General features: G+C 29.7%; 1 protein-coding gene across 2 annotated transcripts; it reads right to left on the bottom strand.

Moving 5' to 3' along the window:
* Positions 1-90,820: 90,820 nt before the first annotated feature.
* LOC135962032 (uncharacterized) lies at positions 90,821-272,681 on the bottom strand. Of its 2 annotated transcripts, XM_065513758.1 has the most exons (8): positions 272,422-272,681; positions 242,654-242,734; positions 192,799-192,846; positions 137,897-138,056; positions 118,674-118,816; positions 109,975-110,131; positions 95,719-95,833; positions 90,821-91,822 (listed from the first exon to the last, which is right to left on the bottom strand). In XM_065513758.1, the coding sequence occupies exons 2-8, from the start codon at positions 242,712-242,714 to the stop codon at positions 91,667-91,669; spliced, it is 840 nt and encodes a 279-aa protein (XP_065369830.1). In that variant the 5' UTR covers positions 242,715-242,734; positions 272,422-272,681; the 3' UTR covers positions 90,821-91,666. The 2 variants fall into 2 exon arrangements, with proteins under 2 accessions (XP_065369830.1, XP_065369832.1); XM_065513760.1 differs by lacking the exon at positions 192,799-192,846.
* Between the last annotated feature and the right edge of the window lie 15,677 nt (positions 272,682-288,358).

Genomic DNA, 288,358 nt, shown 5'->3' with positions numbered 1-288,358 from the left:
ATTGTGCCCCCTGTATAAGATCTATACTGGTATTGCTTGCTGTTCCCCATAATTGGATTCCGTATGTCCATATTGGTTTTAAGACTGTCTTATACAGGATGACTTTGCAGTTAAGGCTTAATTTCGATTGGTGGTGGATTAGCCACTGTAAATTAGAAGCTTTTAGTTTCATGTGGAGCCGCTTGGCTTCTATGTGCCGACGCCAAGTAAGACGTCTATCTAAATGAATGGTATGTAACGTGGTCAGACTGTGGGATGTTCACACTGTTTAGTGTCACTGGTGGACAATTTCGTCTCCTAGGTGAAAACGTTATGTGCTTGCTTTTGATTTCATTCACTTGTATTCTCCAATTTTTTAACCACGTCTCCACGTGCCTGAGATAATTACCAAGGTTTCTAGATGCTACATTTAAGTCCACATGAGAACTAAGAATTGCAGTGTCATCTGAAAAGGTGGAAATGGTTAATTCTTCGGACTCGGGCAAGTCTGAGGTGTATAATAAGTACAGGGTTGGTCCTAGAACACTTACCTGAGGTAAACCAGCATTGATCACATAGTCGCTTGTAACATAATCACCGCGTTTTATCCTAAACAAGCGATCCGATAGGTAAGACTCTAGTATTTTGTGAGTACTAGAAGGCAGTAGGCATTTAATCTTGTGTATTAGACATTTATGCCATACCTTGTCAAAAGCCTGGACAACATCTAGAAATATTGCTGAAATCTTAAAACTATCTCTCCAGTTAGGCGGTTAACTTGCTCAATTGTTCCGTGATGTTTACGGAATCTGAATTGATGATCTGGGATAACGTTTTGAATATTTAAGAATGTTAAAATTTCCCCTTGGATTATTCTCTCAAATAGTTTAGACAAGCAAGGCAATAAGCTAATAGGTCTGTAGGATGATTATTAAATTCTACCACAAATAAAATTGTGTGTCAAAAATTAATAAAAAAAAATATTTTTTTTCATTTGTGCAAAATTCCCGTGTGTATAAATAAGATTAAAAAATGCTTTGATATAAGTTCTTTATTCTATTTCTGTAAAACTGGTGAGTTAAATAGCTGATGTTTACAAACGACACTTTCATAGACACAAAATAATGCTGATGAGGGGATGGTGGCTAACCCCGTAAATGAATTCCATTATCCCGTGTGTCTAAATATAACTTTTTCAGTATTCTTTAGAATTGTGAAAATTTAATAAAATAAATTGTATTTCTAAGGAAAGCAATTTAATGAGCTTGAGCCTAAATAATTAATAATAATATTAATTTAGAACATATTTATAAAATATATTTGAATTTTTAAAAGTTACCAACTTGTTATTCTTTGCATAAGTATACATATGTATGTTTGTTATATTCTACGTACCGAATTTTATGAAGATAATTGGTCATGGCTTCCATATATACATAAATATCTTATAAAAATCGCGTCTCTTTTCTTTTGTGATACACTGTATGCATACATATTTCATTTTGCTTATTGACCAAAGTTTGTACTTTAAAACCATTACGTTGGGTAAATATACTTCAATTATTCAAATCTTGTAAATGTGAAGGCAATTTATGCAATTTTTGTTGGAAATGGAGAACAAATTTAAAGCATGTAATAATGAAACACTGATTTTTAAATAGTATAGAAAGTAGATATAAAATCTATAAAAATATTATTGTATCACATTAGAAAAGAGCCACGTTTATATTCAATCAATATTGAATTTTATTTATTTTTTTCAAACAAATATTTTATATTTCTACTTGAAATACATGTTTACTTTTTGATGATTTGATTTAATTTTTTATTTTTTGATATATGACTGACATCTTATGAATAGAATAATTAAGAATGTAATTTATAATGAGTCTACCTTATATCATTGTATCGTGGTAGAAATGTATACATATGTATGTATGCTATAATGTAGCCAAATGCCTCGATTTTCGAGGAATTGTCCCGCTTTTAGCCATTGGATTTCGCTGCTCTCGCGACCTTCGAAATTTGACTAGTTATTCATATAAACCTGATGGTCAATTTACAGGTCGTAAATCAATCTATATATATAAAAGAGTAACGTTACTGACTGACTGACTGACTGACTGACTGACTGACTGACTGACTGACTGACTGAATGACTGACTGATTCATCATCGCACAGCCCAAACGGCTAAAGCTAGAATCACGAAATTTTAACTGTGGGTTCCTCCCTCCCCAAAACGATCCGATAAGAAGGGATTTTTGGAAATTCGAACGTTTAGGGGGTAAAAACGGGTAAATTCGGTAACCTTATATCTTTTAAACTAATAAAGATACAAAAAAACTTAAAATTGCATGTTACTCCATTCAAAAAATAAGCTGACAGGTGTTTCGTATTTTTTCGAAATTCGAAACTTTTAGGGGAAAAAACGGGTAAAAACTGTATTTTGGTACTTTTTTGGCACCCTATGTATCTTTTAAACCAATAAACATAGAATCAAATTTTAAATCGTATTCTTTACTTATCAAAAAATAAAAAATATAAGTTTGGTACTTTTTGGAAATTCGAACCCTTAAGGGATAAAAATTGTGTTTATTTTTGGTACTTTTTCATAAAATATGTTTTTCTATAATTTGACATAGACATACGAATATTTTATTATGAGCTCCCACCACGTTACAGAAATTTATTTGAATAAAATTATACCACCTCAATGGGGATAAAAAAGGTACCAAAAAGGGGATAAAATCGGGAAAATACATTATATTTGAAATTATTAAGCCAATTTTGATAATTTTTTTAACGTTGGTTCCTGGATTCATACAAAAATTAACTAACAGGGTGTTATTTGGAACTCGAGTACCAAGGTGTATATTGGGCCAAATCCGGGTAAACAGTTTGGTACTTTTTTTAAAACATTTATTCTTGGGCACATTAACACAGATTTTAATATTTTGATACATGCCTGTAGCATAAACAATTTTGGCAAAATGGAATATTTTTGAATTTCAAACTTGACGGGTGTTCAAGGAAGAAAAGGGAAATTGGTACTTTTCTCCTAATGGTACTTTTTTAACATTTTAAAATATTTCAGTTATCGACATTAAAGTTATCTGATATGTATCTGAGTGAAGTTAGTGTTAGGAATAGGGGATAATATTTAGGTACCAAAATGTGTGAACTGAACTATAGGTACCTTTTTGTTCTTGTAATGGTACTTTTTTGAAATTTCTATAACAATGGACTTAGAAACATGAAATTAAACATATATGGTCCTAAGTGAGTGAGAATTCTAGGGGGAGACTTTTTGGTACTTTTTCCTAATTGGAATGGTACTTTTTGTAATTTCTTCACCAATGAACCTAGAAAAATGAAATAAAGCTTATAAACCGAGTGAGTGGGAAACCACAAGTGTGGGTTTTTTGGTATTTTTTCTATATTCTAATGGTACTTTTTTGAATTTTCTATAACTAATGGTATTTTTTTGAATTTTCTATAACTATGGACTTAGAAGCATGAAATTAAGCATATATGGTCCTAGGTGAGTGAGAATTCTAGTGGGAGACTTTTTTGTACTTTTTCTTTATTCTAATGGTACTTTTTTGAATTTTCTATAACAATGAACTTAGAAACATGAAATTAAGCATATATGGTCCTAAGTGAGTGAGAATTGTAGGGGGAGACTTTTTGGCACTTTTTCTTTATTCGATTGGTACTTTTTGTAATTTCTTCACCAATGAACCTAGAAACATGAAATAAAGCTTATATGGAACCGAGTGAGTGGGAAACTACAAGTGGGTGCTTTTTGGTATTTTTTCTATATTCTAATGGTACTTTTTGGAATTTTCTATAACAATGGACTTAGAAACACGAAATTAAACATATATGGTCCTAAGTGAGTGAGAAGTCTAGGGGGAGACTTTTTGGTACTTTTTCTTTATTCAAATGATACTTTTTGTAATTCCTTCACCAATGAACATAGAAACATGAAATAAAGGTTATATGGACCCGAGTGGGTCGGCAACTACAAGTGGGTGCTTTTTGGTACTTTTTCTATATTCTAATGGTACTTTTTGAATTTTCTATAATATAATGGACCTAGAAATATGAAATTAAGCGTATATGGTCCTAAGTGATTGAAAATTCAAGCGGATACCTCATGGTACTTTTTGTTTATTCTAATGGTACTTTTTTTAATTTTCTATGCAATGGACTTAAAAACATGAAATTAAGCATACATGGTCCTAAGTGAGTTAGAATTCTAGGGGGAGACTTTTTGGTTCTTTTTCTTTATTCGAATGGTACTTTTTGTAATTTCTTCACCAATGAACCTAAATCCATCAAATTAAGCTTATATGGACCCGAGTGAGTGGGAAACCACAAGCGGGGGATTTTTGGTACTTTTTATATATTCTAATGGTACTTTTTTGAATTTCCTATAATAATGGACCTAGACTTTCCAAAAAATCGAAGAATTTCAAAACCGCGGTTTCGGTTTTAAAAAATTAACAAACCGATCGGTTTCGGATTTGTGATAATTTATTAAATATTAAGTACTAGCTGACCCGGTGCGCTTCGCCACCCCAATTAGAAGAAAGAAATAGTACTATCAAGTCTCACTTTGTGAATCTAATTGTAAATGTCTGATTTCATATTTCTGGGTCCATTATTATAGAAAATGCTAAATGTGTTCCTAATTTTATATTTTTATGTTTATTATATAAAATATTCAAAAAGTACCATTGCAATAAGGAAATAGTACCATTGATTATCACTTTTAAATTCGCATTCACTAAACCATAACCCGTCAAGCTTGAATTTTAGATTTGTATATCATTTCCTATATTATCAACTAATTTTGTTTCTATAATACTTAAGATTTAATAAATTATCACAAAACCGAAACCGATCGGTTTTTAATTTTTTAAAACCGAAACCGCGGTTTTGAAATTCTTCGATTTTTTGGAAACTCTAGGTCCATTATTATAGGAAATTCAAAAAAGTACCATTCGAATAAAGAAAAAGTACCAAAAAGTCTCCCCTAGAATTCTAACTCACTTAGGACCATGTATGCTTAATTTCATGTTTTTAAGTCCATTGCTGTAGAAAATTAAAAAAAAGTACCATCAGAATAAACAAAAGGTACCATGAGGTATCCGCTTGAATTTTCAATCACTTAGGACCATATACGCATAATTTCATATTTAGGTCCGTTATATTATAGAAAATTCAAAAAGTACCATTAGAATATAGAAAAAGTACCAAAAAGCACCCACTTGTAGTTTCCCACTCACTCCGTTCCATATAAGCTTTATTTCATGTTTCTAGGTTCATTGGTGAAGAAATTACAAAAAGTACCAATCGAATAAAGAAAAAGTACCACAAAGTCTCCCCATAGAATTCTCACTTACTTAGGACCATATATGCTTAATTTCATGTTTCTAAGTTCATTGTTATAGAAAATTCAAAAAAGTACTATTAGAATAAACAAAAAGTACCAAAAAGTCTCCCCCTAGAATTCTCACTCACTTAGGACCATATATGCTTAACTTCATAATTCTATGTCCATTATTACAGAAAATTCAAAAAGTACCATTCGAATATAGAAAAAGTACCAAAAAGCAGTCACTTGTAGATTCCCACTCACTCCGGTCTTAATTTCATGTTTTTAGGTTCATTGGTGAAGAAATTACAAAAAGTACCATTTGAATAAAGAAAAAGTACCAAAAAGTCTCCCCCTAGAATTCTCACTCACTTAGGACCATATATGCTTAATTTCATGTCTCTAAGTCCATTGTTATAGAAAATTCAAAAAAGTACCATTAGAATATAGAAAAAGGACCAAAAAGCCCACACTTGTGGTTTCCCACTCACTCGGTTCCATATAAGCTTTATTTCATGTTTCTAGGTTCATTGGAGAAGAAATTACAAAAAGTACCAATCGAATAAAGAAAGAGTACCAAAAAGTCTCCCCCTAGAATTATCACTTACTTAGGACCATATATGCTTAATTTCATGTTTCTAAGTCCATAGTTATAGAAAATTCAAAAAGTACCATTAGAATAAAGAAAAAGTACCAAAAAGTCTCCCCCTAGAATTCTCACTCACTTATGACCATATATGCTTAATTTCATGTTTCTAAGTCCATAGTTATAGAAAATTCAAAAAAGTACCATTAGAATATAGAAAAAGTACCAAAAAACCCACACTTGTGGTTTTCCACTCACTCGGTTCCATATAAGCTTTATTTCATGTTTCTAGGTTCATTGGTGAAGAAATTACAAAAAGTACCATTCCAATAAAGAAAAAGTACCAAAAAGTCTCCCGCTAGAATTCTCACTCACTTAGGACCATATATGTTTAATTTCATGTTTCTAAGTCCATTATTATAGAAATTTCAAATTTTTATTATTATAGGAAATTCAAAAAAGTACCATTCGAATAAAGAAAAAGTACCAAAAAGTCTCCCCTAGAATTCTAACTCACTTAGGACCATGTATGCTTAATTTCATGTTTTTAAGTCCATTGCTGTAGAAAATTAAAAAAAAGTACCATCAGAATAAACAAAAGGTACCATGAGGTATCCGCTTGAATTTTCAATCACTTAGGACCATATACGCATAATTTCATATTTAGGTCCGTTATATTATAGAAAATTCAAAAAGTACCATTAGAATATAGAAAAAGTACCAAAAAGCACCCACTTGTAGTTTCCCACTCACTCCGTTCCATATAAGCTTTATTTCATGTTTCTAGGTTCATTGGTGAAGAAATTACAAAAAGTACCAATCGAATAAAGAAAAAGTACCACAAAGTCTCCCCATAGAATTCTCACTTACTTAGGACCATATATGCTTAATTTCATGTTTCTAAGTTCATTGTTATAGAAAATTCAAAAAAGTACTATTAGAATAAACAAAAAGTACCAAAAAGTCTCCCCCTAGAATTCTCACTCACTTAGGACCATATATGCTTAACTTCATAATTCTATGTCCATTATTACAGAAAATTCAAAAAGTACCATTCGAATATAGAAAAAGTACCAAAAAGCAGTCACTTGTAGATTCCCACTCACTCCGGTCTTAATTTCATGTTTTTAGGTTCATTGGTGAAGAAATTACAAAAAGTACCATTTGAATAAAGAAAAAGTACCAAAAAGTCTCCCCCTAGAATTCTCACTCACTTAGGACCATATATGCTTAATTTCATGTCTCTAAGTCCATTGTTATAGAAAATTCAAAAAAGTACCATTAGAATATAGAAAAAGGACCAAAAAGCCCACACTTGTGGTTTCCCACTCACTCGGTTCCATATAAGCTTTATTTCATGTTTCTAGGTTCATTGGAGAAGAAATTACAAAAAGTACCAATCGAATAAAGAAAGAGTACCAAAAAGTCTCCCCCTAGAATTATCACTTACTTAGGACCATATATGCTTAATTTCATGTTTCTAAGTCCATAGTTATAGAAAATTCAAAAAGTACCATTAGAATAAAGAAAAAGTACCAAAAAGTCTCCCCCTAGAATTCTCACTCACTTATGACCATATATGCTTAATTTCATGTTTCTAAGTCCATAGTTATAGAAAATTCAAAAAAGTACCATTAGAATATAGAAAAAGTACCAAAAAACCCACACTTGTGGTTTTCCACTCACTCGGTTCCATATAAGCTTTATTTCATGTTTCTAGGTTCATTGGTGAAGAAATTACAAAAAGTACCATTCCAATAAAGAAAAAGTACCAAAAAGTCTCCCGCTAGAATTCTCACTCACTTAGGACCATATATGTTTAATTTCATGTTTCTAAGTCCATTATTATAGAAATTTCAAAAAAGTACCATTAGATGAACAAAAAAGTACCTATAGTACAGTTCACACATTTTGGTACCTAAATATTATCCCCTATTCCTAACACTAACTTCACTCAAATACATATCAGCTAACTTTAATGTCGATAACTGAAATAATTTAAAATTTTAAAAAAGTACCATTAGGAGAAAAGTACCAATTTCCCTTTTCTTACTTGAACACCCCTCAAGTTTGAAATTTAAAAATATTCCATTTTGCCAAAATTGTTTATGCTATAGGCATGTATCAAAATATTAAAATCTGTGTTAATGTGCCCAAGAATAAATATGTTTTAAAAAAAGTACCAAACTGTTTACCCGGATTTGGCCCAATATACACCTTGGTACTCGAGTTCCAAATAACACGCAGTTAGTTAATTTTTGTATGAATCCAGGAACCAACGTTAAAAAAAATTATCAAAATTGGCTTAATAATTTCAAATATAATGTATTTTCCCGATTTTATCCCCTTTTTGGTACCTTTTTTATCCCCATTGAGGTGGTACAATTTCATTCAAATAAATTTCTGTAACGTGGTGGGAGCTCATAATAAAATATTCGTATGTCTATGTCAAATTATAGAAAAACATATTTTATGAAAAAGTACCAAAAATTAACACAATTTTTATCCCTTAAAGGTTCGAATTTCCGAAAAGTACCAAACTTATATTTTTTATTTTTTGTTAATTAAAGAATACGATTTAAAATTTGTTTCTATGTTTATTGGTTTAAAAGATACATAGGGTGCAAAAAAAGTACCAAAATACAGTTTTTACCCGTTTTCTCCCCTAAAAGTTTCGAATTTCCAAAAAGTACGAAACACCTGTCAGCTTATTTTTTAAATGGAGTAACATGCTATTTTAAGTTTTTTTGTATCTTTATTAGTTTTGAAGATATAAGGTTACCGAATTTACCCGTTTTTACCCTTTTTTACCCCCTAAACGTTCGAATTTCCAAAAATCCCTTCTTATCGGATCGTTTTGGGGAGGGAGGAACCCACAGATAAAATTTCGTGATTCTAGCTTCAGCCGTTTGGGCTGTGCGATGATGAATCAGTCAGTCAGTCAGTCAGTCAGTCAGTCAGTCAGTGAGTCAGTCAGTCAGTAACGTTACTCTTTTATATATATAGATTATAGAAACAAAATTAGTTGATAATATAGGAAATGATATACAAATCTAAAATTCAAACTTGACGGGTTATGGTTTAGTGAATGCGAATTTAAAAGTGGTAATCAATGGTACTGTTTCCTTATTGCAATGGTACTTTTTGAATATTTTATAATAATAAACCTAAAAATTTTAAATTAGGAACACATTTTGCATTTTCTATAATAATGGACCCAGAAATATGAAATTAGACATTTACAAATAGATTCACAAAGTGAGACTTGATAGTACTATTTCTTTCTTCTAATTGGGGTGGCGAAGCGCACCGGGTCAGCTAGTTATTAATAAATACATAATTTAATATTACTTGGTACATTTCAACAAGAACGGAATCTGTGGTAAATATCGGTTTATTATTTCGTCGAACCTCCATACTAATGCTTTAATGATTCTAAATTTCTAGCACACACTTACGTGTAAACGTGTAACCCCTATACAAATGATGATGTCAAAAAATTACCGCAACAAATGAGTTGAAATTTGGTCTATCTTTTTTAGTTTAATTAAAATAATTGTCATAAGTATTTAAAGAAATTTACCTTCAAAATAAAAAGTTCAAATAATTAACAAATTAAAAATAGACATGGCACAGTAAAAACTAAATCAGTTTCGAAACAACACAATGATAAAGGTAGGATCACACAAGACAAATATTTGCCGAAAAAGAAGTAACCACTACATAAATTATACATATTTCAGTTCTTTTATTTATTTCAAAAACTTATTTCTCTTAGAATGATTCAAAACAAAATAGTTTTATTTTATTTGTTGCTGTTTGATCTTACAAAACATTTGTTTGCTTAAAAAAAGTGGTTACGCTATTTTGAGTAAATATTTGCAAGTCTCTGCTGCAGCCAGCAACCAACCAGCATGCTGCTGCATACGATAATACAATAAACATGGCATATGTAGTAGTATTATTTTATGAAATTCTTTGCTTGAAAAGCAATAAAAACCATTGTGAAATATTAGGACATTATGACAATATGACATGATAAGAGACCTTGTGAATTGACCAATTATAAAAATAAGTAATACATATATATGAATTTGGGTTCCCATGTTCTAATTCCCAATAATTGTAAGTTAAATAGATGACAATAGACCTTGACACTGAGGATTGTTGATGACGACCTTGGCAGGGTAGAAAATGCATTCCAATTTGCCAATCAATTGTATAAAATAAATTTTCAGTGATATTCATTGAATTATTACAGATAATTAATTAATTATAACAAATTAAATTTTACTTTCAAATTATAGAATAGAATCAATTCTACTTATGGTGTTTTCTTTTCTGGCATAAATGATGCATTTATTCTGCCTTTTACCCTTCTTTGAGTTCTTTTCTGAAAAAAATGTAGTTTTTCTAATAATGGTACCCTAAAACCCTGAATATATGCTACAAGTTTCACCCTCAATTTTATCAAAAGGTTAAAAAAAGTGCACCACTTTTTATGTAAGCAAAAGGTATAGTTTTATATTATTTAGAAGCTATATAAGAGAAAATTGCTTTATTTTAATGATTTTTGTTCTATTGTGATCGTTAAAAATTCAACACATTATGAGGGTATGGATAAACTTTAATAAATGGTAAAAAATATATAGGCTACATTTTGTGACAGAAAAGAAAACACCATTAGTTTGAAAACAAACTATTAATGATGTTTTGAATTTGTACCTTCAACACATTGACTGCCATGCAGCGTTGCCATTTATAATATTTTTCATACCAAATTTCTGATTAAAAACTACCAAAACCTACTAAATTTTAAATATTAGAGAAATGCTATTTGGATTCGTTTCAAAATTAATAGTTAAATTTAAATTATATTAACATTATAAGGATGAATATTATTTAATTATACTACAATCATAAATATGTATGTCACACCTAAAAATTGTGTGGATCGTTTCATAATTGACCATAGTTCCCATATAGGGCCCACTTCTAAAAATTACTTTAACGAGCAGAATACTCTTAAAAGTGTTGGTATCCCGACAAAATTCAACACAAATAAGTTTCATATAGAAATAAACTACGCGTCCTAATTTCATAGCGATCGGTCAGGCCTACCAGATTTGCCTATTTATCGGCATTTTGCCGATTTAATACCTTAAAAATACCAAAGTGCCGATTTTGCGATTTTTGCTCTAAAAATGTCAATTTTTTACTTAATTCTAAAAACTTGGTTACTTTATATATTTGATTATAAATACTTCAACAAAACTATTTGCAAAATATGTATGTTATTTTGTTAGAGAGTGAAAAGGATGGGTATATAATCATTTAGATTAAGAGTTCTTTACATTTATTTTACTACTTTTTTGCTTAAAAAATATCTAACTATGAAGATTAAAGGTAGCAAAACAAAACAATAATGTAAAAAGACCTAATGGATTTTTTTAACTGAAACAAAAATTAATTTACCAACGTTTTGGAAAGCAGTTTGTGGACAAAAGCGTGGCGATAAAACATATGTTTTCTCATTGTTAGAAAAATTTATTCAACAAATAATGATACTGCCACATTCTTCTGCGAATGTTGAACGTATTTTTAGTCAGGTCAATCTTAACATTAAATATCGATGTTCCCTTGTAAGCGAATCTTTAGAAGGTATTCTTTATTCTAAAGATTTTTTAAAATATAACAATTCAAATTGTTTTGATATAGATATTAAAAAATATGTTTTAAACTTGACAAAATTGTATGTATTGCATGTATTCTTAAAAATTTAAAAACAATTTTAATTTCATCACTTAAATATTTAACTAAAAAACTTGAACTTATCTCATATTAATTTAAGAATATATTTACTATATATTAGGGTATTCAATTAATCGGTTAACCGAGCAAATAATTAACCGGGGTTTATATTTATTCGGTTATTTAAAAATTATTCGATTAACCGAATAATGTCTATTTTAAATTTATATTGAAAATACAACCACGAATTTTGTGTACAAAAACATAAAAACAAACAAAACATAACAATTCAACAAAAAAAATAATAGCAAATATGGTATTTGAGATCCTTTTTGTATACACATTTGAGTTTTTTTAGGATTTTAGTGAGATCTTCTGAAAAAATCTTTTAAAAAAAGAATATAATTTAATTTGTTTCCTTTTAAACGATTTTTTTCTTTAGATTCAATAAAACTTGACTTGGAAAAAACTATCTCGTTGAAGTTGGAGAAATCGAAAGCATGATAAAGAATATCCAATATCTCAGTTTTTTTAGTTTTTTCTGTTTTAGAATACTTTTGATAGTTTCGTTAAGTTCTGTACATGTAAATGCAAACAAAGTTTCAAATACATATAAATTAAATATGTCAGTTGTTATTCTCACTAAACATTTTTCTTGGATGTTCGAAAAAATATATAATTTTAATTTGAAATTTGTATTTGAATTGAAATGGAAAAATAAAAATATGTTAAAGTGCAAAAAAAGGAATTTCGGTTAATCGACACAAATTAATCGGTTTATTTGTTATTTGAAAATCGGCAATTTTAAATTATTCGAACAGTTAACCGTACAAAAGTAATCGGTTAACCGATTAACTGTTAATCTATTGAATACCCTACTATATATGTAGGGTTTTCAATTATTTTGAAAAAGAATATATTTTATTTTAATAATAACTGCGGACATACTTCAAAAGATAATTTTTAAATAAGGGAAGTATCTTGCAAAAAAAATATGAAATTATATAAATAATTTTTCAGAGAAAAAAAATTTGGTTTATTTTAGAAATTGGTGTTGGTGCGTGATGTTTTTGATTCCAAATGACCTAAAAAAAATGATTTTCATTACTTATACAACATTGGCCATCACGTGGTGGTATGCCAAAAATATAGGCAAAATTAGTTTTATGCCTAATGTACATATGTATAAATAAAAATTAAAAATAATGAAAATTCAGACATAAAATTTTATCTTTGTATAACATAACATTAATATGTTCATTGCTGAATTGATTTCTTTTGTTTTGATATATATTTTTTTTAATAAAAATGTTTGATTTCACACATTTATAACAAGCGTTTTTTTAATTGCCGATAATTTGCCGATTTTTTAAATCTAAATGCCGTTAAATGCCGATTTTTTTTGACAAAGTTGCAGATTTTCCTTCAAAATTATCTGGCACCCCTGCGATCGGTACATAATTGGTCATAGCTGCCATATAAAGCCCACTTCTGAAAATCACTTAAGAAATTAAATTATTGAAATTTTGAAAGCAAAATGTGTTTGTTCATTTACTCAGAGCAGGCTATTACTCATTACTTCTTTTAACATGACTACACTCAATTTAAATAATAAGTTTTATAATTTTGAAAGATTTAGAATATGAAAATTAAATGTATATATAATACGTTAAAAGTTTCAGATGAAATTTAAATTTTGAAACAGCAGAACAAAATATTATTAGAAAATAAAAGTATTGCAAGCCTTTTGGCATTTTTTTCTATCTTTTTCTTTATGGAATCTTTGTTTTGAGAAATTCACAATAAGTATTAAAATCTTGAACTCTATTAAATACGTACACATTTACCTGACTAAACCATAAGCGTAGCTAGACTATTATTCTGGGGTGGGCAAGTGCCCATCCAAATATGTGTGAACACAAATAGTAAAAAAAAATAATTTTTTATTTAAACAAAACTAAAATATCACAAAAATTCAGTTTGCTAACATCACTACTTCATTTTTAATATTTAAAACTGCTAATTTATTTTATAAAATAATTTTATATATTTAACTTCCAATAATCAACTGAAGGAATAGAATCCGGCAAATCCAGATTTTAGTTTACCTAATGTTGATTCTATATAAAAATCTTTAAGAACACTTTTAATTACATCGTAATTTTTAATTACCGACTTACAATTTTCATATCTACAACTCCATCTAGTTGTGCAAAGGCTGTTTATTTTATACTGTTTGAATTTGAAGAGCTAGGCTTAGGCTTTTTAAATCATTATTATTTTCTGGTTTCAAAAAGTGAATGCATAAAGCCTCTATGCTAAGAATGTTTGCGCAAATATCGTAAGCGACAAAACACAAATTTTACAGGAGAAGGTTTTTTTTGATTATTTTGAAATTTATACATAGAATTAAAAATGTTTTGATGAATTATAAGTTTGTTCACATTGTGCATTAATTATGGCGTTTACGATATATTTTTTTATATTAGGCTACTTTTATGGAAAAAACTTGTCGCTTACGATATTTATATTTTTCTTGTTTATTTTGATTTAAAGCGATAATAAGTTTAATTCTATATACAGTGTAAGACAAAAATGTGTAAATGATGGTCATATATTTACACTTTGTGACACCATTTTTAAAGTGCAATGTTTATAAAAAAACGTTTTGTGTTTTTTTAAACAATATTTATTAAGGATATTTTAGGACTAAATAAATAAAATATTTCCTTAATTATACTCCAGTAATCTAAAAAAAATAACTGCAACCCATTTACACACTTTTGGCGCAGATTACTAAAGTAACTTTTTTAGTACTTCGAATAACCTGCTTTCGCGTCAATGGCAGCCTGAATTCTGGAGGGCATACTCTCCACCAGTTTGTGACACTCTTCTTGCATTATAGATCCCTAGATATCATGGGAGCGCTCCTAGAGCTGAGTTGTGTTTCTAAATGCATTTTGATAATTATAAACGCGACGTTTTAGAATTCGCACCAAATTCTCAATCGGATTTAAATTCTGAGATTGTGGGAGTCAATCTAGCAATGTAATTTTGGCGGTTTTTAAAAAATTAAGCGTCTTTTTAGACTTATGTTTGTTGTCGTTATCTTGTAGTATCACAGTGTTTTCAATTTGTCCACGCCAATCATTCAGACTATCCACATCTGTTGTCTTGATAATGTCTATATACATTTCTGCATTCATATTACTACCAATTTTATGGAGTTTTCCTACACCTTTCGCAGAAAAACAACCACAAAATGGCAATATTCCACCACCATATTTCATAGTCGTCATAAATTCACGGTCTTTTAATGGCGCATTTCGTTTTTGGTAGTCATATTTTGGTCCATCAGTTCTAAAATGGTTAATTTTCGATTCATCTGTACAGATAACTTTTTCCCAATCATCAAAGGTCCATTTCTTAAAAAAATTTACAAATGTTAGTCGAAGAGACTTGTGTCTTTCAGTTAAACGAGGTTTTTTAACAATCTTTATTGCATAAAAACCACATCTTTTGATTTCTCTAAGAGATGCACGTTTTGAAATCTTAATTTGGTAGCATGAAGATAGTTTTGGTTGTACCTCACGGGGACTATTTTCTTCTCCTGATGCAACTAGACGTTATACAGTGAGACCATCTTTTAACAATAGAATTGAATTCCGTCCACAAATTGGTGCTGGAAAAGCCAAACCACATATATTCGCTATGTTCTCAACAGATTAAAAGAAATATTGAATTTGGTGGATATTTTTCGATGGGAGATACCATTTTTCAGCTGCTCGGTAACAGAATTTGCAACTTCGGTGATAATCTTCTTCATATTCAATATTCCTTAAAGAATTGTAAATTGTTAACTAGTAACATGTTTTAACTAACTGTCATTAATGAAATTGATTAAAATTGTTCTTTTTCTAAATAATAATAACAAGTTTATTTAACTTTAAAGAAAATGCGACAAAATTGTGTAATTCAGTTTTTAACTTTTTGATATCCTGGTATTTAAATGCCATTACTTGAAATTAATTTTTTTGTATTGCTATACTTCACTAATCATGATCTTCATATTGTGTAAAAAATATTGTCAGATTGGTAAATGTTGAGCATAAAAATTCAAATTATAGATATTTCCAAATTTATTTACACATTTGTGTCTCGTACTGTATATGTATCTATGTTTTGAATTTATTTATTTAAATTAAATATTAATGAATTCAAAAAAATATAAATTATTAAGTTAAAAATAGTTACATGTAGTAAGTAGATACATTAGAAGAGTTAAAATACATTTATTAAATTTCAGTGTCTGTCAGCATCTTTGTAGCTTTCTGCAAGCGTGTCCTCAATTTTATCATCACTTTTCGTATTAATATGCTCCTGATAATATCCTTGAGGGATTACTTCTGTTTCACTCAAATTCCTTAAGTCTCTAAATTTTTGAATATGAATGAAAATAGCAGTGTAAATTCTCTGCGAGATATTAAGTTTTCCCTAATTAAATTGCCACGTAAAAAACATAAGATAGACACGTTATATATCAGTGGATAGGGAATTTTTTCTATTTTTCAAAAATGTTTTTAGCTTTTGAAATTGAAAAATGCATGGAATACTTTTTTGAAAAATATGACAAAAAACAACAAAGATACAAAATTTTAAAATTGAAATTAAATTTTTATTTATGAATATTATTTTATGAAATTTTACAGTTATATAGATTTTTGTATTGAAAATGGAAAATTAAAACCAATTTCTAAATTTGTTATCGTGAATCCCGCAATTCCTAAAAAAGTTTTGAAAATGAGATTTTTTTTAGTTTTTTGTCTATAATTAGTTGTAAAATAATTAAGAACATATTGGGTCATCTAAAATGGGTTATTATATTTTGATATCGACTATTCGATTTGAGAATTTTTGCCCTAAATTTGAATTTTACATAAAAAAATAGGCGTTTTTTGGGTGGACCTGGTCCTCTCGGTATCAAACATTTTCAATTTTTTTTCATTGGAAATATTTGATCAAAAAGTATAAATTCCTTATACATCTTCTTAGAAAATTTTTAAATAATTAAAAAAAAAAACTTTAAAAATTAAATTCAAACTAGGCCAGTATTTTTAAACAATTTTTTTTATTTGACACTTACATTTCTTTATAGTCTAACAAAGGAAAATTAATGAAAATCTGGAAATATTTGGATCCGTTATTATCAAACAACTGGAGTAGAGTGGGTAAAAATGTTAAAATTTAATTTTCAAATGCTAATATCTCCTAAGCTATAATAAATAATTGATAGGTGCGAGGAGGTTTTTTGTATTGATTGACGAGGAGATTCTACATGTGTAATTTTTTAGAAATCAGAACACAAACGATGAAATGCGATCGCTTTAAAAATGTAACATACCCGAAGTGTGCTACTTTGGGGACCCCTGTCCGCGCCTGTGGTTGGCCCATGTGGCCCTTATTCAAAATTTAAACTTGAATACACTTCCTCTTTGCGCATGTGAAATCTCATTCAAACCGGACTAACCATATAGAAGTTACAGATTTATTTCTCACTTTTTTTATATACCACTGTGTGTCGCTTACGATAAAATTCGTTTACTGTAAAATGTAAATATTGACTTACGATAAAATCATACCCCCTATATTTTTGAAGTTATTATCATTTTTGATATTCTGAGAACACTAAAACATCAGTCGGTCCATAAAATTTTAATTTCTGCAATAAAAAAAATATTTAGAAAATGTCGCTTACGATAATTTGGCGCTAAGGGCTCGATATGTGTGAACACGAATCCACAACTAAGTTTAGCCTGTCGGATAAACAATGACCAAAAATGGCTTGCGGATTTGACTCCATTTATTTTAGCTTGTAAAAACCAAACATTACATGTGCTCCGTTATACGATTGGCATTGGAATATTTTTAACTTTTTAGGTTCCAAAAACACCATGATTAATGATCTAGGGCACAGGAATCTCATAACGGAACAATCTACAAATCCAAAAAAATCTTTCTGCGACTTTCCAAATTTTTATCTGGGGTGGGCAGATGCGAGTCTGTGGTGGTTTTGCCAACCCCAGCACCCCCTATCTACGCTAATGGACTAAACTAAAAATTTAAGATAATTCTGTCTTCATGTTTTATAAAAATCTACCAAAATGTGAAAAAATCAAAACAAACCAACCAAAATACCAAAAGTCAATTTGTTAACATAAAACTACCAATTTTGGTCCAATTGGACCAAATCGGCAACGCTGCTGCCAAGGCACTTTCACCAAATAAGATGCTGGGGGCCACAGCATTTTCTTTGCGTAATCTCTTCGAAAAAGTCAATATCAGTGTTGCCATCAAGAAAATTATAAACTACACATGCCTCATGCCTGAATTACAAATACGAGAAAAAATTACACATGTAAATAAATTTTTCGTGATTTCAATACTAGAAATTGTATAAAATTGTCATGAATATAAAAGGTTTGTCACAGTGGACTCTGGGATGTTTGGACCAAATACGATCACTTTATTGTCAATGGACAATTTTCACTTGCGGTGATTTTAATTTAACCAGGAATTGGATATATGTATGAGGGGTATTAAAGCAAGGTTAGCAATCTCTTTTTTTTAGTGAACTTTTCTAATTTAATAAATTCTTGAGATCAGTCAAATATGTCAATCCCACATACATATGCTTTTAACAAATATCAATCAATGTCCATTCGGAGATTGTTCCATTGGAAATTGTTACATTTCTATTAAAAATTTAACAATATTTAAAAAATAGCACACTGTTGGCATTCGAATTTTAATTTATTCCTAATTTATATTTGGGGGATTCAAACGGTCTGCTATAAGGTCGTATTGTCATAATGTCCTAAAATATTTTTTTAGTTTAAACAAATTCTTGTTGAGCTGCAAACAAAAAAAGTGTTATTTTATAACAAACCAATAAACATAGTTCAAAAAGTCTTATTAGTTTATAACTTTTTTGTTTGAAACCCAACAAAAAATTGTTTAAACTAAAAAAATATTTTAGGACATTATGACAATACGACCTAATAGGAGACCGTTTGAATCCCCCAATTAAGTGCTTTGAAATCAGTTTTGTTTTCAGTTTCAAAGATAAATATTTTTTACTATTTGTTTAAAAATTATAGCTCTGATCATTTTTCTTCCCAGTAAATACTTTACCAGTAAAATCTTGTAACGTAGTTATAAATTTGAAATAAAGATTCCAAAATAGTAAGTTAATTTTATTGTTTATTATTTAAAACACAAACCAGAAACCAGACAGACAATAGCATAAACATAAAACAGTTCTTACGGGTATAAAAAATAACTAGTAACAATTTGTAAATAAATTTTTCTCACACAAATTCCTACGTTCTTGTTTTTTTCTTAAGATTGGCTAACGTTACCCCGAAATAACTGCAATTACCGTTACCGATATAATAGTTTATACCGTTATCTGTAAATACCGTTACCCTTATTCTATAAACAATTTAACCCTTTAATGCATATTGTTGCCAATTGTCTACATTCCAGTTCCACTTAATTTTAGACGAATATAATCTTACTAATACAGATTCTAATTCCGAAAAATCAAATGGAGTACGAAAAGTTTCAGCTAAAGAAATTCTAACTCAAACTATAGCTAAAGGAAATATAATAAATAAAAATCAACTAAATATTTGATATTTTATAGAAAAATAAAAGTAAAAATCAAGGGTTAAAATTATAAAAATACAAATTTTCGATTTTGGGTTATCTTGAAAATTAACGTTTTTTCAATAACAATTTGTAATAACTTGTAAAAGTGTATAGTTATTGAATAGTATTTGTTGTTTTATATTTTTTTCATGTTGAAATTAAAAGTCTTATATGTAATAAACTAAAATTTAGTTTCTATTACCAATATTACGCAAACAAAACTATCACAAACGGCGAAATGTCCACTTGGAAAACCAAACATAGCAATCTCCAAATTACTTATCGTATTTTTCTGCAAACCTTAATGTTAATTTAGTTCAAACTTGATTCATATCTTCATCTTATATATAAATAGGCCACACGTTTTTTTGTGGTACACTTTTAAGTATGTTATTGTCCACCAATATTAATAAAACATATATGGTTTTCGAATTTCGGCCACCGGGAGCTCCTAGTACATATAATTCCATTATACTGAGTAACAAACGAGTACAATATAATAAATATGAATACATTTATAGATACTGGATTTTTTTTATCAACTAAAATAGAGGATAGAGCTACTTTCCCTCATATAAATGTACATATTTATTTCAGTCGATTTTGAAATCTGAACAATCCATAATTCTTTCATTCAATTAAAATTCAAAATATAGATTAAAGACATACATTGACAATATTTTTTGGATATAATTGGAATTTAAAATTACACATGAATTACACATTCACTCAACTACACAAGGGCTACACATCCAAGTTAAAATTACACACAATATGTGTAATTACACATGAAGTGGCAACACTGGTCAATATTGGAATTTAGGCTACTGTCAGTAATATTTACTGCTTAGAAACCGTTTTTTTATAAATAAGAGGAAATGGCGAAAAGGATTTTTTTTATGGGATACTGAGTTAGACAAAATACTCAGTACAAGTTCAGAAAGTGATGAAGAATGTGAAGATTACAGTTTGGATGAGAAACTTCCAGACAACATCGAAAAAATTCTTAAAATCCAGCACTATTGTCTGATATGGCTAGAGATAATAAAAGTCGTGTCAGACATATGTTTGTGTCCGACGTGGCGTAAACCGCATAGTGCAGCGTCGCACATGTGTCCGACGTGTTAATAAAGGTTCGATATTCCACTAAAACGAAGTGATCGAGAAAAACTACAAATGTTTAATTCTATTTAATTTCGCCTAAAAAAATAAAATTGCTTGCGCGCGCCTTTAATAAAAGATTTTATAAGTACATTAAATAAAACAAGTAAGAATACTATATTCGGCCGTACCAAATCTTAAATACCCTCCACTTATATATGATCATATAAAAATTCTTAGAAATAAATACCAATTCTTACCATTTTCAACAGAGTTAGTAATTTATTCCTTATGCTATGACGTATTATGGTCCTAAGTATTTGAGAGCTATTTTTGTAGAATTTCATATAAACAACGCTATTAACAAGAGTGGACCTTGTATGGAAGATATGCCGAATTATGGACCAATATGTAAAAAAAACTTGTAGTACGATTCTTGGATACAAATTACTGATCGGTGTAAAATTTTGGTTCAGTATAGATTTTTTTGGATATTTGTGCTGGTTAAAGTGTTTTCCTGAAGTGGTTCTTATACTGAGGCTATGATCAATTATGGGCCTATCATCATAAAATTTGGTACATCGATTTTTGTATATATTGAATAAATTTGTTTCGAATTTCAATCTGATAACTATATTTGTAAGAAATTTATGAGGATTTTACTGATTTCCGGGAGTCTGACTTGGGCGTTGCCAATTACTTTTCAATTACCAATTACATTACATGTAATTGGTAATTGAAAAATACCAATTACAAATTACAAATCCAATTACATTTTGTAATTGGCAACCAACAAATACCAATTATAATTACAAGTAATTGGTAATTGGATTTTACCAATTACTGTAATTAGTAATTGGTAAATGGCAATTACCAATTACATATAATTGGTAGAGTCATTGCAAGTAATTGATAAAAAAGTAATTCTAATTACATAAAAGGCAATTACATTTAAATTTTTTTTATAAATTTCTAAACAACATTAAACAATAACACTCTGCTACAAAATAACACTTTTTATCAGAACTTGAAAATCGGCCTAATGGGGGTTGTAGGCCTAGGTTAGGACATACTAAAACCGTTTTAAAAGATTTTGAAACACCCTCAAAATTTTGAGTTATTTTGAAAAAAATGTTTTATGTTAGATCCAAGTACTTTAGTACCTAGAGGCAAAGAATTAAGCTTTCATAAAATGTATATTTTTTTTTTCGCAATTTTTCAAATTCAAAATTGAATTTTCGAACTAACCCTTTTTGAGTTATTATGTGGAGAAACGTCTAAAAAAATTCACGATTTTACAAAAAAAAATGTTTAAAAAAAACTTTTCCATAGAATTTAAAATTTGGTTCATAACTACTGGAACCACAATAGCCACGTAGTCACGTAGCTAGTTATGTAACTAGTCGTCGCCCTAAAAGGTAGGTAAAATAACTAGTCTCATAGAACTGCTGGGAAATGACTGCGGTAAAACATTGTATCTATTTGAAGTTATAAAATCGATTGATAAAGAAATCTCTTAAAAATTGAAATTGCAAATTGTAATGAAACAACATAACTCTAAACTTTTTTGAAGCGAAATGTTTTGAAATGATAATTTTCAATTGCTCATAGAAATGAAGATGTTAGTCAACAACATTTGGGGCTATTTCTATAACAAATTCGACAAATATGTTGCCCATTGACGACAAAAAATTATATTTTTATTAAAAACTTGGATAATATGCACATAAATATGCATTTTGAACTTAAATATAACTAAATATGCATTATTAATAAAATATGGAAAAATATGCACTAACAAATCAATACCATATTACAGCAAAATGTGCTATTCTAATAGATAATAATGTGCTGTTTTTCTATAGCGAGTGGACGTTTTACATGTATTTTGTTTTTGTTACAATAAAAAAACACATGTTAAATTTACACTCAAAGTATTCGTTCGCTATAGAAAAACAGCACTTTAGTCTACATTTTACGTTCGACGTTCGAGAAAAAACATGTATTTACATATTAATCCGCCCCTAGTAATAACATATTTGATTTCAATTATTTTTTTTTTTATTTTTTGTATATTGTATGTACTGTAATGTACGAGTTATTTAATAAATACATTGTTGGTAATTAATACTTTAAAAGTAATCATTACACATTTTTTATCAATTACTTTCTATTTCAATTAATTTTTACCCATTACATGTAATTTGTAATTGACAATAACCAAATACCAATTACATGTAAGTGGTAATTGTCAATAACCAACTACAAATTGTATGTAATTGGCATTCACCAATTACAAATTACATTTAATTGGTAATTGGCATTTGCCAATTACAAATTACTTATAATTGGTTATTGCCAATTACCGATTACACGTAATTGGTCCTGTAATTAATTACAAAATGTATTGGTAGTGCCCAAGTCTGCCAGGAGTTGACCTTATATGGGCGCTATGGTTAAATATGGACCGATATTCACAAAATCCAGAAGTATGATTGCTGGATACAAATTACTGTGCGTAATTTCATTTTGATATCGATATGTTTTAAATATTTTTTAAGGTGAATATCTTTTTCGGAAATGGGCCTAATAGGGGAGCTATGACCAATTATCCGCCAATCTGCATAAAATTTGGTACAGTGATATATACATGTATGTATATGAGTATTATTTTTGTCGAATTTTAGCATGATAAAGGAATTTATAAGAGATTTATGAGTACTTAACTGATTTTTGGAAGTGGACCTTATATGGGAGCTATGGTCAAATATGGACCGATATTCACAAAATCCTGTAGTATGATTTCTAAATATAAATTATGGATCTGTGTGAAAGTATGTTTTGATATTGATATTTTTTAGATATTTATGTAGGTTATTGTGTTTTTCGGAAGTGGTCCTTATATGGGAGCTCTAACCAATTATCGGTCGATCTTCATAGAATTAGGTACAGCGATTTTGGTATATATGGGGATTATTTATGTCGAATTTCAACTTGATAGCGACATTTATAAGACATTTATGCTTATTTAAGAGATTTTCGAAAGTGTACTTTATATGGGGGCTATGGTCAAATATGGGCCTATACACGAACAATTTTGTAATATAGTTTTTTTTTATTACGAAACTTATTTTTGCTGGATTTTCTATGGATATTCCTATTCTGTAGGCATTTATAGACCACAGAACCTTATTTCGGGAAGAAATTTGTATGGGGGATAGGAGAAATCATGGACCGATTCTTATAATTTTCACCAGAGTTACTCCTTTTATCATAAAAGTAACGAGTGCAAAATTTTATGATATTAGCTACAATATATTTACTAAAATGACCAAAAATATGTGAAAATTATCAATTTTTTTTGAGGTTGTCCCACATTTTAATTCATTACTTTGGTTCCACTGTAGGATTTCGCTGATTTTCAATACCAACTGCTTAGGACAATAATCTTGCAACTCTACTAAGTTTGTTTGCGTATTTTGGACGTGAGCGAGTTTTACACAGACGGACAGACGGACATGGCTCAATCGACTTAGTATTTCATAAGGATTAATAATATATATACTTTGTTGGGTCTCAGATGAATATTTCTCAATGTTACACACGGAATGATAAACTTATGGGGCATTTCATGTCAAGTGAACCAACTTTTGAAATCGATGTCTTCCGATCGGGATGAAATTTGCACCAAGATTAGTTCTATTGGATAGTAACTCAGACACACTCAGATTTTGCAAAAAAAGTCAAAAATTGTATGTTTTGAGTTACAAAATTTTTATTTTGATAGATATCCCACTCGCATCCCACTAAGCGACAAAATAGGTGTTCAAGGAAAATATCTAAGCTTTATTTTAAGAAAAAAAATTTGATTTCGGAAAAAAAATATTAAAATTTTTTTTTTTTTTTTTTAAATATTTTTTTTCGAAAGATTGAAAAACAATAGGTAATAAGTTACATGGATAAGAAAAAACCCCTGTTTGACCAAAATGTCAAAATTCTGCGAATAGGTTAACGGTATCCAATGAGGACAAAAACTCATTTACAAATAAATATGGATATTTTTTAAATTAAAACTATGCTCTTATTTTAATATTTCTCAAAATAGAGTAACTTCGGGTATTGTGGACTATGCGTCTAATGTGGACCAGTGTCTTTTTTCAGAAACTATTGAAGGTATGATAAAACTGATTTGTCGTACATTTTACAATTTGTTTGAAACGACAATTGCACATTTGCTTTCATGAGTTATTGATATGTTGACTTTTTATTCTTGTATTGAAATTAATGCGCCTGCTCAACATTTTTTTCGGTTCAAGTAAGAAACAAAATTTGGTACAGTTACTTGGTAGAATTTAATGTTTGGTTGTTTTATATAGTTAAAGTGGACACGTAGTTTTGCATATATTTGGTAAGAATTTAAGCACATTTAGATTATTAGGTAAAAATAACTTTTTACCACTGTAACCCAAGTTCGTGTAATGTGGACCACTTAAATTACTTGATTATGTACTACTGGTCCATATTACCCGACAATAACTATGTACTTTGTAAGCAATCTATCTAAGCCAAAAATGCGACTTTTTAGTTTGTATTAATAAAAATATATTGAAATTAAATTTTTTAATCATATATGATTAGCTGGTTCATGAATTTTATGTATTAAATACTAGTCCATATTACCCTCATATAGTGGTCCATATTACCCTCCAATTTTTGTAATGCTGATTTTTGGGTTCCTTACAATATTTTCACATAAATTTTTTATCCTTTAACGGAAAAAATATTCAACTGCAAAAACCATTAGAGAATACATTAGCTAATTTATTGCTTCACAACTCTTTTAATATCCATATATATTGTGGCCAAAATTTAGAAAAAACAAAACGGTAGTCCACATTACCCGAAGTTACTCTATGTTTATTTTGTTACTACGTTTCTTGTTCTAGTGGCGATTTTTCAATAACTTTAACATTTTTTAAACAATTTTTGTGTTTTATATCTTATTAGAACGACAATACACATATCGATTCTTTTAAATTAAATTGCAAAAGTAATTATTTAATGGCAAAATTTTTACAAAAACTGAAAAAATTGCATTTTTTCCCCTTGTAAATGCGCCACAAAACTAAATCGCAAGTCGGGTTACAATCATGATAGAAAGACAAAATTTCATATTTAACTATAGTTTTATATACATACATATACAAAACAAGTAAGAGTGCTATATTCGGCTATGCCGAATCTTATATACCCTTAACCTTTGTTGTGGATGCATTATTATTTTTTATAATTAGTATATAGGTATGTATGTACATTGCCCACTTTCAGCGTACAGCATCCTAAATTTATCAAGAACACAAAAAACAACAACAACGCCAAACGAAACAGAACACCAAAAGAAAAAACAAAAACAAAATACACAAGGCAATGAAACCAACACACATCCAAACATACGTTTAATTGTATAAAAAAAACAACAACGCCAAAAGAAACAAAACACAAAAAAAAAACAAAATACGCAAAGCTTGCACATCCAAACATACGTTTTGTTGTTTTTTTGTCAAAAAAACCAACACACAACCAAACAAACGTTTAGTTGTATAAAAAACAACAACAACGCCAAAAGAAACAAAACACAAAAAAAAAAAAAAATACGCAAAGCTTGCACATCCAACCATACGTTTTGTTGTTTTTTTGTCAAAGCATGCAATACATTGAGTTTTTTGATGAAATTTTCAGAGGTTGTCTCGGATTTTTGCTCATATCAGACAGACAGACAGACAGACAGACAGACAGACAGACAGACAGACAGACAGACAGACAGACAGACAGACAGACAGACAGACAGACAGACAGACAGACAGACAGACAGACAGACAGACAGACAGACAGACAGACAGACAGACAGACAGACAGACAGACAGACAGACAGACAGACAGACAGACAGACAGACAGACAGACAGACAGACAGACAGACAGACAGACAGACAGACAGACAGACAGACAGACAGACAGACAGACAGACAGACAGACAGACAGACAGACAGACAGACAGACAGACAGACAGACAGACAAACAGACAGACAAACAGACAGACAGACAGACAGACAGACAGACAGACAGACAGACAGACAGACAGACAGACAGACAGACAGACAGACAGACAGACAGACAGACAGACAGAAAAATTTTTTGGGACAATCTAACCCTCATTCACCATTTATGGTGGTGGAGGGTATAAAAAGGGTATACAAATACATTTAGACAAAATTGAAAATTTTGCATATCGAAATGAGTTATATCACAAAATTTTAATATACATACATATATTCGCGTTTAATGAATTTTCCGGATATGACCTATATTAGAGTGCTCCTAAAAAATTACGGTATCCTACGGTATAGACAAAAACTCATACACAAGTAAATATGGATATTAGAGTGACAATCAGTTGTATGGAAAAAAATTTGTGTTAAAATTTTGAAGAGTGCCGGGTGGAATATTGTGACACTAGGCCTAAATGTTAAGTGCTGAAAATTTGAGCCAAATCGGGCAACGATTTCTGGACGCGCATCGAGGTCAAAGTTCAGATATATGCAAAATTTTACTGTTAATATGGAATAAATAGGTGAAACTCGTTAACTTTCTGCATTGTTTTCTAGAAATATGTAGATTTATTTATATTAATGAATATTACATTAAAAAAAAAAATTTTGGAAATTAACCCTGTATCTCCTTTGGTTCAAAATGACCCAAAAACTGTATTATCGCCAAAATTAGAGAAAAATGCAAATTTTTCAGTTTTTGAAAAAATTTTGCTACTAAATAAATACTTTTGCAATTTAATGCAAAAGAATCGAAATATGTACGTATATGTAAATGACAAAATTTGATTAAAAAATTTTAAAGTTATTACAAATTCGCCAGACCATTAACGTGTTTCAGGCCACTTGAACAAAAAATTTAGGAAAAAAATTCAGATATTTCGAGAAAAATTTAAATAAAAGCTCATTTTTGCCATACCTGCGAATAGGTTAACGGTATCCTACGAAGACAAAAACTCATATACAAGTAAATATGGACATATTTTAAGTAAAAATGAGCTTTTATTTAAATTTTTCTCGAAATATCTGAATTTTTTTCCTAAATTTTTTGTTCAAGTGGCCTGAAACACGTTAATGGTCTGGCGAATTTGTAATAACTTTAAAATTTTTTAATCAAATTTTGTCATTTACATATACGTACATATTTCGATTCTTTTGCATTAAATTGCAAAAGTATTTATTTAGTAGCAAAATTTTTTCAAAAACTGGAAAATTTGCATTTTTCTCTAATTTTGGCTATAATACAGTTTTTGGGTCATTTTGAACCAAAGGAGATACATGGTTAATTTCCAAAATTTTTGTTTTAATGTAATATTCATTAATATAAATAAATCTACATATTTCTAGAAAACAATGCAGAAAGTTAACGAGTTTCACCTATTTATTCCATATTAACAGTAAAATTTTGCATATATCTGAACTTTGACCTCGATGCGCGTCCAGAAATCGTTGCCCGATTTGGCTCAAATTTTCAGCACTTAACATTTAGGCCTAGTGTCACAATATTCCACCTGGCACGCTTTGAAATCTAAAAAAAAAAATCGGCTGTCACTCTAATGGATATATTTTAAGTAAAAATGTGCTTTTAATTTACTTAATATTTCTCAAAATATGTTAATTTTGTTACTTCAGTTCTTGTTCTAGTGGCCTGAGACACGTTATTGGTCTGGGGAATTTTTTAACAACTTTAACATTTTTTGACCAACACATTTATATTATTTTAAATTAAATTGCAAATATAATTTTTTAATGGCAAAATTTAAAAAAAAAACTGAAAAAAAATAATTTTTTTCGCCTTGTAAATGCATCTCAAAACTTCAGATGGCTTGCGGCACATCTTAACCCCAACCGATTTACCTAACAATGTTTCAGTATAATTTTTTTAACAATGCACTATAGGTTAAATGACTCCTTTTTCTGTGCAAAATTAATAACGACTACAAAATCATGGTACTCTAACTAAAACCTTAAAGAATTTCATAAGTAAGAATAATTCTATTACAAAAATGGAATTTAACCCACTAACGACCAAAAATTAACCATTTTGCAATCACTAATGCAAATTTAATACATTAATTTACTTTAATTATACTAAAACCTTTAGTAATTGCTTAGATCTAATTATTTATGTAAATTTAAATCAAAAAGGTCCTCTTCACTTTCATTAATTTCATCGTCTTGGTGGCTAAAGTGCAATTCTTCCATGGGTTCACTGCAACATAATAGTTGAATTACTTCAGGTGGAAGTGTGGAACGTTTCCGCTTTTGTAAGCGCCTATATAAAAATGATGTGGAAATTAATGGATCTGAGGTACAGCTTAATATTAATATTAATTCGGAGCTTAAAAAATCTGCCTTCTCCGCTTCCATTACAGCGTCTTTTTGCATCTTAAAATTTTTTTCAGCAATATGCAGTAAAATAGATTGCAACGAAACCTTGACAAGAGTCTCATTTGCTTTTATAATTTTTCTTTTAAAATTTCAATAATTTATATTCGTGAGTGATTTTCGGAAGTGGGTTATATGGGAGCTATGACCAATTATGGGCCGATCATCATGAAATAAGGTCGTGTGATTAATTTCTTTATGAGAGTTGAATTTTATGTGTATACCAACATTTTTAAGAGATTTATGCACGTTAAAGTGATTTTCGGAAGCGGGAGCTATGACTAATTAAGGACCGATCATCATAAAATTAGGTGACATGAATTCTGTATATATAAAACTTATTTGGAACAAAATGTGTGTAGATACCTATATAAATTAAACATTTATGACCGATAAAGTCCAAATACGGGAAGACATTTGTATGGGGGTTAGGTGGTATAATGGACCAATTTCAGCCTATTTAAATAGGTTTCGTCCTTGGGCCGCAAAATTATATGTACCATATTAAGGTGGGTCTTAGACTAATATTCTTGGACATTACAAACATCTGCACAAACGCATTATACCCTCCCCACTATGGTGGTGTAGGGTATAAAAAATGTATTGTTTGCGTTATATACTTCTCCACTTCATCTGAAAATATGTTAACTTCAATTTTGTCAACTACATGTTTGAAAATCACATCAAATTTTTCTTTTTTTGAATTTTCGTTAAGCCAAATTTAAAACAATAACCTAAAAAATATAGTATTATTCGAAAACGGCTAAAAATGGCTATTGAATGTAAATGAAAATTGGTTTATAATATTTCAATATATTCATTTCTGATTGCATTTAATCTGCCGAACTTTTCCGAAATTTTAAAAGCTCCCACGAAGTTACATTTTGAAAACAATCGCAGCACTTTTAAGGTTATGTTAAAAACGTGGCTTTATTTCAAACAAGTTAAACAATTTTATCACATTTTTAACAAAAAACCTTACCTATTTACTTAATTTATTGTTCTCCATTTTCACTTTCTTCTTTATAACTCGCGAAATTATTTAAACATGCAATTGAAACTTTGAAAGCAATACAGGCTTTTCAACAAAATTTATTAAGTTATTACAATGCAATGTGTTTGACTGCGCGTTGTCAAACGGAACTTAATATTTACCAAAAACAAAAAGCTGACTTAGATCATTTGGAGTATTGGTTACCAAATGGCATTAAAAAATTAACCTATAGTGCAATGTTCACCAAAATGGGGGGTGAGATTGGAAAAATCCAACTTTTGTTTATTAAGGGCCACCCTTAATAAAATAATGGTCATAAATGGACCGGTATTCAAAAAAAAAAAAAAAACGGTAATATGATTAATGGAAACAAATTATTGATATGTGTTTAATTTTATTTTGGTATTGATATGTTTTAGATTTTTATTAAAGTTAATATCTTTTTGGAAATGGTCCTTATATGGAAGCTATGACCAATTATGGGTCAATCTTATAATTTTCAACAGAGTTAGTCCTTTTATCATAAACATAACGAATTGCTATCAGCTATATTTATACAAATAACAAAAAATATATGAAAATTATAAATTTTTTTAAGTTGTCTCACATTGGTTCATAACTTTAGTTCTACTGTACCGATTTTGCTGATTTTTAATACCGAACTGTTTAGGACAACAATACAAGTTTTTTTTAAAGCTTACTGAGTTTGTTTGTGTATTTTGGACTTCGAATTTCATAAGGATCAATAATATATGTGTAATATACATATATTATTGATCCTTATCGTTTGCTAGATCCTTGTCCTGGTTGGAGCAAAGGATCTGTATCGAAACGCAATGAAATATATTGAAAAGGAAATATTCATTGAGAAAGATTGGAAGAGAATCAAATTCTCGCATTATTGCTTAACCTTCGCTTTACCAAAGGTTTTTTTATGTACATGGTTTACCAATACCCACCCGGGTGGTACTGCACTTCTATAAATATATGCGACAAAAGAAATTTTAAAAAATCGAAAAAACCTTATAAATAGTTTAAAAAGTTTCTATTAAATTCTATAGAACTCTAAAATTTGTTCAGTGAGTATAAATTTCATTTAAATCGAAAAAAAATTAAAAAAAATATTAAACCAATAAAAAAGAATTGATCACCCGGGTGGGCATTGATAAAGCGAAGGTTAACTAAAAATCGAGGTTAACTAAAAATCGAGACTTAAACTCCATAAGTTTAAAAATTATTTGACTTTTTCAGAAATTTTGGCGCCTCGAAAATGTTTATATATATATAAATTATCTGAATTGAATTTAATTGGAATACCAAAATTTTTTAGAGATTTATGCTAGTTAAAGTGATTTCGTAAGTGTGCCTTATATGGGAGCTACGGCTAATTGTGGACCGATCGTCACAAAATTTGGTGCTGCGAGTTCGGCTTATATAAAACTTATTTATGCTGAATTGGTTTGTATATCTATGTAACTAGGTTATTTATGAGAACTTAACTATTTTCAGATAGGGCAATCGTATGAGGACTAGGAGAAATAATGGATTGATTCTAACCAAATTCAATAGGCTTCCTTCAATTCAATGTGGCAATAGAAAAGCATGTACTAAATTTTGTAGAATTATCGTTAAATTTGCGACCTGTAGTTTGATTACAAGGTTTACATGAACGGACAGACGGACGGATGGACGGACATCGCTTAATCGACTCAGAAAGTGATCCTTAGCAGATTAGTATACATTATGATTTTTGCACATCTGAACTAACCCATTATACCCACATCACTATGGTGGTGTAGGGTATAAAAGAAACTAATCATTACTTTTTACCATTTTGCCTTCAAATGTGTACTTAAAAAAAAGTAAGGAAGTATAGTCTGGCAGGACCGACCCTATGATACCCTACACCGGGTATATGATTATAAATAGATTTGTTTTGATAAGAAACTCATTTGTATTGAATCTTATTTGAATACCAACATTTTTGAGATATTTATGATCGATAAAGTGATTTTCGGAAGTGGGCCTTATATGGGAGCTATGACTAATTATGGATCTATCGTCACAAAACTTTGTGGGATGATTTGCGTATATATGAAACATATTTGTTCTGAATTTTATTTGGATACTAACATATTTCAGAGATTTATGCACATTAATAAAACTTTCGAGAATACTGCTTATATGGGAGCTATGGAATATTGTGGACCGATCGGTACTAAATTTGGTAGTACGAGTTCAGTTTATATAAAACTTATTTGAGATCTTTACTATTTTCAGATAGGGCAGTTGTATGGCGGCTAGGATTCTAACCAAATTCAATAGACTTGGTCCTTGGGCAATATAAAAGTGTTTGCCAAATTTTGTCGAATTATCTTTAAAATATCAAATCGACTCAGAAAGTGATCCGGATCAGATTGGTATACTTTAAGGTGGGTTAGGGCAATATTTTTGCACGTTGCAAACATCAGCAATAACCCAATAAACAGCATCAAATAAAATAAAACTCAATTCAAAACTATATTTGTTTTGAATTGTGCTAAGTAAAATGAGTTTTTGAAATAAATTAGATAATTTAAATTTATTTTTAATTTTTTTCGTGAAATATTGGTCATGTGTGACCCCACCTTTAGAGACACTTAATTGACAATTGACGTCACACTAAATTACTTTGGATGTATAAAGTTACCAATTGCCTTCTCTCTGCACTACCAAGAGCACATACTTACGTGATAAATGAATCAAAATATATAAATTGGATTCTGCCAGTGATCAGACAGACATAAGTGACAAGTAGTGTCTCCAAGGGATACATTGACTACTTGTAAAACTGCTGGGATATGTACAAATGTATGTGCATAGAAATATATTCACATATAGTCTTCATGACCCAGCGGCGAAATTTTTGAGGCCTTCAGCTATAAGGCCTTCTGTAAGACCTTCCTGGACCTTTTTTTAGATCCAGTACTCATGCTCGCTTGCCTTCTCAGGAAGACCTTATGGAAGGCCTACCTGCTCCCTTCTTTTTGTTGCTACAAACGTAGTACAAGCAGAAAATACCGTTAAAAACTCACATTCCAAAGACAAAACTACAAATAAAAAAAATGCAAAAAGTGAAGAGAAAAAAATAAATAAACTTAAAATAGTTTTGCTTTAATTCTTGGTCAAAGCGGTTGTGAGAATTTTTTACTTGGTCATTATTGGATTTTATTATAAAAAAATTAAAATAAATAAGATATCGTTTAGGCCGGGTAAGTTATTAAATTTTAAACATAGTTTAGGCTTAATCAAAGATACAATTTATTTAACAAAATTTATTTACAAAAGGCCTGAAAACAAGCCTGTGAAGAAGGCCTGCTACCAGGCCTGTTGAAGAAGGCCTTCTATCAGGCCTGTTAAAGAAGGCCTTGGCTGGCTAGGACATCGTGTGTAAAAAATGTATGAGTATGGAATGGGTCAATAAGTCCTTGTGTCTGCTAAATAAGGCCTTCCAGAAGGCCTGCTTACTACTTCTTTTCGCCGCTGGGGAGCCATTCATAAATGCACATGCATGTATGTAGGGATACATACATATGTATGTATATTGATGAATTTTAGAAACTAACCGAGAAATGATAATAAATTGAACAAGATGTTGCCATAAACCGCACGCCAAATGCAAATGCATAGAATTCACAAACATAATGTCCATCGTACCACAGTATCCTGTAGAATGCAACGAATTGTGACCGAATACGGACAAGTTAGTATTTTATTTTAAGATAACCATGCATTTCCACATCAATTTAAATTGTTTTTAGCATTGCCTAATACAAATATGTACTTTGACCAATTCCATTTTAACGAGAAAGAAAAAATAATTTAGATAATATTAAGTGCACATGCATCTACATACATAAACATTAGTACTTTCTCATACGTATTTGTACTTATATGCATATAAAATGTCTATAAACATTTAAATTTCTGGATAATAAGTGCGATTTACTGTAAATGTATTATCTTGGCACTTTTTCAGCCTTTCTTCGGATCAGTTCTGCGTGTCCCTTAATAGTATTTGAAATATTAAGGTCTAGTGGATTTAGAAAGGATTATTAAATACAGGTAGGCCTCCATTTACGCGGTTTCTTGGGCCCAAAAAAATAGCGTGTAAATCAAATTCGCGTAAAACGAGGTTCTAATTTAGAACGAAATGCTTTTGTGGGGCCAACATATTTTATTTCGCGTAAAACAATACATCAGATACATAACAAAAAATAAATTGGGGCCTAAAAATCGCGTTAAATAGAAAACACATATGTACATACATACATATCGTCAACTTAAATGAAAGCGGACGTAACTACAAAAGGTACCCTTAAAGGTAAATTTAACTATAACGGCAAGTTGTAATGTACTTTTAAAAACTTACTTAAAACAAAAGTGAAGTAAAAAAACTCAACTAAAAAAATTTTAATTTTCGATAAGAAATAATTCTTATCGAAAATTAAGGAAAAATGTCAATTAAATAAACAAAATATTCTAATACATAAAATAGATCAAAACATAACAAAAATTCATAAAAATTAACGGAGTTTTCAAAAAAGAAATCTGTTATTCGCTTGTTTTTTTCGTTTATTGTTGTTTGTTGCCGCGTTATATAAAAATCGTGTAAAAAAAGTTGCGTATTTCAAAAAATGGTTGCTAATTTGAGTTCGCGTTATATCGAATTCGCGTAAATGGAGGCTTACCTGTATACATATATTTATACATGTTTAATGATTTCAGTTTTAACCGAAGGCAACATAATGGATTCATAATTTATTTATAAAGCAGAAGATTAGCGTTTGAGATTACCCGGAATATTTGTCTTCTCGATCAATATCCTATTATATCTTTCATTGACATTAGAATTTATACATAATAGAGGTTAATAAAGAATGTTCATTATATCATCACCTATCAACAAGTAGGTTGTAAGATTAATGCTTCTATTGCATCCTTAATAATATTTTTGGACCGAAAAACATTGATTTATGAGATAACAAATTAATGGATATTTATTTCTGCAAACCAGAAAAAATATGTGTTTATAAAAAAGGGAAATTTCAGTTCATCTTTTAGTACATAATTAAGATTCGAAATTATACGCTAACTTAATTTCCCATGAAATTGCTAAATTCGTGATTATAATTAATTTTAATTCCTGATTTGGTTTAGTTAGAGAATGATTCAGCTGTATGTTTTTAGCAAGAATTTAAAACAATCTAACATCTGCTATCTTTTGATGAAAGCCTTTTTAACTTTCTGATTACACAGAGGAACAAAATTGACATTTTGTTTTGGTGCAGCGAAAATTGTAATTGATAATATGGGACATTTCAGTTTCATAACTGTCTTTAGTTTTTTTGGGCAGCTCTTGTTTTTAAAATATCGCGGTTTTAAATTTTTTGGAAAATCTGTATTTTTTTCTCTTATTGTTTGAATATTTCATAAATGGAGACTAAAATTAAAAAAAACATTTATGAACTGGTATTCTACAGAAAATTATATTTTCTTTGACATCAATTTTGTTTATCTATGTTCCAGGATATATTTGTGATATCGCAAGGATTTTTAACTTTTTTCAGTTTAATCCTTATAAGTTTGACATATGGTAAAAGGGTTAACAATTTGTTCACGATATACAATAAAAACATATCAGTAAACTAATTTATATAAAAAAATTAAATATTCGCTGAATATATACTAAACTATTTGACAAATAACTCCATGTAAAAATAACTCGATGTAAATCACGTAAATACAAAATTCGCGATATTTAAAAAACGTCAAATGATGTATTTCTATTGCTGTAGTTAGATTTAAATGTGTATTAAGAAATAAGACTAATGACTACCTAAAAATTTATTTATAAAAAAAAATAGTTTTTTAGGATGTAAAATTTCGCGATATTATCTAAATATTTCATTAAATTTTTAACTAATTTTTCATTTTAATTAAAAACTATGTTCGCTATAATGCCTTGAATGTGCAGTTCTAAATTTTTATTTAGAACTGCACATAATGCACAATTTTATTAAGGATAAAGCTAAAAAAGTCAAATTTCAACTTTCCTGAAAGATCAGACAAATATGCCTAAACATCCACCAGAATTATTATACTCAAAAGAAACATATGTTTACGTAGACCAGTCTCATGCTAAAAAAATTTCAAATTCTAAACTGCATTACCCAAAATTTTGAAGTAAAACTCCTAAAAATAGGATATTCAATGAAAATATAAAAACCGCGATATTTCGAAAACGCGAGCTGACTGGAAAAAAAACAAGTATAACATTGTAATCAGCGTTCATCAACTTGTACCATAAGTAGTTCATATCTCGGGCACCAAAATGTCTGTTCCGCAGTGTTATCAAAGTAAATAGTATCCTGGGAACAGAAAAATTCTCAAAATGCATATCTAAAATTTATGTATTTTTCATCAATTCTGAAGATATGTGATTAGCATTTTTAATTACAGATACAATGGCTAAGAAATAAAATATGATTACACAAAATGAGAATAAGCAATATAAAATATAAAGTATCTAAAAAATTAAAATCCCCAAAAATGCATGTATATACACACAAATTTTGTTATAATCCCCAAATCCCTATCCACGAAATTCCGTCCCTCATCTGGCTGCACTGATCTCAGCCATTTCGAGTTTCTTGATTTCAAATAGCAATCGTACCGAGAGAATTCCCGTTATATCAATCATGTTTGTATGTAATTTAGGGCATTTGAAAAGTTGATTTCAACATACAGACGGACATGGTTATATTGCATCCGCTATCTACAATGAAATCACAAACTTATATATACCTTTGCCACTCACGGTGTAGGGTATAAAAACTAGTTCAGAACCGTTCCATTAAAGAGGTATTTGGTCCATTATGCTTCCCTAAATTTTAAAAGTTTATTAAAGGCATAAAAATCCTGCTAGAACTGTTGCTACTACCAGGCGTTCCGCCTTTCGGTTCATTCAGAGGACCTCTCAAAGGAGCAACAGGCTTCTCTCTCTTGGGCGAAAGCTCACATTGCTGGTCTCAAGACCGCTCCTTCTTCTGCTGAGTCATCAGCGGTACCTAAATGGCAATGTTCAGAGGAGAATGCGACAACCAAGACCTAACAACCGGGACCTAAAAGACCCAAAACGGCACAAAGATCTCTAGCTTAGTCCTCGTTAGGGCGGTTATAGATCGGAGTGCCACTGACGGATCCATATCTCAATCAAATTGGGATATGGTGAAGCAAAAATTGGTTGGGGTGTTCTGGAAAGTTCTCAAAGAGAACCCAGGCACTCCTCCTCAATGCGTTGATGCTGGTTGGTACCAGGGTCACGTCCAGTGCTGCCAATTTAGCCCTTTTCTGGCTAAATTTAGCCCTTTTCAATCTTGTCTAGTCACTAAAGAATTAATTTAGCCTTTAGCCATTTTGTAACCTTTTTTATTTTCATTTAGCCCCTTTTTAATGGCTAAATCAAAACTTATATATTTATTCTAACGATCTGAAATTTGTGCTGTTGAAAATGAGTAAAATCAGTTCTAATATTATGACAAAAATTAACTAAAAATGTTGAATCAGTAATCAATTTAAGCAGTTTTAAGTTGGAACCCTCCCATAGTTAAATGGTCATAAAATCTATGCTCTATGATCATTTGTATCTGATAAAATATAAAAAATTACCTTTTTTCTAAAATTAAAATAAATATTTACATATGTTTACCAGCATGCCACACCCGTAATTTCCAATATTTTGACCAAATATTTTGGCTACCTTAGTTTTCATATGTTTACCAATGAAATTCAATTCTGTGCGAAGACGTGTATAATTTGAATTTTTTTCTGCATTACTTGAGTGGCATATTAGCCATATATTTATCTTATCAAAATATTCTCCATTGATTTCGAAGTTATCACAAAGGATTACTTTAGAATTATCTTTCATATAAAAAATTAGCATAGGAGCATTTTGCAGGCCAGGTGATAAATACGATGTTTTAAAAACATTGGCATATGATATACGTGTAGCCACATATTACGTTATTTTAAAGTTAAGGATCAACATACAAGAATAAATATTCTTATTTTCTTGCATTTGAACGTGCGTTGTATTCATACATTTTTGTTTGTCTATTCTGCATAGCCAAATATAACATTCTAAGTTGTTTTTTGTATCAAATGTATGTATTTGTTTAATTAAAAATGTTAGCCCTTTTTTAGCCTTTTTTCTAAGTATTTATCCCTTTTTGTTCACCAAGAATTGGCAACACTGGTCAAGTCAAACGCATGTCTTGTGTGGATGAACGCTCAGCGTTGCTACTCAAGACTACTGTCGCATCGCACAGTGGTTCAGAAATATATTTTTTGGCAATAATTCGGTATCTCGGGAACTATTACCCAGCAAAAAATCGAACATTACATTTAGAACTCGTTACCATTCAATGCATTACATTTTTGGTTACCAAATAATCTTTCTGCATTGCCAAATGCATTGCAATAAACAACGAAAGAAATAACCATTTATATAATTAGTTTTTAAAGTCAAATAAAAGAATGTGTTTATATTTTCAATATGTAATTAATTCCATACGTCTTTCTAGCTATAGCTATAGTTTAAAACGGAATACATTCCAAAAAATAAATTACATCATGCATGATTATTTTTAAAGAAATTTTAATATATATTTTCTGGATTACTACTTTAATTATTTTTATTAAAAATGTAACTGCTTACTTTACAAAAATATTTATCTAATTTCTACATTAATTGTGTATATATCAAAACATAAGGTAAAACTTCTTTATTAGCAATTGAATTATTTTTACTGAGTTCTTATTTACTATATCACTTCTAAAAATCAAAAATTGAATCGGAAAATAAACTCATAATATAAAACATATTTAAAAAACTAACTAAATAATTTGAGTTATGTTTAATTCGATTACATTTTTATACAAAAAGAATTAATACTTAAATTTGAAAACAAAACTGTGTTGCTTTATTTAATGCATAATTCATGATTATGTAATGCATAGTCTTAATTTTTTTCTCACTCCCTTTCTTTCAAGCAAAATGAGAAGCTCTGGGGTAATCTGAAGATAACTGCGTTTCAATCAACTCGGTTGCATATTTACAAAATAGAATTCAAGTTGAAATCTAATAATATAAAATTGTATTCTCTTATTTAATGTCTTGTTCTATCAAAAACAAAATAGAGCATGTTACCATGAGAAATATTTTTAACGGACCTTTTTTGCAAATATAGACATTTTTCATGAGTCATGATCAAAAACAAGCCGTTCTTTGATGTGTGTAGAATCTACACTGTAGATGAAAGCAGTGTAAATATAATAGTTTTTGTGTTGTTAATTCTCAAAATGATGTTAAATAGTGACATTTAAAAAATAAAAAATATGACAAGTCGCAATTTTATAAAAATATTAAAAAAAAAATACTCAAAATAGAATTAAAAAACGATGAATACAAACATTATTGTTGGAATTACTGAATTAAAAGGTAAATATACTAATATGTAAACATTAACAAGTTTGTAGTTCTAACGTCCTTTAAATGATTTCAGATTATAATTAATCAAAACAACGTTTTAAGTGATGTGCTTTCAAGACAAACTCATTTACATAAATGCTATTTTGAAGAACTGGACTAGTTCATCGTCCAGTTCTTCAAAATAGCAATTTTGTAATTTTGTAGTAATTTTGAAAAAATTATAAATGCAGATACTAAAAGTGAATTTTATGAAAAACTTCGCAAATCCATTAAAGCAGCAACAAATAATATTTTTTATTTATATTATTAATAAAGTTTATTTTTTTATCATTAAAAGAATTAATTATTTTTATTTAGCGGGAAGTAGTTTTAATTGAGGAAAAAAGAAATAGTTCTTATATTTTATTTAGAAGTGGTTCTTATAACATTGAAGGGAATTGATTACATTTTTTTTATTAAAAAACTAGTTTTTAAAATAAAAATAAAACTAATTCTATACAATGCAACTAGAATTACTTACATATATAAAATTATAATCGAATCCAAAGAACTACTTACTTTAGTCTCATGCCTTGCAAAAAGAATCGATTAGGCAATGCAATTGGTAACCAATTCTTTGAAAATGCTTAATTACCTTACTCGATTACAATTTGGGAAATTTTTTGCTGGGTAGAGATTAGGGTATTCAATCGATTAACCGTTAATCGGTTAACCGATTAATTTTTGACGGTTAACTGTTCGAATAATTTGAAATTGCCGATTTTCAAATAACAAATAAACCGATTAATTTTCAAAAGAATATATGCAAGCAACTTCCATACGACTGGAATGTTCATTTGGAAATCTTACAGTGAGTTCCATATATTGCCCCCCACGATTTTCGATGACTAAGGACAAATTTGAAGAATTCTTTGAAACTCTAGGAGATCGTTTCCTGGCATGTGGTGATTACAATGCGAAACACACATACTGGGGTTCACGGCTAATTAACCCTAGAGGAAGACAGCTCTACAAAGCCCTAGTTGACAGTAGGAATTGCCTGGATGTCATATCCCCTGGCCAACCAACATACTGGCCTACTGATCCTAGGAAAATTCCTGACCTTATAGACTTTGCCATATCCAGAAATGTAGATCGAAATTCAATATCTACGGAAATATCTTTTGATTTATCTTCCGACCATTCACCCGTAATAGTCACCTATTATGGGAAAAATATACCAAAATCTCCTGAAAATATTCCGTTTTACAAAACAAATTGGCTTAAATACAGAAAGTTTATCAGTAGCCATATCCACACAAATCCAAATATACAGTGTGAGGGAGAGATAAACGAATGCGTCAATGACTTCACGTCATTAATTATTTCGGCTCTGGATCATTCAAGGATCGAGATCTCTAGAAAGCCAAAAATGCATATTTCCAATTCAGATATTGAACGATTGCTTCTCGAAAAGAGAAAGCTTAGAAGAGAATGGCAACAAAATAGATCACCTGCTGCAAAGCAGAGGCTGTCCATCGCTACTAGAAGACTGAAGAGAGCCCTTTGTTTAGAAGAGGATCGCAGAAACGAAAGATACATTGAGAGTTTGACGAATACTACACATACGAACTTTTCTCTTTGGAAAGCCACACGTAACATCAAACCACCGGTAGAGGGAAAAACTCCGTTGAGAAAATCTGACGGTAATTGGGCAAGAAATGATAAGGACAAAGCATTAATTTTTGCCGAGCACTTACGTAATGTATTTAAGCCAAATCCACCCAACAATGATTTTGTACTGGAAAATCCTCCTGTTCACGAGACAGCGGATGATCATATCAGAGTAAGTCCCGAGGACGTTCGAAAAGTTATCAAAAATAACACAAATACAAAAAAATCTCCAGGATATGACAAAATTACGCCATCCATGATTAAAAACCTACCGAATATAGCTATAATCGTGCTATCTGTATTGTTTTCTGCGATCATTAGACTAGGCGTTTTCCCAACTAATTGGAAAATTGCTCAGATCATAATGATACCTAAACCAGGAAAAGATTTAACAATGCCGTCTTCATACAGACCTATAAGTCTACTGCCATGCATATCAAAGTTATTTGAGAAAGTATTGCAATGTAAAATTATTCCATACTTAAATAACCAAAATATTATCCCAGTTCATCAATTTGGTTTTCGTGAACAACATGGAACCATTGAACAAGTTAATCGATTGACTGGAGAGATCAGAAAATCTTTTGAAAATAAAAAATACTGCTGTGCTATCTTTTTGGACATCGCCCAGGCCTTCGACAAGGTGTGGCATAAGGGGTTAATTCACAAAATTAAGTGTCTACTGCCACCAAGTACGCATCGATTGCTGGAGTCATACATATCAGACCGAGTTTTTAGAGTGAAATATTGCAATTATGTAACAGGAAATTATGAAATTAAAGCTGGTGTTCCACAGGGAAGTGTTCTCGGACCAACACTTTATTTGATATATACTTCTGACTTGCCTGTGTGTGATAGACTTACCATATCAACTTTCGCTGATGATACGGCAATACTTAGCTCACATGCAGATCCGCAGGTAGCTTCTACGAAATTGGCAAATTATCTGAGACTCGTGGAGATATGGTTGAATAACTGGAGAATACGAGTAAATGAACTCAAAAGTAAACACATCACATTTACTCTCAGAAGGGGTGATTGTCCACCTATCACACTAAATAACATAAACATTCCACAGACAGATACTGTTACATACCTTGGTATTCACTTGGATAGACGACTTACTTGGCGTCGTCATATAGAAGCCAAGAGACTTCACATGAAGTTAAGAGCATCTAGCCTTCACTGGTTACTCAATCACCAATCAAAATTAAGCCTTGACTATAAAGTCATCCTGTATAAATGTGTTTTAAAACCAATCTGGACATATGGAATCCAATTGTGGGGAACGGCCAGTAATTCCAGTATTGAACTTATACAGAGGGCCCAATCGAGAATTCTTAGGATAATGACAGGTGCACCTTGGTACATAAGAAATGAGAACATCCATAGAGACCTACAAGTACCGTTGGTTAAAGACGAATTCAAGAATGTCCGTGAGAAATACATCATGAAATTGTGGAACCACCCGAACCCGCTTGCAAGACATCTCACACAGACCCAAACAAGATCAAGGCTTCGTAGAGCCGATCTACCACCCCGCTAAGATGTGGCCCTTATGAACATCAACGCTCCCGTCAGAGAGCATTTAGTTTTAATTTTAGTTATAAGATTTTATTACTTATTGTCAGGCCTAAGTAAGGCAGATTCGATAAATAAATAAACGTTAAAAAAAAAAAAAAAAAAAAAAATTTGTGTCGATTAACCGATTAACCGAAATTCCTTTTTTTTGCACTTTAAAAAATGTTTTTGTATGTACATATTTATTTTTCCGTTTCAATTCAAATACAAATTTCAAATTAAAATTAGATATTTTTTGAACATCCAATAAACATGATTAGTGAGTATGTATAACAACTGACATATTTAATTGACATGTATTTGAAGCTTTGTTTGTATTTACATGTATAGGCGATTTTTTTTAAATGAGTCTTTTATCATAACTAAACGAAACTATTAAATTAATCCAAATCTAAAACAATCCAAAAAAAAAAATATTCTTTATCATGATTTCTTTTGATTTCTACAACATATACAATCAGAGAGAGTTTTTCCCAAGAAAAGTTTTATTAAATCTAAAGAAATAAATCGTTTAAATTATATTCTTTTTATAAAAGATTATTTCAGAAGATCTCACTAAAAAACTCACACATCGCTCATTTGCTGCAACAACGTCATAATTAAAAAAAATCGTTTCGAGAAAAACGCCTTTGAATATTTTATGACATTTTACAATTTCTTAAATAAATTTTCAACAAATCATGCGATTTCAAATATAAATAGTAGATGTTAATATAAATAGTAGATGTTAATATCTTTCTAATCTGTATTTAACTCAAATTTTTACTTATCAAATATACGAGAAAACATGAATTTTAATTTTGGTGTTTACAACAAAAAAACACTCACACAAAAAATAATTGACTTTTTTGAAAACTGATAAAACTATATGAATGATTATAGAACAGCGCATATTTTGTATTACTCAGTTCAAAAAACACGGATTTTGAGTTATGACGTTGTTGCAGCAATTAGGCGATATGTTTACAAAAATTATCTCAAATACCTTATTTGCTGTTTTTTATGTTTTTGTACACAAAATTCGTTATTGTATTTTCAATTTAAAATGAAAATAGAAATTATTCGGTTAATCGAATAATTTTAAATTAACCGATTATTAACCGAATAAATCTAAACCTCGATTAATTATTTGCTCGATTAACCGATTAAACCAGAAACCCGATTAATTGAATACCCTAGTAGAGATATTATTACGAAATTTCACATGGTTGGAGCTGAGGTGTTTTCGAGTTGATTTACAGTTGTTCAGCTTACTAGGGGTAATGGGGCCAGTACGTGGCCCCTCAAATTTGGACACCTCAGGTCTCAAATTTTTTAAAAAATCGCCAAAAATCCATTTATGATCCGAATGAGCTGAAATTTAAAATATAAATAGTCTTTGAGAAGATCTACTAAAAATACGCTTACACGTGTAGGTTATCTCCATTAGCTGAAGAGATATTTAGGTATATTGATTTTTTTTTTTTTAATTTTGCTTGATCTTTTTTTTTACAAAATCAGCTTTATTGGTGATAAAATTCTAAATCAGATAAAAATAACTTGCTAACAGTTATGTCGTCCCTATAAAAATTTCATTGCATCCAAATTTGGAACAGGCCCGCCATATCTAAAAATCCAAAAAAATATCGAGCAAAATTAAAAAAAAAATCAATAAACCTAAATATCTCTTCAGCTAATGGAGATAACCTACACATCTAAGAGTATTTTTAGTAGATCTTCTCAAGTACTATTTATATTTTAAATTTCAGCTTATTCGGATCGTAAATTAATTTTAGGCGGTTTTTTTTTAAAATTTGAGTCCCGAGATGACCAAATTTGAGGGGCCACTCACCGGCCCCCATTACCCCTAGGAAACTGAACAACTACGAATCTACTCGAAAACACCTCATCTCCAACTGTGTGAAATTTCGTAATGATATCTTTAATAGTTCCCGAGATAACGAATTTGCTTGTGAAGCAAATTTTTCTTAACTTTGTTTTAGTTTTTTATACCGGAATTGCTTAGGGGCAAAAATGGGCAGCTAAGTTTTTAATAAGTCGTTAACTGAGACTAGAGGTCGTTGGAGATCAATATATACAAACCATAGAAATTGGAGAAAATAAATTTTTTTGGCCAACTTATAGTAGTATTTTTTTTTTTTAATTTTCAAAAATTTTTTTATTTGGATATATGTATGTATATCATTTATAACATCCAATTGTATAAAAAAAAACATTATAATGTCATTACAAGAGTATTTTAAAAGCATGAAGCGGTAAAAGGAAGAATATATAATACGGTCATTTCAAATGCATTCACTTAGGTCAACTTTGAATGTCTCTGGACAAAAAAGTAATATAGATATATGCATAATACTTTTGGTACATGATAATTAGACTGTTTATTACAAACTGTGTAAAAATCAGGTAGATCAGAAGACATACAAAAAAATTAATTAATGCCGTATTTGAACCACTGTGCATCGTTGGGCGAAGTATGGCCGGGATCAAGGCTTCAGGTGGTATCGATGAGTGAGATACCCCAAAGCCTAGATACATACAGTAGCGAGCATAAAAAATGCAACGCCATGCAATGTTATTTTCAACAGCACTGATTTTGCTCAAAAAGATAGCCAATTGTCCACATCTGCTGTTTTTATACCCTCCACCACCATAAGTGGTGAATGAGGGTATATATAAGTTTGTCATTCCGTGTGTAACATTGAGAAATATTCATCTGAGACCCAACAAAGTATATATATTATTGATCCTTATGAAATTTTAAGTCGATTGAGCCATGTCCGTCTGTCCGTCTGTCTGTCTGTCTGTCTGTGTAAAACACGCTCACGTCCAAAATAGACAAACAAAATGGTTAAACTTGCAAAAAGAATGTTTATTGTTCTCCTAAGCAGTTTGGTATTGAAAATCAGCGAAATCGGTACAGTGGAACCAAAGTTATGAATGAAAATATGGGACAACCTAAAAAAAAAATTGATAATTTTCATATATTTTTGGACATTTTTTGTAAATATATTGCAGCTAATATCATAAAATTTTGCACACGTTACTTTTATGATAAAAGGAGTAACTCTGGTTAAAATTATAAGAATCGGTCCAAGATTTCTCCTAGCCCCCATACAAATTTCTTCCCGAAATATGGTTATATGGTCTATAAATGCCTACAGAATAGGAATATCCGCATGAAATTCAGCGAAAATAAGTTTCGTGGTAAAAGAAATTATATTACAAAATTTTTCGTGGATCGGCCCATATTTGACCATAGCCCCCATATAAAATACACTTCCGAAAATCTCTTAAATAAGCATAAATGTCTTATAAATATCGCTATCAAGTTGAAATTCGACATGAATAATCCCCATATATACCAAAATTGCTGTACCTAATTCTATGAAAATCGGCCGATAATTGGTTATAGCTCCCATATAAGGACCACTTCCAAAAAACACAATAACCTACATAAATATCTAAAAAATATCAATATCAAAACAAAATTTCACATACATCCATAGTTTATATTTAGAAATCATACTACTGGATTTTGTGAATATCGGTCCATATTTGACCATAGCTCCCATATAAGGTCCACTTCCAAAAATCAGTTAAGTACTCATAAATCTCTTATAAATACATTTATCATGCTAAAATTCGACAAAAATTATACTCATATATATAGATATCACTGTACCAAATTTTATGCAGATTGGCCGATAATTGGTCATAGCTCCCCTATAAGGCCCATTTCCGAAAAAAGATATTAACCTTAAAAAGTATTAAAAACATATCGATATCAAAATGAAATTACGCACAGATCCAGTAATTTGAATCCAGTAATCATACTTCTGGATTTTGTGAATATCGGTCCATATTTAACCATAGCTCCCATATAAGGTCCACTCCCGAAAATCACTAATATCCTCATAAATTTCTTACAAATATAGTTATCACGTTGAAATTCAAAACAAATTTATTCAATATATACAAAAATCTATGTATCAAATTTTATGATGATAGGCCCGTAAATGGTCATACCTCCATATAAGAACTACTTCAGGAAAACACATTACCCTGCACAAATATCCATAAAAATCTACACTCAACCAAAATTTTACACCGATGAGTAATTTGTATCCAAGAATCGTACTACAAGATTTTTTAAATATTGGTGCATAATTCGGCATAGCTCCCACATAAGATCCATTCTTGTTAATAGCGTTGTTTATATGAAATTCTACAAAAATAGCCCTTAAATACTTAGGACCATAATAGGTCATAGCATCCATATATTAAATAAAAATAGTATACAGATCAGTAATTTGTATTCAAAAATCATAATACTGAATTTTGTGAATATTGGCCCATAATTGGCACCAGCTCTCATATAAATACATAAAAATCACGTTAAAATATTTTATAACAATCGAACGATAATAGGTCATAGCTAACACATAAGTCCCACAACCAAATATTTTGAAATTTGTCTAAATATATTTGTATACCCTTTTTTATACTCTGTTTCTTCACTTGAGGTTAAAAGGGAAAAATGTTGAGGTCCAGACTTAAACTCGACAACACTTCCCCTTTGCGCATGTGAAATTTCATTAAAATCGGACTAAGGGTTTAGAAGTTACAGATTTGTTTCCCTCTTTTTTTTCTCATACCACTGTGCGCCACTTTGACACTCAGATATTGTAGATCGTTTAACCCAGTTCCAACAAAGTGTTTACGGTTACCTATGTAAGAAAATAATAATTTACACGAAGATTTAGAAAAATTAAATTTAGACGACAATTTCTCAATTAAAAGACAATAATTAACTGTGTCAAACGTTCTAATAGGAATTTCAGTTATAAATTGCTGAATTATATACAATTTTTTGTACATTTGAAATAAAATATGTTCTGCGTAAACTAGTCTTTCTAACAATTGTTATATTATTTCAGCTTTTATACCATCATATTTAGGTGGAGGGTATTTAAGATTCGGCACGGCCGAATATAGTACTCTTACTTGTTTATACTCTGTTTCTTCACTTGAGGTTAAAAGGGAAAAATGTTGAGGTCCAGACTTAAACTCGACAACACTTCCCCTTTGCGCATGTGAAATTTCATTAAAATCGGACTAAGGGTTTAGAAGTTACAGATTTGTTTCCCTCTTTTTTTTCTCATACCACTGTGCGCCACTTTGACACTCAGATATTGTAGATCGTTTAACCCAGTTCCAACAAAGTGTTTACGGTTACCTATGTAAGAAAATAATAATTTACACGAAGATTTAGAAAAATTAAATTTAGACGACAATTTCTCAATTAAAAGACAATAATTAACTGTGTCAAACGTTCTAATAGGAATTTCAGTTATAAATTGCTGAATTATATACAATTTTTTGTACATTTGAAATAAAATATGTTCTGCGTAAACTAGTCTTTCTAACAATTGTTATATTATTTCAGCTTTTATACCATCATATTTAGGTGGAGGGTATTTAAGATTCGGCACGGCCGAATATAGTACTCTTACTTGTTATATTCTTATTGATCATAGGAAATTATTGTATGACATTTTGTCCAATATTTTTTTACGTAAGGATAATTATAAAATTTTTAGTAAAAACAGTGGTAAAATTGTGCAAGCAAAACAAATGCAACTCTACGGAAATTTATTTAATTTTTAAAATTTTGAAAAAAATTATTTTAAAAAATTGCTAAAAACTATAACAATGTTGCATTACCATTATTTACTGTTAACACAAACAAATTTAAGGACATTAAAATTCAAAAGGATAAACATTTTATCCAAAAAACGCCGTACTCCTATTCAGTTATAAAAATTTAGATATAATTAAGAATTGTGTTATGATTAGAGTGCCGTAATAATTTTGATAGCTAGTTTTGAATTGGATTTTATTGAAATAAAATTAAAATGTTAGACATTGAAGTAATCAAGGCTGTATTACCTGATCCATGGAAGGTGACATCATATATTTGATACTACCCAAACGAACACATGTGGACATTAATGACTACTGCAACCTCCAAAAGATAATTTAATGATGCAAATATAATAAGGAGAAACCAATTCAATAAACCATATATTATTTACAAAAATAAATTAAGCGCCTATGCTTTTCGAAGCAGGTCCTTTATGCTTAAAATGGTGCAGTCGTATGATATGGGAAGGTCAATTAAAGTAATTTTAATTTATTCGTGACTGATAGTTTCGATCTGTTAATCAGGCCATCTGGTCACAGATCTTCCCTTAAATATTAAATTAAAATAGTAAAAAATTGCGATAGCTTAGTAATCACGTAAGCTAAATATAGGATTCTATGAAATAGGAACAGTGTCAAATTTAATATTATCTACAGTTGTATTCCGCTGTTTTGGAATTCGTTTACTTACCAAAATAAATGGATATTTGAATATGATTTCATTATTTGTAATTTTTAAAGACCACATGATGTCATATAATTGTGAAAATATTATTTTAGCATTAAATTTCAGCACCCTTCTAACATTAACTAGTCATATCCTTTTGATCTTGAGCTCTTATACACTCAGTTTTAGGCACACCACCACCACAATTATTTGATTTCCTTTTCATAGAGAATATGCGCAAGATTTGAAATTGGTAAAGAAATAAATAAAAATTCTTAAAATTTTCATGGTTTTAGAAAAATTCACCATATTGAACATAAAATGCATCATTCGTTAATTCTATTATCCTTTGTAGATTTATTGTCCTTGAATTTATTAGTATTAACAGTAAATTACTGTATTGTAACCGTATTATAGTTTTTAGCATTTTTTTTATAATTACTTTTTTAAAAATTTTAAAAATCAAGTCAATTTTCTTAGAGTTGCATTTTTTTTGCTCGCACAATTTTACCAAATATACAGTTATTTGCTTTGATTTATTCTTAATCAAACGTCATTAACAAAAACATTATAATTGTTAGTGGAAAAAATTATTTTTGGCTAAGGCAACAAAGACGATACCTCCTCAGAGGATGTAAAACCCATGTTCTCGGAAGAGGACATGGAATGCAATGACGCTGCTACACAGTGGTTTCCCTTATATGAAGAAGCGGTCAAAAATCAATGCCTCCAAAACTAAACAAGTAAAAAAGCACGACCATATGATACCCTACACCATTCTAATTATGGACCAATCGCAATAAAATTAGGTGACTTCTGTATATACTAAGGTATTCAATTAATCGGGTTTCTGGTTTAATCGGTTAATCGAGCAAATAATTAATCGGGGTATATATTTAATCGGTTAATAATCGCTTAATTTTAAATTATTCGATTAACCGAATAATTTCTATTTAAATTTTAAAGTGAAAATAAAACGAATTTTCTGTACTTATGTAAGTATTTCATTAATAAAATGAACAAAAACATAAAAAATAAAAAATAAACGAAACATAATTCAACCAAAAAGCAAATAATTTTCTTTAGTTTTCAAAAAACTCGACTTGGAAAAAAACTCTCGCTGATTGTAGATGTTGGAAAAATCGAAAGTAAGGCATGATAAAGAATACAATACAACATCTGAGTTATTTTGATAGTTTTTTTCTAAGCATATAAAATCATCCATTATACCAATGAGGTCCTTCTTGGATTTTTTTTAGATTTTAAATACTTTTAATAATTTCGATAAGTTCTGATAGAAACTCATTTCAGTAGTGTTTCCAGTTTTGTTTATTATCATGTTCTCATTCGACAAATACATGTCGATGGCTTAATATAGAAAGGTCGTATATAGTTTTTTTCTAAATCGGGGTTTTTACACATTCTATTAGACAAAACTCAAGTATACCTACCTTATAAATTCAGTTTTCTATGTTGAAGAATAACAGATTTACAGTAATTAAAAAAAACCCTAACTCATTTAATGTTGAATGCATATTTTTTGGTTTATATTAAAAGAAATAACTTTTCTAAAAATATTTTTTGATATATTACAATGTTTTAGTTGTTAGTTTTTGGCTTTCACTTTTAGATTTAATTGAGTTCGAATCGAAAAATATGTATCTAATGTTGTATTTGAATTAAAAAGGTAAAATAAATACAAAACAAATATGTTAAAGTGGAAAAAAAATAAATTTCGGTTAATCGGTTAATCGACACAAATTAATCGGTTTATTTATTATTCGAAAATCAGTAATTTTGAATTATTCGAACAGTTAACCGACCAAAATTAATCGGTTAACCGATTGAATACCCTAGTATATATGTATGTACATTAGGGTGGCCCTTAATAAACGAAAGTTGGATTTTGGCCATTCTCACCCTCCAGTTTGGTGAACATTAGCAAAAAAATCATCCTGAAAAAATTTTAGGTAAATCGGTTGGGGTTAAGACGTGCCGCAAGCCCTCTGAAGTTTTGAGATGCATTTACAAGGGGAACAAATGCATTTTTTTCAGTTTTTGTAAAAATTTTGCCATTAAAAAATTACTTTTGTAATTTAATTTAAAAGAATCGAAATGTGTACGTAATTGTCGTTCTAATGAGACATAAAAAACAGAAATCGGTCAAAAAATGTTAAAGTTATTAAAAATTCGCCAGGCCATTAACGTGTCTCAGGCCACTAGAACATGAAATGTAGGAACAAAATTAACATATTTTGAGAAATATTAAAATAAAAGCTCATTTTTACTTAAAATATGTCCATATTTACTTGTATATGAGTTTTTGTCTTCGTAGGATACCGTTAACCTATTCTTAGGTATGAACAAAGAAATTTAATTTTTTTAACGGCAGTTTCAAAACTCCATTTTCAAATTTTTAAAAATTTTGTTAAACAAATTTCAGAATTTTTTGATCATCTCATTGGGATTTATTAAGAGTATAATAGGGAATAAAAATGTGAAAAAATTATGAAAATATCTCTTATAGTTTTTCCGTACCTGCGATTTAAATTTTGAAATTTTCGAGAAAAACCAATTATTTGGCTTACTCTTATGAATTTTAAGTAAAACCTATTCAGAATATTATAGTCCAGATAATTCAAAATATACTCTGAAACTTCTACTAAAATCGGAAGACGTTAACCCTTAAATCGTGAAGGTCAAAGGTAAAATTTTTCAATATTTGGAATTTCTCTTGGAAAGATTTTGAAATGTTCGAAATGTTGTATATTTTTTCCCCTTGTAAATGCATCTCAAAACTTCAGAGGGCTTGCGGCACGTCTTAACCCAAACCGATTTGCCTAAAATTTTTTCAGGATGATTTTTTTACTAATGTTCACCAAACTGGGGGGTGAGAATGGCCAAAATCCAACTTTCGTTTATTAAGGGCAACCCTAATGTACATATGTATGAAACCTATTTGTGTTGAATTTTATTAAAATACCAGAAATCTGCACTCATTAAAATTATTTTCGGAAGTGGTCATTATATGGGAGCTATAACTAATTATGGACCGATCGTTATAAAATTTAGTGACATGACTTTTGTATATAAATAAGAGATTTATGCTAGTTAAAGTGATTTTCGGAAGTGGGCTTACATGGTAGCTATGACTTATACAAAACTTATTTTTGCAGAATTTGTTTTGGATATCTATATAACTAAGGTATTTATGAGAGCTTAAATATTTTCAGATATGGCAATCGTATGGGTGCTAGGAGAAATAATGGACCGATTCTTACCGAAGTCAATAGGCTTCGTCCTTGGAGCAATATAAGAGCTTCTACCAAATTTTATCGAATTATCTTTCAAATTGCGACCTGTAGTTTGATTACAAGGTTTACATGGGCGGACAGTGATCCTGAGCAGATTGGTATACTTTAAGGTGGGTGTTGGGACAATATTTAGGCATGTTAAAAACATCAACACTAACTCAATATACCCTCCCCACTATGGTGGTGTAGGGATAAAAAGCTAAAAAATATTCTAAATTTGTCAGCTCATAGCATGCACAAATTTTGCAAATTTTTAGGAAAAAATATAAACAACTGTAGCCACAGTAGCCATTTGATCTTTTAAGAGTTAATTGGCTTATAAATTTGTTTTATGAATTTTTGAAATAAAGTATGAAAATTCGTTCGTTTTAAAAATTTTTTGTAAATTTTTATTTCATTTGAAATATACACTGAAAAAAAACCTAAATTAAAAAGTTATACAAAGTTATCTAATGCAATATGATTTATTATATAATTTTTGATTTTATTTTGTTTTTTCTTTATGCCTCAGAGAATAAATCAAAATTAAATAAAAAAAAGTGCATGAGTGGGAGACACGGGTCTTTTTTTTTGGTCTTTTATCACGTAGTGGTGTCCGTATATGGTTATATTTCCATGACTTAAAAAATTACACACAGTGTTATTAAGTAATATAAGGTAATAAATATGGTAAAATATATTAATATATATCAAGTATTAAGCAAACTTAAAACTCTTTGACTTTAACTACTTGTTTTCAGTGTTGGTAGGATTCGTGCTCCAGAAATAAATAGATCTGAAGTTAAAAAGATCCTATATTTGTAGCTAGGCACGATATTTTTCGTGAATGTTGCAATATAAACTGTTTTATATCCTTATTTTTCGCTTCAGATGCTTCATCCAATAATTCACCTATTGACACTAATGCATGCTTGTTCACCTCAGCTCCATGGATCTGAATTTTGTGTACCGATGGAGGGAGGTAGTACCAGGGATACTCCTCAACAAGTTTCTTGACTGTCTATACAGCATTTTCCTCAAACTTTACGGCATCAGTTTCAAATTCAGAATTTATAGCTTGGAAAATTATGGCACATCTTTGCAAAATGTCCTTATCGATTCCTGTTATTTTTTATGAAAGATCGACATTTTGGAAAAATATCCACGCTATGTTGGCATAATTCGAATTTTCGCAACCACCAGCTTTTGGCCTATCTACCAAAAGTACCACTCAGGCCCGAAAACGTTGCTGAATATAATGTTTTCTCTTCAAAACACTTACTGTTGTTCCATTTTTTTAACTCTAATTTGTACGATAAGTGTTTAAAAACTCAAAAAATGGTATGTTGGCAAAATGCGATTTTTCATTATTTTTCGTCGGATGTCTATGTAAATCACATCCATATGCGAAAATATGCAAAAACCCGCAGCCAGAATATTTTTTAATTTAACCCATTAACGCCAAATGGGTAGAAAAATACCCAAAAATAGAGCAATTTTAGAAAAATTCTAGGAGAGCGATATCAAAAATCTTTTTTTTTTTGGAATAGATAAAGTTAGAACCGAACTACTTAAAATAATTTTTTCGGTAATATTAGGTCATTCCTTGGTGGGGAACTAGTGGGCCAGATTTGAGCAATTTTACAAAATCACAAAATTCTAAAATATACGGCTCTAGAAAACGGGGGAGTGAAAGTTCCCCATGCCCACCATGTGTCTAGTAGTCTTATATGTCCTCTATCAGTAAACAAAATAACCAAGTGATTAGACCCACTTTCCTAAGCTACAAGTACGATTTTGTGGATTGGGTATAAAAATACCCACTTCGGCATATGTGTGTTCTAAAACATATGAAATATGAATTTAATTTCTCAAGTAAAAATTTAGTTTTTTCTTTAGAAAATAATAATAAAAAAAAGAAAAAATAAAAAAAATGAGAATACATGACTATATAAAATATTTAGATGGTGAAAGGTTGACACAACCTAACTAAAATTTGTTCAACCATGAAATAATGATGCCAAACCTGTTCTTTTATATTGACAGTGATTACCACCTTTGAAAAAAGTAGTTATGTGTGTAGGGGTTTTTAGACCCCACAGTTCGTAGTGGCAGTCTGAAACTAGCAATCTAATCTACTTTCAGGTTACCAATAGAAACAGAATTAGTAGACTTGTCGTAGGAGGGGACAATAGCTACATTTTGCCGATTGCAAATGGACAATTTACTCTGCATTCGAACCTGTCATAATAGCTTTCTGAAGTACAATACAAAAAAACAAGTGTCAAATGTCCCCATCTCTAGATTTCTTAGGACTAGTAAAGTGACGACTGCCTCCGCCATGCAATACCTGGGAATGTTAAAGTAACAACTGTCTCCATATACATTACAACGAGTACATTCTTGACGAATGACCCAATACATACAAGTTATTGTCAACCAGGTGTTTAGACAATAGTGTAATTTACGGGTGTATTGAGGTCTTGTCGAACTACTGGGAAGTTTTAGAGAGTTCCATTCCTCCTCAATTTGTTATTCATTTGTGAAATCTTTACCAGAACCATTATTAAGTTACCATGTTACCATGATCTTAATAATAGTCATAGAAAAGTTGAATAGGAATAATAAAGTGATGCAGAATGTTAAAGTAACAACTGTCTCCATATACATTACAACGAGTACATTCTTGACGAATGACCCAATACATACAAGTTATTGTCAACCAGGTGTTTAGACAATAGTGTAATTTACGGGTGTATTGAGGTCTTGTCGAACTACTGGGAAGTTTTAGAGAGTTCCATTCCTCCTCAATTTGTTATTCATTTGTGAAATCTTTACCAGAACCATTATTAAGTTACCATGTTACCATGATCTTAATAATAGTCATAGAAAAGTTGAATAGGAATAATAAAGTGATGCAGAAATTCCCAATAATCCCATATATTTTTTATATAATTTTTCCTACACTTTCTCTTCATTAACAAAAATATGTTCCTATATTATGGAGACCATTATTTCCAACGTCAAGATACAACCTTAGATCTTATAAATATACTCCATCTCAGACTTACCAGTCTTTTCATTAGTTATTTGAATTTCATCAGACATTATAATATTTTCTAAAAGTATCAACTTTATCTGATGGAAAATATCTGTGGTTTGCTAACGCCAACAACTGTTAAAACTTTAAGATGTTGAAGAATTTTCGATAAATTTTAGAACCTTGTCAATTTTTACCGACTTATTATTAAATTTCTTTTACTCTATCGGAAAATGTAACAATATTTTTTATCAAGCCAGACTTATGTAGATCTATTGATGTTAAATGGTTAACATAACACAACTAGTTAGATATGTTGGATGAAAGCTAGGCAGTCGCGGATCTAGATCAGCCATTGGGGGTGTGTGGTTAGTTTTTGGAATTTAAAATTTTGTTCTACATTTTTCCTTTTTTATATGAAAAATTTTCCGTTTTGGGGGAGGGGAAATTCCTATTACCCCCACCCCCCCCCCCCTCTGGATCCTTGCCTGTAGCTAGGTACTGATAAATCTACAACGTAATCATCAAAACATCGAAAAAATGCATTAAATGCTTCCTTTTTCTAAGTAGCTAATTAAAAAAACATAAATTTTAGAACCCATATATGCCGAAGTGGGTAGACAAATACCCATACCCTGCATGCCTCAGACATGGCAGATAAAAAAAATTAAAAATATCCACGGCAATAGAAATGCCTTAAGTACTGTCTGTATAAAATTTTATCGAAATCGGACAACGGATTCTGGGGTCAGGCATTAATGAGTTAAAGAGGGGTAAAAAACCTACAATTTGATGTATAAGATGTTGTGGGCAGAGAGGGCCAAACAACTAAAAGTCTACCTCAAAAAGTAGTTTTTAAAAAATGTGTGTTTTGAAAAGGTCAAAAAAGTATTCTTCAGGGATTTTTTAATGGGCATATATTTTCTCATCTTTTATTATATAATTTGGTAGAAAATAAGTTAAAATATAATGTTTGTAGGGTTTTTGGATACTTCTGCCACAATATCGCGAATAACATTTTAGATAAATTTAAGTTTTCTTTTCTGACTATGTATGTAAACACAATACATGAAATATAAACATAACTCCACTTTCAACAGACACAAATATTAAGGCCCTAATTTTATAAAACGCAACGCCTCCATTTTCTTTGCGTTGCATTAAATTACAGTTTGCAAATCACTGCGTTCAAGCAAGTGACTGCTCGCGTTGTAACATCTGATTCTTACGTTATTGTGATTGTTTTTGATATTTCATGACATTTTATTTTTGTATTATTTCTAAATAAATTTTATTGAAAAAAAAAATATAATACAAAATAATGTTGACAAATCCGAAGAAAGAAATTACAAATGCAATCTATGGTTCGAGAATAGAATTTATCGACAGCAAATTTTAAAGGTACGTTCAAAATGTTTAAAATTTTGTGTCACTAAATAGCTCTTTTACCAGCTCTTCATCATAACTACCGCTAATGTGTTATTGTTGATTTTAATAAATAAATTGGATGATAATATAAACGAATTTGTTCGAATTTTTCTCTGATCATTTAGTGGTGTCCCGTTTTGGAAATTTCAAAAGGTGGCAAGTCTAACATCTGTGACAAAGGGTTTGGAGAGGAAAAATTAATTTTAGTACTTCTTTTTCAATATTTAATATTCCTTAACTTGTTTTGAAAGCAATAATTCTATTGGAAAATGTTAATAATCAACTTCTTGCAAAGGTATTTTCTTCCTGTCATCTTATAGATCTATATTTTCCGTTGAACATTATAATCTTTTCCCTATCTTATTTCTTTTCATTGAAATCATTCGCTGAAGTTCATTAATACGAAATTTTCGTTTCAAATAATGAAATCCCAAAAAAATTATTTTCTATATTTTAGGTTATCTCGAAAACCGTATGTAACGGAGAGGTTTTTACTGTTCAATACCCTCTATCGGCATTAAAATATTCCGCAAATAACGCAAGTTTTTAAGTTATTTGTATATGCAGTACTCACTAATCATATTCAGCAAATTTTGTTCCGTTCGGATGTGCCGTTTAGAAATACCAGATTTATCTCCAAAAAATGTTGATTCTGCCTCACTGTGCAATGCACAGTGGTTTCCCCCATAGGTCAAAAATCAAAAACAATAATGTTTTCTTTCTAAGCTTTATTGCACTAAATTTATTGACAACACTCTAAATTTTATGAATTTAACAAATTTTGTTGTTTTTTCTGCGAGATTTAGGCCCTAATTTTGTAAATCACTTGCGTTAAACGCTTCACCAACGCTGTTGTGAACGCGTAACAAAAAATATAAAATTTTATAAATCACTACGGCATTGCGTTTAGTCAACGCCGAAATATTACGACGTCACTTCTATTGTCAAATCTCTACGTAGCCGTGGTTGCCATTGTATAAGTTGATACTAAAATTTAAAATAAAAACATACAAAAAGATGTACTTATATCGTGTTGGCAATGCTGTAAGCCAAACAGCTGTATAGTGTTTATTTACTTTTGAATCCATAAAATATTTATTCAAAGAAGACACAAAAATATAACAAAATAAATATTAAAAACATAAAAGTGAAGTTTTATGCTGGGGTAGAGAACGATAATTGTGGAAGCTCAGTACCGGAATTCAATAACTTTTTAACGACAAAATTTTGTCATTAAGTTATCAAAATTCATAAGTTAACAATACTTATCGTTAAGAGATACTCCGAATTGAATTATACGGATTATTTCCATTAAAAATAGTCGGTAAATAACGATATTTGTCAGGTTAACAACAAATAAAATGTTCTAGTTAAGCCATAACGATAATTGTTAAGAAGTTAGTTTTGTAACATAAATATTTGAAATAAGCCGTTCTTTGAAAGCACGATTGGTCAACCTTTTTGTGTTCGTTAGATACAGACTGATTTGAGTTTTAAATATACAAATTAATTTGCCTTAATTATCATTTGCTTTTAAAAAATAGTATTCGAATTTTAAGAACAACTTTTATATGGGGCATAATATCCTTATTTAACACATTTCTGGAGTGTATAATGTTTATCCCTATATTCAAATTTCCTAGTGAGCAATTTATTTAGCGATGTGATACGAGTATAAACTTATATAAAAGCTAAAAAATCGTTTTTAAGACCGTTTTCTTAGAAGGAAATTCATCCGAATTTTTCGACGGTCCTTATAACAACAAATATTTAAATTCTGAATCACTTGTGGTGGCATAGACATATGGATTACACTGGGTTACTTTGATTTTTAGAAAAAAAACTCTTCTTCTGTTTTCAGTAGGTTTCGCGAATATATGTATTTGGGGGAGCTGGTGTTTGATTTTTAAATATAAATGCGATTATTTATTCACACGACTACAATTTTATCTACCAACACGAAAATACAGTGAACATTTTAATAAATAAAAATGATTTTTTTAATTTTAAAAATAATGCAATTTATATTTTTAACTATATTCGTCGTTAATATGTATTACCGAGAGAAATCGTTAACTTCAAATACTGAATATTAAATTCGTTAGAGCAACCGATAGGAATATATAAAAACTTATAGAATTGCGGTACTGGGCAGACATTTGATGCTAGTCCAAACCTAAAGTAGTTACATAAGTATGTTTATTTCAGAAACAATTATATTTAAAAATTTTTAAATATTTGTTATTTTTTTAAGAATATTTGACCACTAACTAACGCCAAGAAAATTGAAGCGTTAAATTTGACAGTCAAAGTGACAAAAAAAGTAAGCGTTGCGTTGTATAAAATATACAATTTCAAACAACTGCAATCACAATAACGTAAGAATCAGATGTTACAACGCGAGCAGTCACTTGCTTGAACGCAGAAAATTGAAGCGTTAAATTTGACAGTCAAAGTGACAAAAAAAGTAAGCGTTGCGTTGTATAAAATATACAATTTCAAACAACTGCAATCATGAAATATCAAAAACAAAATTACCTCAAATAGTTTAGAAAGCAAAAGTGTAAAGAAGTAAAAAAGTAGTTCTAATGTATTTTGTTTTTGGTTTTTGCTAAACTGCTCTTTTGCTAGAGAAAGTAGTCTACATTGTGAATACCGCTATTAATTTTAATTGTGTAAAATCTGAAGAACTATCACTTTGAAAGTCTTCGAACTTTATACGAGCCAATTTCTTATCTGTGTATGAAGCCTAACCAAAAATGGTTAGACTTTATCCGAATAGCTCTCTTATCATTTTACATAGTTTGGCTGAAAATGGTTGGTATTGGATTAGTGGGCGTGGCACCTCCCATGCAAAGTAAATAGTTAATTTCGAATATCTGGAGTACTATAATTGTAATGTATTTAAACTTTGTATGAATCAAATTGTGTGGATGTGGGTGTGGAACCTTCCATACAAAGTACATAGTCAATTTTGAATATCTGGATAACTAATATTTTTAATCGCTTTTATCAGCTTTTTTTGTTATTATTTGAAGTTATAAATTCAACAAACTCAGTCCATTTCAATGGACCAACAACTCAGCTTTCATTAGTGGAACAAGCATCCTAGTGCGAGTATCGTTCCATTTATTTTCCATGAATGTTAAAAAATGTTTACTGATGAGTTTATAGAATGAGTTTTTTCTGAACTCATAGAAGTTAACACATTGACTGCCAAGGCACTTTCAGCAAATATGCTGCTGGGGGCCACAGCATTTTCTTTGCGTAATCTCTTCGAAAACGTCAATATTGGAATTTAGGCTACTGTCATAATATTTACAGCTTACAAACAGATTTGTTTTTTATAAATAAGAGGGTGTTACGAAATGGCGAAAAGGATTTTTTTTATGGTATACTGAGTTAGAAAAAATACTCAGTACAAGTTCAGAAAGTGATGACTAGGGGGCGGATTTATATGCAAATGCATGTTTTTTCTCGAACGTCCAAATACAATGTAGACCAATTATCTATCCGAATCGCACATTTTGCTGCAAAATGGCATCGATTTGTTAGTGCATATTTTTGCATATTTTATTGATAATGCATATTTTGTTATATTTTACTTCAAAATGCATATTTATATGCATATTATGCAAATTTTTAATAAAAATATAATTTTTTGTCATTAATGGACAATACATTGTTTCGACAACAATTTTTTTTTGTCGAATTTATTATAGAAATAGCAGTAGATAACATTTACTAACTAATTTCTTTCGACATCGAGAAACTGGCATTAAGTTCTTCATTTCTTTAACAGTAATTGAAAATTATCATTTCAAAACATTTTTCTTCAAAAAAGTTTAGTTTTTTTAAGTATCAAAAATTCATTAAATGTATCGAAAAACATTCATATTTGTTTTAATTGCAAATTCGATTTATAAGAGATTTCGTTATCGAAAGATTCACATACACAGTTACCGCTCCTGACAGTAATTTCTACGAGACTGTCGTAAACTAGTGATTTTGGATAACTTAGAGACACTATAGATTACATAGAGTGATAATTGTCTTTATGCTAAATTCCATGGGATATATAAAGTAACCAATTGACTTCTCTCTGCATTACAAATAGCACGTCAAATGACCCAAAATATATAAATTGGAGTCAGCCAAGTGATCAGATATTATTTCCCTCTATAAGGGATACATTTACTAATTGCTTAATTGCTTGGTTATTACGAGATAAAAATTAAGGTTGGATGCTACTTTACAGCACGATCAAAATAGAGAAGCTCTAAAGATTATGGCTTTAAACAAGTATTCATACCAAGATATTACAATTAATATATCGTCCATCGTTTTTTCAGAAGAAAAATTATTTTAAAAATAGTTTTAGAACTTTAATTGTTTAATTCCTGGTATAATTTAAAGAGTTCTAACTACTGGCAACAGTTTTGTGTATTTTTTTGGACATTTCGAATTCCATACTTAATTATTTTATGTTTCTGCACAAAAATATAAGTGCATATTTTTTAAATTTTTAGGTCATATTTTGATTTTTTTGAAGCATATTTTAGGCGCATATTTTCCAATAATAAATGCATGAAAATCCGCCCCCTAGTGATGACGAATGTGAAGATAATAGTTTTGATGAGAAACTTTCAGACAACATCGAAAAAATTCTTAAAATCCAGCACTATTGTCTGACATGGCTAGAGAGAATAAAAGTTGTGTCGGACATATAACGTGGCGTAAACCGCATAGTGCAGTGTCACACATATGTGTCCGACGTGGCAGTCAATGTGTTAAATGCGTGATATTCAGTTTTTAGAAAATATTATATTTCAGAAAATAAAGCATCCTTATATATCGGTATTTCCAATTTTTGATTTTTTTATATTTTTTGTGGTAATTATTGAAATAGTTATGTTTATTTTCAAAACGGGACAAATGGCGCCCCGTTCAGAGTATAGCCGGGACACGGGAGATTCGACTCAACGAAAACTGGACGGTTGGTAAGTCTAACAGATGTAGGTGTCTTCGGTGAACAGTTTGCAATCAAAAAGTAAATTTTGCAAAACACTCCAATAGAGGCTATTTTTTACATAAGGAATATTTGTTTGTAAATTGTGTATTTCATTCAATAAAGAAATTAATTAATTAAAGAAAAAAAAATTGCTTTTCCTTAAAAACCATTAAAAAATTCTTTAAAAACCTGTTTGGATATTTCTACTTTGATGATTTGCAAAGCATGTACAAGAGACCGTATTTCAAACAAAAAATTCCCCGTACGCCCTCTAATATAATTTAGTTCTGATTGGCAGTTCCGAAAAAAAAAATTATTTTTTTTTTGCCATTTTTCGTTATATCTTTGCAATTTACAGTCGGATCTTAAAGTATGATATATCTATATTTTTGTCTCGGGGAGACCAATGTTTTTTCTCCAAAAATGACCTCCTACCACCCTAATGTCAGAAAATTTAAGCTCGCAATAAATCATTAAACTTTTACTACCGAAGTAATTTGATAATAACTGCAGAACAGTCTGCATTTACCGTCGGATGTATAAGTATGATGTAACGAAATCGTGTCTTATTGTCAAAGATAATTCGACAAAATTTGGTACATGCTTTTCTATTGCTCCAAGGGTGAAGTCTACTGAATTTGGTTAGAATCGGTCCATTATTTCTCCTAGTCCCTATATAATTGCCCTATCTGAAAATAGTTAAGCTCTCATAAATATATATAAATATTCAAACCAAATTCAGCACAAATAAGTTTTATATAAGCCGAACTCGCACAACTAAATTTTGTGACGACGGTCTTTAATTAGTCAAAGCTCCCATATAAGGCCCACTTCCGAAAATCACTTTAACTAGCATAAATCTCTTAAAATTATTGGTATTTCAATAATATTTAATACAAATAAGTTATATATACAGAAGTGATTTCCCCAAATTTTATAACGATCGGTCCATAACTAGTCATAGCTCCCATATGAGGCCCACTTCTGAAAATTATTTTAACGAGATTTCTTAAAAATGTTGGTATTCAAATCAAAGAGAACTGTTTATAATCATCTTCTAGGTATAGGTTATCATATCGACCCCTTTGCGCGAAATTATCGTATGTTACAAAAACCAAATATTACAGGCTGGTATCGTCAATACCAAATTTTAAATTCGATACAATGACCGATTTAGTAAATTAAATTTCACATACGATGAAATTAACTGACCGACTATAATTTCTTACTTGTTGTTATTCTTTTGGTATAATTTAATTTTGAAGTGTTTCTGCTGGAGTTATCGAATTACTTCATTAGCCAAAGTTTAATGATTTCTTGCGAGCTTTAACTTTCGGACATTAGGGTGGTACATTAGGGTGGTAGGAACACAGATCTGGTGGATAAATAGTAAAACGGGGTGCTTGAGGTCAATGGCCCTTAGAGCAAAATATTGGTCTTCCCGAGACAAAAATATTGATATATCATCCTTTAAGATCCGATTTTGTAACTGCCTTGCAGAAAATTTTTTATCTGCCTTGCAGAAATACATTATATTAGGGGGTGTACGGTGCACTTTTTTTGCTTGTAATTTTTATCAATTAATGAATGATTATCTTTTGCCCCGTGTGAAATATATTTGAATATTTGTTAAAATTTAAATTTCCAAAGCATTATTGATTTGCAATAATTCAAATTTTGAAAGAACTTTATATTTACTAAAATTTTGCGGGTGTTTTTTATGTTTATTTTTAAGAGAGTTTTGTAGATAATCGTCATTACTAGAGTATCCAATACCAAAACCGATCAACCGGTATTTTCATCTATGTAAACTCCACCGGTTTCGGTGTTTTTACAAACCGATTTTTGTAAGACGGTTAACCGGTTTTAATGAAATATATTTTCTAAAGCTCATTCAAACATATTTACGAAAAACGTTGATACCATTTATAAAAATATTGATTTATTTTATAGAAAATTATAGCATTTTTCAAAAACATACTTTTTCGGTTAAACCGGAAACCGGTTTCTTAAATTTGCCGGTTTTTTGGACACTCTAGTTATTACCCTGTCAAAAATATGCACAGGGGAATGACGACTAGCAAAGAGAACATCATTCGTAAATTAAAAAATAATGGACATTCGTAATTCAGTTCTGTGTGAAGGAAGAACTCGCGCGTCATTGCCATTATGGTTTAAGGGCAATCAGGCCGTCCTTTATTTGCTGCCTTCGAGGGATTGCGTTTCACTCGCATTGGTTAATGGTTGACGTCGTCTAACTGTTATGGTTTCTCGAAGTTTTTCACATTAACCACATGCATTCGTGTTGGTTATAATTTAAAACCTATAATAGAGTAAAATTTGTTTTACATTTTTATTTTTTCCTGTTTTATATGAAAACATACTTTTAAATTTCTGCATAATTCGGTTAAATATTAAGAAATTGATATGTACCTACGATAACTGAGTAGCTATTCTTCGAAACATTAAAGTTACGTATTAGAAAAACGTAATTCTGCAAAAAACTTCAATGCCAAACATTCGAAATTCGCGCGTTTCGAAATTTTTTTTTCGCCTTTTTACATTTTTCGTTATATCTTTGCAATTTACAGTCGTATCTTAAAGTATGATAGTGTCTGAAGCTACAGAACCCCGACATCCACATGGATGACTGGTCCATCATCCGCACCGAGCAAGGCGATGGCCACACATGCCTAATCCTCGCCATCACCGAATCGGGCTCTGTCGAGCTTGAGAAGGCGGGCTTTAAGCTGTTCTTCGGAGTGAGGGACGCCAAGGTAAAGGTGTTCAGGCCTACAGGTACGGGTAGCGGTGAAGCGGATGAGATTGAAGCTGCAAACTCTCTGCTCTCCGAACCCCCCCCCCCCCCCCCCAAAAACCAACAATTGCGCTTAAAATAGTGCAGATAAATCTGCAGCACTCGAAATGTGCTACAGATAACCTTCGGGTACTCTTAGCCGAAGAGGACCTGGACATTGGGCTGGTGCAAGAACCATGGGCTTCTGACTTGGACGTGAAGGGGTTCCTTGCCTCAGCATATAATATCCTCTATGCAAGAAACAATGGTAGGCCAAGATCATGTATTATTGCCAAAAAATCTATTAACATTTTTCTTTGTACGCAGCTTAGTTCAGAAGACCTTACAGTAGCTAAGGTCGAGCTACCGTGCAACAGAAGCTTCATGATTGCCTCAAGCTACATGGCACATGAGAAGACAGCTCCTCCAGTTGAAGTGAGTGCTCTACTGTCCTCTGTTGGGGCATCTGACGACATCATCCTGGGCTGTGATGCCAACGCCAGGCATTCAATCTGGGGTAGCAGCGAAATAAATGAAAGGGGTGAGTCTTTACTTAATTTCATTAATTCCAATAAACTAAGTATATGTAATTCTGGTAATACGCCAACATTCATGTTTCCAAGTTCGGACAACTATAATGGATGGGAGGAAGTATTAGATATTACACTCATAAATGATAGGTCTAAGGTATCAGTAGATAGGTGGAGGGTATCCAAAAAAAGGTCGTTCTCTGACCATAACTGGATTCTCTTCAATATTAGACTTCAGAACTCGACAGAGAAAATACAATTTAGGAACCCAAATTTAATGGGATCCTTAAACACAAACTTAAGAATATGCCAGTTGTAGAAGATTCGATAACTGGTCTTGAGAAAATAGAGGACAACTTTAGTAAAACTTTAGTCAAGGCTTTCGAAGTTTCCTGTCCAGTCACTAAGGCTAAGAAAAGCTTCCCTCCATGGTGGAATTCTGAGCTATCTAAACTACGTAGGGAAACTCGTAGGGCCTTTAACATTAGCTACAATAGTAAATCATGGCAACCATATCGTGATCAATTGAAAGCCTACAAGAAAGCTATAGTAGTCGCAAAAAGAAACTCATGGAGAAGCTTCTGTGAATCTATAGATAATACAAAAGACTCTGCAAGACTTAGTAGAATTCTAGCCAAGGGGCAATCCAATCCTACTTATATCAAAAGGAAGGATGACTCCTGGTCTGAATCCTCAGCAGAGTCACTTGACATCCTACTGAATACTCATTTCCCAGGCTGTAAGGATGTTGCTACGGATTTTGAGAGGGAAGGTAGGACTCTATTCAATATCGATAGTTATATCGTCTCCTATGACAGGATATCATGGGCGATTGACAGTTTCGCACCTTTCAAGTCCCCCGGGCCGGATGGTATATTGCCAAAGATGCTACAAAGTGCAAAAAGGCATATCATTCCCTGGCTTCATAGAATTTTTACGCTCTGTCTCTCCCTCAATTACGTTCCGGTTAACTGGAGGAGAGTTAAGGTCGTTTTTATTCCCAAAATTGGAAAAAGAAGTCATGAGAAGGCGAAGGACTTTCGTCCAATTAGTCTTTCATCTTTCCAGCTTAAAACGTTGGAAAGACTCATTGACGCTCACATTAGGCATCGCCTAGAGGGTACGACACGGCTCTCTAATAGTCAGCATGCCTACCTTAAGGGCCGCTCTACAGAGACAGCTCTGCACGAGGTCGTAAGAGTTGTAGAGAGATCTCTCGAATTTAAACAATATACAATGGCAGCCTTTCTGGATATAGAGGGTGCTTTCAATAATGTTACCACTCTTGCAATTCAGCAAGCTCTTACTGACCTAGACGTTGAAGAATATATCAATAACTGGTTAGTAAACATGCTGAAATCAAGAATAGTTACAGCAAATCTTGGTAATAGCGTCAAGTCTAAGCAAGTTGGCAGAGGCACACCACAGGGTGGGGTGATCTCTCCACTACTGTGGCTTATCGTTATTAACTCGATTCTCATTGATCTAGACAGAAAAGGGATAAAAGTTGTCGCTTATGCGGACGATGTGGTGATACTCGTATCAGGTCTGTTTCCGGACGTGATCAGTGATATTATGTCCACTGCTTTAGGGTTGCTCGATAACTGGGCCACGGCAAGTGGTCTTGGGGTGAATCCAAGCAAAACGGAACTCGTACTTTTCACAACAAAGACCAAGATTCCAAGCTTCAAACTTCCACGGTTGAAAAACTGCGAAATCCCCCTTTCAAATAATGCAAAATATCTAGGTATTATACTGGACTCTAAATTGTCATGGAAGCTAAATACTCAACATAGGGTAAAAAAGGCTACGGTGGCCTATTATACCTGTCGTAAGATGTTTGGTAGAAAATGGGGACTTAGTCCCAGCATAGTTAAATGGATGTATACGGCTATAGTACGTCCAATTCTTACTTACGGATCTCTTGTATGGTGGACTGCAACTAAAAGGAAGTATGTCGTAGACCAACTACACAAAGTCCAGAGATCAGCATGCATTGGTATAACCGGCGCACTAAGAACTAGTCCTTCAGAGGCACTGAACACTATATTGCACCTTGTGCCAATAGACCTTCACATAATGGCCACCTCTGCCTGTAGCGCAGTGAGGCTTCGAGCATCTGGCTGTTGGAGATCGAGAACATATGGGCACGCGGGGATTTTGAGCCAGTTGCCTTCGATCGTTCTCCAACCATCTGACTATATTACTCCATCTACAGATTTTAATAGGGTATTCAAGGTCTTAATCCCCTCCAGGAGTGAGTGGGGTATGGGTAATCTCGTGTACAAATATGACACTAGGATATATACAGACGGTTCGAAAATGAGCTGCGGTGTTGGTTCTGGCGTCTTCTGTGACGAACCCGAGATAGGTATTTCGTATCGTCTTCCGAATGAGTGTAGTGTTTTCCAGGCGGAAATTTTTGCAATCAGGGCAGCTTGCAATATACTACTTGATCATAACACCCGCGGCAATATAGGTATTTTTGTCGACAGTCAGGCGGCACTTCTCTCGCTGAATGCCTACACAAATTCATCTTCACTAGTTAGGCAATGTAGGAACTCTCTGTCAAGGCTAGGTCGTCTATCTGATATTACTTTGGTTTGGGTACCTGCGCACAGGGACCACTACGGTAATGAACAGGCAGACGAACTAGCCAGAATGGGATCTGCCTTAGATATCTCCAATGCGGTCTCAGTAGCAATTCCACTGGGGACTATAAAAGGTATCATCATCAGACATTTTCTTACAAAGGCTGAGAATAGATGGCGTAATTTAGACACATGTAGGGTAGCCAAGTTGATGTGGCCATCTTTTAACGAAAAACGCACTATGCAACTGATAACCCGGAATAGAAGGGATATATCTAGGTTGATGGCAGTATTAACGGGACACTGGGCGTTAGGCAAGCACGCAAATCGCCTGGAACTCCCCTTTAACGACCATTGCCGCAGTTGTAAGGATAGGGAAAAGGAGGAAACGACTTTCCACCTTCTCTGCGAATGCCCAGCTCTGAGTGTCAAGAGACATAAATTCATGGGCAACTATACATTGACCAACCTTGGTGAGGTAGCCGGGTCTAAACTCAATGACCTACTAAGATATCTCACAGCTACAGGTTGGGTCTAGCTAGCACTTTTTAGTTACATTGCAATATAAACGACAATACATCTGACGAGTGGTGTGGTCTCATCAAAACGGGGTCCCTTCGACTCTACTTGATTGTTCGCACGTAGTGAACTACCACGTAAACCAACCAACCAACAATGATATAAGCGTCCCATTCTAATATTTATCCATCAGATCTTTGTTCCTACCACCCTAATGTAACACCCTAATGTCAGAAAATTGAAGCTCGCAAGAAATCATTAAACTTTTGCTAACGAAGTAATTTGATAATACCTCCACAGAAAAGTCTGCATTTACCGTCTGATGTACATATAAGTCAAAGATAATTCGATAAAATTTGGTACAAGCTTTTTTATTGCTCCAAGGCCGAAGTCAATTGAGTTTTGTTAGAATCGGACCATTATTTCTCTTAGCCCCCATATAATTGCCCTATCTGAAATAGTTAAGCTCTCATAAATATCTTAGTTATATAGATATCCAAACGAAATTCAGCACAAATAAGTTTTATGTAAACAGAACTCGCACCACCAAATTTTTTAACGATCGGTCCATAATTAGTCATAGTCCCATATAAGGCCCACTTCCGAAAATCATTTTTAATTACCAGAAATTTCTTATAAATCTTGGTATTCCAATAAAATTTAATGATAATAAGAAATATATATACAGAAGTCATTTCCCCAAATTTTATAACGTTCGGTCCCTAACTAGTCATAGCTCCCATAGAGGACCACTTCTGAAAATCATTTTAACGAGATTTCTAAAAAATTTAGGTATTCGAATCCATCTCCCATATACATTTTAAAAGAGAACTGTTTATAACCATCTTCTTGGTATAGGGTATCACATGGTCGGGCTTGACCGACTATACTTTCTTAGTTGTCGTTATTCTTTTGGTATAATTAAATTTTAAAGTGTTTCTGCTGGAGTTATCGAATTTCTTCGTTAGCCAAAGTTTACTGATTTCTTGCGAGCTTTAATTTTCTGACATTAGGGTGGTACATTAGGGTGTTAGGAACATAGATCTCGTGGATAAATAGTAAAACGGGATGCTTGATGCCAAAAATGTAAAAAGGCGAACCCTACATTGGGCAATAAAATAAAAAAATTTTCGTCGTGCAGAAATACATTATGTTAGGGATGTCAGCTAGGGTTGCCAGACGGCCTGGAATGGCCTGGATTGTCCAGTTTTTTGTGTCTTGTCCAGTAATTATTTAATTTCTTTCATTTGGAAAAATATTTTTTTTATTAATTATATTTAATAGATATTTTGTACATAAAATATTTGTATATTTAGTTATACAATTGTGAAATGTATAATCAGTTAAATTTTTTGTTGAATCTTTTGAATTTGTTAAAATATGTCAGCAAAGTTGTAACTATTTTAAAAAATTTCATCTCTCAAAACCAAAACTTTAAAATTAGATTAGCAAATCAATTTTTAAAAATTGATATTACGTACTTAGCGCAATGATATGATTTCGGAGACAAATCACTTTACATCAAAATTTCATTTTTAAATTTAAAACAATCTCTTTTATCGTGGGATAACTTATCAGAGCTTCCAAAGTTTTAAAAATATCAAATATAATTAACGATATGTTGTACAATGACTTTTGCTGCCTGCGAGAAGCCTTGATAATTTGCCGCAAGATATTTCAATCAGAGACATAACTGTTATAAGAAATATCTAAAAATAATTAGCCATAACTGTCATATTGTAGAAATAAATTTTTGTTTCTTTAAATAATAGTTATTCTCAATGAAAATAAGTTTTGCTTTTCAATAAGTGTTATTCGTAATAATTATTTTTTTTCGTTGCTCATAACTTTTATTTTCGATTTATATTTTTTTACGTTGCCTAATAAGAGTTATTTATAATAAATATTTTTTTTCGTTACTCATAACTTTTATTTTCGATTTAACTTCAGCTGAAGTATCTCCACTTCAACCAATATCCGATTTTCTGATTAACGAATCGACGAATCTAAATACGTCGTCGTTGTTCGGAACATCAATTAGAGAACTTGAAGTGTATTTATCTTTAGAAGATGACAAAGGCAATACATCGCGAGATTTATTAGCAGCTTCAAACCTATGAGACTGGACGTAGAAGCCGATTTGTTGCAATATTAGGAAGAGAAAAAGGATACTTTTGCAATTCTTAAATAAATTGGTTCATATTGTCTATGCACTGCCGGCTAAACGGCTTTCTGTTGAAAGAGCATTTTCTGCGTTGCGTATTTTGTTGACTGAGAAAAGATGCAACTTGGCGGACAATGGTGCAACTTGGCGGACAATGATGCAACTTTGCTAAAACATTGATTGTGAAACAAAATTCTTCATAATTAAAAAACACACAATAAAAAACATCAATCTCATACCAAGCTTCTCTGATTTCAATTGATATATATGGTCAATTTTATTTTTCAAAAAAAGCCATAAACATAATTTACACAATCTATATAAAGGATTGAAAGAATTATTAGTATTTTAAATAATCTATACTCATAAGAAAGGAATAGAATACTTTTTGACCTAATAAAAGCTGAAATTTGAATAATGTTGCAAACATTTTAAAGCAAAAGATTTAGTAAATTTTGTAAATAAAAATACAAAATATATGTGGCAAATAAAATTGTTCTACTTTTTATGTATTTAATTAATATATCTTCACCTAAAATTCAAAATAACGTAACATCACTCTTTACAAGTTAATAGAAGAAGCAAAAAACGATATAAATAAAATTAAAACTACTTGTGATATTGAAACAAAATTTTCAAATTTGGATTACAATAAAACTATTAATATATTTTATAAATAAGTTCACTTTTCAAAGTGCACTTTTTGATATGCGTCATACGTTATTTTGAATTGATGTTTTCTAAAACCAAAATAACGTATCATCAATATAAATTTGTATGAAAAAAAATCGTAAATAAAAAAGGAGTTTTTATAGATACTTATTTAAATTAAAAAAACGTAATTTATTAAGTTTTCATAAAGATTACCTAAAAAATTCTATTGCAACAAATTTATTAAAAAATATAAGGAAACTACCCAAATTGGTGTAAAATACTATTTATTAATTAAACCGTAAATTTTATTTTGTTTAAGAAAATCATACACTTGATGATACGTTGTTTAAATTTTGGTTATTTTTGAAAGTAAAAGTTTAAAATTTGTATACATATGTAGGATGTAGTAAATTTTAGGTGACGATGAGTATGTAGGACTGAATTTAACATTTCTTTATTTTTTATGTTATTTTTGTAAAAAAAACTTAACTTAAATTTAACTTTTTTGAACTATAAGAGCATTTTTAAATTGTCCAGTTATTTTTTAAAAATCCAGTTAAAATTTTCTTATGGTCCAGTTATTTGACTTTTGTTATCTGGCAACCCTAGTGTCAGCGCACTTTTTATACCCTACACCACCATAGTGGGGAGGATATTATGCGTTTGTGCAGATGTTTGTAACGCCCAAAAATATTAGTCTAACACCCACCTTAAAGTATACCGATCGACTTAGAATCACTTTCTGAGTCGATTAAACGATGTCCGTCCGTCCGTCCGTCTGGTTGGCTGGCTGGCTGGCTGGCTGTCCATGTAAACCTTGTGCGCAGAGTACAGGTCGCAATTTTGAAGATATTTCGATCAAATTTGGTACATATTACTTTTTCGACCCAAGGACCAAGCCTATTGAAACTGGCTGAAATCGGTCCATTATTTCACCTAGCCCCCATACAAATGTCCCCTCGAAATTGGTCTTTATCGGTCATAAATGTTTAATTTATCTATGTATCTACACAAATTTCGCTCCAAATAAGTTTTATATATACAAAATTCATGTCACCAAATTTTGTTACGATCGGTCCATAATTAGTCATAGCTCTCATATAGACCCGCTTCCGAAAATCACTTTAACGTGCATAAATCGCTTAAAAATGTTGGTATACACACAAAATTCAACATAGTTAACTTTAATATAGACTTAAATCACACGATCTAATTTCAAGGTGATCGGTCCATAATTGGTCATAACTCCCATATAAGGCCCACTTCCGAAAATCACTCAAAAATATAAATTATTGATATTTTAAAAGAAAAATATTTTTACTCATTTACTTGGTGTAGGGTATTATATGGTCGGGCTTGACCGACCATACTTTCTTACTTGTTTCTTCTTGCTTGTAAGGTGTTAAGATTCTATAAATTTTCTGTTTGTTGTTAATTTGAATTCATAAATTTGACTAATGGAAAATATAAGATATGGGCATTTCCTTTGATGTCCAATTCGATTCGATAGTATTTTGGTAGCTCTATATTAAGTGCAAAAGACGGATTCCATCGACTTTAAGTTTTCATAATGATAGTTAAAAACATGTGATAACGAACGTATGCAAAATAGAAGTCAACTTTAGCTGACAGTAGTGAAATGTAAAAATATGCGAAATGGAACGGAATTTTTAAAAGCGATTAATTTATTTTAAAAATGTATTAATGTAGTTCTCTATCCGGTATTTACACAATAAAATATCTCTATTGGTTTTTGTTTAATTGGCTTAAGTACCAGTATCGAACGTACGGGTCGCGAAAGTACGATTTTTCCATATGTTTTTTTATTATTATCACCATGCATTTTCCCATAAATATCTTCGAATTTCCTTAACAAGCTAGTAAGAAAGTATGGTCGGTCAAGCCCGACCATATAATACCATACACTGAGTAACATTTATCTTTTAAAAATTCAATAATTTTTATTCGTGAGTAATTTTCGAAGTGGCCCTTATATGAGAGCTATGACCAATTACTGTGACCAATTATGTGAAAGTTATTTATGTTGAATTTTATGTGTATAACAATATTTTTATGAGATTTATGAACGTTAAAGTGATCTACGGAAGCGGGTCTTATATGGGAGCAATGTCTAATTATGGACCGATCATAAACAAATTTGGTGACATGAATTCGGTATATAAAAAACTTATTTGAAGTGAAACTTGTGTAGATACCTGCATAAATTAAACATTTATGACCGATAATGACATTTGTTTGCGGGCTAGGTGAAATAATGGACCGATTTCAGCCAGTTTCAATAGGATTCGTCCTTGGGCCGAAAAAATTATATGTACTAAATTATGTCGAAATATCTTGAAAAATAAAATGTTGATAATCACCGTGTTTTAGATGATTATCAACATTTTATTTTTCGATCCTGGTTGACTAATTGTAGGAAATGCCCACATACATATTATATATCAGTGTATAGGAAATATATACAATTTTTAAGAATTAAAAAATTTATAGAAGACTTTTTGCAAAACTATGGGAAATAATTTTAAAATGGTATTAGGGGATATTTGTTTTTTCTTTTGTGTATAAAATCATTTTTGATGCCGTTTTAAAAAACAAAAATTTTGAAATTTTTATAAAATTATATTTCTAAAACGACTGCGTAGATTAAAAAAAAGTTTCTGTCTTACTTAAAGGTAATTTTATTTCGGAATTTCGTTTTTTAGTTTATTAAATAAGCTAAACAGTATATGTATATCTCGAAAACAAGAGCTGACCTAAAAAAACGGTTAGCCGCCGGGTGCCCCGCTTGACAGTTTTTTCAACTAGCACATTGTCATTGTATGTTTCTTTACCTGATATTTTATTTTTTTAAAGTCTATTTTACAGCCAGTAACACGAAGTCTGGTTATGTTTTAACTAATAGTTATACTGACATTACTTCGTGTTAATGGGGGTTAGACGTATATTTTTTAATAATGATCATCAGCCCACTGTGGCAAAGAAGAAGTGTTGTCTAGTTTAACTTTTGAATTTGGACCTCATGGTCCCACCAGGTCAGGGGTTCCCAAATTAGGAGCCCCCGATTTAAAAAAAATACATATAGTTAGAAACTCCTCGTCGAGCACTACAAAAGGATATTTTTCAAAAAAGTATTCCATGATTTTTTTAATTGTCAAAAGTTATACATATGGGGCATTTCACGTCAAGTGAACCAACTTTTGAAATCGATGTCTTCCGATCGCGATGAAATTTGCACCAATGTTAGTTCTATTGGATAGTAATTCGGACACCATTTTTCAACAAGATCGGTCAAGAACTCTCTGAGTTATAGGAGGTCAAAATTTGACATTTTGGCCAAACAGGTGTTTTTTTTATCCATAAAACTTATTACCTACTGTTCTTAGCAAATTGTGTCCCAAATAGTTTAGATAGCTATTTATGCAATCTTTCGATAAAAAAAATTAAAAAAATTTAATAAAATATTTTTGATTTTTTTTTTTTAAATCAAAAATATTTTTGACTTTTTTTTCAAAATGGAACTTTTTTTTTTTTTTTATTTTTTCTAAGAAAGCTTAGGTCTTTTCCTAAGCGACCTATATGTTCGCTTAGTGGGATGCGAGTGGGATATCTATCAAAAAAAATATTTTGTAACTCAAGATTTAAAATTTTTGAATTTTTTTGCAAAATCAAAAACTTTGTTGACTTTTTTTAAAAAAATGGACCCATTTTTTAATTTTTTTTTTGCTCAGAAGAAAGCTTATGTGTTTTCCTTTAACACCCTTTTTGTCGCTTAGTGGGATGCGAGTGGGATATCTATAAAAAAAATGTTTTGTAACTCAAGACATACAATTTTTTACTTTTTTTTTTGAAAAATCAAAAACCTTTTTGACTTTTTTTTCCAAAATGGACTCTTTTTTTATTAATTTTTTTTTTCTCAAAAGAAAGCTTAGGTCTTTTCCTTTAAAACCTTTTTGGTCGCTTAGTGTCTAGTTTCTCTGCGTAAGTTTAATTTTTAAGGTTTACACACAAATATGAAAAAAATTAAAATAGTGCAAATTTAAAAACCTTTGTCTTGAGTTACAAAACATTTATTTTGATAGATATCCCACTCGCATCCCACTAAGCGACCAAAAAGGTTTTAAAGGAAAAGACCTAAGCTTTTTTTTGAGAAAAAAAAATGCATAAAAAAAGAGTCCATTTTGGAAAAAAAAAGTCAAAAAGGTTTTTGATTTTTCAAAAAAAAGTAAAAAATTGTATGTCTTGAATTACAAAACATTTTTTTTATAGATATCCCACTCGCATCCCACTAAGCGACAAAAAGGGTGTTAAAGGAAAACATCTTAGCAAAAAAAAAAAATAAAAATGGGTCCATTTTTTTAAAAAAAGTAAACAAAGTTTTTGATTTTGCAAAAAAATTCAAAAATTTTAAATCTTGAGTTACAAAATATTTTTTTTGATAGATATCCCACTCGCATCCCACTAAGCGACCATATAGGTCGCTTAGGAAAAGACCTAAGCTTTCTTAAAAAAAAATAAAAAAAAAAAATAAAAAGGGCCCATTTTGAAAAAAAAAGTCAAAAATATTTTTGATTTAAAAAAAAAAATCAAAAATATTTTATTAAATTTTTTTAATTTTTTTTTTCGAAAGATTGCATAAATAGCTATCTAAACTATTTGGGACACATTTTGCTAAGAACAATAGGTAATAAGTTATATGGATAAAAAAAAACACCTGTTTGGCCAAAATGTCAAATTTTGACCTCCTATAACTCAGAGAGTTCTTGACCGATCTTGTTGAAAAATGGTGTCCGAATTACTATCCAATAGAACTAACATTGGTGCAATAGAACTAACATTGGAAGACATCGATTTCAAAAGTTGGTTCACTTGACGTGAAATGCCTCATATATATTTTTGAAAAATATACAAAATCCCCTATCCATTGATATATAAGATGTCTACCTTATGTATCTCGCAGAGACTGGATCGCAGCTATATATAAATCAAGAGTGAACAAAATGGAGTATAATAATTAAAATATAATAAACTTACCATGAATCATTTTTGATGTTTAATAAAGTTACACGTTTCATTTACTTTTATAAATATTTATGTATATTTTATAATTGTTTCTATTATATTCATTGTTATCTGGTCTGTGTAGAGGAAGGGTGTGTCCTGAATTTTCTAATATGTTCTAAAATTATTCATATTTTTCTGATAATGTGTTGTTTTATCTAACAATAATTTTTCATTGCATTTTTCCTAATTGTAATTTAATTAAAATATAACTATGTAATCAACTGTCATTTGACAATTACTTATAATTTATCAATATGTACTTTATTAATCTTCACATTTGTTAAAATTTGTCTGTGTGTGTTCATTTTAACTTCTATTACATTTTTTTTACGAAGGATACCAAATGACTTCAGTTGTTGTTCGTGTACGTGCCCAAATCTGCTATAAGTCCTTAGACTTTTTGATGAGAGACGATGGAATAGACGGAAGTGCATAGTTAATAACATAATTTAATGCACTTAGTTTAAGAAGTTATTATTTTTATTATAGATATGTACAATAGTGTGGCTCCAAGAAAATAGTTCTCGATGTTCCTACTAAAATGCAAATTTTATTTGTTTGAGGATAAAAGTGTATGTATTTTTTTAAGGTTTTTATGATTGTTCTCATATTTTTATCATGTAAAGTCTTTAGTTTTCGTGATAGTCCAAAAATATTCGAAGATTTGTAATGTTTGGGAACAGTTTTTTTTTTGACATTGAATTTCCTGTAATTATTTAAAATTAATAATTAAATTAAAATAATATTAGAAACGGTGATTTTAGTTGGGAACATCGACACCACATTTGTCCTCCATAAAATCGGTGCCACCCTAATGTACAATATACATATTAGTGTGGCCCTTAATATACTAAAATTGTATTTTTGAAAGTCTCACCCCCAAGTTTGGTGAACATTGGTAAAAAAAATCATCCTGAAAAATTTTTAGGTAAATCGGTTGGGGTTAAGACGTGCAAGAATTCTGAAATTTTGAGATGCATTTACAAGGACAAAACATTAAATTTTTTCAGTTTTTGTAAAAATTTTTCCTTAAAAAATTACTTTTGCAATTTAATTTAAAAGAATAGAAATGTGTACGTAATTGTCATTCTAATGTGACATATAAAACAGAAATTGGTCAAAAAAATTTAAAGTTTTTAAAAATTCCCCAGGCCATTAACGTATCCCAACCACTAGAACAAGAAATGTAGGCATAAAATTAACATATTTTGAGAAATATTAGGTATGACCAAAAAAATTTAATTTTTTAACGGCAGTTTCATTTTTAAAAATTTTGTTAAACAAATTTCAGAAATTTTTTATCATCTCATTGGGATTTATTGGGAATATAATAGGGAATAAAAGTATGAAAAAATTATGAAAATATCTCCTATAGTTTTTCCGTAACTGCGATTTTAATTTTTAAATTTTTGAGAAAAACAAATTATTTGTCCACTTTTTGGCGAATGAACTCAAATTCCTTACTGTTGTGAATTTTAAGTAGAAGCTATTCAGAATACATATTATAGTCCAGATAATTCTAAATATACTCAGAAAGTTTTACTAAAATTGGAAAACGTTAAACCTTAAATCGTGAAGGTTAAATGTAAAATTTTTAAATATTTGGAATTTCTAATTTAAAGATAGCGAAATGTTATTTATTTTTGGGCCGATTTTGATGAAACTTAAGAAAACATAAAGTCTACTATTTATAAAATTTAAAAAATAACTTGAATGATTCAGTTTAATTAATTCATCATTCATATTGACTGTATTTTTCGTGATTTTAAAATTTGAGTGTCATTTTAACCCCAAGTCCTATTAATTAAGTTAATTTCCAAATATGTGCTGTTATTATAAATACTAGACTTTATATTATATTATTCGTAAGTTTTATCAAAATCGGTCCAAAAATATATAACATTTCGCTATCTTTAAATTAGAAATTCCAAATATTTAAAAATTTTACATTTAACCTCCACGATTTAAGGTTTAACGTTTTCCAATTTTAGTAAAACTTTCTGAGTATATTTAGAATTATCTGGACTATAATATGTATTCTGAATAGCTTCTATCTTTCCTTTAGAAATTCCAAATATTGAAAAATTTTAATTTTGACCTTCACGATTTAAGGTTTTTTTTTGAGGTATCTTGAGTTACTGTAAGTAGCCTTGCGAGCGGGTTCGGATGATGATGTAATTTTGATAAATAAGTTTCACAAGTTTTTCTGAATTCATCTTTGACCAAGGGTACATCTAAGTCTCTGTGGATGTTCTCGTTTCTTATGTACCATGGAGCTCCCGTCATGGTTCTAAGAATTTTGGATTGTGCCCTCTGTATAAGATCTATACTGGTATTGCTTGCTGTTCCCCATAATTGGATTCCGTATGTCCAAATTGGTTTTAAGACTGTCTTATACAGGATGACTTTGCAGTTAAGGCTTAATTTTGATTGGTGGTGGATTAGCCAGTGTAAATTAGAAGAATTAAGTACACCAGCATTGATCGCATAGTCGCTTGTCAAATCAACGCCGCATTTTATCCTGAACAAGCGATCCGATAGGTAAGACTCTAGGATTTTGTGAGTACTAGAAGGCAGTAGGCATTTAATCTTGTGTACTAGACCTTTATACCATACCTTGTCAAAAGTCTGGGCAACATCTAGAAATATTGCCGAACAGTACTTTTTTAGTTCGAAAGATTTTCGTATCTCTCCAGTTAGGCGGTTAACTTGCTCAATTGTTCCGTGATGTTTACGGAATCCGAATTGATGATCTGGGATAATGTTTTGACTATTTAAGAATGTTAAAATTTTTGGATTATTCTCTCAAATAGTTTAGACAAACAAGGCAATAAGCTAATAGGTCTGTAGGATGATGCCTATGTCAAATCCTTTCCTGGCTTGGGTATCATTATAATTTGGGAGATTTTCAAATCATTCGGAAATTCTCCCTGAGACAAGATCGCATTGAATAATACTTTGAGCACAATAATTGCCACATCTGGTAGGATTCCAATTGTCCTTTATGATCTTCTGAACATCTTATATACTAACATTGATTAGTTCGGAGTCTGTTTCTATGCGAACAGGTAAATCCCACAATACAAAATTATTTGATGGGGGGTTTGGTTGGAACACATTACTTAAGTGTTCAGCGAAAACTACAGCATTATCCTTTGCACTACGTGCCCAGGTTGTGCGAGAATGGTTCCTCTACAACGTTAAGGAAGTGGTGCCTCACCATCCCCAGAGCCCAGATTTAAACCACATATAACATCTATGAGTTATTTTGGAGAAAAAATTCGCCAAAATAAAATAATTAATAAGCAAATGCTGAAAGATGTCATCGTTCAAGAATGGTGGAATATTGCTTAAGAAACTATAGAAAAACTGGCTTTATCGATGAAACACCACTTAAGACACATAACTGCTACTAAACGACACCATATTCAATATTAAGCACATCATACATCATCATAATATGCATTTCATAAATAGATATGTAAATTTATTTATAGGGTACGGACAATTTTTTGAGTTAATATTTTGAACTAGTTTTAATTTTTTGTTAAGAATAAATGTGAACCTTTTTTATTTTACTTATAATTGGCAATTTTTATAATCACTTGCTGGACTTTTAAACCCCATTTACTTTATTCGAATCGGGTAAGTATTTTTTGAATTATAATCAAATATATTTTCAGCTGTATGGGGTACGGACAATTGTTTGAGTCAGTGTATATCTACTAAATTCGAAAATAAACTAGATGTAAATTGCGACCCACGATCTACTGTAATTTTTAATGGGATGCCAAAACGAGATATATAATTATGAATAAAAGTTCTAACAATTAAATCAGATGTAATATTTTGTAATGGATAAGCTTCTGGTCATCTCGTTGTTCTATCAATACATGTTAAAATATATTTGTAACCTCTTATCCATATAGATATGTTCAAATCTACATTTATTTATTATAGTTACGAATTTTAACTTCATTAATATTGTATTTTGACCTAAATTCATTTTCTATTAAACCAGCTTTTATTGATGAATCAAAATTAAATAACGAATTAAATGATACAAATCAACAACAATGAAAAACAGTTAATTTCAATCTAAATTAAATTTACTTCTACAAAGACAAAAACTCATACACAAGTAAATATGCATATATTTTATGTTAAAATAAGCATTTCGTTAGCTTAGTACGCAAACGTGCCAAGTCCCATTTTTTGAATTTTACAGGAGAGACAAAAAACTTTCTATTTTTTTTTTGATTTCAATATTCTTTAGATCTGTAAACGCAGTTCTCTCGTATGATCTGTTGGCTTTAAGCATCAGTTGAAAAAATAAAATAATTGCAATGACTTTAGAAACTGAAGCCATTTTTAAGGACTTAGCTCTTTTGATTTTTATGATTTTGTGTTTTTTGGCTGGACTTAGCACATTTTCTTATAATAAATTTTAGTTTCTCGTTTTATTTTTTTATATTATTTAAATTGCTGTAAAGGAAAATAACTCAAAATCTTAAATAAATTAGTTTTTTATTATTATTTCTTCAAAATTAATTTTTTTTATTTTACAGTGAATTGTGTAACCAAACTATAGTGATTACATCGAAAAATGTTAATATTCAAAGTATTATAGCAAAATAAATTTTATTTTAATATTTCACAAAATATGTTAATTTTGTTTCTACATTTCATGTTCTAGTGGCTTGAGAAACGTTAATGGCCTTGCGAATTTTTAATAACTTTAAAATTTTGTAACCAATTTTTGTATTTTATATCTTATTGGAACGACAATTACGTACACATTTTGATTTTATTAAATTAAATTGCAAAAGTGATTATTTAATAGCAAAATTTTTACAAAAACTAAAAAAAATTTATATTTTCCCCTTGTGAATGCACCTCAAAACTTCAGCGTCGTTGCGGCACCAGTTAACGTTATCCTATCATCATAATATTCTTCACAACGTGTTTCTACAATACATGAAACAATTTTAGAGGGGGGACGGTCAAAATTCGCAATTTTATTTGTTTTGGGGCACTCTAATGTATATGTATGTAAGAATTAAAATTTGGCCAATTCCAAATCTGTAAACAATTTTGAAAATCTTTAAAAGATTCCTCTAAATTTGTTCGTATTAATATTTCAGCTATAATGAGGTCGAATAAGATTCGGTTTCTTTCTTTAGTATAAATATTGTTTAAAATAGTAAAAACTCTTTCACAAAAAGCGTTGCTTACTGGTATTTAAAATACAAAACATACAACTTTTCTTAAATTCTCGAATTCATGCCTTTCGCCTTTGGTAAAAAAAATAGCACCATATCATTTGACAAATCTCTTGGTATTTATTTATAAGCTTCACAGCAGTAATCGATTTTTTTTAATCTAAAAATGCTATGAATGCTAAAAAGTTATCTACTTCAGTCTTAAAAGTTGTTTGTTCATTAGTCGAACTTTTTTTCAAAATGCTGTTAACTTTGGTGCCAAAAAAATTTTAATTTATTCTACATTTGAAGCTATTCCTAAGTACGGTCATTATATCGTGCAACTCTGAAACTGTACAAGTGTCATTCTCAATAGCAAAAATAGTTGTATGCAATTCCTGCATTGTGTTTTGCATAAAATATAAATTTGGTTCCGATAATCCTGCACTTTTACATTCTTCGTTGACATCATTATCAGAAATTCCATATGACACGAATTCCCATACAACAACTATTCCCATATACTATTTATTTTTTTCGTTCTTCAAAAAATCCATTCACTTTTTTGCATAAGTTATTACTGTGTACTAATTAGTAGTAAGTAAATTTGAAGCAATAAATAATATAGATATTATTTTCGAACATTTCTATTTAGCTGGACAAATTAAATTTTAGCTTGAAACTGGACAGGCATCAAAAAAGCTGGACAATCCAGCCAAGTCCAGCCCGGCAGGCAACCCTAATAGAAACAAGTAAGAAAATATAGTCGGTCAAGCCCGACCATATGATACCCTATACCAAGAAGGGCTGGTTTCTTTTAAACATAGGTGGCATGTCTTCTATATATGTTAGGGTAATCAATCGATTAACCGTTAATCGGTTAACCGATTAATTTTGGTTGGTTAACTGTTCGAATAATTTAAAATTGACGATTTTCAAATAACAAATAAACCGATTAATTTGTGTCGATTAACCGATTAACCGAAATTTCATTTTTTTGGACTTTATATAGAAATATAGTTTAAAACACACAAATTTTATTTCTTAACTTGAACCTTTCCTTCTAGCAATAGTTTTTTTTTTGAAGTATTGTACGAAAACTGAAACTAAGGAATGTGGAAATGACCTTTTTTCTAGAATGTTTCTATGATGAACTTTGTCCTAAAGTGTCCGAGGGCGACATGGTATTAGACGAAACTGAAGACATTACTGAAACGAGTCTTTTATCAGAACTTGACGTAACTAATAAAGTATTCAAAATCTAAAAAAATACAAAAAGAACTCCAATGCTATGATGGAGGATTTTATATGCTTAGAGAAAACTAAAAACATAACTGAGAAATTGGATATTCTTTATCATGCCCTACTTTCAATTTCTACAATCAGTGAGAGAGTTTTGTCAAGTCAAGTTTTATTAAAAAGTAAAAAAAATCGTTTAAAAGGAAAGCATTTAAATTATATTCTTTTTTTAAAGTTTTTTCAGAAGATTCCCTAATTATTGTTTAATGGAATTGTTGTGTTGTGTTTTGTTTAGTTTTTATGTTTTTGTTTTTTTATTAACAAAATGTTTATAAAAGTATACAAAATTCGTGTTTTTCCTTTCAATATAAAATTAAAATACATATTATTCGGTTAATCGAATAATTTAAAATTAACCGATTATTAACTGATTAAATCTAAACCCAGATTAATTATATTCTCTATTAACCGATTAAACCAGGAACACGATTAATTGAATACCCTAATATATATGAATCTTATTTGTGTTGAATATTATTTGAATACCAACATTTTTAAGAAATCTATACAAGTAAAAATTATTTTCGGACGTGGGTCTTATATGGGAGCTATGACTAATTATGGACCGATCGTTACAAAATTTGTTGTAATGACTTTTGTATATATACAAATTATAAGTGTTAAATTTTATTGGAATACCAAAATTTTTAAGAGATTTATGCTGTTTAAAGTGATTTTCGAAAGTGGGCCTTATATGGGAGCTATGACTAATTATGGATCGATCATCACAAAATTTGTTGGTGCGAGTTAGGCTTATATAAAACTTATTTGTGCTGAATTTGGTTTGGATATATTTTCAGATTGGGCAATCGTATGGGGGCTATGAGAAATATTAGACCGATTCTAACCAAATTCAATAGGCTCCGTCCTTGGGACAATAGGAAAGCTTGTTGAATTATCATTGCAATTGCGACCTGTACTTTGATTACTATAGTGGTGTAGGGTATAAAAATTATGTTGATAGATACAGGATATAGTTGAAATTTTAGTTTTCATTTCAGGTTATTTATATTTGTATGTATAATAACAAAATAGTATAAACTAAAGTGTTTTAAGGAATAAGTTATGTTCCTACTAGGGATGCCAATCCCGAAAATCCCGGGATTTTTCGGGATCGGGATTTCCCGAATCCCGGGATTTGTGAAAAAGAATCCCGGGATTTTTCGGGATTAACAAATCCCGAAATATTATGAGATTTTTGATATTTTAGGAAGATTTTTGAAGCACCCAAAATACTTAGAAAGCTAAATTTCAGCATATTTTTTATAATACTAATCTCGCTTCAAATCCAAACGCAGACAGATTTTTTCATTTGAATCGGAGAGCAGCACGTCTCCCTTGCATTAACATTCTTTTACACAATTTACACTTTTACGAAATTTATGTTCAAGTTATTTTCTAAAGGGGACTAGGGGCAAATGTAGCCCGATTTCCGCAGTACTTTACAGTATAATTTCAGAGTATTTACAACTTATTTTGTGCAAAATTTTATAAGGATTGCCGCATAATCAAGATATTTATGACTGCTCAAACAGTACTCCGGGGGACAATTGTATGGAGCTAGGGGAAATCATGGACCATTTTATTTTAATTTAACGCATTAGTTTTTGATTTGTTATGTTTTTACTTAAATATATTAATGATATAATAGTTTTTATTGTTGAATTTGATTTTTTTGACGTTTAACTAAAATCCCGAAGTCCCGAAAAATCACGAAATCCCGAAAAATCCCGGGGTCCCGAAAAATCCCGGGATCCCGGGATTTACATTTCTAAAATCCCGAATCCCGGGATTTGTAAAACCCGTTTGGCATCCCTAGTTCCTACATATGGTAAGTTAGGGGTATAACTTGCTCACATTTTTTGCAAATATCCAAATAGCTTTAGCATATTCGAATAGGCCATTGAAAACTATAAAGAAACATGGTATTATTTGTTTGAGGTTGTTAAAAAGTTCACGCACAAATCGCGACGAAGTTGATAGAAATTTAATAAAAAACCAAAATCCTCACATTTTAACAATGATCACTATATTATATATTTTGAAATTAAAGGCGTTTTCTATAATACCACTGCATTTTTGGAACAGATTAGCGACCCCATAATTCTGAAAGGGCATGTTGACTTATAGTCCAGCTGGTCTGAATTTTTATTTTACAGTGGGTGAAAGTTTAAATTTTTGGGCGAAGGGAACTAAATGAAAAAATTGTTGTAAGTTTCTCTATTTTTTTTCTATACAACTTGGCGCTGATATTTCCAAGAGAAGTAAATGAATTGGTTTTAGTTGCACTTAAACAAAATAATTTTCAGATTAACACGAATAGTTTCAAGTTTTTGATAACAAATATTAAAAAAATCGGCTGATTTAATTTTTTTTAAATATTTAAAGCAACATTTAAAAAAATTTAAATCAGCCTATTTTTTTATTACCTACTAAAAAACCGGAAAAATAAAAGTTGAGAAAAGGTAAATTTTTTTACTTTTTCTGAAATTTGAGCGAATCGAAAATAATTTTTTGATATGTCGTAGTGGATTTTTTTTCTTCATGCCGAATCGAAAAATCTATGGCACAATATCGATTACTAAATCGACCCATCCTGATACATGTAGATTAAGGTGGAGCGATAATGTATGAAATTTTTTTGTTTGTTTTTTTTTTTTCAATGGAATAGCGATATAAAGTTGCCTTTTAATGAGTAAGTTAAACGTACGAAATATTACTGACCAATTTTGATGTTTTGAGGTGCCCCAACACAATTGAAAATCCAAAAAATGCCTACTTTTCATATGGTCATTAAACAACCTTATACTTTATAAACTTTAGTTTTAATTGAATATTTTTATGTATTGTTAGGCCAATATAATTATATCCAATAATTAAAAAAAAAAACAAATTTTTACTTGAAAAACTAAATTCACATTTCATACGTTTTACAGACCACTATGCCGAAGTGGGTATTTTTATACCCAATCCACAAAATCGTACTTGTAGCTTAGGAAAGTGGGCCTAATCACTTGGTTATTTTTTTTACTGATAGATGACATCCAAGGCTACTAGACATAAGGAGGGCATTGGGGACTTCCACTACCCCCGTTTTCTAGAGACATTTATTTCTGTATTATTATAATGATGTGGGGGCACCTCTATATATACGATCCACCAAATGAAATTTTTTGTGTATATTTAGGAGTTAAAAAGGCAACTTTTAACAGGTATTCCTAAGCGATTACGAAAAAAAATCAAAATCGCTCCACCCTAATGTAGATGCACTATAATAACTGTTTAAAACTCATGAAATTTTATTGATCTCTATAATCTAAAGAATTTTGTTTATTATATTTATTAAACTAGTTTGTAATATTTTATTCTAAATAAAATAAATATATCATCAACAGAATTTGTTATGTTATAATGACGATATCTGTTAATTATAAATACATACACAACGGGATCTGGTTATCCAGTTACACCATTTATTTTTAGACACTGTAAACAATGCTATTGAGGGTATTCGATATTACCGTGGCCGATAACCACATTCGTTTTCATTTAATTGATAATCCAATATGAATACTGAACTAAGTGGTCGTCGCAACCGCTGAAATGCACCAAAAGCATGGCCAGAAATGTCGGCGTTTGTTTACGGAAAATCGAATATGAAACATATACTATTGATAAGTCCTAGATATGTCATTTTACCATCACTCCTAGGGTTTTTAATTTCCCGACCTTTTTTGATTCCCTGGAATCGATAAAATTTTTCTCTACATTCCCGGGTACCCGGCTATTCCCGAAATATATAATAATACTGTAAACTATGAATAGTATAGTAAAATTTCATATACAAACATATTGTTATAATCATCATATATAGAACTTCGTAGTAATTAATTCAATTTGAGCTTAATTCAATAAAATCTTAATCCGTAATTAAAAAATGTCAGGCTTTCATTTCATAAATCCATTCCCAATATCTAATTCTTTAGCTTCCTTCAAAAGCTTCATTTAAATTGAATTAATTTTTAAGTTAATTAATAACAGAATTTATTCAAACTTTGAATGATTAAATTTTTGTTGATTCAAATCTACTACAAATTGAGTTAGAATGTGTTTTCTTCATTCAGTTTTATTTAACTTTAAATCATTTTCAAAAAAAATTGAAAAAAATTTCTTTATCATTTTAGTAAAAGGAATGAATTCAATACATTTAACTGAATAGTTAAAAGATACAATTTATGTTGATCTCGAAAATTTCCAAATTATCAGATATTTCACATTCATTATAAAGCTGACATTGTTACCAAGGACTATTGCTGTGTTTCCTTTCAAGGCCAAAATCAATTCTATACAATTCTGTAAAAAAAACTTTTCATGTTTTCTTTGTAGTTTCGTCAGTTTTTAATTATCGGGAATCCCGACTAAAAATCCCGGGAATCGGGTAGTGAAAAATTGGCAAAATTCCCGGGAAATTTGTCCCGGGACTTCCCGGGATAAAAACCTTAATCACTCCACATAAAACTTGGTTTGATGAACAATTTTGTTCATTCTATTTATATTTAAACAATATTTTCCAAGTGATGATAAACTCAAAGAAGGAATATTTGTGCTACCATAAATACGCACATTGATGAAAGACCCACATATTGATAAAAAGCTTACGTCTTGATGACTAGTTATCGCTGAAAGCAGGGTTTTTAGAGAACAACAGAGCCGAAAATGTGATGTAGAACATATTTGTTTTATTTTTTTTAGAAATAGGACATAAGGGAAGCAGTGCCACCATTAGGGATGCTGTTTGAAATTTCACATACAGTGGTGGCCACCAATTTAAGACAAATACTTGAATTTTTTTCATCAACTGAATTTTAAGTGCGATAGAGCCAAAATAAAAGGATCTATAAGGGTATGAAATTTATTATTAATGTTTCTAGTTTCTGAAAAATGTTTGGAAAAATCGGTAAAACATATATGGACAAAGATATGTGGAAATACGTTGGCCCACCTCAGCGAACATCCGCTGTTAATAACATGTTATGACCGAAACTAATGGAACTAAAAATACGAAATTTGGTCCGAATATTTTATAATAATAAAGTTATAATGATATAAATGTGAGAAAATATGTTTATTTAAAAAAAAAAAATTTTTGGTTAAGTTGTAGAAAAATTATGTGTTCATGGTATATGTATGAATTGACACAGTCGAATAAAACACACTTGTGTGTTAAAACAGTCCTCATGCATACATATTTGTGGTAATATTTCAAAAAATAATTGTCAATTACATGGAATTAGCAAACAATTTTTGTCTTAAATTAAAAAAAAAAAAAATTTTAAAAATACGGACTTTTTTATATGTTCCAACTTTGGATGCGTGTAACTTTTTATAGGGACGAGATAACTATTAGCAAGTTATTTTAATTTTATTTAGAATTTTATCGCCAATGTAACTGATTTTTTTTAAAAAAAAATCGACCCTCCGTAGGCCCTCCATGTCTAAAAAACCAAAAAAATATCGGCAAAATTAAAAATAAACCCAAATATCTCTTCAACTAAAAGAGATAACCTAGATATGTACGATTTGTTTTTGTATATCTTCTCAATGTCTATCTATATTTAAAATTTCAGCTCATTTGGATCATCAATGGATTTTTGGCGATTTTTGTTTTTAAATGTAAGACACGAGGTCACCAACTTTGAGGGGCCACACACTGGCCCCCATTATCCCTAGCAAGCTGAACAACTGAAAATCAACTCGAAAACACCTCAACTCCAACCACAATGTATATACTAGTTTGCGAGATACCGAATTATTTCCAAAAAAACATTTTTTCTAAACCTCTGTTCAACAATGCAAAACAAAAATTACACGCATTTTTGATCTTCATGTATGCAGTATAAATAAACAACATTTTTCATTTGTTTGCTTTTCATTTTTGAACGTTTGTGCAAAATAAAACTTGATGCTCTTCATTTGTGAACAATTTACAAAAATTTTACTTCCAAAAATGCTCATTTGTATGAAAAAAAATTCCTATTATTTTCTCATTTTTGAGTGAAAATAAAAAAAAACAAGTAAGAAAGTATGGTCGGTCAAGCCCGACCATATAATACCCTACACCAAGTAAATGAGTAAAAATATTTTTCTTTTAAAATATCAATAATTTATATTTTTGAGTGATTTTCGGAAGTGGGCCTTATATGGGAGCTATGACCAATTATGGACCGATCACCATAAAATTAGGTCGTGTGATTTATGTCTATATTAAAGTTAACTATGTTGAATTTTGTGTGTATACCAACATTTTTAAGCGATTTATGCACGTTAAAGTGATTTTCGGAAGCGGGTCTATATGGGAGCTATGACTAATTATGGACCGATCGTAACAAAATTTGGTGACATGAATTTTGTATATATAAAACTTATTTGGAGCGAAATTTGTGTAGATACATAGATAAATTAAATATTTATGACCGATAAAGTCCAATTTCGAGGGGACATTTGTATGGGGGCTAGGTGAAATAATGGACCGATTTCAGCCAGTTTCAATAGGCTTGGTCCTTGGGAAAGTAACATGTACCAAATTTGATCGAAATATCTTCAAAATTGCGACCTGTACTCTGCGCACAAGGTTTACATGGACAGCCAGCCAACCAGACGGACGGACGGACGGACATCGTTTAATCGACTCAGAAAGTGATTCTAACGGCCATTCTCACAATGTACGATTAAAAGTTAACGGCAACTTTAACCGCAAGTTAGGCTAATTTGAATTTCACAATGTACGATTAATTCTTAATTGACACTATTTAACAACAAAGTTGCTGTTAAATATAACCGAACAAATTTCGCCGGTTAGCATCTTAATTGTAAGAAATATAATAAAAGAGCATGGAAAAACATTTATATTTTTGTAATATTTTTAATTTTTAAAAGTGTAAAGCGAAGAAAAGTAAATTTTGCACGGTGTGATCCATATACCACCCGAATATTGCACTTACAAACCAAAGAACAAATGTCTAATTTTGCTTGTTGGTTTTCAGTAATTGTTGTTCAGTTTGTTCTGTAAGTTTTACAGTTAGGTACCTTAATATTTTTGAGTTTTATACGTTTTTTTTATTATACCACTAAGAAAACACAAACTATTATTTTTTATGCCGTCTTTTAGACAATTTTTTATATTTCAATCTTTCATTACACTATTTTTCGTAAACAAATGTATGCATTATTGCCATACTTTCTACTGAATGCTTTGGTTAAGTAATCAAATGATGGTGAAAGGTAAATCGGTAACCGTTGGTTAAATGGTCCCCGTTAAACAAACCGACAGTTAGTTAATTTTCCGGTTAAAATGAAATAATCGTACATTGTGAAAATGGCCGTAAGTCGATTTAAGGTGGGTGTTAGACTAATATTTTTGGGCGTTACAAACATCTGCACAAACGCATAATACCCTCCCCACTATGGTGGTGTAGGGTATAACAATACAAACAATTTGTTGTCTCTTCATACATGAATAGAATATAACACATCAAAAATTCAATTTTTTTTCATGACATGAGTGAAAAATTAATGAATATTTCGTACCCTAGAAAAGTGAATATGAAATATTAAAAATTTGTAAGTAAAATAAGGAGTGCATAAATTTAGGGGCGACAAAAATTTCTTTAATTAACTTTACATGTTTAAAAATTAAAAGTGGCGCCTTAAGGTATGTGAATATTTGGTGGCAGAAAGCGAAACCAAAATGTTACGTATATATTGGAAAATGCTAATATTTTCACAGATTCTGTTACAGACCTGTGTATATTAAGATTTTAGATACCTTAATTTGTGTATGCAAATAAATTAAACATTAACTACCAGTGTCTAGTTATTCATTTCATTTGTTAGCGGCAGGTCTAGTGTACACATGTCCAGAAACCTAGATAAAGGCACAAACACAACAAAAAAATTAATGAATGTCTTTGTATGAAGAAGTTCTTGCACTGTTATTTTAGTGCACTCTGAATTTTAAATTTTGACCTATAATCTTAAGCATATAGAACTAAAATTGAAAATACTTGATATATCAAAGTCAAAAGTATACATATGTATAGTATATATTACATTTAATGTTTTGTTGCAGTAAATATTAAGTAAGTGGCTAAAAATAATAAACAGTTAACAAGAAATATATAAATAAAATAATAATTTTATAATTAATTCTTAAATTATTTAAAGTATATATGTAAATATCATTAAACGTACTTAAGTATTTCATATTACACTCGTATTTTTTTTCTATTTGTGTGTTTAAATCTTTAAGTTTTTAATGCAATGGTGTTTTCTTGGTGTAATTCACAATAAGTGCGATGCTAAAATTGCATACATTCATACAATTTTAGATTTATTTATTAATTTATGTATGTATGTACGTAGGTTTGTAATTAATTCTATAAAAAAAATAATTAATTAAAAAAATGTGATATAATTAAATTAATAATTGCTCATATGTTTAGCAAAACATACTATTATACGTAGTATGTAATATACGTATGCATGTTTTTGCTGGCACAATAATTTGTCCTGTGGGTGTTGTTGGGTGGTTGGTTGGTTGGTGCTCTACTTCGTCTCAAGTGTTTAAGGATTTTTGGAATTGCATTCGAATTGACGGGAACGAGGAAGAATTGTGTATGAGGGAGAAAATTTCAAGTCAATAAAATTGTTGCTTTATTGGTAGATCAAAAACCGTCAAACCAGCCATCAATGAAAAAACAATCGTATTACCATTTCCGTTGCCACACAGCATTTTCAAAAAAAACAAATATATATCATTAAGACATTTCAACCAATGCAATAACTTTAACCTCATCGCACTTTGAACAACGTTCTGCATGTTTGTATGTTGCAACATTACTGACAACTAATGTGTCGTCTATCTTGTTAGTGTGGTTTGTTGATAGTCCACCAGAGCGAATAGTGCCACTGCTAGAGCCAGAATAAGTTGCCAAGTACTATGTAAGGCAATGCCGGCATCGCCCTCACCATTGCGACAAATTTCCGGATGTCGTGTAAAATCTTCGCAGTAAATCTGAAAAAAAAACACCAGAGGTTTAATGTTAGATCAACTGTAGGATTTATAGCTATTACTATATATAGTATGTGTGAGAATATGTAGTAGGAACAGAGGAAGAAAAAATTTAAAACAAAAATACTATTTGGTTTAGGTCACTTCTTCCTATGCAACATTTACACATACAAATATTCTCAAATTCTTACAATTTATTGTTCTCGGATGTACGAATGTGTACAGTACAAATATGTATATTAGACCTGCCCTTAAAAATATCGGCTAACTTGAAACAGTGTCGGAAATTGATTGAAAGTTGTAATAATTTTTACCCTATACTTTCGTTTAATTCTTAAAAAAAATCATGCTATAAATATGATTTTAATATAATATCGAGTGTTAAAGTGTCAAAAATAACTAAGTAATTAACATTTTTTGATGTGTGTTCAAAGTTACTTTTGTTAGACATATCATTTTCTCTAGAGAAGTTTATTGAACACTTTTAAAAAAAGTTTATGTATCCGATTGTCCTTAAATTCAACATCAGTTAGTTTTTGATACTAAAAGTAAAATACGACTCTTCGAATTCTATTTTGTAGGGACGGTCTAATGTACATACGTTAACATAAACTATATACCCAATAAACATTAAGGCATATTTTATAAAAATTTAAAAGAAAACATGACGCAAAATGCGTGTACATAAAATTTAGGGGGCAGATTTACATGCTAATTCATCTGAATTACACACCTTGGTGTGTAATAGATTTGTTAGGTAATATTTTTACGTATTTTCTTGATAATGAATATTTTGTTCAAAATGCAAATTTATATGCAGTTTTTTATTAGCTTCAAAAAATTTATTTTTTTTTAAGTTATAAACTTACATTAAATGTATCAAAAGACCGAAAGAACAATTATAATTTTACCCCCATATACATATGTTTTATAAACCTTTGATAAATTTAAAAATTGTTTATGCATATGGAGGTTAAAGTTTAACCCCCATATGCATAAACAGTTTATAAATTTATAAAATTTAATTCCTGGTATTATTTAAAGATTCTTTACTGCTGGAAACTCTGTTGTGTATTTGTTGGATATTGCGCGATCTATATTAAATATTTTATGTTTCTCCACAAAAATATATGTGGATATTTTTTAAAATTTTAGATCATAGTTTGGTTTTATTGAAGTATATTTTAGGCATATTTCCAATAATAAATGCATGAAAATCTGCCCCCTAGTTAAACCTTTTTGCAATTTTTACAAGTACTGAAATCAGTCATCGAACATGATAATGTGTTTAAAATATGAAATTAGTAGTAGTTTTTATCACAATGTCTTGCTATTTTTTAACATAAAGTTTATACAAACATTTTTTTTAACAGACAGTATAACTTTAAGAGACACTTCGTATTGTCAAACAAAAATACTACAAATCAGATGTCTAATACAATGTTGTTGCAAGAGTTCGACTTTTGACAACACATAGATTTTAACTTGTTCGAATAATTAGATCACACGTTTATAATTTATCGAATTATTCGAATAATTTTTTTTTTTTTTTTTAAAAATTAAAGAATGAAGTTTTGATGTAGGTTTTTTAATATTTTATTGTTAAAGAAAAAAACAAAAAATAACGCTAAAGTTAATATTTCAAGTTTTGATTATGTTAAAAATCATTCGAAAACAAAGTTCATCATTAAATTTTCATCAGAAATATTCTGATCAGATTCCCTCCCTATCAATCTACATAACAATTGACTAGCAAACATTTTAGTTTCCGTTTATTTTTCAAAATAGGATCGAACTGGTTTTGAAAGAAAATATTTCGTGACTTCATAGATGTGTACTTAGAGAGCCCGAAAAAAAATGTAAAAAAATCATGACGTATTGTTCTAGTTTTGTTCGCCTGCTCCTCATTTGGTAATTTTATTTTATTATTATCTTTAATTACAAATCCTTACTAACCTTTCTTCCCTAACATTTTGACCAAATCGCGATATTATTGCATAATTTAGATAAAATATCTTTTAATTCAATCTTTTCACTTTTTTGTAATGTTTGGCTTTGGTGTCGATTCGACTGGTTGGCCGGGCTTCATATAGGATATCTTATGCTTCGGGTTATTTTAATGGATCCATTTTTTATCGCAAGTAATGATTCGGTGCAAAAATTATTTTCTTTTATAGAGTTGAAGCTCATTTCGGACATGCGAAATCGTCTTTCAAGGTCTCTCAGCTCCAACTTTCCTGCTGCTCGCAATCGTTTTGAAATTGCTTATTGAGTAGCTCCCAATAATTTTGCAAGCTCTTGTTAAGTTTTACTAAAATCATCATGGGCTGGACTGGGAGATCTTTGTCTTCCGTGTCAAAATCACCACTATCTCGCGAGTTGAAATCGATGGAACACATTCACCATAAGCCTTGGTGTGCATCAGTGGCACTTTTTTTAAATTAAAGAAGTAAAGCAAAACTTCCCGATTTTGACGCTTTGTTGGCACAAACATCGTTATTAAAAAATACGTTATTTATTGTAAATCCCACATTTTTAAGTCATACACCCAATACATTATTTTAAAGATATTCGATTTTATTGCAAATTTCAGTTTAGGACTGACTCTTTTATTTTTGTTATACTACCCATCACCTTCGTGAGAAGGGTATATATAAGTTTGTCATTCCGTTTGTAATTTCCACAATATAATTTTCCGACCCTATAAAGTATATATATTCTGGATCCTTATAGATAGCGGAGTCGATTAAGCCATGTACGTCTGTCTGTTGAAATCAATTTTTTTAAGACCCCAGATATCTGGGGGATAATTCTGTCAGACATGTTTTTGCTTAAAATCAGCAAAATCGGTCCACAAATGGCTGAGATATGAGGAAAAAACCAGGACAACCTCGATTTTTGACCTATATCTGGAGTACTTAGATATTAATATAGACAGTATAGATATCTAATGATAGATATTTCAAAGAGCTTTGCAACGACGTATATAAGACAATAGTAAGTTGGACCTACAATGGGTCCAACTCAAAAAATATTTTTTAACCCGAATTTTTTTTTCACCAAAAAAAAAGAAAATGAAACCAGAAAATTTTTTTTCTAAATTTAAAAAAAATTTTAAATAACAATTCCAAAAAAATTTTTTTACAAAAAATGAAAAAAAAAATTGGAAAAAAAATACATTTTGTTTAAAATTTTTATTTTGAAGTATAATTTGCTAATCTAATCTATTATTTATTGATTTTAATCAAATATAATTTGTGTTTAAAAAATATTTATTTGTATACAATAAATATGTATTTAAAAAAATGTAAATTAAAGCGTGAAGTTTTTTAACCAAATAGACTTAAATTCTGTGTTTTATTATTAAAACAATATTGCCCATAAGGCGGTGAAGAAGAATTTCAGAATATTGTCTAAACACAATTGATCGGAATAATTAAAATGGCAAATTTTCATTAAAATGGCAAAACCTTAGTTTAGATTTAAGAAGTTTGAAAACATTTAGGAGTATTTTTTGTTTGTTGGGTATGTTCTCTTAATATTCAGAGAAAAAAACAAAAGGCCATCCCTTCGCAGGCCTTCTTTTATGATCTACTTGCCTTAATTGGAAGAAATTGTAGAGCGCCTCTTCCCTTCCTTCTAAATGATTCGATACAAAATCTTCATCTTCGGGTTCTTAGCCACCATAAAACTACTATTCAGAAACCATTACAAAAAAAACAGATCAACTATGAAAAAAGTAAAACAAAATGCCATGATGGGAGTGCAGAAGGCCTTGGAACGTGGAACCTTTAAGTCAGCTAAATGAGGCCTATTAGAAGACATCCTCACTCGTTGGATGAGCTCGTAGTATAATCTGTGTGTGTTAAAGTGTAAATGGGGAGAAAAGCAACACTAACCTTTGTTAAGCTATTGGCGTATTTATCGACTAACTCGCGTGTAAATTTTGCCGCATCGGCACCACATATTTTTCGTGCAGCATTTTCCGAACAATCGACAAGTTCATTAATGGAGCTGTAAATTGAAATAAATATATATAAACCAGTTAATTACAACATTTAAAATATCTATATAAGAAGGAGTACATAGTAAATTAAATATGCTTTATTTGAATGTGACTAATAACTAGTGTTCTTTGATATCTAAAACTAACTTCTTTTTATTTTTACACAAATACTCAGATTTTATAAACAATCACTTATTTTTTACTTTAAAATTTTGGAAACTCTATTACAATAAAGTATTTACTTTTAAGTTAGTTTTAAGTATTAAATGCAAAGTATGTATCTACTTTTCAATTCAAAAATTTTATTCGAAATTATAGAAGAAATGAATGGGGTTTAAAATTATTTTTGAAATTATATTTACAAGAAGAAGCTGATACGTTGTAAACAATTAAATCAATGAACCAGTCCATTCTAATTTCATCGAGTTTAAGTTTTCATAATGATATAAACATGTGGTAACGAACTTTGGCTGACAGTAGTGAAATGTAAAAATCTGCGAAATGGAACGGAATATTTAAAAGCGATTAATTTATTTTAAAAGTGTATTAACGGTATTTACACAATAAAATATCTATTGGTTTTTGTTTAATTGGCTTAAGTACCGGTCGTGAACGTACGATTTTTCCATATGTTTTTTTTATTATTATCACCATGCATTTTCCCATAAAAAGTAAGAAAGTATCGTCGTACAAGCCCGATCATATAATATACTAAGTAATATGTTTCTTTAAAAATTCAATAATTTATATTCGAGCGATCACCATGAAATTAGGTCGCAGTTTATGTCTATGTGAAAGTTATTTATGTTGAATTTTATGTGTATACCAAAATTTTTATGAGATTTATGAACGTTGAAGTGATTTACGAATGCGGGTCTTATATGGGAGCTATGACTAATTGTGGACCGATCAAAATAAAACTTATTTGAAGCGAAACTTGTACAGATACCTACATAAATTAAACATTTATGACCGATAATGTCCAATTTCAGAGGACAGGTGAAATAATGCACCGATTTCGGCCAGTTTCAATAGGCTTCTAGGCCTTAGGCCGAAGAAATTATATGTACCAAATTATATCGAAATATCTTCAATAAAACACAATGATTACGTATTTTTATACCCTACATAGTGGGGAGGGTATAATGCGTTTGTGCAGATGTTTGTAACGCCCAAAAATATTAGTCTAACACCCACCTTAAAGTATTCCGATCGACTTAGAATCACACTGAGTCGATTAAACGATGACCGTCAGTCCGTCTGGCTGGCTGTCCATGTAAACATTGTGCTCAGAGTACAGGTCGCAATTTTGAAGATATTTCGATCAAATTTGGTACATATTATTTTTTCGGCCCAAGGACCAAGCCATTATTTCGCCTAGCCCCCATACAAATGTCCTTCTGAAATTGGACTTTACAAAATTCATTTCACCAAATTTTGCTACGATCGGTCCATAATTCGTCATTGCTCCCATATAGTCCCGCTTCCGAAAATCACTTTAACGTGCAAAACGCTTAAAAATTATGGCATACACACAAAATTCAACATAGTTAACTTTCATATAGACATAAATCAGACGACCCAATTTCATGGTGATCGGTTCATAATTGGTCATAGCTCCCATATAAGGCCCACTTCCGAAAATCACTCAAAAATATAAATTATTGAAATTTTAAAAGAAAAATGTTTTTGCTATTTTACTTAGTGTAGGGTATTATACGGTCGGGCTTGACCGACCATACTTTCTTACTTGTTCGACTTACGACTTACTCTAGATATATAAAACGTATATATATATATATAGTCGAAATAAATAGGTATAAACGAATTGCACTCTTTTCGTTATTAAATTGCAATAACTTATTTTCCATAAAAATGCTCTGTGACATTAATTGTCTACAAAATCGATGAACGATTGAGGTGCAATAAGATTTTTTTTAGAATCATATCCAATATTAGTTACCTTAAAAGTTAAGCTTTGTCATTACAAGGGCTTTGCTTTATTCTGAGGACAAACATTTTTATAATATTGTGCAATTAGATTTGGAAATAGAACTGCAGCGATTTGTTTCCAAAAGAAAATAACATTTATAGCATGATGAATGTCGTACTTCGAGGTCGCTAACAACCCATATCAGACACGGAGAAAACCCTACCGCGGCGCAGTGGAAAATATGGTTAATTTTCATATCAGAAATTAATATACAATCCTAAAATTTTACAAATGCATTCACAATACCTTATTCTGACATATAAGAGAGTATGTATTATCAAATTCGAGAGGATAATTAGTGTTTTAAAGGGTTTCAAAGTTAAAGTTTGTATAATATTTTATGTAACTTTCATACAAAGTTGTTGACTGCTATAATCATGTTTCCATTGGTAAATTCGTCTAAATTCTATTAAAATCATTAAAAATTTAGGTTGTGTACTACAATATTTATTTATATTTAAAACAATTTGAACGAAGTATTGTTTCTAAATAAATTAAGAATTAATTCAATCTCTATTTATGTATATATACATTAGTGTGTCCTAATTTTTTTTTGTTATTTTCATGGGTGCTGTATTTTGGAAATTTTTTTCAGATTTTTCGGATGTGGTTTAGCGACCTCTAATTTTTGCTAAAAATTGAGTTTTGGATTCGGTTTTTTTTGAGTTTTCTTCATAACTATGTCAAGACCCACGATTTTAATTATTTTTGAGGACACAGTTTAAAAGAAAATGCTTGCCATGCTTTATTTTTTTTTTTTTAAAAAAGAGAAGTAACACTCTGGCAATTAATATGCCTATATATAATTGTGTTACTTTCTTCGGAAAAGGGATAGAGAGTAGAAGAAAAGGTGGTGAAAGGAGAAGAAAAGCTTTTTAATTGACAACTCTGCAATTGCGCGTTATATTTGTTATTAGTGCAGATTGCAGCGCCTGTGGTGGTGACATGGCGCATTAGTCAAGCCAACAACCTTTAATTATTTTACTTCGGTGGCGTTTTAGTGTTATACCACCGAAGGAGGGCGCTGTGATAAATATTAGTTATTAGTAAACTAATAATTATTATAAACTGATGTTGTTGATTGGCAGCGGCTGGGAATCGAACCCAGGCCACAAATACCATATCATGCTTAATGATCAAACGCGCTAACCAATTAAGCCACAGCACCCTTATTTTATTTTTGTGTGCAAAAGTTTTTAGTTTTTGTAATAATTGGCTCATTAAGGTGCCCTACATTATAATTTTTCGAAATTTTTCCATAAATTTTGTAAATAAGGCTAATTTAGGGACAACAATTTTTGAATTTGCTTTTACCGTTCCTGAGTTATATAAAGCAAACGAAAACTTTCATAGTGTAATCAAACAACAAGTCGCAATTTCAAAGAAAAAATTTAGTACAGCTTTTCTATTACCACATGGGCGAAGCCTATTGAATTTGGTTGGAATCTGTTCATTATTTCTACTAGCCCCTATACGATTATCATTTTAACGAGCACAGATCTCTTAAAAATGTTGGTACATTTGAAACGAAAAACTGTTAAAAAAACTAAATATTTTTGCACAAAAAAATAAAACATGGACATTTTTCTTTTAAACTGTGTGCTCAAAAGTAATGAAAAGCGTGGGTCTTGACAAAGTTATGAAGAAAACTCAAAAAAAGGCCGACAAACCCGATTTTTGGCAAAAACTCTACTTAAGCGACCTCTAAACCTCTTCTGAAAAATCTGAAAAAAAAATCTCAAAAATACTTTAACCTATAAGCTTTTAAATTATGCTTGAGTGTAAACAAAAATTTTTTTTTGGGACACGCTAATATACATACAGTGTTGGAAAAAATAATAGGAACGAATGCTTTTTTTCAAACTTTGAAAGTATGGTAGTCAAATTTAGTTTTGTTTAAAAAAATGTATATGCAGTTTTGTTTATCAGACATACAGCATAAGAAATAACATAATCATTCCTATTTTCATCTATATATTAATACATTATATGACTAACAATGTACTGAGTCAATATTTTTACTGGAAAAAATAATAGAAACGCGTAAAAGCATTAACTTTTCGAGGCACATCTTTATGTTTTTTGTTAAAAAACTATCTTATCTTAATATTTTGTTTTTCACAACTTCATTGCATCTGCGGCTCATGGAATCAACCAATTTCTATGCAAACGCCTTTGTCAATGTCAAATCACTCTTCCTGGATTTGTTCCCATAATTCGTGCTTATTTTTCGGACTGAAACCCTCAAGCTTCCTCTTGAGCACTCCCCAAAGGTGTTCCATTGGGATAACGTCCGGTGACTGCGAAGGCCATTCCATAAGAGGTACTTTCTTGACAGCAAACCAGTATTTTGCCAATTTTGAGGAGTGCTTCTGACTATTGTCCTGCTGAAACTCCCATCTGAAGGGCATCCCTTCCTCAGAAAATGGAAGCATTAAGCTTTGCAATATATTTACGTAGTCCTGGATGCATATTTCGTTCTTTATCCAATATAGCCATCATGATATGGGGTGTTTACGTTCTTCTTGAGCTGTGGTCATACGAAACAAAGATAAATTTGTTTGGATCCGATGGGAAATATTATGTTAGGCGCCCAGACAATAAGGCATATGATCCAAAATACACCAAGAAGACCGTAAAACAAGGCGGTGGATCCATCATGATATGGGGGTATTTCTCCTCTTCTGGTGTCGGTCCAGTATTTATACCCTACACCACCATAGTGGGGAGGGTATTATGCGTTTGTGCAGATGTTTGTAACGCCCAAAAATATTAGTCTAACACCCACCTTAAAGTATACCGATCGACTTAGTATCACTTTCTAAGCGATGTCCGTCCGTCCGTCCGTCTGGTTGGCTGGCTGGCTGTCCATGTAAACCTTGTGCGCAGAGTACAGGTCGCAATTTTGAAGATATTTCGATGAAATTTGATACATATTATTTTTTCGGCTCAAGGACCAAGCCTATTGAAACTGGCTAAAATCGGTCCATTATTTAACCTAGCCCCCATACAAATGTCCTCCCGAAATTGGACTTTATCGGTCTTAAATGTTTAATTTATATATGTATCTCCACAAATTCCGCTCCAAATAAGTTTTATATACACAAAATTCATGTCACCAAATTTTGTTACGATAGGTCCATAATTAGTCATAGCTCCCATATAAGGCCCACTTCCGAAAATCACTCAAAAATATAAATTATTGAAATTTTAAAAGAAAAATAGTTTTTGCTCTTTTACTTAGTGTAGGGTATTATATGGTCGGGCTTGACCGACCATACTTTCTTACTTGTTTTATATATATAAAACTTATTTGGAGCAAAATTTGTGTAGATACTAGGGTATTCAATCGATTAACCGTTAATCGGTTAACCGATTAATTTTGGACGGTTAACTGTTCGAATAATTTGAAATTGCCGATTTTCAAATAACAAATAAACCGATTAATTTGTGTCGATTAACCGATTAACCGAAATTCCTTTTTTTTGCACATTTTTGTATTTATTTTTCCGTTTCAATTCAAATACAAATTTCAAATTAAAATTATATAATTTTTAAACATGATTAGTGTGACATATTTAATTTACATGTATGTATTTGAAACTTTGTTTGTATTTACATGTGTAGACGTAACTTTTTTTTGAAATGAGTCTTTTATCATAACTAAACGAAACTATTAAATTAAAAAAATCTAAAACAATCCAAAAAGGAATATTCTTTATCATGCTTTTGATTTCTCCAACATATACAATCAGCGAGAGAGTTTTTTTCCAAAAAAAAGTTTTATTAAATCTAAAGAAAAAAATCGTTTAAATTATATTATTTTTATAAAAGATTATTGCAGAAGATCTAACTAAAACCCTAAAAAACTCACACATCGTTCATTTGCTGCAACAACGTCATAATTCAAAAAAGTCGTTTCGAGAAAAACGTCTTTGAATATTTTATGACATTTTACTATTTTTTAAATAAATTTTCAACAAATCATGCGATTTCAGAAATATAAACAGTAGATGTTAATATCTTTCTAATCTGTATTTAACCAAATTTTCACTTATCTTATACTTATACTAGAAAACATGAATTTTAATTTTGATGTTTACAACAAAAAAACTCTCACACACAAAAAATAATTGACTTTTTTGAAAACTGATGAAACTATATGAAAGATTATAGAACAGCGTATATTTTGTATTACTCAGTTAATAAAACACGGATTTTGAGTTTTGACGTTGTTGCAACAAATAGGCGATATGTTTATAAAAATGATCTCAAATACCTTATTTGCTGTTTTTTAGCAAATAAGGTTGTTGTATTTTCAATTTAAAATGAAAATATAAATTATTCGGTTAATCGAATAAATTTAAATTAACCGATTATTAACCGAATAAATCTAAACCTCGATTAATTATTTGCTCGATTAACCGATTAAACCAGAAACCCGATTAATTAAATACCCTAGTAGATACTTATATGAATTTAACATTTATGATCGATAAAGTACAATTACGAGAGGACATTTGTATGACATCTTCAAAATTGCAATTGACTGAGTCATATTTTGTGTCCAGACACAACAAGTTTTATGTATTGAGAAAAAAAAAGTGTAACATGTGCGAAACGCGTGAATTTTTTTTTAATGGATATATAATATCAAAATGTTTTAAATCGGGTTTACCATCTCAAAACCCACACATAATACCATTTTCCGGGAAAGAAATTCTAATATCAGAGACTGGATTGAAACATATGTATATCAATTTCGTAACGCACATGTTACATTATTTATTTTTCTATTAAACTTCATTTATCTTGGAATTTCGTTGATAGTTATTCCTATGTATTTTATATAAATATAAGCAATTTATAAACAAACTTTTAAGACAAAGTTTTTTTTACTTTCGGTAATAACGAACGCACGCACTTACTGCAAATTATGCTTAAAAAACTGCAAAACAAAAACGAAGGAAAAAAGCCGTTATTTTTAAAAATTCAACTTTGCAAATGATGTGTAAATCTACAGATTTTATTTAACATAATTTGTCTTCTCTCTTTACAATTTGATTTTTTACCCATACGGATGACTTTTCTGTGGAATTCGTGATATATGAACATATGACAGCATTTAATAAGTCATTAAAATTTTCAAAAACATTAAATTGTTCTGGAAATTTTCTTGAGTGATTTTAAGTTTTTAAAGCAATTTTGCCTATCATTGGTGTAATTATCTTAAAAACTCCATAATCTTAACTTTATCTGCTTGATCGTGGTTCTTGCACATATGTACTATACAGATGATCCAGCAATTTTTATAAAAGATGTGTCCCCCTTCTTCCCTACCTTTAATATTTTTAAAGGTAGGGTAGAAGGGGGAATGATTCTGCCAACACCGAATAACTTAAGAACCGAGTAATCGATTTTGATACATTACCAAGTTATGTATTCTTTTATCGATTATTTATCATCCCTGAAAGTTTGAAAGTTTAATTTTACATATGATGTGAGCCAGACGCGATTAATGGTTTTTCAACAAGCTGTGAAAATATTTCAGTATGCGAATTTTTGTGCTAACTTCCTTAGTTTTTGTGATACAAAAAAGATATGGGTTGGTGATAGAATGTCAATAGTAAAATAATGAACAATAAGTGACAATAATTTTGTCGGTCATTTAATTTGAAGTATGAAAACAATTTATATTAAACCTCACAACTCCGCCTGGGGCACATACGCCAGATACAAGGAATCCCTGTGATTTAGAGCAAAATGTTGATAAAATATAGAAAAAATCAACACAATTTGTTTAAATTTATTTTTGCTATGTTATGTGAAATAAACAATAAATATCTAGTTTATTATACTTTGTTTTGTGAATTAAGGTATAAAACAGTAATATACGATTTTTTTGTCTTATTTTACAAATGACAAATCTGCCCCATCCCTATGGCGTATTTACCCCATGGGAGGGGTGGTTTCGCTGTTTTCGATCAGAAATGTTAAAAAATATGTATATGAAGATGAGATAGGCAAGATTAAAATGATCAAAATTAAAGCCAACATATCTAAGTATCCGAAACAAAAAAAAAATTAAGAATATGTATTGTGGTTTTAATTTGAGAACGCTTCAAAAAAAAGAGGCGTATGGTCATCCTTCTACTCTAAATCTAGTATTGGTGGATAGATTTCTGAATTTAACAAATTCTTATAATTTTAACCCTTCGTTAGTCGCAACTGATTTTATTACTCTTTCAAATACAAGTCATCAGATGAGAGGCATTATGTGGGGCTTACAAGGACGGTTGGAAGACTTAGGTTATGCCGATGACATATGTCTACTTAGCCACTCATTATCAAAGATGCAGTCAAAAATTTGCACCATCAGTGAGATTGCAAAATTAGTTGGGCTGAAAATAAATATAGCTAAAACAAAATCGCTCCGGATCAATTATAATACAGATCGCCGTTTCTTCGTATTCGACCAAGATATTGAGGATGTAACGTCCATCTGCTACCTGCAAAGCACAATTGATTAATCCAGTCGCATTAATAAGCCCAGTTTGCCCAGTTAAGTGGTAATCATCTAATATTTAGAAACGAACCAAAATCCAAATATTTAACTCCAACATAAAATCTACTCTGTTGTATGGATGTGAGACCTGGAACATGGCATCACGTGATACACAATGTCTTCAAGTGTTTCTCATCAAATGCCTCCGCAAGATTTTACGGTGCAGGCAAGCCAGCTGCCTATTGAAACAGAAATGCAGTTGGATAGGTCACACCCTCCGAAAACCAGACGATTACATTGCCAAGAAATGCTTAGAATTGAACCCGCAGGAAAGCAGACGAGTTGGGAGACCAGCACATACCTGTAAGCGACAACTAATAACAGAGCCCTTCACCTTCGTGAGAAGGGTATATATAAGTTTGTCATTCCGTTTGTAATTTCCACAATATAATTTTCCGACACTATAAAGTATATATATTCTGGAGCCTCATGCATTAAACACATTCAAGACAGCAGGCTACACGAACACAAATTCTGCTGGTTACAGTTGTAGTCGTGTGGCAGCTACTGAATTATTTTAAAGACGACAGCTACAAAGAAAACAGCTGATTTATAATTCAGTGGTGCCACTTTAATAAAAAATAACCGTACAAAATTCCAAAGTAATTAAGATTGAAACAATTATTTTGAGTAAAAATATATATATGGTTATAAATAATTATGTACCTGTTATTAATTTATTTCAATATGGTTATCAGAAACTTCTCTTAATTAAGTAAAAAAATATATTTTTTAATTTGATTTACATTTGTTTATTATATTAGCAACACTATTTCTGTTTTGTAGTTGACAAAAATAGAAATTAGCCTAATTCGGCTACATCGGCATGAGTAGTCGTGTGGCCGTGTAGCTGTGCTGTCGTTAAAATAATCTTCTCCATATAAACGTGTGCATTTTATTTTTGACAGATTGAAGTTGGTAGCCTGCTGTCTTGAATGTGTTTAATGCATTATAGATAGCGGAGTCGATTAAGCCATGTCCGTCTGTCTGTCTGTTGAAATCAATTTTCTGAGGACCCCAGATATCTTCGGGATCCAAATCTTCAATAATTCTGTCAGATATGCTTTCGAGAAGTTTGCTATTTAAAATCAGCAAAATCCATCCATAAATAACGGAGATATGAGCAAAAATCCGAGACAACCTCTGAAAATTTCATCAAAAAATACAATTTATTGCATTCTTTGACAAAAAAGCAACAAAACATATGTTTAGATGTGTGTTGGTTTCATTGCTTTGCGTATTTTGTTTTTTTTTTGGTGTTTTATTTCGTTTGTAACTTCTGACAAAAAAGCAACAATACGTACATATGTTTGGATGTTTGCTGGTTTCATTGCTTTATGTATTTTGTTTTATTTTTGGTGTTGTGTTTTTTTCTTGGTGTTTTGTTTTGTTTGGCGTTGTTGTTGTTTTTTATACAACAAAACGTATATATTGATGTGTGTTGGTTTTATTGCTTTGCGTATTTTGTTTTGGTTTTTTGGTGTTTTGTTTCGTTTGTAACTTCTACAATTTATAAAAGTGTTGTTGATATATTTAGGATGGTATACGCTGAAAGTGGGCAATATACATACATATTGTTACGTTTTAACCTTTTCAAAACGCTGGTTTATTTCCTTTAAATAAACCGGATACTTTTGATTGCAAATAAAAGCCGTTTAGTAGTTTAAAAATTGTAACAACTCTTTATTTATTCAAAATGTACAACAACCACAGAATTAAATAGCCACTCAATGTTTTTTATACAGGTTTATAAATTCTCAGAATTACAGATACAATTTATAATGTACACGAATTTACTTGAAAAACACAACACACTTTAAGGCACTCAGATGATGTTTATTCGAAAAGCGTCTCTGATCAACTCACTAACGACTGCAACCTCTGCTACTATTTATAACACTGCCATCTGCACTCTAGATTTCTCTTTAACTGTCTAGAGGTTTCTAATACATACGCCATCTGTGGTGTACTTTCTACAATGTTTTTTAACTGAATATTCGAAATCGAATACAGCGTTGCTAACTTACGATCAAATCAACTGAAAGCTTTTATTTAATAATGCCCACAGATATGTTACAGTTTTACAGCACTGTTATTTGAAAGCATTATGCTACTTTTAAATCAGCCGTTAAAATCGTTATATTTGAATTCAAGTACAATTTCGTAACACTGCCCCCCACTTAAGCCTGTTCGTCCCGAATAGGCATAGATTCACTTCTCCCATAGGCGGCTAGACGTTTCAGACGTTCAACTTTAATTCCCGATATCGGTCTTCCACATTTCCGTATTCTATAAACCATGTCGTCCAATTTCTTAACCACCCTATGTGGTCCTTTGCAGTGATTCCTTAATTTGGATGGCAAACCCTTATTACGTTGTGAGCTATATCTGGTTTTCATTTGGTTATTTATCATTTTAATTCGACTCCGAACGAGTTCATGCATTTCTTTCTCTGCTGAAGCACCTTCACCCATCTTGGAACCCGACCTGATGATATTTTCTCTGCGGGACAGACCTATCACTCCAACAGGAACCATTCTGTCGTTGCACTGTTCAACGAGGGATTCCATTGTTACATGGCCACTTCTCACATCCACTGGTTCTAACACCAACAAACCATTGTCTATACAATCCTCCACTTCCTCACGGGACCATACCAAATCCTCTGCCTCAGTGCTAGCTCTTTTTAAAGGTGGCTCCTGTAATGCTTGATGATTCGCCAGCTGGTTATTTCTTGATGGTGAAACATATCTGGTTCGCTTTCTTGGTGCTCTACAGTTTCGCTGAATATGACCAATTTTACCACAGTTATAACATTTAATTTTGGTATTACATTGTTTCTCATATAAAGCCTCTACAACTGCCTCTTTTTGACATTGAACATTATTCAAGTCCGACACCTTTTTATCAATGCCATCCACACTGTTGTTAATAACATCAGACACTTTCTGGATTTTCTTATCTGTGGCTCTAGAAGATTCTTGAAGTTTTGTTAGAAGTTTATCGTTGTTTACTCTGAATGTTTCTTTAACTTCAGCTAACAGCTTCTCGTTGTTTACTCGAAGTTCAGCTAGAAGCTTCTCGTTATTTACTTTAAAAATGTCTCGAACTTTTTTAACTTCAGACATAAGTTTCTCGTTGGCTGTTTCCATTTTTTCCATCATAGCCGCGAAAATTGTGCTTAAATCCATGCTGCTCGTTGTTGAACGTGTAGAAACTTCCATTTCTTCCTTATACTCGAATTCGTAAGCACCCATGTCAATATCGCGCCGCTTGAATTCGTCTATCAGCCTCTTCTGCAATTCTGCCTTATTACCTGATTTTGGTAGCTCCAACTTACTCAATTCTTTCTTGAGTTGTTCAACTTCTAGTTCCTCAAACTTCATGCTTATTATTTTGTAATCCCACTTCTGACACCAATTGTTACGTTTTAACCTTTTCAAAACGTTTGGTTTATTTCCTTTAAATAAACCGGATACTCTGATTGCAAATAAAAGCCGTTTTGTAGTTTAAAAGTTGTAACAACTCTTTATTTATTCAAAATGTACAACAACCACAGAATTAAATAGCCACTCAATGTTTTTTATACACGTTTATAAATTCTCAGAATTACAGATACAATTTATAATGTACACGAATTTACTTGAAAAACACAACACACTTTAACGCACTAAGTTGATGTTTATTCGAAAAGCGTCTCTGATAAACTCACTAACGACTGCAACCTCTGCTACTATTTATAACACTGCCATCTGCACTCTAGATTTCTCTTTAACTGTCTAGAGGTTTCTAATACATACGCCACCTGTGGTGTACTTTCTACAATGTTATTTTATTTAATAATGTCCACAGATATGTTACAGTTTTACAGCACTGTTATTTGAAAGCATTATGCTACTTTTAAATCAGCCGTTAAAATCGTTATATTTGAATTCAAGTACAATTTCGTAACAATATGTATATACATACATATGTACTAATTATTATAAAATATAATAATGCATCCACAACAAAGGTGAAGGGTATATAAGATTCGGCATAGCCGAGTATAGCACTCTTACTTTTTTTTAATAAAAATAGTATTTGAATACATATAATCGCGGCTAAATTTTATATATAACGTGCTATATTACAGCTAAAGGGTTTCCGTTGTCATTTTTGGGTACATAGTTAAAATCCTTTTCATAGTTCAAAATCAGTGTTAATATAAATTTATTTAATACATATACATATTCCCCCTTCGAAAAATTTATAACACATACTGGCATACCTAAACACGGGCGTCAATCGTTTTTTATTTAGTTGTCAAGTTGTCTCATGCCCATACAATTTGTATATATAATAACGCGGCGGCTACGCTATGGCAACGCTTTACAATTGGAAAATCCAATTTTGACAGCGCATTTAATAGTGAAGTTAGTTGCAAATCACAACAAATGTAAACAAATAAATAAAGAAGGAGAAACAAATAAGCAAAATAAAATATATTTGTTATTAGAAAATGGAGGTAAGTGTAAATATTTAAAATAGTATACATTAGGCTGGGTCGATTTTTTTTCATAAAAAATCATATAGCAGAAACGCATTCTACGGAAAATTCTAAGAAATTTTCCCCAAGAAACCATAATTCTAATATCAAATCCTATCTTGCGCATTTCGACTTTTATCCAATAAAAAACTATTAAAAAAATGATATATACTGAAATATCATTGGATAAAAGTCGAAATGCGCAAGATAGGATTTCATTTTAGACCTATGGTTTCTTGAGGAAACTTTCTAAGAATTTTCCGTAGATTGCGTTTTTGCTATACGATTTTTTACTTTTTTATCGTCCATAAAATTCGACCCGGCCTAGTATACATATATTATTTTCTTTTATATTTATATATGTATTTTATATTATCAGAAATATGGTTATTGTCTAAATAATCGGGGTTGTTATATTTATTTTTTTGATAACCCTGTTTTTGTTGTTTGACGTTGCTTTGCCGCTGTTGTTTAGGTATGGCATCTCAGCGTTAAAGCTAAGCGGAAAAAATGTTCCGTCTTACGCTTTTGTTTAGGTAGGCCAGATACATACGTAGTTTATCTAGAAACTTCAAAAAAATGCATTGAATTTTGAGCTTTAAATTTATAATTTTAAAATGGCTAAATTCAAACATGATTTCTTTTTACGTATGTGAACGAATTAATTAATCTTTGTGTAAATTAGTGTAGTGTATAGTTAACACCCAGCCAACTATAATTCACTTAGATTTATGGACTAATCCAGTAGAAGTAGGACAATTTATTGGTCTGGACCTCGGATTGGAAAATTGTATTGTTTTATCTGTTACAACAAAATCCATGCTGATGAATTTATATACTGCATGTCATACTTATATGCATGAGAATTATGTTGGAGGGTATACCAAATATTTATGCTCTTTTAGAGGCTGTAGATGTATGAATATCTTCAGGAAATTAAATAAAGAAGAAGTTCATTAATGTAAGGACCCTAAATGTAAATCCTAATTTATAATGATACACTATATGCATGAATACAGACGTCAGTATCAGTATTATTTGAACATTTTGTGGTTGCACTTACCAACATATCGTTTTAATGTTTTCATTGATGGTGATGTTCTCCTGGCTTTCCTGATTCTTGTTCGGCTTTAAAAATACCATTGTTTCCTTATAACGGTTGGCGCAGACTTCAAATTCTCTTTTAGCCATCTCGGAGCAAGGAGCGTGCTTCAGGTATTCTGCCACAAAGATAATGAAAGAAATCCGGTAAATGATACAAAATGCCAACAAAAAATACATTCATTTATTTCAATGCACAAAACAATGAATGCTATATTGTGATATTTTATGTTTGTTTGTATATGCGAGTGCGACTGTGAATGTGTAGGCGCAAATTGTGTTAGTATGTACATTAGGGTGGATCGATTTGTATGAACACAAATTTTTCGATATTGTGTCATTGATTTTTCGATAGCTTTTGGCATAAGGAAAAAAATGTCCACTACGAAATATCAAAAAAATCATTTTCGATGCTGATTTATTGTTTTTTTTTAAATATTTAAGGCAATATTTAAAAAATAAATTAAATCAGCCGATTGTTTTTTATTACTTAATAAAAAAAACCTTAAAAATAAAAGTTGAGAGAAATTCAGTTTTTTTTTTTACTTTTCTTGAAATTTGGAAATTTTGTTCCCCATGCCAAAAGCTATTGAAAAATCGACTTCTAAATCGGCATTACGTTTTTATGGAATTACTATCCGTTGGACAAAATATTCCCGCATACATTAAATACGAACAATGTAGCTGCATGCATTGTAGTTTACTCAATATAAATATCATTAAAAAGTAAAACCCTAATGTATAAATTTGTCTGTGAGTTAAATTTCTATGTATAAACTTTTCCGGATATATTTGGTTTTGTGTGTGTGTGTATGTGTATGTGTTTTTGTGAATGTGTATACATTTGGTCATAACAAAGAAAATCGAATACGTATCCGAAATATTTGGTTGTCCACGCACAACAGAAATCAAAATTATAGCCCATAAATAGATTTTCATTAGTAAAACCTGTATCTCTAAAGATTTTCATATTTATTATGTTATATGTTTTGTAACTCAGTATTTTACAATTTAATAAAGACATGAAGCAAGTTTGAACCAAATACAAATTTGGACATTTCCTCATTAGGGTTCCTAATTTTCCGGACTTTTTTCCTTCCCGGGAGGAAATTAAAAAATCGTTTCATTCCCGGGAATTTTTTAACACTAAATTAAACCAAAAACCAGAAAAATGTTTTCGATTAAATTGACTTATAATTTTACTAGGGTTTTAAAAGAAGTATAAAATAACTGTATTTGGTTGTTGGTCTAGCCTTTATAAGGGTTTCTGATTTAATAGTGGCATTTGATCGGTATTGTCACAGTCGTAGTTTTCATCAGTATGAAATCAATAAATTCATTGTTTAATTAAAAAACTTAAGAATTTCGACTGTGTTAAATCTACAAAAAATGCGTAGTTAGAGAAATTTTTCAAATCTGATTGTAGATAAAGAAATTTGAACCACTATTATTTTCTCTAAATATGAATAATGATAATTGAATATCCCTAGAATATGTAATGTTAGGCATCTTAATAATTCGTTTAAGAGCATAAACTTTAAATTTAATTCATTGTTAATAACCAAATTTTTCTGCTATTTCTATAGTAATACTTCTTTGCCAATTGACTATCTGTTGTTAGAACCGAACAAATCTATGGATATAATAGAATAATAATTTGGCCATCGAAACGTATCTGAATATAGTAACTTTTAGAAGAAAACTTATGAATAAATTCCCGAAAATTCCCAACAAACATTTCCCCAAAATTAACAAAAAAATATTCCCGGGAAATTTTTCCCGCGTATGAACCCTAGTCCTCATGTAAATGCTTAAATGCCCCACAAACTATGCTATCTGTGCATTTGATATTGGCTAGGGTGATCGGCGCGGTTTTTAATAACTGGTTTAACCGGTTTTTTTGGTTAAGTCGGTTTAGGTTTTTTTGAAAAGCTCACATTACGAATATTGAAGAAACTGGGTTTTTCTCCTCGAATAGCCGGTTTTTTCTAAAAGTGTGTTTTTATGAGTTATATATAACTATATATATATACACTATAGTGTATTGAAAACTTTAAAAATCAAAAAAAAACTTGTTTAACAAAAATACTCCAACTATTTTAGAAGACTTTTTATATCTAGAAAAATGTCACAAGCGATCTGGAAAGCTTAAAAACTTACTCAATGCTTTGTTAACTACATGTACGTCCTACAAGTACACTGAGTGAAAGATCATTTTCAATGTTTAGCTTTATAAAAACAAAGGAAACAAATCGATATACTCCAAAGCATTTAAACTGTGTTTTATTGCTAAGGTCTTCAAATATTTGTCGTTAACGATCTTCGGGTCAAATTTAATCCGAATAGAAAATATATGTTTTTTCTATTTTTTTTAAACCTAACGTAGTTGTTGACTTTTGAAATTACATAAAAGTCGTAAAATATTAACCACTCACTTTAGCAAAAAAACTCAATTTTAATTTCAAAATGTGCCAAATTTGACCTGAATATCTTATGAAGGATAAGAAAACAATAGCTTTGGTACAAGGGGAATCCCAGTTTTCATACAAATATAATATTCAGCAAGTATGATGAAAAGAGACGGATATATGTTAGTGCTACCAAAGCTCTGAAAACATTTAACTTAATTGTGCGTAACAAAAATTTAAGATTTTAGCTCCAGGTGAAATTTGACCCAATGACCTTAAGTGCAAATTTTTGTTTTTTGCAGATTTTTTTTCTAAAACGTAGTTGTTGATTTTTGAAATTAAATAAAATCCATAAAATAACAAATATATCAACCACTCACTTTAAAAAAAATTCAATTTTAATATCGAAACGGGTCGAATTTGACCCGAATACCTTGTGAACGTTAAAAGAAGTAATCAAAATTAGAATTAAAAAGTATTTAAGCGTTTTAAAAAGGCTTATTTTTTGTAATTAGAATACATGTATATTCTTTATCATAAGTATGAGATCTTTAATATTGTTGTTTTCTTCTTATTTCTAGGCGTTTTAATATTTTGCCAAAAAACCGCTTAACCGGTTATTATAAAATAACTGAAACCGAAACCTGTTTATATTAAATTGCAATTTTTCGAAGAAACCGAAAACCTGTTTCTAAAAAATGTCGAAGAATCGATCACCCTTGTATTGGCATATTGACTAGCCATTAGCATTTGTTAAACGTAATTAGATGGCATTTTACTCAAAAAAATGGACATTGCAAACTTTGCATAGTTTTATATGGAAAACAAATCAAAATATCAAAAATTTGTTTTTATTTTCCATATTTTTTTTTTTTTTAAAGCAATGCAATACCTACAAATTCTGGCTTTAATTTAATTTTTATTTGCATTGAAAACCGAAACAAATTTTGATATTTTGTTTTTAATTTCCATATAAACCTCACTTGGCGCCGGGTTGTGGTAAATTATTCCTGCTTTCAAATAGCGCATAATTTCTTCCAGATGTCTATTAGCATAATAATCTTAAACTCAATTATTTCGAAATGGCAAACAAATTATACACTATTGTTTTATTAAGGTGACAATGTCAAGTGAACCAACTTTTGAAATCGATGTCTTCCGGTCGGTTAGTTCAATTGGATAGTATTCAGATACAATTTTTCAACAAGATCGTTCGAGAACTCTCTGAGTTAGAAAATTTGACATTTTGACCAAGCAGGTTTTTTTATCTCATCCATGTAACTTATTACCAGGGAAACCAAAATATGCAAATGCATGTTTTTACTGGTGAGTCTAATGTGCAGATGGATAAGATATTTATACATTTCAGAACTATTTAAGAATTTTGGCATCGATTAGTTAGTGCATATTTTTGCATATTTTACCATTAAATGCATATTTTTGCATATATTTGGTTTAAGATCATATTTATGTTATATTTTTGCGTTTTTAGAGCATATTTTACTGTTTAATAGCATATTTTGACTTTATCAAAAACAAATTTTGTCTTACTTATTTTTCGCTGTAGTGCTACAGGTTTTTACTTCCTTTGTTTAAAATTCAAAATTGAAAAATAGATGGCTTTTTTCTAATATAAAATAAGCACTATTTTAATAATAATTTATTGCAATAATAACCTTAATTGAAGAATTGCCTTTATATTTATATAAAACTAGCTGTCCCGGCAAACGTTGTTCTGCCATAGCTCACACAAAGTTTGAAGACTCCCACTATAATAGTACTCCAGATATGCATTAATAAATGTTTACTTTGTATGGGAGGTGCCATGCCCATTGTTCCTATATAGGTCAATTGTGAATCTAAACCACTCAAACACACACAATAAATTTCGTCGAAATCGGCTCAGCCGTTAAGGAGGAGTTAAGTTACTAACAGAATTACAGAAGAATTATATATATAAAGATAAAGATATCATCAAAAAATAGCTCTCGAGGCCTTTTCATAACTTAAGTTCCTATTGTTTTTATGTTGTATTTATTTTTGTAATACTTGTTTTAGTTCTTGTTATTTTTGTTTATTTTATATTACTTTTCCTATTTAGAAATGAATTGTAATGATTTTTTAAATAAAAGTATATTTTTTAGTTAAAAATTATGTAAAAGTTTGTTTTTTAGAGCATATTTTTTAAATTTTAAGAGCATATTTTAACGTTTTTACTGCATATTTAAAGCGCTTAAAACGATTTTTTTAGAGCATATTTCCGGTTTCCCTGCTTATTACCTTTTGTTCTTAGCAAAATGTGTCCCAAATATTTTAGATAGGGTACTTAAATTGCATAGAAATTTCACTGAAAGGTATCTCAATAAGGATAGCTTCAAAATAGGCTCTTGCGAAATCCCTTTTGAAAGTTCATGTAACATAACATTTCTATAAAAATTATATGTGAACTTTATTGTAAAAATGTTACACATTTAAAGATATTCTTATTTTTATTAGTTTTATAAATTGCTGAATTGTTAGCCACCAGTGTACCATTATCCCACAAGTATTCTTCAATATGTGTGTTTAAATGTTGTACAATGAACATACATTGTACATCATACATACTTGCATACAGACGATATTGTATGCTGTAGTTTTGCCACAGCTGGCTTGCATCGATACAGATAGCAAAAGTGCAATTGAAGAACAATAAATCATGTATTCAGGGTCTTCATTCTCTCAACAAACAGTTGCAAAATACATTTTTTTCAGTCGTTTTTTGTTATATTTAGTTGTTTCCTACAATCATTGAGCAGTTTTATTATTTCTTCTGATTTGTAAATTAGTTTTAAACTTAATAGACACACGAAATCTTTGTCAACGACTTCGAATATGATCGACGGAAAATTAATGTAGGCTATCAGATGCAATTCAAAAGCTTTTCAGGGGAAACAAAAAACGAATTATTCAGGGTTATTCCTGTTCTCACTTTCACCATTCACCTTATTTTTGAAAGCACAATTACAACAATAGTATCTAATTTTCTCAGAATTTCTTATTTGAAATGTTTACACGTAATTTGTTTAACCTTAATTATATAATTTTTGAAATTTTATTTTATATTATATTGTTGTAATTATGCTTTCAAAAATAGGGTGAGAACAGGAATAACAATGATTATCTCTATGAATGACATATAAAATATGAGGAAAAAACCAGGACAACCTCGATTTTTGACCTATATCTGGATTACTAAGTCATTAATATAGACAATATGGATATCTAAGGATAGATATTTCAAAGATCTTTGCGACGACGTATATAAGAGCATAGTAAGTTGGACCTACAATGGGTCAAAATCAGAATTTTATAATCCGATTTTTTAAAAAAAAAATTTAAAATAACAATTCGAAAAAAAATTTCCAAAAAATTTAAAAAACAACTTTGGAAAAAAAATAAATTTTGTTTACCTAAAAATATTTAAAATTTGTATTTTGAAGTATAATTTGGTGAAGGGTATATAAGATTCGGCACAGCCGAATATAGACAGACCTCTTACTTGTTAGTTTTTAAACCGATATATATATATTTTTTTATTTTTTAAGGAAAATAACATTATGGCCCAATTTGGTCAAATAACATCGTAACGCACAACTAAAATATTACGTTATTGCAAGTAATAGACAATAGGTTATGAAATTAGGACAAAATGCTTCTGCGTGTAATTTTAGAAGCTAGTTCACGAAACTTTGCCAGTCGTAGAAACATATGAATTAGTTATTTATCCGTTTCAGACAATTTTAATTTGTTAGTTCATATTTTTGCACACTTTGCTCTTTACAGCATATTTTCGCAAATTTTCGTATGTTTTACTTATAACTGCATATTTTCATTATTATTTTTTATTCTTAATATAGTTTTTTTCTTTAAAAAATCTAATTATTTTGTTAAGGGTCAATGATAAGTGGCTTAAGCTACTTAAAGAAGGAGAATATACGTTAAAATATATTTTCCGTTGACTTAATTTCATTTGATTTGAATTAAATTGGAAATATACACACACAAATGTTTTAAACCTCAAACTTATATGAATATTTTATAATTGGCTTTCGTAAATTTTTAATGAAATAGGACAACGTATTTAAGTTAATCTGTTTTGTTCATCTGTTATATCTAATTTCAACAATTTATAATTGATGTAACTTAAAATTCTTAACATTTTTTACAGAGCTTATCTTTTATCATAGTGATTTTTTGTACAATTTATACAATATAAATAACACAGAGGAACAAAATTGGCATTTTGGTTTGGTGCGGCGGAAAATGTTTTTGATAAAACATGTATGGGACATTTCATAGTCAAAACTATATTTAGTTTTTTTTTTGAGCAGCTCTTGTTTTTAAGATATCGCGGTTTTTATTTTTTTGGTTATTCTGTATTTTTTTTAAATGGAGACTAAAGTTATAAATTCATTTTTCTACTGGTATTCTATACATAATTATCTTTTTTTTGACATCAATTTTGTTTATCTAAATTTTAGGATATATTGGCGATATCGCAAGGATTTTGAAAATTAACTTTATTCAGTTTATAAGTTTGTCCTATGGTAAAAGGGTTCAAAATTTTTTCATTATATACAATAAAAACATATTTGCCTTAAATGTTCAGTGCTAAATTTTTATTTAAAATTTTCATAATGCAGAATTTTATTAAGGATAATGCTAAAAGAGTCAAATTTCAACTTTCCTGAAAGATCAGACAAATATGCCAAATCATCCATTAGAATTGTTATACTCAAAAGAGGCATATGTTTACACAGACCAATCTCATGTAGAAAAAAAATCACATTCTTAGCTGCATTACCCAAAATTTTGAAGAAAAACACCAAAAAATAGGGTATTCAATGAAAATATAAAAACCGCGAAATTTCGAAAACGCGAGCTGACTGGAAAAAAACAAGTACAGTAATTTTGACTTACCTGCACAATCAACTTTACACGATATTTTATGCAGGTAAGTTAAAAATGCAGTTACCTGCTCATTGATGCTGGTAAGTGCATTTACAGTTTACTGCCCAAAAAAGCAGCTAACGGCAAATAATTTACACGAAGCTTTGTGATTTTTCCGTCTAAAAATAACGTCAAATTGATATTTTAGCTACTTTTAAAATTATTAAGAAGTGTACAACATATTTTTTCATTCAAAATCGTATTTTTCTTATTTGTTTTGATTTAATTTTGTATTATGCAGCTAAATTAAATTTTTTTCATGAAAACCAGTTATAGCTTCCAAAAGTATTATGCATTTATCTTAAATGTGCAGGTATGAACAATGCACTTAAATTAACGAATTAAGTTTACATTTCGAGGATTAAGCTTAAATTTCGTGCGAAATGCTACATATAACTTATTGTGAAAAACATTAGACAACCTCATTTTCCATACAAAATAACATAAGCAGCACTTCTTTCGCACGGAATTAAAACAGCTGATCATTTGTTGCATATAAAATAATATGAACAGAGGACTAGGCTTTAACAGAGATATTGATTTCTGCATACTTGAACTAATTTCTGTTATCGATATTTATGCTTATAAATGTTAATGCGCAGTAGTATATTTGCTATATAATTTAAAGAAATTTGTATTGAATTTGATCTCTATGTCGATATTTATTTGCATTTGTTTTTCGGTAGTGGCCCTAACATAAGAGCTATGATGAATTATGGACCTATCTTCATACAATTCGGTACAGCGATTTTTATTCATATGAGGATGAATTGTGACGAATTTCAATTTCAAATAACGATATACATATGTAGAGATTTATGGGTATTTGAGTGATTTTCGGATGTGGACCTTTAGAATTTCACAAAATTCCGTAGATATATACAATTTTGGATCGATATCGGTATTTTTATTTCGAATGTGGTCCTTATATGGGAAATGTTACCATTTCTGGTCCCATCTTCATCCATATAAGGATTACTTGCCAAATTTAAATTTGATAGCAATATGTTTTAATCATTTTGAGCGTATTTAAGTGATTTTCGAAAGTGTTCTTGGCAGGTTGCCAGATTTAAGTTCAGCGTGCCATAAAAATAATAGTTTTCTGTTCGAGGAGTCTTTCAATAATTTGTATTTGTATAGTAATGTTATCTAAAACAATTAAGTTTTTTCACTAAATTAAAAAAAATCGAAAATTATGTATGAGTTATTTATAATGGTGTGCATTAAATGAGGTATATTCATAACTGTAACATTATCTCACCATCTTGAAATTCTCCCTTATTGCACAAATCCCTTATAAATTGGTTAGTGCCATGATACAACTTGTTGAACTGATTTCGCTGCTGTAAATCCATGCAACGTCTCGTGTAGCTTTGTATGCATCGAACACCTTTTCGTAATTCACTGTAAGAAAAAAAGTTTACCAAAAAATTTAAAAAGAGTGCAATAATAACTATAAATATTTATTTCTTACAAATTAAAACAGCCTTAAATAGAGGACCCTTAACCTCACTGTCAGACGTTGTATGGAAATTCGAAATAAAATTTTTTTGGAAATAAATCTGGCATTTCTAAACGGCTGGTCCGATCTGAATTGGGCGTAGCCAAGGAGTATTCGAGTTTAAGTTATTAAAATGGGCTCTACAAATAATCCAGGGGCGGCGCTATGGGGGCTCAAAGTAGTTTTTAAACACGTGCCATTTTTTTGTTTCCCATCTGATTTCAAAGAATTTTATATTTTTGGAATTTTAAAATTTTGCCATACCTTGGTCCGCTTTTTTAAAAATATAGGGCGCACTTTTGGACCGAATGGACTCGAATTTTTTTGTTAGTTAGACAACTAAATTACCAACAACATACAAAAGATTTCAGAGCAATGTCAATTACGAATCCAAAAATAACAGATTTTCAATTTTAAAATTCAAAAAATAGTAAATTTTTGCTGTTTTTTGGACAAAAAGGTGACATAACTCTTTTTTTATTAAAAAACAACTTTCTTTAAGAACATATAACAATTTTATGTTTTTCTATAAAGTTTCTTTATGGAGAACATTTTGCTATATTTCGAACATGTCGGTCCTACGCCCTTTGGAAATTGACCTATTTTTTATCTAAATTTCAAATTTGAGCCACATGTTCTAAAATCCCAAAGCTGGGATCAGAAAACGGAAAGCAGTTTTGGAAAGCCTGATGTGTTCCCTATTTATCCCTAAAGTATTTTCCGAGCCCCGAAGGAAATGTGGACCCTATAGACAAAATTGTAAAAAATACCATTTTTGGGATTTTCGCTCCAATTTTTAGGAATTGCGGGATTCCCTTTGACCTTTTGACAAGTTTTTTTATACCTTGTTATTTAGAATGAGAAACTTAAAAAACGCTGAAAATTTCATTGAGTTTCGTTAATAAATAAAGATTTTATTACATATTCATTGAGTTTCTAAAACTAATAGGAACAATTTGATCCATATTTTTTCCGAGCTATATTTTTTTGTTTAGATAAGATAATTTTTGGTCTTACAAAAAAAATTTCAAGTCAATATCTCAATTAGATTCAAAAATATGCTAACGGTAGTCGGGCTGAAAGCCATCTACATATTATTATTATATATTATATTAGTAGCAGTTTAAGGTAAAATCTGTAAAATAAATCAATTTACTAAGAGTTGGTCATGTATAAAATGTGATTTTTAAAAGGAAAAAAATAAATGTGAATAAGTATGTGAAGCCAGTTACAACAATTTATTATAAAGCTGAAAATATTTGATATCATTGTGTCCATATTTTCTACTGATAAACTCTCGCAATTGTACTAGATATAAGAGACACAAATAAATCTACTTACCTAGATGACAACATAAAATATGAACAATGTACTAAGTAGCAACTATGACATATGTAAGTATGTCCTGTATGTAGGTGTAACTATGTATGTATTATGTATGTGTGTCCATTAGACCTGTCCTCGAATTTGTCTTAAAAGGGTAAAATCTATTTAATTCCACATGAAATAAATCTCCAAAACGTAAATGATACAGATAATTCCCCACAATCCTCCAAATGAAACACCAAACTGAAGTTAATTTAAACTTAAATGACATCAGTAGAAATGATGCAAGGACCCTTTGCAAAATGTTTAATCTTACTTGTTATTAAAAATTTATCAAAAAAAATGTCTTATGAAACTTGAAATGCTTTTATATTTTCTTGAAAAAGTCTTAATTATGATTCATCCATAGGCCCTTCCGAATTTAACCTTTTTTATGGAAATTTTGAATTTAAGTTCTAAAAGCCCAAAGATGAAATTTCAAAAATGGCACAAGTTTTAGTTACAGTAATGTATTTTCTAAATCGTATAATTGTTTCTACCCTTACAATTCCTCTAAAATTAATTCCTTTGTTTTTGACCGAATACATTTGTGATAAAAATCAAACCACATTTGGTCAGAGTTTGTTAAATGACATATTAAAAATGAGGCTTATATGGTATATTAAAAACATATTATATTCCGTTAGGGATTGAGTGCTTTGTGATTTTAGAACAAATAGGCTAAATCAGAAATTTCGACATAAAATAGGTAAAATTTTTAAGGACCTGGGATGGACTCCTATTGAAAATAGCCAACATTCTTTATGTTGGAATAATCTCTACACTACTAGAGTAACTTCGGGTATTGTGGACTATGCGTCTAATGTGGACCAGTGTTTTTTTTTTCAGAAACTATTGAAGGTATGATAAAACTGATTTGTCGTACATTTTACAATTTGTTTGAAACGACAATTGCACATTTGCTTTCATGGGTAATTGATATGTTGGCTTTTTATTCTTGTATTGAAATTAATGCTCGTGCTCAACATTTTTTTCGGTTCAAGTAAGAAACAAAATTTGGTACAGTTACTTGGTAGAATTTAATGTTTAGTTGTTTTATATATTTAAAGTGGACACGTAGTTTTGCATATATTTGGTAAGAACTTAAGCACATTTAGATTATTAGGTAAAAATAATTTTTTACCACTGTAACCCAAGTTCGTGTAATGTGGACCACTTAAATTACTTGATTATGTACTACTGGTCCATATTACCCGACAATAACTATGTACTTTGTAAGCAATCTATCTAAGCCAAGAACGCGATTTTTTAGTTTGTATTAATAAAAATATATTGAAATTAAATTTTTTAATCGTTCATGATTAGCTGGTTCATGAATTTTATGTTTTAAATACTAATCCACATTACCCTCCAACTTTTTTAATGCTGGTTTTTGGGTTCCTTACAATATTTTCACATAAATTTTTAAATTCCGGCCAAAATTTTTTTTTTGGTTTTTTAATTTTTATAAAATTTTAATGGTAAATTTTTCTTAACACTTCAGAATATATAGTGACATTATTATTTTGGCTATAAAGTAACTATATGGTTATTTATAGTACGTATAACTCAATAACTGTAAGAGATAATAACACACGTTTTTAATAGGTTTAATAAAAGGCTGCTAAAATATAATATTAAAATATTTGATTTTAGACAAACGACAAAGAATTTTAAAATGTTGTATGTCTCAGGTACACTACTTTGAGAACCCACAGTTCTGAGGGATATATGGGTTCCAAAAGAGAACTCTAATACTAATTTATTACGCCTATGTGAAATTTGATGCCAATCAGATCAGCCAGTTAGAAAAGGCAGATTTGTTTCCAAAATATTTTGATTCTGACTCACTGTGAAGCGTTATCTTGAAATCAAGAGCCTTCAAAAAATCGAGATTTGCTGAACTTTTTGTAGTATCATCTCCAATTAGTTTTTAATTACATAAAACAAGCTTACATACAGTGGCGGCCAGCTATCTAGGGACAAATATTTGATTTTTTTAATCAACTAAATTTTAAAACGGCATAGGTTTATGAAATTTAGTATTACTATTTTTAGTTGCTCAAAAATGTTTGGAAAAATCTATACAACATATATGGACAAAGATATGTGGAAATATGTTGACCCGCCTCAGAGAACATCCACTGTTAATAACATGATATGCCCGTAAGAAATGGAACTAAAAATACGAAATTTGGTCTGAATATTTTCTAATAATAAAAATATATGTCAAGTTGTAGAAAATCCGTACACAGCTGAATAAAACACACTTGTGTGTTAAAACAGTCCTTTTGAATATATATGGGACATTTCATGTCAAGTGAACCAACTTTTGAAATCGATGTCTTCCGATCGGGAAGTCTTGACTTAAAAAATATTTATTTTGATAGATATCCCACTCGCATCCTACTAAGGGACCAAAATGTTCTTCAAGGAAAATATCTTAGCTTTTTTGTGAGCTAAAAATAAAAAAGGGTACATTTTGAAAAAAAAGTCAACAATTTTTTGATTTTGCGAAAAAAGTCAAAAATTGTATGTTTTGAGTTACAAAATATTTATTTTGATAGATATCCCACTCGCATCCCACTAAGCGACCAAATAGGTGTTCAAGGAAAATATCTAAGCTTTATTTTAATTTTTTAAAAAAAGGGTCCATTTTAAAAAAAGTCAAAAAAGTTTTTGATTTCGGAAAAAAAATATTAAAATTTTTTTATTTTTTCGAAATATTGAAGAAAGAGCTATCTAAACTATTTGGGACACAGTTTGCTAAGAACAATAGGTAATAAGTTATATGGATAAGAAAAAACACCTGCTTGACCAAAATGTCAAACTTTGACCCCCTCTAACTCGGAGAGTTCCCGACCGATCTTGTTGAAAAATTGTGTCTGAATTTCTATCCAATAGAACTACGTTTGTGCAAATTTCAACCCGATGACATCGAATTCAAAAGTTGGTTCACTTGACATGAAATGTCCCATATGTATTTGTATAAATATTGAGAATCACATGGAATATAGCAAACAATTATGTCCCTAATTAGCTGACCACTACTGTATATACAGTTTGGATACATTTTTGTTTTTGCGAACTCTCAAGAATAATTTTTTTTTTGTATTTTAGTTCAATGTTCAAAAAGTACGGAAACTAAATTTTGGACACACTATTATTTTTAATATTAATTTTCATAAAGTTTTGATTTTTTAACTATTTGAGGTCTTATTCATAAAAAATTTTTATTTAATCAAAAGTTTATAAAACAAAAATTCTATACAAAATGTGTTTTATAAAATCATACAGATTATACTTTCTTAATTGTTATTTAAATATATTTTTCTTTTTATCCAAACACAGTACATACAAGTTTGGTCTCATATGTATTATGAAAGGAGTTAGGGTGGCGCATCTAAGTAGATTCAAATGGATTCGATTTTTCCAGAAGTTTGAGATTTATCATAACAAATAAGTTTTTGTTAAATTGATATATACATAATAAAATATTTTGTTTAAAAAGTGAGCATATCTAATATATATTATATATATGCATGTGCCACTGAAAATATTATCACTTTCTGCAATTCCTTATTGTTAAATTAATAAAAGAATTCTTAATGTATACAAACGAAGTTTCTATGCATATATTTATTATAACATACAATTATTGTAATGACAGATAAATTTATCGAATAATCGATTAATGAACTAATGAATTTGTAAGTATTACTATATATATTTATATAATAATACGATACTATTTTAAAGAGGATCCTAAAACAATAAATTATTGGGACAAAATAACACAAAGTTTTTATCCTTAAATTAAAAAATGTAAATCTAAAAAAGATTTATGAAAAATACAGCATTATTTGAAAAATTCGTTAAAAATAAAGTCAATATTTTGAATTTTAATTGTATTTTTTTCTACTTTTTTATTTTTAAATATTATACATATCGCTCATTTGCTGCAACAACGTCATAATTCAAAAAAATTCGTTTCGAGAAAAATGGCTTTGAATAAATTTTTAACAGATCATGCGATTTCAGAAATAAAACCTGATTTAAATAGCAGATGTGAATATCTTTCTAATCTGTATATAACCCAAAGTAAAAATACTTGTCAAATATACGAGAAAACATGAATTTTAATTTTGACGTTTGCAACAAAAAAATACTCTCATACAAAAAATAATTGACTTTTTTTGAAAACTGATAAAACTATATAAAATACTAAAGAACGGCGCATATTTTGTATTACTCAGTTCAAAACACCTGGATTTTGAGTTATGTTGCAGCAAATGAGAGATATGTACAATGTACATTAGGGATATAACTATTGACAATTTTTGCAAATATGCAAATTGGCATAGCATAGTCGAATAGAGCATTAACAAATATAAAAAACCACGGTATTATTTTTTCGCGGTTTTTAATTAGGGAGAGAGTTTAAAATGCTATGCCTTGTTTCGTCAAATAATAGAAAAATAAAAAAAACAGAAATCCAAAAATACAAATAATAACAAATGAAAATTGAGAAATATTTTGTTTATATTTGAAATATACATGATATATTTGCATCAGTGGCTCAAGAGAAGGTGTCGCATTTGGCATTAGACGTGCACGTTTTGTGGCTTGATGCAGTTCAATATAATCGGATTCATTGAAATGATCATTGAGATTTTGTTCAAATGAACATTTACACAAACAACATTTAACACGCATATTTCTTCTTATATTTTTTAAATTGAATTTAAATTACATATTTTTCAATTTAGTTAATTTTTGATGTTTTATTTCAATTGTACTTTTATATTAGTCTGATATAAAATTACGCACATCTATGTATGTATCTCTAAAATTGTTTTAAATTTATGAAATTTAAAATATAACAAAAATATAAAAGTATTTTAATTAATTTTAAATAAAAATACTTGTCATTATTTTGAAATATATGTATAGTTACATCAAGTTAATGTTTTTATTATTTCGAATACTTTTATGATTCTCATTTTAAATTTGCAATAAAATGTATAAAGATTTTTTATATAAATTCTTGTGTGAAATTTATTACAATAACCCCAGTATTTTGAAAGTTCACCTCCATACAAGATTGCAATAATATTTTATTTTTTTTAATTTTGAATTGGCAATGTTTTGTTTATTGAATCAAAAATTAAGTAAAGATGTTAACTAAAACTTGATCGGAATATAATTCTGCGACAGCCGAGGTTTTGGAATATTTTGAATAATGAACTCCCGAGATTTCGGGATTGAAAATTTGGCGGATTTTCCGTCCCGGGAATTCCCGTGGAATGATTTTGTAAATTTAAAAACCACCGAATCGCCACAAACCGAATACTCAAAATAAATGGAAACACTAATATTTGGTATGGTCCTTTGTATTATACATGCAATGTCAAGTGTCAGGCATCAACAAGGATGGATGATACTTTTTTATTCTCACTGAATATTTGTTCAACTGCGACACTTGGCTGATTGTGAGTGAATAATTCATGTTGAGTAACATTCTGTTGGCGCTTGACATTGATGGCAATGTAATCCAACAGCTCAGATACTAATAGTCAATGTTAGTTCGTCTTTTTGTTCTTTTGCTGCATGGACGTTTGCTGAAAGGATCATGAGAACAGAATAACCTACCCATCGACAGCCATACAAGGTGGTTTACAAAACAAACAAACACAAAACTTTAATTTAAGATTCGAATAATAACAGAGATATTATTGATACATTCAGTTTTATCTATGAAAATTATAATGAACATAAAAGTATATGTACATGAATATTAAGTAACTCGCACCAACTTACACATTGCTTTTATTTAAATATTAGGCTGTTCGAAAACATTTTAAAAAAATTGTATATTTTGAATATCATGAATCACAGGGTGAAATAAGTACTGCTATATTAAATATAGTACTGCTATATTAAATATGCTACATCAAATATATTAAATAATAATAAAAGAAAGTCGATTTTGATAAAAATATATGGATTTCAATACCCAGCCGTTTAACAAGTTGTCAATGTATCCCTTATAGACAATAATTTTCACTAATGTCTGATCACTTGGCTGACTTGGTTCTTTGTAGAGCAAAGGGAAGTCAATTGGTTACTTTATACATCTAATATAATCTAGCGTAATGTCAATTGACACTCTGGTGGTTCTAAGTCATCTAGGGTGACGTCATTGTAAACTTTTACTTTGTGCTTTATTTTAGAAAGTAGTTACTTTACCCACCAGAAGTAATCCATTGGAGAGTCAATTCTTACTTGTTTTCTTTTTCTTATTTCCAATAAATATATCAAATGAAAATTTAAGTAACGTAACGCGTCACGTCAGATACAAAGGCTAACAAATAAAGACCGAGTAAAGATTTTTAAATTTTATAATTTGGAAAATAAATTTATATTATTCCAAATCCTACTACAAAAGATTTTATACAAAAGTCTTGCCCATTTCAACTCTTCTGTTTTTGGTAACGTCACTCCTTAGGGTCAATTGTTGCAATATAATTTTCCGACCCTATAAAGTATATATATTCTGGATCCTTATAGATAGCGGAGTCGATTAAGCCATGTCCGTCTGTCTGTTGAAATCAACTTTCCGAAGCCCACAAATAACTTACATACACGATACATACATCAATATCTCCGGAATTCTTCCAGTTGCTATTTAAAATCGACAAAATCGGTCCACAAATGGCTGAGATATAAGATTTTAAATAGCAACCGAGGCGGAAGAATTCCCCATATATTGAAATATGAATCATGTATGTAAGTTATTTGGGTGCTATGGAAAGTTGATTTCAACATACAGACGGACATGGCTATATCGACTTCGCTATCTATATTTTGTGGGGTCGCAAATGAAAAATGTAGAAATTACAAACGGAATAACAAACTTATATATACCCGTGTCACTCATGGCGAAGGTTATAATAATTAGTAAAATCACTAAACACAATAAGGGTACTCATTTAAACTTAAGTTAAGTTTCCCATTTGTGCAAATTTGCGCGACGTGTTTCTAGAGCCCACCTTTTCAATTTTGTGCAAGTTTATACAGAAAAGTTATATTTGATAAAAATGTCAAATAAAAATAAATTTAACAAAAACTTTAAACAAATTTTTTTCAAATTGTATAAATTTTAATTTGAAAAATGTTGAATGAAAGTTAAATCTTTGGAACAAATGGTGGTATACATAGTTTGGAAGATTTTGCTTATGTTCTAGCTATTGTTTAATGTTTTCAGACACAAAGCCATTTAATCTAATCATTCTGTTCCAAAGTTACACAATTTTCACATGCACAAATTTTTTATATTTTTTGATTTTTCTTTCTCATAAATAAATTCAAGTTTGCGAGTCCAAATTGACGCGCCAACTTATTGGAGTTGTGCAAACGAATTTTTGACAGTTCATTTGCGAGAGTGTAAAAATGCACAGATTGCTCAGTTTGCGAGACATTTAACCGTGTACATGTGGTTCAAACATAGTAATTTGTCATTTATTGAAAAAATAAAATTATGTTTGTAGGAATAATTTCAAATGTTTGGAACAACAATGAAATACATTTTACAACTGATGACCATGTAATATTATAATAGGTCTGTTCATTTACTTTCCCAGTAAATACTTGCAACGAGAGAATAAAATTTACAAAATTACTACTCTAATATTAATTAATTAATTATTCACATTTACTCTCTTAAATTCTCAAAAATAGTAAGAAGTAAATGAACGCTTTTCCAGTAACAATTTTTTTATACACACAATTTTCTTATTTTGTTCCTTTTAAAATGAATAAATACTCACATTTTCTTCAATTTTATTGAAAATTCTTTTGTTTTGACATTTTTTCACCACAAAAATAAAATTTTAAATAAATAAACAATAACGCTAAACATATGAAATATAAGCTGTTAACTATTACGAGTTCAAAATAGAACTTGTAATAGTTTGCAACGAGAGAACACTCTTTAAAATTTATGCGCTCTTGATTTTTTCTCTACTTGCGAGTTTTTGAGTTAATGAACGCTTTTCCAGTAACAATTGTTACTAACTAGTAACAACTTTTAGTTATTGAACATAGCTAATATAAAATATAAAATTTTCAAATCAAAAAGGTTTTGTTTAAAATATGATTAAAATTATAATTATGTATTTTATTGTGATAGTCATTTGAGGCAGTTAGGAAAATAATTTGATCGCAATGAAAATGTTGCTATCATGTTTTTTCTCTGCGTGTAGTACTTCTTACCCTCATTAACACGATGTCTGGTTATGTGTTAACTAATAGTTAAACTGACAATTTTCATACAAAAATATTTTTAACCGATAGTATAACTATTTGTTAAGACATAACCAGGCTTCGTTTTATGGGGGGTTAGGCATATTAAAATAATGTTTTAGTATTATTATTAGGTTAGTTCATTAACGAACTAGTTCAATTGAACGATTCCATTATTTGAACTAACTGAACTAGTTCAAATCGTTTGCTCACTTAGTTCAGAATTGAACTATGAACTAAATATTTACGCACTTAACTAAATGGGTGTTTTTGTTGTTTTTCCTGTTTCTTTTTATACGCATTCTGACATAATGCCGAAAAAATAAGAGTCATAATGGATAGAATCCGTTCTCAGTTTAATCAAGGAGCATTTTAGCTCTAATATCTGTTGTTTTAGTTCAGGACAGAGAGACATCACTCGTTTCTTGTTCTTTTATAAATAGGTAGTTCAAAAGTCAAAAAGAGCGATTGGACTAGAAGAGCTACCTTGTTCATTTTTTAAACTATGAACTAAAATGAGCGGTCATTGAAATGAACTATTAAGCACAAGTCTAATTATTATATTCAAACATTTAAAAACAATATATTTTTCAGTTTTTTTATTAAGAAATTTTGGCTTAAGCGACAAACCCCAAAAGATGCCAATGAATTAATTTATTAAGAAAAAACGCTATTTGAAAAATATGTATCTTGAGCTTTTTTGCGGTTATGGATCAATATGTATGTATTTTATATTATGCATATTTTTGTAATATGTTCTTCGAATATAAACCAAATATAAATAAAAAACATAAAATCGTCCCATCAATAAAACAATAGTGTATAAGCATATTGCGTAATAAGAATCTAAATAATTCTATATGTGGTTAAAATTTGATGAAATTCTACTTCCACAAAGTGGGTCAAAAGATCAATTGAAATATTACTTTTGTTCTAGATGTCTACTAACACGAAAATGTTAAACTCAATTCTTTCGAAATGGCAAACAAGTTATACACTATTGTTTTATTAATATCTGAATATAAATCAAAAAACATATTAAAATTAAATTGAATTACACCAACTATTAGCATCGTTGACCTTCGCCGAATCCGATTTGTAAAACAGTTGCATGTACCAAAACTTCAGTAGTCGCAATCGAATTATAAGATAGTACATGCAATCGAAGAAATTCGATTGGCGTCAAATTCGGTTCTGACAACGAATCTGTTTTCTCTGTGTGTATATATGTAAAAATATGTATTTTGTTTGTGTGCGAAGTATAAGTTTCAAATATATACATATGTATGTATATTTTTGGGACACTCTATTGTTTAATATATTTACAGTTAGTTATCCCTAGTTACCGGACATACGTACTCATATAACATAAATTAAATTTGGAGAAAAAAAAATGGAAAAATAAAATGAAAAAGTTTATATTAAGTTAATAAGAAAACATCTGATGATCCGCTTAGAATTTTTAATGAAGCTTAGAACGTACTCTCTGAAATAATCTAAAAAGTACTAAACAATTTTGTGTTTTTTCAATCTGCTCTGTTGTCATTGTTGCGCCAATCAACAGAAATTGGACAAATAATAAATAAGTCAACTAAACGAAAAAAAAAAATTTAAGGAAACAAAAAATAAAAAGCATCTATCTATATACATACATATGTATGTATGTATGAATGAATGTATGAATGTATGTATGGATGTAAGTATGGAAAACAAAAATGAATTCAGTTAAAATATGTATGAATGTACTAGCTGTATTGAAACAGTTACGTTCAAACGAATTTTAAAAAAAAGTTTGACGCCAAATACACTTGATATAGAAATGTCATGAGAATATACAATACAAACACACACACACATACACAGTCACATCGGTAGGTTTGTGTGTACGTGAAGTACGAACAATTTTAAAAAGGGATACTACTACAACAGAAAGTTGATTGACATGGGGACAAGGCATAAATCAGAATTGAATGAAAAGTTAAAAAAAAGTTAAAATGTTGTAGAAAAGATCATGGTTCTTTTTAATCAGTCCCAAGCACTCCCACAAAATTGATGAGGAAGTTTTAAAAACATTTGAAACTGAAGCTAAAGATGAAAGGCGTTATTTAGTTGTTCATTTTTTGTTTCCTTTTGGTCCGGTCATTAGGTGGCATATGATATCTGTCTTGTCAAAACGTCTTGTGATTAGTGTAACTAAAGGCATTTATTTTTTAAACATTTTCAAAATATTAACTTTTAAATTATACAACTGAGGTCTTTCAAATAACTGACTCTTTATCACAATATTTCATCATTTCAGGTGTTGATGAGTGTATCTCCATATTTGGGTTCCTAGTCGGGAAAACTTTTCCGAAAATTCACGGGAATATTTATTTATCGGATACCGACCAAATTTTCCCGGCAAATTTCAGGTTTCTTATTAAAGTTGGCGTATTATTTCTGCATAGCTAAAACCGATTCATTGTGATTTTTTGACTATCGAATGAAATTTGATTCGATTTTTTTAAATTTTTTCGATTACACTGTACAACACAACAAAAATTACAAGGTCCGACCAATAAATTTTGATAGAGGAGACTAAAAAAAAGACACGTGTATCGGCGAAAGTTTACATCTGAATTTCATTTAAGGGGGCGTTAAAGTTTCCCAACTCTGGCACATTCTTATTGCAAATCGTCATAAGAAACCATGTGATCCTTACATTTTATGTATAAAATGTGTGCAGCAAATTTATGTAAAAAGTTACGGAAAACATTTTTGTAGAATATGTTAACCCTCTAAATACTCAAGACATGGGTATTTTTTGTCCTTCTTTTAAAAAAGAGCAACAAACCCCATTAAAACAGGGATTTAAGGGGTTAAAATGTTCCGAAAATATAAAAAAGAGCAACAAACACAATTAAAAAAGGGATTTAACGGGTTAAAATGTTCCGAATATATATTATCCATGAAATTTTACTATAAATCCCTGAATACACCAAAACAGAAAATTCAACCAGAAAGTCAGAAATAAGACATAACAAAAGAGAGCCTAGGGTTAATTTCGCTGTTATTGAGAATTTTATTTTAAAGAACATTATAGGTATAAAATGTAATTACCAAATTGAGAAAATTTTTTTATAATATGTTAACCCTTTATTTGTTGGTCTGACCATGTAATTTTGGAAAAAAATTGATTTTGTTGCTTAGTGTTATAGTACCAAAAAATTAGTTGACATAGAATATTATGTGTTAGTTAACCGAATTTTTGTCACATCAACTAAAATTAAATTTGTTTATATACATTCTGATTTGAAAAAGTTATTTTTCGAAACAAATTACGAATTTTACTGTATTGAACTGATTTTTTTTTATATTTCGCGGGCATGGAAAAGTCCTGGAAGTTAGGAACTCTACTCCACATAATCTACACGTATTTTTGATCTAGCCTATATAAAGAAAAATACAACTTAAATTAATTTTACTTGAAATTTTTTTATTTGTTTTGACGGTTAGCATTGAGTGAGTAGACAGTCATGTTGGCTTGTATGAAATTGTAATTCCAATGACACAAAAGTTGAGTGCTTCATTTATATTGTAGAAACATGAGAAAGAACTGAAAAAAAATTAAATAGTATTTCCAATAATTTTAAACTAACTCTAAAACTAATTTTAAAACAGTTATCGTTATATCTTAACAAGAACTTTTTACCTTTTCGTTATCTAACGAAAAACCTGTTAATTTTATTCAGAATAGCTCTATTATAGTTTACTAACGAATTTTGTCTGCTTAGTAAGCCAGCAAGTAATATTGCACCTAAGTCATAACTACTTATTATTTGGGTGAAGCACTAGATATTTTTTTTCGCCATTTGACAAAATGCCTATGTTCTCGTCGAACCAAAAATGTGTAGCTAAAAAAACAAACAAAACTTGCTTCGTGAGGTAATCGGCATGCTCGATTGTTTTCCGTGATTGAAAGTCTAGCTGGGTGAGTAACACACTATTCCATATACGAGTTATTTTTCCATTTTAACATAAACATATACAATATATTAATATAATATGCACAAAACAATGAATGGCTTCGACTGGGATTGAACCTCTAAACTCTCGTTTATGAGTCAGACATATTAGCACGCTGTGCTAAAGCAAGTTCATTAGTAACTAGTAATTAGTTGCCATTACCAAAATTCACAAAAATCATGAATAAAAATTTGCACAAGGTCCATATTCGGTTCACTTATTGATCTTGGCAGAGGCTTATAATTGAGCAGAAGAATTTAAACCTACTTAAAAGGAAATTGTTCTATCAAATTCGTGCTTATCATAGCTGTTATATTACACATGCTGTTAAAGTATATTCAAGTGTTGATAAGGATAAATATACATACATACATTTCCGTAAAAAATAACCCTCATGATAGTAATTCTTAAACTTTAAAATAATATTTATTTAAGCTTAAGGTCTTTTATATAAAAAATATCGCACTATGTGCATGAATCATATTAGGGAGTTTGCTAGACTATTGCCACTTGTTCATCTTGAAAATCGGATAATAAACAAGAAATTGTCAAGTTTTAAAAAAAATTATACAGAGATATGGCTAATAAAGACGTGATAGATTTTATAAAAACAAAAGTTTAGAAGCATTTATTTCCACATATGTTCCGATATTTGCCGTATTTTGGTAGGCTACGATATTTCTGAATACTTACCCAGCAAAAACTTTCATTGAAATGTAATGAGTTAAAAAGCTAATATAACTACTCTTCACTCTTCATTGGACGCAACTACTTACCACCTTCGCTTACAAATAGGGAGTAAACTAAATCATTACCACGTTCGCTTACAAATAGGGACTTAAATAAGTTAACATACAAAATATTACTTTTCATCTCATTCATATTACATGTGCATACTTTTTGAAAATATTTGGCAGTTTTCAAGATGGCATCAATTTGTATTAGATTTTAATCAACAAAAATTTAATCAATAAAACGTTAAAAGCGTTTTATTATGAAATAATTCTGAATTTCGTAAATCAGCTCATAAACAAGTACAATGTATCATATTATATGCCAGCCATTACTAAACTACTTATATATAATGCAGGTGGTATGAAGTAGTCATTAAAAAGTAAGCTGTTCAGTAATTGCAAGTCACTACCAAGTTTTTGCTGGGTAAGTATTTTGAAGAACAAAATAATAAAAATCATAACGAAAAAACTGTGTTAAGCCAAAATATTAAAATTATTTGTAACTTATGAAGATAGCATTATCTTAAATACATATGTATATAGTTTAGTCTTGTACGAATTTCAAAAAATACCAAAGGGCTCGCAAATCTTTTAGTTTCTAATAATATTTGTTACAGCTGTATAATTATAACGATAGCTGCCAGATTTGACAATTTATCGTCATTTTGACGATTTCTGGTTTAAAAATAGCAATTTGACGATTTCTTTCTCGAAAATGAAGATTTTTTGCATTATGAAAATATGGTACTCTTTTATCAAATAGATAATGAATTTTCTCATTTTGTTGGTGAATATGAAAATCAATATTTAGATTTTGAATTTTGTCAATTAAAATTTTTAGATTTTAAATCAATTTTTGTAAATAAATTACTGAAATAAAACGGGAAAATTCTAAAGCAACTTTTTCTATTTTGACAAAATTTATTCAGAATATAATGGCATTACCCCATTCAATTGAAGCCGCCAAGCTCGAATTTATGCTTTAATCTCAGGCATTATTACCTTCCGAATGGACCAAATGCTATCTTTTAATGAAATTATCTTTAAAAAGTAATGTCAGATATTGTTCATTCGGGTCATAATCAAGATTATTTATAGACATTAAATTCTTATTTAACTTTACTTTTTTATTTTAGTGATACCTTATTTATAAACTTCAATTTTAAGAAATGTTTTTTGATAAATGTGAAGTTTTCGTTTTAAATAGGAATTTAAAATTCCTGTTAGAAATCTTGACCTTTCTAATGTTCCGATTTTTTTTGACGATTTTTAAAATTCGAAATGACGATATTTTTCTTTTTTATCGGGATATTGACGATTTTTTCCCATATTATTTAAATTGTGTATAGTCTCCTTAAAATAAGTGATAAATAATTTTAGCAGAATTAAACAATTAAGAAAGTATAGTCGGTAAAACCCGACTATGTACGAGTAATATCCTTCGTTGAGTAAATGCGTATATGGTATGGAGCAAAAACATGTTACTTTTAAAATTCCAATAATTTATTTTCGTGAGTGTTTTTCGGAAGTGGGCCCTATATGACCAATTGTGGAAATTAGGACGCGTAATTTATTTCTATATGAAACTTATTTGTGTCGAATTTTTTCGGGATACCAACACTTAGTAGTTTTATATTAGTTAAAGTAATTTTCGGAATTGGCCATATATGGGAGCTATGGATCCGCACACTATTTTTAGGTGTGATTTATTTGTATATAAAAATGTTTGTGGATATTTTATAAATCTATAATTTATGACACATAAAGTCTAATTTCGAGAGGACATTTATATGGGGGCTATGTGAAATAATGGACATATTTAGGAAAAATATTTTATGTGCGGCAATGCTGACCACGACTGAAAAAACAAAAATCATTGAAACTTTTTTCCAAGATGATTTGAATAGGAAAAAACACTAAAATTTTACTATGTGAAAGTATTTAGAGCTTATTACAACATTTTATTTAATTTTCTAATTTAATTAGTATGTTTTAGGCTAAGATTACGCGGAAAACTAAGCTCCGAATTAGCATTTAGTATGAAATGAATTTGACTCTTTTGCTATTATAGAATTGTTTATTGAAACCGAATATATATTTTCTATTTATTTTTTAGTTTTTGTATACATATATGTACAGAATATATATTGTTTTACTATAAGAGAAAAATCTGTCACGTACTGTATGTCGCGTACGATATTAAATTTTGTTTATTATAAAATCACCCAAAGATTCTTTTCATTTAAATATGACGGAGTGTAAAGGAAAAATATTTGGTTTAGTGTAAGAAATTAAAAGAAAACATAACGCCTCTCACGATTCGAAAATTTCTACATGTAGCCCAAAATTACCTCCGTTTTATGTCACGTACGATATACGCTAATTTCGCTCGATATTTTGGACAACAATGTTTCGAAAGAACAGCCCTCTGAATGGAACATAAATACCAAATTATTTTTCAGATACTCTTATTTTTGCTAAATCTATACCACTCTATAGGCGTACAAATGTCACGTACGATGACATGGAATTGCCCATATGAAAGCTTCAATAACAAAAAACCAATAATATATGGTTGATACAATCATGTGAATCATAAATTAACCATATTATGGTTACCACCAAAGAATAACAAGAAGGGAAGGCTCTCTCTTTTTCTACAACAACAACCTCTCTCTCTTCTCACATACAAGTAGTATGTGAATTCAACACACTTGAGAGAGAGATTTATCTTCAAAACTTTTTATTGAAAATTGCGATAAAATTGCAATTCTAACACGCACTTTCACAAGCACACACATTTTTTAAATTTTTTTCTACACATTTAAACCATTAAATTAACCGAAACATGCATATTTTGCACAAACGAAAAATATATTTTTTTATTTTTTTTTTGAAGTTGTGTTGAAATTAAAACTGAGAAAAACACATTTGTAAAATTTCGTATTGAAAATTAATACAAAATTCAAATAAGTTTAATTTTTTCAGAAATTATTGAATAAAAAGATGAAAAATCTATTTATAAAACCTTTCCAGATCAAATATAAAATAAATAATTTGAGAATTGTTCGAATTTTTAAATTTAATTGTATTAAAATTTTGTTATAATTTTTAAGGTCGCTTTTTTACAACTATGTGTGTTTGAGGAGTGTGGTGAAAGTGGTTTTTTCACCAATACATATAAACAATATATTACTAATACATTCATATAGTTAGGTTTTTTTTGACAACCGACTTAGGTTTTTTTTGACAGCGTTTCACTTCTTGTTATTATTCTTTGGTTACCACAATCATGTAATAGTTACTGCAACTATATTATTGTTAAAGTTTCCAGGAGACTAGGTAAATGGCCCCCGTTTATATTAACAACGTGGACATCTCTGTATTATGCAACGTATGTATTGTATTATTATTCTTGTTGTTTTTGCTAACTTTTGCTATGCGCTTTAGTCATATAAACTGAGCAGCTAGCGACCAAAACTTAGTTGATTCGTGCTTTGTTTTGCGAATCGTTACTGAAGACACAGTTTCTTTGGTGTTGAGTGTAAAATGAAAAGCAGATGTAAAAAAAGTTCGCAAATTCAATTTGACTTTTGTTTGATGAAGAAAACAAGGATTGTCACATATGAGGTGCTATCATTTAAATCTTGCTTGCTACGCTGTCCTTTTTTTGTCTATTAGTTTGTTGTTGTTAATATTTATTTCTTGTTTCTGGAAAACTTTCAAACCATAAATAAAAAGTAGAAAAAAAAGAAATTAAAAATGAATAAATGTTGCCTTTTTTAATACTTTATGTTAAGAAAACTTTAAGTTCTGCCTGCAACTTGTTTCCTCTGTCGTTGTAAATGTTGCTTTTTTTATTTATTTATTTATTTGTTAACTAATTTATGACCTCACAATGTAACCAGTTAAAACATACAATACCAATTTTCAGAAATAGTCCCCCGCGCAAACATTCAGACAAAAGCACAGAGATAGATATATTCGCTTATATCCACCAGTAAATGATGCTGCAAACAAAAAGAAGCAACTGTGAAGAAATGTGAAACTGTAGAACTTCTAGTAACTGTGTGACTAAATAATTTTACACAGATAAATCTGGAAAATGAATGTTTATAGTTTGACTGTACGACTGCGAAAGCACAAGGGAACAACAGTAGCATCATCCGCAATTAGTTTTCTTCACTAATTTACAGTTATAGTTATTTCATTCTCTTTTATATAATTCGTTGAATTTATTTTTTTTTTCTTTTTTGGTTTTTCTCTTTTATATGCTTTTAGCATTATCCTTTTTTTCTGCTCTAGTATCGCTGTCGTTTTCATTTTCGCTGTTAGTTCCAATGAAAATGTCATATTGAATGTACACATGTATATACATACATAAGTACATTCTATCTATTAATATATTTTTCATTTATTTATAAATATGTACAGGAGTACATAGACATGTATGTATCTGTACAAGTTTGTGTATATTACAGATATTAAAAACTAAAATTGAGCACAAAAAATAAATAAATAAAAAAAAGGAAAAGAAATCTAGATCGAATTATATAAATTAAAAATGTTACTTACTGACAAAGTTTATCCAGTTCTTCTTTCTTGGCAGCGCCAATTGAAAATTCTGATGTTAAATGCAACATTTCCAGCGGTTCCGCACATTTGGTGAATTCCTCTTGGCCGCACTCCTCAGCGTTGACAGTTACCACCAAAGCGAGGGCGATTGTAATTGCAACTGCAACAAAACAAAAGTTTTCGACAAATTAAAAAAAGAAATTCATGCACTTGTTTATTCTACATAGAAATGAAAATGGAAAACAACAACAGCGACAAAGGTCCTTTACTAAATGAGAAACTACTACATACATCTATGTATAAAATGGCTGGCTGGATGGATGAATGAATGAATGTAAGGAGTTTTACTACTGACTGTTGGACGCACAGAGTAGCTAACTGACAAACGTTTCAATACAAAAGTAGAAAATAAGAAATTTCAACGCGCAATCAACTCAACAAAGTTGAAAATGTGCACCATGGGTAATAAAAATTTTGTAACTTAAATTGGCATAACAAAATACAAAAAAAAAACGACAACAAAAATCCACCATTGTTGTTGGTAATGATGCATCCACATGCAACCTCTGGTTTAACAGACGTAAATATCAGTTACATCTTAAAACTTATAGTTTTGACTATGTATGTGTGTGTGCTTTGAGTGTGTTGATGGGGGCGGATTGCCTGCTTCAATGTTTGGGAGTTAGGTTGACAAAAAGCGGTTAAATAAATATATTGCTCTTTTTATTGCACTTTCTTGGCCAACAACAATGATAAATGGGCAAAAGTAAAATTTCAAATAGTTTATTCCGAATTTTCGCTATCGAATACAATGACATTTCTGCCAGATGTGTCAAATTCTCTAAATGTCCATTTACACAATACTCTCATATGCATGCATCTCCCACATACACTCTTTAAGGCTATTTATATTTATGTATTGCTGCATAAATATTTTGTATCAAGAAAAAACAATATTCTAAACTGTTTATTTTCTTATTATAGCAAAAGTTTTTCCCACTATGTACCTAAATAAATATTTATATGGAAAATATTATCACTGTTTTATTTAAAGTTTTGGAGTTTTAGTCATTTGTTTATGTTATTTAAAATTAATTTAGGCTTTACAACGAATACCTATTTTGTATATCTTTAAAATTATTACAAATATCCCAGACCAGTGATAAGAGGGACGAAACGAAAAATTTTGATTAAAAGCATAATTTTTGAACATTTACTCTTCTCAATTCGCTAATATTTGGAATACATGATATCCATGGCCTTACAAAATTTAAGGTTCTACAGAACTTTGAAATTAAATAAAATAAAATTTAGTTGGAAAGGGGATTTTGGTGATATACTCAGACAATTGAAGGCCCTATGATTTATGTTTATAAAAATCGGACAACTAATTACAAACATATTTGAAAATAATTTTGATAATTTTTCGAAATATTAGAAAATTTTTAATAAATGTTTATTACTCATATATAGGGTATATGTACCTACATATATATAGGGTAATTCATTTAGAGTTTTTTTCACAGATCTCTAGCGACTAGTATCATACAGTCAACTTATTTTAATTCTATATTTTTTGACAATTCATCATCGAAAAACTCACACCGCTACAACGCGTTGCAACGTCTACAAATTAAAGCATTGTTCACATAAAATCCGGCAATATTTTTGTTTTCTTTTGGCATGACTTTCTAAACAAATCAACTGTTATTCTGTCAAGATTTAAAATTAGTATATTCATTTTTTTACACGTGTCGAGCAATGGAAAATCAAACTAGAAAACAAATTGTGCACAACTTTCTAAAAAATCCAACATGGTCAGGTGCAATGATAGCAACAAAACTGTAGCTTCCAAAAGTTCTGTGAATGATGTTATAAAACGTTACAGAGGAACCTTAAGCACGGATCGTAAGAAAAAAGAAACCAAAAAAGTTAACAGACGAGACCAAGAACACCAATCGTAGTTCAGCAAGAAGAATACCCCTGGATGCTGGCTTACGGTCATATCGTAGCATTAAATATCCAATTCGTACTGAGAAGCAAAATATTACTGCTGTAAAACGGTCGTGTTTACTTTACGAACAAGTTTTGACAAAATTTAATAACTGCCTTATCATGGATGATGAAACGTATGTGAATATGGACCTTCAACAGCTATCAGGACGTAGCGGGAATGTCAATAAAAAATATAAATATTTCATGTCAAGTGAACCAACTTTTGGTTTTTTCTATTGGAAGTAACTCAGACACAATTTGAACAAGATCGGTCGAGAACTCTCTGAGTTAGAGGAGATCAAAATTTTCCAAGCAGGTGTTTTTTCTTATTCATGTATCTTATTACCTATTGCTCTTAGCAAAATGTCTTAAAATCTTAAAAAAAAAATTTTAATATTTTTTTCCGAAATCAAAAACTTAAAATATTTTCCTTGAAGGCCTATTTTGTCGCTTAGTGGGATGCCTTGTGGGATATCTATCAAAATAAATATTTTGTAACTCAAAACATACAATTTTTGACTTTTTTTGCAAAATCAAAAACTTTGTTGATTTTTTTTTTCAAAATGAACTCTTTTTTAAATTTTTTTTTAGCTCAAAAGAAGGCTTGGGTCTATTCCTTTAAGACCTATTTGGTCGCATAGTGGAAGTGCTATTATCGACAATAAAACAATTTTATCTGCTTGGAATAAATATGCAGCACATTTGGACTGAAAAGTTGTGCAACAGTTAATGGCTACCATCAAGTCAAATACTATAATTTTTATTAGAAATAAAGATATTTAAATAGATTTTTTTGCTAATAATTGCTAATAAATAACATTGAATTTATGATTGAACATTATTAAATCGCATTTTTCTTTATGTAGATATTAATGCTTAAGCGCGACCGGATTTTAAGTGAACAATGCTTTATTCAGCTGTAATACGAAATTCAGCGTTCTGTGAATACATTTTTTTTGTGCAATGGCTTTATTGAGAAAGCATCTAATTTCGCCTTTCGGACCTTCCAAGTATTGTCGGAAGAAGTGATCAATGGAATGGACCACTTTGTGTGGGTGCATCGTCAATGTATTATCTGCAATGTGATGTTGTCTCACATTTTAATACATAACTCTGGTTTTTTGCTCATTTTGAATATCAAACATTGCTGATAAACAAAGATTATTTCAGGAAAATTTCATACCATGTAGGCCCTATCGTGCCTACAACAGACATACGATATTTTAAGTGTTTTATTTAAAATTAAAAAAATAACCTCTAGTTTAATCGCCCTATAAAAGTCTATAGCTACCAAGATTATTGGACAAGGGCCTGATTTTAAATTCCATACCACAAATTGATAATGCGAAAATGCTTTATCAATTTTAATTGAGAGGTTTGTAATGTGTAGTTGAAACATTCAACATTTCCATCAGTAGAAACTTCTACTTAACTGTGAAGCAGCTTTAAAAGCACTGGGTAATCATTGTGGAAATAGATTTTCCAGTTTTTCCACTAGATAATACTTGAAACTATTAGAAGATGCCGCTGGTGTATAAATAGTATAGCAAGTGCAATAACCGAGTTCGATTATTGTGAATCTTGACGTAGTCAACATTACGGCTACAGGCTGGATCTAATACCTCCTACATGAGCATACATTATGATGTCAATGAAACTACATCTGACGAGTAGTCTTGGTCTTGTGATCGAATGTGATCAAAATCGAAAGACCCAAGGTCAATTTGTTTGTGATGTCTTATGGATAGAAACTAATATTGAAATTTTTAACTATAAATACGAATATTCTTAAAAGTTTTAATTTTCAGCACCTATTACCTTGAAGAACTTAAAATATAAATTTTTTATTAAGTCTACTCACTAGAAAATTTTTTTTAATTTTCTAATAATCAGAAATAATACTGTAACCTGTATTTTTGCAGGTCGATTTTAATAAGTAATAATGATGAAAACAAAGCAAAGAAATACAGCTCAAGTTGGTTGAGAGACGAGAAGCTAATGGGATGGCTGGAGCCGGCCAAAGATGACGACTTTAAATGCAGATGCAAGGGTTGTGTCAAAATTTTAAATTTGAATGCAGTAAATCAAATCTAAGTAAACATGCTAATACCCAAATGCATCAAAAAAATCTTTCAAAACAAAAATCCGAGCAATGGATTCTTTTTTACAAACAAGTCCCGGAAAAAACAATGGTGTTGGAAATTTCAAAATCCGCTTAAAGGCCCAAATTTATAATGTTATTGCAGAGTTCTTAATAGCTATAACATTCTAAGTTCTGCAATTTTAACAAATGCGTAATAATAATTTGTTCGTTATTGAAATTATGATCACAACTGTATGTGAAACACACACACACTTTTTCCACGTTTGAATATGTATCATTCAGTGTCAGTAGTTCTTAAACTGTTTTAGATAAAATAGATATATATATTTAGCAAATACAATAATCTACTTGTTAATGGTCTAAAAGATGAACTGATAAAACCAGCGTATTCCCTGAATGATTTCGTTTATATATGTACATATATAATATTATTAACTTTTATGCATCTAAGGCATATTTAAGAATCTCTGAGCTAATGCATGGATGTGTATTTTGTACATGTACATTAGATCTGACCTTTTCTTGGATGTGCCTAATTTTGTTATTTAATACTGGTATGTATCTAAAACTTATTGAGGAAAAATATTTTTTTAGAGGTTTCCTCCACTTGTTCCATTATGCGAAACTAAAGAATAAAATTTTACCCATCTAGTATAATTCTGTGTCAAGTTTTAAAAAAAGTATTGGTAAATATAGAAGATTTGTCACATTTTCTACTTAAGATCTTTTTCATTATCAATTCGACCTTATGTCGAGTTAAGCTACTCTTCCATATGACCACATAATTAATTTACGGGGCATAGCTAATGTACATTCATACATACATACGTACGTATAGTATTTGCCCTATTGTTGTCTATTTATTAATGTTAACAAATACTTTTTGTTTATTTTACATTGATTGCATTGATCGCAGTTGTATGAATATGAAAATTTTATTGTTTTCAAAAAGTTCATTCAGACTTTCAACATAAAAAATAAAAAACCATTTTGTGTGTAGAGGCCTGACTTTAAACGGGGGAACAACGAGAAAGCATTTATATTCCGCGCAATAAATTGTAAATCAATTGTGTACGCTCATTCACTAATTTCTGTTTTTTTTTTTTTTGTATTTATTTTTTTATTTTTGCTCTTGTTGGATTGTGGTACTACCAAAATGTGCAAATATAACAAATGAGTGGTTTTGTATTTGCTAAAGTAATAAACAATAGCCAAATGCATGTACATGTATATGTACAGGACTAGGGCGAGGACACGGACACGGACGAACAAAATGAGTTGGTGAAAAAGAACTAATTCATTTTAAACCAAAATATGACTTACAAGCCTATAAAAAAATACATACAAAATTATTTGTAAAAAAGCGTATTCGATTTGCCTCTTATTCATTTTTTAATGACCTAAAATACAATTCTTTTTTTTTATTTAAACTAAATTAAGAAAACAATACATAATAAAAAAGTAGCACACTAATGAGTGAATTTTTACCGCATATTTATTTGTTTAAATAACAGGCGAATTTTATAGACATCACCGGTTAAAGTACAACTGATAGATATTAAATACAAATGTCAAAAAAATTAAAAACTTAGAAACTATTGCAGTATATGGGTACAGGTAGCTTAGCGATAAACGCTTTTTCTTATTTCGGTAACGGTATTTTAATAATAACGGTAATTTCACCCTGAAATTATTAATAAAATTTACAAAAATTAAAAATATGTTTATTAAGGTTTACCTTCAATGTATGGAAAAATAGAAAACTCATCTGTTTCAAAAAGGAAGGGCAGTTTTGTGTTAGGTTAGTATAATACAAAATTTTGACAAAAGTTAAAAATAAGGTTTAAGGAAGTTAAAAATAAGGTCCACCTTAATGTTTATAAAGGTGGTATATATTTTATAATATTTTAAACTTTATAGATTTTAATAAACCCAACAGACATTTTGATAATTTAAATTATTTAAATAATATCGGTATTGATATTTAGAGGTAATGTTATATACAATGATAACGGTAATTGCAGTTATTTCGGCAATGGTAGCTTAGCGGTCACGGTAGTTGACCTGATAACGGTAATCAACTTTGGAAAAACACAAGTTTTGAACCTTGAGTCTTCTGATTTCAACAATATTCGGTAAAAAAAATATCCAAGAATTTCTGAAAAATTTAAAATATCTTCAAATAATCTTAAAAAGTGTTAAATTATTATTTTTTAACACCAACATATTGCTCCGTACTAATTTACTTATATACACTTTAAACTTTGTAACAGAAAAATTCACATTTTATTAAAAGTGCATTCATAATGCAAATTCATTTGGCAATTTTTCAAATGTATTTTTTTTTTAACTTCTTCCTGGAGAATTTAAAATAATTAAATTTTTACTACTTAAAAAAAATTTTGTTTTTTAAAAATTAAAAAAAAATTGTATGTGTATCTTTAAATATGTACATTTCCTGGGGTCACGAACGTACGTTCGTACGCTTTTGATGTCCAAAGAATATAGAAAACAAAACTTTTCCTAGCATTTTTGCGATTCGATAGCATTTTGGTAGCTCTATGTTTAGTACAAAAGATGGATTTCATCGAGTTTAAGTTTTCATAATGATAGTTAAAAACATGTGGTAACGAACGTACGCAAAATAGAAGTCAACTCTGGCTGACAGTAGTGAAATGTAAATGGAACGGAATATTTGAAAGAGATTAATTAATTTTAAAAGTGTATTAATGTAGGTCTCTATCCGGTATTTACACTATAAAATATCTTTATTGATTTTTGTTTAATTGGCTTAAGTACCGGTCGCGAACGTACGATTTTTCCATATGTTTTATTTATTATTATCACCATGCATTTTCCCATAAATATCTTCAAATTTCCTTAACAAACTAGTAAGAAAGTATGGACCATATAATACCCTACACTAAGTAAATGAGCAAAAACATTTTTCTGTTAAAAATTCAATAATTTATATTCGTGAGTGATTTTTGAGGTGGGTTTTATATGGGAGCTATGACCTATTATTGATCGATCACCATGAAATTAGGTCGTAGTTTATGTCCATATGAAAGTTATTTATGTTGAATTTTATGTGTATTACCAACATTTTTATGAGATTTATTAAGGTTTAAGTGATTTACGAAAGCGGATTTTATATGGGAGCTTATATAGGAGAAACTTATTTGGAACAATATTTGTGTAGATACCTACATAAATTAACCATTTATGACCGATAAAGTTCAATTTCGGGAGGACATTTGTATCGAAAATATCTTCAATAAAACACGATTTAATTTTTCGATCCTGGTTGACTAATCGAAGGAAGCATTCAGTGTGTTCTTACAATTCTGTTTCTACGTATATTATATTGTTTTTATGTTTTCGAAATAAAAAGTGAAGAGATTATATTCAAACACACCTTTTTTATTGATATAAATTTGATACATTGCGGCTAGTCTCGATTGAAAGTAATTGCGACTAACGGAGGGTTAAAATTACTAAATTCTATAAGAGATTTTAACACAATTCTATTAAATAATTTTATACTACATAAATATTTGGTCAATTCACAAGGTCTCTATCATGTCTATTGCCCTAATATTTTACGACTCGGCCGCTCGGCTTAATCGACTCTTAGGCGTTTTGAACTTCATGACTGTGAATCTTCTTGTGGACTCTATCTGTCATTTCTTAGTTTTTGCTAGTGTTTATAAACCGGTTAACCGAAAGCCCGGTTTTTCTTCGAAATCTCGGTTTTTTGTGAACCGGTTAATTTAAAATGTTGATTTTCGGTTAACCAGTATATCCGGTTTTTATCACTCGGTTAACCGGTTTTTAAAATTTGGGACTAAAATTAATAAATCCCATGTTTTTGTGCATTTTTTATATTAATTGTGTACACATTATTGGTCTGATTTGAAACCTCAACTGCTGATTTACAATACAAACCTCTTTAGATTAATATTTTTAAGAATTATAATGATTCTAAATAGTAGAGGACGATGAGTTTACTGAAAAACTTTTTCAAAATAAATTGCACATAATTAAACTATTAAAAATTTAATTCCGCATAATTCTAGAAGTTAAGCTAAATCATAATAATGATTCATTATAAACTTAGTGATGATTTTACCAAACGTTAAATTGAATTTGATGTACATACCTTCTTGCAATATATTTGACATCATTGTTTTGTTCTTAAAATTTTATTTTATTATTCATTTCGTTAGCTTAGTGTACAAAGTCCTTTTCAGAAATATTACAGGAGAGACAAAAAACGTTCTAAAATTTGATTTGAAATATTTTTGAAATCTGATAATGGAGTTTTATTAATTATTTGGTATGATTTATAATGACAAATAATCACAGCTAAGAAGAAGTGCGTTTGCATCCTATAGGTCCTTTTTTTGACTTGTAACATTTTTTGTTTCATAACAGAAAGTCGAGGTGATAATAAATTTTAAAATTATCAAATATTTAATTAAAAAATTGATTTACATTTTTTGGTTGAAATTTAATGAATAAACCAATAATTAAAACAAGTATTATATATTTAGTAACATATTTATACTCAATTCCATTTGACCGAGATAATTTTGAAATTTTTATAAAATAAAATAGACTAAGCACTTTTGTATATTTATTAACCATTCCTGACTACTTAAAACTAAAAATTTTAAAGCTGTGTATACTTTATAGGACATTTTATGTTTTCTACATATATATGACGGTTAATCGGTTTTTTCGAAGTAGGTTAACCGAAAAACCGGTTTTCTAAAAATGCCAATTTTCGATTAACCGACAAACCGGGTTTTTAAAAAGTCGGTTTTTTATAAACACTAGTTTTTGCGTTATCAACACACTTTTTGTTAATTGTTTAAGATTTACAAATTCATAGACTGAAAGAAGAATATCTTACCTTTTCAAACAAAAATATTTCGAATAGATCATTCGACTAAAAGTTAGTAAAACTGTGATTTAAAAAAAAAAATCACACAAAATTTCACAGAGCAAAAACTAAAAGTCAGAATGCATTTCGGCCTTCGAGGGAAATGTTAACAAATGTGTAACTAAAGCATTTATTATTACTTTTTAGATAATTGGTGTTTTGTAATGCATGCATTGAGGCACTCTTACGGGTTAGAGGAATAATCTATCATGTTTTTCTTTAATTCTTAATTTAAATAAGTAATAATGGATTTGACCCAAATCACGGTTTCCATTCATATATTCATATGAAATTAGCAGTAGAATATTTACGATATTCGTCTTCCGTGTCAAAATCACCACTTTTGAACTGTTCAAACCATCTCTCGAACGTTGAAACCGATGCAACACATTCACCATAAGCATTGGTGAGCAATCGGTGTGCTTCAGCGGCACTTTTTTTTTAAATTAACGAGCACAGTGGTATGCGAAAAAAAAGAGGGAAATAAATCTGTAACTTCTAAACCCTTAATCCGGTTTGAATAAAATTTGACATGCGCAAAGAGGAAGTATTTTCGAGTTTAAGTTTTGAATTTTGACATGCGCAAAGAGGAAGTATTTTCGAGTTTAAGTTTTGAATTTTGACCGCATGGGCCCACCAGGGGTGGGGCCAGCGTTTTCCGGGTATGTTCAATTTTTAAAACGATCCTATTTCTTCGGCTGTGTTTCGATTTCAAAACGATTACATACATACATAGAATCTCCTCGTCGAGTACTACTCGTCGTAGCTATCAATTATCTCCTATGAGTTAGGAGATATTTGCATTTGAAAATTAAACTTTTAACATTTTTATCCTACCTACTCCAGATTTTAGATAACAGCGGGTCCAAATATTTCCCGATTTTCTCCATTTTTCTTTTATTGGACAAACAACAAATGTTTATGTCAAACAAAAAAAATAATTGTTTAAAACTCGTGACTGACTCCAAAGTTATATGTATTTAAATTTAAAAAGTATTTTTTTTCTTTTTAAGTTATCTAAAAAATTTCTAAAAAGGTGTACTAGGAATTTATACTTTTTGAAAAGCTAACTTTACATTAAATATTTTAAATGAAAACAAATTTGAAAATCGAAATCGATATCAAAATATAGTAACCCATTTTAGATGGCCAAATAAGGGTTCCGATAACCCTGCCCTTGGTATGGATATTATTGCCAAAAAACTAAAAATCCCATTTTTGGGATTTTTCAACACTTTTTTGGGAATTGCGAGATTCCTGATTACAAATTTCAAAATTTGTTTTTAGTTTTATATTTTCAATGGCAAAATCTATATACATAACTCTAAAATTTTATTAAAAAATATTCATAAATAAAAATTTAATTTCAATTGAAAAACAAGTAAGAAAGTATGGTCTGTCAAGCAAAATCATTTTTATTTTAAAATTTCAATAATATATTTTCGTGAATGATTTTCGGTAGAGTGCATTATATGGGAGCCATGACTAATTATGGACCGATCGCCATGAAATTAGGTCATGTTATTTATGTCTATATGAAAGTTAGTCGTGTTGACATTTTTAAGAGATTTTTGCTCGTTAAAGTAATTTTCGGAGCGGGCCTTATATGAGAGCTATGACTAAATATGGACCGATCATCATAAAATTTGGTGACATGATTTCCGTATATATAAAACTTATTTGGAATGAAATTTGTGTAGATACCTATATGAATTAAAGGATTAAGGAATTAAGGACATTTGTATGGGGGCTAGGTGAAATAATGGACCGATTTCAGCCATTTTCAATAGGCGTCGTCCTTAGGCCGAAATAATTGTATTTATTAAATTTGATCTAAATATCTTCAAAATTGCGACCTGTACTTTGGGCACAAAAATTTACATGGACAGCCAGCCAGCCAGACGGACATCGTTCAATCGACTCAGAAAGTGATTCAAAGTCGATCCCCACTATGGTGGTGTAGAGTATAATTTGTATCTTTGCAAAAACTCAATAAAAAGCAATTTTATGTGTAGGCTTCAAAATGACATATAAGATATTAAAAATAAAAACCGCCTTCAAAATATCTATACACCCAAGAATAAGAAAGTAATATCGAAAGTGGTGGTGTATTTACATATACATCCATATAAATATATAAATGGCTTTGTAAGTTTGTTTGTTTGTTTGTTGGTTTATTTGTTTGTTGGTTTGTTTGAGCATCACGCCTAACCGGCTGAACCGATTTCATTGAAATTTTGAACATAGATAGATCCTTTTTTAGAAGCGTCAATAGGCTATATTTTTTTTTAATACTTGGACCAAAAAGATATTTAAAGGGGGAAAACCGGTAAAATTGATACCTTTAGTTCTTAAACAATCAAGAGATTTGGAACATAGATATTCCTTTACTTGGAAGCAATAATAGACTATATAGTTTTTCTTAACTTGGACCACAAAGGGACAAAAGAGGGCAACATTTGTACCACCCATACAAAGTAAATAGTTATTTTCGAATATCTGCAGAACTAAAATTGTGACTATCTTCAAACTTAATACGAATCAATTTCGTATCACTGTTTGAAGTTTAACTAAAAATGGGATGGATGCAGGGGGTGTGACACCTCCCAAACAAAGTAAATAGTTATTTTCAAATATATGGTGAACTATAATTGTGGAAGTCTTGAAATTTAGTCCGAATAGCACCCTTATCATTCTACATGGTTTGGCTGAAAATGGGCGGTATTAAATTAGTGGGCGTGGTACCTACCATACAAAGTAAATACTTATTTTCGAATACCTGGAGAACTGTAAATGGGAAAGGCTTCAAACTTCACATAAGTTAATTTCTTATCAGTGCAAGAAGTTAGGAAAAAAAAATGGGAAGGATCGGAACTCGGGGTGAGTCACTTCCCATACAAAGTAATTAGTTGTTTCTAAATATCTTGAGATCTATAATTACTAGATTCTTCCAACTTTGTCCGAATAGCTCTCTTATCATTTTACATAGAAAAGCTGAAAATGGGCGGGAGTGGATAAGTGGGCGTGGAACTTCCCATACAATGTATATAGTATTTTCGAATATCTGCAGAACTATTATTACGACAGCCTTCAAACTTTTTACGAATCAATTTTTTATCAGTACATTAAGTTTATCCAAAAATGGGACGGATGGGTACAAGGGGTGTGGCACCCCTTCTTAATTTCTGGCATAACAGGACACTGGCATCAACGTAATTTACACAAAATTTAAAGACTGTTACAATTAGATTCACTTGATATTCGAATATTTATATATTTTATATACAATGGTAACAAAATAACTCATTTGAAGTATTACTTTAACTATTATAATAAATAGCTTTCATATCATTATAAGGAGTCTGACTAAAAATAGGCGAATGTCTTAAAAAAAGCTTCAAGATTTTTTAAAATCACAGGATATTTTTTATACCTTCAACGGCATAGTATGCAATTAATCACAAACTAGAAATTCCGGTATTAATTATATTCATTTATTTGCTTATAAAATATTTTCACATTTTTTTTATTTTACTTCGACAGGGGTAGCGAAGCGCACCGGGTCAAGCTAGTACATACATATAAGTGATATTATTAAAAAAATTGGCTTTTATTTTTGAAGAAGAAAAAACTTTTTAGTTAAAGTTTAAACATGTAATCGAATTATTCTAACAAGTTGAAATCTCTTATTCGAATTATTTGTTTTATTCGAAAAATAGCAAACCCTAATAATTTGGATCTCAAATAAGTACCTACATACGGACATGTACTTACTTACATTCATGAACTTAATAGAAATATTAAATAAACATTGTTAGTGTGTGTGTGCATTGGTAATTACCGTTAGTTGTTTTAGTAGTCATGTTGTGGTGTTGCGATTACACGTATTTAATGCGTATCGAGATAAATGTCAGAAAAGTCTTTTGCATTGGATGCCACAATAATTGTTGTTGTAGGTAGTGTTGTGTTGTGTGTTATTATTCTTGTTAATGTACTATTTGAATGTTCATGTTGTTCGACACATATTAAATTGTTATGGTGCGCATTTGTTGCACAAATGTTTCGGTAGCACACCACCGCACACACAAAGTTTGAATGTTTTAGGTATTTGGTTAAGTAATTCAATGCAACTTGTAGATATTGTTGCATAATATGTGTAATAATAAATTTTGTGGCACAAATGTCATATGAACTTTGTATGAGTTTGTATGAGTACGGGAAGTGGAAAATATAATAGGCCTTAGTTTGCAGGCCTCCTAAAACTATAAACATTTAAAACAAAAACACATGTGCAAGAAACATTATGAACCTATCCTTACAATGTATGATGGTGTGATATATGAATGCAACGAAATTTTTAAGAGATTTATTGACTTGGTCGACATTTCACAGCAAAAAACGTTAGTGTTTTAACACCAGTCAATGCCATTAATTTTTTGTTCATATTATATTAATGTATATGTTTCAAACACAAAAAAAAACAAGTAAGAGAGCTATATTCGGCTGTGCCGAATCTTATATACCCTTCAACAAATTATATTTTAAAATAATTGTTTTAAATATTTTTAGGTAAATAAAATTTAATTTTTTTTTATTTTTTTTTAAAAAAAGTTTTTTCCAAATTTTATTAAACATTTTTTTTAAAATTTTTTTAGTTTTTAATTTTTTTTTTGAAAAAAAAATGTATGACAAAAAAAATTGTTTGATGAAAAAAAAATTCGGGTTAAAAAATATTTTTCCCGATTTTGACCCATTGTAGGTCCAACTTACAATAGCTTTATCTACATCGTTTCAATGGACTTTGAAATATCTATCATTAGATATCCATATAGATAAAAAATAGGTCAAAAATCGAGGTTGTCCCGGTTTTTTGCTCATATCTCCGTTATTTATGGACCGATTTTGATGATTTTAAATAGCAAACTTCTCGAAAGCGTGTCTGACAGAATTATTGAAGATTTGGATCCCGAAGATATCTGGGGTCTTCAGAAAATTGATTTCAACAGACAGACAGACGGACATGTACTTCTCACGAAGGTGAAGGGTATAAAAAAGCAATCGAGCATTTTAGCTACATATTCTTGAGGTGAATGTAAGTACAGTCAAATCATAAGTAGTTATCACTTAGCTCCAATATTACTTGCTAGCTCAATAGGTCAGTGGAGCTTTTGCTGACAGAGATTTTGTCTGCTAAATAAGGCCTTTAATAGGCTCCCTTACCCATTTAGCGTTATCAAAAAAGTTCTTTGTGGGATTTATTATTCGAACATGTACTTACTACATTTTAAAATCAGATTTGATAATAACTAAAGGCAGAAACATTTCAACGTAGACGCTATCCTTAGCAACGAGATGCGTAAATATGAAGAAAAGTTAACTTGGTTTCCTTATTAATAATGAATTCATATGACAGCTTTTGATGATTTTCAATCGCTCATAAAACACATTCTTAAAAGTAATGAATGCTACGAAAACAATTTGATATTAGTCCCTTATTACGTTAATGATGAATATATTGCTGACATTTTTGATTGTTCTCATAAAACACATTCTTAAAAGTAATGAATGCTACGAAAACAATTTGATATTAGCCCCTTATTACGTTAATGATGAATACATTGCTGAAATTTTTTGTTTTTCTCGATAAACATGGAGATATCGCGGAGTTTATCAGTGCAGCACGTGTTATTTATATCAAGTGAACTAGAGAACATTGAGGTTAGTTTTATTTAATCTTGGTTCTCAAGAGATTGGACTACAAGAAAAGGGAGTTCAACTCACTTTGGTTCCAAATTCAAATCTATCTAGTCAAAATTATTTAAATAGGCCTGTATTACGTATTTTTCAAGTTACAGTAGGGTCTTGATATAAACAATTTATAAATTATATAATTATCAAAAGAATATTCTATCAAATAGATTTTATTTCCAAAACATTATTTTGATGATAAATATGCAGATGTCCGTGCAATCAAATAAAGTAAATTTTTTTTACCCACTTACAAACTATTGTAAGAGGGAAGTAAAACTAGATAAAATCACTTTTTATTGCTGGTGATTTGTCTAAGCTTTGATATTTTAACAGATAAAACTTGAGTGTAAGTAATTCTTATTCGCTCTATAGTTTTATTTGTATAATATATTTAGCTTAACTAAAGCCTTTGGGAAAAGGTTTTTAGATGATCTGGCCTAAGCAGCCAGGAACTAGCTTCTTCCGCAACAAGAACAAGTTTAAAAAATATTGTTATCTACAGTAAAATTCACTTAAGTAGACATTTTTCTAAAAATCGTTTATGTTAAAAATGTTAATAAAATAAAAGGATGAACGCATTAAATTTTTGGGAGACACATTCCCTATAACTGGCCTTAAGCGATAAGCATAGTCGTTCGACAATAATTATTTTTTGTTTTGGCTTATATTCATTGGTATTCAAATTATTAGATTTTTCTCTTGTTCGAATAAATAGAATAATTCGAATAAGAGATTTTCATAAAATGCTTAAATGTTAATGCATGTTTAATTATGTTATATTATAATATTTTTTATGTTTCAGATTTCGTTGGTTAATCTTGAATGATTGGTCAATATAGGGTCATTATACAAAAATATTTTAAATAAATCATTACGTAATGCAGTTTGTTATAAAATATCAAAAATATTTTAGTAAAAATAGCAAAAGTTTTCCTCATGTACAATTTTATAATATTTATGAACATGTTTTTATTCTGAATGAAAAAAGTTTGGGAAAAAAGTCATGTTCGATTAATAATATTTATTAATAAATTTATTCCAAATATGAATTTCATTATTCTGTGTAGGCATTATAATATTTTATTGCTGAAGTAAAACAAAAAATAACGTTAAAGTAAAAAATTCAAGTCTTAGAAAATTCTTTAAATTAGAAATTCCAAATATTATAAAATTTGACATTTGACCTTTACGATTTAAGGTTTAACGTTTTCCAATTTTAGTAAAACTGTCAGAGTATATTTAGAATTATCTGGACTATAATATTCTGAATAGATTTTACATAAAATTCATAACAGTAAGGAAATAGATCTCATTCGCCAAAAAATGGCCAAATAATTGGTTTTTCTCGAAAAATTCAAAATTTAACTCGCAGGTACGGAAAAACTAAAAGAGATATTTAATCATTTTTTAATATTTTTATTCCATAATATATTCTCAATAAATCCTAACGAGATGATCAAAAAATTCTGAAATTAGTTCAAAAAAATTTTTAAAAATTTGAAAATGGAGTTTCGAAACTGCCTTTAAAATTTTAACGGTATCCTACGAAGACAAAAACTCATATATTTTAAGTAAAAAATTAGATTTTATTTTAATATTTATTAAAATATGTTAATATGTTAAATTAAATTGCAAAAGTAATTTTTTAATGGCAAAATTTTTACAAAAAGAAAAAAAAATTTTTTTTTACTAATGTGCACCAAACTGGGGGTGGCCAAAATCCAACTTTCGTTTATAAGGGCCACCCTAAGCTACACATGCTTAAACAAATTTGAGCTAGTTGGACATGATCCTGAATTCAAGTACAATATAAACGTATAAACGTAACTAGTAACTAAATAAATTATTCACTTTTTCTAAATTATAAGATATTGTATTATATCCTCAAGCTCTATCAACGTTGCTGAATATTTGATTAATCAAGTGGTCTTAGGGAATTGCACAAATCTGCAGTGAAATAAACTCGTTGGCCGTTCTCCAGATGCCCTGCCAAATGTGTAACAGCCGGATAGCGTTCGTGAATGGGAAATGAGAATATGCTCCAAATAGCATTATTGCAGCTTACGTATCACCAACTTGATAGCGTGCGATTACAAAAATGTCACACAAATTTGGTGGGAAAACAATTGTCGCAAAAAATTATCACAACGTAACGTAAACATCATCTATTAGGAAGATGGCGTCGCACAGTGCGGCCAAAGATACCTTTGTCCGGCCAAAAGTCGAAAATGGTACAAAATGATCCACAAATTTGTATATGGGGGTTTTTGGGGTCGCTGATTACGAATCCGTTATCAGAATTTGCAAATTCAAAATGGCCGACCTAATATGGCGTCATTTCATACGAAAAAAAAATTAAATGAATTTTCTAATTGATTAAAAGTTTTTGTTTTGATATTTTTAGGGTATATAATTAAAAAATTATTTATACCTTAGTTTATTATTACCTTAGTTCACGTTTTCGAGAGTTTACTGTATATTTCTATATATAAATGTGGTGTTTATTTTATGTTATTTCATGTAAATTAAAGCGTACTACCTTACAAGCAAAAAAATGCGCCGTAAACCTTCTAGTAAGTATTTTTGCAAGGTAGTTATCAAAAAAAAATACATTTTTTTTCCGAACGTAACTTGAAATACTTGCAGCTAAATTTTATTTTATTTGTTAAATAATACTTTGACTTATTACCTAAAATAGCTTAGAGAGCAGGAAAAAAAATTTCTCTCAATCACATCAATTTTGTTTAACAAATTAAAAATAAAAAACAGTCCTTACATATCACTTTCTTAAAATTTACTATTTAGAAATTTACATTCAGATTTTGCTTTTACGTGTTATACTTACGTTCAGTTGTAGAGTCCATTTTGTTTCGTTTGATTTGCTTGATTACAAAAACTTTGACACCTGTTTAACGGAAACTCCTTCTAGTCGATCTTTCCTACGGTAGTGTGCCATTCGTGTGAAGGCCTCTTTCAAACTGAAATTATGAATGGCATTTGAGGCAAGGGACCTTACTATGATAATTTTTTCTCTCCTAGAGCATTTCTTTAACCAACCCAATGACAAAAATCCCCAACTAAAAACTTTTTTTTTCGACTTTTGGCCGGACAAAGGTGCCTTTGGCCGCACTGTGTCGTAATGTCCCTCCATACAAAATGTATGGGAAAATAAATTTTAATCATAATTTTTATGGAATTTTCTTGTGTATTCTTCTTGTTTGGTCGGAGACCAGTTCAAATTATTGCGAATCATCGAAATCGGTGCAGGCGTTCTTGAGTTATAAATGTTAGTTACTACGGTTATAACATTCTTCCATATAGAAAACAGAAAAGATGAATAGATTTTTGTGTTTTATTTGGATTAAAATCCAAAACTTAAATATTTAAACTATTTTGGTAGTCGAATAATTTGTAAGACATTATCGAATTATTCTAACATGTTATAACCTCGTATTTAAATTATTCATTTGCAAGCGAATAATGATAATACCCTATAACATCTTTATGACATTTTTCTATTTACATACATACTTATATCCGTAATTCTTGGTTTTTCAAATTACATATGTATGTATATATATATATGTACAATGTACATACATATTATGAATATTTAAAAAATGCTTAAAATTGTATGTGGTAAAATGATGATGAACGTTATGGCAAATATCATTGCAGGCATTAATTTTACGAAAATTATATTATTTTTATTTGGACGCAATAAAAATTATAAATAATGTTTTTCGTTTATGGATGACTGCGTACTAAAATGGTAATTTGAAATATTTATGTATGAATGTATGTGTGGTCATAAAAACAATTCTACTTTTCTTTTTGTTTCATATGAATTATCCAAAAAATTTGAAATATGCATTTCTGACATCAAGCAAAAATAAAACCATTTACGTTCATGAGTGTGTGGATGTTGGTTAGATGAGTCGTGTAGCGACTGAATGAATATATACCCGAGTACATTTGATTGAAAATCTTTTTCGTTTTTGTTATGTTTATTGCGAAGTTCTTTTACAAAAATAAAATATTCGTATGTACGTTAGACCAGCCCTTAAAACACAGATTTGGATGGGTCTTATTTTGTTCTTCATTGTCTAAAGCTAACTGATTTAAAATTTCGGCATGTTCGATAAGCAGAACTCGTGCCGAAAATCAATTGAAAGTTTTAAAATTTATTTAAATAATATTTTCAAACGTTTGAAATATATCTTATCTTCTAGAGAAAAGGATATATCTAATAAACCTTATTTACATTTCCTTTGACCATAAACATATTAAGGAAAAACTACTAGTTTGCGCATTTTTACTCCCATTTCTGTGTAGAAAATAGTAGTTTTAAATAACATATTAGAGATAAATAGCAATAATTTTCAAGAAATCAAATAAAGTACAAATAAATAAAGTGCTTATACAATTTCGCAATTTTAGTCTAATTCTCGATTGGGACCAAAATTTCCATCAGTTAGTTTTATACACTGAAGAGCAAAATTAGAAACATCCTAAGAAAATCTATATTTTTAAGGGCAGATCTAATGTACACGTAGTCTACCGGCATAAATGTGCTTTCAGCATTTCTTTATAAATTTGATAAAAAGATTAAATATCAGTACCGCGCAAAAATTGCTAATGTTAAAGTGCAGCATTCAAGTATTTTCATTGTAAATTAGTTTTTGCAAACAGTTGATAAGCAAAGTTAGAATTTATTTCCAGTTAAGGATCTTTAAAGAAAATGCTATAAAATGGTCATCGAGTTGTGAGCTGTCGGTGTAAAAAATTGTTAAATAGTACGAAACGAATTATACGAAATGGAACTAAAACATACTCAAATTCCCCTAACGTCTGGAGGAGATAAATTCGAAACTGAAACAAACTCAACTGGTAAGCCCTGGTCTGAAGCTGGTAGCACAGGATATATCACAATGAAAAAACTTTGTTGTGGCCCTTTCTTCCACCTTGGAACCATAGGAATCAATATATATATACATATATGGGAGATTTCATGTAAATTGAACCAACTTTTGAAATCGATGCCTTCCGATCGGGGTGAAATTTGCACCACGGTTAGTCCTATTGGATAGTAATTCAGACACAATTCAACAAGATCGGCCAAGAACTCTCTGAGTTAGAGGGGGTCAAAATAGACATATTGGTAAAACAGGTTTTTTTTCTCATCCACAAATCACTAGTTGGGTGGTAGATGTTTGTTATTCAGTTTGTTATTTATCCAACAATTAAGCAAATAAAAATAAACACAAGACGTACATACACAACTTTAAACGTGAGCAAGTACTCACAAAATCGATTTTCGATTTTTATAGGTGCTCACGTCTAGAATTGTGCAATTTAGTGTAAAAATACAATTGTAAAATTGTTAGCTAAATCGGACTGTGCTCTGCCGTGCCGAAAAAGCCCCGAAGTTTTTAAAAATATCTACTACATTTTCACATTTCAACGTTTCTGTCATATCTAGAACTATTATCCATTTTGCACCTGTTCTAGCAGAAAGTAAAAATCGGGGAATCCCAATTTGGGGAAAATCAGGCACAGTGTGTAAATAAAGAAAATACAGTCGCAGATACAAAAAAGTAATAACGGAAAAGTTATAGTGCAACATTTCTGGTAGTAATACATATTGTGCGAATAATTTTAGCAACAGCTGGAAGACTGTTCTTTAATGTCAAGAATATGCTTTCGTAATCAAAGAGCACAGAAAATCCAGTTTAGGTTTTAAAATAGGGCTTTGATGGGAGTGTTGTGCAAAACGTTTGACAAAACATCCAGAAATAATATTTGGCAATCTTAGTATGCAAAGGAGATGATGAACAACTACTGGAGTCCGAAATTATATAACCGTACAGGTATCAGCGATAGCCTAGAATAATGGGTATTGGAGATAAAATCGTCCATAAGTGTTTTCATACAGCGGCATTAAAAACTGTACGAATGAAATGCGCGTGCACCAGGATAGAAAAACAGCTAGCTAGAAATTTTATTGGAAGTCTTGTTGCGATCAGTATTTGAGCACAATATGCGATCGACGCAATCAAAAATTTCATGTGCCACTAGAAAATACTGAATAAACCATTTTTATACTAAATTGTCCAAAATATGCTACTCTTATTACAATCAGATTTATGGTTCAGAAGATATAGCCCATCAAAGATGACTGATTTTCAGTTTTCAAAAAAAACACCATTTTAAGGTAATTTGGTCCGCTTTCAGATACAATATGTCGAAAACTATGCAACGGATCGTCATTATTTTTGATTCCGTTGATAGATCTATTTATTAAGAAAAGAAAAAATTGTATTGTTTGCTTTGTATTTGTCCAGGTAAATCGATATTTACCAATTATCCATTTTTTCAATATTTCTCAAATTTGAAGGAAAATAAAAAAAAACTATCAATTTCTATATTTGCCATATTTTCAAAATAAGTTCTTTGATTATTCCTTTACGTAATGAAAAATTTCCAGCTGACCGTTCTTGCCCCAAATTTTTTAAAAAAGACATGGTTCCAAAAATGACATATTAAAAAGAAACATAAAAACTTAAAAAATTAAAAAAAAAAATTATTTTACTTCCCATAAAATTGATTTTGTCCACAAATTTCAACTTTGCTAACCCGTAAGTAGGCAACTGAAAGGCGTAGAACCATTTTCAAACACTCATTTCATAGGCTGATCAATTATCTATCATTTTTTGGTTCAAAAATTATGATTTTTGCAATGAAAAAATTCAAATGGCGCCACTGTGCGACGACTGGTCCCCAACCTGAAAATTTAAAAAGGTTTCAAATGCATTTGTCTAACATGGTGTTACGAAATTGTACTTGAATTCAAATATAACGATTTAAACGGCTGATTTAAAAGTAGCATAATGCTTTCAAATAGCAGTGCTGTAATAGCAAACTGTAACATATCTGTGGGCATTATTAACATTGAATAAAAACTTTCAGTTGACCATTGATCGTAAGTATGGCAACGCTGTTTGCTGCGACCGTATATTCGAATTCGAATATTCAGTTAAAGAACATTGTAGAAAGTGCACCACAGATGGCGTATGTATTAGAAAGCTCTAGAATATACGAGCTTTGACAGTTAAAGAGCAATCTAGAGATCAGATGACAGTGTTATAAATAGTGACAGAGGTTGCAGTCGTTAGTGGCAGAGGTTGCAGTCGTTAGTGAGTTTATCAGAGACGCTTTTCGAATAAACATCAACTGAGTGCCTAAAGTGTGCTGTGTTTTTCAAGTGAATTCGTGTACATTATAAAGTGTGTAATTCTGCGAATTTATAAACGTGTATAAGAAACACTGAGTGACTATTTAATTCTGTTGTTGTACATTTTAACCCTAACCATACTAATACGGGTACCCCGGTACCCGAACGAACTTTAAAATCAAATTTCTCTTAAACGAAGTAAAATACAAATTTGATGTTCCGCAAGTTCCTTCAGATAACCATTTTCTAACGTTTTTTCCCATCCAAAGTAATCTTGATTCGTTTGGATTGACTCTGGAGCCACCCAAAGTCACATAGTCCTTTCCCTCCTGATAAGGGTACCCGGGTACCTCATATATTTTTTTACATTTTATGTGAAAAAAGTAAAAATTTTAATATTTTTATGTTTATTGGTTATTCAGAAATAAAAAATATTTTAGATCAAACTTTGTACTAATATTGTTGCATAAAAGAAAAATTAAAAGCAATTAACATCTAGTGCATAGTGGAGCAATAGTTTTATTATGCGTATTGTTCATTGGTCGTTTACAGCCATCGCATATTTTTCGTGTTTTTCGATGAGATTTTGGATCAGTAGTCACACAAAGGTGACAGTGCCTTTTATTGGCAACCAGTTGCAGTTGTATATCGATTAGTTGTATCCGATGGTACTGCAGCTTCCTGGAAAACATCTTTGATGATTTCCAGGAAGCTCTAGAGCTTCCCTGACGTTAGAGTATTTGATTATTATTGGCTCTTTTGTCAATATTATTAGTTGCCAACTCCATGCCTAATGATGTCAAAAAACCTCGACGAGAGCTTCGTTTTTTTGGCGCATGGGTTGAGGCTGGAGTATACACAAAATACGCCCAATGTAGCCACGCAATCATGTTGAAAAAAAACGGCCAATATCCATCTACATGTTTTGCATTTGATGGTATATTTAGACACCATCTGGTCCATAGCATCCACTCCGCCTTTTTTCCAATAATAATTGTCTCCCCTCCAGTATAATGCATTGTTGACTGAGAGAAAACACACTTATTATTCTTGGTCACAACCGACAAGTGTTCCGTTTTTGTTGAAACCATATCGGGGTTTACCTATATCGTACGTTGGGTTTGTCCGTAGCTCTTTTGGAATATAAGCTTTGTTTTGTCGAAGGTACCGACGAGACTTATTCCTCTAACTTGTAGTCGATTGGTCAAAGGTGTGATAATATTGTCTATTGTTACAGTATTCCAAATTATTTGTAGAAATCGATCAGTTCTGGCTTACCTGTGTAAAAGGATAGCTTTTGGCTGTATTACACAACCAATATATATTATAATTCCGTATTTAGCTGGCTTTGAGTGAATCTGGTTCTGCCTCTAAATGGAAATAACTGTTCGTCTTCTGTCACATTTCAATTTGGAAAATAATTTAAACGTAGAATCTGCATCAACATATTCCTGCTATCGGACATAGTAAACGTAAACATAGACGAAACGTATTACGCGTAGAATTTGCTGAAATCTATTGACACTTAACGATGCTTTATACAAAGGATGACTGTAATTTCAGTAAAGAATTGACCAGAAAAATTCCAATAAAAGCATCAACATCTTCCATTGAAATCAATAATTTAAATAATAACTGACAAATAAATACACACGGGTGTCAAAAAGTCAATCTTTCAAACACTTAATTTCAAAAATCAAATGCTGCGTTTTATAGATAAATGTTTAAAGATGAAATGTAAACTGATAGTTTTAAGAATTTTTTTTTTTTAAAAAAAATTTAAGTAAAGTCCATGCAAGTGTGTTAAGCAAAAATTTACTTATATTTTCACGCAATTCAGTGGTTTATTTATGTATAATTTTCCTAATAATACCATTTAACTTTAACATATTCGAAAAATATAGCATTTCTCCATAAATACCAAAAAAAATTATGAGGATATCATAAACCGTTAAGAAGATAAGCCTCTAAAAATTATTTTATTTTTGATTTTCCATGGCGAAAAAAAAATGTTGCCCCACTTTCCCCCAAGCTGTTTTTTAATAAAATGAAAGGTGGGATTGTCTTGTTTCGATGAAAAGAAAAAATAGTTTTCGGAAATTTTCGGAACAGGATGAAAACTTCATATTTTTTGTCGAATAATAAACGAAATATCAAAAAAATTCTTATCTATGTATGGGTTTCGTGGGCGGTGGGCGTTACCGATTTAATTGAAACTCGGCATGCTTTCCATTTTTGTATCAATAAATGTATGTACCAAATTTCTAGACTTTTGCTTGGATATAAACAATTTTATGCGAAAAAATCAATTTGGATTGTATGGGCAGTGGGCGTTGGGCGTGGTCGATTTTGATAAAATGTAATTTTTTTCTTAGTTTGGTCCATATAATTATCGATACCAAATTTCAGCGCTCTACGACCACTCCTAATAATTTTTGCAAAAAAATGTATGAAGCCATCCTTCTGTGCCCCGGTACCCTTATCAGGAGTCTACGTCGGAAGAAATTCTATACTATTTTCAATTGTAAGAAATTATTTTAATATATCTTTCAAAAAATTTAAATTTTATAAGTAATTTTATTTATAGCAAGTAACTATTTAAAATAGATAGAAATAGATTTTGGACATTTACACTATTGCCGCCATAGCTCGAAATATTTATATAAAATTAAACTTTTTTTAGTTTTATTAATAAGTTTATTTTTAAAAACGAATAACAATTATTAGTTATGAAATGATTTTATTTAATTATTATAAATAATTTAGTTATAATTAAACAATGAAATAAAGAGTAATTTAGCTAACTAACACTTGTTACAATTTTGTGTATTTTTATTATGAGATTTTTAAAATTTATTTAAATTAGTCTAATGAATCACTAGGAAGTAACGGATCCAACAAAAGTTGCATAACATCTTTCGATAACGGTTCCACTTTTTTATAACTTGCAGATGAAGTTCTGGACAATGTGGATATAACACAGCGTTAAAACAAATATATTAATATTGACATAAAACGCTTTGCAAATGTTATATTTTTAATCTAAATAAAGCACTACCATATTTAAAAGGACTCATAATTTTATGTCAAATTTGGTATATGGGCATTTGTTTTTAGCAACTTGTAAGTAGTTAGAATTACATAAATTTCATTTTTATATAATGTAGTTACCAATAACACTTCTTATATACAATCTTAAAAAAAATAAGGAACAAATTTAGTACGAGATTTTACATCGTCCCAACGATAATAATTTCTTAAAAAAATTATATAAATTCACCTCGCACTTTTTCGCAGCTAAATTTTTCACCACATGTAGTCTATAATATAGCCTTGATATTGGTAAAAAAAATTAGGACTGCATCTCACAGCATTAGTAACTGGCAACCTTCCGAAAATTCAAAAAGTAAAAAAAAAAAATTCTTTAAGAATATGGCCATTGGTTATCACAAATAGCGGAAAATATATTTTTATTTTTCTCATTTACCAAGCCTCATATTCAATCTACATAAAAAAAGTAAAAATACAACTTAAAGAAACCTTGTACTATCCTGCTTAATAACAACTTTGAAAACAATTCTTCATAAAAAAAATGTCTGAAAAATTTTTTACATTTAAATAGTTGTCAATATCAAACCACTGAAGTTATTAATAAATGTTAATAATGTTTAATATTAATCATTATTAAACATTATTAACATTTATTAATACGAGGGGACATACATTAGAAAATCGAAATTTGGCACAAATAGTTATTGCTAGTAGATAACTTATTTATCCAAAACAAGTACGAGAGCTATATTCGGCTGTGCCGAATCTTATATACCCTTCACCAAATTATACTTAAAAATATTTTTTTTTAAATATTTTTATTTAAACAAAATCAAAATTTTTAAAATAATTTTTTTTTCCAAATTTTTTTTTAAAAAAAGTTTTTTTTAAATTTCTTTAATTAATTTTTTTGGAAAAAGAATTTATGACAAAAAAATTGTTGATGAAAAAAAAATTCGGGTTAAATAATATTTTTTCCGATTTTGACCCATTGTATGTCCAACTTACTATGGTCTTATATACGTAGTTGCAAAGGTCTTTGAAATATCTATCATTAGATATCCATATTGTCTATATTAATGACTTAGTAATCCAGATATAGGTCAAAAATCGAGGTTGTCCTAGTTTTTTTCTTATATCTCAGCCATTTGTGGACCGATTTTCTCGATTTTAAATAGCGACCGAGCCGGAAGAATTTCGGAGATATTGATGTATGAATCGTGTATGTAAGTTATTTGGGGGCTTCGGACATGGCTACGTCGATTCCGCTATCTATAACGATCCAGAATATATATACTTTATGGGGTCGCAAATGAAAAATGTGGAAATTACAAACGGAATGACAAACTTATATATACCCTTGCCACTCATGGTGAAGGGTATAAATATGTTGAATCGGTAAAAAGTTTTAGATCAAAATATATGAAAACTTTGTTCGGACTAAGCATTCCCTATACTCGTATTTTGATTCCAATAACATTTAAATGCATGAATCTTGGTGAAAGGTAATATTTATCACTGATATTTTCTAGTAATTTCTAAGGGGGTTTTTTGTGATCCTATTAGTAAATAATATATAATACGATTCTGATAAATGGCAGAAATTAAAAAAAAACTGCCAATTCTGGTTTCATTTTTATAACGCCATATATAAATTTTTGCAAAGAGTATTACCACAATTCTTTATAGGTTATAAAAATATCAAAAGTCTAGTGACTGTAATTTATGTTAGAAACTGTGAATTTTGATATCAAAGCATACTTTTAAATATTTTAATTTTTTCTATGGTATACCGATATGTGTCACTAATTTTTTTCATTTCGAAATACAAGCCATATGAATTCAGTTTCAACGATTTTTCTAAATTGAATGTGCCTTTAGTAAAAGCTACAAAAGTGGTGGATATTAAAAATGAGCTATGTCTACTAAAATATATGTATGTACAAATATGTATATGATTTGTAAATAACTTATGAATATTATAGTAAGAATTTGAATACTATTTGAAATGATCTTTAATACTATATTTGTTGTATTTTAATAAATATTTTGATGTGTATTTAATTATACTTTAGTTGGTGGGATAAAAAAAAACATAAAAACAATATAAATCCAATTATGTGCTTCCATGAACATTTGTTTATGCATATTTTAAAAACTGCCGCCAATTTGTATATTACATACACTTATACTTGCATACACACACCCATACATATTATATTCGCATACAATCGTATACTCACATTCTTGGTCCTTTATTTTTAGTAAAAAAAAAACGGACACTCTGTAAATCTCTTTCTGTGTGAGAATGTACCCAGCGGTTTTTCAAGTAGTCAATGTATCCCTAAGATACAGTAATTGTCACTAATGTTTTTGGGATTACTGGCTGACTCCAATTTATATATTTTCGATCATTAGACACTTATGTGATATTTGTAGTGCAGAGTGTAGTCAGTTTATATCCCAGGTAATCTAGCGTGAAGTGTCTCTAAGCAGTCTAGAGTGTAGTAATTTTAAAGTAAATTTAGATTGTAAACTTCTACTTTATAACTAGATCATAAAACCGATATGGTGTTATCAGCATCAGATATAGAAAAAATACCAAACCGCCAAAACTAATTTTTATGAATGATCTCAGTTGCCCCCGGTATATCAAAAACGCCTTTTTGTAAAACCTGAGATCATGAAACATGTAGAAAAATATTTAAAAAAGCTTGAAATACACCCAAATCCACTTGGCCCGCAACAAATAAGATAACAGTGGCCACATGCGATTAAGAATGAAGGATACAGGAGATCTAATATAAAGACAAGAAGGAAGAATGCCAATTTAATCAGCCAATAATGGATACATTTTTTTTTTCTTCCCGCACTGGCTGGACTAATTAAATAATAGTTGTTAGATATAAGATTTGAAATACTTGTTAGTTCATTAACTAATGAAGATATAATAAATAATATATATAGAGAATGACTACCACGACTGAAAACCCAAAAACCCTTGAAACTTTTTTTCAAGATGATTTGAAAAGGAGAAAACACTAATGTACATGTACCTCAAAATGACTTCCGTTTTATGTCACGTACGATATACCCTTATTTCGCTAGATATTTTGGAAAACAATGTTTCGAAAGAACTTTTTATTATTTCAAAATATTGTACCCTCTGAATGGAACATAAAGACCAAATTATCTTTCAGATACTCTTAATTTTGCAAAATCTATTCCACTCTATATTCGTACAAATGTCACTTACGATGATATGGAATTGCCCATATACAAAAGAAAAAAATATTTGTACTGCACTTTTTTGTGAGTGATACACACAAACTGGTTTTATACAAATTGTGTGGATATAATTCGCATACAGTTTATTTTCTTTTTACTTAAGTATATGTACATCTCAGGTATTCTAGCGTGAAATAAATTGTCAACTTAGTGTCTCTAATTAATCTAGGGTGTAATCATTTTAAATGTTAATTTTGTCCTGCACTTTAGAAAGTAATTTTTTTAACCAGAAGCAATCTATCGAAGAGTAGGTACTGAGCAGTCTAGGAGATGTCTCTTTAGCTGACTAAAGGTGCCTTTATACGATACGACTTTACGGAGAGAAAATTAAGATCTGTATGAAGTAAAATTATAACAGTGTTTTTAGTTTATTTTATATACAAATGCTAACCTGATTAAATACGAAATGCTTGTTTTTTTTTAAATTTCAAAAAATTGAGATGAATTCATTTCAATTTACGTTTAGACGATCCCATTTGCACTGTTTAACACAAAAATTTTACAAATTTTATTATTACTTGTGGGACAATGTAAACGGGGTTTAAAGTAACTGAAGATATGTTACCAGTATGTGAATCCAATCAGTTGACTACCTCGGACCAGCTATTAGACTATATATTTGTAATTGGTGCCCTGTTCAATGGTCACCTAAATTATATGTAAAATCACTAGTTCTTGACAAAAATCTAGAACTGCTGGGTAGTATTTGTGTGTTGGTGGAAATGTGTGTGAGAATGTAGTAGTCTTTCAATGCTTGGATACTTTGCGTCCATTCTGCAACTTTTTGTTGTTGCCGTTGCCTTTTTCAGTTGCTTTTTTGTTGCATGTTTTCAATTTATTAAAACTCACGCACGCGGTTTATCTTTGTAATATTTTCCACTTTGTTGTGTTGCTTTGTTTTCACTGTTGCATCCATTTTTTATTTAAAACAAATTAAATTATCGCTTTTGTAAGCATTTTTACTACTCAGTTCATGACTCTTACTTTTCATCAAGTTTTATTATTGTTGCTGTTGTTGCTGGTGCTGGTGCTGTTGTCGTTGTGGCAGATTCAGTTATTATTGTTGTTGTTGTTGTTGACTTTACTCAAACACTCGTACTGTACAAAACAATTTACTTGTTTTGCTTTTATTTCTTTTGCTTGTTTACTTGTTACAGTCGTTGCATTATCCGTCGCAAGGATTTCGAAATTTTAAAAATTCGTGACTTTTTTCTTCAATTGAGGATCATGGGATATCATCGCTCGTGAACTGACAGTAAATTCTTAAAGTAATATAAAATTCGTTACGTAATGCCACAGAGTAAATGTCAAGAAGGTTTTTCTTTAAAATAAAAATGCTTACATAATCTGTGTTGCCATATAAAATCTAAAACTTTCTTTTTAATTCAAAACATTTTTTTAAAGTTGGTCAATCACAAAAAATGTACCTAGACAAAGAAATTCTGAAAATACCCCAGCTATTTTGTTAGTTTTTGTAATGGCAACTAGTTACTACATACATTACTTTCTAATGAGTGGCCTTTAACCAGCACATTATATTATTTGCATTTAGTACTAGAAAGCTATATTTGCTGTAATATTTTTTAACTACATACTTCACAAGCGAGACACAAATTGCTATCAAAAATAACTAGTGTTTCAGCGAAATAATAAATAGTGCTTAATTAACTGCAATATTACTTGCTGGCTTACAAGGTAAGTAAAGTTTTTGCAAGTATAACTACTATGGGATACTTTAAATTGATTGATCGAATATGGTTTACTTCCGAACAATATTTATTTTGTATTTATGTACTATGTATTTAAGGGACATTTTAAATAAAAATTTATTCAAAACAGTTTTTTTGTTTTAACCGATAAAAATTTATTTTGTGTCCTTAGAAACTTCCAAAAAATAAGATACATTTTCACATATGGCAACACTGCACACAAATCTCCATATACCCCCTTCCCTTTGCAATTGTTTGTTCTGACAAGTATAATTAATTTAAACTGCAGTTTGCGATTGCACTTCAATAATAAATAAAGAAAAATACAATTTTAGTCGATAAACACCAAAGAGCCATTATTTTTTGTTTGTTTGCAATCCTCGCTCGGTTCATTATACATATTCTGGTATTGGGATTCTACTGACACTTAAGTCTGTTAATTGGTTCACTAATCTACTAGATAAACGACATTCGTTAAATAAGTAGGAACACAATTTGCTTCATTTGTTCAATTCACATCTGAATTTGTAGTTCGCATAGTGTTTTGCTTGTTTTTCCTGCATATGTCACTCAATCGCTCATTCATTTAAAGGGTATACTGTTTACTTTTTTCAAATACTGAAGTGTATTTAATACAAACAAATACTCTTTTCGAGGCGTGATCGGGCGTATTCTGACTTTTAAAACACTTGAACAAATGTAGGGAAACAGACCAGAATTACTTGAGAAATTAATTCAGACATAATATAATTCACAAAACTAAAATATTTGTTTTGGTGGAAAATGTTGTGTATACTACATATATGTATATTTTATTCCTGTCATCACATTCTCATTCTAGTTTCATTAAAATTAGCAGCAGTCGAAATTATTGTTCTATTGGCAAAAAATTATTTTCCCCGTAACCATCAGAATTTAAATGGAAAATGGCTGAGTTACGTCGCGACGTTTAAAGTCAGGATGTTCCCCAATTTATAGAACACGCAAGCATTTGTATGAAATAACCAAAAAAAAGTCGAAAAAGAAGTTATCACAAAAATTAACATGAATTTCCAACATGTTTTGGAAAGCTAATTTTATATGTTTTCAGCTACTAAAATTTAGAGCCTTACAAACAACTAATAGCGTGAAGAAAATTAAAATTTGTAGAAAAAAGTGCGCCAATTACCTATATTTTTTTAAATTTCAATAATTTTTTTTCGTGAGTGATTTTTCGGAACATGTAAAAATTAACATATTTTTTACGTTTTTTCCAAAACACATTTCCCATGGAATAATACATAAAAAAACGTTAACATTTTTCAAAAGGGAGCCAGGTTTGTTGAGCTCCTGATAAATAAATACAAGCTTTTTGTAGGTATAAGTATTGTTGAAAACCTTAGGACTTGAAGATTAACAGTTTAGTGAAATAAAATAATTTGATGAATTTTTCGGACGTCATTTACCTTAGAAACTAAAAAATTTTAATATATGGATTTTCCATGAAAAAAATATAAAATTTGAATTAATGTAAATTTTTAACGGTTAAAGATATTATAACAAGATTAGAAAATATTGTAGATGCAAATGTCCTTAAATCAACGGCATAATAATTTTTGACAGTTTTTATTTCAAATACCAAAATTCCTAAAAGGGGGAAAATGTGTTCAAAAACTGAGATTTTTTTAAAGTGCCTACTGTGACGTTATTTACCGTGCGATAGTAAAATAGCTTTGTACGTATTGAAATAAGATATAGGGCTGTACAATAGGGTGGCCCTTAATAAACGAAAGTTGGATTTTGGTCATTATCACCCGCTAGTTTGGTGAACATTTGTAAAAAAATCATCCTGAAAAAATTTTAGGTAAATCGGTTGGGGTTAAGACGTGCCGCAAGCCCTCTGAAGTTTTGAGATGCATTTACAAGGGAAAAAATTAATTTTTTTCAGTTTTTGTTAAAATTTGTCCATTAAAAAATTACTTTTGCAATTTAATTTAAAAGAATAGAAATGCGTACGTAATTGTCGTTCTAATGAGACATAAAAAACCGAAATTGGTCAAAAAATGTTAAAGTTATTAAAAATTCGCCAGGCCATTAACGTGTCTCAGGCAACTAGAACCAGAAATGTAGGAACAAAATTAACTTATTTTGATAAATATTAAAATAAAAGCTAATTTTTACTTAAAATATGTACATATTTACTTGTATATGAGTTTTTATCTTCGTAGGATACCGTTAACCTATTCGCAGATCTGGCCAAAAAAATAAAAAATTTTAAACGGCAGTTTCAAAACTCCATTTTCAAATTTTTAAAAATTTTGTTAAACAAATTTCAGAATTTTTTGATCATCTCATTGGGATTTATTGAAAACATAATAGGGAATAAAAATATGAAAAAATAATGAAAATATCTCTTATAGTTTTTCCGTACCTGCGATTTAAATTTTATAATTTTCGAGAAAAAACAATTATATTGAAATTTTTTGGCGAATGTGTTCTATTTCATTACTGTTATGAATTTTAAGTAAAACCTATTCAGAATATTATAGCCCAAATAATTATAAATAGACTCTGAAAGTTTTATTAAAATTGGAAAACATTAAACCTTAAGTCGTGAAGGTCAAAGGTCAAATTTTTCAATATTTGGAATTTTTAATTTTAAGATAGCGGAATGTTATTTATTTTTGGGTCGATTTTGATGAAACTTAAGAGAAGTATAACATGAAGTCTAGTATTTAAATTAATAGAACAAAAATGGAAATTACCGTCAATTGCACTTGTGGTTAAAATTACCCCACTATTGAAATTGCCAAGGTTTTTTATGATTTTAAAAGTTTGAGGTCATTTTAACCCCAAGTGCCATTTAAGGGTTAATTTCCATTTTTGTTCTATTATTATAAATACTAGATAGTCTATCTTTCGGAAACATATTTATACATAATGTAAACGAACCCGGAGAATCATTTTCTGTAAGAAAAATAATATTAATATCATTTTGGGAAGACCCACCATTACAGGTAGATCTGCAATACAAAAATTTAAAAAAATATTATTTAACCTTAATATGTCTTGAACTAAAAGAAATAACCCACCAAGTACATATATTTTTGGTAGATATTTTCATGTACTGCCTAAATATAACATTTCTTCACATTCGGATAATGAATGAATTTTTGTTTAATTTTGTATTCTAGTTAGGAATTTATGAGTCTGTTAATGTAAAAAAAATGTTCCAAACTCCATCATGGTTGTTGAAATTTGTACTATTCTGCATATTTTTCAACAGATTTAAGTTTTTTTATATATCTTGTCAAATATTCCTTATTCATAATGCATTTTTTTTCATCATAGGTTTATAAAACTAATTTTGTATAGACATTTTGTTTTATAATAATTTGGTTGATACATTTATCGTACCAAAATAAATTAACAAACAAACATAAAATTAAATTTAAAATAAATAAGATTTAAATTAACTCGTAAATTTGTTAATAAAAATAAATGGTAAATATATAAATTGAATATTACACCGCGCAACAAACTGGGAAGTTGAGACTATTCATACTAACACTGTGTACTCAGTTTTTCTTTGTCGGGCCAGATATTCCATTAAATGTAGAGTTTCCAAAAAACCGAAGAATTTCAAAACCGCGGTTTCGGTTTTAAAAAATTTAAAACCGATCGGTTTCGGTCGGTTTTGTGATAATTTATTAAATATCAAGTGTTATAGAAACAAAATCAGTTAATAATATAGGAAAAGCTAACAAATTTAAAATTCAAACTTGACGGGTGTTCAAGAGGATAAAAGAAAATTGGTACATATTCTTTTAATGGTACTTTTTTAATTTATTAAATTAATTGGCTTATATACATTAAAGTTGGCTAATATGCTTCTCAGTAAAGAAATCATCAAAAAAGGAGAACTAAACCAAACTAAAGAGTACTTTTTCGTTCTTCAAAATGGTGCTTTTTTTATTTTCTATAATATTGAACGTATAATCAGGAAATTACTTTGATTTCAAACTTGACGGAAGTTCAATTGTGGAAAATTGGTACTTTATCTTCTAATTGTACTTTTTATTATATTAAATTATTTTACTTATGTACATAATAGTTGGCTATAGTACTATTTATTTATTGTAATAGTACTTTTGGAATATTTTATAATAATAAACCTAAAAATTAATAATGGGCCAAGAAATATGAAATTAGGCATTCATGCTGAGTGGAAATACAAAATGTAGGTATGTATGGAACTTTTTTAATTCTAATAATACATTTCGAATGAGCTAGAATACACATTACAATGAAGCGAACCGGATCAGCCAGTACCACATACTTTTATTGGATATTTGAAAATAACTAAGTCTTTGCATTCCTTTTTTTAAATTAAATAAACAGTACTTTTAATTGTCAGGAAATACTTCGATGAATCTTTGGATGAAAAAGTTTCTTTTTCATTTCAAAATTTTTAATTTTTCTACTAAAAATAGATTAAAAGTAAAAGTCGAAGAATAATTGTCGGTTTCAGTTTCGGTTTTAGGCCTTGAAAAAGCGCGGATTCGGTTCCGATTAAATCCACGAAACTCTAATTAAATGGATTTTAAAATTTCAAATAAAATTTAATATATCAAATATTTCGTCCTCTTAATAAAACAATAGTGTATACTTTTTTTGCCATTTCGAAATAATGGAGTTTAAAATTTTTGTGTTAGTAGACATCTAGAACAAAAGTAATATTTCAATTGATATTTTGACCCATTTTGTGGAAGTAGAATTTCACCAAATTTTTACCACATATAGAATCAGTTATGTAGATTCTAATTATGGAATAATTATGGAATAATTAATGGTGTATATGCTTATACACTATTGTTGTATTGAGGGGACGATTTGATCCCAACATAGTTATCAAATAAATGCTAAGAAGTTCAGCAGTCTAACAATTATAGGATTACCCACTGAATCAAAAATACGGACAAAAATATTTTTTTTAAACTGTCCTTTGAAATTTTAAAGTCGATTTAAAAGGATATCTGACCCGATGAGGAAAAACTGAGTACGCAGTATTACTATGTATGGCGCCAACTTTCACCTAAATATCGATTTTTCATGTAAATTATTCAGACTCGAGTTCATTAAATTGCTTTCCTTAGAACAACATTTTCATAATTTCAAAGAATACAGTAAACAATGCAAACAGATTGCTGCGCAAAGGATCCGAGGGGAAAAAATTATTTTACTTCCGAAAATAAAATGTTCAATGAAACAATTAAGAAAAACATAAGCATTTCTATTGCATTTCCTAGATAGTAAAATTCGATTGAAATCTTATATTTTCTTTAGCTAATTTAAAATGCATATTTTTTAATTTTTCTTTAAAACAGCCACCCTTCACATTTTAGCGCCTAATTACAATTTAATGAATTTTTGTTTCACTGTTCAAATGTCACTACACCTCGAAATGCCAGAGTGAAACAACATTTATCTTTCGAAGGTAAACTTTGTAAATTAAATACAAATATGTACAGGAATGTACTAAATGTACGAGTAGCATTCAAATTTTCTTGGTTGTGAAAAATTAATTATTTAACACTGACAATATTGACACGAGATGTAAAATCTGATGTTTTAGTTTAGTTAAGTTTCGTTTCATTCTTTATTATTACGAGTAGATACATATATAGTAGAGTCTTCTTTGTTTCTTCTTTTTCACTTTTAAGAATGTTTTAAATTTTTAATGTCGGCTTCTTTGTTTATTTATTTATCTTTGAAAGACCTCTGTACCTGTTCCTATTATACTTGTGTACAGGAAGTGAGAATGTAAAACTTAGATACACATACATATGATTGTATGTATACTTATACATATATAAATATGTATGCAGATGAATATGAATTACATTATTTACATATAAACATACATACAAGTTTATTTAAATACACAACTCGTACGTACAAAACCATTACACATTATACATATGTACATATGAATGGAAATGCAAGGTGAATGGGTGTGAATGAGTATAAGTATTTAAACTTGTTCATCACAATGTATTTCTAACCTTGAACTGTTGTACTGCATCCTTGAAGATGCTACAAGTTGGCGTAACTTTTTGAAATGCAGGCCTTTAATTATACAACATAACACTTAACTTTCAGATTCATAAGTAAATCTGTATGTTTGTTATGTATACCTACATATACACATACATACTGCTCATATATGTATATGGATATTAGGATGGCATCTTAAAAAAATTGCTGATGTTTTCATACAATATTATGGCCATTGCAGGATTAAAAGGAATAAATACATATATGTATATGTACACTGCGGGTCTCAGCTATATACATATATATGTTTCCGTTGATCCTATGAGGGCCGCAATAAATTGGTTGAACATGTTCCTGACTTGTGCTAAGTTTTGCATTCCGGATATTTCTGCGTCGATCTGCCTTCTACAGGTATGAGCTGGGCGTCACCTTCTTCTGCTGCCATTCAATTGCATTTCTTGTGATGTCTTTACATGGCCTTCTCAATGTATTGTTAATCCATCGCCATTTACGTCTTATTATTTCTGAGGCTATGGGCTGTTGATTGGATTGTTTCCAGAGCATAATACTGGATATTACCATCACAAACATCTGGGTCATTTGCATGTCTCGAGGGGCAGCGTTCCACGGCTCACAACCGTAAAAAAGAGTGGATTTTACATTCGTATTGAAAATAATTAACTTTGTACGCTGGGAAATGGAAGACGCGCTCTCTGTAGACGATTGTTAGTGTCTTCACCTGACCCGCCGTTTTTTGAAATTATGCTCCCAAGGTAGCAAAAATAGCTTACATCTTCTATTTGAGTATTGATAATTTCATATAACTCTTGGGATGTCGCATTAAGTCGGAGGGTTTTGGTTTAAGACCAGTCGCATCTGTTTTTGTTATGTTTCGCAGATTTTATATAAGGTCTGACAGTCCCAATGTAATTCCCTTGCCGTTCTGGAGAACACTTCGTAGAATTGTGTCTAGGACTATATTAAACAGAAGTGCCAGTGCCGATTTAAACCTTTGCGGTTCTACTTAGCACTTTACCGTGTTTAATTTGACAACTAGCATTATGATAAAGGCACTTAATAAGTGAGATAAGTTTGTGTGGGACGTGTTTACACCTTAGAGAGCTCCAAATCACATATGGTCGATGGTGGATTTGTGGGGTCTGAATCCCAGTTCTTGTCTTAATGCTGGTGTCACACTAATGGAGATCCTTTTGGCGATTATTTGAGCGATGACCTTGTTTACAATGCAGAGCAAAGTAATACCACATCAGGTTTTTGGGTTTGAAAGATCTGCCTTCTTTGGAATGTTTATCACTATATTGGAAAGAAATTTTAATTTTTTTTCCAACAAAACAATAAATAAAAATGAAAATTTCAAAAAGCTTTCTACATTTTTTTCAAATTGAAAAATTATGAAGAAATTTATAAAATGTAAGTATTTTTTATACTTGTAAAGATTTCACTTCCCTTAGCTCACGCCCCTTATGATCGAATTTAAGCTCAAATGTTCGACGAATGTAATAACCTTCCAATAGATATGTGTGAGAGGTTAAATTTTGACATTGTATAATATATCAAATAGCTTTGATATATTAGACATTAAGATGATGCGATTAATATTTTGTAATAATGTTTCTTAAAACATTGAAACAAATTTTCGAAAAAAAAATAAAAAATAGTTTTATATGAAAAAATATTTAGGGCCATTATTACAACTTGCTTTTATGTTAACTATAAGTGTACCTTTTTCTATTACTTAAAGTTACCTTTTACTATTTCGAACATAAAGAAAGTTCAGTTTGTTTGAGAAGACTATTTCTCAAAACGGAAAAAACAATTTCGGTGAAATTATATGAGAAAAATAATCTGAAAATTTAAACTAATTATTTTGAACAATTATATGTAAAAATTTAATTTTTGCAAAAAAATACAAAAATTCGAATATTTTTGGACTACACTCAGATACGACATTGAAAGCGCAATTCCATGCTATTATATTCCATGATACCAATATTATGTTGTGTCCTTTGCGAGAAATGTGAAAAAAATCATAAAAACCTTAAAAATTACCTTTTTATATCCCACACTACCATAGTGGGGATTATGCGTTTAAACTATGTCCGCCCGTCCGTCTGGCTGGCTGTCCATGTAAACATTGTGCGCAAAGTACAGGTCGCAATTTTGAAGATATTTCGATAAAACTGGCTGCAATACGTCCATTATTTCACCTAGCCCCCATACAAATATCCTCCCGAAATTGGACTTATAAATGTTTAATTTGTCTACACAAATTTCGCTCCAAATAAGTTTTATATATATGGAAGTCATGTCACCTAATTTTATGATGATCGATCTATAATTTCAAAATAAATAAATTTCATATAGACATAAATCACATGACCTAATTTCATGGCGTTCGGTTCATAATTAGTTATAGCTCCCATGTGACGGCATCTTCCGAAAATCTTTCAAAGAAATAAATTATTGAAATTTAAAAAAAAAGTTTTCGCTCATTTACTTAGTGTTGGGTATTATATGGTCGGACTTGACCGACCATTCTTTCTTACTTTTTGAATATTGAACTCTGGACAAACATTTTGAGAAACGGTATCTTAGAATGAATTTAACTTTTATTTTAGCTGGGAAGATCCACAAAGATTTTTTGGGGGCATCCTAATGTACATATACATACATAACGAAACATACTTTTTGTTGTTTCTTATCTGGATACTAATATACAAGATGTATGATGATTAAAGTGATTTTCCGAAGAAAGCCTAATATGGGAGCTATGACCAATTATGGACTTATCAACTAAAAATTTGACAGAATGATTTCCGTGTATACAGAACTAATCACGATTTAATTCTGTCATGATGAGATTTTAAGAAATTTATAATATAAAAAGAAAATTTTGCTTCAGTAAAAGTAAATTTGAACCACTCTAATATACAGATATGTCACATACATTAATGTATTTAAGTACTTTCGTGCTCTCGTTGTAGTTGGTTTTTTTTTTTTTGCTTTAAATATTTGTTTTTGTAGTTTTAAATATGGGATTCAATCTTGTAGTAAGTTAATTAGGCAATTTATATTAAAAGGCATCTTGTGCTTGGTTTGACTTACAATAAATATGTGTCTGAGTAAGCGTCGTTTTAATTACCACCTTGTTGAACACCTCTCCAGAGTTTCATCTTGTTAGCATATTCCTACCAGGATTACCAAGTTGATTTCTTAGTTTGTATTAAACATTAGCTACTGAGAGATTGTGTAGGTCACTGTCTTTTAATCTTGTTCAAGTAGAAACAAATTAGTTTATCAATTTTTATATTTAGCTAAATATTTCCCATATTTACAGACTCTTTGTGAAATTCTAAAACGATCTAGGTATGTCTATTGAATGCACAATGTAATTTTTCTCCATTGATCAGGTGTTGAAAATGAACAAATTCAGTTCGAAGGAAAAATTTTTATTTGAAATAACGATAAAAATTAAAGGTTGTACGTATTAACCGTTGCAAACTTTTTTGTTTTTTTTTTTATTTCGAACAGTGGGTTCAAAAAAATAATGATAATGAAAATCGCGTTTAGATAAAGATATGGTGGAGGATGTGGTTCATCCAAAAATAAAATTAATGTTCGATAGTTTCAAAAAATGTTACGCATAGATTAGCAATTCATTGAATTTATATTATGGCGGCAACACTGTTAAACATTAATTTGTTAGAAACTGTTTAAAGAAATCTTATGGTACGTAATACGTTGTAAATTTAATGTAATCACAAGATTTTAGATCAAAGTTTTGGATAAACTTCGTATGTGTGAGTTTTACAAGCAGGAAGAATGAAAAGAAGAAGAAGAAGGAGATAAATAAGAAGCAAAATTATTATTTCAAGTTAACATTTCGGCACTTTTATGGTAGACCGCATGAAATTCAAACCAAATAACATTAAGTTCATATACATACATACAGACTCACACACAATTAACCCCTTTTGTTTTGAATGTACCCAGCTGTTCTGCATTTACTCTTTCAGACAGTATTTTTCACTAACGCCTTAATTAATTACTTGGCTGACTCAAATTTATATATTTTTGGGTCATATGTCGCCTGTGTGCTATTTTAATGCATTGAAAAGTCTAGTAATTTAGTAATTTTATACTCAGTTTAGAAAGTAATGTTATCCGCCAGAAGTAGTCTATTTGAGAGTCAATTGCCACTAAGTATCTAAATGTAATGCAGTATTTACTCTTTGTAATTAATATAGGGTCAATTATAACTAGTCAGATAGCTAATTCTGTAACTAGTGGTGACCAGAATGATAGGTAAATTTACTAGTTCGAGACACTTAACCAAAACTGCAGGGTACTTCTTTCTAAAGTGCTCTTCCATATCTAAACAAACAAGTATCAAAATACTGGTGTATATGGATGTTCATTAGGGTGTCCGCCAAAAAATATATGTCGAAGTTACCAACTAAAATGAAAATTATAAAAATCCATTGCGGTTCTTCATTCTAGCGGAGATTACTATTTGCGAGTATAAGGTAATTACGAGTATGTACTTCAAAATGCCTTTCATTTAATTACATACGGTTTGTTTGGAATAAAATAAATTGAAAACAAATCGCTCTTCTAATCCAACTTATCAAGCTTTTCTTGTTTTCTCTATACAAACGGGTCCACCTTAATGTACATACGAAATATTACTGTAGATAAATATCCCTCCAGTTTAGTGAAAGTTTTAATGGAAACTGTAATCGTCTCATCTTTAACATTCTCACTTCTGCACTTTGGATGATTTTACTCGTAGTTTGGCTAGGAAACTATGATGCAATCTCATAAATTCTATTCTATGTGCTCATTACCGTTGTACAAGCGTACAATCTGCTTTTACTTTGTACGCTATACAGCCAAGACTACATACATATAGTATAGTCAGTCATGGAGAGCCATTAGAGATTTGTTGATAAATTTGTCTCAAAATATGTTGGACGGACGACACTGTTTAGAGTTGCAGAAGGAAAGAGTTATGGAACTTTGTTTGCTTGTGTGAAACAGACTGGCGGACGTAGTGACAAACGAATAAACATTTATGCATGTTTGTACAGTTGCGTTCAAAGAAATACGAGTTCAATTTCACCTGTATTATACAAATGCATTTTATTTCATATTAATTTACTACATACTACATGTAGGTATAGAGTATTTCCATTGTAAGGGGTGTGGCATTGTTACTAAGTATTTAGTTCTAAAGAATTACTTTTGAATATAATTGTTTTAAGCAGATGTGCTAAATTAGTGCTCATTTATGTAGTTTAATTAATTATAATTCCCATTAATATATTATTTTTTCTAAATAATCGTAGCTGTTGCGACGCTCTCCTTTTCCAGGGTCCTATAAACTATTTCACTTGATGTATTATTAACTGGCCAATATTAAAAATTAGCATTGAATGTTATTTATTTTTACAAATAAAATTTGTTTCTTTCATTAAGTTACTGCAAAAAAAAAAAACATCGATAATCAACCAAATATTGGAATCATCGTCATAAAGCACGTATCGAACATCTTCTTTCCGTTCCGCAATGAAAAAAAAAACTTGGGTTACGGATTTGACCAATTAAAAAACAAATTTTGATAATCTTTGCAAGAGTCCTCTAAAGTTGTTCGTATTAATATTTCAGCTCTAATCAGGTCGAATGACATTCGGTTTCTTTCTTTAGTATAGAGCATAGTCCCACAAATAGAGGCATTAAATTTGTGTGCATGTATGGGTAAACAATTAAAAATCCGCAACAACATCAAGCAACTAGTTGATATATTTGTATTTTTACTCTCTATTGTTTACATTCGGGTTGTGTATGTGTAAATTGACGAAAATCTTCGTATTCTGGACAATACTAGCGAAGAACTATGGAATCTCTAGATTGTTTAAAATAGTAAAGAGTTTTTTTTTCACAAAAAGCATTGCTTAAAGGGGGGTCACACAGCATGTATTCCATATGTTTTGGTACATGTATTCGCTACATATAGAATTCCATGTGTATGTCAAAATTCAAATTATACATACGATACATAATTTCCACGTTCAAACGTACATATGTAATTGCATGTCACATAACCTCTATTAGTTTATATGTTTGTTGTTTTTAACAATATATTTATTTAAAACATTTTTAAATCACAATAAATATATTTAATGCAATGAAACTTATTTTGTTATGATTATTCTTTACTTTTGTTTGTATTTCAAAATACAACACTGTTATACGCACGAAAATAGAACATGTTCTAATTGCCAAAAATGTCACAAGTAATACACATGTATTTAACATACACAAAGTTTCATATGGATCACACGGTATGTATATGTTTACATGTGGAAAAATGTCCCAATACATGGCACAAAACACAAGCAATACATGCCGTCTGACCCCCCTTTTACTGGTATTGAAAATACCATACATACAACTTTTCTTAAATTCTCGAATTCATTCTTTTCAGCTTTGGTAAACAAAATAGGTCCTTATCATTTGACCAATTTTTTTGGTATTTGTTTGTAAACTTGACGAAGGCAGCAGTAATCGATATATAGTTTATCGTTATCTATTTCTTTAGATATTTCATGGTTTTGTTGAAGTTATGTAAATCTTCCCAAGAAAATAGGACATTTTTTAAATTTAAAATCCAATTTTTATTACAAAGAGTCAACACCAAAGTCGTAAAGAATTTCTAAATAGCTGACCACTGTTTTTGACAAGTCTTCTGCTTCCGTCTTAAAAGTTTTTTTCATAAAGCTATTAATTTGGTTTCCAAAAAAATTTTTCATTTATCCCACATTTGAGGCTGTTCATAAGTACGGTCTCACAGTGATGCAGAATCAAAAAGTTTTGGAAATAAAACTGGCATTTCTGGCATTGGTTATGACTCAGTCACATTAAGAAAACATTTCGATTTTAAATAAATTAAATTATAGTCCAGACCGGATGGCAACCCTAGGTGGCTCCCAGTTAAAGTCAGTTTAATTTAAAACATACTTTAATGTTGCCTATATGTAGTTGCAAAATTATTAAAAGCAGATTTTTATTTCAAAGTTGCTTTAAAAAACAACCGACTTAAGTGTTTGACTATGATTATGGGTCAAAGAGAATTATTTTTTTTTTAAATGTTTGACTGTGGTGTTGGGAAAATATTTTTGCACGTTACAAACATCAGCACTAACCCAATATAGCATCCCTATTATGGTGGTGTAGGGTGTAACTGTGAACATCGATACGTTTTCCCACAGAAAACGATGGCTTGGCAAGACATGGACTAATAGCAGACTAAAATTACGGCAATTTTTGAAAGTGTATATACTGAAACATATAGTGAAATTACCATTTGACTAAAAATCAATAAACTTGAAAAAGTAAATATTAAAAATTATGCTATAATTGTGCCCACCACTTAACTAATGTTGACTCATGTCTTCATTCTTACAATGTTGTAAATGTGTTAATTCGAGTCTCAATGCAAGATACAGATTTGCTAATTATTTATGCAGGCGTTCGTTCATTAAATTTTTAACTTATTTTGTGGGTATCATGGTGTAGTTACTTAGTGTCAACACCAGCAAAATGCTCGTTTGTAATTTAGGAAATGTAGCACAAAATTTAAATATTTATCTTCCATTAGGGCGGAAAGTTATGTTGTTTTTTGCCTTTTTTTGTTTGTTCCTTTTTAACCTTTTAATGGTGAATGGGTATGTTGACAAAAGAAATTCACACAAAAAACAATGCAGCTCAATTTGATAAGGGAATTTCAAGAATGTGTTGAAATCTTAAGACATTTTTAAAATCTATTCATATTTTATTAGTCCTATAAAAATAAAACTAAAATAGAACTAAGTTAGCTAAAAAGTTCAAACAACTATTTTTTGTTGCTATACATTACGTTTTAATTTTATATTTACAACAATGTAATTTATTATTTACTACTTTAGATGAATTGACGTTTAAACTAACATGACGAGTCATGACGTTGGTAACTAGAGTAGTAAATGTATTCAGTATTTGGGTTCTCACTACTCAATACTTTCATAGTTTTTTTTCCTATACAATAAGAAAAAACTGAAATTTTTATTTAGCAAAAACGCTAAAGCCTTAAAAAGTATTGAATAGTATCAAGTTGGGTATTCAATCAATTAACCGTTAATCGGTTAACCGATTAATTTTGGACAGTTAACTGTTCGAATAATTTAAAATTAGCGATTTTCAAATAACAAATAAACCGATTAATTTGTATCGATTAACCGATTAACCGAAATTTCTTCTTTTTGCACTTTAACTTAATGTCAAAAACTACATACATATATTTTCTTTGTATTTACATGTATAGATGAAACTGGAGACATTACTGAAACGAGTCTTTTATCAGAACTTAACGAAACTATTAAAAGTATTCAAAATCTAAAACAACCCAAAAAAGACTCCAATGGTATGGATTTTATATGCTTAGAAAAATTAACTGAGATATTGGATATTCTTTATCACGCTTTCAATTTCTCCAACTTCTACAATCAGCGAGAGAGTTTTTCAAAGTCAAGTTTTATTAAATCTAAAGAAAACAATGGTTTTTTTAAATATTATTTCAGAAGATATCTGTAAAAGCGTCTCTATTTCTTGCCTCGCTCAAAAGAATTCTTACATCTGGGATACCACACCATGATGTTGTTAAGCCATGTAATTTCCTTCTTCCTCTTGTAGGCCTTCCTTCAATGTTTGCTCGCGAAATTATTTGTAATATTTTATATTTTGGGTTTCTCATATGGTTTCTTTATAGCGACCAGGAGCTCTCTATCGCGGTGAATTTTAGTTAGTACTTCGCTGTTCGATATAAAGTGAGTTCATGGTATTTTGAGTATTCTTCGATAAATCCACATTTGAAAGGCATCTGGCTTCTTTATATCTATTGCTTTTATGGTCCATTGCATATAGTAGAACTGACCATACATAAGTCTTGATAAAGCGTAATTTAGTTTTAAGATTAATGTCATGGCTGATAAAAAAAAAATTGTATATAATAAAAACGCATCTCTTGCCATTTCAATACGGCATCTGATTTCTTTCGAACAATCCCATTGGTCATTGATTATAAACCCGAGATATTTAAAGCTACATATGTACTCTATCGATGTAGGAGTTTCTTATTTTTAAGATGGTATTTATTTCTAATCACAATCATATATTTTGTTTTTCGTATATTAGTCTTTAGGCCGTATGTTTCACTGTTTGACGTCAGTTTATTTACCAGGTCTTCAAGTCCAGCCATATTATCAGCCGGTAATGTAGTGTCATCAGCAAATCTAATGTTGTTGATAAATAAACCGTTGATGAATATACCCTTTGGGACGTTGTTGATATATTCTTGGAAGATTCTATCGGAGTCGATGTTAAATAATAGTGGGTAATAATATACAGTCTTGTCGGACTCCTCTGGAAATTAGAAGAGTTTCTGTTAGTTCCCTGTTGACATCAACTTGCGTTGTTTGATGCCAATACGGACTTTTTATACAATGAATTTCCTTGTCATCTAGACCTATAGACATAAGAATTTCCATCAGTTTATCATGCTGCCCCGTGTCGAAGTTTTTTTCATAGTCAATGAAGCATAAGAAAACATCTTTCTGTACATTTCTGAACCAATATTTGTATAGAAAAAAATGCTTCGCGAGTGCCCATGCCTGCTTTAAACCCAAACTCAGACGCTCCCATTACTTTCTGGCATTTTTCAGAAATTCTGGAGTGAATTAGTATTAAGGTAGGGTCACACATGACAAATATTTGATGGAAAAGACGTAACCACTAAATAAAATATATTTTAATTATTTTATTTATTGTCAAAAACTCCTTTTACTTAAGACAATTTAGTGTTATTTTATTTGATGCTGTTTGATCTTACATAACACTTGTAACGTCAAATAAATTTGTCCTATAAAAAGTGGTTACGCTTTTTTGAGTAAATATTTGTCATGTGTGACCGCACTTTTAGGAAAATATGCAAATGCATGTTTTTTTCTGGTAGATCTAATGAGCACATGGATAAGATATTTACACGTTTCAGAGCTATTTAAGAATTTTGGCATCGATTTTAAGTGCATATTTTTGCATATTTTATCCTTAAATGCATATTTTTGCATATATTTGTTTTAAGAGCATATTTATGTCATATTTTTGCGTTTTTAGAGCATATTTTACTTTATCAAAAACAAATTTTGTCTTACTTATTTTTCGCTGTTGTGTTACAGGTTTTTACTTCCTTTGTTTAAAATTCAAAATTGAAAAATAGATGACTTTTCAACAAAAAAAGAATTAAAAAACAAATAAAAATTTTTAAAAATTTAAATTTAAAAAAAAATAAAAAAACCAATTCGAAAATTTTTTTTTCCAAAAATGAAAAAACTGAAAAAAAATGTTGTTCACCTAAAAATATTTAAATTTTTTATTTTGAATTATATAGCTCGGCACAGCCGAATATAGCTCTCTTACTTGTTTTAATATAAAATAAGCACTATTTTAATAATAGCGCCATATAAATATCAAAATTTAGTTCTAATTCAAACTTAACCGTTCTAAGTGTTAAAGAAATATTGGCCCATAATCATAGTCAAAAATAAAGTACATTTTAAGAGAATTAAACTCGACTTTACTTAAGAGGGGACTTTAGGTCTATCATAGACAAGTTAAAGTATACTTCTGACGCTGAAGTCGACTCTAAATATAAAACTAGCTGAAGTTGTTTTTAACTCATTTAACAACAGCATCAGCTGTTCTTCGCCGAGTAAAAAAGTTCGTCACAAAGTAAAAAATGTTTAAGTTACAAGATATTGGTAGAGATTTTGCAATTATTGAACAGTTATCAATAAAATTAGTACCAAAATATCGTAATTATGATATTAATCTTATCTTTTCCATTTTTCCACAACAAACAACTTTCATTCTTTAGATGTCCCGGTTACTTTTATTGTGTACGTTTTTTGGATTTTTTTTTTAATTTTGTATGTCAGCTGTTCAGCGTTGCCCCTTGTCTGTTTTTTGTTATATATTGTATGAAAACATTTTCTAGATTTGCGGTGGTACCCAGTTAAAGTTGGTTCAATTTAAAAAATACTTTAATTTTGACTATGGTTGCAAATTAATAAAAAGCTGGTTTTTATTTTAAAGTTGTTTTTAAAAAGAACCGACTTTAGTGTTAGACTATAGGGATGCCAAACGGGACTGGGTTTTACAAATCCCGGGATTCGGGATTTTAGAAATGTAAATCCCGGGATCCCGGAATTTTTCGGGACTTCGGGATTTTAGTTGAACGTCAAAAACATCAAATTCAACAATAAAAACTATTAATTTCATTAATATATTTTAAATTAAAATAAAATGGTCCATGATTTCCTCTAGCTCTAGCGGAAATCGGGCTACATTTGCCCATAGTCCCCTTCGGAAAATAACTTGAACATAAATTTAGTAAAAGTGTAAATTGTGTAAAAGCCTGTCAATGCAAGGGAGACGTGCTGCTCCCTGATTCAAATGAAAAAATCTGTCTGCGTTTGGATTTGAAGCGAGATTAGTATTATAAATATGCTGAAATTTAGATTTCTAAGTATTTTGGGTGCTTCAAAAATCTTCCTAAAATATCAAAAATCTCATAATATTTCGGGATTTGTTAAACCCCGGGATTCTTTTTCACAAATCCCGGGATTCGGGAAATCCGGATTGCCTTTGAAATTTGCTCCTATAACATCAGTTGATGTCGAAAGAACATTTTCTATGTATAAAAATGTTTTCAGATCCAATAGACAACGATTTTCATTTGAAAACTTAATTCAATATTTTATAATTAATGGCCTGGCGAATTTTTAATAACTTTAACATTTTTTGACCAATTTCTGTTTTTTATATCTCATTAGAATGACAATTACGTACACATTTCGATTCTTTTAAATTAAATTACAAAAGTAATTTTTTAATGGCAAAAATTTTACAAAAACTGAAAAAATGCATTTTTTCTCCTTGTAAATGCATTTTAAAACTACAGGGGGCTTGCGGCACGTCTTAACCCCAACCGATTTACCTAAAATTTTTTCAGGATGATTTTTTTACTAATGTTCACCAAACTGGGGGTGAGAATGGCCAAAATCCAACTTTCGTTTATTTAGGGCCACCCTACTGTCTATACTTGACAAATATTCATCATAACAATAAATGACATTTGTTGTCAAGACAAAATTGTCTAAGCAAAAGCACTAACACTAATTTTATTATAACGAAGCAATAATACTAATAAATGGAGACTATACCTGATAATTCTTTATCTAGACAACCATTTTGAAGTTCATCATGATAAAAATTTGTCAGGTATAGACAGGGGGTTATGACTTCTCGAAATTTGTGTTCACAACCACAATATTTGTATCATACAACGTACAACATACAACTACGTTGTGAATTGGACAATAGTTAGTTCATTAGATACAATAAATAAATGAAAATTAAAAAAATCAAATACTTCATAAAATAATACAAAAAATAATTATGAATTAGTACAAAATTTATCTTTAAAGAAATCATAAATTTAATGAAAAAATTTTAAAACGTTAAAATCATCAAAATGACGATAAATCGTCAAATCTGGCAGCCGAGAATACGACTTATATTTCCTTACTGAATTGCGCATTGGACTTACGAATTTATTTTAGTAACGAAATTCAATCGGAATATAACCCTTCTTTATCACAAACATTATACAATGTTTACGGAAAAGAGGATTCAGAATAATTCAGGGACATATATTTCTGGCTTTAAACAAGATAATAACAAATAAATTTTCAGCCAATAATTTCGTAATTTCAAACAAATTTCATTGTCTACAACACCAATGTAATTATTGAACTATTTATATTAAATCAAATTATGTTAAATGAATAAAATAAATTTTTATTAAAAATAATATTATATTTCAAATATGTATATTACAACAGAACAAGTGATGTTATTTAATTTCACACTTTAAACCATAGAGAAACATAGAGCGGAAACTAGAAAAAAACTCAAACAAAAAAATTACTCAAAATAATCACACATACGAGTATTGTTTTTGTTTTCACATAGTTTTTTTCTACTAATACATTCTCACCACTTAGGTTTCTGACAACTGAGTTAGGTCTTTGACAGGAGAGTTTCCGCTCTATGCCTATTATCTATGCTTTAAACAAAATAATTAAAAATTAATTATTTTGTTGATCGTAGATATCGTTGATTGAATATAATAAAGAAATGTACTTTTTACAAAACATTTAAATCTCTGATATTAAATTTTTGAACATTTAGTTCAACAAATACATCAGATGGAAGATTATTACATTATTGAACAAGCTTATTCCAGGTAAGTAATTGTATACATTTCACTGAAAACTGATTGTTTTTAAAACAAATTTCATATGCGTCTGTAAGAATAATATTTTAAAACAATGAAATTTCAATGAAAATTTAAACAAATTATTTATGAGTAATTTCATTGTTACAGGTGTGACTTTGTTACCAAGTATTAAATTCTCAATAATTATTTATAATAAAAAAAACAAGTAAGAAAGTATGGTCGGTCAAGCCCGACCATATAATACCCTACACCAAGTAGATGAGTAAAAATATTTTTCTTTAAAAATATCAATAATTTATATTTTCGAGTGATTTTCGGAAGTGGGCCTTATATGGGAGCTATGATCAATTATGGACCGATCACCATAAAATTAGGTCGTGTGATTTATGTCTACATGAAAGTTATTTATGTTGAATTTTGTGTGTATACCAACATTTTTAAGCGATTTATGCACGTTAAGTGATTTTCGGAAGAGGGTCTATATGGGAGCTATGACTAATTATGGACCGATCGTAACAAAATTTGGTGACATGAATTTTGTATATATAAAACTTATTTGGAGCTAAATTTGTGTAGATACATAGATAAATTAAACATTTATGACCGATAAAGTCCAATTTCGAGGGGACATTTGTATGGGGGCTAGGTGAAATAATGGACCGATTTCAGCCAGTTTCAATAGGCTTGGTCCTTGGGCCGAAAAAGTAATATGTACCAAATTTGATCGAAATATCTTCAAAATTGCGACCTGTACTCTGCGCACAAGGTTTACATGGACAGCCAGCCAGCCAGCCAACCAGACGGACGGACGGACGGACATCGTTTAATCGACTCTAAGTCGATCGGTATACTTTAAGGTGGGTGTTAGACTAATATTTTTGGGCGTTACAAACATCTGCACAAACGCATAATACCCTCCCCACTATGGTGGTGTAGGGTATAATAATCGGAAATTCTTAATTACTGCTCACCTAGGTGGTTTTATACTTATTTATCTAATTAACCTTAACGTGTGACATTCTTATTTCCCTGAATAATATGAACCATTCTAGCGAAAAATGTTTACTCTTTTCGAAGCACATAAGAAAAAAACATTTGTTCGTGCACTTCAAAAACTGCACGAACAAATTTGTTTGTTTGTAATTTATAGGAGACTAAACCACTGGGCCGATCTTCTTGAAATATTGACAGTATGTTCCACTATATCTGGAACAATAGTCTACTTTTTATTTCAAGTGCGCGTGACACTTCTCGTAAATAGTTATTATGAAATATCTGGTGAACTATAATTGTGAAAACCGAAAAACTTCGCGGAATTTACTTCGACACCAAGTCTTCTAATTTGGACCGAATAACACCATTATTATTTTACATAGTTTGGCTGGAAATGGTCGAGATTGAGCTTAGGTATTTTCGAGTTGATTTGCAGTTGTTCAGCTTCCTAGTGCTAATGGGGTCACCTCGGGTCTCAAATTTTGTTAAAAATCGCCAAATTTCCATTTATTATCCGAATGAGCTGAAATTTAAAATATAAATAGTGCTTAAGAAGTGCTTAAACCTTGCCCACTTTGAAAAATTGTGTACCGTTAAATTTTGAATTCAAACACATACTGACTTAACAGAAAGTTTGGTGTAACACATTTTGCATGCAATATATGAAAAAACGTACAAATTTTTCAAAGGGGGCAAGGTTTGTGGAACTTCTGAGAAGTAAATAAGGATTTTTTATATAAGTATTTGATATTGTTGAAAACCTTAGGACTCGAAAATTGATATTTTAGTAAAATTAAATACTTTTATACATTTTTGGGACGTCATTTACCTTAAAAACTTAAAAAATTATAATATGGTGGTTTTCCATGAAGAAAAGTATAAAATTTGAATTAATGTAAAATTTTAACGCTTGAAGATATCATAACAAAATTTGGAACTAATATAGACTCAATTATCCTTAAATTAACGACATTATAAGTATTGACATTTATTATTTCCAAATACCGAAATACCTAAACCGGGGAAAATGTGTTCCAAAAAATTTTTTTTTTTTAAAAAAAAGTACCTACTATGACGTTACTTACCGTTTGATAGCATAAAAGATTAGGTTTACTTTACACGATTTTGCATTAAATTCTCTTTACGGATCATTTAACAATTGTATACAGTCCCGAAGAAATTTTTGTTCTACAAAAGAAAAACATATTAGCAAGTCGTTTTTATTTTATTTAGAATTTTATTGCCAATATAGGTGATATTTTGGAAAAAACGTCGATGTTCCCAGCAAAAACTTCGCTTACAAAGGCTGCAATGTCTTTTTAATAATGTCTTTTTTAATAACTTACTTTTTAAGTAGTAAAGTCTAAAAAAACAAAACAAAAAAACTGTTACTTTTTTTCAATTTGCCCATTTTTTTTATTGCATGTTTATTTTTAGAAAAACAGAAACGAATATTGCATAACTGTGTGAAAACCATTATTTGATGCAAAATGAAATAACTAAGCAGTGGTGTAGTGAGCACAACGGCAGACTACCAAACAGAAGGTTGCAGGTTCGAATCGGGTCTGCGACTTATTTTTTTTTTATTTTTATTTTTTTGTGTAAATAGAAATTCTATAAATAACTACTAACAAAACAACTTATTTCTGGCCAAAATATAAAGGATTACTTTTGGGACATCGCGAACAAAAATAATGACTTCTTACAGTAGAAAATTAAGTAGTTGAATCGTCAAATTCCCCTTATTTTTCGGCTTATTTGTAAGAAAAGTTTTTTCTGGGTTCCGTAGGTCGCCACATTTAAAAACCATAACAAAATCGAGCATAATTAAAAAAAATAAATAAATAATAAATAAATAAAAAATAAATAAAAAATTAATTAAAAAAATAAATAAGATCTTCTTAAGCACTATTTATATTTTAAATTTCAGCTCATTTGGATCATAAATAGATTTTTGACGATTTTTTAAAAAAAATTGAGACCCGAGGTGACCATTTTAATGTGTTCAAAAAAATATTCATTTGTAATACACTGTACACAGAAAAAATCATATATGGAATGAATTTCTACATAAAGTGTATGAATTGAACTCGTAAATTTATTACCAACATTTTTTGATTTGGAGTATGAGTTTTTCGTACATATTATTAAAATGGAAAATAAAAGAGTTTTTGTTTTGTTATTGATTTTTTTGCTTTAAAATTTACATACATGAGAAAGCAGTAATAGATTATAATATATGTAATTGTTTTAACTATAATTGCTCGCCAATTGTTTATCAGGATATCATACAACATTACATTACTTTATTGTATCTGAAAAACATAAAAACTTGTTCCAATGAAAATTCAAATAATTTTCATAAAAGTTTCTAGATTCGCTTCAGATTTAAAAAAATAAATACAAAATTTTGCTTGCTTTTTCTTATCGCTGTTTTTTGTTCTAATTATTCAAAATAGACAATATCCCCCGTATTCATAAAACAAAATTTAAATTTAAACAATGTTTTAAAGCAAAATTTCTACACAAAATTTGATTTTAAAACGTTGTTTAAATTTAAAATTTGTTTATGAATACGGCTTTATATGTGCAACAAATAACATTTTACAGAATGAATTAGTAAAGTTGACATATTTTACAAATAATAATACCATACATTTTTCGAAATTACCCAGGGAGAATTTTATAAAAAATGCATTTGATAAATTTAAAAATGCAATTGCATTATTAATGCAATGTTCATAAAATACACAGTTCTTAATTACTTAATTTAAACTGGATATACATATGTGGATATATGGATTTATATAGGTTTTTAACTCTTTGACATCCATGGGGACACCGACATCTGAATATGGTTTGTTAATAATAAAGCGTTTACTCTATTTCAGCGAAAACTTAGAAAATACGAAATTGTTTAAATAAACGGGATTATGTTTTGGTTTTAAATATAAAAAAAGGAATAAAAAAAAGGTATAACATCTCGACACCAAACAAGTTCAATGTTATATTTAGTTACTTTTTAACACTGCTGTTAGGTTAAGCCCATTTGGTCCAATTTTTTAATTGTTTCCCTTGTTTTGAACGGTGATATATACTGACTTAGTTTTTTAGCTCAGGTGGTATTTTTAAAAATTCAAGGATCTGAGAAAAATAAAAAATTACGAATCTTTGGTCCATAGAATATTTTCCTCGGTTTTCTTTGATTTTTTTACATTTATTTAAAAAAAATAGGTATTTATTAGTTTGTTTTATGTTTTCTGAAATATAATCAACTTCCGAATCTGAAATATCGGAGCTACTTTCTGCATTGAGCAGTTCTTGTACTTCATTTTTTTTCAAGTTTGCCATGTCGTAAGTAAAACATGTTTGTTTTATTAAAAAAACTATACAAAAAGTGAACCAAGCGTTTGCAAATATTTGTGCTTCTTTACAACAAAAATCAAAAAGGGGAATCCCACAATTATCTATTACATATTTAATCTATGTTGATTAAAAAAATAAAAAAGTGGAATCCCACACTTGTTTTTTATATTAGCAGTTTATATGGACCAAATGGTCCATTAACCTAACATTCGTAAGTTTTTTGAGATTATTTAAAAAAATAAAAAATTTTTGGTAATTATTATTATTATATGTATATATAATTTATTGTACATCTGAAAAATGTATTACGTCAGGAATGTAGTCTAACGATGACTACCAAATTATCTTTCAAATGCAGGAATAATTGAGGAGCCGCAGAACAAAAGGTACTTTTTCGCATTTTTTGACAAATTGGTTTTTTGGTATTTTTATAATATTTGGTATGAACTCTTTTAGAAACAATCAAGTTAGCAACATTTTTTTAATTTGTTTACTAAGTGAACGTACAACACTAGTATAAAACGACAAAAATTAAGGGGATGAAATAAATAAAACTAGATTTCATAAAAATTGTATAAGAGCCAAAAAGTACCTTTTGTTCTCCGGTTCCTTAATTATCCTTAAAATTTAATGAAATAAAAAAGGTATACCCAAACACTTTATTTGGTACATACAATTTAATTCTATGTTTATTAGTTCAGGAGATCAATAGGATAAATCGAATAATTATACATTTTAATTAATCAATTTGATTCATTTTAATTTTGATTTTTCGAGTTAGAATATTTCTATTCAAAAACATTCAAAAGAAAAAATATTTGTTAAAAAAAATTTTGTAAAAACTAATTTTTTTCACGAAATGAAACCGTTTTTTATATCCCACTATACTTTCTTACTTAATTTTTTATAGTTCTGAAAGTGGACCAGCGATGACAAAAAATCATAAATTTTGAAAGTAATGTTTAGTTTTTCGGATGGGTAATAAATTGTGTAAAATATATTCAACTCACCAACAACTCGAAACTTGTTAAAATATTTATTCATTTGTAGTAACATACCTAAAAAGAAAAGATGAAGAAATTTTTATTTAATATATGTAAGTGATTCCGAACAATTGTTTATCAAAATATTAAATGACTTTGATGAAGATAGTTACAAAATATTGCATTAGGATAACTGTGAGTGAAGTTTTATTAGCTGGACTATTCCGTAGTTTGCTGTCAAAGTTAGCTTAATGTTTTTTCTTATAAGGTGGTCAAAATTTTAATTTAAAACAAAAAAAGTCTATTTTTTAATTTATAAACTTTTTATTTTATAATGTTGAGGTATAAATTTAAACACATATTTTATGTTTATAAAAATATGTGTGGAAATATGTTATTGAATTTGGTCAAAAGCTAAAAACATACTTTAACTTTATAATAGTAATACAGAATACAGATTTATATTTTAATTTTTTAAATGTATGCTCTGATTCTCAATTTAATTTGGTTCTTTTTTGGTATTAACCCTTATGTGTGTGACAAAAAAAACACCTTTAACAGGGTGACAGGGTACCCACACACAGAACAAATGATGTTTCATATTATTGCGCAAAATATATGTATGAATGCTCCATATTATTAAATACAAGAACAATGTTTTAATTTTAGTACACAATATTAGTTATGTATGCAAAGAAAATTTGGCCTTTAGACATAAATGGACTATAGGCGAAGTGGACTTTAGAACAAACAATTTGTATGAAATTTGAAAAAAAAAACCTGCAAGTGAATAGGACTGTTTTGGCTTACTGTAATTCTTTTGTTTTTTATACCCTTCACCTTCCTGAGAAGGGTATATATTAGAGTGACAGCGTTTTTTTAGATTTCAAAGAGTGCCGGGTGGAATATTGTGACACTAGGCCTAAATGTTAAGTGCTGAAAATTTGAGCTAAATCGGGAAACGATTTCTGGACGCGCATCGAGGTCAAAGTTCAGATATATGCAGAATTTTACTGTTAATATGGAATAAATAGGTGAAACTCGTTAACTTTCTGCATTGTTTTCTAGAAATGTGTAAATTTATTTATATTAATGAATATTACATTAAACATTTTGTTGCATTAAAATCGGCCCAAAAATATATAACATTTCGCTATCTTTTCATTAGAAATTCCAAATATTGAAAAATTTTACCTTTGACCTTCACGATTCAAAGGTTATCGTTTTCCGATTTTAGTAAAACTTTCAGAACATATTTAAAATTACAAGGACTATAATATTATGAATAGGTTTTACATAAAATTTATAACAGTAAGGAAATTGGACTCATTCGCCTAAATATGGACAAAAAATTTGTTTTTCTTGAAAATCGCAAAATTTAAATCGCAGGTACGGAAAAACTGTAAGAGGTATTGACATAATTTTTTCATATTTTTATTCCCTATTTTGATCTCAATAAACCCCAATGTGATGATCGAAAAAATCTGAAATTTGTTTAACAAAATTTTTAAAAATTTGAAAATGGAGTTTTGAAACAGCCGTTAAAAAAAATTATTTTTTTTGGCCATACCTGCGAATAGGTTAACGGTATCCTACGAAGACAAAAACTCGTATACAAGTAAATATGGACATATTTTAAGTAAAAATGAGCTTTTATTTTAATTTTTCTCGAAATATCTTAATTTTTGTCCTAAATTTTTTGTTCAATGGTCTGGCGAATTTGTAATAACTTTAAAATTTTTTAATCAAATTTTCTCATTTATATCTCATTACAACGATAATTACGTACATATTTCGATTCTTTTGCATTCAATTGCAAAAGTATTTATTTAGTAGCAAAATTTTTTCAAAAACTGAAAAATTTGCATTTTTCTCTAATTTTGGCGATAATACAGTTTTTGGGTCATTTTGAACCAAAGGAGATACAGGGTTAATTTCCCAAAAAAAAATTTTAATGTAATATTCATTAATATAAATAAATCTACACATTTCTAGAAAACAATGCAGAAAGTTAACGAGTTTCACCTATTTATTCCATATTAACAGTAAAATTTTGCATATATCTGAACTTTGACCTCGATGCGCGTCCAGAAATCGTTGCCCGATTTGGCTCAAATTTTCAGCACTTAACATTTAGGCCTAGTGTCACAATATTCCACCCGGCACTCTTCAACATTTTAACAAAAAATTTTTTCCATACAACTGATTGTCACTCTAGTATATATAAGTTTGTCATTCCGTTTGTAATTTCCACAATATAATTTTCCGACCCTATAAAGTATATATATTCTGGATCCTTATAGATATAGGAGTTGATTAAGCCAGACGGACATGGCTGACTGTGTGTCTGTCTGTTGAAATCAACTTTCCGAAGCCCCCAAATAACTTACACGATTCATACATCAATATCTCCGGAATTCTTCCGGCCCGGTTGTTATTTAAAATCGAGAAAATCGGCCCACAAATGGCTAAGATCTAAAGAAAAAACCAGGACAACCTCGATTGATCTACAGTCTAAAAAATGCATGTAAATCCACTACTATAAAGTAAGTAAGTTTTCATGTAAAAATGCAGAATACGCGTAAATTTAAGCACAACATGTTTATCAAAATCAATTACATACTTCTTTCAATTACAAAATTTTTAAAAAACAATTCGAAAATTTTTTTCCAGAAAATGAAAAAAACAACTTTTGAAAAAAAAAATAAATTTTGTTTACATAAAAATACTTAAAATTTCTATTTTGAAGTATAATTTGGTGAAGGGTATATAAGATTCGGCACATCCGAATATAGCTCTCTTACTCGTTTTTTTAATTTTTTGATAAAAAGGTGCCTTTTTAAGTATGATTATAATCTAACATAATAATAATGTGATTTCTAACAAAAATTTACGATATGTATTAAGAAATGCGAAAGTTTAAAATATATTACCACCTATTAGCAAGTATAAGCCTCTATAAAAGAACAAGTTAATGCGAATTTTGAAATTCTAAAGAAGGCTTGGAAGGTGTATACGTCTGTGAATTCAGAACATTTATCGCAAACAGGCTCGCAAATCCATACTTAAATTGATGTAAATGGGTAGTGCCTGGTAGTGGGTTGCAAAATATTTATTCTACAGCACTTAATTTCTGTTTGTTTATTCCAAATAGGATAAGCTTAAGTAATTACATATATGCAACTTTTCCAAACCACATTTTTTAAAGCAAATAACTATCTAACGTTACACATAACTAATATACATTTACCCCTTATTCATAATACATTTTTAATTTTATAAGAGGTTTATAAAACAGAATTTCCATACAAAATTTGTTTTATAAACCTGTAATAAATTTAAAAATTGATAATGAATAAGGCCTTTAGGATTTATCGGCTACAAACTTCGTGTTAGTGTTAAAATATTATATAGGAAGTTTAAATTACTAAATTATAAAGAAAAATCCTGCGAAAACCTTTAGCTTTTGTCACTGATTGTGGTATATGTAGCTGCATGCAAACTTTGTATGTAATATAAGTATGTACCTATGTATTATATTCTCAGGAATTTGAATTGTACAAAAGTTGTTCCGTCTAAGTTTTAATTAATCCAAAATTAATTGTCTGACATATAGTTACCAAGTGCTAATATATATTACGTACATATATGTATATCTGACGATTTTTACTTGTATGCGAGTATAGAAACATGTGCTTTTCCTCTTAATTGTAACAATTAATACGAGGATTTTCTGTATTTATGTCAAACAAAACCAAGAGATTTCATTACATACCAACAAAAATAAAATAACACCGAGTATTGTAGTGTAAACAAGCACAAGTGTCCTTTCTACACAATCCATTCATTCATTCATTCATTTATTGCGTTTTTGGATGCAGTATTATTTACTAGTTTTGAATGTGTTTTTGTGAGAATTTTTTTTTTATATTTCTTTTTTTTTTTGTTTTTGGTGCAAATTGAAACAATTTTGTTGTTTTTGCTTTGTTTTGTTTTCCTTTCAACATTCTCGTATTCGTACGTACAAATAATTTTTGCTGTATGCATTTTGTGGTATTTTACAGTGTCGTTTGAGAAACCTTTTTCATGATGGGTACACGCTTTACAAACTGCTACTACTGCTACTGTTACAGCTACTGCTGCTATTAAAATCAAGCAAACAAACAAACAAACATAGTACATGTGTATGTACAATGTACAAACAGTCATATTTCATGGTGACAATTCTATGCATTTCCATACGTGCATATGAAAATACAAAAATACTTGGGTACTAAGCATACATACATAGATACATACTTATGTATGTATGTATCTAAATATGTATGTAGTATATCTGTATGCAAGTGTTTATTTGTGTGCTTCTGTGTTATTTTATAAATGTTCACAAAGAAAAAAAAACATAGGATTTCACACTTTTTAATAGCATAAAAGTTTGTTCTTTTTTAATGTTTTTTGAAACGATTATCTCTATGAAGCGTAATTGCTGAATGTAGAAATGCTCCGTGTGGCATAGAGAAATACGCAAAATAACGAATATGAAAACATGAAAAAATAAATTGTATGTAGAGTCGCTTCCGTTATTGTGCCCACAATTGTTTGGGGTTTACAGAATGCGAGGATTGCTCAACTGAATACATACTGCAATTGGTAAGCATTTGGGAAAAGGATTAAAGCGTTCACTTGGTGTTAGTTGTCTCCACAATGGGCCGTTCGTTTTGTTTCTTTATAAGCTTTTGCAGCAGTGTGCATGGCTGCACAAACACTAAGCAAATGACAACGCTTGTGCCACGCCAGATAGAAGTGTGAGTGGTCTACTCGCAAATACTGTGTGTCATTTGAGTAGGACCAAATTATTTTCTAACTCACATGATAATGTGATGATGAAAAATTCGTGTTACAACCACTCTATAAAAAACTATGACTTGATCGTTACCTATTATGTGGCGAATAACTTAAATCATATATTTTTTTTATTATTTTTAATTATGTACATATTATTGTTCGACGCTTATATAGTGCTAGTACTCATTCTGGTTTGGTTTCAGATACTAATAAGTGATCGAAAGGAAAATCGGCAAAAACCAAGTTTAAATATATATACGATTATTCAAAACTCTGGCAGTTTTGGTACAATCAGAGCCGAAAAAGTAAAATTTTAATAATTTTTTTAGATAGAAGACTTTCTTGGCGCCGTCAGATAGAAACCAAGAGACTTCACATGATGTTAAAAGCATCTAGCCTTCACTGGTTAATCAGTGACCAAAGCTAAGCCTCGACTACAAATTCAACCTGTATAAATCCATTTTAAAACCAATTAGGACATATGGAATCCAATTGTGGGGACCTGCTGGTAATACCAGTATTGAACTTATCAGAGGGCCCAATCAAAAATTCTTAGGAGCATGACGGGTGCACCACGGTACATAAGAAACATCCACAGAGATCTAGAAGTACCATTGGTATCGGGTTCGGCACAAAGCCAAAAGCAGTCGAAGCTTCGTAGAGCTTATTGGCCAATTAACAATTAATGCTCTCATTAGGAAGTAATTCGATTTAATTTTAGTTATAAGATTTGAATACTTATTGTTAGGCCTAAGCAAATTAAGCAGATTCAAAAAAACAATATTTTCCGTAAAAACTGACAACTTTTTTAGCCCTAAAAATCTTGATAATACATTGTTATTTAGTGTCATTGATAATAACCCATAACAGCATTCTAGACTCCCCTCTGTAACATGTCTTATTTTTTGCAGGGCATATACATATTTAGTATTTTTAACCTTTCCGACCATTTGTGGTGAATAAGTCATTATGAATATAACATCTTGAAGTATTCATTTATTCTGGATCCTTTAGGTCAGACCGTCTGTTGGAAAAACTGTCGCATCAAAAGTACGAAATCAATATGCCAAAAAACAGTTTGTAATTAAAATGTTTATTAATTTTCATACAATATATTTTGAGGTAATCCGCTTAAAGTCTGGTAAGAATCAGTCAATCGGGCTTCCCGGAATATTGATTTATTGTACTTAACTAATATTGCTTATATTGTGATTGTGACTAAATATACAAGTTAATTGTTTAAGTTCCTTTCGAGGAAGACATTTTATTTTGTTAGAAAATTTTGAAAAGTCATACAACTATTTTAGTTTATCGAATTTTTGCTTTTTGGTTACCTTTTTTCTTCAAAATATACTTTTGATTTCCACACTTCTTTATCGAAATCCGCAAATTTCCGGCCAGATGTTATATATATCTTGTCTTACATTGTGTTTATTCAGTATGATCATTGATAATGAGAAATAAAAAATAAATATTGGTTCTCTGACAAGCCTTTAATGTATAGAATGACTTTGTACCAAATAAAATTACCATTAAATAAACTATAGTATTTATGAAGAATGTGTGTGTACAAAATTAATTTAAAACAAATTTGAAATAACAGCAACTCATGTAAAACTCTTTATACTTAAAATTTAAATTAATTAAATGGTTTTATTCCAATAAAGTAAAATGTACTAAAATATGTACATACTTATGTACGTGTGTGCACAATTATCACGACTATAAAATCTATAGCGGTAACATAGTTCCAATATCATGATGTGATTATATTTTCAAATATTATGTTCACATATAAACCATTATTTATGTAATAAAGTAAATACCCAGCAGTTAAGCAAGTAGTCAATGAATCCTTTATAGACAGTAATTTTCACTAATTTCTGATCACTTGGCTGACTCCAATTAATATATTTTTTGGGTCATTTGACACGTAAGGAGTGAGATCGAAAAATTCTTAACACACGTTTTTCATTACATTTTTTAACCCAAGTATTATTTGAATTTTTTTTTGATCAAGTTACCTTTGAAAAACATGTCAGTTATTATGTGTAATGTCAATTATATTAATTTTTTTGTTAATCTGATTAAAATGAGTGACCAGAAAAAAGTGCGTACTGAAATTATTAAATATTTTCAACAAAACCCAACTTGGTCTTACAAAAAGTTGGCCAAGCATACAAAGGTCTGCCGTCAAACTGTTTCCAATGTTATTAAACAGTACCGGGAGAACTTGTCAGTTGATAGAAAACCTGGTTCAGGTAGAAGGAATGGTCCACATGATGTTTCTAAAGCCAAAAAAATAGAACGCATTTTCAAAAGAGCTCCCAACACATCCGGTAGGAAAGCAGCCCGGTTAGCTCAGTGCTCGGACTATTTGGTACGAAAAGTTAAAGCTAATGCAGGTTTAAAAACATACAAGGCTCAAAAAGTTCCTGACAGGAACGCTACTAAAAATTTAGAGGCCAAAAACAGAGCACGGAAATTGAAGTCAAGTTTTATAAAAAAATATTCTTGCTGCATAATGGATGACGAAACGTATGTTCTGGCAGATTTTTCGCAACTTCCAGGTCAAAAATTTTATGTTGCTGATGCTCGAGGGAATGTTGAAGAAAAGTTTAGGACCCAAAAGCAGACAAAATTTCCCAGAAAGTTCTTGGTATGGCAAGCAATATGCAGTTGCGGCAAAAGAAGCCACTCATTTGTTACAACGGGCTCTATAAATACCGAAATTTACATCAAGGAATGTTTACAAAAAAGGCTGCTTCCATTCATAAGACTTCATAATGTGTCCACTTATTTTTGGCCTGACTTGGCATCCTGTCACTATGGCAAACAAGCCCTTGAGTGGTACAAGAACAATAATGTGGTATTTGTACCAAGAGAGGCAAATCCTCCAAACTGCCCGGAGCTAAGACCAGTGGAGAGATATTGGGCTCTTGTTAAAAGAGAATTGAAGAGTACAAAAAAGGTGTCCAAAAGTGTGGTAGATTTTAAACGGAGATGGACTACATGTTCGAGCAAAGTGACAGAAAGCACTATAAAAACGTTAATGGAAGGGTTTCCGAAAAAGGTTCAAAATTTCATCACTAGTGATTAAAACTATAAAAATAATTTTTTTTGTAAATTGTAATAATAATTTCAATCAAATAAAAAAAAAATTAAAGCTGTAAGTTTAGTGGTTTCTTTTTTATAAACATATATGTATGTTAAGAATTTTTCGATCTCACTCCTTATGTGCTCATTGTAGTGCAGATAGGAGTCAATTGGTTACTTTACATATCCCAAGTAATCTACCGTGAAGACAATTGTCATTTAAGTGTCTCTAAGTACTCTAGAATGTAATGCACTTTTTTGTGAGTAATTCGTACAAACTGGTTTTATACAAATTGTGTTAACGTAATTCTCGTACAGTTTATTTTATTTTGGCTTAAGTATGCTGACATCCCAAGTAACCTAGCGTGAAGTCAATTTTCACTTTAATGTCTCTAAGTAACCTAGAGTGTAATCACTTTTACATTTATTTTTTAGAGTAATTGCGTGAAATCCGGCCGTTAATGTTAAAATAACTAGTTATGTAGCTGCTCAAGGAACCAGTTAGGTAGCTAGTAAAGTAACTGACTCTATGTAACCGGTATGTGAATATAATGATGCGTTGACTACTTTTGACCAGCTATTAGACATTCTTAGCACATGCACGTATTAACATAACTATTCACGTAACTAGTTATCACCCTAAGAGATAGGTAAAATCACTTGTTCGGGACAGTCACCAAGAACTGCTGGCTACATATGCAGCTTTCAGAGGTGTTAGGTATTTTATTGTTACTACTAAACATACACAACCTTTTATAAAAAATATGAAAATATTGTAGAAAATCGAATTGTAATGGTTTTTGTTGAATTTCTCGGTCCAAATTTAATATTATTTTAATCTGGAGCGTGTATTTGGTTGGAAAATGTTAAATTATAAGATGTATTGAACAATATGTTATCATAAATATTCATATAAAGCTGTAGTTTTTGTAAATAAAAATTTGAATATGCTTTTTTAAATATTAACGTTGTTTTACCATAAATATGTATCAGAGTATTCAAAACGGGGTTTGAATATTTTACATTTTCAATTTAAATATAAGCATTTACTCTGCATAATACAATAATAATATTTTGAAATGGGTATTTACATTTTTTATAGAGTGCCTCACTCAGTGATTACAAGGTAGTTTGATTACAAGGTTTACAATGACGGACGGACATCGCTTAATCAGCTCAGAAAGTGATCCAGAGTATATTGGTATACTTTAAGGTTGGGACAATATTTTTGCACGTTACAAACATCAGAACAAACGTAATATATCCTCCCATTATTCTGGAGTAGTGTATAAAAACATTAAATTGAAACGCGCCTATCTAGCGAGTTTTTCCAAAAAGCACTGATAGGTACAAATGCGGCTTTTGAGTTATTGAAAAGTTAATGCCTTTAAGAAAAAGATTTGGTGGTTATCCTATAAATAAAGCAAGACTACATTGTGACAAATTCAACCATTTATACAAAATCTAGACAGATTTTTGCTGTTGCAAAAAGATAAAACCTTCACATCACCTTCTACCATCTTTATTCCTTGCAGCTCAGAATCCAACTAAAAATTAGAACATGTTTTATTCCTGAACAGCACCGCTTAACCGCTCATTGCGTGGCTAATTCAATAGTATTTCATAATCTTAAATTTATTTGCGCTCATTGCGTGGAATCCAGCCTTAAATTGCAGTTTCTGCATCAAGTTCGTGATTAATGATATCCCTCATTATCATAGAGCAACGCCATGTTAAAGTGAAATGTTCCATACTTATAAAGTGTAGAACTAGAACCGGTCCCTATCATGGTATAACTAGTTGTGTGTCGATACCCATCTTTGAATGGTGTATCTTTAGATCAAATAAAACGATTTTAATATATCTTTTTAACGAATCATGTTGGACCAGTGATATGTATTGCCCTGGTTATAAATATGTAGATGGTAAGTTTTAAACGAAATTGGCAAACAATTGGTATGATCAGTGATGCCAGGAGATTTTTTCAGAAATCCCTACGCTTATGAAAAAAATGCCTTTTTTGTTTACACCCACTTTTGATTTTCCCTACATTTTTCCCTACACTACTTTTTTCTATATTGAACAGCTGAGTTGTGTTCAATCAAAAAAAAGGCTTAAGCTGATTTTGAAATTGTCCACATCATTCTTTTTTCCAGGACTTGCTTTTCAAAAACGAATCCATTGTTCGGTTTTTTGAAAGATTTTTTGGTGCATTTGGTTTACCTGATAATTTTATTTCCCGGGAAACGGGAATGAAAAATTTCATTTCAAAAATAAAATTATTTTACAAAATTGTTTCAGTTTATTAAAAGAAAATGAAAAACAATACGTTACAATTCAATTCTACTAACATAAAACAAAAAAATGTTGGATAAAATATTTGGAGATCATTTGTTACTATAAAATTAAATATTAGCGATATTCATGATGTGGAGTTCTTGTCCTGTTAATAGAGTAAAAGTACAATTAAGTGCCACAAAATTAGTACCTTTATAATTCGCTGTCGATCAATATTTTAATTGCATTTGTAATGCAGTGTTTAGCTTCATTCTTTTAACTTCTGTTATACATATTTATATATAAATAAAATTTAATTCATTTCCAAAACAGAAATTACATCATATAGTTTAACTGCTCTTTTGCTCCTCTGCTAGCTAAAGTACTCTACATTGTGAATACCGCTATTATTTCATAGAAATAATGTTATATGTTCGTCATAGAACTATTTTTTTAAAAAAAATTAGTTTTCAAAATGCATTCAGTAAGTCATTTGACGATTTCTTATTTTAGTGGCAAAGTTTCCAGACACCGAGAAAACTCTTTCGCTTTAAACAGGTGGTGACTTTATCGTTAATAAAGCATTATAAAGAAAATCTTAATCTTTTCTCCGATAGCTACTTGCTTCAAAAAAAGTTAATTCCCGCTTAAAACGACTTTCAGCATTTGATTTCAAATGTTTAGGATTTTCTTTTTCAATATTGATTGAATAATCTAATTCGTTTTTAAAATTTTGCTCCATTTGTATTTCGGAAACATCATCATTATCAACTGATGAGTGAACATTGCGGTCAAATAGGCTTATGTATGAACATTGTCTTAACCCTTTAATGCATATTGTTGCCAATTGTCTACATTCCAGTTCCACTTAATTTTAGACTAATATAAGCTTGATACTAATTCAGAAAATCAAATGGACTACGAAAAGTTTCAGCTAAAGAAATTCTAAATCAAACTAAAGCTAAAGGAAATATAATTAATAAAAATCAACTAAATATTTGATACTTTATAGAAAAATAAAAGTAAAAATCATGCATTTAAGGGTTAAAATTATTTTGTGGATTTATTAGGAAATTTATATAAGTCTGCTGTTATATTGTTTATATACATATATATTTTTTGAGAAATCGTAGAATTTTTAGATAACAGCTGTTCATAAAGAGTGTTCATCATAGCAAAATGTCGGCTTAATGCTTCTACTGTATCCTTACTGGGGTTTAAAACCTCCACTAATATTTGGAACAAGCCATTCATCAAACAGAGATGTTATATTTAATTGTATTAAAGTATTTTTAATTAATGTTAAATATTCCTGGCAATAATTTTAAATTTCCCGAACCCCAAACCCTACACACAAGCCTTGCATTTAAAGTCGTCATCTTTGACCGGCTCCAGCCATCCCATTAGTTTCTCGTCTCTCAACCAACTTGAGCTGTATTTCTTTGCTTTGTTTTCATCATTATCAGAAGACGAATCGGACATTTTTTCTAAAACTAGTTATGATTTAATTACTTACTTCATATTTACAGATTTACGAATTTCTAATGATACGCTTAAGCAAATTTTATGTTTTTTAATTTTATAATTGGAAAATATATAGTTTTAAATTGCCATTGCAAAAAATCCCTACAATTCGACAAAAGTAAGAAATTTTTCCCTTTTTCCTTACATGCGAAATTTTGAGAAAAAATCCCAACAAAAGGGAAAATTCTCTACTCATTGTTTAAAAACTTAAACGCAAGCAGACTGCATTAAAAAATGAAGAACAGGTAGAACTACCAAATTTGATGGCTGATACAACAACAAAATACATTGATTACATGTATTTTGTTGTTGCAACGTTTTTGACATCAGACTTAGCTTTTTGTCTCTCAGTAACGCTTCTATATACAGTGCTAGCTCGGTATTCCCGACTATCCATTATCGCGACGGGTTAATTTTTTAAGTTGCATGTTCTATAATCGCCACAGTTCACGAAAAACGGGTTCTAAAATATCAGTGTCCAATATCCGAAAATCCTAGAACGCCTTGCTCGAATTCGGTACTGAATGGAGTGAAGAGGATAACATGCCCTTAAATATTTTACAAAATATAATTCAGGAAGAAAACGAAGATCTTTCAACTATTGGTACACTTGTAGCTCATATTGGTAGGGAACATCTTTTCACGAATGCTGATATAAACAACTGGATTCAAGAAGAATTTCACATGGAGCAAATGGAATTATCAGATACGGAATCGGAGGATTTAAAATTAAAGTGGACGATTGTGTAATATTGATAACAATATGCATACAATGGGCTATGGAAACTGATATGCCGACAACAGCACTATATGAACTATAGTGAGTTTTATTTTTAGTTACAAAAAGCAACTCAAAATCTCCAATTTCTTTAAAAATGTTTAAAATGTAAATATGTATGCCAATAAAAACAATTCTACTTTTAAAAAAGTAAGAGAGCTATGTTCGACCTCTCAAACTGTCAATTTCCAGTTTATTATTCCAAAAAGTTTATTTTAACATGTTTTCTTATGATTCACATGTTTAACGATTCATTATCAAAAAGTTCTCCGAAATAATCGAAAAAAGAAGACTTTTTAATGCGTACGAAATGCGTACGACATAAGAGGACGGATCACCTGTCGATATAGAAGTAAACCTATCCTTCTATGTGAATGATCTCCCGTCGTTGAGTTTGCTGTTTTTATACTATCTAACATGAGTTTTCAAACGAAACAGATGATGGTTAATTTAATTAAAACGCTTCATTCCATTACAGTTGTATTTAAATCATAATAAAAATGATTTTGATTCTGCATTATTTAGGGACAAATATTTGAATTTTTTTTATTGACTGAATTTTAAGTGCGATTGTGCTAAAACAAAAAGACCTAGGGGTATGAAATTTAGTATTAATATTTTTAATTGTTCAAACATTTTTAGAAAAATCGGTACAACATATTTGGACAAAGATATGTGAAATACGTTGACCCAACTCAGCGAACATCCGCTGTAAATAACATAATAAAGCCGACACAAGTGGTGTAAATATTTTTATTTAAAAAAAAGTTTTTGTCAAGTTGTAGAAAAATCGTATGTTTTCGTGGAGAATATGTATGAATGGTCACAGCTGAATAAAACACACTTGTGTGTCAAAACAGTCCCTTTGCATAAATATTTGTGGACATATTTTAAAAATTAATTGAGAATCACATGGGCAATTCCATGTCATCGTACGCGACATTTGTACGCCAATAGAGAGGAATAGATTTTGCAAAAATAAGAGTATCTGAAAAATAATTAGGTCATTATGTTCCATTCGGAGGGTACTATATTTTAAAAAAATAATAAGTTCTTTCGAAACATTGTTGTCTAAAATATAGAGCGACATAAGGGTATATATCGTACGTGACATAAAACGGAAGTAATTTTGAGGTACATGAATCGTGAGAGGCATTATTTTTTACAATCCGTCATATTTAAATAAAAATGATTTTATAATAAATAAAATTTAATAACGTACATGACATATCGTACGCGACAAAGAAAGGACATATTGGTGCCGTTTTCCTAAGCATAAAATGCCTTTTCATCGTGCATGGTTAAAAAAACTAAAATTCTGTTTTTTATTTTTTTATGAGATTTACGCCATCTGTTGTGAGTTTTTGGAACTAAGTTTAAGGATTCAAATAACATCAATTGTACTAATTTTTGATACAGAATTGACTGATGAAATCATATTTGTAATAAATTCAACCGTTTTTGCTCTACAGAAAAATGTACTCAAAATCCGCGTCTTTAGGTGATTTGAACCACCACAAGGAGTGAAAATTTTCAAAAAAAAGGACGCTATTATTTTTATAATATATCTAATATATATATTGTTTATGTATATTTTCTATTTATTTTTTTAGTTTTTGTATACATACATATATTTATAGAATATATGTACATTTTACTATAAGAGAAAAATCTGTCACGTAAGATATTAAATTATATTTTTTATAAATTTATCCAAAGATTGTTTTTATTTAAATATGACGGATTGTAAAGGAAAAATATTTGGTTTAGTGTATGAAATTAAAAGAAAACATAACGCCTCAAAATTAATTCCATCTTATGTCACGTACGATATACCCTTATTTCTCTCGATATTTTGGACAACAATGTTTCGAAAGAACTTATTATTTTTTTAAAAAATGGTAATGACTTGCAATTACTGAACATCTTACTTTTCAATGACCACTGCATACCACCTGCATTACATTTAAGTAGTTTAGTAATGGCTGGCATATAATCTGATACATAAGTACTTGTTTATGAGCTGGTTTACGAAATACAAAATTATTTCATAATAAAACGCTTTTAACGTTTTATTGATTAATGGCTTCATGAAAACTTTCAAATATTTTCAAAATATATGAATGAGATGAAAAATAATATTTTGTGTGTTATACTTATTTAAGTCCCTATATGTAAGCGAACGTGGTAAGTACTTGCGTCCAATGACATCACCGTGTTAAAATAATGTGTTAAAATGCCAATGTATAAGTGGTGAAGAGTAGTTATATTAGCTTTATGACAAAAACAAAAAAATAAATAAAAAAATATATATTAGGTTTCCAAAACAATGTGATATTAGCAAAAAAAAACAATCAGGGTGAACTAATTAAAACCAGCCCAATTCACTTTTGCAAGATTGTTCATATTTGTTCATATATGGCATCTAGTTCCCATCTACAGCTAGGGAAGTCCAAAAATTATTAAGCAGTTGAATTTATATTTCAACTCTGTTTATATAGATAAAATACGTTAAAAAAAAACAAAAATAAGCTGTTCATCTTTTTAAAAAGGTTTAAAATATGAACAGCTTAGTTCACTAAGTTCATATTTTAGAATTACCCTATGGAAGTAAAAAGTGTTCATATATTGGGGTGTTCATTTTATCGCGAATGCACTGTAATTATATTTCAAAATTAAATATAGTCACTAAGCTATTATTTTTTGCCCTTAAAATTATTTAATAAGCTCTAAATATCTTCACATAGTACAATTTTAGTATTTTCAGTCGAGATTTTCTTTCTCGTGGAACTGCCCACATGGAATATAGCAAACAATTTTGTCCCTAATTAGCTGGCCACCACTGTATATGTATACATATCATCAAATAACATACGAATGTGAATATATTACGTACGAAAATCAGTCCGTAAATCACTGGGGTAGGATAAATTAATTTAAAAAAAAAACAGTTATTCTGAAAAGCCAGGTATGTCAGAAAAAAACATTATTTTTAAAGATTTTCTGGTTACCATTATCTGATTGACATACGATTTCATTCCAATTCATTTTAGATAATAAAGAACCATATTAAACACATCCAGACCCCTTTATTTTTAAGAGCAGGAATATTGGTCACCCTAATGTAGATATGAAAGTATTTAGTTAGTAACAGTTTATAGGAGTCTGTTTAGATGCGCGAGCGATTTGTCTTTGGTTTTTAGTCGTTAGAGCGAGCGAGCATATGGTGGCTGTAGTGGTTACTTGAGGAATGTTGGTGTCTTCTGTTGTGGGAATTGCACAATAACAGAATGACATACAAAAGAGTTTGCTTTCAATTGCACAAGGGTTTTGAAGTAACTAGGTGCCGGTTTTTGCTCCTCGAATCTACTGCAAAACACAAAGCCACATACTCGAAACTACGTATGTATGTACGTACCCACGTACATATGTATGTATGTAAACTTAATACAGTAAAAGCACTCACAATCAAATAAACGACCAAAAGTTATTCAAACAAATTTCAATTAATTAAACTAAATGGAAGTGGTTTACATGGAACAAATGTGTATTGTAAAGAAATAAGTATCTATAGATAAAAGACAAACATACAGACTGACAGACAGACACTCATGCACAGAAATGCACTGGAAAACCCACATTCTAACAAACAAACATACATTCATTCATGCATTCATTCATATGTACAAATAGAAGCCACTTAAGGGTTTCTCAATCAGATCGTCATTTTAAGATGAAGAACTACACACATATCTACACATAATCTTTAGACCAGTCCTTAGTATCAAAATGCGTTTTTCATTTCCTGTATGTGACCAATTTTGTTTATTAATATCTAAAAATATAAGTAATTCATAATTTAAAGATACCTGGATTGTTGCATCAGTAATTTATTTAAAATATGAAATTGTTGGACTCATCTAAGTATAACATGCATTTTTGAATTTTTGTATACTATTAAGGGCATATTTAATGTAGCTACTAGGGTATTCAAATTAATCGATTTTCCTTTTGTTCGAATAAAACGAATAATTCCAATAAGAGATTTTAACTTGTTCGACTAATTCGATTTCACGTTTAAAATTAAACGAATTATTCGAATAAATAATTTTTTTTTTTAAAAAGTAAAGAATTTTATTTGTTAAAGAAAAACCAAAAAAATAATGTTAAAGTTAACAATTGAAGTATTGATAATTTTTATCAGAAATATTCTGATGAGATTCCTTACCGAACAATCTAGAAAACAATTGACTAGCAAACATTGTAGTTTCCGTTTTGGAGCTTTCAAGTGGTCTTAGGGAATTTCAAATCTGTCAAAAGTTTGATATCATTGTCAGGGAACGTTGCAAATTTGCATGATTGACGTATTTATAAATACGCAAAAAGTTTATTACCATGTTAGACAAAGATTTCCAACGATGTTTAACATCATGTATAAGACGAACGCCTTGTTTTTCTTGCAACAAAACGTAAGTTTGATATATTTTGTGTTTATCATTAGATTTATAAAATATTTTGCAATACTTACGTACGCGGTTAATAACATCACTTATATATATTTTAGGATCATAGCCTTCGTCTATTTCAACGTAATCATTATAAATGTCATCCTCAATATCACTTTCGACAACCATTTTAAAATCGCCATCACTTTGATGTTTACACCCAAAAATTTCTGTTTTGAAATCAATTGTAAAATCATTCAGGTTTTTTTTAAATAACAAATATTTTATTCCGTACCTTTTATTTTCATTGGTTCAAGTCCTAAATTAAACATTTTGAAAGACTTGTTTTTAGAATTTCAACTTCTTGCAGTAATATTTATGTATATGTTTATAGAAGGAGCTATCGGACCAGTGATCGAAATACTCCCTTTATCATTAGTTATTTGGACGAGGTGTATCATTTACTCTTAAATTCTGACATTTCCGGGGATACCTTTCCTGTGGTATTCTTTCTCATGGTCCTTTTTTCCATAATGACATGATGCCAAATCGGGCCAGAAATATGAATGCACTCTGTGCTGTATTAAGAAAGGTAAAATCCGTTTTTGTATATACTCCGTAATACAGTGCAAGCTCGGTATTCGCGACTAAAACCAGACCTATCGCGAAAACTGAATTTTTGCGATAACAGAACCCAAAATTTTGTTGAAAAATTTAATGTAATTTTAAAATTAGAATTATTTTGATAGATTTATTATTTTTTTAAATAACAACTGAATCATGTAGTTCATATAATGCTGTTGTCGGTTTATCATTTTCCAAATCCCATTGTATTCATATGTTTATCGATGTTAGACAATTGACCACTTCAATTTTGTTTTCTTCATGAATAATAGGATTTATACTATCGTATAAATCTTCTGATTCCGTATCTGATAATTCCATTTGCTCCTCATTACTTACCACATGAAACTCTTCTCGAATCCAGTTGTTTATGTCAACATTCGCTTTTTACTTATTTTTCTTCAGGGAGCCGTTTTCTCATTACATATGACAAGAGTGTGATTTGGAAGCATCCTATAATATAAACCGGATTCGACAAGTTGATCAATAAGATGAGGTTTCGAAGACAATTTCTCGCCTGTAATTTTTAAAAATCTAATTCCATGTCGACGCTTAATCTTTACGGAGAACAACCATCCTTCACTGGCATTGAAACCTGAATTGGCTTTTGATAGTAAAATCGTTGCTGATATTGGAATATTTGTATCCCTTTATTTTAAAAAAAACACTTATAAAGCATTTTTCCATTCTTGGGTACTCAGCTTTCTTTAAGGTGCAACGTTTGCCAGGGCCACTTTCTGTTGTACGTACGAACATTTTTAATGAATTTTCCTGCTTTGTAATGCGGTAAACCGAAGACTTATACAGCTTTTAATTCACGCAAATTGAATTTATGGAATCTCCACATTTAAATTTTTTTAAAATCTCTAATTTTTGAGAAATAGTTGGCTTTCAAATATGTTGAACTTTTTCCACAAAATTGAAGATTAAAATCATCCAAGAACGTTATTATACCAAAAGTCGAGGAATTCCGTTTTTTGGTTATAGACATTGTAATAATTTTTTTTTAAAAAAAATAGATAAAAGTCGCGAAAATAGAACCTGTTTTTCGTAAACTGTAAACTGCAATGTTAAAAATTAAACCGTCGCACAGTGGCGCCCGTAGAACAAGTGAGGTTGCAAAAATGAAAAATTGCATGTGCCCCTAAAAAATATTGAATAAACCTCTCTTACAGTAAATTGTCCAACGATTTCAAATATGATACTCTTATTGCAATCAGATTTGGTTTAGAAGATATAGCCCTTCAAAGTTTACTGATTTTTAGTTTTCAAAAAAACAGACCAATTTACATAAAAATTGGTCCGGTTTCAGATACAATATATCGAAAACTATGTAACGGATCGTCATTATTTTTGATTCTAATGATAGATATATTTATTAAGATAGAGTACCAAAGAGTTGCTTTGTATTTGTCCAGGTAAAACGATATTTGTCAACTATCCATTTTTTCAATATTTCTCAACTTTGAAGGAAAATAAAAAAAAACTATCAATTTCTATATTTGCCATATTTTCAAAATAAGTTCTTTGATTATTCCTTTATCTAATGCAAAAATTCCCAGCTGGCCGTCCTTGCCCCATTTTTTGCTAGAGGTAAAATTTTGAAAAAAGACATGTTTCCAAAAATAACATACGACCGTGAAAAAACCCACAAAAAAAATTTCTTTTTTTTTAATCTTTTCTGGAATAATTTTAAAACATAAAAAATGAAAAAAATTTTAAAAATATTTATTTTACTTCCCATAAAATTTATTTTTCCACAAATTTCAACTTTGCTAACCCATAAGCAGGCTTAATTATCTATCATATGCTTTTTAAATTTTTTGATTATCTCATTTGGTTCAAAAGTTATGATTTTTGCATCGAAAAAACTCAAATGGCGCCACTGTGCGTCGCAATAACTAGGCCGTCGCGATAATGGGTAGTCGCGAATACCGAGCTTGCACTGTATATATTTCTGAGTTTATCGTGCCTGATATCACAAATGATTGGGTTCATTTAACACAACTGCAAATGACTGAAACTTCTTGGGGAATTTGTTTTTATTTTTTTGGTTTTGTCATGTATTATTATTGAACATTACCTCGTCCATCAGCCACTTAAAACTCTTGACCCGGAAGTTGTGAAAATGTTTCGTAATTTTTAAATAAAATTTTACTTAAATTTTTTCGCTTGTTCTTTTGCTTCTAAGTTCTTTACCGCATTTCGATCTGGAACTTTCTGAACTTTATACGACTTCAAGCCAGCATTAGCTTTGCGCGCAAAATAATCAGAGCCTTTAAATTTACGAGCTGCTTTTCTGATGGAAGTGTTCGGAAGTGTTGTTCAACTTCTTTTGCCTTAGCAATATCGGTTAGTCCTTTTTTTCTTCCTGATCCAGGTTTTCTTTCAATGATCAAGTCTTACTTATACTGTTTAATGGCTTTGGAAACATTGTGACGATGAACCTTCAGATCTTTTACTATTTTTTTGAAAGTCCATATTGGATTTTTTGAAAAGTTTTAAATATTTTTTCACGTACTTTTTTTCGGTGACCATTTTGACCGAAATAACAGTTGAAAATTATTTTTTTAGAAGCTAATGTAATTAAAAAAAATAATATATTGTTTATAAAAATATAATTTTTAACCCATTTGTGACCGATGTAAATAAATCGTTAGAAAAAATGATTTAAATACACATAACAAACGGTTGTGCCTATTATGGTTATTAAAGAAATTTAGGGTTTGATCACAAAATGTGTTAAAAGTATTTCTTAAAAAAACATTTTCCAATATATAATTTATGTTTTTTTTTGCGTTGCTTATTTAGGACATTGTTTCGGCTCACAATTGTTCAAGATAGCAAAGTTTAACCTCTACATTAAAAAGTCTTGAACATAGATATTGGTAAAATTTATTTGTTGAGATAATTTTCTATACTACTTGTTGAAATACATACATATGTAATATAAAAACAACTATTTTTAATTAGAATTGTTTGTTTTTAAATGATGGGGAACAATTTTAAAAATTGAAAAAGAAATCGAATTATATGGACCTTCCTAATGTGTGTATGTATGAATATTTATACACATTTTATTTATTTCGTCGCTTTATTTTTAAACATTTACCTGTTTACTGTTTAAGTTTATTGAATACTGCTACCCATGCATGATTCAAAGTAAAAAAAAAGAAAAATATCGGTATTTGAACAAATATTTAGAAAGTAAATTGGAAAATAATACTAAGTACATCAATGAAATGTATAGACGAATATTGTATTGTACCCATTAGAGAACTAAGATTTACTTTTTCTTTATTAAATAGAATAATACACCATATTTACTACACAAATCAAAGGAGATTTAAAGTCAATACAAAACTATAGCTCCCATTAAGAATAAAAACTTAACTTATAGTTAGCACTAGCTATGTATAAAGCATAATTTTAAAAAGTATGAATTAAAAATGTTTCACAAATAAATTTTGTGATTTAATTTAACTACAACTTAGTGGTAGACTTAGTTAGTGCTAATACATAGTACTAATATCCGACCAAAATGATCATGTTTTTTTAAATTATGGTATGTATGTATGATATTATTAAAAATTTTGGCAACGATTTGATAGTGCATATTTTTGCATATTATGCTTTCAAATTCTTATCCCACTAAGCGACCAAATAGGTCTTCAAGGAAAATATCTAGGCTTTATTTTAAGTAAAAAGCCCATTTTAGAAAAAAAAGTCAAAAAAGTTTGATTTCGGAAAAAAAATATTAAAAATTTTTATTTTTGTTTTTAAATATTTTTTTCGAAAGATTAAAGAAATAGCTATCTAAACTATTTGTGACACATTTTTCTAAGAACAATAGGTAATAAGTTACATGGATGAGAAAAAACACAAGTTGTCCAATTTCTCCACTTATCTTGTTGAAAAATTGTGCCTGAATTTACTATCCAACTAAGAATTAACCTTGGTGCTAATTTCATCCCGACAGGAAAAATTGGTTCACTTGACATGAAATCCCTCATATTTCAATTAATATTAAATGGTTCTAAAGTTAATTAAATTTTAGTTTTTAATAAAAATACATCACTAAAATCTCCTGATTTAGAGAGGTGTTTTTCTTCATCCATATAAATATATATATGTCTTTGTAAGTTTGTTTGTTTGTTTTAGCATCACGCCTAAACGGCTGAACCGATTTATTTGAAATTTGGAAATTAGATACATCCTTACTGGAAAGCGTCAATAGGCTATCTCTTTTTTGGACCAGAAAGGACAAACAAGTGGAAACCCGGTAAAATTAGTACCTTTAGTTCTTACAATAAATACTAAACGGCTGAACCGATTTTATTGAAATTAGACATATATAGATTATCACTTGGAAGCATCAATAGGCTATATCCTTTTTCCCAACATGGACCATAAAGGGATATAAAGGTGAAAAACGGGGAAAATAGGTACTTTTAGTTTTTAAACATTGAATAATTGTTTAAAAGAAAAACATCTTTAATTTAGCTCACTATAGTCACAAAAATATGTATTTTCAAAAGTCCCCTGAAGGTAGACTTTTGAAAATACATATTTTTGGTAAAAACGGGTAAAATTAGGAATTTTGTGTTTATTCATATTTATGTCTGTTTAATTGCTTGTACCTTATAGGAGGCTAAACCACTGTTCCGATCCTCTTGAAATTTTTACCATATATTCCTATATATTTGAAACGATCAATATGGCGTGGCACCACCCATACAAAGTTAATAGTTATTATGGAATATCTGGTAAACTATCATTGTGAAAGTCGCAAAACTTCGCGAGATTTACTTCGGTACCATTGTGAACTGCTTGCCTCAAAATGGATGGGATTGTATAAATGGGCGTGGCACCACCCACCAAAGTAATGTTTAACCGAAAACGGGACGGATCGGAACAGGGGGTGTGACACCACCCATACAAAGTAAATAATTATTTTCAAATATCTGGAGAGCTATAATTGTGGTAGTCTAAAAACTTTGTCCGAAGAGCACCCTTAGCATTTTACATGGGCGGTATTGAATTAGTGATCGTGGCACCTCCCATACAATGTAAATTGTTTATTTCCTATATCTGAAGAACTACATATAATTGCAAAAGTATTTAAACTTTGAACACAATAATTTCTTATCACTATACGGAGTTTGGCTGAAAAAGTGCAGGATTGTATTAGTGGGCATATCACCTATCACAAATAGTTAATTCAATTATCTGGAGTACTATAATTGTGAAAGTGTTCGAACTTCATATCAATCAATTTCTTATCACTGTATGAAATTCAACGAATATTGGGAGTGATCGGAACTGGGGGTGAGTCACCTCCCATACAAAGTAAATAGCTATTTCTAAATATTTTGAGAACTATAATTACGATATACTGCAAACTTTGTCAAAATTAGTTTAATGGCCGAAGCGCCTTCCATACAAAGTACATATTTTCGAATATCTGCAGAACTATAATTGTGAGTCTTCAAACTTTTTACGAATCAATTTCTTATCACTGCATACAGTTTAACCAAAAATGGGAGGGAATAGGGGATGAATCATCTACCAAACAATGTAAATAGTTATTTCTATACAACTCGAAAAGAATAACTACAAGATTCTTCAAACTTTGTCCGAAACATATTTTTCGTAATGTGTCTGAAAACGGGCGGTTATTAATAGTGGACATGCTGGATTGTATAAGTTATTTTCGAATATTTGGAGAACAATAATTGTGAATGTCTCTAAGATTAGTACCACTGTACGAAGTTTAACAAAAAAATGGGCGAGATCGCCATTTTACGAATTTCGAGTCTTTTAGCTTTGTCTGAATCACTTTTTTTATTTTTAGGATGTTGGCTGAAATTTGTTATAATTGAAAATCTGTAGAATTATAATAGTTAAAGTAATTTTTCAAGGACTTCCCCCTCTCATACCAAGTAAATATTTATTATCAATTATCTGGAGAACTCTAATAATGCAATTCTCAATACTTTGCATGAGTTATTTTGGTACCTTGACGTATTTCAAATGGGTGGTATCAGACCATGTTAAGTAAATAGTTCTTTTCGAATATCTAAACAACTGTTATAGGTAGAACTTTTAAGAACTTTTAATAAATTGCTTTCATATCATAGTTAGGAGTTTGACTTAAAATAGCTTTCAATACTGAGGGAATTAATATGCCACGAATCTATATTAACAACGAGGAAATGGAATATGTACACTATTTGAAAACTCTGGGAATTTATGTAGATCACAAACTCAGTTTTGTCATTTCATTATCATTTAAACTATGTATTTTCGAGATTATATTTTGCATTACGTAAACTATATAGCAGGGATGTTAAATGAAGTTTTCAATTATGTACCACCCTCCAAAAAAAAATGTACTTTTTGGACCTTCGCGGTACCATTTTTTTTTTAGTTTATTAAACATAAAAAAGTACATAAAAATTGTACACAAAAAACAAAACTTAACATTAACATAGATTAAATTAGCTACTACCGACCAAAAACTACAAATGTTTTAATTTTTTACTGACTTCAGCTGAAGCTCTAAATTGATTACACAAGGCAACAAAATCGGAAAAAAATTTAGAGGCTTTTTAAACCACTACAAAATTTTGATGTATTGTGGTCCAGTAGTACAAATATGTTCCAAATTTTAAATTCTATGTAGAGGATTTTTTTAAAAAAAATGTTTAAGTAAAATTGAGCTTTTTATACTTTTCTCCACATAAGTAATGATAACTCAAAAACGGTTACTCCGATATTATTAAAATAAACTTAAAAAAATTGAAATATACATAACCTATATTCCGTTTAATCGGCTCAGTAGTTTCGGATTTATAATAACAAATTGAAACAAAAATATATTTTTAACAAAACAAATGTAAAATTTCCACTCAAAGTTTCGATTATTCATGAATTTTTTAAAACAAAAAAATTTGTTATTTTCATGTAAAAAATATATTGTTTGCTTCAATTTGTCATTATAACTCCAAAACTACTGAGCCGATAAACGCAATATATAAACGGATTAAAGGTTATGTAAATCTCAAATTAACCGTTTTTGAGTTATCATTAATTATGTAAGGAAACGTCTAACAAAATTTTGTAATTTTACTTAAAAATTTAAAAAAAAAATTTCTCCATAGAATTGAAAAATTTTACCATTTTTGTACAATGGTACATCAAATCTATAAAGTGGTTGTTCACGTCTTTTTTGCTGTTGACCTTTGTTATTGATTGAAACAAAATATGCAATTCCCATTCGGGAACATTTTTACTAGTAGATGTACAATACTACTTGAAATAACATTTCCAGGAGTAAATTTATGGAACCAATTAACACTTCGTTATTAAGGTTGACTTTAGTTCTCAAAACTCAAAATCTTATATAAAATTGTTTGTAATTTTCTTTAATTTCTTTAACAATATCAATATTGATATTCTGTTTACAAATTGCTTGTGGTTTTTGTAAAAGTTGTTTATATAAAATATTTTAAATTGTACCAAATGAGACGTGGTAGTACCACGGTACTTTAGAAGGTCAAAATGTACCAAAAAAAGTACAATTGTACCAACTTTAACATCCCTGCTATATAGTATTAATTGTTCATTACCAGGGCAACCAAAAATATGCTATATCATATTTTTTGCTGTGCATCGTATAAACATATGAGTTAGTTATTTATCCGTTTCAGACAATTATAAGAATTTTGGCATCGATTTGTTAGTGCATATTTTTGCATATTTTGCTCTTTACTGCATATTTTTGCATATATTGCGTTTTATAGCATATTTTTGCATATTTAACTCATAACTGCATATTTTTGAGGCATATTTTCTTTATTTCCATTATTTTGTTTTCTAAATATAATTTTATTGCTTTTATTGTAATTTTTCATTTCTGTATTTTACAACTTTGTTAAGGTTCAATGATAATTTGCCTAAGCTACTTAAAGAAAAAATTAGAGTACCCATAATCGACTTAACTTCATTAAATTTTCATTGACTTAAGGGATCTTAGTTTCAATGGCGCATATTCATAAACGATCACCAAGTGTTGACTTTTTTAAGTAACTATTTAAGTTATTCACAATTGGTTACTTTCAGCTCAATTAGTTAGCACTTAATCATGGGTAAAGTTGTAACCAAAGTATACCGTTGTAACCATTGTAGAAGTAGCAAGGTACAATTATTAGAAAGTATGTTCTCAATTATACATTCCCTATAACGTCAAACAAAGGAAAATTAAAAAATATAAAAAGGAAATGCCAAAAAAAAATAATTGAATTTAAATTTTTATTACAAAAATTTACTAACAATTGAAGAAAAACTATATTTTTTAATAAGTGTGTATAATTTCAGTTAAAACGTAACAAATTTAAAAAATATCGCGGTAACAAATTAAAAAAAGTTAAATGATTAAATACATAGTTTGACGTTTTAGGGGTGAACATTGGAAACTCTCTCTAATAATTGTACCTGGTAACTGATTGTACCATGGTTGTAACTAAATGCCAACTACTAATACATTAAAAAAAAAACAGCTGATTGATTGCATTTTAATACATGCATACAAAAAGAAAATAATCTAGAGATGTGTTTTTTTTTTGTCAACAACATTCTATTGAAAAATTTCATTCTACATATCCTTATTTTAATTGATTTACATACAAACTATAACTATAAATTTTTTATGTACTTTTAGAGAACAAAAATAGCCTCTTAATAGCTTTATAAGCCTTTTAATTAATTACAGTATATATCGATCAAAATATTATCGATATTTTGTTTTCTCTATATGTCAAAGCAGTAACTAAGCTAGTTATGAATTGTGAATAAGGTCTACAACAGGGAAAGGCAACCTATACTATTGCATTTTACGATTGTATAAGTTATACACTCTCTCCGCTCTCACCACGAATCGGTGTTGCCAGTAAACTTTCGTCTCTTTTCCCCAATTAAAAATGTAAAATATCATATTGTTCATCATACATCTTTAAAAGTTGGGACATTTTTTTTTTCACTGGCAACGCTGATTCTTAAATTGTGCGATAAAAAAACGATACACAACCTGCTTGTTTGAGTTCTCAAGCTAGACTGATTAAAAGTTGTTTATTTCTCTACAATGCGTGTGCACACGTATGTAAGAGAAGAGTAAATGAAAAACGCGGCGCCCATGTTTTGCCTTTCCCTGGTCTACAACTATCTATGAACTATTTTTTAGTTTCTGTTTTACTAGTTCCGACTTTAGTTATGACTTCTGAATATGCGCCAATATATTTGAATTAAATTAAAAATATTCACACACAAATATCAAAATTTAACAAATAGTAAAAAATACATAAAAAATTAAAAGAAAATAAAATGGGCAACTTCTTAACAAAATGTTGGATACATTTAAAAAAAAACTTAAGGTGGCTTGAGACAGTTATGGTTGGGCATTAACAGTTTACAACTAATGCAGAATTAAACAACTTTTCAGCAAATGTTCAGAATATTAAGATCCATCGAAAATATCACGTTCAAAGCACGTTGATAGATTTACACAAATTGTAACTAAGATATTAGGAAATCATTAAAAAACAATCAATTGATGAGAAAGGAAAAAACAGAAAATGTCAAGGTATTTTGAGTTCCAGTAATAAAAATGCAAAAAAGGTTTTTTATTTTTCCGCAGTTTTAAATAAAACAAATCATTTCACTATTGTTAGGCTTTTTGATAATTCTGTTTAAATTTTGGAAATCAAATTTAGATGTTAATCTTCATATATGATGAATGCTCCAAAATCCAATGCAATTTTTTACCAAACAATTACAAACGCTCTCTATAGTGATTTCGAAACATAAATCAAATGATAATAAAGTAGATTTTAAAGAAATTCTTGATATCCTCTCCCTACAATATTATGCAACTAATTACTAAACAAACTTTTATTTAATTCTTATATTATTTTTAATAAAACATTGAAATCAAACAACTTGAAATCAAACCAACTATTTTTAAGTGCATATTTTTTATATTTTAAGAGCATATTTTTCGTTTTTAAGTGCATATTTTATGCGCATAAAAAACTTTTTTTAGAGCATATTTTTGGTTGCCCTGTTCATTACCATTACATGTTCGGAAACTAGTGGCCCATGCTACATTAATGCCAATACTACTATATGGCCTGGAAATATATTCTGGAACTACGGATAATTACTTATGCCGGCTGAAAAAATATTTTAATAGAATTATAATTATGTATATAGGCTTCGGTCAGGGGATCACGTATCCTCTCATGTAATAGACTTTTTACCAAATTATATTTTATCTCGTTTTGAATTTGGAAATTCTTCTAGATCACATACCTTAATTTGTCCTCGTTTTTCCTCATTGATAATGCAACGTTCCTTTGTAGTAAGAGTTTGTCGTATCTGGAATTCTGTTTTACCATACAGTGACAGGCACTTCGGTCACTCTATTTCCGAATTTAAAAGCAAGATTAAGTCAAATCTTTAATATTTTTTTATTTTTAATTTCTTTGCTTTTTATGATTTTATTTTAGAGAAAACTATTCACGTCCATGATATTTTTATTTAGATTTAAGTTAACAATATATAATATACAAATTATTTAATAATAAATTAATATAAATAATAATGTAAAATATAAGTGCCATATATAATCACTTTGTAATCAATTTGGCCATTCTTGGCTTACAGATTATCAATAAATAAATTGAATTGAATTTAAAAATAGGCTAGATTGAAGCATGCCTACTGTAAAAACATAGGAAATTATAGCGAAGCGAATGTCTTAAGAAAAGTATCAAGATTTTTTAAAATCGCATAATATTTTTTATACATTCCTGTATTAATTATATTCATTTATTTTTATATAAAATCCTTTCATATTTTTTATTTTACTACGACAGGGGTAGCGAAGCGCACCGGTTCAAGCTAGTATAAAAGTATTTATAAAATTTGTAAACAAAGTCATTTATTTTAAAATATAAGTAAACACTATTAATTTATTACAATAATATCATGAATTGAATCAAACAATTTTCATGTAGTGCCAAAGTCACTAAAATCGAAATTTAATCCTACAAAAACCAACTTCAACTCTTTCGGGACTACTGGGATAATACGTCCCAGCCATTTTTAAACTTTTGTATTTTCTTTATTTTCCAAGCAATTTCTTATCTAAATAACACAAACCATGTTGAAGAGTTCATTATAATATTTGAATAAAAACATAACGGTACATATCAGCATATTCATGCAGCTCGACAATGAATTTCAAAATATTGTTGAAATTTGAGCAGTTTGGAAGACCAATTTGAATGAAATTTGACATGCGCAAAGACGAACTTTTGTCGAGTTCAGGTTTTAAGTCATGGACCCGCCAGGCTCGCGGCCAGGGGATCTCAAAGTAGGTCACCTCGGGTATGTTAAATTTTTAACATACCCGAAACTTTGTCCTACAAAAAGTTGGCCAAACAATCAAAGGTCTGCTATCAAACTGTTTCCAATGTTATTAAACAATACCGGGAGAACTTGTCCGTTGATAAAAACCTGGTTCAGGTAGAAGAAATGGTCCACATGATGTTTCTAAAGCATTTTCAAAACAGCTCCCAACACATCCGGTAGGAAAGCCGATCGGTTAGGTCAGTACTCGGACTATTTGGTTCAAAATAAAATTCTTAATAAATGCGAAATTAACCATAAGCTCTCTTTTGTTGTGTCTTATTGCTGACTTTCTGGTCGAATTTTCCGTTTTGGTGTATTCAGCGACTTATAGTAAAATTTCATGGATAATATTTTTGCGGAACATTTTATATAAATTTGCTGAACACATCTTAAACCTAAAATGTAAGGATCACATGGTTACTTATGCCGATTAACAATAAGAATGTGCAAAAGTTGGGAAACTTTAACCCCCCCTCAAATGAAATTCAGATGTAAACTTTCAAAACGCCGATACACGTTTTTTTTGTCTCCTCTATCAAAATTTATTGGTCCGACCTTGTAATTTTGTTGGTGTTGTACAGTGTTATTTTTAACTCTAGAAAGTGGCGGTAGTGAACCGTTTGGTTATACATTATTGGCATTAATGGTTAGGAGTCCACCACTCGACACTTTAAGAGATTCTGAATCGAATAATATGCCAAAAATAAAAATAATTGATTGATAGTAAGTACAATTAATAATTTTGATTAAATAATATTACTCATACCCTGACATGGTGTATGAGAAAAATGCAATTGCCTCTGAAAATAATAGTTTTTATTGCAATTGTTTTGATAGTAAATCTTAAAAAAATATAATTATAGCTGGGAAAAACATTTTTTTGTAGCTAAAGTTTGATAATTGATTCCTTAAAAAATATTTGAAACAGCGTTTTTCTTAAATTTGATGCAAATTTGTTTTGTGTTCGATTATATTTAATGAACTTGTTTCATTTTAGATATTATAATACTGTAAAGAGAAGTGATCGCTAAAGCATACAAATATGTGTGCTGCAATATTTGGGAAATAAATCTTTTCCAAGAACCTATTCCTCTGAATTATAAAGTATGAATGTATAAAATTGACAGTTTTCAAAACTTACTGATGAACAAAACTTATTCTAGAAGCTTCCCTATAACTAGTACGGTTGGTAACAATTTCGAATAATAGTCTTTGAGTAAAGGAATGTTTCCAGATAACGCTATTTGCCAAACATTGTAGAACTAGTTTTCCATATTTTATTCAAAACAAAATCCAAAACTTAAGGCATAAATAATTCCATATTTTCGTTTTCAGCATGTCAGATGTAAAAAAAACGTGAGATATGTTTCAGTCTTCAAATATTTTTGTAAAATTACTATGGCATATTTTCTTCGAAGTGAATTTTAAGTAATATGCGCGAAAAAGTATTGGTTACATCTTTAAATTGTGTCAAAATTTGGTACAATTTCAAACAAATGCTTGTTGGTATTTAAATTGTCATAGAAAATACAGTATATTTTTTAAACATTGAAGCGGTTCAATAAAACAGCATGAGACGAATATTTCAATTCGCTTTTTTTGAAATAATTTCCATTACCTACGTATTTATTTATAGAAAATTGTAGTGTAACGACATGTGTTCATGTTTTAATGATACATGTATTTTCTGTTTGACAATAAACATTCTCGATGCTAAGTTCGGATTTTTCACTAGTTAACGAATTATTTAATGAATGACATAAATAATTAAACCCTGTTAACTAAAACTAAGAAATGTACTCGTATTATAAAAATGAAAACTATTAAAGTGTACAAATGTTCATGGGGAATAGAGTGTTTACTATTTAGAGTAAAATTTATATTGCACACATTTTTACGTGTAGCCACACACTCATGTAAATATTTCTCTGTGTACGTATATAATCAGTATTGCCAATTCCAGAGAATCAAATCACGAAATCGTAGGCTAAATTTAAAATCAGAAACCATTGTTTTAACCTTCGCTTTACCAAAGGTTTTTTATGTACATGGTTTACCAATACCCGGGTGGTACTGCACTTCTATAAATATAATAAAAAAAATCGAAAAAACCTTATAAAAAGTTTAAAATGTTTCTATTAAATTCTATAAAACTCTAAAATTTGTTCAGTTATTATAAATATCATTTAAATCGAAACAAATTTATAAAAAATATTAAACCAATAAAAACGAAGTGGAAGTGGGTGGGTATTGGTAAAGCGAAGGTTAAAGTGAAATTCAGACATATAATGAGGATCTAAATTAAAAAAATATAGGAACTTTTTCTACATGATATAAAAACCTTTCAAATATATTTTGAAACGAATGTTATAATTTTAGAAACCACTTAAGAAGAAATCAAAAATTATCGGACAGTATTTTGTTTTTTATAAAAAACACCCAGTTTTAAAAATATTTACGAATAATTAGCAACAAAACTTTTCGAATCACTTTCCATTTTCCATATAGGAACTTATTCTGTAATTGCCTTACAAATGACAAAACAAAATTAACAAAACCAATATTACTACATTAATTTACAAGGCGCCATGGCGAGACAAAAAGAAAAAATAGAAACGATATGTACAAAATGTAGCCACATTCATTAAACAAAAAGAGAAGAAATTTAAAAAAAATAACCTGAAATGAAAACGATTTGCCCAAAATTTTGCTACAGAGCAGTGATGCCTCACAGTACACTATGGTCCCAAATCGATTTTTTGGCAAAAATTAACAAAAAAAATTTAAAAAATTAGTAAAAATTAATTTATTTTCCTAAAGGCAACACTGCAAGCAATCAAGAAAATATATTAAAAAAACAGTTAGCAACACTGCCGGTCTGCTAAGCTTTCAGAGTTGAAACTTTAAACACGTGTTCTTAAATAAGTGTTAAAACAGTGTCACAATTATATAACGAGCAAACCTTAAAAAATAAAGTTATAAAGTATTCCAAAAATGGCAAATGTAGCCCAAGTTAAGTAGTTTCATGGAATATTTTATTTTTGTTGAGTCCTTGTCGTAATTCTTGATATTGTGTTTGTTTAGTTTTGCAATCTCGCCATAACCTATAAGTTCCGTGGACCAAAAGTTGTCTTTGGGCACGAACTTGCATGGAAGTTTAAATGTGGAGTGTCCGCCAAAGTGTGCATTTTGAGTGTATATTCATATTTCGCCAGCATTTTTCAGCAAACTCCCACAATTGTCATTTTATTTTAGCACAATTTTTGATTAGCCGTACCGAAATGCTTTCGGATTGGACATCAAACGGGCGCAAATATGATATACTAATAGAGTGAGTTCTTCAAAAAATCAATAAAAATCTGAATATTAACAAAAAAATCAAATAAAACAAAATGTATACAATTTTTACATATAAAGAAATAGTTTAGTTTGTATACCTTCCCATTTAGTGGGCGTGGTCCAATTGACTATTTTTTGTTTAAATTTATTTATATGTCATGGACATGAAATGTGCTGAAATTAAAATCCGATAGTCCTATTATACATATATATCAACGTGTAGGAAATTGTGTCTTCTTTTAAAAAATGTATACCATTTTTAAGTATTGAAAAATTTATAGAATACTTTTTTCAAAAATATAGGAATAAAAACTTCCTAGCTGATTTTTTAGAAAATTTTAATTTTTAAAAATCAATAAAAGTTTTGTTTATGAATAGTTTGAACATATATAGAATTTTTTGATCAAAATTAATAAGTGAAAAAGAAATTAGTGAACTGTTTTTGACAATTCTACAATTCACAAAAAACTATTCAAAAATCCCAAAAATGGTATATTTTAGATTCTTGACTCTGTTGACGGTACCGAAGCTCGGGCTATAAATTCCCATTGTGAAATATTTAGGAACATATTAAATCATACAAAAGAGAAAATTTGACATAAATTTTAAATTTACAAAAAAATGTTTATTGTGGATCTTTTTACATATAAAAATCTTTCAAGTCGAATCGAGAACAAAAAATTTGCCATAATTTTTAATTTTTGATATAGCCTACGTGCCCCACTTTTGGGCATTATGGCTCGTCACCACCTTTCATATACTCTAGAACTTTTAAACGATTTCAGCTTAAATTTTCAAACGAAAAAGTTTAATTTATAAAAATAATCGCAAGCAAGAAAATTACAGTTTTAGTCGATATGGAATGTTGTAATTTTTAAAACCGCTATATATAGGATTAATTTAAAAAGTAGTCGTAAATGCAACTTTTTATGAAAACATTTTACTTTTTATAAGAAAACTTCTTTCCAAGCTACCTGGCAATACGGTTACAGACATTAAACAAAAAGAGGAGGAAATTATAAAGAGGTCTATGTTGGCATCACTGATTAAAATACATTCAACATACATACATTGAAATGCATTAGATTCTCTCACTTACTTGTATAGAATTAAAATATACATATGTATATCGTACCTACTCGTACAATCAAGTATTTTTTTAACTTCAATGTCGGTGACCATCATCATCACCAGGAACAATAAACCCATACATACATTCCATTCCATCACATACAAATGCATGTATTCTGTATAAACGTGTGTGTGTAGACAAATACTCTAAGGACGATCTCCCATTTGGAAACATGTAAAAAACCTAATTTAACGTCAACTGATTCATGTATGAACATTCGAAAAGTTGGCTTTAATTGTAAGAGAGCTAAAAGCTTTACATTTCCTCACATACATACATGCAAGCACCAACGTAAATACATCCCAGCAGTTTTACAAGTACTCAATGTATCACCTAGAGCTAGTTTTTGGGATAAAGATAATCTACATTATTTGTTTAAACCCAGCTTATTTAGTTTATAATATAGTTTTAGCTGAGCCAGTTAAAACACAAACAGCTGAAGCAATTCATAAGAAACACCGTTTTCTTATGAATTGCTTTATTAACTGCATTATAATGTTTAATATCCATTTTATTTAATTGACTTTCGATACAAAATTAAAATTTAAAAACAAATTTATGATGCGGTTGCATTTTTTTATAAAATTTAAAGCAGTCATGCCCAAGCCCTATACTCTTGGTACTCTTTTGTTTTTGTAATTGCTCTTAGCTATAGGCTGTGTGTTTTGTATACTCACTAGAGCACTCAGCACTAGCAATACAAAATACACAAACAACTTTGTCTTATTATTTTTTTTGTCGTTCTTCACTGAATACACGCATGTTGAAAGCAACAACACTTTCGTATGCTTTACTGGTAAACATTGACGACTGCGATCATCCATGTAGATTTTGTTTTTGTTTATCGTATGATATTTTAAAAATGTGTGTGTTGAAAGTGAGTTTTTTTTTTCTTTTTTCTTTGTATGAATTGGTTTTAGCAACAACAAATATTGAATAAAAAGTAGCTTTTCTTTAAATGTATTGGTGTTTACTCTTCCATAAGGAACTTGTGGGCACCCCTGATTTAAAGTATTGCCATATTTATATGAATGATTTCATTTTAAAGTTTGTAATCCTCTAGTGAAAAACACAATCATTGTTTTAACTTTAAAGGCCGGATAAATATATTTCATGTTTAACTTAACAGCGTGTTAAGCTACGTTAAACTAACAAGTAAAAAACTAGCTCTTAGAGACAGTAATTGTCACTAAAGTCTGATCACTTGGCTGACCGTAATTTAAATATTTTGGGTCATTTGACACGTATGTGCTCTTTGTAGTGCAGAGAAAAGTCAATTGTCACTTTAGTATCTCCAAATAATCTAGAGCGTTGTCACTTTAAACTAGTGTTGCCAAATGTCCCGATTTTTGCGGGAATCATAATTTCCGCTTTTTCTATAATAGATTTTTCAAATCTAATATGTACTTACAAGACATCAGAATAATAAATAACAATTCATTTTAAATTAACTTAATTTAATAACATTAAATACCCAGCAAAAACTTACATTGGAAAGTAATGAGTTAAAAAGCTAATATATGTAACTACTCTTCACCACATGTACATTGTCGTTTTAACACATTATTTTAACACGGAGCACCGCTGTGTAATCACCGCGGTGATGTCATTGGAGGCAAGTACTTACCACCTTCGCTTACAAATAGGGTGTTAAATAAGTCATTACCACGTTCGCTTACAAATAGGGACTTAAATAAGTATAACATACAAAATATAATTTTTCATCTCATTTATATATCACATGTGCATATTTTTTGAAAATATTTAATTTTTGAAGTACATAACTCTAAATATGTGTTAGTTAAACAATGTATATATGTATGTATGTTGGTGCCTTTTTAATTTTCAACAGATAAATTGTGTTAAGTTTCAATTTGTTTGATTTTCAATACCAAAAATTAAAACTCTTTTCTATAATATAAATTCTACCTAGTGTTTATAAAAAACCGACTTTTTAAAAAACCGGTTTGTCGGTTAACCGAAAATTGGGCTTTTTTAGAAAACCGGTTTTTCGGTTAACCGACATCGAAAAAACCGGTTAAACCGGTTAACCGTCATATATATGTAGAAAACATAAAATGTCCAATAAAGTATATACAGCTTTAAAATTTGTAGTTTTTAGTAGTCAGGAATGGTTAATATTAAATACCTATGAATATACAAAAGTGCTAAATCCATTTTATTTTGTAAAAATTTCAAAATTATTATGTCAGTCAAATGGAATTGAGTATAAATATGTTACTAAATATATAATATACTTGTTTTAATTATTGGATTATTCATTAAATTTTTCTGATATGGAATCAGATTTCAAAATATTTCAAATTATGGATTTTGGAACGTTGTTATTTCTGAAAAGGACTTTGTACACTAAGCTAACGAAATGAATAATAAAATAAAATTTTAAGAACAAAACACACTAATGAAGTCAAATTGATTGAAAGAAGGTATGCACATCAAATTCAACTTGACGTTTGGTAAAATCATCACTAAGTTTATAATGAATCATTATTAAGATTTTGCTTAACTTCTAGAATTCTGCGGAATTTAATTTTTATAGTTTGATTATGTAAACTCATCGTAAACTCAAGCTATTAAGTAAACTCATCGTCCTCTACTATTTAGAATCATTTTACTTCTTAAAAATATCAATCTAAATAGGTTTATATTGTAAATCAGCAGTTTAGGTTTCAAATCAGACCAATAATGTTTGTACAATGAATATAAAAAATACACAAAACCATGAGATTTCTTAATTTTAAACCTAAATTTTAAAAACCGGTTAACCGAGTGATAAAAACCGGATAAACCGGTTAACAGAAAATCAACATTTTAAATTAACCGGTTCGCAAAAAACCGAGATTTCGAAGAAAAACCGGTTTTTCGATTAACCGGTTAACCGGTTTATAAACACTAATTCTACCACAAAAAAAATTAAGTGTCAAAAAATTAATAAATTTTTTTCATTTAATCAAAAATTACCGTGTTTCGTAGTTAAAATTTTAAGTAGTTTGATGTGTTTAATTCTCTCATATGGGTGTTGAATTCACTCGGTATGTGAGAGACGAATTTTTAAAATTAGAGAGTCAGACTACTTGATATAATCTGATTTCTTGTGTTAAATTTTTTTTATTTTTTTTTGTTAAAATTAAATTTTTAACTTGTAATAAAAATACATCAATTCATTTTGTTTGTCATATTTGTTAACTTTTAATGAAGCTCTTATAATTAATTTTTCTCATTTTATTCAAATAAAATTAAAAAGTGTCCCAGAATTGTCATCAAAAAAATTCTAGTAAGATTTAGGCCCTAATTTTGTAAATCACGTCACCAAAGTGATATTTATGTGCAAAGCAAAAACAACATTTCAGACATTTTAAAAATTTGTTTTTGTTTTGTGTACACAATTTTCAAATTATGAAAGGCAAATCAACGCTTGAATTTTTGTGCGTTTATTTGGTTCACAATTTGTACATAAAACAAAAACAAATTTTTGAAATGTGTGAATTGTTGTTTTTGCTTTGCACATAAATATCACTTGGTGACGTGATTTACAAAATTAGGGCCTTAATTTTTGGTGCTAAATTCCCAATATAATTATTGATAAATTCACTGAAATTTATTGTTGGGATATAAGCTAGTTCCTAGGCCAAGGAAATTTTTGGGAATACAAAATTTATTTTTTAATAAGATTTACTCAAAAAATATCAAAACTCTCCCCCAAATTAATGTCCATAATTTAGGCTAATGTCCATCTGGCTACACTGGTAAGCATATAGCAGTCGGAGGATGTTTTGTTTACAAGAAACTGGGGCCTATTTCATTAAGCTACAAGTTCACAATTACAAGTGTTTTTGCCTGTAAAATTGTGAACTTGTGAATAATTGTGTTTCATCAAAATACAATTACAAGTTTGTAGCTACAAGTGAATTTTACAAGTCACAAGTCATACTTCTACAAGTGGTTTTGTTTCACTAAAAAAACCTTAGGGTCGACGGAGACCCTCAGAAAAATTTTACAAGTTACAAGTGAATGATAAATTGAAATAAAATTGAAATAAACTCAAAATCCAAAAATTTTAATATTAATTAGGAATTGGTTACCTTAATATAGAAAGGCCCTAACTCGTGTTTTTTTTAAGTCGAGATTTTTTTGCTAAATATGGGACCATTTATCGAAATAATCGAAAATCTGGGCTTATAAAAAACACGAGTTAGGGCCTTTCTATATTAAAGTAACGATTTATTTATTTTTTTTTTAAATATTTTTCTTATATACAGAATTCATGCCACCTAATTTTAAGGCGATTGATGTAGGATATTATATGGTCGAGCTTGACCGACTATACTTTCTTACTTGTTTTTTTGCTTTTTGAAAAAAGCCACTTTGGAAATCTAAACATATATAGACAATTATAAATCAATACCCATAATTGCAAAAGTATTTATTTTAATCAGTCCCCGCACGTTTTCTGATAGATTGGGTCTAAAAATTATTGAAATATGTTATATTGCATTTTTATAGGATATTTTGACATTTTGAGTAATAATAAATAAGAATTGTAAAATTAATATCACAATATATATGTACAAGAACTTGTAATTGTAGAAATTGTAGTTTACAAGTGCAAAAAGCTACAAGTGTTGTGAAAATTTGAATGAAATACAATTCATCAGCACTTCTAATTGTAACTTGTAAACTTGTAGAATTGTAGTTTAGTGAAATAGGCCCCTGGTTATTGAACTCTCTTGTAACTATTACGTGAGTTCCCTTACCACTAAGAATATAATATTAGACTGTACCTTTGTAGCTGATATCTAGATGGGTTATGTACTAGGAGATGTCTTTAGGTCTAACTATTTGAGGTCAATAAGATTCCGCTTAGAACACGTACATGTTAAATTAACTAGTTATGTTGCTAATATAGTAAACAGTTAAGTAACTGGCTCTATGTAACCGATTTGTGAGTCCCATGCGTTGACTACTTTGGACCAGCTGTCAGACAGGCTCTTTGTCATCTATGTTGGACATGCTTAGTACCTATATGTGCATGTTAAAATAACTAGTCACGTAGCTATTTACGTGACCCTAAATGATTGGTAAAATCACTAGTTCGGGACAGTCACACAGAACTGCTGGGATAGCTATGTGTGTTTGTGTGTATGTATATGTGTATGACGTATTCGTAAGGTAAAACTATTTATCTGAGTTCCTTATGTTGCAATATGTCTGTTAGTATGGATGTTGTTGTTGTGATAGTTGATGTTTTGTTTTTACTCGAGTCAGCTGCAACTTAGGTCCAACTTTAGTTGTAACCACAAAATCTGGTTAAATGTCTCGTAACCCATTGTGGGTTACCATTTTCTTTTTCTGTTTAATTTTTTTTCTTGTTTTTGTACACAATTTACTTTAGTATAGTTTTGGCAGAGAATTCATTAAGGTCTAGGAAGAAAATAAAAATGGAGCTAAATTTAGTAGCAGATTTTTAAATACAAAGTAAATTAACTTAAAAAGTTTTTCTTTTCAACTAGAACATGTAACAGATGCATTAAGTTTTTACGAAGAAGAGATGTTTCTTTAAGATTTTATTCTTCAACTTAAGAAGTTGTATTTTTGTTTATGCATAGAAACATAAACGAAATATGTATGTATGTAGAATACAGTTCTTCACAAAATTTAAACTACACAATTATTTATCAACAATAAAAGCAATCGTTGGTATCGAAATACATACTCGTATTAATTCATAAGATATGTAGCAGCAGTTACCATAAATATACTATATCACAAAATTACTTTTTCTGTATTTTTTTAAATTCTTATTCTAAAAACTTTATTTATGAAAATGTTAATTTCTCTGGGCAGTATCAAAGTATTTTCTAAATAAATCACCCATTTGCAAATGCAGATCCTATTGGCATGCCACGTATTCTACAGAAGTGGCAAATATTGTAATATTATGCTCTGAATGAGATAGAGTTGATCCGAATAGTTTGCCTAAAATGGGTCTTCATGAAAGTTTAAATATGTATTATATATAATAAGATGTTAGCTATTTAAAATATCGCAAAGAAATTTACTTAGATAGACTATGGGCCGTTTTCTCATTAGGTGATTATCTTTTTTCCCAACGAAAAACTGCAGATTTAAGAAATTTGGTTTTCTTAATGTCTCATTTGCTTCTATTCTGTCGCAAAGCTAACCTGACCTCATTTGCCAATTATTTATTTATCGTACAGATAAATTCAATCACCTGACTGCTGTTCATAGTTTTTATTTGTTTTTGTAAACGAAATTAAATAGATTTTATAAAAAAAAGTTTAATAGAGGAATTAACATTAATTTGATGGAGGATGAACTCGAAGAACATGAGTTCCAAGTGAATGCTGAAAGAGTTTATCATGGCAGGCCTAACTTCCTGGCAGACATGCAGGATAGGCGGCATGAAATAACCCCCCACGAAATAACACCCTAAAAATAAAATGAAATAACCCCCCTAAATTTGGGGCCTTATTTCATATGCAATAAAACCCCAGTTTTGAAAATGAAATAAGACCCCAACGAAATGAAATAATTCCCCAAACAGAAATGAAATAACACCCCATTATTGGGGTATGAAGGTGATCAAAAACAATTGGGGGTTTCAAACGGTCTGCTATAAGGTCATATTTCCATAATGTCCGATAGTTTAAACACATTTTTGTTGTTTTTCAAACCAAAAAGTTTTAATCTATTAAGACCTTTATAACTATTTTTATTGTTTTATCATAAAATAACACTTTTTGTTTGAAGTACAACAACAATTTGTTTAAACTATCATAATATATTAGGACATTATGACAATATAACTTAATAGCAGACCGTTTGAATCCAACAAATGAGCTTGTAGCTTTCTCATTTTGTGTTGAAATCTCTTTTAAGACTTTTGGATGAATTAAAAACTATATCTATTTGAATACGAAATATATTTGGATTTAATGAGATTTGTTAAAATATTGATTTGTAAATATATTTTGAATTAGTGTAATGTTTTGTAATCAGGCGCCGCAGACGAAAACATTACAGTAATTTACAAAAAAATATTTCAACTCAACTTGTTTTAAGTTAAACCTTACAGCTCTTACTAAAAAAGTTAAAGCAGACTAAATATACAAATTTCCTATGACAAAGTACACCTTTTGTAAAATTAAAATCTTTTTATTTATTTAAATATGAGAAAATAAATTGAATTGCTTTCTCGGAAAGTATTTTAAAACACCATTAGAAATTTAGAAAAACATATTTTTTCAACTCCCTATCATACAACTTATGTTTCACAAATTTTACGGAAAGAAGATCTTATTAAGCTCATTGCAGAGGTATCGCCTCATAATATTCCTGCAAGATCTTCGCATTCGTCCTTAATTATATTAAGAGCCTTTAACTCATAATACAACTCTTCTTCGTTCTTGTGGTTGTGCTCAACATAGTTCCTGGCAAGTAAGCAGTTACCAGCTGTTAGCACACTTACTCTTGTCTTGCAAGTTTTATTCCTGTATTTACTTGTACTATTGAATGCCAACCTTTTGAAATTCTGAACTAAAAAAAGTCATTCTGAACCCATTTTCAATTTCAAATTATCACTTCAACTGATATCACAATTTTTTTTGTGAATGGTAAATACAAGTTGTTAATATATCGGGACATAATTTACAGATTTTTCGTTTTCTTTATAAATTAAAAAATGAAATTATCCCCCAAAATTTATATTGGGGACTTATTTCATATTGATTTTTTGGGGTATTATTACATATGAAATAATCCCCCAATTAAAAAAATGAAATAATACCCCAAAAAATGAAATAACACCCCAAAAATCGTTGTTGTTGCTCTCTGTACTAATTTTTGGGGGGTTATTTCATTTTATTTTTGGGGGATTATTTCATGGGGGGTTATTTCATGCCGCTGCAGGATAATGAATTTTACAAAATATTACGGCTGTCGATGGCCACATTAAACAGCTGATTTATGTAAACATGTTGTCACTTGATGGCAGGGTTCCTAACTTTCACATCTATTTTAAGAGAGAGTATATTGAGAAAACCAAAATTGTTAACGGACACAGTGATGTTAACTTTTTAATTTCGATTACCGTACAGCACTAAAAAAATTACCGTTTTTTAAGTAAAATTACCGTATGCAAAGTTTTGTACAAAAATAATAATATGTTCTTATTGAAACAGGGTTATTTTTATAATTCAATATATCGAGGGCCTATATTCAAAACTCTCTATCTGAAAAAACACAACTTTTCAGGAAAGTCAAAAAAATGTTTTTTTCGCGTATTACTTGAGTTATTAAAATTCGGTATGCTACAATTATTATTTTAAAGCAACTACTGAATCTCACATATAATTTGTTTTTAAAATTTTGCATTATTTATATTTTCTTCTCAAAATATTCATTGTGTATGTATAAAAATGATAAGATAGAGGATTTTGCATTTTAATAGAATTAAATTATTTTAATTTCATTTATGCCATCTGTCAGTTTTTAACGTGATTTATTTAGATAACGGCTAATAATACAACATAAGATAAAAAACACTTTAAAAGTAGACACTTTTTAAGCAAACTCCAACTTTAACCATTAATTGTTTTGCCATGGAAATTATATTTTCCAAAAACAAAAATGTAAAATATTTTCATGGTAATTAATTTTTTTAAATGATTGAAAAATTCATGTTCAGCATTCAAAAATTAGTAAGAACATATGAATTGCAAGAAGAAATTATTCCAAAAAAAATATTTGAAAAGATAGAGACTTTTGCATTCGAAAAAAATTAATTGTATAACATAGAGAAATAACAAAAATGCAAACAAAAAAGCAAAAAACAATATTCCTGTAAGAAATTCACATCATAGATGAGGGCTGTTTTACTGAACATTTTACCATCAAAAAGAAATTTTCATGAATATCAAAGATAGAGGGTTTTGAATATAGGACCAAGCTTGTAAAACAGCAGAATGCCATTTTTATCAACATCTTTTATTTGCCTTAAGCATAAATTCCTTATCAATTTCATTAAATTCATCCATTTGAACATTTTCTGGGAAATGCTAAACTAAAGGATATTTTAATATTACAGAAATATTGGTATCGAACAATTGGGGATTTATTATGTCAATGTTTTTAATGATTGCATTTGATTTGATTCAAAAAAATGTTTTCAATCAGTTTTTAATACTAATTTGTTTGTATCCATACTTGAAAGACTTGCGGTAGTTGGTTATCATCATCCTCAAAATTTTATTATTATTTTAATGAGAAATATGTATGTATATCCAGGGTTTACAATTGCTACTATATTAGCCCTCAATTGCAGTAAATATACATTTTTATCATCTGCATACTAAAAATATAGTTACTATTATAATTTTGTATAACTCTGCTAATATAAATTGCTGTTACTATTCATATATTACTATACAAATTGCAATGTTAGTTTGCAATTTCTAGTAGCAGATACAACCAGTTGTCAACTCGTTATTGTAGCACAACAACCAAAATATATATTCGTGCTATAGTAGCATACACACTTTTTTGCCGAACTAATATTGCGCGTCAGCATTCGTTTTTGTTTTGTTGTGCTAGCAATTTTCTCTGGCAGCAATTTACATTTCTTTGGTTGCTCTGCTATAGTTGCCATGATATTTCTTGTTTTTTGGCTATTAGGATGCTGCTAGTTATTTTATTGTCAAGTATGTAATACGAAATAACGATTATTCATTAGTGTAAATATTTTTGAATATAATTGAGATATTGACTTGAATTTTTTTGTAAGACTAAAAATTAACATATCTAAACTAAAAAAATGTTCGGAATAAATGTGGATCAAATTGTTAATAATATGTATTTGCAATCCTATTAAAATGTTGATACAAATTTTAGTTTTAGAAACTCAATAAATATGTAGAGTAACTTCGGGTAATGTGGACTACCGTTTTGTTTTTTCTTAATTTTGGCCACAGTATATATGGATATTAAAAAAGTTGTGAAGCAATAAATTAGATAATGTATTCTCTAATTGTTTTTGCAGTTGAAAATTTTTTCCGTCAAAGGATAAAAAATTTATGTGAAAATATTGTAAGGAACCCAAAAACCAGCATTATAAAAATTGGAGGGTAATATGGACCACTATATGAGGGTAATGTGGACTAGCATTTAATACATAAAATTCATGAACCAGCTAATAATGAATGATTAAAAAATTTAATTTCAATATATTTTTATTAATACAAACAAAAAAGTCGCGTTCTTGGCTTAGATAGATTACTTACAAAGTACATAGTTATTGTCGGGTAATATGGACCAGTAGTACATAATCAAGTAATTTAAGTGGTCCACATTACACGAACTTGGGTTACAGTGGTAAAAAATTATTTTTACATAATAATCTAAATGTGCTTAAATTCTTACCAAATATATGCAAAACTACGTATCCACTTTAACTATATAAAACAACCAAACATTAAGTTCTACCAAGTAACTGTACCAAATTTTGTTTCTTACTTGAGCCGAAAAAAATGTTGAGCACGCGCATTAATTTCAATACAAGAATAAAAAGCCAATATATCAATTACTCATGAAAGCAAATGTGCAATTGTCGTTTCAAACAAATTGTAAAATGTACTTTTTTGGCACCCTATGTATCTTTTAAACCAATAAACATAGAATCAAATTTTAAATCGTATTCTTTACTTATCAAAAAATAAAAAATATATGTTTGGTACTTTTTGGAAATTCGAAACCTTAAGGGATAAAAATTGTGTTTATTTTTAGTACTTTTTCATAAAATATATTTTTCTATTATTTGACATAGACATACGAATATTTTATTATGAGCTCCCACCACGTTACAGAAATTTATTTGAATAAAATTGTACCACCTCAATGGGGATAAAAAAGGTACCAAAAAGGGGATAATCGGGAAAATACATTATATTTGAAATTATTAAGCCAATTTTGATAATTTTTTTAACGTTGGTTCCTGGATTCATACAAAAATTAACTAACAGGGTGTTATTTGGAACTCGAGTACCAAGGTGTATATTGGGCCAAATTCGGGTAAACAGTTTGGTACTTTTTTTAAAACTTATTTATTCTTGGGCACATTAACACAGATTTTAATATTTTCAGACATGCATAAACAATTTTGCATAAACTGTAGCATAAACAATTTTGGCAAAATGGAATATTTTTAAATTTCAAACTTGAGGGGTGTTCAAGGAAGAAAAGGGTAATTGGTACTTTTAGGGGGAGACTTTTTGGTACTTTTTGTTTATTCTAATGGTACTTTTTTGAATTTTCTATAACAATGAACTTAGAAACATGAAATTAAGCATATATGGTCCTAAGTAAGTGAGAATTCTAGGGGGAGACTTTGTGGTACTTTTTCTTTATTCGATTGGTACTTTTTGTAATTCCTTCTCAAATGAACCTAGAAACATGAAATAAAGGTTATATGGACCAGAGTGAGTGGGAATCCACAAGTGGCTACTTTTTGGTACTTTTTGTTTATTCTAATGGTAAATGGAATTTCAAAACCGCGGTTTCGGTTTTAAAAAATTAAAAAGCGATCGGTTTCGGTTTTGTGATAATTTATTAAATATTAAGTATTATAGAAACAAAATTAGTTGATAATATAGGAAATGATATACAAATCTAAAATTCAAACTTGACGGGTTATGGTTTAGTAAATGCGAATTTAAAAGTGATAATCAATGGTACTATTTCCTTATTGCAATGGTACTTTTTGAGTATTTTATAATAATAAACCTAAAAATTTTAAATTAGGAACACATTTTGCATTTTCTATAATAATGGACCCAGAAATATGAAATTAGACATTTACAATTAGATTCACAAAGTGAGACTTGCTAGTACTATTTCTTTCTTCTAATTGGGGTGGCGAAGCGCACCGGGTCAGCTAGTATGTAATAAAATATTTATTTATTAACAAAACTCAATGAAAATTTCAACGTTTTTTAAATTTGTCATTCCAAATTACAAAAAAACTTATCAAAAGGACAAAAGGAATCCCACAATTCTTAAAAAACAATTCTTTAAGCGAAAATAGCAAAAATGGTATTTTTACAATTTTAACCATAGGGTCTACATTTCCCTCGGGGCTGGAAAACTACTTTGGGGATAAATAGGGAACACATCAGGGTTTCTAAAGCTGCTTTCCGTTTTTTGATCCCAGCTTTGGGATTTTAGAACATGTGACATGTTGAAATTTTGATAAAAAAATAGGTCAAAATCCTAAGGACGTAGGGGACATGTTCGAAAAATAGGACATGTTTTTTATACCAAAATGTTCTCTGTAAAGCTACCTTACAGAAAAACATAAAATTGGTATATGTTCTTAAAGAAAGTTTTTTTTTAATAAAAAATCAGTTAATTCACCTTTTCGTCCAAAAAACAGCAAAAATCTACTATTTTTTGAATTCTTAAATTGAAAATCGTTTATTTTTGGATCTATAATCGATATTACTCTGAAATCTTTTGTATATTACTGATAATTTAGTTGTCTAACTAACAAAAAAATTCGAGCCCGTTCGGTACAAAACTACGACCTATATTTTTAAAAAAGCGGACCAAGGTATGGCAAAATTTTAAAATTTCAATTTTGAAATGCTTATAACTCGGTAATTATAAGAGATAAATAGCACACGCAAGCATGTTTTTTCAAGACCTAGGCGAGCGCTTTCCAAACGTATAAAACCCATTGAAATCGAATGGGAAACAAAAAAATGGCACGTGTTTAAATATATTACATGCCAAAGGTACCCTACTTTGAGCCCCCATAGCGCCTCACTTGGGGAATTTGTAGGTCCCATTTTAATAATTTAACCTGGAGTACTCCTTGGCTACGGCCGCGTCAAATTTTATCCTGATCGGATCAGCCGTTTAGAAATGACAGATTTATTTCCAAAAAATTTTGATTCTGCCCAACTGTGCATTGGGTGTGTTTACTGATATGTTGTTATACACTTAGCAATAACAGCAACTAATAGCATCAATTGAAGAAATGTCAATTGTGCTATAGCACAACCAAAGAAATGTGTACTGTTGCTAGAAAAGTTTGCCAGCACAACAAAATAAAACGAATGGCGTGCAATATTAGCACGACAAAAAAATGTGTGTGCTACTAAAGCACGAACATATATTTTTGTGGATATGCAATGGATTGTGTTTGCTACTAAAAATTGCAGACTAGCATTGCAATTTTAATAGTAATACGAACGAACAGTATGAATATTTATATTAGTTGATTGTGATGAAATGAGATAATTGCATATTTATTGCATAGTCAAAAGTAAGAAATATGTTGCTAGAGCTGAATATCGAAACCCTGTGTATATCATATGTAGACACATTATGGAAATATAACTTTTGCGATATAATTCTTAAAAATTTAAACTTTTTAAAATTACCGTACAAATGTAGAAATTACCTGCCTACCGTACGGAGGACTAAATTACCGTACAATACGGTAATTAACGTACGGTTAACATCACTGAACGGACAGTTTATTGGGAATTTCCGAAATTTTTAAATAAAATGAGTTTAATTTGAAAAGAGCTGTGAAGACCATTTTTATGCTCGAATAAGCTCTGTAATAATAGCTCTGTTCAATAACTAAAAGTTGTTACTACACGCAGAGAAAAAATATAATTGGGCATGGTTACTGTAACCATTTATATAGTGTTACAAGTTTTTTAACTATATTATAGTCACAGTAACCATTTACATGATTGTGGTAACCATAATATGGTTAACTTACTATTCACATGATTGTCTCAACCATATATATGGTTACAGTAAACATATATATGTTTGTGGCAACCATATTTATGATGAATACTTTTATCATAATATGTTGTTCTCAGATTATGATAAGCCTTAAGCCGAGAGCACCATAATATGATAAGTCCTTCATCATATAAATGGTTGTCACAAACATATATATGTTTACTGTAACCATATATATGGTTGAGACAATCATGTGAATCTTAGGTTACCACAATCATGTAAATGGTTACTGTGACTATAATATAGTTAAAAAACTTGTAACAATATTGAAATGGTTACAGTAACCATGCCCAACTATATTTTGTCTCTGCGTGTAGTTAGTAACAGTTGTTACTGGAGAAGCGTTCATTAACTCAAAAAAACTTGCAAGTAGAGGAAAAATCAAGAGCGTATAAATTTTAGAGACAGTTCTCTCGTTGCAAACTATTACAAGTTCTATTTTGAACTCGTAATAGTTAGCAGCTTATATTTCATATGTTTTGTGTTATTGTTTATTTATTTACAATTTTATTTTTGTGGTGAATAATGTAAAAAAAAAGAATTTTTTAATAAAATTGAAGAAAATGTGAGTATTTATACATTTTAAAAGGAATAAAATAAGAAAATTGTGTGTATAAAACAATTGTTACGGGAAAAGCGTTCATTAATTAATTTTAAATTTCGTTGCAAGTATTTACTGGGAAAGTAAATGAACAGACCTAATATGTTTCAGAAAATAATAAAAATATTGTACATTTGTAAACATTTTATTCAAGAGTCTAAGTTCTAAATGAAAGAACTCCCCTGGAAAAAAATTAATAACCCCTACAAAATTGTCTATACAAATTGGGACTTACTTCATAATTTTTAGTTAAAAATTATATCATTATAATATAGCTCCAAAATGAAAAAACTCCCAATGAAATTTTGTTGTGTGTTATTTCATCTAAAACTTCGCTCAATAATTTTGATCTGACTGAAAGGTTTTCTCCTTACGGATGTATCAAAAATCGACATTAATCTGCAATTTTTTTCACTCCCGGACATTGGCAAACTCCCAGAGAAGAAATATAGTTGTACATGTTTACTGAAACTATTTATTTAAAATTTTCAAAAGAAGTACAAAAGTAGTTTTGTTTCTTTTTGCAATATTTTTTTAAACTAGAGAATGCATGTGTCACAGTAAATATTATATTGAATTACTTAGTAAAAATACTGTAATAAAACATATTTTCAAAATCCTCCTGAGAGAAATTAAAAAAAAATGCATTTAAAAAATTTATAAATTCAATTGCATAATGAGTGTACTTTTAATAAAATATAAATTGTTTAATTACTTGGTTTAAAGTGGCTATATTTACTTTTATCAGGTTTTGTAAATTAATAAAATCTGAAATCTCGATAATTGAAATGTACTCTATTTCTACGAAAACATATAAAGAAACATTTTTTGAAATATGTATATGGTTTTGTGTATGGAGAAATGTTGGTTGTTTAGCCAATTTTTGTTTGAAAAATATTAAAATTTTACGTGGAGAACATTTCCAAAGTGCATCTGAAAATTGGATTTTCAACATGAATGCATTTTTTGAAAACAAATTTCTTTTTTAATTATGTAGTTTAAAGAAGACACAATTATCTATCAAATGCAACTTAAATCAATCAAATCTGACATCAGCTTCTTATTTAAAGATAAAAAAGCACAAATAAATTTTTTTAAAAAATATAAATCGCGTTTTTTTTTCGATATTTAAAATAATATAAATTAAAATGTCTAAAGAATTCCAAAAGGTACGTGTTTAATATATATGGTCAAAATCGAAAGGCCCAAGATTAAAACATATTATTTTTATCTGCTCTAGGTGGAGTTCAACCTTTCCATGAATCGACGATAACTTTAATAATAATTTTTTCAATGTCAAACTTTAATATCTTTAAACAATAGGTTTTCTTAGCTTTCGTCTTTAATCAGGAACTTTTGTAAGAACCTTGCGAGAAAAAGCTTTTAAGAAATTAAAAGTGTATTACGTATGATTCAATTAAAAAAGTGTATTTCGTATGTTACAAATTATAAGCAAGTAGTATTTAGATGACGTAGCACTATTGAAAGCATCGAGAATGATTAATTTAAGGGCAGCCCTAATTAGCACTTCACAATAAGCACCAAAGCCTCAAAAATTCAAACACTTGAACATTTTGTTGGAATTTGACTTGAATGCAAATGTAATTATGTTTTAAACTTAAAAAATTTTGAAAATATAAAATATTTTTCAAACAAAAAATATATGGCTTGAATTAATGTTTCCTTTTTACTGTAGAATGCTATTGAAATAAAGTGTAATACAACTGTAATTCAATTGTGTGACTATAATTCAAAGCTGGAATTACACTTGCTTTCAACTTGAATTCCAGTGCTTATTGGGTTCTAATTATTGTTAAATATAAAACATACTACGCGTTCTTATTTAGATACGATTTTTTTTCATAATGATGATAATTGTGATTTAAACTTACCATAGAACGAATACAATACTTCCGATGTTGCCCTCCTCTGTCGGATTGTATGCTCTGCCATTGTGTGGTTGCTTGAATCTCCTGTAATTAATAATTGAACAAAATTAAAAATTAGATAAAGCGCTTTTATCTAAAACAAATCTTCAATAGAAAAAGAAAATTTTTATTGGAGACAATAGAACCATTGCCGCTTTTATACCGATCATTAATTTTCAGTTGAAATGAGCTGAACATTTAAAACTAATGGTGGATATATACTTAGTATAATGTTTGTTTTTGATATACAGACGTACATACTTATTTAGCAATTTTATACATACTCACAACATTTACCCATATATAAGTACAAAACTATGTACATAAGACATGCCCTTAAAAATAGATTTGCTTTGGATGGGTCTTATTTTGTTCCGGAGTAGCTAAACTAACTAATTTTAGGACAATCCGGTAACGAGGATCAAAGCCGGATGTTAATTGAAAGTTGTAAAATTTAGTAAACAATAATATGTTTTTCAGTCATCCGGAATAATACCTTTCTAACAAGGTATAAGATGTAAAAATCAAAGGAAAGATAATCAAGTTATTTACATTTTCCCACGTCATATATTCAACATATGTATATTCACCGCATGTTTTGCGTTGTTTACCCACTTAGTTGAAATTTTAAATTCTATAGAGAAGTTTTTTATACCCTACACCATAGTGGGGAGGGTATAATGCGTTTGTGCAGAAAAATATTAGTCTAACACCCACCTTAAAGTATACCGATCGACTTAGAATCACTTTCTGAGTCGATTGAACGATGTCCGTCCGCCCGTCTGGCTGGCTGGTCGGCTGGCTGGCTGTCCATGTAAACCTTGTGCGCAGAGTACAGGTCGCAATTTTGAAGATATTTGATATCAAATTTGGTACATATTATTTTTTCGGCCCAAGGACCAAGCCTATTGAAACTGGCTGAAATCGGTTCATTATTTCACCTAGCCCCCATACAAATGACCTTCCGAAATTGGACTCTATCGGTCATAAATGTTTAATTTATATATGTATCTACACAAATTGCGCTCCAAATAACTTTTATATATACAAAATTCATGTCACCAAATTTTGTTACGATCGGTCCATAATTAGTCATAATTATATAGACCCGCTTCCAAAAATCACTTTAACGGCCATTTTCACAATGTACGATTATTTCATTTTAACCGGAAAATTAACTAACTGTCGGTTTGTTTAACGGGGACCATTTAACCAACGGTTACCGATTTGCGTTTCACCATCATTTGATTACTTAACCAAAGCATTCAGTAGAAAGTATGGCAATAATGCATACATTTGTTTACGAAAAATAGTGTAATGAAAGATTGAAATATAAAAAATTGTCTAAAAGACGGCATAAAAAATAATACTTAAATACATGATACATACATCAATATATCGGGAATTCTTCCGGCTGGGTATAAGCAAAAAAACCGGGAAAACCTTGATTTTTGGCCTACTTTTGATCTATATCTGGATAACTTAGTATAATTTGGTGAAGGGTATATAAGATTCGGCATATAATAATCAGTTTATATATTGCGTTTCAATCGGCTCAGTAGTTTCGGAGTTATAATAACAAATTTAAGTAAAAAACATATTTTTTACGTGAAAGTAGCTAATTTTTTTATTTTTAAAAAACTCATGAAAAATCGTAAACGGCAGAAATTGTTCAGGTTTAAAAAATATTTAAGCAAAATTATAAATTTTGTTAGACATTTCTCCACATAATTAATGATAACTCAAAATGGGTTAGTTCGATGTTATTAAAATAAACTTAGAAAAATCGAGATTTACATAATTTTGAATCCGTTTATATATTGCGTTTTAATCGGCTTAGTAGTTTCAGAGTTATAATAACAAGCATATGTACATACAATTTTCAGAAAATGAGCGTAATCACTTAATTGTGAATAAATTCGAAAAGAATCCACCAATTTTTGTGATCGATATCTCATTTTGTTCCTATTACATGTGGCTTTGCGATAAAGCAATAAATCTGAACAATTACGTTTTCAATTATTCATGAGTTTTTTAAAACAACAAAATTAGCTATTTTTACGAAAGGTTTATTTCAAAAAAGAAATAAAAAAAATTAATACATTTTATAAGAACAGGTCTAATAATTTACATACACATGTATGTATCATTAAAAATGAAAATGGGTACTATTCGTAAGGAAGAAATTAACATAAAATTGCATTTAGGTACTCCAGTTATTGTGTAGTAATCATTATTATTTAGTACATGAAAGTGCTGCAAGTACTTGATGTAACTATGTATGGATGTATGAATGAATGTGTAAATGGATTTGTGTTTGATTGTAAGTTCTCAGTTACATACATATGTATGTACATGCATAATAACAGACAGAAATATGTAGTATGTACAACATTTCCCACCTTAAATGCTCAGTACATACTTGAGTAAACATTGTATAAAATCGCATTATGCGAAAGCGAAGGTCATTCAAATTAAAACCAAAAACTACTGCAGTTTGTTCTTCAAGTACGCAAAAACAAAAACTAAAATTGACACAGTATGATTACACTTGTTGGTTTAGTTGCTGTATGGAGCGTGCTCTAAGAGGGAGAACTACATATGAACATATGTATGTATGTATGTATATCAGTGTTGGAGGGAAGACTGCGTTTGGTACACTTAAAATTCTTTTTCCCGCATAAAGATTTTTATGTTTTATAATTATTATAATAATAATTCATTCATTCCTGGAAGAATTACCAACATTTAAGAGTTTAACGCAGTCAATTCAAGTTTTATTTTAACCATTTTCCCTAGAAAGTAAACATTAATGTTTTGACTTTTCACCATGATCCTGGTTGTCACATTTCATTTCTCTTGGCTTGGCGTTGTCTCATGTATTTATGTTTGGATATGTACAGTATCTATGTAAGTTGCATGTGTATGCCAGTACAAGTACATACGTATGTATGCATGTGCTTACATGGGAATGAAACATATTATAAACCACGTTACTTACTAAAAAGTGGCTTGTCTGACAAAAGGATGAGTGCTTAAAATAACCCAGTTAACAGAACTTATTACGTAGTCATTTCTGGCAGAAAATGTTGCCTTCATATCTTACGAAATATTGATGTAGATCCAAAAATGTTTATATAGTATTGCATAGGTATTTTAAATGCCTTTAATTTGATACCAAATCGATCCACAATAAACATCGTTGTAAGCAAAAAGCAGAATTTATTTTCTAAAAGAAAACCCTAAATACACTCTATAGTTTATCATGAATTTTTGTATATGGGCAATTCCATGCGAATGACAACCACGATTGAAAAAACAAAAACCATTGAAACTTTTTTCAAGATGATTTGAATAGTATTTAGAGCTTATTACAACATTTCCAGGGGCAAACATTTTTTTTAATTTTTAAATTTAATTGGTGTGTTTTAGGATTTGATTGCACCGAAAACTAAGCATGTAGTATGAAATGAATTTGACTCTGATTGTTTTTTGCTAAAATCAAATTGTTTATTAAAACCGAATATACATATTCGGTTTTTTCAAATAAAAATCATATAGCAGACACGCAATCTACGGAAAATTCTAAGAAATTTTCCCCAAGAAACCATAGGTCTAAAATCAAATCCTATCTTGCGCATTTCGTCTTTTATCCAATTATATTTCAGTATATGTACATTAGAGATAATTTAAAAAATTTGATAATTTTTCTGAAGGTTTTTGAGTAAATAAAAATAATGGCGTCCTTTTTTTGGAAAATTTTGATCACATTTTTCAGTAGAGCAAAAACAGTTGAATATATTGCAAATCTGATTTCACCAGTCGATTCTGAATCAAAAATTAATACAATTGATGATTTTTGAAGCCTTAAAAATAGTTCCAACTTTTTAACGGGTTGTGATAGAAAGGAAATATTTTAACGTGTATATTAGAGTGTGAGCCGATTTATATTAATGAATATTACATTAAATTTTTTTTTGAAAATTAACCCTGTATCTCCTTTGGGTCAAAATGACGCTTGAAATCTAACAAGTAAATTTTATGTTTTTAGACAGTTCTTTTACCCCCATTTTCTCAATCCCTGGTTATTTTTTATCTGACAGTTCTCATACAAAAAAAAATGTTAATTGGAGGTTTAACGTTACGAAAAACGATAACCAGATATTGAGAAAATGGGGGCAAAAAAAGTAACCTTTTTATAAAATTATAACAATTTTGTTAACAGATTCTTAAAATAAAGTTAATTACAGCTATTGATGATAATTTTAAGGATATCTACGTACATATATGAGATAAAACTAAACAAAATAATTATGGCAATATCCCTCATGATTTTACCGTGCCTGCAATTTTAGTTCATTACTCTAGCACAATTTTCACAAAACAAAAATACCTTATAATTTGTTTGCCCATTTTAAAAAAGGAACATTGAAAATTAATTAATATAATTTCTAAACCTAGTGAAATACTTTAACACCTAACATTTCGCAATATTTTAATGAAACATTTAAAATATTTTATATCCTGGTCGGGGAAATTTTATATAACTCGAATATTGTTCAATTTTATAGATATTTAGAAATATATTTCAATATACATACATATATTTACATATTATCACTCTTGATAAAATTTTTGTTTAGATTAAACTGAAATATTAGTTAATTTAATGTTATATTTTTAAGAGTCATATTATGGCCAAATTTTGTACGACGGAAGGAACATTGATTATGGAATTTAAAAAAAAAATTATGTATTTTAAAGATGACTCTACATGATTATTGGAGTTCACAAATTACGTTATTTTGTATACATACTTCATCATGATTGATTGCAAGAAAAATTGTTTACTGGGAAAGCTGTGAATGTGTATGAGTAGGTATCTGTGAGAACGAAATTCAGTTGTATCCACAATATCTGAAGCAACAGCAAACACACACAAGGGGACATTCATAATCAAAGCAATCAACGTTTGGACGTTTTTAATACTTTTGTTTTATCCCTTTGAGTGTTATGTCAAGAGTCCTTCCAGCAAGTGAAACTTTCTAGCTGGCAATCACATGAAAAAGTTCAACAACACGCAAAACTCTCTAGAGATATTTTCATTCGCTGTAACGACAACAACGATGATGTAGCTCCACAATAAGCGCAAATTGAAATTTATGCGTGTGAAATTTTAAAACGAGAATAGCAGTCGGTCGGTCGGTCTCCAACTCCATATTACATGACTTGCTATTCCAGACACATTGGGAATTATCGCTGACCCCCTCACTCTACGTCATTACGCATTTCAATTAGACCGCTGAGTCGAGTGGCGAGTTGACAGCATAAAACTTACAACCACCGAAAATATCCTTCTGCGAGATGTGTTGCAAGCATGTTTACCACAACATTTTCGGGGTTTAAATGTCATAATTAAGCACAGCAAATTTCATTATCATCTGAATATCATTTACACATCATTTGCATTTGCAATTTACATACATTTTCACAAACATCAACGAAATAAACTTTTGAATCCAATCACAAATGTACACATCCACACTCACACACGAGTATCTATGAGTTGAGTAGATGCGTATTCGAACATGAGTGAGTGCCAGTGTGCACAAGAAAATATTATTTGTTGAGCAACAAATTAAATCATTGAATTGAATTGCAATGAAATGAAATGAATTGTGCTAAATAAATCATACACAATAATTGACAAGTTCACGGCAACGGCAAATTCTTTGGAAAATCAATAAAAACTATTTGATCCTGATTACAACTTCAGCAGTGCGTTGTTAATGAATTGTACCCAAATGCTGCGGTTTTTAATTTTTTTGCTTCAAAGTTTATATGAAATATATTTCCTGTGGTCGGTTTCCAGCTTAGTTATTTAAGAGTTTAATATGAGTATTGGTTACAAAATTGTTTCATATTTCATATTTTTAATATTCACATACATACTGCACAATAATTGATAATTGATAAACTGAAATTTAAGCGTAAATAATGCAAACTCTCTTTAACTTTTCTCAGTCAACCTAGAAGCTTTATTTCGACAAAACAGGAGTCCACTCGGAGCATCTTACAAATTAGCTTCTAATGTTGTGGTCACAGTATCATGTTATGATGGATTTACGAGACTTTGGAGTACGGAAAGGTGGCAATTGCTTCCACGCCATGGTGTTTGTTGTTGGTAAAGAAGGATTGGAAGGTTAGACGGATTTGACTATTTGATCTCAAACACATGAGCTAGAATTGGAAACTGGTATTTTTATTTTAAATGTTTATTGACCTTTAATAATTGTATTGATTTAAATTATAGTATAGAGTTAAAACCAAATTTGTTTAATGCAATCCATAAATACATAAAGGGTGAGTCAGAAAAAATATATACACACTATTCCAGTTAAAACTTATCCTTGGTAAAACAAATTATTATTTTTTTAATCACGTTAGCTTGTAAAAATATGTCAGATATTATCTTTTCTAATTCATTAATTGTCAAAAGTAATTTCGGTCAAAATGGATACCGAAAAAAGTGCATACTTAAAAAAATAATTAAAGTTTTCAAAAAATCCAATATGAACATTCAAAAAACTAGCACAAGATATGAAGGTTCATAACAACTCTTTAACAGAGCACCGAACACTTCTATCAGCTCGAAAAGTTAAATTATCTGATTATTTTGTACGCAGAGCCAAAGCTAATGCTGGTTTGAAGTTGTATAAAGTTCAGAAAGTTCCAGATCGCAATGCGGTAAATAATTTAGAAGCAAAAGAACGAGCGAAAAAATAATGTCAATTTTGTATATTGAGTATACATATATTTCAATGTAAAAAATATCAAAGATCGCGGTGTTAAAAATTCAAAAAGAAAATAATATGAGGACACCTATTCTCTCCACTATATTCGTGCAAAAAATTATTATATGAATTTATATGAAAAAAACGTACTTTTAATAACGTTTTTATTTATAACTCCTGAAATAATCGAGTCTAAATCGAAATCCTCATACCATTTTCTTTTTGAATTTTTAACACCGCGATCTTTTATATTTTTTTACATTGAAATATATACTCTGAAATTTGACCTTTAACCTTTTGAAAGTAAACAATTTTATTCACATCATTTTAAGGACAATATCTTTGCCTGCAAAATGGAGTCAAAAATTATGTTGGACTTTGAGTAGCTTCGAAGTTATGGCAATTATGTGTATATAATTTTAGGCAATTATAACAAATTTCGGAACAGTGATGTTAGGCTTTTTCGTCAAATTCGTCACAAAAATTTTAAAATATAGTCATAAAATCGTCAAGACTTAAAATTATGTTGCATTCATTCGATTCAATATTTTTAAAATTTTATTTCTTTAAATTAAAAGCTTATTGATGCATCGAATTTAACACAGATAAATTAAATTAACAGTATTTGTAATTCGGTACAGTGTTTTTGTTACTAAATTTTTAATAATATTCATATAAAAACAATCGGAAGAACTATTTTTGAAATAGTCTTTTACAAATAACAATTCTTCAAGGGTTTTTGTCTCAAAGAATTTCTTGTCTTAGTTTTATTTATATTTATTTGGCTAAATATACTGATGAATTTTGTAAAACTATTAAGTCATTTACAAAATCACATATTTAAATTCGGAAGCGCTGGTTTATTGTTTGATAACTAATATTAATATCGAAAGAACTTTCATTAAAATGTACTAATCTTTATTACTTTATTTCCTTTTCCATAATTTGAATTTCTATTTAAATAAAAGCCTTTGAATGAAGCTAAAGAATTAGATGTTGGGAACTATGTATGGAGTGAATGGCTGGTTATTTTTAATTTAAAATTAAATTATTAGTGAATTATGCTCACATTGAATTAATTCGAAGCTCTGGGGCCGAATTACCGCATTCGATATCGAGTAAAGTGCATAGTAATTTTGTCATTTGAGATTATGGGAATCGATATCGAGCAAGAATTTAGATATCGAAATTATTTTTCGATACGATAGCTCGTTCGTCTCATAGTCTCAGCGGATATAGAAAGAAGAAACTGTGGCCTATCGAATGGTATATATGCTATTTAAATAGCCTTAAGAAATCTTAATGTATTTCTCAAGCAAAAACATTCTTTTTATTGTACCCGACAACACCTACCAGAAAAATAGTTCATTCCCGACCTATTTCGTGAGGATATTTGTATGCGGACTAGGTGAAGTAATGGAGCGATTTGAACTAATTTTAATAGGCTTCATTGGGCCTACAGGTCTTAAAAATTGTGACCTGTACTTTGCTCATAAAGTTTACATGTCACTAATAACTAAAATGGAACAAGTGCAATGGAACAATGGAATAAATTGCCATAAATAGGCCAACGCTATGTCATTGTACCATGTTCGATTCATATAAAGTGTTAGAATTAGAACCGGCCCTATCATGGAACTAGTTCTATGTAACTTCCTTTCCCTCTATGGAGTATGTTTATATCAAATGAAACTTGAGTGACATTCTATTTTAAAAATTGCGAATTGTACAAGACTTAGTTAAAGTTGTAGATTTTTGGCAAACATTTGTTATGATCAAACATTTTCAATGTTTTTCAATGGCAACACTGATGCCCATTTTATTTACTTACATATTTATATGTGCTCGCGAGTATGCTCTTGTATTTGAATTATATTTGAAAGGAAACAAACAATGTCTGACGTTCATACTAATTCTCAGCAAAATATTCAAGTACGAGTTCATTATTTGAATTGTTTTTGTTTTGAAATTTAATTGAACGCGAATAAGGTGAAGATTGCAAGACAACTTGAAGAAATTGTGAGGTTTTATTTGTGTTTCTCTCTTTAATGTGTTGTTGTGATCGTATACGAAACAAATCAAATAAAAATAAAGTTTGTCTACAAAAACAGACACAAAATGTTTTAGTACTCACATCACAATCAGTTAAAAAGGTTTTGTTGTAGTACAATACTTAAGTACGTACATACATATATACATTAGGGTGGAGCGAATTTTTCTTTCGAAATCGCTTTGGAATACCTGTTAAAAATTGCTTTTTTAACTCCTAAATATACACAAAAAATTTCGTTTGGAGGATGGTAGGGTAGAAGGTGGATCATGTGCCATAGGGACACATCTGCCAACACCGAATAACTTAAAAACCGAGTAATCGATTTTGTTACATTATCAAGTTATGTATTCATTTATCGATTATTTATCATCCCTGAAAGTTTGAAAGTTTAATTTTACATATGATGTGAGCCAGGCGCGATTAATGATTTTTCAACAAGCTGTGAAAATATTTCAGCGTGCAAATTTTTTGTGCTAATTTCTTTAGTTTTTTTGAAAAAAACTTTATATTAAACCTCAAAACTCCCCCTGAGGCACATACGCCAGATACAAGTAATCCCTGTGAAGTAGAGCAACATGTTGATAAAATATGGAAAAAATCAGTCACAATTTGTTTAAATTTTTTTGCAAAGTTATGTGACATAAACAATAAATATATACATATTTTTTGATTTTTTTGTCTTATTTTACAAATGACAAATCTGCCCCATCCCTATGGCGTATTTACCCCATGGGTGGGGTGGTTTCGCCGTTTTTCAAAACCGCCGATCAAAACTAAAGCCAACATATCTAAGTATACGAAACAAGAAAAAAATTAAGAATATGTATCGTGGTTTTAATTTGAGAACGCTATGGTCCCCCTTCTACCCTATATATAGAGGTGGCCCAACATCATTATAATAATAAAAAAATAAATGTCTCTAGAAAACGGGGGGAGTGGAAGTCCCCAATGCCCTCCTTATGTAATGTAGTCTTGGATGTGCTCTATCAGTAAAAAAAATAACCAAGTGATTAGGACCACTTGCCTAAGCTACAAGTAGGATTTTGTGGATTGGATTGGGTATAAAAATACCCACTTAGGCATATGTGGATTGTAAAACATATGAATTTAATTTTTCAAGTAAAAATGTATTTTTTTAATTATTTGATATAATTATATTAATCTAACAATACATAAAAATATTTATATTCAACATAAACTAAAGTTTACAAAGTATAAGGTTGTTTAATGACAATATGAAAAATAGGTAATTTTTCTGATTTTCAATTGTGATGGGCACCTCAAAACAGGTAAATAATCATTCGTACGTTTAACTTACTCATTAAAAGGCAACTTTATATCGCTATGCCATTGAAAACTAAAAAAAAAAAATCATACATTATCGCTCCACCCTAATATACATATGTATGTAGATAAAATCGAAATGAATTATTTTACATTATTTATAATTGTAAATCAATTGACAACAAAGCATTTTTGAAAACTAAACTCACAGAAAACATTTATGGTATTTGGGACAGTGTTGCTAAGTATATTCTAAGGAAACCCTCTAAAACTGAAAAATATACCCTAAACCATAGAAAACACATAGAACGGAAGGAGAAAGAAATGTCAATGAAAAAAATTAATCTCTTTTTCACACATATGTACGTCTGATACAATAACAAAATACATGGCAATACATTCTCATCAATTAGGTATTTGACAACAGACTTAGGTTTTTTCTCTCAGTTAGCTATCTTGTTGTCATCTATGTCCTAAGCCCTGATTTTATACAGAGATAACAGTATACCAAAAAAAAACTTATGTACAAATAATCACTTTGTAACATACAGATATTAAAGAAGATCTAATGCTCTTCAGCTTCTAACAGTAGAACAAAAATATTAAAATTTGGTTGATTAATCAAAATAAGCATTAATGTTAGTTTAAAACCCCAAAAGCTTTCTATTATTGGTTCCATATAAATGAAGACTATCGAAAGTAGAACGATTAAATCATGTGGATTTGATTTACAGAACCCCGAAAAATATATGAATTCGTCAAAGCCAAATTTTCCCCTAACGGATTTCTTATAATATAGAATTCTGTCAAGACGTGGAAAATCCTACACTTGGCAACACTGATTTTTGAATACTTATACGACAACATATATTTAAGTTTGAATATTTAATTATTGAAGCAGACTTTGCGGTCATAGTGTCATTGTTTATGGATGTTTGGAACTGTCCACTTGCGTTCTGTTTTATTTTAGTTAAACTTTGTTGGTATATTTTGCAGTGTACAAAATATTTATTTCCTGTTTGTGTAAAAAAAAGTTAATAGCTTTAACTGTAATCTTTAAAACATTAGTTATTATTTTGACCAAACAGCACACTTTTAAAATTATATTGTACATCTTTGGTTCAAAATATATAAAATTATAAAATTGGTTATACAATGCAATTTTCTGATGAACTTTTGGAAACCTCATTTGCATTATAAATTGGCCATAATTATCACTCAAATGCATCTTATATCAATAAAATCTGATTAAGCAGATATAAATATGAAAAATTACAAACTACGTAAATGTTCTTACTTTTTTTTTATTAAAATCGTTAATAAAATCAAGAAATTTTTGAAATATAAAAAATAAAAATGGCAAATACAAATGGTATGTGTTTACTGAATATAATTAAAAAATATGTGTTTTTTATCTATACTGGAAATACATGATATATGTATGTAAGCCAGAGTGCTCCAAGATTGTATGGACGAAAAAAATTTTCTAGGTACAGGCTAGAATTGTTCTATGTATTGTAGAAACACGTTGTGTAAAATATTAGGGTGATATACAGGCCGCCCCCTAGAATTGTTCTATGTATTGTAGAAACACGTTGTGTAAAATATTAGGGTGATAGGATAGCGTTAACTGGTGCCGCAACGACGAACAGTGGCGACATTTGAGTGTTTTCGTTGCAAAAATCATAACTTTTGAACCAAATAAGATAATCAAAAAATTTAAATGGAATATGATAGATATCACAGAGGAACAAAATTGAAAATGTTTCTGATAAAACATGTATGGGACATTTCATAGTAAAAACTATCTTTAGTTTTTTTTGAGGAGCTCTTGTTTCTAAGATATCGCGGTTTTAATTTTTTTGGTTATTCTGTATTTTTTTCTCTTTTTGTTGGATTATTTCATAAATGGAGACTAAAATTAAAAACGCAATTTTGTACTGGTATTCTACATAATATTACTTTTCTTTGACATCAATTTTGTTCATCTAAATTTCAGGATATATTGGTGATGATATCGCAAGGATTTTGAAAATTAACTTTATTCAGTTTCATCCCTATAAGTTTGACCTATGGTAAAAGGGTACAAAATTTGTCCACTATATACAATAAAAACATATCAATAAACTAATTTATATAAAAATATTGAAAATTCTCTGAAAATATACTAAACTATTTGGCAAGTAACTCAAAGTTTTATAATATTTTTCATATGTATTTCGTATTAAAAAAATTATACAAATGTCCGTAACTTGAATGTTTTACACCTGCAAGATTATACATAAACTAAAGATTTAATTTTGTAGATTAGCGTGATCACAAAATATCTTCGAATTTTTTATAAATTACAATAAAAACCTAATTAAACTATCAATATTTCGGTTAGGTAAGGGTCCGTTTTTCTGTAATTGACAGCGAACGCCTAGTATGTTTTGTTACATTTGAGGCGAATATACGTTAAAAGATCAGGGAAAATCAATTACATACACTGTTCTCCATTTGTATTTTGCTTGCTTTGGTATTCAAATTCGCAACTTATACAATTCCTGGATATATAATGTAGAAATAAATCTATATGTTTGTAATTTTTTTTTCTATAAAATACTAGTGTTTTTAATAAAAATGTTAAGCTATTTTCACCAAAAACGATGTAAATCACGTTAATACAAAATTCGCAATAGTTAAAAACGTCAAATGAAGTATTTATATTGATGTGTATTAAGAAATAAGACTAATGACTACCTAAAAATTTATTTATAAAAAAAATGTTTTTTAGGATGTAAAATTTCGGGACATTATCTAACTATTTCATTAAATTTTTTAACTAATTTTCCATTTTAATTAAAAACTATGTTCGCTATTTCATAATGCACAATTTTATTAAGGATAAAGCTAAAAGAGTCAAATTTAAATTTTCCTGAAAGATCAGACAAATGCCAAATCATCCATTAGAATTATTATACTCAAAAAGGCATATGTTTACACAGACCAATCTCATGCAGAAAAAAATTCACATTCTTAGCTGCATTACCAAAAATTTTGAAGAAAAACACCAAAAAATAGGGTATTCAATGAAAATATAAAAACCGGGATATTTCGAAAACGCGAGCTGACTGGAAAAAAACAAGTATTACATAGTAATGAGGGTTCATCAACTTGTACAAAACGTAGTTCAAATTTCGGGCACCAAAATCTCTGTTACGCACTGTAATTGATCAGCCTATGAAATGAGTGTTTGAAAGTGGTTCCTTTCAAACACTCATTCGCCTACTTATGGTTTAGCAAAGTCGAAATTTGTGGAAAATCAATTTTATAGGAAGTAAACTAAAATATTTTTTAAAATTTTTGATTTTTTATGTTTCTTTATAAAGGCTTTTATGATTTCAAATTATTCCAGAAAAGATTAAAAAAAAATTTTTTGGTTGGCTTTTCACGGTTATATGTATGTCACTTTTGAAACCATGTCCTTTTCCAAAATTTTACCTCTACCAAAAAATGGGGCAAAAAACGGGTAGCTGGAATTTTTTGCTTTACATAAAGGAATAATCAAAGAACTTATTTTGAAAATATGTATGGTAAATATAGAAATCGATAGTTTTTTTTTTAATTTCCATCAAAGTTGAGAAATATTGAAAAAATTAATAATTGGTAAATATCGATTTACCTGGACAAATACAAAGCAAACAGTACAATTTTTGCTTATAGAATTAAAAATAATGATGATCCGCTACATAGTTTTCGACATATTGTATCTGAAAGCGCACCAAATTTCTCAAAATTGTTGGTTTTTTTGAAAACTGAAAATCTGTCAATAACTTATCTTCTGAACCAACAATCGGATAGTATTAAGAATAGCATATTTGAAATCGTTGGACAATTTACTGTACAATAGGTTTATTCAATATTTTTTAGGGGCACATGGAATTTTTGATTTTTGCAACCTCACTTATTCTACGGGCGCCACTGTGCGACGCTGAAGTTTTAAAGTGCATTTACAAGGGCAAAAATGCAATTTTGCCACTAAATAATTACTTTTGCAATTTAATTTAATAGAATCGAAATCTGTACGTAATTGCCCTTCTAATAAGATATAAAAGACAAAAATTGGTTAAAAAATGTTAAAGTTATTAAAAAATCGCCAGGCCATTAACGTTTCTCAGGCCACTAGAACAAGAAATGTAGGAACAAAATTAACCTTTTTTTAGAAATATTAAAATAAAAGCTTATTATTGCCTAAAATATATCAATATTTACTTTTATATGAGTTTTGTCTTCGTAGGATACCGTTAACATATTCACAAATTTAATTTCTTTACCGGCAAAAAAAAATCCAATTTAAAATTTTTAAAAATTTTGTTAAACAAATTTCATAATTTTTTTATCATCACATTGGGATTTATTGAGAACATAATAGGGAATAAAATGTAAAAAAAGGCATACAAAATTTATTAATATATTGATACCATGTGGTATCAATATATTAGATATAGGTATTGAATTGCAAATCGTCCCACCTCGATTCTTTACCCAAAATTTAGTGAACTAAGACATTAAAATCTGCCATACAAATTATTTGTTGAAAGAATAGCAAATATTTACTCATAAAAGCGTAACCACTTGTCTTAGCACAAATTTGTTTAACGGTGTTTACTCTTACAAGTGTTTTGTGAGATCAAACAGCATCAAATAAAATAAAATTAAATATTTGTTTTTTAATTGTCCCAAATAAAAAGAGTTTTTGAAATAAATAAACAAATTGGAACATATATTATTTACGTCTTTTTTTTTTGTCAAATATTTGTCATGTGTGACCCACACAAAATCTTAACTCTAATAAAGTCTAAAGTTGTAAGAACAAACAACTATACACTTACTTTCAACCAATGAATTTTCAAATTTGTTTAGCAATTTTCAAAAACGAATTAAACATAACGTGTTCAAATTCCGTAGATAGAGAAATAACGTTTGCGTATACAGATTATTCTTGTTGTAACTAATTCAAATTACTCATACGCTTACTTGGCAATTGTGAAAAATTTTAATTTAATTGCAATTATGTTAAAAAAGAAAGTTTAGGGAAACAAATTATACTAAATAAACAATTATGTTTGTGATTTTTGACCTCCAATATCTAGAGTAGGGGACAGGTGATTTATGACGAATTTAGTTAGAATTTTATTTAGAATTTAAAAAAAGTTTTCCTTGACTGTAAGAGTTCATGTAATCTCGTAGTGATTTGCGCTCACCAATAAGCTATAAATGTCTTGCATATATTTCATAAACAAAAATCATTCGCTGCATTCGCGAAGCATCAAAATAAATGATTTTGTTTTATACAAACAAGGCTGCGAAAAAGTAATTACTCCATCTAATTTTTATTATTCTTACCCGCATTTACAATAAAAACGTTAACGTTAGCACTAACTATAGGTCACAATTTTAATAATTATGAATTAAAAATCGATAAATCGGAATTTTAAAAAAGTCGACTTATTTATTGGAGTGATTCCCGAACTACTTGTTAGATCAATGAATCTCCTAGCATATACACACAAAAAAAGAATCGAGGCTATATTAACTAAGCTTAAAATAGTTAATTTCTTTTTATATGAAAACTAAGTTTTATTATCTATGCTAATAGGTAATTCAAACAATAAACTTTACCTAAAAAAAACTATGTTAATATAACTATTGGAATTAGTAAGTTCATGTTTGGGATCTTCTTCGATGTTTTTTTTTTTTTTTTTATTTTATTGTCAATTGAAAATATTTTTGGTGCAAAAGGGTTTGTATGAAATTATCTAAAAGTTTAGTTATATTAACTAAGAAACTTTGTAAATGCCATTCTACCCTTGAGCATAGTTAAATTTATACTATATTTTTAGGAAATAAATATAACCTATGCATTTTTTTGTGTGTAACAGTGCTATAGATCAAATATAAATTACTTCGAATTGTTATAACAGATATTGTCCAAAGATATGACCATTTGTCTTCAAGTTTGTAAAAAAGTTAGAAAATTTTATAAATTGCAAAATAATACATATAGATAAAAAATCAGTTTTTTACAGTTAGTATCTACACATGTGGTCAAAAAAATATGTGTGTGCATTACTTTTTTTAAAAAAAAGCAATAAAATTCAATAAGTACTCTTTCTCATTTTACAATCAGGAAAACTGTTCTATAATGAAAATCAAGAATTTCCACTTGCGGAAACCTATCCTATAAAAAAAACTCTGGAATTTTTTTATTTAAATTTCTTTCAGTCAAAAAATACGTGGCAAGGATCGGCAACTAGTTCTTCAGCACTGGGAACAAGAAAAAAACTTAAAATATTATTACCAAATCCTTCGAATGGTAAAAGAAACTTGGTTACAAATACATTTTAACTAAAACAGAACTTTAGGAGATGTGGAGAAAATAAAAACACCTCTTCAGCTGCTGCTAATCATATAGTCCTTTAAATAAATGAGGGCATATCAAGTACTCTAAAAGGATTTTAAGTGTAACTTGGTAATATTATTCATAATTGCCCAAAAAAGATTCCCAGAATAGCTAAAAAAATTATCCTGCTTATTCACGTAAATTTTAATAAGAGGTAATATTTTGGCTGGCGATTGGAGCATAGTGTAGAAAAGAAAACAACAAAAAGAGCAAAATGTCCTTTTGAAGGACGAAACTAACAACAAATTATTTGATAATGGTGCGGAAAAGAACCGACAAGCACCACCGGAAAAAGAATTCATTCTGAAATTTCCACCAAAAAAATAAAAAACAATCTGCAGGATATTTCATGGTACGTGCTGGTTTGCTTTGAATATAATAGGTCCAATACCATTAACCATTTTTTAAAAAACAAATTGGAAGGTTATGTGTGCAAGGATTTATTTAAAACAGTTATGCTACCACATTGTGAGATAAAAATATGCCTCCATAATGTAGACTTCAGCAAAATAATGACTCTAAGTACTCATCGAATTTGATCACGTGCGTATTTGGCAACAAACCTATGGAATACGACTGATATGATGATGAGATTCAGATGATTTGGAGGACCTTCTTTATTCCATATTGTATTTGGTTGGATTTTTTATTAGAATACTAGCTAAAGCGAATATTTTGTAGAATTTTACTACTATGCACAATAGAGTGCATTGCGAATATTGACCGTCGCCCCCCCACTAGAATTCGTCTATGTATTGTAAAAACACTTTGAATAAAATATTAGGATCATAGGACAACGTTAACTGGTGTCTCAACGACGCTGAAATTTTGAGGTGCATTTACAAGGAGAAAAGATGCAATTTTTTAAGTTTTTGTAAAAATTTTGACATAAATACTTTTGCAAATTAATTTAAAAGAATCGAAATGTGTACGTAATTGTCGTTCTAATAAGATATGAAAGACAAAAATTGGTTAAAGTTATTAAAAAATCGCCAGGCCACTAGAAATGTAGGAACAAAATTAACATATTTTGAGAAATATTAAAATAAAAGCTTATTTTTACTTAAAATATATATATTTACTTGTATATGGGTTTTTGTTTTCGTAGGGCATCGTTAACCTATTCGCAGGTATAACCAAAATTATTTAACGGCAGTTTCAAAACTCCAATTTCAAATTTATAAAAATTTTGTTAAACAAATTTCAGAATTTTTTGTGCATTCAGTTAATTGTTAGAAATAGCTTGGGACGAATGTGTTCCAATATGCTTGAAAAGTCAAGTGTCATAATTAATACATACCATTACTTTAAATTCTACCCAAAAAGTTGAGAAAATTACAAAAATATATTTTTATCAATTAAAAAAACACCCAGAAAGTTTGCAAAATTTCGAAAAAATGCGAAGTTTCGAAAAAAAATTCGGAATTAAAAATATGTCGGCCATTCATTCCATAAATCCATTCCCACATTGTTGAATTAATTCATAATGAAATTAATTTATAACAGAACTCATTCAATCGGTGGCATGTCAGAGTGTCCATTGACATAATGTCCATGGACACTATGTCATATTATATTTTCATACATATGTTTTTTTCTGTATATATTCATTTTGTCTGTATTGCCGGCTTTCGGGCAGGCGAAAGTACCATAGGGTAACATAGAGACGAGACGGAATTGTCAAAAACCTAAGTCTGTTGTCAAAAACATATCTCTTGCAACAACAAAATACATGCTAGACAATGTATTTTGTTGTTGTATCAGAAATATTATTTGTTGTATTTTTGTTTGACAAATCGGAGTGTCTCGTCTCTATGTATAATTCTCTATGGAAAGTACTTTAAACTCTTGGGTGAATTGAACACCGGCTTCGCTGAAATCACTTTTTCTGAATATCAAAGTTTTCTGAAGTACAACCATATAAATTCAGTCGCAGAGCCGCGACTATATGTTATTATTATATGCAAGAAAATCGTCATTTAGCGAAGTCGCCTACCGCGTTCTATAGAAGAGACATCCCCTAAGAGCGGCCACAGGCCGCCAAGAAGAAAAACCTTTTTCTGCGAAACTGAATAGTTGCTAGCTATGCTATTGAGTAGAAAAAAACTTGTCTTCGCAAACAAAGTTTTTCTGCGCTTAAAGGCTTTCTCTTCCATAGCACTCGACAGGCAGCTTCATAAAATAAATGATTAACAAATATTTTTTTGGAGTAGAATTTCTTTATTTTTTGATTGAACTTTCTTTTTTGTCAAATAAAATAAATAATTTAAACAAACAAAAAATTATTAAAGATGCAATAATTCCATAGTGGCTTTATTTCACTTATTCCATGGGAAATAATGTCATATGGACTTATTTCCCAACTCGATGAGCAATAGACCCACCCATATGACCTTATTTTACGGCGCTTTTTGCGTAATATTTTTCGTCGGTTAGAAGTAAAAGTTTCGATTTTTTTCGAAAACCATTTATAAATGCATATTTTTATTTTCCATTTTAACTTCTTTAACACTATCACTTTTTTAAACTATTTTTTTCTTCATTCAGTTTAGTTTTTGTTTTTCTTTTAATCATTTCCAAAATTAATTAGAACAAATTGACTTAAGCCTTTTTGTAATATATTTGAATTCAATTAATTTTTAGTAACATTTGAATTCATAATGATTTCATTAACGGAATGGTTAGGAGATAACATTTACTTATTTTGATTTCGAAAATGGAATTAAGAATTAATTCGTGAACCTTTGGTCAATAGCTATCCACTCAGTAAATGGATTCAAAATCTGGGGGCAAATCACTGCATTCGAAATCGAATACTTTGCCATTGAAATGTAGTTAACGTGGATCACGGCAATCGTTATCGAAACGTATTTACTCGAAGTTGTACTCGATTGGTAATCTCTTATCGAAAACAAACTAACACTACCTTTTTGGAGCGAAACAAAACAAAGAAGTAAAATAATAAATAAATAAAAATTTAAGTATGTTTCTGATGAGATTATTTTAACCCTTTGACGCATATGGGACACCGGTATCCCAAATGTTTAACATTGGATATTTTCAAATTAAACTTCTTTTTGTAATCAATTGCAATACAAACCGACTATTTATAAACATTTTATAAAACTTTATTTTCTTTGAAGTTTGGTACCACTGATCAGGAAAAGTAAAACAAATAATTCAACTTTGTTTTTGGTAATTTTGAAGATTTTTTTCATAATATTAAAATGTGATTTGCAGTTTCCAAAGCAGTTTTTCGATTGATTTTGTTAGAATGGTAAGTAAAGATTGTGATTAAATCGATTTTTAAGTATCCGCAATTCGAGCTTTATCGAAGGGATACTGGTGTCCCAATATTCATGAATGTTCTAGAGTGTGGAATTTTTCCCTACAATGTATTATGATTTTTATATACATTTTTTTTATATTTAGGCCTATAAAACTACTAGAATATTCCGAAGCTATTGGTCCACTGAACCAGATATGGGGATTTGAGGAACTTAGAAAAAATATACATTTCTGTTATAATGAGTCGCAATTATAACTTCTCTTGCATTTAGACAAGTTTTAGCACGCCTTACCATCAACATCCATGACAAAAAAAGGGTAATTGAAAAAAAATCACGAAAACGATGTGTGCAATGTTCTAAGAGTACAATACAATGTTAATTTATGCTTCATATCAAACAGTAATTGTTTTGTACGTTTTCAATCATAAAATAGACAATAAAATCTGTTTATCTAATTAAAATCAATGTTTTATTTCAGTATGAAAATATAATTTTTCTTCTTTTTGGGGAAAGTGAACATCAAGATGGAGAGATCCCAGTAACTGGTACAACAAAGGTCAACTTCTTATAATGACAATATCCGACACGTCCTCTGATTCCGATGATGAGGAATTCACAAAAAAACATTTGGATCCATTTTAATTACATAAATAGTTTCTGATTTGTTTTCACAATTTAACAATTTATTTATTTTGTTTATCTTACAGTAATGTAAACAATAGTAGTAGGTGATATAAATTACGATCGAATACCGTGATCCAAAAAATTATGGCCGAAATTAGATCGAAAATTGTATCTACATGAACGTGCACTCGATATCGAATGTGTTAATTTGGCCCCTGTTCACAAAATCAATAACAATCTACAAATTTAAGAAAATTTTATTACAATTTTAATCTACGATGTAGTAACCTGTAGTTTCTATATTATACGTGAACAATATTTCATTTTTTATTTATAAACCTCTTGTCAAACACACGGCGAGTAAGAATAAATAGTTTACTTTTTATTTAAACTGAAAAACGTTCAATATATACTGTGATATTTGGATCGCGATCCATTGTAATGGATCACGCAAAATTAGGTTATTCTGCGATTTGAATCGCGATCCATCAATAATGCATGCTACACGTTCAATAAATATCGCGATACTGGATCGCAGTCAATATATTGAACGTGTAGCAGTGCCCTTAGAATTTAAAATTTTTTTTCGATTCGAAAACTACAAACAATCTGTAGAAATGGGAAACGGTCAAGCGATGAAACAGGAATTTATCTCTTATGTTTGACGACTATGTATAATGTCGAATTGCGTCCGAAAGATTAAAGCAGCAAACTAGAAAGTAAAACGAACATAAAATTTGTACTTTTCACAGCCATCACAATTATACATCAAGACCGACAGTGTAAGGATTTTGTACTTGTTGCAGTTTTAAGAGTTAAAATCAGTAATCGTACACGTTAAAATACTTCATACAAACTGTAAATGACTCTTATAAAGCTCTATTAGGTGTACGGATTTTAAAGTTGGCTCGCCGTCCGAGCTTCGTTTTACAATATTTGTTTAATTTTACCAAAGAATGAATTTCCCCTATCGGCGATGAGGACATAAGTATTGTTTTCATAATTAGAATATATGTTCACATTTATATCTACATTATTCAAAGGTCAGCTTGAAAATAAATAAAACTAAAAATGACCGACGGCATTTGTGTCAGTACAAGCGTTGACATCAGCACCGTATACGCTATTTTATGAAAGTGTTAATTAGAAAAAACAAGAAAACTAATACTAAATGTTTATACATTTTGTATTATTTGGATAATTAACTATTTAAATTCTATATTTTACCATGAGACGTAAATGACATGCATTTTACTCTCCTTGCAAATATGTACTAGATATGTATATGTACGAGTTTAGTATATGGATTGTTATTATTTAGTTATTAACAATTAAGTTGTTGATGAAAAAATTGTGATTATAGAGAGTGAAATAAAATGTAGAGTATTTTTTATTTTTTTTTATCTTTTAAGCACTGTATGTTAGTTATCATAGGAAATGTGTGCCGCGAGCGATAACTTGCTAGAAGAGACAACACTTTTGTTCAAAAATATAAACAACATTTAAATAAATTTATATATACCTACATACATACGTTTTTCTATTTATTTTTATATATATTTATATTTATTTTGTGTATAAGTAAAATACATATGTACATACTTATACTTATAGCATGTGTGCGTAGGTATGAATTTTTATTTATTTGTATTTTTTTCAAAAAGTGTCTTTGAGTATTTAAAAATAACTCAGTGTAAACAAAATGATTGAGAGTGATCAAGCAAGCCCCCAAAACATATGTAACATCAGTCAGTATTGCCATATTTTTAAAAACCTGAAAACATCGATTTGCATTTTGGTAAGTCGAAAAATATTAATATAAATAATATATTCCATATATAATTGAATATTTCTGAATATAGCTGGACAAAATTATTTAATGCATTTGTGGTTTATGAATTATGGAAAAAATATACCCGAGTTATACCCAGTTGGGTCGAGATGCATAAAACTTAACACGTTAATAGTAGACATATACATATGTGAACGGAAAACGCCCGAAGTCCACAGCCCATATGTGGGCTGTTCATCCAAACAATTTTCAAGCCCACATGTGATCTGTGGATTCTGAAAGAGATTTATGGGAGATCCACAGTCCATATGTTGGCTATTAATAAAACACCATTTTAGCTATTTATATACATTTTAAAATATGTAGATATTTATAATATAAATACACCGATTTTTAAAAAAAAAAGCGGACGTGTGACTAGGGATGCCAATCCCGATCCCGAAAAATCCCGGGGATGCCGTTTGGCATCCCTACGTGTGACGCAATCATCAGTCGCTGCCTTGGACTGTTAACGTGTTAAAAATTAAAATATTTTTATTAACAAAATCTTGGAAAACAATATTAAAAAAAAAAGTTTATAAAAAATTCATTTAATTAGTCATTTTGTCGTAAATGGTCTCTGAGATATTTTCAGCTAAAATTGTAATAAATGGATGGACGATTTTTGTCAATACACATTCCCTATAAGTTGCCTTAAATTATAAGAATATTCATTAGACAGGTTTCGGCGGCCAAATCCAAATTTAAAGGAGTAAAACAGGACAAAGGTGAGGACCAATAAAGTAAAGTATGAGATCGGCTTCTATGTGCTTAAACAAAGTTAAGCATAGTTAGACAATTTTAACAAAATCATATGCGAAGTATTATTAAACTTTTACATTATATAAAAGCAAATTCTAAACTATTATAAAAAATTAATTTCGTTTTATTCTAAAGATACACATTTTTATAATTTTGTCCAGCTAGATTTGAGATTGATCCTAATATATATGTATATTGTATCTACTTCCAAATAATATTATACAAAACCATTTCGGCATTTTGGATCTGCCATTATTAAATGATATTATTTTTGGATCAAAGTACGAAATTCAGAATTCTTGAAGCCAGCTCATTTTGTAATTAATTCAATGTATGGATCAAGCATATAAATCTGAGAACAAGTAAATTGTGAGAACAATTTAATCCCCAACGAAGCTTAACCAGAGAAGCATTTAAATAAAAATTATTAATCAATAATTTTATACTTGATTTAATAAAATTCGTACTTACAGCACTTTTGACACCGCTACGGATGGAGTGGACAGCGCCTAGCTAATTTGTTAAAGCTCTGTAAAAACTAATTTGTTAAAGCTCTGTAAAAACTAACTCAGATGATCAACTAACTTTTTATAAATCCCAATTCATTTTATCATATACTAAATTCGTCACAGTAAGGTGTAGAACTTTACAAATAAATTGTTTTTTTTTTAATCTATTGATCAGGTGACATTATATTTCAATACATATGGGCAATTCCACGGGAATGACTACCACGACCGAAAACCCTAAAAAAACTTGAAACTTTTTTTCAAAATTATTTGAATAGAAGAAAACACTAAAATATTATTATGTGTAAGTATTTAGAGCTTATTACAACATTTTATTGGCAAAACTAATAGTTTAAACTGACTATATTTATTTTTTTAATTTAATTGACATGTATTAAGAAAAAATTGCGGTTAAAACTATGCTCCGAATTAGCATATAGTATGAAATGAATTTGACTCTGATAGTTTATTTGCTATTATAAAATTGTTGATTGAAACCATTAATTTTTTTAGTTTTTGTATACATAGTATGTATATTTACAGAATATACTATCAGCCCAATTATGAATAAAAATTCCGCGGAGTTTTTTCTCTTTTCTCATTTTTCCTATTCAAATTCAATGGGAAAAAACTCCCGGGGAACAAACTCCCGCGGAATTTTTTATTCATAATTGGGCTGTATATTGTTTTATTATAAGAGAATAATCTGTCACGAACGATATTAAATTTTATTTATTATAAAATCATACAAATATTGTTTTTATTTAAATATAACGGATCGTAAAAGAAAAATATTTCGTTTAGTGTAAGAAAATTACTTCCGTTTTATGTCACGTACGATATACCCTTATTTCGCTCGATATTTTCGACAACAATGTTTAGAAAGAACTTTTTATTATTTTAAAATATAGTACCCTCTAAATGGAACATAAAGACCAAATTATTTTTCAGATAATCTTATTTTTGCAAAATCTATTCCACTCTATAGGCGTACAAATGTCACGTACGATGATATGGAATTGCCCAGATATAATATTATTTTATATTAGGTCCCAGTAAATACTTGCAACGAGAGAATAAAGTTAAAATTTACAAAATTACTCTCTTAAATTCTCAAAAATAGTAAAAAGTAAACGAACGCTTTTCCAGTAACAATTGTTTAATACACACAATTTTCTTATTTTATTCCTTTTAAAATGTGTAAATACTCACATTTTCTTAAATTTTATTGAAAATTCTTTTTTTTTGACATTTTTTCACCACAAAAATAAAATTGTAAATAAATAAACAATAACACAAAACATATGAAATATAAGCTGCTAACTATGCAATGAGAGAACAATCTGTAAAATTTATACGCTCTTGATTTTTTCTCTACTTGCAAGTTTTTTGAGTTAATAAACGCTTTTCCAGTAACAATTTTTACTAACTAGTAACAACTTTTAGTTATTGAACAGAGCTATTGTTTATTAACTAAAATCCATTACGAATTCTTACAATTTTTTGTTATTGGAAAAGCTTTAACAACCCCAACAAATTTTAAAACTTTGCAACAAATTCCAAAAATTAAAAAAATGTTTGCCATCTTTACTAATTTTGTACTATTTTTTTTAACAAATTGATTGTTAATAATTTTTTAATTATATTGCTAATATGTTGTATGTACATATTCTACAAATGTAGGTGACATTTGTTGGGTACAAGCACATATAACATACATATGATTTGTTTGAAGTATTTTATGTAATAAAATTTATTATAAACCTTCACTTAACAAACTAGAATATAAATTATTAAAATTAATGCTTAACTTATTCAATAAACAAAACAATAAAACAATTTGTTAATGCACATTTAATTTATATATTTAAATGTAGTTTTAGATTGTTGTTATGTACATATATATGTTATTCCAATTGGGATATTTTTGTTTGCTAACAATGTTTAACACTATACAAGAACCAATTTACAACAATTGATTTGGTCAGAGTTATGTTACGACGTCTACTTTATAAAATACATATTAAAATTTCCCCATTTTCTATGAAAATTATCTGGCAGCCCTAGATCCGTGTCTGGTTTGTATTTACACTTTATTATCGCACTCTTTAATGGCAAACGAATCAATGAATGAAGTGAGACAAAAGGTAAATGCTCATATTAACAATTACAATAATATAATACAAGCCCCTCGTAAGAGATCATACAAATTTCATATAGTTTGTTTGAATACAATAAGTAATATCCATATAAACATGTGAAAATCTGCATGTATAGGTATGTATTTATGTACCAGCGTTGTCAACTTTATTATTTTAAAAAGCACTAAAAACGCTTAGTTTTCATAAAGTTTTTTCCAAAGCTAAATAACGCGATTCTTGAAGCACTAAAATTGTTTCAATGTCGACATGGTTTTCTGCTGACCATTTTGTTCGCCAATGAAATTACAATTTCTTACAGGTTCGAATGATTCTTAAATCTTAATTAAAATCTATTTACTATAGTATAATTTAAAAAATACAAAGTTTAAATGTCATCAGTTTAATAAATGAATACTCCGTTTAATGACATTAGGATCAGTTGAATAGTCAGTAAGATGATAGAAGTTGTTGAATTGAGCACTAACTCTACGCATCGGATCAAAGTTTGCATAATTTGAACGGAAATATTGAATCTTAAGTGGAATATAATTTCTTGTTGGTGGATTTGGAACTATGAATTCGATTTTACGAAGTAGGAATTCCGAATTAGTTGTTCCATTCAGTAAATTAATCATGAATGAGATATTCATATATATTCTCCTACTTTTTAGAGTAGAGAGTTTTATGAGTGCTAATCAACTTTCATATGATGGTAGATTAATGTTAGAATTCCATTGGAGTTTGCGAAGGCAAAATAAAATAAATTGTTTTTGGAAGGATTCAATTTTCCTTATATAGGTATCGTATTGCGGATCCCAGACAACACAAGCATATTCTGAAATTGGTCTCACAAGTGACGTAAACAATTGCTTTGTGACATAAAGATCATCAAATTCTTTTCCGCAGCATTTGATGAAACCTAATACCCCTTTGGCTTTGTTAATAGTTTGTGAAATGTGAGAATTAAAACATAATTTATTATCAAATTATTAAAGTCAAAATCAAGGAATACCTTAACTTTATCATGTTGATTATCATTGATCGAGTATCTACAGAGTAAATTTAGATACATTAAATTCTTATCACACCATTGGCTAAAATTATCCAGATCAGCTTGAAGTAAGGAACATTGGTTAGATTTGTTTAAGCTAAGGAAGAGATTAACGTCATCCGCATACATTAACATTTTATAATTCTTAATACAGGATGGTAGATCATTAATGAATATTAGAAATAATCTGGACCCAAATGACTACCTTGAGGAACACCAGATATAATTGGAATATATTTTGATTTCTAGTCTCTGAGCAATACACATTGATGTCTGGTTTTCAAATATGTGGAAATCCATTTGAGAAATACAGGTGAAAGTCCAAGTTTGTCTAATTTATACAGAAGAAGATCATGATTCACTTTATCGAATGCCTTACTGAAATCCGTATAGATAGTGTCAGTTTGTAAGCCGGAATAAAAAGATGATATCACTGAAGTTGTAAATTCCAATAAATTAGTGGTAGCTTCTCTACCTTTTCTAAATCCGTGCTGGAATGGAGATGGAAACGATGCAACTTGATGTGATAATGTTTCAGTTACTATTTTCTCAAAAAGTTTGAGAATAACACTCAATTTAGCTATATCTCTATAATTAGAAATATTGGATCTGCTTCCGGATTTGAACAAAGGAATAATATATGATTTTTTTCCAGAAATCAGGAAAATAACCATTGGAAACTGATGCGTTAAATAAGTATGTTAAGGGTAATACAAACGGATATAAACACTTAAGAAGAATACAACTCGGCACACCATCGGGAACATATTTATCCGAAAATTTTAACACACATGTCACAAATCTCCGAATCATTTGAATCAAGATTCTATGTCAACAAATTACATTATAGATAGTTATGCAGATACTCCACGTATTGAATTGACGAACTGATAGAATGATTTAGGATTATTTTTCTTTACTTTAAAAATACATTTATTGTAACATTGGATATTTGCTAAATTTTAAGCTGATCTGGATACTGAATATCTCGCGTACTCAGCAGATAGACCAGATTTCCTGTACTTTTTATAATGTTTATTTTTCAAATTTTTTAAACTTGTAAGCTGCGTGGTGTTCCAAGGCGGGCCATTAGGAATTGTTTTCTTCATCATTGGAATAGTTGATTTAAAACATTTAAATAATCCATTATAAAATTGATTTAGAATTAGATCAATGTTAAGGGGACTTCAATTGTTATTAGGATTAATTTAGAACCAATTTTCCGTTGAGAGTAGGTGCTTTAATTTCGAATAATCAGCTTTCTTAAAGTCAAAGACTTTTTCCTTATTTAGAGCAGGTTTTGCTGATACTTGAGTTTTTAAATATGCACTAATTTCAAGAGTAGGGTGATAAAGGAAAAATGCGTTGTACATTAAATTCATCAGGTTGATCTACAAACACTAAATGCAGTAGTTTTCCTAATGTATTCGGTATGCTATTTATAAGGTTGATCGAACAATATTTGTAATTAATCGAATTAATTAATGCACAGAATCGGCATAAAGATTTAATCCCTGCTGTAAAACTGAAAAAAGCAAATCATCTTCGGAATTCCATCTTTCGTTGAAAAGATTGTGCCAGTTTGATATATTTGCGCTTTCATTTTCTTTGGCTTTTACTTTTTGGAGAAAAAAATTAATAGAGATTAGCACTACACAACAGTTGAAGATGCAATCAATCCTGATTATAGAGTACACAATGTAATGAGAACTGATGTCCGGATTAAGCTGGCCACACACGGAATGATTTCTTCGCCTGGTTTGTGATTGAAAATGTTCAATTACTTGTGATTTTGTGCGCGCACAGAACCATTAACATGTCGAACACGAACAAATCGCTCTCACAAATCACCCATGTGTGGGCAGCTTTACCGACTAATACGGATTAGTTTCATTTTTTTGTAAATTCTAATTTTATTTAGAATTTAAGTCAGAACGAAATTGCGTTACCGATAACGAAACCCGGGCCTGGAAATCCATTGAAAGTTGTTAAATTGTATTTAATTTACATACCTAGGTATATATTTTTTCATTTATGGTTTTAAATTCCTTTAATTGACTGGAAAATTATTTTTTTTCGAAATATTTTAAAAACAAACTGTGTAAATGAGGTACAAATGTCATATATAATTTTGTATTCAAATGAACATTTTTGGATAATAAATGTAACGTTTTAATTAGGCATGCCAATCCCGAAAATGCTAGAATCTAGAAGGTAACTGTTGTATATCAAAATCAAACAAAATAGCAATAAACCGTTTAGATATGTTCAAAAATAAAGTAGATTTTATACATCACATCTCTACAGCCTGTTTATTTTAGAAAACAAATTAATTCTTCTTCTTTGGAAGAATAATAAAACATGCTGAAGTCAAAAGAATTTAAATTTTTAAAAAGTTGAAGAAACCCTTTTTTGGTTTCAATATTTTGTTGAATTGAAGTTAAAGAAATACTTATTAAAATTATCTTAATGATCTTACTTAATTTTTTTTTTAAAATTAGAAATTTTAAATTGTCCCGAAATATCTCATGACAGTAATTTTTAAAATACAGAATTGCGGAATTGTGAATACCAATACAAATTATAAATAAACTAAGTATCACAGAGGTTTTTTAATAAACCACGGACTAAATATTTTTCCCGTCGAAATTTTTAAAAAGTGCTAAAAGCACTGAGTTGTTGACACCGCGAGTATCTGTACATATGTATTAATTTATGTTGTACGTTCGAACGTATGTATTTTCAACATTTCAACGTTCAGTGTTGAGCATTAACATGGGCTATAAAGAGAATTGTTTATTTAAATGCAAAATGGTGCAGTTAGTAGTTGGTTGTTTCTTTAGTTGTTTTTTTTTTAATTGCATTTCTCAGGTATGCACATGCATGGATAGTCAGCAGATTCAATAATACGAGAAAAATACATATAAACAGGTTTGAAAGTGACTTACACTTGTAGTTTTTAATTTATACACCAAGAAATATAATAATAATTTGAATTGACTAAAAAACTTGAACACAATTTTAAAATCTTGTTTATTAAAAATTTGTTTTTTTCTTTCAATAACTTATTGCGCCGTTAAATTTTTCTAAAACGGTTTTATTTTTGAATTATATTTTTTATTTTGTTAATACGAATTCTTTTAATTTAAAATTTTCCGAACCGCTATATGTACTATATAATATCATAAACACTCCGCAAAACAACCATTCGGCGCGAACGAAGCAATAATACTGAAATAACAAAATAAATTGTTCTTGTTGAAGATAAAATATGTGTGTTTTAAACATGTTGCAGCAACATATTTCCCATGCATAGGTACACACAAGTCAACTTATTTTTAACAAAACCACCGGCCACCCTCCCTAACAGTTATGATAACAACAGGTTGTTTGGCAACATTTATGTTTGTTTTCTACAACAAAACGAACGTCATTTGGCAGTTTCGTCACCATTGAGCTGGATGAGTGGTTAGGGGGAGTAAAAACAATTCAAACTAACCTACCACAATAAACATTAGTCAGTGTTGCCAGAATGATGAATTTACCAACTTTTGATTTCTTAACCAAAATATTATTTCATATATAAATTTTCAATAATTTGTACAATTGATATCATCGAATAAACACAGAACGGAAGGAGAGAGTACATACATATATATGGAAAAATTACTGTCTTTTCACACATACGGGTGATACAATAACAAAATACATGCACAGGGTTTACAATTGCTACTATATTAGCCGTCAATTGCAGTAAATATACATTTTTATCAATCTGCATACTAAAAATATAGTTACTATTATAATTTTGTATAACTCTGCTAATATAAATTGCTGTTACTATTCATATATTACTATACAAATTGCAATGTTAGTTTGCAATTTCTAGTAGCAGATACAAACAGTTGTCAACTCGTTATTGTAGCACAACAACCAAAATATATGTTCGTGCTATAGCAGCATACACACTTTTTTGCCGAACTAATATTGCGCGTCAGCATTCGTTTTTGTTTTGTTGTGCTAGCAATTTTCTCTGGCAGCAATTTACATTTCTTTGGTTGCTCTGCTATGGTTGCATTGATATTTCTTGTTTTTTGGCTATTTGGATGCTGCTAGTTATTTTATTGTCAAGTATGTAATACGAAATAACGATTATTCATTAGTGTAAATATTTTTGAATCTAACTGAAATATTGACTTGCATTTTTTTTGTAAGACCAAAAATTAAAATATCTAAACAAGAAAAAAAATGTTCGGAATAAATGTGGATCAAATTGTTCCTAATATGTATTTGCAATCCTATTAAAATTTTGATAAAAATTTTAGTTTTAGAAACTCAATAAATATGTAATATGTAATAAAATCTTTATTTATTAGCAAAACTCAATGAAATTTTCAACGTTTTTTAAATTTGTCATTCCAAATTACAAAGTGTAAAAAACCTTTTCAAAAGGTCAAAAGGAATCCCACAATTCCTAAAAATGTATGCGAAAATCCCGAAAATGGTATTTTTTACAATTTTAACCATAGGGTCTACATTTCCTCCGGGGCTGGGAAAATACTTTGGGGATAAATAGGAAACACATCAAGGTTTCTAAAGCTGCTTTCCGTTTTTTGATCCCAACTTTGGGATTTTAGAACATGTGGCCCAAAGTTGAAATTTTGATAAAAAAATAGGTCAAATTCCGAAGGACGAAAGGGCAACAAAAAATAGGACATGTTTTTTATACCAAAATGTTCTCTGTAAAGCTACCTTACAGAAAAACATAAAATTGTTATATGTTCTTAAAGAATTTTTTTTTTTAATAAAAAAGAGTTCAGTCACCTTTTCATCCAAAAAACAGCAAAAATCTACTATTTTTTGAATTCTTAAATTGAAAATCGTTTATTTTTGGATCTATAATCGATATTACTCTGAAATATTTTGTATATTACTGATAATTTAGTTGTCTAACTAACAAAAAAAATCGAGCCTGTTCGGTACAAAAGTACGACATATATTTTTAAAAAAGCGGACCAAGGTATGGCAAAATTTTAAAATTTCAATTTTGAAATGCTTATAACTCGAAAAGTATAAGAGATAAATAGCACACGCAAGCATATTTTTTCAAGACATAGGCGAGCGCTTTCTAAACATATAAAACTCTTTGAAATCGAGTGGGAAACAAAAAAAATGGCACGTGTTTAAAAATTTTGCATGTCGAAGGTACCTTATTTTGAGCCCCCATAGCGCCGCCCCTGGGGCATTTGTTGGGCCCATTTTAATAATTTAAACTCGAATACTCATTGGCTACGCCCGCGTCAAATTTTATCCTGATCAGATCAGCAGTTTAGAAATGCCAGATTTATTTCAAAAAAAATTTGATTCTGCCCAACTGTACATTGGGTGTGTTTACTGATATGTTGTTATGCACTTATCAAGAACAGCAACTGATACCATCAATTGCAGAAATGTCAATTGTGCTATAGCACAACCACAGAAGTGTGTATTTTTGCTAGAAAAGTTTGACAGCACAACAAAATAAAACGAATGGAGTGCAATATTAGCACGACAAAAAAACTGTGTGTGCTACTAAAGCACGAACATATATTTTGGTGGATGTGCAATTAATTGTGTTTGCTACTAAAAATTGCAGACTAGCATTGCAATTTTAATAGTAATACGAACGAACAGTATGAATATTTATATTAGTTGATTCTGATGAAATGAGATAATTTCATATTTATTGCATAGTCAAATGTAAGCAATATGTTGCTAGAGCTGAATATCGAAACCCTGTACATGCATTACATTCTCATGAATTAGGTTTTTGACAACAGACTTAGGTTTTTGGCTCTCAGTTACCTATCTAGTTGTTGTCTATGATTGATATTATAATTAAAATGATTTAATTTAATTTTCAATTTGGGAAATTATTAACATTTTCTACTAAAATGATTATGTTAATTTTTATACCCTTCAGCTTCGTGAGAAGGGTATATATAAGTTTGTCATTCCGTTTGTAATTTCTACATTTTTCATTTCCGACCCTATAAAGTATATATATACTGGATCCTTATAGATAGCGGAGTCGATTAAGCCATGTCTGTCTGTCTGTCTGTCTGTCTGTCTGTCTGTCTGTCTGTCTGTCTGTCTGTCTGTCTGTCTGTCTGTCTGTCTGTCTGTCTGTCTGTCTGTCTGTCTGTCTGTCTGTCCGTCTGTCTGTCTGTCTGTCTGTCTGTCTGTCTGTCTGTCTGTCTGTTGAAATCAATTTTCTGAAGGCCCCAGATATCTCCGGGATCCAAATCTTCAACAATTCTGTCAGACATACTTTCGAGAATTTTGCTATTTAAAATCAGCGAAATCCGTCCATAAATAACGGAGATATGAGCAAAAATCCGAGACAACCTCTGAAAATTTCATCAAAAAACACAATGTATTGCATGCTTTGACAAAAAAGCAACAAAACTTATGGTTGTTGCTTTGGCGTTGTTGTTGTTTTTTATACAACTAAACGTTTGTTTGGTTGTGTGTTGGTTTTTTTGACAACAAAACGTATGGTTGGATGTGCAAGCTTTGCGTATTTTGTTTTTTTTTGTGTTTTGTTTCTTTTGACAAAAAATCAACAAATCGTATGTTTGAATGTGCATGCTTTGCGTATTTTGTTTTTCTTTTGGCGTTGTTGTTGTTTTTTATACAATTAAACGTATGTTTGGATGTGTGTTGGTTTCATTGCCTTGCGTATTTTGTTTTTTCTTTTGGTGTTCTGTTTCTTTTGGCGTTGTTGTTGTTTTTTGTGTTCTTGATAAATTTAGGATGCTGTAAACTGAAAGTGGGCAATGTACATACAGTCAGCGTCTAAAGAAAGTGTACAACTTGTTTTTACATTTAAAACATTTTATTTACATATTAAAAAACTATTTGTTCTCCAGTTCTAGTATATTTAACAAAACATTTAATTGTTCTCTTGCAATATATAAACAAAAAACTAAACTAGTTCAACTGCAACAAAAACAGTAACAACAAAACCAAAAATACTCCATTTTTAACGCGTCAAAAGAAAGTGTACAGTTTAGGGAAATTAGAAGAAAAAACGTATTAAGTATTTTATTTGACATCTTTTGGGTTTTAAAACAGTTTCAAGCCTCCTTGGCATTGTTTCTACCAATTTTGATGTCACCGAGGTTGGGATGTTGAACCACTCTTCCTGCAGGATTTCGTGTAGAGAGTCATTGCTGGTAATATTTCATTTTCTGATCTGTCTGTCCAAATGCTACCACAGATGTTCAATGGGATTAATGTTCGGTGACTGTGGGGGTTGTTCCAGTTGTTTCGGTGTATGATACAACAACCATTCTTTAACAAGTTAAGAAGTATGCTTCGGATAATTGTCCTGTTGGAAGATCCAGGTTCGGTCTAGATTTAATTTTCTAATGATGGGTTCCATATTTTCTATAAGAATGTTTAGGTAATCGGTTTTGCTCATCAAACTATCAATAAATATGAGTTTTCCCGTGCCACTTGCCGCCATACACCCCCACACCATCACCTAACCACCACCATGCTTTACGGTGGATAGTACATTTTTTGGTCGAACTCTTGATTTTTGCTTCTCCAAATTTTACTCCCTTTTTTACTTCCGAAAATCTCAAACTTGCTTTCGTCCGTAAACAGCACATTATTCCAAAACAATTTTCTTGGTTTTTATACCTGTTTGCGAATTCTCGAAGTCGCTCTTTATTTCGTTTGGAAATGTGGGGTTATTCTCTCGGAACTCCACCATATAGAGCATTTGGGTGTAGCGCTCGGCGAACCGTACTGTTACTAACTCTCACTCCAGACGAATCTGTTAATTCTTCGCATAATTTTACTGCACTTACTGTGAATACTTTCTTCACTGCTCTCACAATCGATCGTATTTCAAGGTTGTTAAGGCGTTTTGGTGTTCCGGCACGTTGCTGATCTTCTAAAATTCTAAATTTTTTTGTTTGTCTATAATTTTTTTTACAGTATTATGGCTTCTTCCTATTATAGAGGAGATTTCACGTGACGATTTGCCTTCATTTTTAAATTTTATGACTTACTTTCTTGTTTCAATTGCAGTTTGTTTTCCCATTTTGGTTTTAAAGTTCTCACGATCAAACAAGAAAAGCTACTATCTTAAAATCTCATAAGACTAGCAGAGAAGATCCACAAAAAATTATAATCTAGGCAAAAATAAAGAATAACAATATATTTTTTATGTAGCTAGAAAAATCTTATTGCAATTCTAAATGTGTACACTTTTTTCTGACGCGTTAAAAATGGAGTATTTTTGGTTTTGTTGTTACTGTTTTTGTTGCAGTTGAAATAGTTTAGTTTTTTGTTTATATATTGCAAGAGAACAATTAAGTGTTTTGTAAAATATACTAGAACTGGAGAAAAAATTGTTTTTTAATATGTAAATAAAACGTTTTAAATGTAAAAACAAGTTGTACACTTTCTTTTGACGCTGACTGTACATACCTATATACTAATTATAAAAAATAATAATGCATCCACAACAATGGTGAAGGGTATATAAGATTCGGCATAGCCGAATATAGCACTCTTACTTGTTTATAAATAATTTATTTAAAAAAAGCGGTAATAATTCCGTTAATTTTATTTTTAATAAATAAGTGTATTAATTATAAAAAACAATAAATAAAAAATATTACATTTTACACACTTTGTTTATATTTTCAACCAAAATGTGATATTTTCTATATGCACTTTTCAAAGCTATGTACAAGCTATGTAAAAACATTCTAAGATTGAAATTTCACCACAAGATTTTTTTTGTTTATTGAATGTATACATAGTTATTTAAACTAAGGAGTGAGATCGAAAAATTCATAACATACATATATGTTTATAAAAAAGAAACCACTAAACTTACAGCTTTAATTTTTTTTTTATTTGATTGAAATTATTATTACAATTTACAAAAAAAATTATTTTTATAGTTTTAATCACTAGTGATGAAATTTTGAACCTTTTTCGGAAACCCTTCCATTAACGTTTTTATAGTGCTTTCTGTCACTTTGCTCGAACATGTAGTCCATCTCCGTTTAAAATCTACCACACTTTTGGACACCTTTTTTGTACTCTTCAATTCTCTTTTAACAAGAGCCCAATATCTCTCCACTGGCCTTAGCTCCGGGCAGTTTGGAGGATTTGCCTCTCTTGGTACAAATACCACATTATTGTTCTTGTACCACTCAAGGGCTTGTTTGCCATAGTGACAGGATGCCAAGTCAGGCCAAAAATAAGTGGACACATTATGAAGTCTTATGAATGGAAGCAGCCTTTTTTGTAAACATTCCTTGATGTAAATTTCGGTATTTATAGAGCCCGTTGTAACAAATGAGTGGCTTCTTTTGCCGCAACTGCATATTGCTTGCCATACCAAGAACTTTCTGGGAAATTTTGTCTGCTTTTGGGTCCTAAACTTTTCTTCAACATTCCCTCGAGCATCAGCAACATAAAATTTTTGACCTGGAAGTTGCGAAAAATCTGCCAGAACATACGTTTCGTCATCCATTATGCAGCAAGAATATTTTTTTATAAAACTTGACTTCAATTTCCGTGCTCTGTTTTTGGCCTCTAAATTTTTAGTAGCGTTCCTGTCAGGAACTTTTTGAGCCTTGTATGTTTTTAAACCTGCATTAGCTTTAACTTTTCGTACCAAATAGTCCGAGCACTGAGCTAACCGGGCTGCTTTCCTACCGGATGTGTTGGGAGCTCTTTTGAAAATGCGTTCTATTTTTTTGGCTTTAGAAACATCATGTGGACCATTCCTTCTACCTGAACCAGGTTTTCTATCAACTGACAAGTTCTCCCGGTACTGTTTAATAACATTGGAAACAGTTTGACGGCAGACCTTTGTATGCTTGGCCAACTTTTTGTAAGACCAAGTTGGGTTTTGTTGAAAATATTTAATAATTTCAGTACGCACTTTTTTCTGGTCACTCATTTTAATCAGATTAACAAAAAAATTAATATAATTGACATTACACATAATAACTGACATGTTTTTCAAAGGTAACTTGATCAAAAAAAAATTCAAATAATACTTGGGTTAAAAAATGTAATGAAAAACGTGTGTTAAGAATTTTTCGATCTCACTCCTTATTAACCAAAAACATTTTTTCAAGAACCTAAATTTTTATAATACTTGTTGTAAATCTATCTTCAAAAGCACTTTTTTCCCTGAAAAATTTTCTGACTTTAGACTCAATAACAAATATAGTCATATCGAAATAATTTTTGGATATTTATATTAGTTGTCTTCTTAGCTTTTAAATTGTATATGGGCGATTTAATGTCAAGTGAACCAGCTTTTAAAATCGATTAAAAAAGAGTCCATTTTAAAAAAAAAGTCAAAGTTTTTGATTTTGCAAAAAAAGTCAAAAATTTTATGTTTTGAGATACAAAACATTTATGTTGATAGATATCGAACTCGCATCCCACTAAGCGAATAAATAGGTCTTCAAGGAAAATATCTAAGCTTTCTTTTAAGAAAAAAGGGCCAATTTTGAAAAAAAAGTAGACATCGATTTTAAAAGTTGATTCACTTGACATGAAATCCCCCCTATATTTTATTAAAATTTGGAAGAAAATTTGATTTTCGACTTTTGTCTATGAAACAGAGTACGTACTGTGTGCCGGGTATCCGCTAGCAACAGAGTGATTAATTTGACCCCTTATAAGTTCAAATTTAAAAAAGTGCTAAAATTCATTTGATCCATTAGTAATCCAGATATAGATCAAAAATAGGCCAAAAATCGAGGTTGTCACGGTTTTTCCCTTATATCTCAGCCATTTTTAGGCCGATTTTGTCGATTTTAAATAGCAACCGAGCCGGGAGAATTCCCGATATACTGGTGTATGAATCATGTATGTAAGTTATTTGAGGGCTACGGAAAGTTGAAATGAAGAATGTAGAAATTACAAACGGAATGACAAACTTATACAGTCTTAAGTAAAATATTCATACAGATTTATCTTTAATCATCCATATTTTTTAAACGAAGGCCACAACATTCGTACGGGCTTCAACAAAAATATTTATTTACATATAACTTATGGAAATATATGGAAAAACTAAACATAAGGTGGCACATTTCAGAAAAATCATTATCTAATGTTCGAAGTTCGATTTTAAGGGGACAAAAATATTCACACAGTTTCTAATTTTTAATAGGAAAATAGTTTTTTTAAATAGTTTAATATTTTGTGGAGTAGCCTATCTTTTTAATGACTTCTTTTAATCGTCTTGGCATTGAATCGACCAATTTTTTGGTGACGCCAGCTCCAATATTTTGCGATTCTTGTAACAGGACTTCTTTAAATTGAGTCTTACTAATAATATGGTGCTTTCCTACACGTCCGCCCAATTTATCCCACAGATATTCTATGGGATTCATGTCAGGTGATTGCGGAGGAGTCTGGAGAATGTGGGGATGCACTATCTATATTCGGACGTCATGGGCTGTGTGTTTGGGGTCATTGTACTTTTGAAAATAGAAGTTTTTCTTTAAAAATATTAAGGTACACAGTTTTGTCCATTGAGCCGTCGATGAAAACTAAGTTTCCTATATCAGATGCAGCCATACAACCCCACAACATGACCCGCCATGTTTGGAAGTGTTTACTACATTGTTCTTTTCCAATTCAGTGTTTGGCCTTCTCCAAACTCTTACTCTGCCGTCCGATTAAAAAATACTTACAAATAATCTTACAAAAATAAATCCGAAGATTTCTGGAACTTCATACTATTCTCAGTAAGTTTAATATTTTTCAATTGGACGGAAGAGTAAGTGAAGGTGAAGGGTATAAAAAACACTATTTTCTTGGGCAACATACATTTGGCACTTTATTTTCACTGAATTATTTGTTTAATTGACATTAAAATACTAGAGGTCTGCACAACACTATTTGTATGTACGTAGTACACGTGCACTTGCACTTGCGAAAGAAATACTCATATTCGAAGTGTCGCTAAAAAAGAGTGCTCTTTTTTTGAGTACAACAAAATCATCGAGAAACTATTTGTTGTTATTCGACTATGTTCGGTGCTTGCAAATGCATGTACCACTTTCTTTCTTATTTGAAAGTACAAAGATCTTTCATGTAGAGTACGTTGCGACAACTAAACTGAACGAAGTACTCACATATACAACGTTCAGTTCATTCTCACAAAGAAAAATAACGGTTATGCTGATTTTAAATTCTTATTATTGGGTTGCCAAATACAAGTTATTTTTATAATTCACGGTATTCTCTAATATAAATAATAATAACTATAATTTTTAAACAAATTTTGCATCATTATAAAATAGCTAAATTTCTATTATTGTGTCCTAATACAAATAGGTATGTTATTTTTAAGAAATACGCATTATTTCAAAATATTTGAAAATAATGTACATAAATATTAAAATATACTCATATTGAAATTCGGTAAATTTTATTTATATTTTCCAAATATATGTATAGATATGCCAAACAGGGAATTCCGTTCCCGAAAATCCCGGGGTTTTCGGGATTTCTTAAACCCCGAAGCCCGGGATTTTTTAATTTTAAATCCCGGGATTTTCCAAATCCCGTTTTTAATAAATAAATAGGGGAAATTGTCATTTTTGTGTGCCTTTTTCATGCATTTTGACATTTCACATGCCCGAATATCGCAAAGTGATGTTAAGCAAAGTTGTTAAGGTCAGCTGCTGCTACAACATAGTTAATAAAGGAAAGCGGTATTTAGAGTGGGGCTCTGGAAAATCAATTCTTCACATTTACAAAAGTAAGTTATCTAACAAAATTCAATTTAAATCCTCTTCAAACGAAATTGACTTTATCTCAGATGAGAAGCTCGAACAAAATGAAAATATTTCGATAGCTCAAAGGCTAAAAGATATTATTAATAAATGTAGAAAACACAAATAACAATAACGAAACCAAGTTATAATGTAGATTTGCAACTTGCAAAAGAAATAGATCACTTTATTTCTGAAGGAACAAGAGGAAAATACTTGCAGATTTGTTATAAGTATTTGCAAATGGTTTTGCCAATATGAAATATGTTTGTCGGAAACAAAATTCGTTCCAGAATAGCAGACGAAACCATAGATGCAATAGAATGCTTTTTAGTGTCTAATAAAAATTAGTTACTAAATAAAAAATTTACTTTCAATTGTAAAGACATAATTATGTACGTTTCTTGCTTATTTCCCGAAAATCCCGAATTTAGATTTCCCGAAAATCCCGAAACCCCGGGTCAGGATTTCGGGATTCTTTATCAAATCCCCATCCCCGGGATTTTCAAAAATCAGTCCCGGTTAGCATCTCTATATCGCACTTGATCAACAAGAGGGTATTAACTCAAAATTTTAAAATTTTCAGTAGAGGATAAAAACTGTTTGTGGTTACATTTTAAGAGAATTTGAAAATCTGAATACATCATAGTATGTAAATTCCATTTAAAAATATAATTACATTATTTTTCTTTTTTTTCTCCAATTATAGCAAAAAAAAAATCAGTTTTTTGAGTTAATACCATTTTTCTGAAAAAATGTGAACAATTTTATTATAAAAGGAGTCACATTTCGAATTAAAATCATAAAGTAAAACAAATTTTATCAACAAAACAGTATCAACTCAAAATACAACCAAATATAAATAAAACAATTTGATTATTTTTAACTGGAATAAAGGCTCAACTCAAAATAATACCTTTTTGATGACAATATACGATGCATTTCTATTTCAACTTTTGTATTAACTCAAAATAATACCTTTTTGTTGTAGAAAAGTAGTCACTACATTATCACGAAAATGGTCTCAAATGTTGTTTTCGAGATGAAAGAATAATCGGAATACGTTGAAATTTTTACAGTAGATAGATATTGTTGTTGTTAGTTGATTTCTTGAAAAAAGTGAAATTTTCAAAATTTTGAGTTAATACCCTCTTGTTGATCAAGTGCGATATATGTATGTATAATAAATTTCACAAAAATTAATAACTTGAAATTTTTTTATTTATTTTAAAAGCTGTCACTTACAATTAAGTAGACATTTTTTTGTTTTCAACTGGTTCGTCCGGAACAGCACAGAAAACCTTACTGGAAGATCCATGTCAAAGCGGACAGCAGTCGGATTTACCATCTCCGATTTTAATAAAATTTACCACATAAATAATACATATATCCAATACTTTTCAGTGGAAACTCATTCCGATGTAAAAATTTAAAAATTTGTTAAAATTTTCTAAAATTATATACACATAATTGCCCATAACTTCGAAGCTACTCAAACATAATTTTTGATTCCATTTTAAAGGCAAAGATATTGTCCTTAAAATGGTGTGAAAAAAATTGTTTAATTCCAAAAGGTTAAAGGTCAAATTTCAGAGTATATATTTCAATGTAAAAAATATCAAAGATCGCGGTGTTAAAAATTCAAAGAGAAAATGGTATGAGGACACCTAAACTCTTTACTGTATTCCTGCAGAAAAATGTCAATGGAGACTCTATTATTTCAGGAATTATAAAGAAAAACGTTATTAAAAGTATATTTTAGGGAAATTGTCAATTCGTCGAAGGATAACTGTAGATTCTACAGTGTAGAACCTTAAAATCATCAAAATGTCGATAAATCATCTTAATCTGGTAACCTGGTTATAAAGTAGATGTTTTTTTTTTAATTTGTGTGCGAAAGTGTGGTTGCGTGTGCCTATGTGGACAGACACAGACAAACACATAAGACAGAGGATGTGTAAAATGTAAACTTTTTGGCGCCAAAGTAAGAAAATATGCAACATGTAGAATATATGATGGTTTTATTTAGCTCTCTTCCACCTCTTCTTCGGTCATGTTGCTGATGTCCTCACTAAAAGTTTATCACTCGAGTGCCAATGATGGTAGATTTGTTGATGATACTTCTTTGCTACAAACATACTCGGATATTCAAACGTACACAAGTGATACTTAATTCATACATATGTACATACATACATTGGAACATATGCATATGTATACATATGTATGTATGTATGGATGTGTGTGTGTGCTCATTCCAAAACATTTACCATTGAGTGAGTGTTCGTATAAGTCCAAAGTCATAAAGCTAATGACCAAGTCGTTTATGCTTCTATAAAATCTTTTACTGGTTATTGTTAGTAATTGTCAAAGTTTTTAATGTTGAGATAAAATCTTATCAGGTAGAATGATAATTAGTATTTTATACACACACATGTGAGTGAGTGTAAGTAAGTAACTATCATCGTTGCAATTCTGGTCCGATTATGCCATAGTTCTGTATTAGATAAATTGCGTCTAATAGCTGGTTAGTTTGTTCCGATTTTTAAAATTTTTACCGAAGAAGTATTATAATATTTTTACAAGCACATTTTGCCAAAAATGTGCTTGGAAAAAATTTTAAAAAGTGCCGGGTGGAATATTGTAACACTAGGCCTAAAAGTTAAGTACTGAAAATTTGAGCCAAATCGGTCAACGATTTCTGGACGCGCATCGAGGTCAAATTACAGATTTCAGATTTATGCAAAATTTTACTATTTATATAGAATAAATAGGTGAAACTCGTTAAATTTCTGCATTGTTTTCTAGAAATGTATAGATGTATTTATATTAATGAATATTACATTAAACAAATTTTTTTTGGAAGTTAACCCTGCATCTTCTTTGGGTAAAAATGACCCAAAAACTGTATTATCGCCAAAATTCGGAAAAAATGCAAATTTTTCAGATATTTTAAAAATTTTGCCATTAAATAAATACTTTTGCAATTGAATGCAAAAGAATCGAAATGTGTACGTAATTATCGTTGTAATGAGATATAAATGACAAAATTTTGTTAAAAAATGTTAACGTTATTACAAATTCTCCAGACCATTAAAAAAAATTAACATATTGCGAGAAAAATTAAAATTATCTTGGATATCTGATTTTGTTGGTTTGCGATAAAGCAATAAACCTGAACAATTTCGTCAGTTTTCGATTTTCATGAGTTTTTTAAAACACAAAAATTTGTTATTTTCACGTAAAAAATGTATTTTTTGCTTCAATTTGTTACTTTAATCCGAAACTACTGAGCCGATTAAAACCCAATATATAAAAGGATTAAAGGTTATGTAAATTTAAACTTTTCTAAGTTTATTTTAATAATATCGGACTAACTCCATAGAATTTAAAATTTGTACCATATTTGTACTACTGGAACCACAATATATCAAAATTGTGTAGTGGTTAAAAACGCCTCTAAAAATATTTCGATTTTGTTGCCCTGTGTAATCAAAATATTAGCTTATATTAAAGTAGTGTTGAGAGTGATGGTGAATGTGATTTTGAAACGGTCGTCGAAGGCGATATTGAGGATGACATTTATAATGATTACGTTGAAATAGACGAAGGCCATGATCTTAAAATATATGCACATAAGTGATGTTATTAACCGCGTACGTAAGTGTTGCAAAATATTTAATAAATCTAATTTAATAAACACAAAATATTGCAAACTTACGTTTTATTTCAAGAAAAACATGGAGTTCCGTTAATCCATGATATTAAACATCGTTGGACATATTTGTCTAACATGGTAATAAACTTTTTGCGTATTTATAAATGCGTCAATCATGCACTGTCTGACTTCAAATTAGCCACGTTCACTGAAAATGATATCAAACTTTGGACAGATTTGTGTAATTCCTTAAGAACACTTGATTAAGCTAAGTCGGTAACATTGATAGAGCTTGAGGGTATAATACAATTTTTTATAAATAATTTAGAAAAAGTGAATAATTCATTTACTAAAGAATTAGATGCTCTCTTTAAATTAATGAACGACATAAAAATGTTCTTAATACGTTTATATTGTACTTGAATTGAGGATCATGCCCAACTAGCTCAAATGTTTTAAAGGACAGCTCCATAACGGAAACCAAAAAGTTTGCTAGTCAATCTGATCAGAATAAATCTGATGGAAATTTAATGATGGATTTTGTTAACTCTAACGTTATTTTTTGTTTTTCTTTAACAATAAAATATTAAAAACCATACATACCTCAGAATTTCATTCTTTACTTTTTTAAAAAATTTAAATTATTCGAATAATTCGATTAACTTTAAACGTGTGATGGAATTGTTCAAACAAGTTAAAATCTCTTATTTGAAATCTCGTAATTGAAAATACAAAAAATAACAAAAATGTGTTTTCAATTACGAAAATTATCTATTCAATAATTTTTGTATTTAAATTTCATCCAATAAAGAAAATTTCATATTCAATTGACAATATTATCAAATTCAAAACTCAAAATTCTATAGAAAATATCAGAAAATTTTGTTTTTGAGCACATGAATACTTGATTCAATTATAAAATAATTGAAACCAGTTCAATATGTGATATACATATATTTGAATTGAAACGGTTTAAGAAATAGTTTTTTCTGTGTAAAAACGTTAAGACGTGAATTTTTGTTCGACGATAGTGAAGACTTCTATAACAAGAAATTATAGAGACCGAATTAATTTTTCATAACAACAAAACTTTAATTTAAAAACAAAATTAAAAAAAAATTTTGAAAATAATAAAAAAAATGTTTGGCATAAAATTGTCACTAAAAAAATAAAAAAAAATTTTAAAAAATTAATTTTGAAAAAAAAAATTTGGCATAAAATTGTTGTCACTAAAAAAATATAAAAACATTTTAAAATTAAAATTAAAAAAATATTTGTTTAACTAAAAATATTTAAAATTTTTATTTCAAAGTATAATTTGGTGAAGGGTATACAAGATTCGGCACATCCGAATATAGCTTTCTTACTTGTTCTTTAATCATATGTAACAGTGCAAGTTTTTTTCCATTTTTATTTTTGCGGCTCTTTTTAACACGTTCTATTTAGCAAAGCAAAGTGAAAAGTAATAAGACAGAAATGTAAAGCTGATTAACTGGCATACCTAAACACGGGCGGCAAGCGTTTTTTAGTTGTCAAAAATTCTCATACCCATACAACCATACCGAAATAACGCGGCGGCAACGCTTTGCAATTGGAAAATCCAATTTTGACAGCGCGTTTAATAGTGAAGTTAGCTGCAAAATACAGCAAATGTAAACAAATAAATAAAGAAGGAGAAAAAAATAAGCAAACAAATTATATTTGTTATTAGAAAATGGAGGTAAGTAAATATTTAAAATAGTATACATATTAGAGTGAGAATCAGTTGTATGGAAAAAATTTTTTGTTAAAATTTTGAAGAGTGCCGGTTGGAATATTGTGACACTAGGCCTAAATGTTAAGTACTGAAAATTTGAGCCAAATCGGGCAACGATTTCTGGACGCGCATCGAGGTCAAAGTTCAGATATATGCAAAATTATACTATTTATATGGAATAAATAGGTGAAACTCGTTAAATTTCTGCATTGTTTTCTAGAAATGTATAGATTTATTTATATTAATGAATATTACATTAAACATTTTTTTTTGGAAGTTAACACTGCATCTCCTTTGGGTCAAAATGACCCAAAAACTGTATTATCGCCAAAATTCGGAAAAAATGCAAATTTTCCAGATATTTTAAAAATTTTGCTACTAAATAAATACTTTTGCAATTGAATGCAAAAGAATCGAAATGTGTACGTAATTATCGTTGTAATGAGATATAAATGACAAAATTTGGTTAAAAAATGTTAAAGTTATTACAAATTCGCCAGACCATTAACGTGTTTCAGGCCACTTGAACAAACAATTTTGGAAAAAAAATTAACATATTTCGAGAAAAATTATAATAAAAGCTAATTTTTACTTAAAATTTATCCGTATTTACTTGTGTATGAGTTTTTGTCTTCGTAGGATACCGTTAACCT

The sequence above is a fragment of the Calliphora vicina genome, chromosome 5 (genome assembly GCF_958450345.1).
Source record: "Calliphora vicina chromosome 5, idCalVici1.1, whole genome shotgun sequence".
Taxonomy (NCBI): Eukaryota; Metazoa; Arthropoda; class Insecta; order Diptera; family Calliphoridae; genus Calliphora; species Calliphora vicina.
This window is presented reverse-complemented; position numbering and strand designations above follow the sequence as displayed.

Excerpts from the sequence above, each read along its gene's own strand:
- LOC135962032 (XM_065513758.1), bottom strand. The coding sequence starts at position 242,714 with ATGGCAGAGCATACAATCCGACAGAGGAGGGCAACATCGGAAGTATTG. Across the intron at positions 95,834-109,974 it reads AACATTAAAACGATATGTTG|CTCCATTAATGAACTTGTCG; the intron begins GTAAGTGCAACC and ends TTCAATTTACAG. Across the intron at positions 91,823-95,718 it reads ACGCCAATAGCTTAACAAAG|ATTTACTGCGAAGATTTTAC; the intron begins GTTAGTGTTGCT and ends TTTTTTTTTCAG.